This window comes from Macrotis lagotis, chromosome 2 (assembly GCF_037893015.1).
Source record: "Macrotis lagotis isolate mMagLag1 chromosome 2, bilby.v1.9.chrom.fasta, whole genome shotgun sequence".
Taxonomy (NCBI): Eukaryota; Metazoa; Chordata; class Mammalia; order Peramelemorphia; family Peramelidae; genus Macrotis; species Macrotis lagotis.
In genome coordinates, this window is record NC_133659.1 from 35,193,841 (window position 1) to 35,482,198 (window position 288,358).

General features: G+C 39.2%; 2 protein-coding genes across 11 annotated transcripts; both read left to right on the top strand.

Moving 5' to 3' along the window:
- Nucleotides 1-15,355: 15,355 nt before the first annotated feature.
- Nucleotides 15,356-210,903, top strand: EVI5 (ecotropic viral integration site 5). Of its 10 annotated transcripts, none has more exons than XR_012475537.1 (22): nt 15,356-15,456; nt 71,660-71,889; nt 75,447-75,512; nt 92,593-92,782; nt 98,104-98,328; nt 99,267-99,341; nt 99,972-100,097; nt 101,332-101,475; nt 104,372-104,461; nt 104,573-104,670; nt 109,457-109,517; nt 120,236-120,289; nt 122,512-122,544; nt 123,115-123,261; nt 136,323-136,457; nt 141,376-141,516; nt 142,122-142,280; nt 144,197-144,343; nt 151,781-151,876; nt 173,843-173,938; nt 174,831-174,978; nt 209,598-209,659. XR_012475537.1 is itself a non-coding variant. In XM_074221670.1 (22 exons), the coding sequence occupies exons 3-22, from the start codon at nt 71,741-71,743 to the stop codon at nt 209,910-209,912; spliced, it is 2,547 nt and encodes an 848-aa protein (XP_074077771.1). In that variant the 5' UTR covers nt 15,363-15,456; nt 57,474-57,641; nt 71,660-71,740; the 3' UTR covers nt 209,913-210,903. The 10 variants fall into 10 exon arrangements, 9 of the variants coding, with proteins under 9 accessions (XP_074077768.1, XP_074077774.1, XP_074077769.1 ...); XM_074221670.1 differs by lacking the exon at nt 174,831-174,978 and adding an exon at nt 57,474-57,641 and having other exon boundaries at nt 15,363-15,456; nt 209,598-210,903; XM_074221669.1 differs by lacking the exons at nt 15,356-15,456; nt 174,831-174,978 and adding exons at nt 28,759-28,870; nt 57,474-57,641 and having other exon boundaries at nt 209,598-210,903.
- A 28,689-nt stretch (nt 210,904-239,592) lies between these two features.
- GFI1 (growth factor independent 1 transcriptional repressor) lies at nt 239,593-250,738 on the top strand. The gene is made up of 6 exons (XM_074221676.1): nt 239,593-239,883; nt 240,437-240,631; nt 242,378-242,751; nt 243,033-243,170; nt 245,640-245,805; nt 248,754-250,738. The coding sequence occupies exons 1-6, from the start codon at nt 239,769-239,771 to the stop codon at nt 248,930-248,932; spliced, it is 1,167 nt and encodes a 388-aa protein (XP_074077777.1). The 5' UTR covers nt 239,593-239,768; the 3' UTR covers nt 248,933-250,738.
- The last annotated feature ends 37,620 nt before the right edge of the window (nt 250,739-288,358 follow it).

A 288,358-nucleotide genomic window follows, 5' to 3' on the forward strand; every position in this document is an offset into this window, starting at 1 on the left:
GAGAAAATATACTTTCCCTATATATCAATCTAGCTTTTGAGCCCCCACCAATGCATTTCTATTTACAAATCCAGTTACTCAATATTATGACACTTTTGGATTTTCACTGTTTCCATTTACTTAATATTAGGGTGAAAGAAATAATATCATTTCTATGTTAAAGCAAATGCATAAATAATAAATTTATCATTATCTCCATATAAATCTGAGTTACATGCTTCCACTAATACAGTTGGTATGTCTGTGGGAGAATGGGTACACATACACAAAAAAATGCCAATACACAAGTGAGGAAAACACGGGTGCTCAGTGTAATTCTGGAACTGTAAACTTTGATGGCTTCTTTCTGTCTCTGAAACCGTTAATAAAAGTTCCTTGAAGAATTTAGCTCCTGTTTCAGCTGCTTACACTGTTAAACTTGGTTATCTGTGTGGTACTGGACCAGCACCTCATTGGGTACACCATGCTACAGTTAATCAGCAGTGACTCTTTTACTCTCTGCTCCTAGGCTATTCCTCTGACTTCTCAAAAGCAAGTAGAATCTAATATTCCCATCTTCAATGGGAAAATATAGTTTTGAAATCTCTTCTTTTATTTCTTTTTCTCCCCTTTTCTTTCTGGGGTCAGGATATAATAAGATAAATAAAAATCAGATAAATTCACCCCACAATCAAAACACAGCCTTGTTGCTCATATCTCTCCAGTTTATAACAGCTTGTCACATTTAAAACCCAGCAACTGCTTATCTCAGAAGTCTCAGTCAGTGCAGGCAGCTGTCTCTTGGATACAGTTTTTCATAGAATTCTGAGAGGATTTAGCAACAAATCTTAGAGGCACTGTCCTATAGAAGACTCTTAGCCCTGGAATCAAACTGGGAGGTGGAGGTAATGGGGGATCACAGAAAAGATGAACTGAGTTAAGGGTCATAAGATCTAGGGAATAATGGAGTGATAAAAAGATTATTTCATGCCTATAATCACCATATTTCTACCAAAAGAAGAAAAGCATTTCATTGTTTGTTCTTCAGACAGAGATTGATAACTACAATCACCCAGAGTACAAGTGCCTTTTGTTAATTATCTTACAATTATGTATGAATTTTCTATTAAAAATTATAAATTATTTCTCAAATACTTCTGTTGTGCTGTTTTTAGCTTTTGTTTTCATAACCCTTGAGGGTTTTTTGAGCAAAGATACTAGAGTGGTTTGCAATTTCCTTCTCCAGCTCATTTCACATATGAGGTAACTGAGGCAACAGGGTAAAATGACTTGCTCATGGTCACACAACTAGTAACTGAAGTCAGATTGGAAATCAGGAAAATGAATTTTCCTGCCTCCAGATTCATCACTCTATTCATGATGCCACCTATCTAGATTGGTTTTAATCTTTAACCTTTGAAATGTGTGTATGTGTGTGTACGTGTGTGCGTGTGTGTGTGTGTGTGTGTGTGTGTGAGGCATATGCATATGTATATGTATGTATGTCCATAGATAAATTTCATCTCATTTCCTGAGGAAAATAGTTTGCTTTTCAAGATGCTCTACACTGGTATAATCCTCTGTGCATATGGAAGCAGATGAGACCACTAGGTACTAGCAATGGATAGACCACTGGGCTTGAAGTCAAAAAGATCTAAGTTCAAATTTGGCCTCAGACCTTTACTTGTGAGTCACTTCATCTCTGTCTACTTTATTTTTCTCATATTTAAAATGGGAATAATCATAGCACCTACCTCCAGAATTGTTATGAGGATCCCGAGTGCTTAGAATCCAATGCTTAGCACATATGGAGGTCCTTAACAAATACTGGCCTATTTCTTCAAAGTCATTAGTATAATAAATATTTAATTGGTCAATTATGTTCAGGGGCACTGTTCCAGGTACTGAAGGAAGGACATATGATAATAGAGTAACAGCAGAGAATTATTTACATATCTAACACTAACAACCTTGATGGTCAGATTCCTAGTGGGCTGATAGACTCTCCTTGGAAAGGGCAAATCCTGTAGAACTCCTGTGAGACATACTTTACTCAACCTCCAATAAGTCACATTCTCTTTGTTTTCTGTAAGTCCAACTTAGTTTTTTTAGAAAATTTGTAGAAATTTCTAAATTTTAGACTTTTTTCCCATCCCCACCTTCACATTGTCCAACATGTAGTAGAGTAGATCACTATGCTTTCTTCTTCCTATCAATTTGTATTTCTTCTATAAAATGAAGGGGCTACATTCAATGATCTCCAAGATCCCTTCTCACTCTATGATTATAAGTTGTATTATATTTTCCAGTGGGGAAACATTCTCAAACCATTTGAGAGAGATCATAATTAAGAGTCTTGGGACTTATAGTTAGTGGCTCATAAAGCTGCTTACTAAAAGACTTACTAATGCTTACTAATGCTGTTAATATTATAAGATCTAAGCATTACAAGATCTGTGACTAAAATCACATCCTATGCCTTAGCTCAAGAATTTCCATGTCCTTGAGGAGAATGTTGTGGGAAGGATAACATTATTTACCTATGGATTTTTCCTTAAAGAAAACAAGAAAAGTTAGAATTTTCAATTTACTAGGCAACATCCTGGAAACTAGCTACTTTGAAGTCACAAGAAAGATGATGGAGAAGGCTCAAGCATAAATGACCAAGGAAGGAGTTGAGACAGAGAGAGAAAGACAGACAGACAGACACACACACACACACACACACACACACACACACACACACACACACACACAAAGAGATACAAAGAAGAACAGAAGTAGGGACAGCTAGGTGGCACAGAGGATAGAACACTGGCACTGGAGTCAGGAGTACCTGGGTTCAAATCTGGCTTCAGACACTTAATAATGACCTAGCTGTGTGGCCTTGGGCAAGCCACTACCCCATTTGCCTTGCAAAAAAAAAACTAAAAAAAAAAAAACAAAGGTAGGGAGAAGAGTGAGAAAGACAGAGAGGCAGAGACAGAGTGAGAAAGGGATAGGGACTGTGATAGAGTGATAGAAACAGACACACACACACACACACACACACACACAGAGTGAGAGAGACAGAGAGAAAGTGAAAAAGAGAGATAAACACACACAGAGACAGAGATAGAAACAGAGAAAGACAGAGACACAGCAAAAGACAGAGGTAGAGGGACAGAATCAGAATGAGCAATAGAGAGACAAAGTGAGAAAGATATCGAGAGGGATCATGATAGAGTAATAGAGACAGAGAGAGAGAGACAGAGAGAGACAGAGAAAGAGACAGAGAGAGAGAGACAGAGAGAGAAAGAGACACACACACACACACACACACACACACACAGAGAGAGAGAGAGAGAGAGAGAGAGAACTTGGGTTCTAAGTTCAAATCCTGGCTATTCCATGTATTACAAGTGGATTAAATGATTTCTGAAGTCCCTTCTAGTTCTAACTATACAATCTTTTATGTACCAAAATAATCACAGCACACTCTTTGCTATAGTAATAAAAAGACTATAAGCAAAGTGGGTACCTTTTAGTATAGGAAATGACTAAGTGATTACATATGTGAATGGAATGGAACATTATTGCTATAAAAAAGGGATTCAGAGAAATATGTGGATTGATATATAGTATAGTAAAGTAAACCAGGAGAAGAATATCTACTATAACTTTTTGTTTGTTTGTTTGTTTCAGTGTTTCGCAAGGCAAATGGGGTTAAGTGGCTTGCCCAAGGCCACTCAGCTAGGCGATTATTAAGTATCTGAGGTCAGATTTGAACCCAGGGCCGGTGCTCTATCCACTGCAACAACTAGCCGCCCCTACTATAACTTTTTAATGCTTTAAATTTGAAACTCCTACCAGCTTGACCTTAGAAGTAAGTAAGCAAAGTTAGTGGCTGACTTTCTGTTTGGAGTGCTCTGAAAGTCTTAGTGCACTTTTAAGTTTTAATAGCTGAAATGGGTCAGCTGGTAGTAGTTTAGTTTAAATTTTAATAGCTCAAAATTGCATAAAGACTTTTGGGAAATTCTTTATATTTTTAATAAGCAAATAAGAAGCTTGCCCCCCCACTTTAAATACCTTAAAAGCTTCTTAATACTCATGCATGAAATTTCCAATTAGAATTTATTTCATTGTTTTAATCGAAGTTTGTTTTCCCTTAACATGGAAAAATCCCATAATTCAGAGAGATTCTGAGGGCTGTTGTATGGAAAGAGCAGGATGGTTCTATATACTTAGAAAGGGGTTAGGGATTGGGAAGGTGAAGAAGAGAAGACTTAAATTTGTTAAAACTTGACCTATTTCCAAGGTTGCCATGATCTACACTCTTGACTTTGTCTATGATTTACTCTGGAATTCACACCATTTATCTATGACTGCTCACATTAGAAGTGTCCTCTGTGCCCATCAATTGAAATGACTAAACAAGTCATGGTACATGAATACTATGGAATAGTATTGTTCTATAAGAAACCATAAATGGTCCGACTCTAGAGAAGGATGGAATGACTTACAGGATCTGATGCTGATTGAAGGGAACAGAACCAGGAGAACAATGTATACAATAACATTGTGAGATGATCAACCTTGATGGAAGCAGCTCCTCTCAGCAGTTCAGAGAGCTAGGACAACCATATTAGACTGGCTATGGACAATGTTATCCTCATCCAGAGGAAGAAAAACAAAACAAAACAAAAACAAAAACAAAAACAAAAAACCAACCCTTCAGAATCTAATGAACACTTTATAAAAAATATTTCTCATGTATCTCTTTCCCTTATACTGAAAATGACTAATCTGTAAACATGTTTATCAAAAACATGTATTTACAATGTTAACCTGTTTGTTTGCCACTGAGGGGAGAGGGGTGGGAAGGGAGGGCGGAAGGAAATTTTCTAACTTAAAAATATACATATGCATATGGATCAATGTTAAAAAAAATGAAATAGATGAACTGTAATAAAAAAAAATGTCCTCTGCCCCTACAGTCTCTCTCTGTCATTGGTTGGTTCTACCCAGAATCTCTGCTTTAAGAAGGATGCAAGGCCAACTCTTGTTTTCATTCCTCTCCAGGCTGCAGGAACTACTGACTCATCTCCATAGAACTTTCTCTTGCCTCTGTTATTTGAGATAATTTACCTCTTTACTTTCTCTACCAGGTCCCTATTGCAGATACTTTCATTTCTTCCTCCATCCCCATACTCTTTTCAGCTCCCTTTTATGTGTAGTCTTTCCCAATTAGAATGTAAGCTCCAGGGGGACAAGGATTGTCTTTCTGCTCCTGCAGTGTTTGGTACATTTGGGAGAACTCGGTGGTGCAGCAGATAGAGCATTGGCCTTGGAGTCAGGAAGTTAGGAGTTCAAATCCAGCCTCAGACACTTGCCACTTACTAGCCATGTGACCTTGGTAAAGTCACTTAACCCTGATTGCTTGGAATCCAGGGCCATCTCTAGTCACCTTGATTCATATCTGGCCACTGGATCCAGATGACACTGGAGAAGAAAGTAAGGCTGGTGACTTAGCATAGCACCCTTTCCCCTACTCAAATCCAATTCATGTGCTTGTCATGGCATCACCTCCCTCATGTCATGATCTTTGAGAATGAAGAACAAAACATTATCATTCTGTCACATTGTAAAACCCTAATAAATATTTGTTTCCTGCTTGCCTTGCCTTGAACTGAATTGAGAAACTAAATTTTAAAATTTACTTTTTATTTTAATACAGAGATACTTCCCAGCAAACACCCAAAGCTCTTTCCAAAGTATAATTCCTGGAGCTAAATGTGCTGTAGCAACTGAATGGTATGATGATATAACCCTATAGGAAATGGTGATTAATGAGTGATGCAGAGGAACATGGGAAGACTTGTATGAACAAGTGAAGTGAGCAGAACTAGGAAAAAATTTATACTATGACAATTTGGGGGGAGAGCCTGCAGTTTTTATTCTAATTAATTCACTGAATCCAAAATAGGTTTTGGATTGAGGCTATGACAATTGTAAAGAACAAGAACAAAAAATCAAAACCGAACAATATAAAATAACAATGAGTAAATTTGGCCCCAAAGAAGATGCAACTCTTTCCCTTCTCTGCAGAAGTGGGAGGTATGGACATGGAATTCATCATGTATTAGACTTAGTTAATGTGTTTTGTTAAATTATTTTTCCTCTTCTTTGATATGTGGGAAGGGAAGGGATGATATATTTAGAAATGAAGGTGACTCAAAAGCAAAAGATATCAATGAAAATTTAAACTAAAAAAATAAAGTATATTCCCTGAGAAAATAGTTTGCTTAGCAATGTTTGAAAATGTTTTGCTTCTGTGCTTCCTAAAATTATTCCTATATTATTCTCTCTCCCAGAGAATCATTTCTATAACAAAGAATCGTTTTAAAGAAAAAAAGAGGAAGAGAAGGAAAAATCAGCAAAACTGATAGCATCAAAAAAATAGACAATATGCAATATTCCACACCTAGGGACCCTCCCCACCTTCTCAAAGGGGATAAGGGAAGATATTTTTTCATAGCTATTTTTTGGATCCTCAATGTTAATTATTAACCAAAAATGAGCTTAATTTAACCTTTAACTTTAGCTGTATGGCATTCACATTGAACATTTTATTTGACTAGTTAGTTTGCCGTTCCATGCTGGCATTATTTACATTGTTACAGTCATTGCATACATTGCTCTTTGTTTATGTTTTATTCATTCTTCCTTACTTCACACAAACTTTCCCATATTTCTCTGAGTTCTTCATATGCATCATTCCTTATGGCATAATAATATTCCATTGTTTTCACATATCATAATTTGGGAGGCAAGTGTCAATGTCATAAATAATGCTGCTATGAACAGTTTTGCATCTATGGATCTTTTAACCATAACCTTCATAATTAATCTGGAGCATAGCGAGCCTCTAGTGATGAACTGACACATCTCCCCCAAAGGTCTTAATCCAAAATCCTGTACTTCATCAGTTGCAGAGATAAGACAAGGACCCCTCTTCTGACACTCTCCCAGAACAGTGATCTGAATACCTCTCCTGCTTTCCAAGAGCCCAGGAAAACCACCATCAGCTCATCTCAGATGGCAGAAACCATGATGTTTTGTTTTGAAATTAAAAATTTTAGACTGTAGACATCGAATTGGGAATTAAATTTTCCGTTCTGAATTTGCCACTAAATGATTTAATTACCTTGGGTAAGTGTAATCTCTCCCAAGCTCACTTTCCTTGCTGGCAAATGAAGTTTGGACAAACTCACTAATGTTCTCTCCCAGAGCTAAAGTTATGAAGTTCCTTTTCTCAGAATGCAGCAATAACCAGCAATGCTCAAATAATTGGGCTTAAACTTGCTGCATTTTTTTTGGACAAAAAAATGACTGATATAGTTCTCCAGTATATTGCTACCTCAGGACCTAGGGTTCAAAATCTGGAAAGTTGAAAACAGAAGCGGTCTGGAACTAATCGAGCTGTGACAACAATGCTTTAAAAAGGCAAAAGCTGATGGACAAAGAAGTTTTATCTTCATTTTCTCCAGTTTCATCAGGAAGTAACTGTTATTAGAATTGGGGAGCCTGGGTAATTTTCTATTTCCTGCACAAGATGTATCACTTGGACCTACCAGGGCAAAAAGTAGCTCAATAATGAAAATTTTATTTTATGCTCCTAATAATTAGACTAACAGAAGTTTAAATTTTAGAAGGGAACTCAGAGAACATCTTGCCTAAACCTTTACAGATAAGAAAACCGGGGTCTAGAGGGTTTAAACATATTGTCCAAGATCACATCTAGAATAAATTTTAGGTCTTATCTTTCTACCAGTCTTTGGTTGGTCATCACCACAATATCAGGGGATATTGTTGTTCAGTCATTTTTGTCTTATAACCTGATTTGGGATTTTCTTGGCAAAGGTGCTGGTTTGCCATTTTCTTCTCCAGCTCATTTTACAGATGAGGAAACTGAAGCAAACAGTGTTAAGTGACTTGTCCAGAGTCATGCACCTGCTAAGTATCTGAGGCTGAAATTTGAATTCAGGAAGAGGACTTTTTCTGACTCCAGACCCAGTTTCTAAGCACTGTTGCTGCCCAGTTGCCCAACCACTTTGGTATAGATGATCATAATCTCATTCTTAGACTACTGCAGTAAGCTTCAGATTGGTCTCCCCCTTCATCTCTTCCGCTGCAATCCACCTTCTACTTAGATGTCAAATTAATCTTTCTAAATCACAGATCTGAACATATCACCTCCCTTATTCAAGAAATTCCAATGGTTCCCTATTGCCTCCAGGATCAAAAATAAAAATCCTCTGTTTGGCATTCAAAGTCCTTCAAAACCTAGTCCTCTCCTACCTTTCCAATCTTCTTACACTACTTTTTCACATACTCAGCTACCTAGTAACCCAATCTCCTTGATCTTTTTAGAGAAGATACTCTGTCCTCAGACTCTAGCTATTTTCGCTGACTGTCCACAATACTTGGATTACTCTTCCTCCTCATCCCCACCTCTTGACTTTCTTGGCTTCCTTCAAGTCCTAGATAAAATCTCACTATCTACAAGAGGCCTTTCTTAATTCCCACCAATGCTAGTGCCTTCTATATATTGATTATCTATTTCCAATTTACCCTGTATGCATTCTGTTTGTGCAGATTTGTTTACATGTCTCCCGCATTAGACTGTGTATTCCTTTTGCCTTTCTTCGTATCTCCAGCACATATCAAGAGCTTGAAAAATGCTAGTTGACTTGACTTAACATTGCTATTTAGTAGAAGAGATGGAGATTCCAAATCTCTTATGTATCACTATCTACCCCATTGCTAATTCCTCTCTTTCCATACTTCCTATTTGGAACATTCCCTCATATAAAATTATTATTACTATTAACATACATTTATATAGTGAGCTGTAGCCATTATCTTATTTGGTTCCCACAACAAACATAAACATAAATTCTGGCTAGCCTTGAACTGGCTTGGAGGCTTACATTGCTAAAGACCTTGAGAGTTGGATTTCTTTCTAGATCTGTCACAGGACTAGAAAAAGGAGTTTTCTCCTAGGTGGGGAACAGTTGGGGAAGGGGAAGGATTTGTTAAATATTTCTAAATATTTCACAGTGGAATAAAGGGGCAGCTGGGTGACATGGTGGATAGAGTTCTGAGTCTGGAGTCAGAAAGACCCCTCTTCTTAGATTCAGATCTGGCTTTGGACTCCTACTAGCTGTGCTATCCTAGATAAGTCACTTCACCCTCTTTGTCTCAGTTTCCTTATCTGTTAAAAAGATCTGGAGAAGGAAATAGCCAACCACAAAACCTTGGCAAGTTTTTGCCAAGAAAACCCCAGATGGGGTCATGAAGAGGCAGACATGACTGAATAACCACAAGATTATTGATTATATGAAATTCAACTAGATGGCAAACTACCCTTCAAACAAGGTAATCTAGAGATATTCTAGAGGCTCAGATCATTTGATGAATTTGATTTTTTTTAAGTTTTTGCAAGGCAATGGGGTTAAGTGACTTGCCCAAGATCACACAGCTAGGCAATTATTAAGTGTTTGAGGCCGGATTTGAATTCAGGTCCTCTTGACTCCAGGGCCAATGCTTTATCCACTGCGCCACCTAACTGTCCCAATGAATTTGATTTTTAATCTGAATTTTTAAACTTTCTGGTTTTACAGAGAAAGAAAGTCACATGGAACTAGGACACTCAAAAAGTAATGCCATTGTCTTCAAGCAGATTAGTTCCTTTGTACTAAGGACTTTGGGGTTGTCTCCACTCTGCCTCCTCCCAGATGAGAAGGGAAGAAGGAAGAGACCTCAAGAGAAGTTGATTTGACTCATTTTGACATTCAATGGGTGAAGATAGGTGTGGTCAGAGAAAAACCATTCCACCTATCTTGCTGAAGAAGGAGGTGAAAAACTTCTCATCCATTCATTCATTTAGCCAATCCATTCAAAAAAAATTTATTAAGTTCCTACTATGTGCTAGGACCTGTGCTAACAGCTGGGGACAAAATTAATAAAAAGATAGTTCCTGTCCTCAAAGATCTTATAATCTAAAAGGGGAGACAACACATAAGAGAAGGCAGGAACGTTGGGGAGACGGGGAATGCAGAGAGAATGTTCTAAGGAGTTGAAACAAGGTAGAGTAGCAGATGCCAAGTGGAATGACCTGTGAGTCCAGTTTCTGCCCTTCATGAGTTTGGTTGTTTATCCTCCAACTCTACAATCACAGGGATTAGGAGGAGGCTTAGGGATGTGGTGTCAGTCAGACTTGAGTTAGCAAACACAGTGGTGAGATTAGATATATATCCTGCTGCATGGAGTTGAGACTAGGCAAAGTGGCAGATGCAAAATGGACTCACACTTTGGACCCACAACATTTGCTGGGTATCACTAGGATTATTATCTTTGTATTACAAGTGAGGGAAAAGGCTTGGAGATGCTAGTGACTGGCTGGATAATGATGATGTTAATCACTGCTGTCACATTAAGCATGCATCCAATATTGTGCTGAAAAAAAAAGGCAAAAACAATCTCTGCCCTCAAGGCGTTCACAGTCTAATGGGGGAGAAAGATGTAAACAATCATATGTAAATACAGGATAAATAGGCAATCATTCCGAAGGGAAGGCAAGAAAATTAAGAAGGACTGGAAAAGATTTCTTTGTGTAAGATAGAACTCTAGTTTAGACTTGAAGGAAGCCAGGGAAACTTAGCAAGATATCGAGATGAGGAGGGGGAGAGTGTCAAGCATGGGACAGAAGAAAATATAGTTTCCCTGATAATCTCTTTTAATTAGTTCTATTTTCTGAGATCATGAGTCCCACCCATCCCTTTTTTCTTTACCTGAAGCGTATTAGATTCTGTTCCAGCCCAGTATTTTTACTGTGTCTGTCGTTTTGCTTCAAGTGCATCTCTTATAAAGAACATAATACTGCTTTGTACTTCCATTTCTTTTTCTATTTTTTTTGGGGGGGGGAGCAGTGGAGTTAAGTGACTTGCCCAAGGTCACACAGATAATAAGTATAAAGTGTTTGAGGCTGGATTTGCACCCAGGTCCTCCTGACTCCAGGGCTGGTGCTCTATCTACTGCACCACCTAGTTGCCTACTATGTACTTCCATTTCATTCACACTTATGAACACTATGTATTTCCCTCCATCCCATTTTCTTGTTTCTTCTTTTCTCTCTTTTTATCCTGATCTTGCACAAAAGACTATTTTGCTTCTAACCACTATCTCACTTAATCTGCCTTCCTTTTTATCATTTCCCCCTTCCCCCGCCCTTTTTCTTATCTCCTTCTCTTCATATGTCCCTATTGGATAAGTTATATTTCTATATACACTTTTGTGTGTGTGTGTGTGTGTGTGTGTGTGTGTGTGTGTGTGTGTGTGTGTTTGTGTTTTCTTCCCTCTATGAACCAAGTTAGATGAGAGTGAGGTTCAAGTATTCTCTACCTCCCTCTCCATTTTCCCTTCCACTGTAAAAGTTCTTTCTTGTGTACCTCTTTTATATGAGGAAAAAGTTCCCTATTCTATCTCTTCTTTCCCCCTTCTCTCAGTGCATATTTCTTTCCCCGCCTTCACTTTTTTTTGGGGGGGGGAGATTCATTCCAATATAATTGACTCACACCCATGTTTTTTGCCTGTGGCCATACTAATGATAAAGTTCTTAGGAGCAACATGAATCATCTTCTCACATAGGCATGTAAACAGTTTAATCTTATTGAGTCCCTTATGCTTTCTTTTTCATGTTTCTTTTTATTGTGTCATGTGTTAGAATGTCAGATTTTCTCTTCAGGTTTGATCTTTTCATCAGAAAAGCTTGAAAGTCCTCTAATTTATTGAATATATATATATATATATTTTTTTTTTCCTGCCTTGAAGGACTATACTTAGTTTTTTTGAGTAAGTTATTCCTGGTTGTAATCCTAGCTCCTTTGCCTTCCAGAATATCAAATTCCAAGTGCTCCATTCCTTTAATGTGGAAGCTGCTAAATCTTATATGATCCTAATTGTGGTTGTATGATATTTGAAGTGTTTCTTTCTGGCTGCTAACATTTTCTCCTTGGTCTAGGAGATTGGCTATAATATTCTGGAATTTGGCTATAATATTCCTGGGAGTTTTCATTTGAAGATCCAGGAGGTGACTGATGAAGAATTTCAATTTCTACTTTATCCCCTAGATCTAAGAGAGCAGGGTATATAATTTCTTGAAATATGATGCCCTGGCTCTTTCTTTGATTATAGCTTTCAGTTAGTCCAGTAATTGTTAAATTATTTCTCCCTGATCTAATTTTCAGATCAGTTATTTTTTCCAATGACATATTTCACATCTTCTGTTTTTTCTTTGTTTTATTTATTTTTTACATGGAGTTATTAGCTTCTAGTTGCACACATTTAATTTTTTAAGAGTTATTTTCTTCAGTGAGGTTTGGTACCTCTTTTTTCCATTTGTCTAATTCTACTTTATAACTAGTTCTTTTATTCAGTGAATTTTTGTATCTCCTTTTCCATTTGAAATATTCTGCTTTTTAAGGAGTTCTTTTCTTCAGTGGACTTTTGTGCCTTTTTTTTTTACCATATCAGTTCTGGTTTTTAAGGTGTGACTTCAATATTTTTTGGTTCTCTTTTACCAAACTGTTAATTTTTTAAAATAATGTTCTTGCATCACTCTCATTTCTTTTCCCTAATTTTTCCTCTACCACTCGTTTCTTTCCTTAACTCTTCCTGAAATTCATTTTTTGGTTTCTGCTAATTAGCATTTAAAAAACATTTTTTTGTGTATGTGACTCTTTTCACATAGCAGTCTAATGAATTTTTCTGTTCGTTTGTTTTTCCCCGTCACTGTAGCAACTGCCTTTTGGAGACAACTTGTTTTGTTGTTGTTGCTTACTTATTTTTCCTACCCTATTTCTTGACTTAGACTTTATGTTAAAATTTGGTGGTAGGGAGAAACTGTCTAAAGTGTCAGACCTTTTTGTGCTGTTTTCAGAACTCTGGGAGTCTTCAAGTTTTCAGTGTTTCCCTGCCACTTGTGGTCTGATAAAAGGTATGATCAGTGCTATCCTGATCTGGGCTTCAGTCTTTATCCAGGAAGGGTCTCTGCTCTCCTGCAACTGCATACTCTCCCATTCCAAATTGACCTGAAACTGACCACCGCAAGTAGTCCTCTCTGTGGGACTGTGACCCAGAACTGTGCATATACATATACATATACATATACATATACATATACATATACATATACATATACATATACATATACATATACATATACATATACATATACATATACATATACATACATATACATATACATATACACATACATATACACATACACATACACATACATAAATGTATATGTACAAATGTAGGAGTATGACCCAGAACTGTGCATATATAAATATATATAATAAATATATATGTGTATATGTAGGACTGTGACCCAGAACTGCACCTATATAAAAATATACATATATAATAAATATAAATATATGTATATATGTAGGATTGTGACCCAGAACTGTGCATATATAAAAATATAAATAAATATATAATAAATATAAATATATATATATATATATATATATATATATATATATATATATGGGACTGTGACCCAGAACTGCATATATATCTGTATACATATATTATATAAGTATAGATAGAGACATAGCAATAGAATTGCCGATCAGTACCAGTTGTTCCCAGTGCCAGCAAAGGATCATCTGTAATCCCTTGCCATGGTTGGGTTGAGAGCAACTGAAGCCCCTGCTACCCTTGTACAGTCTGGACAGGTCTCTTGGGCTGGTCACAGTGTCACAGACCCTTCATGCAAGCCCCCTGAACTTTTGTTGGCTCTGCTACTCCAAAATTTGATTTGAATAGTTATTTTAAGATTGTTTGCAGGGGAATGTTGAGAAAGTTCATCTGGATGACTGCCTCTAATCTGTCACCTAACTTGGCTTCCCTTTTTATTTTTTTCAAATTCTTATTCAAATTTATTTGTAAGCTAAACCCGGGGATTTTGGATAGACCTATCCCTAAATTCAGTGGTTATCTGTAATCATTTAGCAAGTCGAAACCATTTATTCAGGGCCTACTGTGCTCCAAGCCTAATTGGCGAGAGTCTGTTTTCTTTCCCTCTCTCCAAGATTCGCCTGGGCCTCGGGCCCATCTGGCTGGTTTTTCTTAGCTGGCTCTTTGGGCTCTGACAGTTTTTAACAATCTTTACTCAAGCCTCCAGCTGGTGTCCTGAAGACAGATACTTGAAAGGCTCAGAGGAGATTGTCTCAGAAAGTCCCAGCAAGATGCAGCAGAGACTGGACCTCCGCAGCCTGGGGCTGGGGGGGGGGGCATTGGGATGAGGCTAAGCAGCTAAGAGCCCCCCTCTCCCAAGCCCCAGGAGAGTGCTTGAAGGGCTCAGTGAGAGCCGATACAGACTCTCAGACACCACCTGAGTGGCCCTGAGCCAGTCACTTACAAGTTTCCTTAGGGATAAAAGTAGCATCTACCTTCCAAAGTGGACAGGTTCTGTGGTCATTCAGTCATGTCCCACTCTTTCTGACCCCATCGGGGTTTTCACCATTTCCTTCTCCAGCTTATTTTATAGATGAGGAAACTGAGGCAAACAGGGTTAGGGGACTTGCCCAGGGTCACCCAGCTAGGAAGTGTCTGAGATGGGATTTGAACTCAGGAGGTTCAGCAGATGTTCATAGACCACCCAGCTACCACTACCTTTAGCCAGATGTTGTCTGAAACTTTAGAGGGAACACAAATAGAAACCTGACCTTAGGGAACTCTCATCCCAAAGGAGGAAAACACCCCAGAAAGTGTGTGTGTGGGGGAGGCTTGGATTCCAGACCAGATGCAGCCCATCGGGCACCTCTCCAAGGGAGCCCAGAGTCCCAGGGGCAGAGGTCTGGGGGGGGGCTATCAAGGAAACTGGGAGGACTGTGGGCAGCACTTAGAAATATCCATCAGTCTTCCAGAGCACAAAAGCTTGCAATGCACTCACAGCTCAGCTGTAATTTGAAGAATCACCCCAGAGGAAATTATGAATGCAGAATTCCTGGAAATCCTCCCAAGGAGCAGAGAAGAGGAGCTAGCCAGAGGACAAATCCCATCTATTTTGGAAGCCTATTGCCAAGGGGTCAGAATCTGCCCCAATGAAACTACAGGGGTTAAATAATCCCCCATCTCCCTCAATGACTAAAACTCCATCAATTTTCAATCAAAAGGAAACAGAGAAACCCTTTATGCACCAGACCTCCCAGTCCTCCAGTATCCCAGCTTCCCATAGACCCAGTCGCTGACAACTAGATGGTGGGAGGAAAAGGAGTGAATCTGGGTGGAGTGTGGCCTAAACCACTCCCCGTGAGTCAGCTGTAAATTGAATTCAAATCCCCAATCTCCCTCAGCTCTTGGCTTATGATGGTTACTCTCAAGATGACTACTGCCCCTGAAAACCACACTGGGAAACAGGTAAGACCCAGAAATATTTACCTGGAAATTAAAATTATTTCTAAAAAGGAGAGGTTTGTGTTTGAATTAGGGTTTGTGGTCTTTGTTTACTCTGAAAAAGGATGAAAAGATCCCAGAAGGGATCTGTGGCTTTTACATCTCATGTTTCCTTTTAAGGATTTATTTCATCTGATTTGTTCCAGGGAAGGGGGTGGGGGCAGGCAGCCAGGAATTCATTTTTCTAATGCCAAATCTTCAGCAAAGGTAGCTTTGTGTAATTCCACACCATTTTGGCATTCTGGCTATAATGTACAGGCTAGAATCTTGGAGGAAGAATCACAGTAGAACCTGGTGCGTATCTGAGTTTCCTTCAGCTTTTTTTGGAGAGCTCCCCTGGCTAAAGAAAATGATTTGTTTTCTTAATAATCACAAGGCAGAGTTGATCTCCAAGATGTAGACCTGTCCTGGGGGGCTGTCAGTCTGTTAGTCAAAAAAACATTTGATGAATGCTCCTGGCACTTTGCTAAGCTCTGGGGATATCTCAAGAGGCAAAAACAGTCTTTGCCATCTGGGAGCTCTCTGTGATGTCCAACTCAGAGCCAGGGGGAGGGGAACAGAATCTAAGGTACCATTAGACACATTGAAATCAAGGAAGTTTAGAATGTACAAGGAATCTTTAGGGAAGGAAGTTTCAAAATGAAAACTTCAGGTTTATGTTAACCTTTTTGGGGGGAGGAAGTTTCAAAATGAAAATTTCAATTTTATGCTAACCTTTTTTGGGGGGAAGTGTGATTTCACAGATCTGGGAAACTGTGGGGTTAACCCCCCCCCCCCCAACAAGAACAACTCCTTCCTTAGAGCAGTAACTTGTCAGTAACTTTAGGGAATCCTCAATATAGACCTAAAATGGTAGAAACGTCAGAGATCCTCCAGTCCAGTGGTTCTTAACTAAAAGGAATCTACGACCAATTGAATAGATTTGAACTTGGAATTTGAATCCTGCCTTAGATAGTAGCTGTGTGACCCTGGAAAAGTCACTTAATCTCTCAGTCTCAGCTTCCTCGTCTGTTTAAAGAATAAGCAATAAAATTCTGTCTCATAGAGTTATTGTATGAATGAAAAGAAGCCTTTAAAAGTGGTATATATGGGGATGGCTAGGTGGCATAGTGGATAAAGCACCAGCCCTGGAGTCAGGAGTACCTGGGTTCAAATCCGGTCTCAGACACTTATTACCTAGCTGTGTGGCCTTGGACAAGCCACTTAACCCCATTTGCCTTGCAAAAAAAACAAACAAACCTAGAAAAGTGGTATATAAATGTTGTTATTGGTTGTTGTTGTTTCAAGGGGTTCAGGAACTTAGAACTTTTAATATTTTGAAAATTGTTTTTCAATATAATTGGTTTCCTTTGCAATCGTGTATATTTTGGTTTATGCATTTAAAACATTAGCATAAAGGTTAAGGACTCTCTCTTTTTAAAAATTTTATAAATATTTTATATCTTTTCCAATAAGTTTAAGAAATCTTGATCTAATCCAATCCTCTTCTTTGACAATGAGGAGACTGGTCCAGAGGGTTTAAATAATTTGCTCACAGTCACAGAAATATTCATAGAATGTGGAAGTTAGGATTTGAACCACGTCCTCCAACTCTAAATCCAGTGCCCCTTCCTTTCCACTTGGCATCCCATTTAAGTGATCACAATGGCATGTATCATTACCAAAATGGGGAAAAAGTCTGACTTTCAAGAAAATTCATTACCAAGGAAATAAAATGAACTATCTCTTCCTAAATTTTTAAAGTAGCCTCTGGATGGGTGGGGGGCCTGGATTCTTGCTTTTCCTTGTGATTCGGGTTGCAAACTGAACCTTTAAACAAACCCTCCATGTGCAAAAATGGCTCATTTAATTAGTTGAGTAAATTTACTCTGGTATAACCTAGGGCTCTTTCTTGGAATTCTTATTTTCTCCTGGACCCTGGATGATATTGATTCACAGATGGAGGTTGGCAGAGTGGTTTCTGATGGTAAACCTGAAGGTTAGAAGGCAATTGGCTCTCTTCCCTCAGGGAGAGTCTCCAAAATGCTTATAATGGTGGGGGGAAACCTCTTGATAGGATGGAGGAAGATGAGACTGTAGGCTGCCATCTCTAGGGCTGGATTTACCACTTCATTCCTTTGTATTCCTTGGATTTAGACTTTGGGGTTTCCATGAGTGTGACCAATTAATGGTTAATGAAGATGAAGCTATAAACAGGTGAATTAAAACCCCAGACACCAGCTCTGCAGGAGAGTCAAGGGTGGAAGGAAGCTGAGTTGCTGGGACTATGTACCATCTACTGGGAATATTGCTGGGCTGGTTAGTTGGTTGATGGAAATTTTCCTCTGATTTCCATCTCTGCCTCTCCTGATTTCCCTAATTTAGAGTCTGTGATCCTGACACAGGGTGTAGCTACTTTCTTTCTTATTTCTTTCCATTAACTATGGGTATGTGTGGATAGGAATCCCCCACATCCAAAGATATGGGAAGGGAAATGAGAGGAGATGGCTTAATGGCTCAGGGGGTAGAGTGGTAGGCCTGGAGACAGGAAGACTTGGGTTCAAATCTGGATTGAGATATTTACTGGCTGGGTAGCCATGGGCAAGTCATTTAATTTTTTTGCCTTGGGAGCAGCTAGGTAGTACAGTGGATAGGGCACTGGCCCTGGAGTCAGGAGGACCTGAGCTCAAATTTGGCATGTGTGACCTTGGGCAAGTCACTTAAGCCCACTTCCTTGCAAAAAAATAAAACTTCTTTGCCATAATCCACTGGAGGAGGAAATGGCAAACTACTCCAGTATTTTTGCCAAGAAAACTCCATGGGTAGTATGGTCCATGGAGTCATGAAGAGTAGGCATGACTGAACAGCTGTTCAGCAGTTAGGACATGGCTGGAAGCAAGTATAAAACAAAATGATTTCCTTTCATTTTATGCTGTATACAGTTATCTAAATGGCCACAGCATACTGAGATGTGGCATCTAGCTGGGAGAAACCCAGATGGGGTAGTCAGTCAACTTTTTTATTTTTTTATATTTTTCAAGGCAATGGGGTTAAGTGGCTTGCCCAAGGCCACACGACTAGGTAATTATGAAGTGTCTGAGGCCGGATTTGAACTCAGGTACTGCTGACTCCAAGGCCAGTGCTCTATCCACTGCGCCACCTAGCCGCCCCAAGTCAGTCGACTTTTGTTGTTGTTCAGTTGTTCACTCATGTCCAACCCATGGCCCATTGCATGCCAGGACTTCCTATCTCTCCATATCTGTCCAATTTCACATTTGATGTTTCTGTGACGCTCTATCCATCTCATTCTCTGCCATCCCCTTTTCATTTTGCCCTCAGTCTTTCCCAATATCATGGTCCTTTCCAATGAGTTAATCAACTAGCATCTATCTTATGTATTTACTATAAGTTAAACACTATATTAAGGTTGGAGATACAAAAAAGAGATACTGCTCTTAAAGAGTTCCCAGTCTAATGTAACAACACGCAAACTACTATGTACAAACAAGATGTAACCAGGATAAGTTGGAAGGGTCCGCAGAGGGAAGATGCTGAGATTAAGGAGCACTCTTGTGGAAGGTGAGACTTTAGTTGTGACTTAAAGGAAACCATTAGGCAGAGGCAAGGAATGACACTCCTGAGCTGGGTAGAATGATCAGTTTTATATTTTAATATTTTGAATAATATTTCATCTTTCTGGTGTCAGGGGTTTGATCAAGCCACTTGGAGTTGTCTTTGAAGCCACAGACTCACTGAGGGATAAGGGAGTAAGTAGGTTAAGAATCTGCAGGGTGGGAGTGTTCAAGCAGGGTTACTGCAACCTTTGAAGAAGACTTTCCTACCATTGGCTAAGGGAAGATTGCCCAGGTTGCTGGGCTATCAAGCAAAGAATCACCTTATGGACAGCTCGAATATTGTACCAATTAATTCATTTGGTGACCTACAGTCTTCTTGGATGTTTAATGAACACGATACTTGAACCATGGGCTGGACTGCTTGTACAAGTGTCACATCCATAAATCAGTTTTCAAGGTCTCTTCTTAAACAGTGTTTGTGTATAATTGACATTTTGTTATTGTTGTTTAGTCATGTTCAGTTGAGTGGCTCTTTGAGACTCCATCTGGAGTCTTTTTGGCAAAGAAATTGGAGTGGTTTGTCTTTTTTTCCTCCAGCTCATGTGCTAGATGAGGAAACAGAGGTAAACAAGGTGAAGTAACTTGCCCAGGGTCACACAAGTAGTAAGTGTCTGAGGCCAGATTCAAACTCATAAGGATGAGTCTTCCTGACTCCAGATCTGGCAGTCTACCCACAGCATCATCTAACTGCCCCATAACTGATCTTTGTATACAACTATAGCAAGAGTCAGAGAATGAATGTTGTCTGTGTGGCTATAGCCTAACTTTTCCATATCTCCACTCACACAATAGCAAAATAGACAGACCCTTGAGAGACTATGTATAAAGCCTTTCAGTAGGTAAAGTTCCAAATCAGGGCTCAAATAAAGATAATCCAAGTCACAGAATCTCAAAGTTAGATCAACATCAGAAATCCCCTACTTCAGCCTATCCCTGAAAAGGACTGCCATTCACAACCTACATCACAACCTTTGCTGCAGAACGTTCGGTGATGGAGAACCCAATGTCTCTGGAGAAGGTCCATTCTACTCTGGGATAGTTTTAATTATTACCAATGTTTTTCTTATTGCCTAGTCTAAAGTTATCTTTCTGTGACTCCTAGAAATTTGTCCTGGAAATTTTTCTACTGTTGTGTTATTGGCATGAGGTCAGCAGAGAGGTTGAAGCAATATCAATGACTAATGGAATTCATGACAAAGCTTTTGTAGGCAGATCATCTTGCCTCCACCCCACTACAGAGGCAATTTCATACAGAAATGAAAAGTTGTTTGAAATGCTATCAGGGCGAAGAGCTACTAGTATACTTGATTCCTGGATGAAGTTAAAACAACATTCATATTGATGTTGAGGCGTGTGGAGGAAAGAGATCTCAGCATTTGTGTCTATACTTTTCCTATGGTTTTCGGGAAAGAACTAGGATCCTAATTACAAAATTAGGATCATGGTTTTGGAGCTAAAAGCAGTTCTCTATTCCTACTCTCTATATTCATAGGTGAGGAAACTAAGACCCAAAGAACTTGGTCAGGTGATTTGCCCAAATAGCAGAGGCTAGAGTTTGAACCCAGATCTTCTTCCTTCCTTCCTTCTCCTTTAAAAAAATAATATATTTTTATAATATTTTTTCTTTTTTAAATAATATTTTATTTTCCTCCTAATTACATTTAAAACCAATTTTTATCATTGGTTGTTTTTTTATTTTTTAATTTTTCCGAGTTTTGAGTTCCAAATTCTATCCTTCCCTTCCCCCTCTCTGAGACAGTAAATGATCCGATATGGATTATATATGTGTAATCATATAAAACACTTCCATGTTTTTCATTTTATGCAAGACGATTGGAAGGAAGGAAGGAAAGAGGGAATGAAGAAGAGAAAGGAAAGAAAGGAAGGAAGGAAGGAAAGAAAGAAAAAGAGAAAGAAAGAAAAATAGTCTGCTTCAGTCTGAATTGATACATCAGTTCTTTCTCTGGAGGTGGATAGCAGTTTTCATCTTAAATCCTCTGGGATTGTCCTTGGCTCATTGAATTACTGACAGTAATGACGTCATTCACAGTTTTTCATTGAAGCATATTGCTGTTACCAGGTACAGTGTTTTCCTGCTTCTGCTCATTTCACTTTGTATCAGTCCTACATCTTTCTGGGTTTTTCTGAAATTATCCTGCTTGCCAAATCTTTGTTCAGGTGTAGAGATCTCTTCACCATCCATGTTGCCTCCATTGAACTTTTCAAACAGTCTGTGGGGCTTTGGAACAATATCTCTTTTCCCGGAATATGATTATGATGATCCAACCATTAAAGTGGCCTTCAATGCTACTTGCCTCAAGTCTCTCTGTCTTCAGACCTGAAAGGAAAATAAAAACAATTCTAAGTCTCTGAGTGACCAAGACTTTTTTTTAAAATAACAGCTAATACTTTCAGATATAATCTCTTCTATTAGCACTTTAAGGTTTATAAACAAATGTTACCTAAATGAATTCATTTGATACTTTTAGGGTCTTTTAGCTTCTTATAAGGTCATAGATAACAGGAAGGGATCATCTAACACAACTCCTCATTTCACAAATTAGGAAACAAGTCCAGGGCAATGAGGTAGTATATTGGTTAGAGCACTGGGCCTGTCCAATGAGTTGGTCCATGGTGATGCTTTGACCTCATATGATTCAACAGGTAGTAGGAGAATTGTCTAATCCCTAGATGAACAACAACTGAATGGGACAAAGTCTGAAGCAGTGATCAGCTTTACTGCATAGGCTCAGCTATGGCTCTTTACTTCATGCTACTGTCCCAAACAGCAACAACCCCTCCATCATCCAATATTTAATATTTATTTTCTGTGTGTAAAAGATTGTATTTAGTACTAGTTACATTTAAAAGTTGTTTTATCTTATGAATCTTACAATTTAATGTACAATTCCACACGACAAATACTCTCAGGTTTGTTGTCCAAAGACCTGATTTAAATCTTGGTTTTGCCATTTATTAATTGCATGACCTAGAGGAAATCACTTGACCTTCCTGGGTCTCCAGTTCTGCATTTTTCTATTTGGGGGATTGGACTTTTATTGTTGTTCAGTTGCTTTTCAGCTGTAAATGCTGTAGCCAGCTTCATGTCTGTTGCAACAAATTATTGAGGGCTGAGTCCGGGAGATACCAAAAAAGTACCTTCCCAGAGGGCACTTGCACTCCTATGGAGATTACCCATCCAAGGTCAGAGGCAGGAATGAAGTGTTATGTGTGAGGAACAGCACTGCTCAAACTTGAATTGTAGAGAGGATGAAAGGGAGTAATGTGTAACTCCATTTTTCTAGATAAGGAAAGATAGGAAGGGATCAGACTGTGTAGAAGTTTAAATGCCAAACAAAAGAGTTTATATTTGATTCTAGAGGCAATAAGAAGCCAGAGGTGTTTACTGAGGAGGGAGATGAGATGGCAGAATTCATGTTTTGGGAGATACATGGAAGATGATTTGGAAAGTGGAGAAAAAGGAGGCAGGTAAACCGATTAGGGAGCTACTGCAATAGACTAGACTAAAGGTGATGAGGGTTCAGACAGAAGGGGTGGTTATGTCAGTGGAGAGAGGAGATATTTAGAAGAGATGTTGTAGAGATATAATTAACCACATTAGTTCCTTTAATTCAGAAAAAGCCAGTGTTTGAAGAGGGACACCAAAGTTATTAAACTAGAATGACAATTAAATTGGAAAGACAGAGGTGCCCCCAATGGTGATGGGAAATTTGGAAGAGGGGCAAGTTTTGCAGAGAAGATAAGGAATCCTCTTCAAGACATGTTGAGTTTGAGATGTCTATGGAGGCAGACTACAGGTAACTATATAAAATGGAGATCATCTTCACAGAGATCCTAGTCCCTGGTTTCATTCCTGAGCTTTAGTCCCACATCATGAACTGCCTATTGGACACTTTGAACTGGATGTCCCATTTGCCTCTCAATTCAGCATGTCCAAAACTGAACGCCTTCTCTGTTTCCCCAAACCCTCCCCTCTTCTGAACTTCCCTATTTTGATAGCTGGCTCTAGTCACCCAGGTTCACAACGTTGACCCCACATATCCAGTTGCTGAAATCTTTTTTCTTTTAGATTCACAAGGTTTCTCAGTCTGCTCTCTTTCTCTACTTACATGACCCACATCCTCACCTATAATTATATTTTACTAATCTCTAGCATAGAAGAATTATACTAGTGTAGAATTATACTAATCTCTAGTATCAAACTAGTTGTGTTTGTCCTTTCTTTCTCTCCCCTCCCAAAACTATCCTCCTAGAACTGCCAGTGATTTTCTCAAAGTGCTAGTTTTTCTGTCACTCATCTACTGAAGAAACTCTGATGACTATTGCTTTTTTCTAGAATGGCTAACATTTATGTAGCACTTTCTAAATGCCAGGCACTATTGTGCTAAGCTCTTTACAATTATTATCTCATTTGATCCTCACTACAACCCTGGGAGGTAGGTGCTATCATTATTCCTATTTTATACTTGAAGAAACTGAGGCAGGAAGAAGTGAAGAGACTTGTTGCCTCTGGTTGGTATTTAAAAGTCCTTTAGCTGTGGGACTTTGGGTAAGTCACATTTCATAAATATTTTTTATTGATGGAAGTAGTAAGGTTAGAGAAGCCTTTGGTTTCACCTTTCAGAGAAGCCGCTCCTTCATCAATTTGTCTTATCCCTTCCTGTACCACAATCACCCCCTTTTTCACCTTCTCTTCTCTCCTCAACAGAACTTACAGTTTAACTCTTTGGTTAATGTCAGCCTCTAAGAAGAAAGAAATCTTTTGCTCTGTTCAAACAATTCTTATCCGGCTGCCTAAGGACTCACATACCTGAAATTCCATTATGTGACATTCCCTCCCCTAGCTCTGGCTGAAAGCTGATTGGTTCCAATCTGCATATTTGACTGGAGCCAGTCAGAAGCTTTTCCTTCCCTTAGAACATACTATCAGTATTCATTTATTAAGCATCTCCTACCTACTACAGGTTGAGGCCAGATTTGTGAAGGGCTTGAAAAGCTAACCACAAGCTTTTATATTTTACCCTAGAAGCAATAAGGAATTAACTGGAGTTGTTGAATAGGGGAGTTACACAGGGAGATTTATACTTAAGGTAAATCATTTTGGCAGAAGTGTGGAGGATAGGTAGGCATGGGGAGAGATGAGGGAGGGAGACAAGGTAGGAGGCTATTACAATAATCCAGGTGAGAGGTGGTGAATAGTTGTGAGTAGAGAGACAGGATTAGAGATTTTGTGGTGGTAGAACCGACAAGATGTGGCAATAAATTGAATCTATGTGGTTCGGGGGGAAGAAGTCTTGTGGCTAACACTGAGGTTTTGAACCGGGGAACCTGGAGAAATGATGATGCTTCAACAAAAGTTGAAATCTGGAATAGGTGGTGATTTGTGGGAAAAGAGAATGGGTTTTGCTTTGGACGTTGAGTTTGAGATGTTTTTGTGATATCCAGTTGGAAATATTCAATAGGCAACTGATGACGTGAGAGAGAAGCTCAGGGGAGACTCTAAGACTGGCTACAGGTGCATGCCTGTGAGTCACCAGTACAGAGATGATAATTAAAACCCATGAGAGTTGATGAGATCCCTGGAAGCGAAGGTGTAGGGAGAAACGAGTGGAGGATGGGGGGGGGGGGAGGCTGTTGGTGTGATGTGAGAAAAGCAAGGAATGCTTAGGCAAGTAGGGCAAGAAGGGAGGAGTGTTGAAGCTCAGAGAGGAGGGAGGTCACCGGGATTAAGGAAGAAAAGAAACAAGACTTTTTTTGAGCTCTTATGAGACACTGTGCTAAAAATATGACAAATATCCCACTTGATCTTCACAACAACCCTGCGAGGTAGGTGTTTCATATCGATTTTACCCTTGAGGAAACTGAGGCAGGCAGAGCTTCAGTAAACTTGCCCAGGATCACAAAGCTAGTCTATGTCAGCCTGAATTTGAATTCAGATCTTTCTGATTCTACTTCTAGAATCTACTACTACTGTGCCACCTGCTGCCTCTAAAGGCAAAAGGTAGGGTGGGGTGGGGCAGCAGGTGGCACGGTAGATAGAGTACTGGACCTGGAGTCGGGAAGACCTGAGTCCCCATTCTACCACAGACATTTACTTGCAATGTAATCCTAGTTATTTAACCCTTGCCTATTTCTGTTTCCTTATCTGAGAAATGGTAATTAATAATAGTATATCTCAGGGCGGCTAGGTGGTGCAGTGGATAGAGCACCGGCCCTGGAGTCAGGAGTCCCTAAGTTCAAAATCAGGCTCAGACACTTAATAATGACCTAGCTGTGTGGCCTTGGGCAAACCACTTAACCCATTACCTTGAACCCCCCCCCCCCCATATATATACATATATATATACACATATATATATCTCACAGGATTGTTATGAGGATAAAAGCACTTTGTGAATCTTAAGAATCTCTAAAGACATGAGCTATTATCATCCAGAGGATGAGGACTGAAAAAAGATCAACGGATCTGGCAATTAAGATATTATTGTTAACTTTGGAGATAGCATTTCCAGTCAAAGGATGAGTTAAGAAGTTGGGGACTGGGCAAAGAAAAAGAATCATCAGAACTAGCATTTATATAGAGAACTTTTAAGATTTGCAAAGCCCTTTACATGTTATCTTGGTCGACTGTCAAAAATTACTCTGTGAGGTATGATTATTATCCTTGTTTTACAGATGAGGGAACCGAGGCTAAAAAGATTAAGTGACTTGCCTCTGTAACACAGCTAATGGCTAAGGCAAGGTTTCCAGTTTCCAAATCCATTCTGCCATCCATGACACTGGTTACCTCCGTGGGGGTCACCTGGTTATGTTTTCAGGTAGGAGATAGGAAGACATAGAGAGAGGGATGATTGAGGGGGCAATCTGCAGGAGAGGAAGGGCTCTGATACACATAGGAGAGATAGTGTGGCCCTGGCAAGGTGATGAGATGCCTATTAGAGACTAGGGGATGGGGGTGGGGTGATGCATTAAGGGGTTTTGAGCTGGGGGGAGACAAGAAGATGGAGCTCCGTCACTTGCCCTCTAGTTTCACAGTAAAGTCAAAGGCAAAAGTCCTCAGCCCACAGAGAGGAAGGGAGGGTCAGTGTGGGAAGCTTGAGGACAGAATGAAAGGTTTGAAAAAGCTTTTGTGCAGGCCTGAGATAGAGAATCAATTAGAGAGGAATAAAAGGACTGCCTTGTTGCAGTGAGGGCCCAGTTGTAGTTGGATGACTTGAATTTATAATGTATCCAGACGTTGCCCAGTGCTCAGTCCTTTGTTCAGTGTAGTTTTTAGTGCATTTAATTGATCTTTTATCCACTTTAAGAGGGTTGGATGTCGGTGAAGTAGAGGAGCTTGGCTGTATTTGTGGGACTACAGAATTGGCAAGCATAGATGGTTTGGCCCTGCATAGCTGGTGGGATGCAAATGTGGCTCTTACATGGTGGATATTTATAGAGTACTTTACAATTATTATTTTATTCTTCCAACAGTTAGGTGTCATCACTAATAATTGGTTATTATCATTAGTCTACCTTTTACCAATAAGAAAATTGAAACAGGTAGAGGCTGAGTGACTTGTGTAGGGTCATCCAGCTGTTAAGTGAGATTTGAAGAGGTCCAATCTCTTTCTTTTTTTTCCCCTTTTTTAGTGTTTTTGCAAGGCAATGGGGTTAAGTGGCTTGTTCAAGGCCACACAGCTAGGTAAGTATGAAGTGTCTGAGACCAGATTTGAACTCAGGTCCTCCTGACTCCAGGGCTGGTGCTCTAGACACTGCACCACCTAGCCACCCCTACCAATCTCTTTCCATTAGTTACTTCATTTAATAAATGCTTGTAGCGTTGAATTGATGATTTCTCAGATCCATTGAAGTATAGGTTTAAAGACTATCAGGGAGCTTGAGGTGAGGAAGAGAAAGCTTGCTCCTACCTAGGGTTTGTTTGAATTGAATTAATTAAAAGGCCCTTCTCAATGGGTGGGCATCATTTTGAATCTTGAGACTATACCTCAGTCAATTCTCCAGCCTGTGGAAGTATATTTGGAAAAATTGTTGCGGCCTCCAGTGCTTCCTGCTTTGTGGCTATTTTGATGTTGATGAAAATCATTGTCATGAAACGCATGGATCCACCCAAGCAGTCTCATTCTGAGGTCTTTAATTGCTGGCCTGTAATCTCAGCTGGGGAGATCGTTGAAGCCTCTCCACCTGGCTCTTATTAGACTTTATTTCTTGCTTTCCACTTCTTGATGTTACCCAATCAATTCTGATTGGTTGGGATTTGGGGGATGATGGAACTCTTGCTCCCCAAAGCTCCCATGTTCTGTGTCATCCTCTTCTGAGGACCCCCTTCCGTAGATTTAAATGAGAAAATAACCGGTTACCGGCAGTGATAATTTCTAGGCAAATGAGTTAGGAGCTTTGTGTTCTGATAATTACAAGGAGGCTGATAAACCGCTTTGCAGGAGCCTGTGTTTATCTCCCTTCCTTTTTCCCAGGCTGCCTGTGTTTCCTGGCTCCATCTAGCCGGCTGCCTTGGTCTCGGACCAAGGCCATTATTGGACTTTGCAGGATTCCTGGTCTTCTGGGTGGCTGCTTGGCTCCCCCCCCAAACCCCAGGGCCTTGGCCCGAAGGGCAGGAGGGGAGGAGGGAAGCCCTGGCAGACTCCCCCAAGGCTGGAGTGTGCCCTGACTACTGATTTCTAGGGCTTTCTCCCCCGGGCATAGGCCATTTGCATGATAATGAGTGTTGTCCCTGGGAGAACTTGGGTGAGTGGGGTCCGGGCCCTGGAGGAGGGGGCAGTGAGGCCTGCACTGGGGGGTCCCTGGCCAGGCAGTCATAACAGTGACCACTCTAAGGTCTCAAAACGATGAACCCCATTTCATGATCACATGTTATAGTGACCCAGGACATTAAACGTGTGTTCTCCTAATGGTTACGCACCCTACAACCTCTCAGTCACATGCTTGCCACATGCCCTTTGACATGATGTGTGATCCAACATGCACCGTATGTAATAACATGTAACACAGGGCAGCCCTGACATGCAGTGCCGCATGGGGCCCGGGACATGCGGAATGTACTCATGTATTGCATGTGGAATACATGGTGCGCCAGACGTGTTCCCTCCAGCATATGAGTGTGCGTAGGTGCCGGGCCCGCACACGTCCCGCACACGTCACGCCCCGCGGCCCGCACACGTCACGCCCCGCGGCCCGCACACGTCACGCCCCGGGGCCCGCACACGTCACGCCCCGCGGCCCGCACACGTCACGCCCCGGGGCCCGCACACGTCACGCCCCGCGGCCCGCACACGTCACGCCCCGCGGCCCGCACACGCGCACGTCACTGCTGGCGGGAAGCCGCGGCCTCTCCCGCACCCACGCGGACGCGTCTCTCTTCCACAGACACGCGCGGCCCCCGGGGGCGGAGGCGCGGGTGGCCCCCGCCTGGCCCTCGGGCCCCGGCCTGCCCCGCGCCCCGGGCGGCCCCTGCGCCTTTAAGGCCGCGCCGCTGCGCCTGCGCACTGGGCGCCTGCCGGGCGGCCGGCGCGGCCGAGGGCGTGGGGGGCGTGGCCGGGGCGTGGCGGGGGCGTGGCCGGGCCGGGGTCGGAGTCCGCGTCGGCGCAGCAGCGGCCCCGGCGGGGGGCGGCAGGCGGGCGCGGGGCCACCCTGGGCCCACGGACGGACGGAGGCCGCGAGGGGCGGCGGCGGCTGCCGGCCCGGGACGTGGATGCGGACGCGCGAGGCCGCCCGAGCGCCTCAAGGTGAGGGGCCGGGGGGCGGGGGCCGGGGGCCGGGGTGGGGGGGCCGGAGGGCCGGGGGTCCGGGGGGCCGGGGTCCGGGGGGCGGGGGGCCGGGGTCCGGGGGGCGGGGGTCCGGGGGCCGGGGGGCGGGGGCCGGGGTCCGGGGGGCGGGGGTCCGGGGGCCGGGGTCTGGGGGGGCCGGGGTCCGGGGGGCGGGGGCCGGGGTCCGGGGGGCGGGGGCCGGGGGCCGGGGGCCGGGGGGCGGGGGCCGGGGGGCCCCTTGTCCCGGCCCGGAGCCCCCCGCAGTGCCCGCAGCGCGCGGCGGTGGCGGCGGCTCGTGCCCGGGCTGAGGCCGCCGCGGGCGGGGAAACTGAGGCAGGCCGGGGGGGGCCTTGTGGGCCGGGCCGGGGCTCCCCGCCTTCCCGGGCCGGGCCCCCCCAGTCCGACCCCTTCCTTTGTGGGATGAGGAGGCTGAGGCCCCGGGAGGGGCCCCCGGAGGCGGGGCGCTGCCCAGGTCGGCTCGGCTGCCCCCCGCCGGGGCCCATGGAAGGGCAGCCCGCGATGGGGAGCCGAGGCGCGGGCCCGGGCGGCCGCCCAAACCGGGCCCGAACCCAGAATGTCAGACGGGACACCCGCAGCAAACGGGGCCGGGCCGGGCCGGGCCGCGCGGGCAGAAGGGCCTCGCGCTCGGACGCCAAGTCCAGCGGTGCCTGGGGGCGAGAAGCCGGGCCCCCCAGGTGGCAGGGCCCCCCAGGTGGCAGGGCCGCGGCCCCGACCCCGCTGGTGCCCAGAGATGGCCCAGGGCAGTCTCGCACGGCCGGGTGGCCGGCAGAACCTCCTCGTGGGCCCCAGCGCAGCAGCCACCTGCATCCTAGCAAGGCAAAGGCCGGCTCCGGACGTGTGCCCCAGATGCCTATTAACTTTGCTGATCACCAAACTGACTTGTTAGAGGGTAGACTTGCATTGCATAATGTATGCATTGATAGAATTAGTTCCTCAAAAGACCTAGACAAGTTAGAACGTAAGAAGATGAAATGTTATTGGGATGATCCCCTCCTCAGGACCTGATAAATAATTGCACACACACATACGTAAAGTGGGGAAGATGTGACTTGAGAAGCAATTTTTGGAAAAAATCATTTACTTTTAAGTTTGTCCGAGGATCCTAGATTTCTTCTGAGCCTATGGGGCTGCCAAATGATGTCTTAATTCTAATGTCTTTTCTCCAAAACCCCCTTCTTATTGAAGTCTGCAGTATTTGACATTATTGCTCATCTCCTCTTGACACTTCTACTTTAGTTTTTGTGAAGCTGCTCTCTCTTACATATCTTCCAACCATCTGACTCTTCCTTCTCAATTTCCTATCCGGGTCATGCCCATTACCATGCCCAGTAGTGTCCCCAGAGGTTCTATCTTGTGCCTTTTTCTCTCTATTCTATCTCACTTGCATAATAATAATAATAGCTAGCATTTTTATTTTATTATTGTCTTGCAAGGCAATGGGGTGAAGTGACTTGCCCAAGGCCGCACAGCTAGGTCATTATGAAGTGTCTGAAGTCCGATTTGAACTCAGGGACTCCTGACTCCACTGCACCACCTAGCTACTCCCCAGCTAGCATTTTCATAACTTTTAAAGATGATGTGAGGTCACTTATCATCTCTCTGCAAATGATTCCCAGTTAGATACATTAATACATACACACACACACACACACACACACACACACACACATATAAAAAAAAACCTGAGTCTTCTGAGTTCCATCATCTGCCTTTTGGACATCTTAGATTAGAAGTACCATAGTTATCTCAAATTCCCCCTAAACATTCATCTATTCCAAACTTCTTTTTTACTTTCCAAACTTAAACTATTTCCAAACTACTCTATACTTTTTTCCTTATAGTAATTCAGGTTTAAACTTCACTGTCATTCTTAACTTCTCTCTTAACCCCCATAGCCAATCCATTGGCCAATTCTTGTTTCTACCTTCACAGAATATCATATTTAAGTTCCATTTTTCTCAACTAACACCATCACCGTTCTAATTCAGGCTTTCATCTGCGCTTGCCTCAACTGTCTCTTTAAAAAAAAGGAGTTTTATTTTCAGTTCTGATCAGTCTTAGTGTTATTATTTTATAAGTCGTTCTCCTGGTTTTCTTCACTTCACTTTGCTTTTCATAACACATCTTCCTGGGTTTTTCTGTAACCATTCCCTTTATCATTTCTTGTAAAACAATATTATTTTGTCATATTCAGATACCATAACTTGCTCAACCATTTCTTGATTGATGGATTTTTCCTGTTTCTAATTCATTGCCACCACAAATAGATCTGCTATAAGTATTCTTTTATATATTTGGATCCTTCCCCTTTTTCTTTTATTTCTTTGAAATCTAGATCTAGTTGTGGTATCTCTAGGTCAAAGGGTATGCCCAATTTAATAGTTTTGAGCATAGTTCCATACTGCTTTCAGAATGGTTGAGCCAGTATGCAGAACCACCAACAGTGCATTACAAAACCTGTCTTTACATATTCCTACCAATATTTGTCATTTTCCATTTTTGCCATCTTAGCCAACCAGATGACATTGAGGTAGTACCTCAGAGTTGTTTTAATTTTCATTTCTCTAATTTGAAAGATTAGATCTTTTTGTTTTTTCATGTGGCTACTGTTATCTTGAATTTCTTCCTCTGGAAACTGCCTATTTGTATCCTTTGATCATTTATGATTTGAGGAATGACTCTTATTCTTAATTTGACCCCGTTGTCTGTGTCTTAGAAATTCAGCCTTTATGAAAAAAAAACTACTGCAAAGATCCCCCCCCCAGTTTCTTGCATTTCTGATAATTTTAGCTCTATTGTTTTAATTTGTATAAAAAATTTTACATAATAATTATTCATTTCTATCTTTTGTGAATTTCTCCGACTGTTAATTTCTTTCATAGTCAGTAATTTGCTTATGTTGCCACTCGGAATGTCTGGATCATTTGAACTTATCTTTGGTATATGGTAAGGATATTGGTCCTTGCTTAGTTTCCAGTTTCCCTAGCTGTTTTTGTTGAATACCCCATAGCTGGTATCTGTTGTGTTTATTTGCTTAATCTGTTCCACTGATCAACCTCTCTATTTCTTATTCAGTACCAAATTGTTTTACAGCTCTGTATTATCATTTGAGATATGCTACTGCTTGTCTCTTTTCCTTCCCATTTCTGCATTGATTCCCTTAATATTCTTGACCTTTTGTGAATTTTGTTATTTTTCTTTTTTTTTTTTGTATTTTCTTCCCCAGATTAATTTTGTTATTTTATTTTTCCTAGATTTATAATGGAATTCTTTGGTAATTTTAGTGGTTTTGCACAAAATTAATAATTTTTATTTTGTTGGCCCACTCAGTCTGTTTGAGTCATGTCCTACTCTTTGTGACCCCATTTAGGAGTTTTCTTGGCAAGATACTGTTTTGCCATTTCTTTTTCCGCTCATGAGGAAACTGAAGCAAACAGGATTAAGTGACTTGGCCACACAGTTATTAAGTGCCTGAGGCCAGATTTGAACTCAGAAAGAAGAATCTTCCTGACTTAAGGCTGGCCCTCTATTAACTGTGCCACCTAGCTGCCATGAACAATTAATATTTTTCCATTTATTTTGATCTACTTTTGCTTGTGTGATGAGTGCTTTGTAACTATATTCATAGGTTTCCTATGTATAATTTAGGCAAGTAGAATTCCAAATATTTTATATTATTCATAACTATTTAAAGGGATTTTTTCTTTTTATCTCTTTCTGCTGAATGTTGCTGGTAATATACAGAAATGCTTATAATTTGTGTGGATTTATTTTTACAACCTGGGGCAGGTAGGTGGTGTAGTGGATAGAGAACCTGACTTGGAATCAGGAACACTCATCTTCATGAATAAAAATCCAGCCTCAGACACTTCTTTACTGTTTGACTTTGGGCTAGTCACTGAATCCTATTAGTCTCAATTTCTTCATCTGTAAAATGAAATGTAGAAGGAAATTGCAAACCACTCTAGTATCCATGCCAAGAAAACCAATGATAGGGTCACAAAGAGTTGGACACAACTGAACAACAATATTTCATATCCTGCAACTTTGCTGAAGTTGTAAATTCTTTCAGTTTGTTTTTTAGTTGACCATAGAGTTCTCTAAGTAAACTATCATATCATCTGCAAAAAAGGGCATTTTGTTTCCTCGTTGATTATACTTATTCCTTCAGTTTCTTTTTTCTTGTCATTGCTTTAGATACCAATTTCTAGTACAATATTGAATATTGTGATGATAATGGACATCCTTGCTTCATCTCTGCTCTTACTAGAAATAGACTTTTACTTATCCCCAATATTGACAATTTGGCTCTTGGTTTTAAATAGATACTACTTATCAATTTAAGGAAAATTCTCTGTTTATAGTCTAAAATGCTTTTAACAGGAATGGATGTATTATGTTAGCAGTTTCTAGCATTATTAAAATAATCATGTTTTTGTTATTGAATATTAAATAGTATTAAATAGTGTTATTAAATAGTATTATTAGTAATATATTTTGTAATGTTAGTAAAAACTGTAATTTAGTGAATTAGTAAATATAGTAATAAATATTAGTAATATGAATAAATAATATTGAACTGGCCCAGGGTTTCTGATATAACCATACCTGGTTTTATTGTATGATTTTTGTGATACAGTGCTATAGTTTCCTTGTGAATATTTTACTTAAAATTTGTGATTCGATATAGGGCAATGAGTCTTTTTTAAATTTTATTTTGATAATCCCCAGGTTAGGTATCAATACTATATTTGTATTATAAAAGGAATTTGGTACATCCCTTTCTTTATTTCAAAAAAACATTTTTAGATAATATTAGAATTATTTGTTCTTTAATTGGATGAATTCACTTGTAAATTCATCTGATCCTAAGTTGTTTTTTTTCCTCTTTTGGGAGTTCATTTATGACTTGTTTAATTTCTTTTCCCAAAATGGGGTATTTTTTTTCTCTGTTCTGTTAATCTGGGCAGTTTATATTTTTATAAATATTTGTTTCATTTTGATAGGTGTTTTGGCACATGATTGGGTGAAATAGCTTCTAATTTTATTTCTTCATTGATTATGATTTTTACCTGTTTTGTTTTTTTGTACTGTTATTTGGTTTTCTTTCATTTTCTTAATCAGATTAACTACTATCTTATCTATTTTACTGATCTTTTTAAAACCACAACTATTTTATTTTTTAATTGTGTTTGTTTTTTAGCATTAATTATGTTAATCTCTTCTATGAGTTTCAGGATTTCTATTTTGGTATTTAATTGGGGGTTTTAAATTTGTTGGTTTTCTAGTTTTTATTTAGTTGTAGGCTCAGTTTGATCTGTTCTTTCTCTATTGATCAAAGAGTTTACAGATAGGTATTTTCACCTCAGTGCTGCTTTTTTTTTTTTTTTTTTTTTTAGGTTTTTGCAAGGCAAATGGGGTTAAGTGGCTTGCCCAAGGCCACACAGCTAGGTAATTATTAAGTGTCTGAGACCAGATTTGAACCCAGGTACTCCTGACTCCAAGGCCAGTGCTTCATCCACTACGCCACCTAGCCGCCTCTCAGTACTTCTTTGACCTGGACCATTTCAGTTGCCTCAGTTCTCCATACTTGACTTCACTTTGCTAAATTCCAAGTTGGCCTGCATGGCCCCTTCCCAAGCCTCAGTAACCCTCTGCTGGGGTCTCTGAAGCTCTTCTCTCTGTTCCCCAGCTTCCCTGGCTCCTCCAGCCTGAGCCACCATCTTCCTTCTCTGTCCTTCGTGCCCGGCCTGCTCTTCCTTATCTACCACCTCCGTCCTTTGCCTGGCTCCTTCAAGGTTTGGCTGGATTCTGCTGCAGCCTGTTCTGGGTCTTTCCCAGCTGCTCATTCCTTACCCTTCTTATTTCCTTTTCCAGCTAGTCTTTTTCTATCTTAAACATACCTAGGTATTCACCTCTTGTCTCCGCTAGAGTGGAGGCTCCCGAGGAGGGGACTCCCAGCTAACTTTGTATCCCGGAGGTCTAGCTAGCACAGTGCCTGGCTCATAGTAGGGGCTTCATGAGTACTTGTGGACTGACGGACACAAAAACGAGATCCATCTTAGGCTGTAGTAAGAGTGTTTCTTTATTGGGGTCGGGTTATCTGGTCAGCAACCTTGACTAGCAGTGTGATCATGAACAAATCAGAACTTTGAGCCTCAGTTTCCTCATCTATAGTTAGACCTAAAAATACTTGTATGACATTCTTTACAGGACTTTTGTGAAGAAAATACTTTGTAAAACCTTAGAGCACTGTGTATGATTTGTGACTCCAGGGATGGCAACCCACAGAGGCTGCCCCCATGCCACCAAAGGAGAGTAGATAGGATCATTGGTGAGAAGCTATAGGGAGGGAAGTGGGTTTTATCTCGTCCTGTATTATTATTATTATTTTTTTAATAATTATACAAAAAATGGGATACTTCATGACATGGTATTATCCTTGTTTTTGGAGGTGCCTTTTCCTGGAATGTTATAGAAGGACTTTTGTGCAGATTGTGGAGATTGAGCTTTACCTTTAAAATTCTGTCAGGTTCTAAGCTTCTGTAATTCTAGGTTGATAAATGTCCTTCACTTTGAGGTTGAAATCCAGTTCAGTGCAGTGGCAGGTAGTTCCTGTTTATTTGTAATTTGTCTTTTGTTTTTAGAATTGAGGGCTGAATGCAACTGATTCTGTGGCTTTGGGTTATGTTCTTAGTTTCTTTAACTGGACCTTTTTCTGAGAATTCTCAAAGACAATTTTGCCAGAAATTTTGCCTCTACATTGCCTGAAACTTCCACAAAATGACTGGACAGATTAAAAAAAAAAATTGTCTCTATCCCAACAACTAGCACAGTGTCTTCTACATAGTAGACACTTAATAAATGCTTGTTGGGTTGAATAGGATTGTTAACAATCCTGGCGCCATTATGCAATCTTGCCTTTTTTCCTGCTGATTAAGAAAAGAACCAACGGTGTCTTGGGACAGATTTACTTGTTCTTTGCATCAGCACTTACTGTTTGGGAAGTGCCCCTTTATTCTGGGGTAGCTGAATCTAGCATCTTTTGGCTTTTACTCATTGGGCTAGGAGAACATTGTTGATGCAGCAAGAGAGGAAGCTGTAGCTCTAAGAAACAATTATGTGAGGTTTTTTTTTTTATTGGATTGCTGCAGAAGGTTGAGAAAAGAGTGACCTTAGGTATTTTAGAAATTAGAAACCCATGGAGATTCAAAAGACTTCCCTGATAGGAGAAATGAAGAATGTTTATATGAAAATAGGGAGAGCTAGTAGGACATGAAGATAAAAGTTTTAAAATTCTTTTAAAATATATACCTGACTACCATATAATTTGTGAATTTGGTTAATGACTGTGAAAAAAAAAAAACAAAAAGGAAAAATTTGTAAGTAATTTTTTAAAAGAATAGTTATGTTAGTTCCCCCTCCCCTTTTTTTAGGAGGTAAATGAACCAGTATCTTGAATTTTGTCTTATAGATTGTTTATAAAGTACTCTCAGATTCAATTTAAAAGCCAGACCAGAAGGTGGGAAAAAAAATCATTAGATTTTTTATTTGAATGAAGTGGATCTTTTGGTTTGTGAAAATAGACTCATAACAGAACTCTTCTTTCATTTGCTTTTAGATTTATTGAATAATTGTTTAAGAATCAGAAAATGAGTTTTGGGGGGTGGTTTATTCTATAAATGAATTTTGAATAAAGTATATTTAGAGGCAACACCATACAAATGGATAAGAGTTTTGGATTTGGATCCATTGAGACCAGCTTTAGATTCTTCTGTCTCTGACATTTACTGTGTGACTGAGCAAGTTTCTTCACCCTCAGTGCCTCCTTCCGTGTCTCCCTGGGACTTGTTAAACTGGCCATGGCTCACATGTTTGAAGCCTTGCCCATGGAGAGCCTGAACTGGGAGTGCGACCATCCTGGAGCTGAGTCCCTTCTGTGGGGTATGAAGCTTCTTCCAGCCCTGCCTCCCCCTCTGTGGATTCTCCTATCTGCCCATCCAGGGAAAGGAGGCCAGGAGAATTCTTACTGCATGGCTCTCTCAGCCCTTTGTTTTTCTATTTTCTTTGACATCCCTGACACCAATTTCTTCTGGGTAATTCTATGAAGTGTGTTGCATCCTTTTACATACAACTGAAACCTCTCCATTGCTTATTTGGGAGATCCTCAATTTTAATTTTTCTAAGATTCTGGAATTTTGTCTCGGAGACATGTAACACCTTAAGAATAAGGAGAAGGGGGCGGCTAGGTGGCCCAGTGAATAGAGCACTGGCCTTGGAGTCAGGTGTACCTGGGTTCAAATCTGACCTCAGACAGTTAATAATTACCTAGCCTTGGGCAAGCCACTTAACCCCATTGCCTTGAAAAAAATCTTTAAAAAAAAAAAAGAACAAGAACAAGGAGAAGGATTGGACTTGTGATCACAGTAGTCTAGGGGACTCACATATGAGAAATTTCCCCTCCTCAAATGCAAGCTTCCATCTACCTTGCTTAGAGTGCTGAGAAGTTAAGAGTCTTGTCCAGAGCCCCACAACCAGAATTTAAAGTCGAATCTCTTCCCCTTTGAGGTTGGCCCTGAATGCTAAAAGAGTGTTCATAAGGGAGAGGTTTTTTTTTTTTTTAAAAGAAGAAACTTGGATTTGTTAACAGAACTTCATAATTTCTCCAAGATTGTCCACACTGTTCTCTCTGAAGTATCTTTCTACTCTAGATCTGTTGTGATGTTATTTTTTGCCTTTTAAAAATAATTAAATTTGGAGATTAAGGTGAGAGAATCACTTGCTTCTGTATCTATCTTGAGTAATATGTAGAAATGAGAACCACTGGAAAAAATAATGTAAAGTTTACTTCCAGAAAAACTTTGGTTATGATGCTCTTAACGAGAAATTTTTTTTTGTTTCAATGATGAACTCAGTTACCCTTCCTGACCTTTAATAATATTTTGGCACCCAGAAGAGGGAAAATTGAAAATGTGATTGTCGAAGGGGAAGAGGAGTGCAGTAGAAGTGGACACCAGAGCAGGAAATTATATCACCATGGCAGGAACACTAGGGTAAAGTCTTCCATCAGCTTAATTTACTTATTGTTTTGCTATTAGTGTATATGTGTGGATTGAATAGTAAAGACCTGTTTAAATTGCTAGTCATTGAAGTGTTTCACGCAGCTTGTCTTTTGGATTCTAATCGACTTCATTTTATTAGGTACATGTAGAACCCATATGATAAATATTAAGTAACAGACATTGAAAAGCATAATACTTTGACTAAAGCATAACTGTCTGATTCATGGAAGATCACAAGACTGGCTTTGAAGAGCTACTGACAAACCAAAATGAAATATGTAGAAATATGGAGGGGGCAGTTTCTTTTTCTCTCACTTATCCAGATGTTTTTGTATTTGCCCTCTTTGAATTTTAAAAAGACTAAGGTATTCTAAATTATGTGGCTAATCCCTAACATATACTTTGCTTCATGGTTATCAGATCCACCATCCTTTAATTTTCTGGTTACTATTAGAAATATTACCTAGTCTTTGACTTGTGTATTAGATGATTGATGTCATTCATGTGCAGTCATAGTATTAACTTTTATGTCTGGTAGATGAGAAATCAAGACTTTTGAGGAGAAAAAATATAGTTATCTTAGTGACTTCTTGAAGTGATTTTTTTGGGGGGTTTTTTGCAAGGCATTGGGGTTAAGTGACTTTCCCAAGGTCACACAGCTAAGTAAGTATTAAGTGTCTGAGGCTGGCTTGTGACTCAGGTCCTTTTGACTCCAGGATTGCTGCTCTATCCACTGTTCTACCTAGCTGCCCCTTGAAGTGATTTATAAAAATTATATTTAAAGTAAGTCTTCAGTTCATTAAAAAATAATTTTGAATACTAGATATGTATAAAGAATACTAGGTATTTTAGCCTTAAATTTTTTTCTTGATATGATCGTAAAATATTTATTTGGAATTGATGTTTTCCTTAGTGGGAGGAGTCAAGGAAAACTGTAATCTTTTCAGACCTTCTAGAAGAGGGGTTTTTAACCTGGGGATCTTCAAACTTTTTATTTTTTATTTTTGATAATTGCATTTCTGCATAATTAGCTTTCTTTGTAATCCTATGTATTTTATTTTATGCATTTAAAAGTGTCAGTTCTGAAAAAATCTACAGGCTTTACTATTATCTCAAAGGGGTCCAGGACACAAAAAGGTTCTAGCATGTCTTCTGCAATTGTTGGCTTGATCTAAAGACAGAATCTCCCCAAACCATTCAGAGCCTTCCTCATCTTTTTACTTATCTTGTGAATGCCTCTTGGGTTGTCCATCTGCTTCTCTCAGTCTTGATAGAGGATTGACGCTCTCATATTTCTGATTGTACAAGGCCTTTATAATAGAGTGTCAGAATCTCAGGCAAAACTTCCAAGTGGATTCAAACCTGATTAAAATCAAACCTGGAAATGTTTAACAAAATAAATACAAGTACTTAACAATGTAGATAATGTTAACTGGTGGTTTTCTAAAGTCACTGTGCTGTCTATAAGGATCAGGTTCTATTTGAGTTTGACATTGCTGGTCAACTGTGTTGAAGCCTATTTACCATAAAGTAAAAAGCTCATTTCATCATCATTATTGAGTTTACTCTGTATCTTGTTAAAGTTTATCTTTCAACCCCTCTGTAACATGCTGTAGGAGGGTCCAGAACCCAGGTGGGCTACCTGACTCCCAGCCCCTTGGAGCAGAAGGGTCATACACTCTGCTTCTTTGAGTGCCAGGAGCCTGTGAAGTCTGGGCACCACGTCTCCCAACATCCTCCAGGGCCGTGGATGGAGCACTGGACCTGAGGTGGGAAAGCCAAGGTCCACTGTGGTCTCATACCTTTACAAGCTCTGGGATCCTGAGCTAGACACTCAGCTGCTGCCTGCCTCAGGTTCCTCATCAGTAAAGTGGGCACAATATTTGAACTAAGCTATTAGCAAATTCCTCAGCTCAAGGTTAATCAATTCTTGTTCCCTCTTTGACCTGCCTCTAGCCCTCCCACCTGAGGTGCTGCCATTGATTAATTGTCAGAATAGATGGATATCCTTCAGACTCTGTACCGTTAGGCACAAACCTTTGCATTTGAAGCTGACCTATCTTTTATGGATTGTGTCTCCCAATTATAGTTTAGACTTCCCAAGAGGTGGACTTTCCTGCTTGAGCCTCTTGTACTTGGCACTCTCTCCTACACCATCTACCCTATAGTAGCCACCCTCTTCTCTTGACCCTTTGTTGAACCAGTTTAGCTCTACACTGTCCTGCTCCTTTGAATCCTTAGATCCCTCATCATATTGTTGATTGTGCCCTGACCAGCCTGAGCCTTGGATTACTCCCATAATTTGCCACCTTTGCTTCTTCACTGCTAAACAAGGATGGAGAAAATCCTGCAACCCTTCTGAGAAGGTCCTCCACAAATTTGTGCTACATAACCTAAAATGGACCTTCATTGCTGCTAGGCAATCTTAGGTTGCCTCCCTTGTGAACTCACTGTCCGACCCTCTACAGTGGCTCTTCTAAACCTTTTCATCCTTCCTCAAACCTTCCATGGGACTCCCTCACCTTTGAACCTTGCATCATATTTTTAAAAAAAAAATTGAGACCATTCTCCAAGAACTCCTTCTTCCCTTTTTCTAATCTCCCTTCCTGACACTTTGCTCCTTCACTCCTGAATTATACATGATAAAGTGACCTGACTCCTGTACCTGTTCAAGTGATTCTACGTCATTTTTTTTCTAACAGATTACTCCCTCTTAATCTTCTCTCACTTATTTTTTATTTTTCTTTGCCTACTGGCTCATTTCCTACTGCCTACAAACTTGCCCACATCTCCCCTATCCTTAAAAAACACACACTTGGACTTAGTGTCATCTGATCTCTTCTGCCCTTCATAGCCATGCTGATCATTCTTAAATCTGCTTTTTCTGCCCCACTCACTCTGTTGACCACCAAGTCTCACATCTTCAGCTGTCTTTCAGACATCTTAAACTGGATGTCTAATAGACATATTTTTTAAAATAATGTTTTCCATCATTTTTTAACATTAAAATTTTTTTTTGAGTTCCAATTTTTTTTTCTCCTTTCCTCTCTTCACTGAGATGGTAAAACAATCTGATGTAGGTTTTACATGTGCAGTCATATAAAACATATTTCCGTTTCTTTCTTCAATCTACCTTCATTCACAACCACTTCTTTCTCTGGAGGTAGTTATTTTTCATCATGAGTCCTTTGGGATTGTCTTGGATCATTGTATTATCAAGAATTGCTCAGTCATTCAGAGTTAATTATCCAACAGTATTGTTATTACTGTGTACATTTGCTTCCAGGTTCTGCTCACTTCACTTTTCATCAGTTTGTTTAAGTTTTTCTGGTTTTTCCTTGAGATCATCCTGTTCATCAATAATATTCCATTACAGCCATATACCACAACTTATTTAGCTATTTCACCAATTGATAAACATCCCCTCAATTTCCACTTCTTTGCCACCACAAAAAAGATATAAATATCCTTGTACAAAAAGGTCCTTTTCCCTCTTTGGGCTACAGATGTGGTGGTATTGCTGAGTCAAAGGGTATGCACAATTTTACAGCCTTTTGTGCTTAGTTCTCATTTGTTCTCCACAATGAGTGGATTAGTCCACAATTCCACCCACAGTACATTAGTGTCTCAATTTTCCCACATCCTTTTTCTAGTAGACATCTCACACTCAGTAAGTCTAAAACAGAACTTCTCTTCCCCCAACCTCCTACTTGCCCTATTATTGTAGAGGGCAAAGCTATCTCTCCAGTTCTTCAAGTTTAAGAGTCATCCTGAATTTTTCACTGTTCTCTCACCTCCCTTCTCTCCCCCCATTCAATCTGTTATCAAGGCCTGCCAATTGTAGCTCTGTAACATTTCTTGAATACAATTTTTTATCTCTTCTGACACTGCCACGAATCTGGTACAGGATCTCATCACTTCATGCTTGGATTTTTGCAATAGTCTGCCTGCCTAAAGTCTCTTCCAATCTCTCTTCTATTCTGTCACCAGTTATTTTCCTAAAGTACCATCCACGTCACCACTGTGACTTCTGTTGCCTCCAGGATCAAATATGAAATGCTCTGTTTGACATTCATGACCCTTTATAACTCAATCCCCTCCTATCTTTTTTTTTTTTTTTAAGATTTTTGCAAGGCAAATAGGGTTAAGTGGCTTGCCCAAGGCCACACAGCTAGGTGATTATTAAGTGTCTGAGATGGGATTTGAACCCAGGTATTCCTGACTCCAGGGCCAGTGCTTTATCCACTAGGCCACCTAGCCTCTTGACCCCCTCCTGTCTTTCCAGATTTCTTATACTTTACTCCTCAACATATACTCTTCATAGCAATGGCACTGGCCGTTGGACTGTTTCACAAGCCAGATGATCTTCCTCTCAACTCTAGACATTTTTCTCAGACTGTCCCACATGCCTAGAATATGCTCTCTTTCCCCTGCCCTATTGATTTCCCTCATTTCTTTTAGGTTCCATCTAAATTTTCATTTTTTAAATGTTATTTTAATTTTTTCAATTACATGTGAAGATAGTTTTCAATATTCATCTTTTTGTAAGCTTTTGAGTTTCACATTTTTCTGCCTCCTTCCCTTTTTTCCCCCCATCCCTATGACAGTGAATAATCTGATATTGGTTTATATGTACAATCCTGTTTAACATATTTTATGTTAAAGACAAATCAGAACTAAAAGAAAAAAACACAAAGCAGATTTTAAAAAGTAAAAATGGTCTGCTTTGGTCTACAATCAGAGGCCAAAATTTTTCCTTTGGAATGTGGATGGTATTTTCCACTGAGGGGAACTGAGTCCTTTATAGTGGATCATCACACAGTATTGCTGTTAGTCAATGTGTACAATGTTCTTCTGGTTCTACTCATGTGACTCAGCATCAGTTTATTTAAGGCTTTCCAGGCTTTTCTGTAGTTAGCTTGTTCTTGTGAAATCCTGTCTTTTCCTAGGTGTCTTCCCCAACCACTCAATTCTATTTCATTCCTTCTGTTAATTATTTTCTATTTATAACTTGCTTTGTCTATATTTATCTCCATGTTGTTTTCTCAGTTAAATTTTGAGCCCTCAAGGCAGGCAGGGACTGTTTTTTTGACTCTTTTTGTACTTAGAGCTTGGCACAGTGCCTAGCACAGTAGGTGCTTAATAATGTTTTTTTTTTTTTGAATGATTGATCTAGGATAAAATACAAAATATTCAGTTTGTCATTTAGTACTTTGCAGTCTGATTACCAGTTACCCTTCTAGTCTAATATAGGCTCCAGAATTGAAAAAAAAATATTTATAAGAAATGTCAGTAACTTGGAGAAAACAGTAAAAGTACGAAGGAATAGAATGAATGAGAGAAAAATCTGGAAAGAAATATTTGGCAAATATGGCAAAACATGCAGCAGAACAAGGATTAAATGACAGTGTAGAGAAAGGCTTTCAAGTGTCATAAGCAAAGATGACAATTTGAAAGCTCTCAGATTATATGAGGGTTACAAGATTCCCTTAAAAATGCAGAGGAAGAAAGAATCTAAACATCATTTCTGGGGAAGAATTCCTTCAATAATTCATTTCCCTCAGGCACCATCTGTCCCAGTAACATATACACACCTGCTCATTACTTTTTCCCAGGTTGTTGTTCAGTCTTCTCCTGGAGTCATGTTTTCTTCATGATCCCGTAAAAGGTTTTCTTGGCAAAGGGACTGGAGTGGTGGCTATTTTCTTTCTCCAGGCAATTAGGGCAGACGGAGGACTAGTGACTTAACCAGGGTAGCACAGCCAGTGAGCTTCTGAGGTCGAATTTGAACTCTGATCTTCCTGACTCCAGGCTTAGTGTTCTGTCCATTTCCTCCTAATACTCAGCTCTGAGAGCACCTCCTAGAGTAGACCTTTTAAATCCATTCCCCTTCTCTTTTATTTTCTGACCCTTTTACAATTATTTTGTATTTGTTTTTATGCTGCATTTATGTGTAGACATGCCATATTTCTTTGGTAAACTTCTTGAAAGAGAAGAATGTTTCATTTTCATTTCTATATTCCTGACCCTTACATGTACTGGCAGTATCCGATAAATGTTTGACAGGCTTTTGTCAACAGAGCTTATTCTGTACTGGACTCAATAGTTGAAAATCCATTATCATCTCCATGACACAGTATTTGTAAGTAAAACACACCTTCTGGAATGATTGATAAGAGATATGTGATTTCAGATGTAATGTGAAGGAAACTCCGTGCAAATTCCAGAAAAAGAAGTAATGAGGGAAGAAGACCTTTAGAATTGTGTGCTTAGGATTCTCAAGTTTATCTTTACATAAAGATTATGGAAGAAAGACACTGGATATTAAAGTCAGAAGATCTAGGCTCAGGTTTTTGCTTTCCTATTCACCACCTGGGTGACTTTGGAGGAGTTATTTATACTATGTGATCTTTCTGTTTCCTTGTTTGTAATTTAGGGGTTTGATATGAGTATGGTTTAAACCCTTTTAAATTTGATTATCCTTTGCTTCTGTTTGTATCCAATGCAGGAATTTTTATTGAAAAGCAACATCAAAAATGTTTTGGGGGAAATTGGAGACCATTTAATTAACTCTCTTACTTAATTAAACAATGAGGATTCTGAGGCTTAATGAAGAGATCTGGTCTCTGCCTCCTAGCAAGGGCCATCCTATACCTAGCTGTTTCTCTATTCTAGTTTGTTAATAGCTTTACTTCATTATTTTTTTATTCTAAGCATTTTTTAATTCTAAGTAGGAATAGGATTAATTTTTTTCCTTGTATTTTCAAGGTTACTCTCCCCACTCTGCTTTTTAATAGCTCTCTTGATTTTAAAATAGAATTTTTAGTATCCTCTCATAATCTTATTTGTAATTGTGTTCATTTTTAAATTGCCTAAAGGATTCTTACTGTTATTCTTATTTTTGGAAGAAAAAATTAGATCTCTGCCTTTATAGGACTCTTTGGAACAGTGGTGATTGGGTTCTTCAAACAGATGGCATAGAGTAACACTTTCAAATGTCCTGATTCAGTTTGGTAATAGACTATCTAAAGTGTTTTTTCTCTACTTATATGGAGTTTTATTTTTGTATTTTCAGTCCAGATTGAGGCAGAGGGGCTAGTTGAATGTGCCTTTGTAATTTCTGTTGCTATCTAGAGGGAATTTTATTTTTCTCTTTTGGATAGTAATGAAAATAAAATTACAAAATTCTGCCTGTCTGGACTACATTTCTAATATTGTAATAACATCCTAATTAGTCTTCCCACCTCGGGTGTGTCTCCCTTCTTCAGTTCATCCTCTACACAATTACCAAAATGTCCTTCCTAAAGCACGAGACTGTACTTAGTCCCTTGCCCAGACCATTCTCAGTGGCTACCTTTTGGTCTGGAGGATTAAATACAACTGCCCCTAGCATTTCAAGAGCTTTACAAACTACCTTTTCAGGATTATTGCACTTCTGAAAAGGAGGAAGAGAAAAAAAATAAAACTGATTAATGTATCAAAAAAATCTGACAGTATATGCAGCATTCGCTACCTGTGGAGCTTCCGCTGCTTCAGATATGTAGGGGGAGATGTCTTCTCTCGCCACTTCTTTGGGACCACCTTGTTCTTTGTAATTTTTTAACATTAGCTTTTCATGTAAAACTTTACGTGCTTCTGTGTTTGTTACGGTTATCATTTTGTACAGCACAGCTATAGTTCATTACTTTTCTGCACCACAATTTGTGGAGCTGCTCTCCATCCAGTGGGCATCAACTTTGTTTGTTTCTTAATTCCCCCCCCGCCAAAGTGTTGCTTCTGCTTCTCCCTTATCTCCCTGGGAGTATATGCCAAGCAGTGGAATCTCAACCAAAGGGTGTAGACATTTTAATCATTTTATTGAAAAATTCCAAATCATTCTGCAGAATATGGTGGTACTAATTTACACCCCAGTAGCAGTGCATTAATGTGTCTCTTTCTGCATAACCCTTTCAACACTGACTCTTTACCAATTTACTTCATTTTGAGATGAATTGAAATGTTTGTTTCTTTATCTCCATACTTGGCCTGAGATGGAAAGAGGAGAGAGAAAACTTACCCTTAACCAGAACACTTGACCTATAGTGATGTTAGTGCTTCTCCTTCTTTCTTGAAGAAGACCATGACATCAAAGGAGGTGATGCCTGGCAAGCACAGGGATTGGATTGGAGTGAGGGGGGGACTGGGCTAAGTCACTATCCTCACTTTCTCCTCCCGAGCCATTCGAACTCCTGTCCTTTTGACTCTAAGGCCAGCACTCTATTCACTGCACCACTTACCTTCTCATTAAATCTACATAGCTCAGGTAAAGTATAATTGAAAAGAGGCCTGCTAGGGATGGTAACAAAGTGAGGGAGAGACTTAAATCATCCTTGGTGATCTCAGTAGTGCAGCTACTCTTCCCACCAAGGTAGGTCACAGCCCCTTTTCTACTTCTGGGCAGCATAGTGGCACAGTGACTAGAGCATTGGTCCTGGAGTCAAGAATCTGAGTTCAAATTCAACTTTAGACATTTGACACCTACTAGCTGTGTGACCTTGGGTGAGACACTTAACCCTGCTTCCTCAAATCCATGGCCAACTCCAGTCATTATGATCCATATCTGGACCCAGATGGCTCTGAAGGAGAAAGTGAGGCTGCTGATGCCCCCCCCCCCCTTAAATCCAATTTACATGCTTGTCTTAACATCACCTCTCTGATGTCATGATCTTTTTTGAGAATGAAGGACAAACATCAATCATCATCATCATCATCATCATCATCATCACCGCCTCTGACCAGTCATGTATTTTGCTTCAGTTTCTTCAGTTGTTAAATGAGGATAGTAATAGCACCTATTTCCCAGAGTACTGAGGAAGTTGTTTTGTTGTGGTCATGTATGATTCTTTGTGACCCATTTGGTATTTTCTTGGCAAAGATTGTGAGTGGTGTGCCATTTCCTTCTTCATCTCATTTTGCAAATGAGGAAACTGAGACAAACAGGGTGAAGGAACTTAACTAGGATCATACAACTAGTAAGTAAGTGTGTGAGGCTGGATTTGAATTCAGGTCCTCTGGACTCCGAAACCAGTGCCACCTAGTTGCCCTTGTTGTGAAGAATGTCTGTTTTCTCATAAAAAAGTAGGCATTTGGACCAGTAGTTATTGATATCTTTTTTTTTTAAGGTTTTTGCAAGGCAGATGGGGTTAAGTGGCTTGCCCAAGGCCACACAGCTAGGTGATTATTAAGTGTCTGAGACTGGATTTGAACCCAGGTCCTCCTGACTCCAGGGCCAGGGCTTTATCCACTGCGCTACCTAGCCGCCCCTATTGATATCTTCTTGATGGCCTTTTTTGATAGCAATAACTTAACATCCCAGATTTTTCCCTATCTTGAGTGTCTTCTATAGCTGTCTAGTGAATTGATCCCTCCAATTGGAGGATCTCCTCTGTGTGTCTAGTTTAGCCAAGTTGTTCTACTTGTTTTTCTATTTTAAATATATATATACATATATATATGTATATATATACTGAGATTTATATTGAGAAACTGTGATTAGAATCCTAATATAATATCTCTCTTTATGCAATATGATGTATAGTGGTATTACAGAAATATGTGTTTTTACAAATACAGGCATTTTGGGATCCCTGAAAGCATTGCATCAGAGATGTCAAACCTGAATTGCTTTTGGTCAATTATAGATAGGGCTAATTTAGTCTTGGTGACTTTCGTGTCACTGCACATCAGTGAAGGTAATATAGATTTTTTTATGAACAGTTTCATATGTCTTTTTTCCTTCTGCTTTTACTGATTTTACTATGGATTTAATCAGGGAAGCTAAGTGGCACAGTGATAAAGTGCTGTTCTAGAGTCAGGAAGACTTTTCTTCTTGAGTTCAAATGCTGGTCCTGGATTCATGGTTTCTTCTTCCTGAGTCCAAATCTGGCCTCAGACAATTACAAGCTGTATGACCCTGGGCAAGTCATTTAACCCTGTTTGCCTCAGTTTCCTCATCTGTGAAATGAACTGGAGAAGGAAATGGAAAACTACTCCAGTAGTTTTGCCAAGAAAACTTCAAATGGGCTCATGAAGTATTGAACACAACTGAACACAGTGAATTTTAACTGAGAAGTCTAACTGATGGCCCTGAACTTGGTTTAATTAAACACTGTGAGTAGGAGTGTCTAGAAAACAGTTCTGTTAATAAAAGGAACCAATTTTCCTTCGGATTCTGTACTAGATTACCTGTGCTATTTGAAAATGCCTCAGGTTAGCACGCCCAACTCTAATAGATTTCAGTTGATGGGAAGTGATCCCAGAAGTTTCAGCTGCCACACAATCCAAGACAATTTTTTTAGGGTTTTTTTTTTTGTCGTTGTTGTTGTTGTTTGCAAGGCAATGGGGTTACGTGGCTTGCCCAAGACCACAGGGCTAGGTCATTATTAAGTGTCTGAGACCAGATTTGAACCGGGTACTCCTGACTCCAGGGCTGGTGCTTTATCCACTGCACCACCTTGCCGCCCAATCCAGGGCAGTTAGCTACTTTATAAGCAAAATAGAACCCTATATTTACTCAGACAGCCAAAAAGAAAGATACAGACTTTAGTTTGCAAAAACATGTATATTCTTATATTTTCTTTTGTTTTAAAGGTTTTATTGTTTTCTTTCTTTAGTCATTTCCTAATATGTCCTTAATTCATTCTAACTTTGCTTTTCCCAATTCTTAATCTTATCTTCATTCTTCAGCTGTGCTCTCTAAGAATCCCTGTTCATTTTTTATCTTTTCCTCTTAGTCTCTCCTTCCTGAAATCTGGGTTTTTCCCTTAATATCTTTTTCAATTTTAACTATTCCTTTTCTCAAGCCTCTTGACTCAGAGCCCCGAGGAGGAGTCTGCATATGCCTTGCTATCTTCTCCCACTTCCTCCTTTTTCCAGCTGCTGTCAACAACTTCTCTTTTGAAGGTCATGCCATCTGATTAATGCATATTACTGTCAATTTACTGACCTTCATTGACTTTAGCCACCTAGGTTGTAATACTTTCCTAAGTCTTTCTACTTTGATGACTTCAATTTCAATTTCCAATTATCTTTTCCAATTGCAATATTTTGGTTACCCAAAGAGAGTGGTCACACATTAGATAGGAGTTTTATTTTTATTTATTTATTTTTAAATTTTATTTTATTATTTTCCCCCCAATTACATGAAAAGATAGTCTTCAACATACCTTTTGCAAACTTTTGAGTTCCAGTTTTCTACCTCCCTCCTTTTCTTCCCCTTCCCCATGACAGTGAATAATGTGATATGGGTTATACATATACAATTGGATTTAATATATTTCCATATTAGTCATGTTGTGGAAGAAGAGTTAGAACTAAAGAGGAAAAAACATAAAAGTTTAAAAAAATGAACATAGCATGCTTTTGCTCTGCCTCCAGACTCCATAGTTTTTTCTCTGGATATGGATGGCATTTTTCCATCACAAGTCTTCTAGGATTGTCTTTGATGACTGAACTGCTGAGAGGATCAGCTCACAGTGTTGCTGTTCATGTGTGCAGTGTGCTTCTGGTTCTGCTCATTTCACTGGGAATCAGTTGATGCAAGCACTTTGCAACTCCTAAAGGACTACATAAATACTATTATCGTTTTTATTTATGTTATACTTCATTTCAAAAAATCAGTTTGCACAATAAATAAGTGAAGTATGACTAGAAAACAGCTTTAGTGAATGAAAATTGGAGGATTTGGGAGCCACCTTCATAGCAACCCATTCTATGAGATTTTAGCCAAAATTGTTAATATAATTTTTGTTTGCATGGAGAAGTATAGTTTTTTATGTGGGGATGTGATCTTGCTGTATGTTACCATGGTTTGACTGTATTGGGGATATTCAATTTTAGATGCCCTGTTTTAGAAAGTATGATAAAAGTTGTTTGACCATCTGGAACATGTCCAGAGGAGGTTGACCAGTGTTGAAAACACTACCTTAGACTTAGAGGGATCACATTGAAGCTACTGAGGATATTTAGCTTGGAGGTGATGTTTGTCCTTCACTCTCAAAGAAGACATGATATCCAGGAGGTGATGTTATGACAAGCACGGGAATTGGATTTGGGTGAGGGGGAGTTGTTCCAAGTCCCCAGCCTCACTTTCTCCTCCACAGCATCTGGGTCCAGTGGCCAGATAGGAATCAGGATGACTGAAGATGGTCTGGATTCGAGGTAATCAGGGTGAAGTGACTTTCCCAAGGTCACACAGCTAGTAAAAGTCAAGTGTCTGAAGTCAAATTTAAACTCAGGTCCTCCTGACTCCAGGGCTGGTGCTCTACCCACTGTGCCATCTAGCTTCCCTATAAAAAAAGGGACTGGCAAGTGCTTGTGAGGCTCGCATTTGAACCCCTCCGGGACTCATGCCTTGGAAACACCTTTCCATGGAATGCATCTGAGCTCAGATCTCTGGGTTGAGTTCGCTTCAATGGTATCTGACAGGTTCTGAGTCAGGTGTGAAGAGTGAAACAGCTCCTGGGACCAGGAAGGCTACAGAATGATGATGTAGTGAATCAAGAGGCAGCCTACAGCCGGAGCCCCTTTTGATGTGCTCTGCCCTGCTGGGCCTGGGGATACTGAAGCAAAGAATCTCTGTCCTCAGAAAGCTTAGATTCTATTAGGTGTAATACATATACCTACTGTCAGTCCTCAGCTTTTGTGGGATAACGTTCCTAAAAAAGGACAAGTAAAACAGAATGTTGATGCATTGAACTTTTGGGAAATGGGGAAGGTTCTTGTAACCACCAAATGTTGTCAACTTTTGCTAGAGATCACTGAGAAAAACACTTTTTTTGCATACAATTCTTTATGATAAAATATTAATTTGGATAATATGCTCACTTCTTAACAGTGACTGTGAAATAATCATAAAATGAAGGGGAGAGAAAAGACTACCCCAGAAGGGAGGGGTTATCAGAAGACACCCCACCCAGGGCAAAAGGGGGGGGCTATACTGCTGTCTTCTTTTTGGCTCTGATTAAATTGTTTTCCTGATGAAAATTATCAGTCTCAGCAGAGCCCCCTGGTTCCCCTAGCTCCCAAGTGGGGACAGGGGGACTCCCATCTCAGTTTCCTATTAACTTGACTCTTTTCCATTTTCATTTTTTCAGTACTTTCATTTGCACTTGAGAGGTTACTTGAACATTTTCTGGAACCAATGCATGGACATTTTAGGAATACTTTCCTCCTTTTTTTGTGAATATAAACTTGTATCAGGCCTTTTATTTTTTTCTCTGCTGTGCATAGCCATGGATGTACTTGGTTGTCAATATGAGAATATGAGGATTGACTGAATAAGTATTTCCAAAATACATATAGTGTCATTTGTTTTTGATTATGAAGTTTAAGAATGTTCCTGTTTATTTTAATATATAAAATTCTACAAAAGGATCATGCTTAATTAGATGTAAATGATTTGTAAATTTAAAGCAAAAGAAACATTCTAGTAGAATCTTTAAAAGTCCTTTAAAAATTCTTGATCTCATTTTAACCAAATTAAATTTGTTTGGAATCAAATGTTTGACCAAGTTTCTTGCCCAGTTTTCGGTTACTATGCACAAGGTGACATTTATATCATCTTCTTGAATTCTGAGGATTTTTTTGGACTTGTAACATGTGGAGTTGTGATTATTACAGTCTGGTCACCATTTAGAGTGTTGAAGAATTATGAGATTTTGCCACATGAGGAAATGGAGGTGTCAAACCTGTAGACGAGAAGATTTGGGAGGACATGATACCTTTGTTGAAGTAGATAATGGATTTTGTCTTGGAAGAGAAATTAGAAGTATCCCAGGAGAGCAAAAATGAGCAAGGAATGAGTGAGAGCTGCCATGGTCCATTTTCTTATTTGATCTCTATTTAGGTCCAGTGTTGTTTCTTTCCCCTTCTGATGCTGCAGTGTTGTCACTCATGACAGACTGAGAATACTTGAGTCCAAAGTCCTTGAGTCCAGAAGTTGCTGTTCTCTACTCCCCAGCAGTGTTCAGTGGATCCTCAGTGTAAAAGACATTTATTTCCCCCTTTATAGCTTAGAAGGCTTATGGGACTTGCCCAGTTACAGTTTTTAAGTGTCAGCACTGGACTCTTGATATCCCATGCAGCTGACCCATTTTTGAGCTCCATCACTTCCAGCTAATGAGGGCTAACTGGCAGGGGATGCCCACCTTCATGTGTACACATTACTGTCATTCACAGTTGTCGCAGGAAGAAAGGTAGAAGTAATTTGGGGTGGATTATAGACCATGGGTGGGTTTTCATTATTGCTCTAGATCTCCAACTGTTTTGCAGCTGGGTTTACTTCTGTTTGTCAAGGTACAGATTGATTCAGTTTTTGAATACCCAGCCCTGCCTCTTGTGCCTCTCCCCTATGATTGGAGGACTAGGTTGGAATAAGAAACTCCTCTCAGGGCCTTCCTTAAGAGAGGGTTCAGAATTTTGGGGGAGTAACTCCATTTTCCACCCAGCAACTCTGTTCCACAGAACATCAAGTATCTCTGGTGGCCCCTCTACTCCCTCTTCTTTATTTTCCTTTTGTATCTTTCCTCCATTAAATTTTATCATGTAAAATACTGAAACTTTATTTTTGAATTACACGTAAAGCTAGTTTTCAGGATTCGTTTTTAGATTTTGACTTCCATTTTTCTACCCCCCCTGCTTTCCCTGCCATTCTCATGAGGGTGAGTGGTAAAGTTCCTGGTGAAGTTCTCCCAGGGTTAAAAACTGTTTTGTCAAGAAAATCTTGCAATTCTAAGGAGGCTCAGAGCCACCTGCTTTAATATAATTTAATATATTTTTTGCAAACTGGGAGGACAGTCTAATCATAGACATTACTTCATTAAGATAGTGATGAAGGTCCCAAGTTACCTCACCATCTTCTGGTGGGGAAAATATTATGAAAACATTTCAATGTTTTCTCTGTGTCTGTTGCTGGGGTAGATTTTCCAGGAATAAGATTGCACCTTCAGAGACTCAACCAATGGGTAAAGGAGAAGGTGCTTAGGGAGGGGGGGGACCTGTTTTAGGACCTATATAATCTTGCTTAACTGTCTCTTGGGTGCAACTTTGCCTCTTGCCTTTTTTTTTTTAAGTTTTTGCAAGGCAATGGGGTTAAGTGGCTTGCCCAAGGCCACACAGCTAGGACATTATTAAGTGCCTGAGGCTGGATTTGAACTCAGGTCTTCCTGACTCCAGGGCCAGTGCTCTTTTCCACATGCCACCTAGCCGCCCCTTGATGAGATTTTTGAACCTGCCCTTTCTCAAAAAGATAATAAATTTTCTTTTGCTCAGACCCAGTTTCTGAAGATTTTTAGTGGATTTTTATCTTACCCAAGGGTGAGTAATCTGATAATGGATGTGTGTGTGTGTGTGTGTGTGTGTGTGTGTGTGTATTGTAATCTCCTTGAAGCTAGGGACTACCATTCTTTTTCTTATTTGTATCCTTAGCCCTGGCACATAGTAGGCACTTAATAAATGTTTATTGAATTCATTGAAGTTGATAGTGACATAGTACTTAGGTTAAACAAAGTTGATTATTAGCTTTTTCAGTAAATAAAAGATAACTTCCCAAAACTTATCCTATATTTTAAATTTCAGCTAGTATTATTTACTTTTTCCTAATTCTGGACAGACAAGAGCTGCATAGAATTGAAGCAGATTACTTTTATCCTTGCTTCTAAATATTTTATTTTATTTTTTAAAAGAAATTTTACTTATTTTGAATTTTACAAAATTTCCCCCATTCTTGCTTACCTTCCTCCCACATTTCTAAATATTTTAAAGACAATAGTAAGCAATCTATCTTCTATTTGATATTTTTTAGTTTCTTTTGTTCTACATGGAAAGACTTCATTGTTGATGAAAAGAGCATTGAATCGATTGATTCTCCTTGAGAATCTAAGGAACTGAATGTGAATCCCATTTTTATTTTCTTGCCTTTCTTACTTAAGGAAAGTCACTTCACCTCTCTGGTCTTCAGTTTTCTCATTTATTAAATGAAAGGTCCCCTTCTAAATATCAACACTTCTCTTTTTGGTTCAGACAGATTGGAACAGGAGGCATGATCAGAGATAGCCTCATTCCTTGGTCCTGCCTTCTCCTCTCATCCCTGTAGTAATGTTGGGACCCTTTTTGCCACGGTTACAATTTAGCATGTTATCCCCAAGGAGTTCTCTGTTTTTTGTCTCTTGAGTCTTTTAATCAGTAATGAGTAAGTTATATTTGATGGCACTTTTTTTCTCACATGGAATTACTTTTTATCTGTCAGGGTTCCCTTTACCAGCATTAGAGGCAAGTATGGTACAGTGGGAAAAGCACCCGAGAAAGTCAGATTCTGGCCCTACTATTTACCACCTGTGTAGCCTTGGGCAAATCATTTGAACCTTTTGGGGCTTCAATTTCCTGTGAAATGGAGGAGGGTTACCTTGAAAGCTCCTCTCCATTCTAAAGGTAGAATTGATCTCATTTACCTGAAGATCTTGGTAACCCTCATTTGTGTCCCTTGTAAATAGTTTCTGAACAAATCCTTCTTCCCCTCTACCCTTCCTGATGATACTCAGGGTGATTGTTTCTCCAGCCTTCTCCAGAAGGCATTAATTTCTCCAACATACTTCCTTTTGGTAAACTAATCAGTGATGCTTGTTGCTGGTGAGATTATTCGTATGCTTACTGAGCTCTGTTGTTCTCTTTATTCTGCTTCATAATGCTAGATACTGGCCTATGACTTCTGGGAGATACTTCATGAAAAAGTGGCCTCATCTATGTCTTTCTGATTCACAGTCAGTAGACATTGATTACACCATGTGTCTGGCCCTCTGATAAACTCTGTAGATACAGAATCAGGACTCTGTAAACTCCATTTGAATGATTAAATCTCAACCCAGCCTGTTTTTTCTTCAATTCTGTGTGAAAAGTGTATAGTCTTCCCAAAAGGACCATACGCTTAAGTCTCCAAAAACTGTCAGACTCTCTCAATTTTGTCATTTATTAAAATTCTTTTTTTTTTTTTTTGGGTTTTTGCAAGGCAAATGGGGTTAAGTGGCTTGCCCAAGGCCACACAGCTAGGTAATTATTAAGTGTCTGAGACGGGATTTGAACCCAGGTACTCCTGACTCCAGGGCCGGTGCTTTATCCACTGTGCCACCTAGCTTGCCCCTATTTATTAAATTCTTGCTGAGCGTTGCTGTTGATTAATTTTATTTCATTGGAGCATATAATGCAAAATGTATCCATGCTTCATATCCAGAAAAATCCCCTGGATCTACTCTAGGGGTTACATAAGCAACTCCTTCTCCTGATTGGGATATTTCTTTTCTCCTTAGAGACTTTACAAGTGAACTTCCCACTCCTTCCCTTTCATTCCTTTCCTGTGAAATGAGGGGATTGACCTTCAAAGCTCCTCTCTCCATTCTAATGCCCATTCCTTGCCCATTGTTCCATTTTGCCTGTTTTTTATGTCTACAAATCATAAAAGGGTTGTGCTGTGTATCAGCCAACATTAATTAAATACCTACTATGAGCAAGGTAAGAATATAATTGACTTGGCAGTGGTTGATAAGTTGTCTTTTGTGTTGATGGAGTCAGATTAAGTGATTAATAAATGTTTTCTCATTCATTCACATTCAGGTATGTTTGGTACACAATGTTTTATGGACATTTCTAGGTGTCTTCTATGGGGGTAGTTCTTAATATTAAACAATGCAACCCTTTATCACCCCCTTTTGCTGAGTTGTATGACTTGATACAGATTTTTCAGTCTGAATCACTGAATCACTGTGTGGTTTGATAGAAAGTAGTGAGAAGGTATTAGTCAGCTTTTTCTTGCATGCTCTGTGAAGTCCTGGCTTGCCTGTGGGGTAGTTGCCACTGTTCACTTGTATTCAGCGAGGCAGTGAACTCACAAGTGGCAGAGACTTCTCTCACTTGTGTGTGCATTCGGTGTCGTTTGGTAAGGGACGTTATTGTTTCTAATGCTGTTGCTCAAGTGCTTTGTATTTCTCAGATGTGGTGCATAGCTTCAATTCTCACTGACACACATCTGATTGGTTTTTTTTTTTTATATCTGCTGGAGAGCCAGCTTTGCTATTTCCAAGATGACGCTTTAGCCCTTTTTGAGCAACCATGATCTCCATTTTGATTCTAAAGTAGGCAATCAGCCTAGGACTTGGCTCCCTCACTTGTACTAGAATATTAGCTGGATGGGGATCTTGCCACATATTATGTGAGGTTTCTATGATTTGGGGAGAGCAAAAAGACGATTCACTGGTTGCTAATACACTTTGTAATATTCAGATCAAGCTCTAGCTATAAGATCTGCTTTTACATGATGAAAAATCATTTCCTCCTGGATTTTGGATGAAGATAAGTCTGATAACCTGTATCGTAATGATACTGTATATCATGATTTAGTATACTAAAGGAGATACAAGGAAGTCTCTAATCCTTTTTGAAGTAACTTTTCTATACATCGGTCCTTATGAGTTCAAGCAGCTAAGAGAATTCTCTTCATCTTTAGGAAAACCCAATTGAACTTTGAGTTGTTGAAGTCAGAGGATAGAATGTCTTGCAAGAAGGCAACCTAAAATGTTTACAACACAAATTTTTTTTCTTGAGAAGCATTGTATTCTTTGCATATTGTTGGACATTTGAAAATGATTGATCTTATATTCACATTACAATTTAAGTATGCCAGAGACTGCCACTCAATTTTTTAAAGAAATAGCATGGCTTGGCACAGAGTTCAGTACTGAATGAATGTTTATTGACCGCCTAGCAGGAAAAAAACCCATTGCACTAAAAAACACTGGTGTTAAAGGAAAGAATTGATTTCAGGAAAGAAAAATATGACAGCTGGGTGGCAAAGGGGTTAGAATGCTGAACTGGGAGAGGCTGTGGGACCCCAGGCAGTCATGTGACCTTGGTCTGCCTCAGTGTCCTCCACTGTGAAATGAGAATCCTAATACTCTTATAATATAGGGGTGTTATGAGAATCAAGTGAGATTAATATTTGTAAAGCATGTAACACAATGTCACAAAGTAGGTGCTTAATATGTTTTTGCTCTTCTGGTTAATCAATTACTGTTGCAAGATGAAGAATTTTCTTACTTTTATTGAACATTAAACTTAATTTGAGAAAAAAATTTCAAGGTGATGAATCAAAATGTCTAAGATTTTAATTTTTCTGAGAAATAAATTTCCAAGAACCAGTGCACCTAAAATCAAAGAGGAGATATTTGTGGGTCTTCAAATAAGAGTAGTAATGAAAGACATAACATTCTGAAGAACAGTTGAATAAATTTGGAGGAGCTGCATGGAAATCATTTTTAAAAAGCAACTAAAAACTTTTTGGGAAACTGCAAAGCAAAAATTTAGCAAGAAATTGTCAATGATTTTCTCAAGGCCTTATAAAATAATGGGAGGTGACATGTCACTCAAGATCCATTTCTTGGACTCACATTTGGACTTCTTCCTGGAAACCCTAGGTCCTATCAGTGTTGAGCAGGGGGAATGCTTCCATCGAGAAATCTCCACAATGGAAAAGTGATGCCAGGCACATGGAGTCCAAACATGCTGGCTGATTCCTGTTGGACCCTGCAGAGGAATGAGCCACAGACAAAATAGGACAGAAATCATAAGTAGCTACATTTTAGGTGAGTTTTATTTAGTTAAAAAATAAAATAAAATAAAATATGAAACTGTGATTTCCCTGAAAATAGTGAATGACAGATCAATTCTTATCAGTTCTTATCTGTCTTATCAACAAAACAAACTATAAGGTTTTCAAATGTTTATGATTGACAGGAAAAAAACAAAACTTTGTTGTTGCTGTCCAGTAAAAAATAAGATTTTTTTTTCTGCATCTGACCCTTTTAGTTAGTCATTTAAACTTTAAAAAAGATTCCTTATAATATTTAACTTATGAATAGTTCTTTATACCTATAAATTCAGCAGGTAATTATTTTTTAAGCATGTGGTACCATATGCAAGGTACTGTGCCAAGATGCTAGGGAAGAAATGTGAATAAAGAATATATCTCCCTTAATAGCATTTATACAATTTAGGGGGCAGTGAAAAAGTCAGCTAAGAAGTTGAGAAAATCCTTGATATTGAATTAAAATTATACTTGGAAAAAAGGTCACTTCGCATACTTCTACTTTTAAAATGCATACCAACATTTCATAATAAACAATGGCAAAAAATTTCATTGGCAACTTTTTTGAAAAATGAAATTAAAAATGATGAAAAAATTGTTTATCTTATATTTGACAAAATTTAGGTTATAAGTGCACTTGTGCTAATTCTTAAGTTGGTTTAAGTATAAATGTATAGTAAAGGAAAAATATAAATGAAATAGTTGTTTGGGGGGACTTTTTAAGATAAAATTGTATAACAGCAGCATAAAATCTTTTATTTCATATTTGACTTTTACATAATGTTAATAAAAAACATCTTTGATATAGAAATATGTAAAGTTTTGCAGTTTTTCTTAGGGATTATCTCCTTTGATGTTGAAGTCATTTTCTTTTGAGGTGGAAACCGAGACCTTTCAAATCAATTTAAATTCATTAAACAGCTATTGTGATAGATACTGTGGCTACCAAGCTGTCCCTGCTCTCAAGGAGCCCTGTCTAATAGGTGAGACAGCATAGAAATAGCTTCATACTAATAAGATGGGGTGTGTGTGTGTGTGTGTGTGTGTGTGTGTGTGTGTGTGTACACATACATACTAAACTGGTGAGAGTGTCCAAGGGAAGGCACAAAGCTTCGGGAAAACCTGAGCCCTTAGGAGGCAGAGAAGGTCAGGGAGAGAAACTTCTGACTTGGGGGGCATTGAGTGGCAAAGGTCATTCAGAAGATGGACTGTTGTGTGGGAGGTAATCCACTGTCACTGGTTTGTACAGCATTTGGGAGGAGGAAAATGAAAAAAAGACTGGTAAGGAAGGAGGGACTGGGGAAAAAAGAATTTTAAAATCCAAACAGAGGGCCTCATAGTTGATTCTGGAGAGAGCAGTTGAGTTTATTCAGTAGGGGTATGATGTGATCAGAGCAGTGCTTTAGTGGAGAGAGACTAGAGACAAGGAGACCAACTAAGCCAGTGTGATAGAGGATAGATTCTAGTATTAAATGGGGTGGGGGTTGGTGGGGGGAGTGGCAAGAGGTGGGGAGAATCAGTTCTCTAGTGATTATTTTCATTTTGTGGTTTTTTTTAATATTTCTTAACTTTTTAAAAAATTCATTTATTTTCATCCATATGTACGTGTATATTTTTAAGTTACAAAATTTTCTTCCACTCTCACCAATCTCCTCCCCTCAGTGGCAAACAGGTTAGCATTCTACATACATATTGTTTTTTAGAAAGATTTTATTTATTTTGAGTTTTACAATTTTCCCCCATTCTTGCTTCCCTTCCCCCACCCCACACAGAAGGCATTCTGTTAGTCTTTACATTGGTTCCATGGTATACACTGATCTAAGTTGAATGTGATGAGAGAGAAATTATATCCTTAAGGAAGAAAAATAATGTATAAGAGATAGCAAAATTACACAATAAGATAATGGTGTTGTTTGTTTGTTTTTTTCTAAATTGAAGATAATAGTCTTTGGTCTTTGTTCAAACTCCACAATTCTTTCTCTGGATACAGATGGTGTTCTCCATTGCAGATAACCCCAAATTGTCCCTGGTTGTTGCACTGAAGGAATGAACAAGTTCATCTAGGTTAAGCATCACCCCTTTGTTGCTGTTAGGGTTGTACATACATATTTTGGATAAACATGCTTACATATTAGTTATTTTTGGTCTGAAGAATTAAGATTAAGGGATAGAGATATATAAGAGATGATTTAAAAAAAAAATTTTTTTTTAGGTTTTTTGCAAGGTAATGGGGTTAAATGGCTTGCCCAGGCCACAAAGTTAGGTAATTATAGAGATAATTTTTATAAAGTGTTCACCAGATTCTGAAGGGTTAGTTTTCCTTTGTTTTTTTTTTTTTTTTTTTTTTTTGCAAGGCAAATGGGGTTAAGTGGCTTGCCCAAGGCCACACAGCTACATAATTATTAAGTGTCTGAAACTGGGTTTGAACCCAGGTACTCCTGACTCCAGGGCTGGTGCTTTATCCACTGTGCCACCTAGCCGCCCCTAGTTTTTCTTTTTTGCTGTTGTTTTGTTTTTTCTTCCTCTGGATGGAGATAGCATTGGCTCTCTGAACTGCTGAGAGGTGTTGCTTCCATTAAAGTTGAACAACTCACATTGTTGTTTTTAATATGTACCTTGTTCTCTTGGTTCTGCTCCCTTTGCTCAGCATCAGATCCCATAAGTCATTCCATGCCTCTCTAAAGTTCAACCATTTTTGGATTCTTATAGAACAATAATATTCCATAGTATTCATGTACCAAAATTCTTTTAGCCATTCCCCAATTGATTGACGTTCCAAAATTTCCAACTCTTTGCCACTAAAAAAAAGAGTTGCTGTGAATATTTTCGAATGTGTAGAATTTCTCCCTTTTTTGTAATTTCTTCTGGATATAGACCTAGAATTGGATCTGGGTCAAAAGTAATGAACAGTTTTATTGCTCTTTGGACATAATTCCATTTTGCTCTCCAGAATGCTTGGATCCATTCACAACTCTACTAGCAATGCATCAATGTCCCAATCCTCCCACAACCTCTCCAACACTGGTCACTTTTCCTTTTTCTCATCTTGGCCAATTTGTTATATGGGAGGTGATACCTTATTGTTGTTTTAATTTGTATTTCTCTAATCAATAATGATTTGAAACATTTTTATATGATTATATCTAGCTTTAATTTCTTCATTTAAAAACTGTTTATTCATATCCTTTGACCATTTATCAATTGGGGAATGACTAGTTGTGAAGATTTTTTCCCAACTTTCTGCTTTCCTTCTAATTTTGGCAGTATTGGTTTTATTAGTCTAAAACTTTTTTAATTTAATATAGTCAAAATCACTTATTTTGCAATTTATAATGTACCCCAATTCTTGTTTGGTCATAAATTCATCACCTTTCCATAGATCTGATTTACCACCCTTTATGCCTAAATCCTATACCCATTTTGACCTTATTTTGGTATAGGATGTGAGATGTGGATCTATTCTAAATTTTTTGCCATACTAATTTCCAGTTTTCCCAACAATTTTTGTCAAATAGTGAGTTCTTATCCCAGAAGATGATGTCTTTGGGTTTGTCAAACAGATTGCTGTAGTCATTTACTGCGGTTTCCTTTGAACCCATCCTAATTCACTGATCCATTACTCTGTTTCTTATCCATCATCAGGCAGTATGACTGATGCTTTATAGTAAGTATAGTTTTGTATCTGGTAGAACTAGGCCACCTTCCTTTACAGTTTTTGTTTTATCATTTCCTTTGCTATTCTTGACCTTTTGTTGCTCCAGATGAATTTTGTTATGATTTTTTCTAGCTCGGTAAAGTAATTTGTCAGTTTCACTGGTATAGCACTGAATAAGTAATTTAATTTGGGTAGAATTGTCATTTTTATTATGTTAGCTTGACCTAATCATGAGCAATTGACATTTTCCCAATTATTTAGATCTGGCTTTATTTGAGTGAGAAGTGCTTTATGATTGTGTTCATAAAGTTTCTAGGTTTATCTTGGGAGGTAAGATTCCCATGTATTTAATGTTGTCTATAGTTACTTTAAATGGAATTTCTCTTTCTATCTCTTGCTCTTGGGCTTTGTTGTTCATATATAGAAAAGATGACGATTTATGTGAGTTTATTTTATATCCTGCTACTTTACTGAAATTATTAATTGTTTCAAGGAGTTTTTAGATGATTTTTCTTGAGTTCTCTAAGTATACCATCATATCATCTGCAAAGAGTGAAAGCGTTGCTTCCTCATTGCCAATTCTGATTCCTTCAATTTCTTTTTCTTTTCTTATTGTAACAGCTAGCATTTTTATTTTATTATTGTTTTGCAAGGCAATGGGGTTAAGTAACTTGCCCAAGGTCACACAGCTGGGTAACTATTAAGTGTCTGATGCTGGATTTGAACTCAGTTCCTCCTACCTCCAGGGGGAGCTCTGTATTCACTGCACCAACCTAGTTGCCCTGAATCTGTTTCTTATATATCTTGGAAATGAGAATTTTATTAGAGAAACTTAATGTAAAGGTTCTTTTTCTAATTTTCATTATTTTGAATTTGGGCAAAAACTTAATTTTAAGTAATCAAGATGATCTATTTTATATTCTGTGACCCTTAATATCCTTTGCTTAATCATGAACTCTTATTCATAACTCTGATAAGTGATGTCTTCCTTCTTTTTTCTAATTTGTTTATGAGGGGACCTTTCACATCTTGTCTGGAATCCATTTAAAACTTACCTCGTGAACTAAAAGATGTCAGACAATGTTCTAAACTTAATTTTTGTCATGCTACTACCTAGTTTCCCTAAAAGTTTTTTTTGTCATATAGTGAGTCTTTACTCCAGTAGTTGTGGTCTTTGTGCTTTTCAAACTTTAATTTCAGAAGATATCTCTGTTTCTTTTCTTATCCTGCTCCACCAAAAGAGGAAAGAAATCAGTCCAACATATCCCACCAAAACATCAACTCTCTCTGACTTTTTACAGTATGTGCCACCCATAGTCCCTCAGCCTTTTTGCAAAGAAGGGAAGTAAGTGCATTTTTCTAAAATCTTTTCTAGGGCCCAGGTTGACTACCATAATTACAAAACATTCAGATTTCTTTTTTGTTCTTTGCGTTTACATTATGGTGGTCACTGCATCTTTTTTTTTAGCTGGTTCTGCCTATTTCATTTGGATTGAGTTTATAAATCTTTCTCTACTTTGAATATTTCATATTTTTCTTCTTACGGGCACAGTATTCCATTGATCAGTGTTCATTATGTTTAGAGCACTCTTTGGCATGAATTTCATTCCATGGAAATTAGCATTTAGAGAACATGATAAACAATAACGAAAAGCACCAGATTGAGCTCGGAAAAGTGTAAGTCTTTGAATAAGCTCATGTATAATTTTAAAAGGAGCACAGATCCTTTGCATTTATTGCATTAGTACATATGAGTCTATTTGTATAATTTTCCTTGGATACCAGTTTCCCAAATTTTCTTTTTTATTTTGGAATCTTCCACCTACTCAGCACTTTTTTTTCCCCTTCACATCTGCTGCAGTTTTAATTCAAATTAGTTAACAACAATTTGAGATAGCTAGCCTTAATTAGATTTGTTGTTAATTGGATGGCAGGTGTGCATTTTAAAAGAAGCGGTATTAGTGAATTTAAATAGAACCTTTTGATTAAAGTAGTTTGGCATTAGAAGAAATTTGATGATACAGATTAAATCTGAACATATTAATATTTAATTTACATGAAAATTATTCTGTAGAATATATTTCCATTCTTATTGAAAAGTACTTTTCTTATGAAAATTTCATTTACTGAAGTAAAGAATCATGTATTTATTGTGGCATAGAAGTGACTCAGAGTCCTTCAAGACAATCCCAGGGAATGTAGGGCCTAGAAACTTTGAACACTAACTTAGGCTATTGGTACCTTATATTTCACATCCGTGCTTAATACGGTGAGCGGACATGCTTTTTGAAGAACTGAATTATTTCAGTTTTACATTCTTGCTATTGATGAAACCAGAAGACACTATCAATTTAGTAAAAAATGTGGTAAAGATGAAAAGTGGACCCCACAGATCAGAGCCATTTCCCAAAGAAGTTTAACTGATGTAAATCACTTTCTGTGACATCCTGATCAAAGAAACATGAAACTGCTCAGTCAGCAAATACTTTTTTTTTAAGTTTTTGCTAGGCAATGGGGTTAAGTGGCTTGCCCAAGGACACACAGCTAGGTAATTATTAAGTGTCTGAGGCTGGATTTGAATTCAGGTACTCCTGACTTCAGGGCCAGTGCTCTATCCACTGTACCACCTAGCTGCCCCTTCAGACAGCAAATACCTAAAAGGTGTGGTGGCAAGGGGGTCACCTGGCATAGAAATTTGTTTGCAAAATTTTGTGGAAGAGAATGGTGGAAGAAGATTATGAAGCATATTGCTTCATCAAAATTGAAAGCCCTTATCCTGAGGGCTTTTAATATTAAAAATGGAAAAGAAGACAAAAAGCAAATAAAAACAGAAGAGATCCATAAAGATTTTGTAAAGTCAAGGATGATTAAGCTACCACATTTGGATCTAGTGTCATAGCTACTGTGTTTTATGGAGATACCCTGTATCCCCATTGAGGGCATCTTTGATGAAGATTATGAAAAAGGCAAACAAGATTTTTGTAAACCATAGTCAGCAGTAGAACACATCTATAGAGTCATGCAACAGACTATAAGAGGTGCAGAGAATAAAAAAGAATCTCATGGTGTCAATTTAACTCTTAAGAAATGTTTGATTCAGCAGAGCAAATGCCTAAAAGGCTCTAACAAGATTTTCCTGTGCATGTTTTTTTTATCTCCTACAAAATTCCTTTAAGGTGGCAGCTGAAGGTACAGTCAGGATTGTTATTATGGAACTAGTATTGGAAGAGTCCTCTGGGACCATTTAGTTTGAACTCCTTATTAAAGGGCCAGAGTTCAAATGTCGATTCTACCAGGCAGTGTGTCAGCATTGGCAAATCACTTTAAAAAAAATGCTTTTTTAGACTCAGTTTCCTCATCAATAAAATGAGGAAATTGGATTTCATCACCTCCTTGGTACTCTAATATATATCTTAGGTAACAACTCTGATCTTCAATTAGTGTGAAGTCAGGAACAAAATAGGGAGATATGGTTGTCAAAAAGGTTTGCCAAAGGTGGCAGCTAGGTAGAGCCTGAAGTCAGAGGACAAGTGTGAAGATCCAGCCTCAGACATCACTGAACTGCCACCTGCCTCAGTTTCCTCAACTGTGAAACATGGATAATAGCAACACTGATTTCCCAGAGTTGTTGTCAGGGTCAAATGAAATAGATTGTAAGGTGCTTCAATACAGTGATGGGCAACAAAGGAAGCACAATATAAATATGAGTTTATTTTCTCATGGGGAGATTTAGTGCAAATTCCAGGTGCAAGTGGAATTTCCTCTACTTGATAAGTTTATCATAGAATGTGCAGACCCGGATGTTGCTTAAATGAGATCCGTAATCACTTCCACAGGAGAAAAAATGTAAAGATGACATCAGAAAAATATATGACCAGAAAAAAAAGATGGACTCTTCATCTTGTTAGACCTATAGACAACTTATATATATTTCATTAATATCTACACGGTGTCAAATATAGAGGAAGATTGCTAGTGCAGTGGGTGGGCTCACCAGGCTTCATGTCCTCTTTATGGAAAATAACAAAAGTGACTGGATGGCTTCTTTTCTGCCTTGTTGAAGAGAAGACATAAATAAATATCAAATTCTTACTATGTTACTTTCCTCTCTTTAAACCAGCCATACCTTACATCCCAAGGCCAGCTTGCTTTCCAAAGTAAAAGTTGACTAATGTCAATCAAGCTCATGTTGTTAATGAATTATTGAGAAAAAGCTATAGGAACTTCTCAGGATTTCAGTAGTTTGAATAAAAATGGTAAAGACTTCCCTTGATATGAAGTCTTGTACTAGGATGTGTATTGATCTTTCTATCGTGTTGTATTATGTAAGTTAAATAAACCAATGTGATATAATTTTTAAAAAAATATGAATGAAGTTGATGAGTAACTCTGGCCATTGGATTTAAGAAAAAAAATTCCATAAAATAGAATTCTTTTCAAAAAGTTTATTCTAAAAATGTTATTTCAAATGACCTTTCTCTTTTAAAAAGGTGCCTTGTCATGTTTAGTTCTCCATCCTTACAGCTAACACTTTAGGATAGGTCATCTGGCTCCTGTTTAGAATTTTTTTTTTTGCAAGGCAGTGGGGTTAAATGGCTTGCCCAAGGCCACCCAGCTAGGTAATTATTAAGTGTCTGAGGCTGGATTTGAACTCAGGTACTCCTGACTCCAGGGCCGGTGCTCTATCCACTGCGCCACGTAGCCACCCCTCATGTTTAGGATTTGAGAAGAGATACTCATTTTTCTTCACTAGGCATCCTGTTCCCGTTATTTATCCTTATCATAATTGCCAAATTTGTCTTTTTCTTCATTTTAGTTTGATGATGTTCTACTCTTAAGTATTTTTCTTTTGACATAGGTAAACATTAGAATCTATGTCAGTAATTTATGCAAGTCACTTAATGCCTTCAATTTTCTTATTTGTAAAATGGAAGGGGTTGAATTAAATGTCCCAGGAAGTCCTTTCTGGTTCTAAAAGTCTAATTCTTTTTTATTTTGGATCCTGGTATTTTTATCACTTCCAGTTTATTGATCAGTTATAAGAAGCCACATTAGTCAAATGCACTGATAATAAGGCTTGTTCTCTTCTTCCTTGAAATCAGTTTTTATCCCAGTGATGTGATAATGGGGGCTTGAGATGTGATAGAGTGATATTTTATGAGCTTTGTTGATACTTATGTTCCCTGTCCACCATGGAACAGGGCATAATTAGACATTTAGCATTGGAAGAAATAGCTGAGGTCATCTAATTTCACCCCTTCATTTTCAAGATGAATGACTAGCTTGAGGTAGTAAGTGACAGAATTGAGATAGAATCCACTTCCTTTATCTTCAAATTCCATGGTCATTCCATTTTATTATGCTGTTGATATGAGTAAACATTAAAGTTTATATGTGGGTAATCTTTTTTTTTTTTTTTTTTTAGTTTTTGCAAGGCAATGAGGTTAAGTGGCTTGCCCAAGGCCACACAGCTAGGTAATTATTGTGTCTGAGGCCGGATTTGAACTCAGGTGCTCCTGACTCCAGGGCCAGTGCTCTATCCACCGCACCACCTAGCCGCCCCCATGGCTCAAACTCTTTAAGAAAGCTACCTCATCTTCCTCCCCCTCCCTTTCTCCTCTCTCTTACCCCTCCCCCTGTCCTTACCCCTCCCCCTCCTTTGTCTTCCCTTCCTATCTCTCTTTCCTTCCCTCTCTCTCCCTTTCCCTTTCCATCCACTTCCCCTCCCACCCCCACAGGGGAATTGGAGGGCTTTCTCATGGTTGCCCTAGTTGTCTAGTATCTAGTCCTTATTTCTTTGTATGTTCAAGGATCAAAGTCTGAGGAAGTGATTCATGGTAATCAAGCTCACAATACCAACTGATATAATAGCATCCCAATTTATCATTTACTCAGTATTTGAACTATCTGCCCAGCCCCTACAACCATCATTGAGAGGAGAAATCATTATGGAGAAGGGACCCACTGTCCTCATCACCACCAAAAACAACTGCTAACTGCTAACAACTGTCAGATAGGCACAGGAGCCCCAGACATGGCAGCACCCCCAGACTCCCAGGCCAGCTAGTATCCATGGGACCATCTCCTGTGGGTAAGGAGTCAGTCATCCTCACCAACTGCCAACCAACTGTCACCCCCAAGGCAGATGGGTCAGCCTGGCTGAAGGAGCTGGGCACCCAAGGAGGCAGCATGGGCCAGGTAGGTCAGGCCCACTCCACCTTGACCCCCATCTACCCTCAGGTCCTAAGAGCCTTGAGAGTACCTTGCTTCCTATCCAGGTCCTGCATCTGTACCCTGGGGGAGAGACCACCTGATGGCCTGCAGCCCAGGGCCTAGAGATCCAGAAAGGAAAGTCCTTGGCCTTGTCAAGTGATTCATCATCAGAAACTGATATTTTATCAATGGAAACAACACTAAGAAGAAACTGGATCATCCTCTTTCTCACTTTACCCTAAGGACCTGAACACCTTTCTGTCTGACATGCAGCTGAACCCACCCTCCCTAGGGCTTCTCTCCCATTAGATGGATCTTCTGCAGGGCAGGGACCAATTTTAGCATTTGTGTTTGTAGTCCTGTGCCTAGCACAATGCTGAGCACATAAGTGGTCCTTAATACATGTGGTGGACTTGTCTGAGGGAAAAGGACCAAGTGTTGATGTGCTTCTAGGTCTGCCAGGAATGTGATCCTTGGAAAGTTGAAGTTGAACTGGAACTACTCCTTATCCCTCCCCAAGTGTGAGGGAACCCTGGGGGAGAAGCTAGTGCTGGAAATGCCTTCCAGGACTCAGGGTCTCTATGGGAATACCCAGTCACCACAGCCATAGTCCTGTCTGGGGTGGGGGTGGGGGGTGGGTTTAGGTATTTGTGAATGTAGATATTTGTTTTTTAATGAATCAAATGCCTTCCCACTTTTCTTCCCCCTTTTTAAACAGCTTAAGTTTGCCTACATTTGAATTCCTAGTTTCATACTTAAATGATAATGATTGCTATTACATTGTTTTTTTGTATGGCTAAAAAAATGACCTTTTATACAATTTGCTTAACATTTATTTTATGTACTATCACTCTGAGTTAGATAGACTTCTTGGCATGGACAGCTGCCACGACAAATGTCTTCCTGCCATCATTGTGAAAATTGAAGGAGGAATGCGTAAAGGAAGTTAGGAATAGGGAGAGGGTTTGGAGGAAAAACCAGCCACTTGAGTCATTCTTCTTACCCTTCTGAGATGTTAAGGGTTAAAATGCCACTTTCTTTTTTTATTTTTATTTTTTGTTGTTGCATGGCAGTAGGATTAAGTGGCTTGCCCAAGGTCACATGGCTAGGTAATTATTAAGTGTCTGAGGTCACATTTGAACTAAGGTCCTCCTGACTCCTCTCAATCCATTGTACCACCTATCTGCTCCCTAAGATGTCTTCTTAATGAAAGCAGCTAAATATTCTATATTCACTTAGGAAGCTATAATATAAAGAAAGATTGTTCTTGATTTCATTTGTTCCTTATGTAGGTTAAATCCCATTTTAACAAAATTGCAGGGACATAGAATTGCATCTAAGTGTCCAAACTAAGGTTCAGTGGAAGTCACTTGCTTTTTTGTAAAAGGTACTTTATATTAAAGGGGTGTGCTGGATTGTTATTTGTTTGTTTACATAAAGCACTTGAAATATGTTCAGAAATTTGAATGACCCAGTGACTACATTTGGAATCGTGGGATGAGCAAATCTACCCATTGGAGCTTCTTTCCATAATTGATACAAGCTTACTAATTGCTGTTTACTAGCCAATTCACACATCCCATGATGTCAACAACAAGCAACCATGCTTGTCCTTTGAGTTCTTTCTTCTTCCTCTCAAGGTCCAGTAAGCAAGGCACTGTACTCTATTACTATTTTTTGGTACAACTTGCATTTATTTATTTTTATTTATTTTTAAAGTTTTTGCAAGGCAAATGGGCTTAAGTGGCTTGTCCAAGGCCGCGCAGGTAGGTAATTATTAAGTGTCTGAGACCAGACTGGAACCCAGGTCCTCCTGACTCCAGGGCCAGTGCTCTATCCACTTCGCCACCTAGCTGCCCCTGCATTTATTTTCCATCCATCCATCCATCCATCCATCCATCCATCCATCCATCCATCCATTTAATCTCTATAGGAAATCTTTGGCTATTCCACAGGTGTAGGTGATGTTTCCTCTTTGCCTCTGACCCTGGGAGTCTCACAGACCTCAGACACACACATCTTTCCATGTTCAAGGCTTTCTGTATGTCATCCCAATCTAACTTTTCCCTTGTTTTGTAAATATAGGAATTTTTCCTTTAAACTTTTGCTTTCCTCCCAGATCTACTTTAAGGATTCTTATCTATAAGGGAGTTTAATTTGGGGGCTAGATAACACTGCTCCTGGCACATTTAATCAATGGTAGTTAACATTTAGCAGTAAAAGAAAGGCTTGAGCAGAGTGCTAGATATTGTGTATTTGGAAACCAATTGCCATACGGTTGTGCTGTATAGGAAGGAATGTGCAGCCTCGGTGCCTGACAGCTTCCATCACAAACCACTACTAGCGGACCTTTCTCATTTGCCTCAACTGCTGGTGCCTTCCCCTCTAGGCTTACCTCCCTTTACTCACTGTGTGGCCTCCGTGGGTCTATTTATTTACAGTTGTTTCCCTCATTAGAAACTTTCCCCCTGCTCTTCATAAATCAGTCAGTAAATATTAAATATCTACTAGGTACACTGTGCTAGGGATGCAGAACAGTTCCTGAAGGCTCTGCCAATGGGACACATTAAATAAATATTGACTGATTCATTGTTTTTACCTAAGTCTGAGGTTTTGGGGTGGGAAGAGGAATGGAGAGTGCTGATGTTTTGCAGGATGTTGCAGTTGGGTACATTGGCTGTTAGCAGTCTAAAGAAAGCTGATAGGTAATTTAGTAGTTGCCCTGAATATTTCCAGGAACATCTTTAATGTCTTAAAGCTACCCAGGCACTTCAGTTCATGTTGACTTATAAGTGTGTCTGTTTGGGGGTTGAGGGGGGTCTGTGATTTTCCAGCTTTACCTCAGTTTATAAAGTTGTCCAAACTTCTCATGGGGATAAGGGGGTATGCATACCCATGAGTGCATCTGTGTGTCTTTTCTATAATATACAAAGGTACCAAAAAGAACATCTTTTGTTAATTGATTACAAATGGACACCAACCTGTGAATCCTTACTTGATATGCAAGCTTTCCTACTCAGCAGAATTTTGTTTATACATAGGAATAATTCAAGATGAATGGGCTCCATACTCTAGAACTTAGACATAGAATTTTGAAATTCTGGAAGGGACGTCTAAGATAATCTGGTCCACCAGTCTACCTAATGTCACAGTCCCTTTTTGTAAATTCTCTGAAAGAGATTCCTTCACAGGTGATCCAGTTCACTTCTGGACAGTTTTACTTCTTAGGAAATCCTTTCTCATGGGACACTAATGAATTCTGATAGAGCAGCTGGGAACTATGCTCATAGGGCTGTAAAACTGTGTAGATACCCTTTGATCCAGCAATACCATTACTAGGTGTGTATCCCAAAGAGATCATGAAAAAGGGAAAAGGACATGTACAAAATATTTATAGCAGCTTTTTTTTTTAGGTTTTTTGCATGGCAACCCGCTAGGTAATTATTAAGTGTCTGAGACCGGATTTGAATCCAGTACTCCTGACTCCAGGGCTGGTGCTTTATCCACTGTGCTACCTTAGCTGCCCCTGCAGCTCTTTTTTTTTTTGATGGCAAAGAATTTAAAATTCAAGGGATGCCCATCTCTTGGGGAATGGCTAAACAAGTTGTGGTAAATGTATAGAAAAGACTGGAAAAACTTACATGTACTGATGCTGAAGGAAGTGAGCAGAACCAGGAGAACATTGTGTAGAGTAGTAGCTATTGTGGGATAATCAACTATGTTAGACCTAACTACTCTCAACACTATAGTGGTCAAAGATGATTCTAAAAGAAAATGCTATTCGCATCTAGAGAAAGAATCATGGAGCCTGAATATAGATCAAAGCATAATTTAAATATTTGTTTTTCTGACTATATACAATGATAGTTTTCACCATTTTCTTGCAAGGTTTTAAGTTTTGCATTTTTCTTTCCCCCTGCCTCCATTCTCGCCTTCCCCTGACAGAAAGCAATCTGATATAGAGAGCTAGGTGTTTAAAAGGATCTATCAAGACATCATTCTACCTCTGTTATGTCTTTTAATAAAGTTCCTATATTCAATAATGGAATAGGAAAAATTCTCAGAGATATTATGTTCTTGTAAAATACAGTAGAATGTGAATTTTTGTGGAAGTTACATGTGTATGTATGTATATGTTTGATCAACAGGTGGCGACAGACAGGGTTACAGGAAAGCTGAGTTCTACTCTCACATGGGTGAAGAACACAGTCTCGCACACAGTCAGTCAAATGGCCAGCCAGGTGGCAAGTCCATCTACTTCTTTACATACTACATCCTCCTCGACCACGTTGTCCACACCAGCTGTTTCACCATCTTCCCCATCACAACTGAGTCCAGATGATTTAGAGCTCCTGGCTAAACTGGAAGAACAGAACAGGTGAGTGGGATTGGTTAGTTTTTTAATATCTTTGAAGGGGCAAGAAATCCTGATAGGCCTCTTGTTTAATAGTAGAATATGAGGTTCATCAGAAAGGGCTTATTAACAGTGTTTTAAGACCTCTCAAGTGGAAACAGTAATTAGCTGAAATCTTTTTTTAATCGATGAAAATAAAAAAATTTTATTTTTTTGTTTTTATTTTTTATGTGAAAGATTTTATTTATTTTGAATTTTACATTTTTTCCCCCTAATTTTGCTCCCCCCCCCACAGAAGGCAGTCTGTTAGTCTTTATATTGTTTCCATGCTATGCATTGATCTAAATTGAATGTGTTGAGAGAGAAATCATATCCTTAAGAAGAAAAAAATAATAATATAAGAGATAGCAAGATTACATATAATGAGGTTTGGTTTTTTTTTTTAAATTAAAGGTAATAGTCTTTGTTTGAACTCCACAACTCTTTCTCTGGATACAAATGGTATTCTCCATTGTAGATACCCCAAATTGTGCCTTGATTGTTGCACTGATGGAATGAGCAAGTCCATTAAGATTGATCATCACCCCCATCTTGCTGTTAGGGTGTACAATGTTCTTCTGGTTCTGCTCATTTTGCTCAGCATCAGTTCATGCAAATCCCTCCAGGCTTCCCTTAATTCCAATCCCTCCTGGTTTCTTTTTTTTCAGTGATAAAGTTTTTATTCAGGCAATGAAACATGAAAAAAATATATTAGTACTGATAATAATTTCATTTGTGTAAGTGTAACTCTTACAAATATTTACCTGACATATAAAAAGGGAAATTATTATACATATAAAATTTATGTAGATGATCATTAATATACAGTGTAATCCTGGTAGGCGTCAAGCAGCTTTCCCTCCTCCCTATGGGAGGGCAGGTAATCAATCACTCACTATATGGCAGTCACAGGGGCACAGTGAAAGCAGGTGTGCGATTAGGATGGTCACTTATTGGCACATGTTACTATATATGGAAATCTATTGGCAATGTACTTGTGCTGACAGCAACACTGAGGAACATCCTGGCACTGTGGAGAATTAAAAGGGGCATCTGTATTCTACCACAAGGAAGAGAAGACTCCAGGTTAGATTTAGTTAAGACTTGGGGTTTGGCTTAGAGTTCCAGTTGATATGTCTGCAAGACCATTTGAATTATCAAGTAAACACATAATATTACAGTTATCAATCTGGGAGCGCCAGGAGGGCAGGAACTATCTGAACTTTGGATCTTCCCCAGAACCAACACAGGTTTAGCATGTCTAAACATTTGTCTAACTGATTTAACATTCTGACTGGCAGAGAACTTCTTTAGAAGGGATTTTAGATACCACTTCAGGCAGAGTTCTATAAATAAAGAACAATTCAAAATCTAAGGATGGCTTTGCTACATGCCTGACCTCCATCAATGTTTAGATTATTGAATGCTAAAATCATGCTTTATCATCCATAGGATAACCATAGTATAGCTAATAAAACTGTCTTGCTTTTTTAAGTCTAACTGCAGGCTAATAAGGCAAAAGAAAAAAAAAGAAAAGAATTGCTTCTGGATGACAAGCTATGAAAAGGAGATTGTTAAGACACTATTACTGGCAAGAGAGTGCTCCCCCACCACTCAAAGGTGTTTTGTCAACTCTAGAACAGAATTTCTCAAGGTATTCCCTGCAGAAGTGATGGGATTCAAGGGAGGTGATTTACCAAAAACTAAAAATGTAACCTGTGCTGGAGGACCAGCATGGCAGCAACCTGCCTTTGCCATTCAGCCGGTACAGGGAATGAAGACTAATCAGAATCAAGCCCATGATGTAAAAAGTGTTTCTCTGTTAGTGTAGATTCTACCATGTGTGTGATTATTAGTCTGCCTCATTAGAGGATTCGAGGATTCTGTTAGGTTGGGTCAAAGCTTGTAATTCTGCGATTATTTACTTGTATTCAATGAAGCTTCAGACCCTCTTATGAATCTTTCTAATCCTGCTAAAGGACCCATAGCACAAACCTTTTAACTCTCCTTGTAATTACCTGAGATGGATAATGTTTGAACCATAAAACATCCATAAAATTGTCACACTTCGAGAAAGGCAATGAAAACTTTCTTAATACTGTGAAGGCAAGAGTTTCTGCAGAAAAGCTTAAAATTTCATTTTTAATTAAAGCAAAAAAAAAAACCAAAGAGGCGAGAAATGTAAATGTGTGGCATAAGCCTGGGCAAGACCATGGGCTCAAGAGGAGAGCTACCTCCAGAAACCAGGTCATTGCAACCTGCATTTGTCTTAAGGACTTTTGTGTTCCCTGAACTGCAATGAAAATAGAGAGGAAATAAGATTTAGAAAATGGTAAATAGCAAAAAGGTGCCTTCTGGTTTCTAATAGCACAATAGTGTTCCATCACATATGTATACCACAGTTTATTAAGCCATTCCCTAATTGAAGGAAATTCACTTAGTTTCTAATTTTTTTGCCACAACACTGGGCTGCTATGAATATTTTTGTACAAATCATGTTTTTACCCTTTTTCATAATTTCTTCAGACTATATACCTAGTAGTGGTATTGCTGGAACAAAGGGTATGCACATGAAATGTCTTTTTTAACATATACATAAAGACAATTACTATATGTTGATTGTAGTCTCTCTCCTTATTCTTATTATTAAAGCTATTTATGTTTGCCTAAAATTTATATGAGAATCATTATCTTGCTCTAGAAATGTATATAAATTTAGAAGATTTATATAATACTTTAGAGTTTAGTGCATTTTTTTTTTAAAAATACAGTATTTTCTTCTATTATGTCTTTGAATTGAGTAAATGGGTTTAGTTAAACCCATGAGTTAGAATTCTTGGACAGTGTCCTCCAAAACTAGCTAAAGGTTCCAAAATTTAATTTGAACTGACTTAGAGATAGGAGAAAGAGGTATTTACCATTTTATGCAAGAAAGAGACATTGTCTTTTCCTCTTCTGCAAGAATGGAATAGAACCAGACATGTCTGTTAGTTTTAGAATTTTCATTTGTATAGGTAAAACCAGTTATTTAGTCTGGGAGTCATGTGTGGGTTCTTCACGTCCTACCTGTACATCTCTTTGTATTGCCAGTCAGGACTTTTGGAGTCAGTTGCTACCCAGATTATCAGCTCCAAGTGGGAAGAGAAGAGGGAACCATTCCCGTCTTTGCCCAGTGCAGTTCTTTTCAATGATCGATACTTAATACCATTGTGCCACAAAAATATATAATACTAAAGTTTAACAAGCAATACTCATTTATTTGGTTTCAAAATTACTTTACATTAAATGGAAGGTATGTGCAAAGGGATAAATTTTTTAAAATTCAGAAAAACATGTTTCTCTTTAAATTATAATGCGATCTTAGTGTCATTGGACTGAATTTTAGATAAATTTATTCATTCTTATTGCCCTTACTAACTCTTCCAATAATGACTACTGAGAGTACCTTCTAAAATTTGGGGGTACTGTTAGATCTAGTTTGCGATTTCCAAAAGCAATCACATTCATTTCCATTGTCCTTCCTATTTCTCTGTATTTGGCAGTGTTTCTGGGAATAGAATTTCCACAATACATTTTCCTTATTCTCCTACCTGCCTGTCAAAATTAAAGTAAGTTTTCTTTATTATTCTTTCCTGCTTATTTCCTATATCATATATATATTGTGAAATCATGACTGTTTTGGAGGTAGATTATTAGATTCTTGACCACTTTGGATTATGGATATTTTACTGAGCACAGCTGTTCTATTGAGGGTTGGGATATCATTGATTTCATCTAACTCTTAGTGAGAAAACTCTTGCATCTGTGTAGATTGATTGGTCATTGTCGTGATGTTTCTAGTCACAGAGAGATTAAGGGTTTGCTCAGACCATCATGGATCAGAAGTAGACCTTGAACCCATGTTTCCCCAATTCAATAGCTAGTTTTCTATCCCCATACCGTGTGGACTCTATACATACATCTATCTATACATACATGTATAGAATAGGAGAAATTTTCTCATTCATAGAGGAACAGTTTTTAAAAGTAAATAGACAAATAATATATTGGCAAAAGTAGTTTTAGTAAGTAAATTAATTGGTGATAGTCCTCTCTAGTATATAGGGTTTTTTTTAACTTAATTTTCACCAGATTTGTCAACTTGGTGGTATAGTTCCTTTAAAGAATCTGTCCTCTGATTTTTAAACCATGCCCTCAATTGTGCTTTATATGAAAATATAAAACTCTAGAAAAGTTAGATAAATGTGGAATTTTAGAGAAAAAAGGATGTCTCCTTCAGTCCTAGCTTAATATACAGGCATAGAGAATGTATTCTCTCCCTGACAGAATTGGCAAGAATACCAGCTAGTGGAAATCTGACAAGAGAAACCTGACAATGATTTTCTGGTGAAAGCAAGAAGGTATTTGCTTTGGCTCTGTGTTATTTGACAAGGAAAATTGCTGATTGTACTATAGAATGTGTACATAGGAACTTTTCAAAGATTTTACTTTTCTGTGTTGTAGATTTTCCAAAAGTTTCTTTTTAAAATTTATAGAAGATAAAGTAGTTTATAAAAAGGAAAATCGAAAGATAAGGCACACCTCACATAATATTGCTTCCCCTAGCATTTTGCAATAAAAATTATTAATGTGTTATTATTAAATTCCATTTTAATGTGGGGCTTGGTTTGGTTTTAAATAGAAAGCAGTGATCATAGCTAACACTTGAACACCAGCAGTTTCAATATTCCTATGAAAGCAAACCCCAATTAAAATTTTTTTCTTTTATTTTTATATCTAAATTTCCCTCTGTATCTCTTCACCTGCATCTTCCTATAGAGCCATCCCATATAGCAAAGTTTAGTGAACTCTGAGCTTGTTAGACTTTTCTTACTTCTCTGTAGTCACATTAACTCTCTCTCTCTCTCTCTCTCTCTCTCTCTCTCTCTCTCTCTCTCTCTCTCACACACACACACACACACACACACACACACACACACACACACAGAGTAATTCTAATCCATCATATACCACAGTTTGTTTAGCTATTCCCTAATCAAGGAAACCCATCTTTTAAGCATAAACATTTTGCCAGCATTATTATATGGCACACCACTGCCTCCCAAGAACTTAAGATGAAAATCTCAGAGAAGGCACTGTAATGTTGAATTTGAGTAGACTGCAACATATGACCAATGAGGAACTATAGAGAACAAAAGGAATAAATATGGGCTGGCCATGTGGCAAGAATAGAGAGTAACCAATGAATGACCATATTTTTCCATAATGTGTCTTCTCATAATGTGAGTTGAAAATGAGAAAGAAGTCTTATCAAATTGAATGTAAAGTCCTTTGGCAGACTTGGGAGGGAAGATAGTTGATGGGCATGGATGTATACTAATCTGTCTTTGAGGAGAGAAAAAGAGTGTGAGAGAGAGAGAGAGAGAGAGAGAGAGAGAGAGAGAGAGAGTGTGTGTGTGTGTGTGTGTGTGTGAGAGAGAGAGAGAGAGAGAGAGAGAGAGAGAGAGAGAGAGAGAATAAAGATGAATATGAATATATGACTGTGCGAGGAATGATAGACAAGCAATGTCCTGGTCTGAGGGGTTGGGATCAGTGGTGCATGTATAGAGTTGACTTGGCAAGGAGAAAGGCTACTTCTACCAGAAACTGAAGTTTGTTACTTTTTGACCTTCATTCCCGAAGAAGACCATGACATCAGGGAGTTGATACCATGACTTGCCAGTGAATCAGATTTAAGTGAGGGAGAGCGCTATGCAAAGCCACCAGTATCACTTCCTCCTCTGGAACCATCTGAGTCTAGTGGCAAGCTATAGATCAGGATGACTGGAGATGACTCCGGATGCAGAAGGCAGGAATAATGGGAGATGATGTCACACTGTTAGATAGGAACTAGAATGTCAGATGAGGAAGAGGGAAGAGAGCACTTAACAAATGACCTCTGTCTTTTCAGGGAAGCTTGAAGGGTATAGCAGAAAGAGAAGAAAAACAGGTACTGTGGGAATCCAGAGCAGGGAAGACTTTGAAATAGCCATTGTGGAGGGTTAGACAGAGATTCCGTTATGGAGACATAAAAGCACTGCCTTGCAACAATGTGGACACAGTCGAGATTAGATACCACCTTATCCAATGGACACAGCTTGGCTGGATGACTTCTTTGATCTCTGTTCAGCAGTATGCCAATAGGCATAGAGTAGGAAGGATCCAAGGTTGGGGTTGGCAAGGTTTGAGAGGCAGTAGAATAAAGTAACAAAGTATTTGAAAGTAGAGGATAGTGTCTAATTGAACTGGTCCATTAAGGGGTTGAAATTGGGAAGGGAAGATGCCAGAACAGAGGTGAGAACCTAAGGGAAGTACAGAAAGGCCATGATGAGGTTGAAGAATAGGTTTGGAAGAGTAGAGCCAAGGGAGAGAACGATTGTTGGCAAATAAAGGAATTTCAGAATTCTTGATCTAGAGAGCATGATAGGAGGATCAAGGTATGCCTACTTCTGTGTGTAGCTGAGAATTGCAGATTTGGAGCCAGAAAACAATCTTCAGAGACTGTTGAATTCAGACCTGATATTTTTACCAGGAAATTGAGGCAAAGAGAAGTTAAGTGAGCTGTCTTCTGTCATTCTAGCAGTAAGTATTTGCACATTGCCTCAGGGATATATAATGGGAGTGAGATGTGAGAAGATTAGAATGGGGGTCATGAAAGTTGAATGAATTCAAGAACTGGGAGGTAATGATATATTAAAGGTTAAAACAACATATATGATGAAGTTCCCTAGTGTGAGGGCAGAATTGGGGTAGATATGGAAACTATGAACTAGGTACTGAACTCATTGAGAAATTTGGGAGAGTATCCTCAGTGTTAGTAAGGAATGACTGCCAGAATATGAATTGGATGATAAATTTGGATAACATGAACCTCAGAATAAGAGTGATGGTGCAAGAGATAGATAGTAGTGATACTGGAGAGCAAACTCAATTGATTCCACTTACGAGACCAGCAAATTGAGGGATGCAAGAGAAAGTGCTCCCAATAGTGTCTTGCTGAGGGCCAAAAAATAAAACTAGCATAAAGGGGTAAGGTTTAAAATGAAGGGCAAGCTTGTTAATTATAATCTGAGGACATAGTGGAAAGAGTGGGTTAGAATAGAATGCCTCACCTAATTGTGTGACTCCTAGTGGTCTCATGCAAGATACACAGACCGTCAGTGAGGAGTAAAGTCTAGAATTACTTATCCATTATTTTAGAAAATAGAAACCTGAGACTTAGAGGCATTAACCTGTCAAGTTCATACTGATAGGTAGTAGTAGAGCTGGAATGCAATCCTAGGTCTTTTTACTGAAAATCAAGTGCTCTTTCCATTCTGTTCCACTGTCTCTCAAATTTCTGAACTTCCTTTTGTTTTAGAATAATAGTGATCAAATCTCTGTGTCCTGGAAGTGGTTCCCTCTATTTCTTTTAAAGTGCCAGATTTATTTTTATGTTGAAAATGTGAAAGCACAGGCAATGGCTTGTCTATATTCATAGTATACTGTCCCAGTAAAATTTAGCAAATCAATACTTTAAAATTTTCAAATACTTTAAGGCAATCAGTTCTTTGTCTTTAGTAATTTTATTACAGAGATAATCAAAATTTGAGAATTTACCATGCAAACCCCCCCTATATTCTGCTGAGGAATGGTTTAGTTCAGAGTGCCAAAGATCTGTTTGAGAGTAAATAATCAGTAGAGTTGAAAGTAGATGAAAGTGGAATGGTGACTTTTTTTTTCCTTATTCAGTGTGGGTTTCTCTTTCTTGAAAATACTTATTATTAGGAGTTATGAATTTGAACAGGTAAGTTTCAGATTTAATAGTGCTATATAATTGAGGAACTGTAACAAATTAAATCTTTAAACTATTTTGTTTTATTTATGTAGTTTAAAAGTGACTTGTTTTGTAATACTATTTGTTTCCCTTAAAGTCATTTACAAAGTCCAACTTTGTTTTTTAGTATATTTGGTGGTAGTTGAGTGGAAAAATGCACTGGTATGTCTTTTAAACTAATAAATTATTTTAAAAGGGTTCTATTCTACAGGAAATGTACTCCGGATTAAAATAGATGAATTTATTTCAGTATTAAACCATTTTCCATATATTTGAGAAATCTTTGAAACTTCATAGGGATTGAATTAATTACTTGAATCATGGTATCCTCAGAAATCTCAGGTACTCTGAATACTTATAGTTGTAAATTCCCATTTAGCATGCAAGTAAAGGCATCTTGACATCTTATTTGGGCAGAAATTATGGTATAAGAACTAAGCAAGAAAGGTCTTAGAACAGCCAGTGAAAATGTTTTAAAGGTCATATGCTAATGATTATATTACATTTATTCGTAGGGAATCCTCTCTGTCCTTCACTCAGTTCCAGTGTATTCTTTAGGCAAAATTCTAAAAAGTTTAGAATATATTGAAAGTCTGGTAGTTTAGTAAGGATGAGGAGGGGTGTACTACTAGTAGGAAGTGTAGTGAGAGAAGTCAAGACTTTGTTTTCCTTTGATCATTGGGAAAGCAAGGTTCACTTTCCCTTTTAGTATCGGTTTCTTTCCTGAATTTTTCCCATATCATTTTTGAATTAGTCTTTCTCATCTTTGCTTTTGGGGTCAGCTGTTCTACTGTAAAAGCAGTTTGTTTTGATTTCTACCCCTAACAGTTTTTCTGTTACTACCCACAGGATCTGCATTCCTTGCCCTTTCTCACTCTACTTTCTCTGACCAACTTGTTTTTCTTGATCTGTTATTTCTTCCCAGTTTAGTAAGTTGAGGGAATATATTTTGAAAAATATAAGCTATTACATACTTATTTGCATATTATTATTTTCAGTAGTCTAAGTCTGAGGTGATGAGGGCTTGTTCCAGGATGGCATTGTCAGAGGAGAGAAGGGGGTGAATATGAGATGTCGTTAAGGTAAATTGACTTGAATTGGCAATAGACTGGATGGGTGGGCTAAGTGATCATGAGAAATTAAGTTTGATATCTCAGTTGTGAGCCTAGATGACTAGGAAGGAGAAAGGTGTCTTCAACTGTAATAGGAAAATGAAGGAATTGAGGAGAAAGATAATGCATTTAGTTTTGGACATTTTTTTATTTTAGGTTTTTGCAAGGCAAATGGGGTTAAGTGGCTTGCCCAAGGCCACACAGCTAGGGAATTATTAAGTGTCTGAGACTGGATTTGAACCCAGGTACTCCTGACTCCAGGGCCGGTGCTTTATCCACTACGCCACCTAAAAAAGTGTCATTTTAGAAGGGAGAGAACACTTAGCAGTGAAGTGGGTCAAGAGAGGTAGTCATACTTGAACTGAGATTGGAAGGAAGCTAATTTATATAAGAGGCTGATGTGAAGAGGGAGTTATCTTCCTAACCACACAAGCCTCTGTACTTCTTTACAAGACTGGGGGGCTATTCTTTGATTTTTTTTTCTTTCTTTTCCTTCCTTCCCTTCATCTCTCTTCCATACTCTAGAAGGTATTGTGGAGTGAAGGTCTTTGGAATGGAGCTAAAACTAGGAGGGAGCAAGAAAGGAGGATAAAGGAGGAGTTGAATGTGAAGCAGGAGCAATGTCTAGTGACTGTGCCTGGCCAGAAGGGATTGTGGGAGACCTGGAGGGGCAGAATCCTGAGGGAGATGCTTATAAATTTTGTGACCCTGGAAAAGTCTTTCTGGGCCTCAATTTCCTTACTTAATTAACATAAGGAGGTTAGTCTTAATTAACTTGAGGTTCCTTGTGGTCTAAATCCATGATCCTAAAGGATTGGAGCTTTGGTGTGGTGAGAGAAGGATTATTTATTTTGTGGGGACAAGACCTGTGTAAGGACCTCATGGGAGAAAAGGAGCAAGTAAGAGAGATGGGAACCATATGGCTACCCTATCTCAGAAGGAAGAGTGCTTCCAAGATGTTTAGGAGGATTAAGACATATAAAAGGCAACTAGGGTATTGTAAGCTTTAAGAAAGTTTAAGTAGAATAATGATTATAGAAAAGAATTTGAGATAGTGTCTTTTAGAAGAACTTTGGAAAAAGGAAAAAAGTAGTGAAGAAGAAAGAGAGGAATGGAAGAGGAGGAAATGAACTTTCAGTCAGTGTTGAAGTAACTCTGGGAAGTGAGGGCTGTGATTGACCCCAGATGGAGATGAAGTGACTTAAACAGGGCTCCATTCAAGCTCGGGGCTCCCTGATTCCAGCTCTCCTCTGTATACTCTTATCACCTGGCTGCTTAGAATACCAGATTTGGAGTCAGAAAGACTTGATTTCAAGTACTGCTTGAGATACAAATGATATGAACCTGGACAACTCACTTCTTTCTCTCTCTCTCTTTCTCCCCATCTATAGATGTCTAGGAGGTGTGGAGATATTTGAGCGAGAAGCAATTGACCCTTGAGTAAAGGGCTGTAAGAGGCAAGAATAAAGGGGATTTTTTGGGCCTAGGTGGAATCATTAGATCTAGAAGAATTTCTAATTTTCATTGTGATTGGAAGGAAAGAGGAAGGAAAATAAGAAACATCTCAATGACGTAAGGAAGCTCTTATTAAATGTCTGGTCTTCCCTGGGAAGTAGGAGGGTAAGTCATTTGTTTTGGGGGGTTTCTGTTTATGTAAGTCATCTGTGCTGAGTATGGAAGATCTGGCTGTATTGGGGTTTTGAGTGAAAGTGAATTCAATGAATGTAGAATAAGTTCAGAATGAGATGATTAAGGGGCATGATTAGGAGGAGCAACAAGAAAGTTATGGAACCAAAGCACATTTATCAGGACTTCAGTGAACTGTTTTATAGAATTTTCAGCAATATCTAGCAGATGAATGATTACCCAGGGATGGAGAGAAACAGATCAGCAACTTTAGAAGGTTAGGAGAACTGGGAATGGAAGAGTCAGAGACATAGAGTAGGAAAAATAAGGATGGCTCGAGGGACTCATCACACAGAGATCATCATATAGAGACAATGGGAAATATTGGTGATAGATGTGCTCAGAGAGGAGGATTTTGTAATAACAGAAAATTAAAGGTAATACAGTTGTTATGAGATGGTGAAACCTAAGGTATGACTCTTTAGTGTTTGCCCAAAGTGAAATGAAAAGTAGGTTTTCAGAAGTTGAGGAAGAGAAGTTGTATGATCAGAATTTTAGGAGCTGCTTCACTAGGAATGAATGGAAAACTACTTTAAGTGCTAATGTATCACGTACTATGCCAACTTCTGGGGGTACAAATGAAACTTTGAGACAGTTATAAAACCAAAGATTTCAGTAACAACTTTTTTTTTAAATGAGAACTTTTGCTTTCAAGAACCTTGTATCCTAATTGGGATAGCTAACATCTAAAGGAGGAATTAGTTAAAGGAAAGATAAAAAATGTTTTTCCTCCTTAGGCAGATGGTAATGCCTAGTATTCCTGATAGAAGAAGGGAAGGGGCTTGGTCCTGGGAGACTCTGGGTTCTCCACTAAGTGGGAAGAGATGGAGGGAGGGACATCAGCACCAAATTAAGAGAGGGCATTGGCAGAACAGTTTGAGGGGAGGGCTCCCTAGGGGCTAAGAGGGGAGCCTGCTCCTTATGAACTCACCAGCCTATGACCCATATAGTGGGTAGAGAGCCCCAGACTTCAAGTGAGGAAGGCCTCAGACACTCATCAGTAGTATGAACCTGGGCAAATCACTTCACCTCTGGGTGCCTCAGTTTCATCAAATATAAAATGGGAGGGGCAGCTGGGTGGTGCAATGGATAGAGCAGTGGTCCTGGAATCAGGAGGACTGAGTTCAGACACTTAATTGCCTAGTGTTACCTTGGGCAAGTCACTTAACCCCATTGCCTTGAATAAATTAAAAAAAAATGGGGATAATAGTGTTCCTCCTAGGTTTTTTATGAGGATCAAATGAGATTATTGTTGTGGATCCCTTAGCACACAATAGAAACTATAGAAATGTGAGCTATTTTTAGTAGTATTACTAATAATGAAGTTCTTAAAGGTCCAAATTCTTTTTTTTCTCTAGGATTCTATTTATTTTTAGTTTTACAATTTTTCCCTCATTCTTGCTTCCCTCCCTCCACCCCCACAGAAGGCAGTCTGTTAGTCTTTACATTGTTTCCATGGTATACATTGATCTAAGTTGAAGGTGATGAGGGAGAAATTGTATCCTTAAAGAAGAAAAATAAAGTATAAGAGACAGCAGAATTGCATAGTAAGATAATAGGTTTTATTTTTCTAAATTAAAGGTAATAGTCTTTGGTCTTTGTTCAAACTCCATAATTCTTTCTCTGGATACAGAATCTGCATTGTAGACAGCCCAAAATTGTCCCTGATTGTTGCACTGATGGAATGAGCAAGTCCATCAAGGTTGATCATCACCCTCAAGGGTCCAAATTCTAAAGTGTGCCCTGTATTGATTAGAATATAGGAGAGAAATGGGTTGTATGTTATTGATTTGATAGGAAATATAGAAGTCATTTACATAATTGATCAATATTCGCTTCTTTTGAACAGCTTACTGTGTTAGGGAGGTCCTGGGAGAGGCATAAAAGACTGACTCCACCTTCAGTACTGATCCCCTTTCCTCACTTTTCCCTTCTTCCTCCTTCAAGTTCTCTCTCCCCTTCCCCCAGGCACTTCAAGAGCTGCAAACTGCTTTAGGGTGAAAAGCATGAGAGCCATGGGTTCAAGGAACAAAACTGTTTAGGTGACCCTACTAGGAGCTGTACCAGAACTTGGGACTAAAAGGCCTGCTTACGTATATTGTTTCTGCCTCTAGGACCTAGACCATGTTTTAAGACTTGGGCTTCTTGAGGAGGATCTTAAGAGTTCATGTCCTCATTTTACAGGAGAACAAACTGAAAACTAGAGGACTGACTTACCTCAAGTTACACAGGTGGTAATGAAAGTCTTGTATCTTCTGACAGCCAGCATTCTTTCCACTGTGCTGTGCTGCCTTCTCAGTAAGTTAGAGTCAGTCAGGGTTAGAAGAGAGGGAGCCATATCTGTGGTTCATCATTGTTTGGAAAAGCACAACATTTTAACAGGAAATATTGACACACATACATTTTCCCTCGAAGATAATATATAGTGTTTAAGGGTTTGTAAGGAAGGAAAACTATATGTATATATTTTCCTTTTAGGTCACTTCCCATCATATCCCAGATACGCTAATTTTATCTATGCAGAAGTTTTTCAGTTTCAAGTAATCAGAGTTTTTTTTTAATTGCCTTTATTTCTTGTTTAGTTAAGAACAAAGAACTTTGTTCTTTGTAAGGAGTATAGAACCTGTTTCTTTTCTAATTTTTAAAATAGTCTAATATTGATGATATCCATTAGGAAGTTTTTTCCCTAGAGTATTTATTTTTCCCTTTATCAAACACTGGGTTATTGTCTATTTTGTTCCAGTGATTTGTTGATTTTTTTTAACTAATACCTAGTGGTGTTGATCACTACTGCCTGTAACATAGGGTGAGCACACAAGTGCTGTTTCTCATTCATCTCTACTTCTTTTTTGTTATTTCTCTTAAAATTTTAGGTATTTAGTTTTTCCAATGAATTTTGTTATTATTCTGTCTAGTCATGTAAAATGTTCCCTTGGTAATTTGTTTCTTATGGCATTAAAAGTGTAGATTAATTTTGGTAATTTTGTCATTTTTAGCCATAATCACTGAATATTCCTACAACTGTTTTGAGGAGTTCAGATGATGCAGGAGATACAGTGATAGGCCTAGAGTTAGGAATACCAGAATTCAGAATCCAACCTTTGATACTTAATGGCTATGTGTCCATGGTCCAGTTTCCTCATCTGCGAAATGGTGATAATAATAGCACCTCTCTCCCAGGGTTGTTGTGAGGATTAATAATAAAGTATGCGTATAACACTACTCCTAGTGCTGGTCTGTGCTGGGTGCTAGACATTTACATTTTTCTTTTTTCTAAGAAACACTTAGATATTTACTATCCAAGTCCTTTATGTGCCTTTCCCCTCAGATTCTTTGTGTGTTGTTTCATTATATGGAATGAGATTTTCCTTTTCTATTATTGCTTCTTGTTTTTTGCATTTATGCTAATGATTTCTGAGGATTAATTTTGTAACCTGCAATTTTGCTGAAGCTAGTCTCTTTGTCATTTCTGTAGGATTTTCCAAGTAAACTACCATGTCATCAGCAAATTGGAATAGTTTTGTCTCCTCTTTACCGGTCTATGTGCTTTTTTTTTTTTGCAAGGCAAACGGGGTTAAGTGGCTTGCCCAAGGCCACACATCTATGTGCTTTTTGTTGTTTTTTGTTTGTTTTTTGCAATGCAGTGGAGTTAAGTTACTTACCCATTGTTACACAGCTAGGTGCTTATTAAGTGTCTGAGGCCAGATTTGAACTCCGGTCCTCCTGACACCAGGGCTGGTGCTCTATCCACTGTGCCACCTAGCTGCCCCCTTTCAATGTGCTTTTAATTTTTTTTCCTTGTTATTGCTATTGCTAGCATTTCCAGAACTATATGAAGTTATAGTGAGGAGAGTGGGCTTTGCTTTTTCTCTCTTGTTTTTATTCGAAAAATCCAAGTGTTTCCCCATTGCATGTGATGTTTCTTTTTGGTTTTAGATAAATGGTTTTCTGATTGTTAAAAAAGATCTTTCCATCCTTATACTTTGTAGACTTTTTAACCTTTAAAAAAAATTGTAAGTTTTTCTTCCTCTGTTGTACTAATCATATAGTTTTTGATGTTTTGGGTTTTAATATTATTGATTATGTTGATTGTTTTCTGAAGTGTTAAACTCTAATTGCATTTCTAGTATTTTTCCAGTGAAGGGTAATGAATGATTTCTTATCTAAATTACTGTAGATTTTTTAAATTATTTTTTTCTAATTACATACAACATTCATTCATTTGCAAGTTTATGAGTTCTACATTTTCTACCACCCTCCCATCCTAACAGTCTGGTAAAAGTTGTACACATACAATTGTGTTCAATATATTTCCATATTAGTCATGTTGTGAAAGAGGAATTCAAATACTAAGGGGGAAATAAACATGAGTAAGAAAGCAAAAACATAAAAGAAATTTTTAAAGTGAACACAGTATGCTTTACATTCAAATTCTGAAGTTTTTAATCGTTTTTTTGTTTGTTTTTCTGGATGCGGATGTCATCATCCATAACAGATCTCTCAGAGTTGTCTTTGATCACTGAATTGCTCAGAGGAAATGCATCCTTAATAGTTGATTCACCTCACCATGTTTTTGTTAATGTGTACAGTGTTTTCCTGGTTCTGCTCACTTCACTCAACATCAGTTCATACAAGTCTTTCTAGGCTTCTCTAAAGTCTGATTGCTCATGATTTCTTATAGTACAGTATTATTCTATAACATTCACAAAGCATAACTTGTTTAGCCATTCCTAACTGATGACCATTCTCTCAATTTAGGATGTCTTTGGGACACAGACCAGGTAGTGGTATTGCTGGATTAAAGGGCATGTACAGTTTTATTACCTTTGAACATAGTTCCAATTACTCTTCAGAATGGTTGGATCAGTTCACAACTCCACTGACAAAGCATTAGTGTCCCGGTTGTTCCACATTGACAGTAGTTATTTTTCTTTTTTGTTATCTTAGCCAATCTGATAAGTGTGAGGTCAGTGTTGTTTTAATTTCCATTTCTTTACTCAATAATGATTTGGAACATTTTTTCATATGACTATAGATATCTTGCTCACATCCTTTTTTTTTTTTTTTAACAAGCATTGGGGTTAAGTGACTTGCCCAAGGTTATGCAGCTAGGTAATTGTTAAGTGTCTTGAATTTGGGTCCTCCTGACTCTAGGACCACTGCTCTATGTACTGGGCCACCTAGCTGCCCCCTACTTGCTCATATCTTTTGACCGTTTATCAATTGGAGAATGGCTTGTGTTCTTATAAATTTGACTGAATTCGCTATATATTTTAGAAATCAATCCTGTTGTGAAAATTGTTTCTCAGTTTTCTGCATTCCTTCTAATCTTGGCTACACTGGTTTTGTTTGTGCAAAACCTTTTTTAGTTTAATGTAGTCAGACTCATCCATGTTGTAATTATAAAGTGCTCTATCTCGTTTGACCATAAACTCCTTTCTCCATAGATCTGACAGATAGACTATTTCTTTTTCTCTTAATTGGCTTATGGTATCATCCTTTGTCTAAATTCTGTACCCATTTCCACCTTATTTTGGTATAGGATGTGAAATGTGGGTCTATTCCTAGTTTTTTTTGTCATACTTTTTTCCAGTTTTCCTAGCAGTTTTTGTCAAATAGTGAGTTCTTATCCCAGAAGCTAGAGTCTTTAGGTTTTATCAAACAGTAGATGATTATAATAATTTATTATGTTTCCTTTGTACCTAATCTATTCCTCTGATCTACTTCTCTGTTTTCTTAGTACCAGCTGTTTTATAATATAATTTTATATCTGGTACAACTAAACCACCATCGTTTGCATTTTTTTAAAAAAATTAATTCCCTTGATATTCTTGACCTTTTGTTTCTCCAGTTGAATTTTGTTACTATTTTTTTTTAACTCTGTAAAATAGTTTTGGTAGTTTGGTATGACTTTAATTAAGTAATTTAATTTGAATAGACTTGTCATTTTTATTATATTAGCTTGGCCTAACCATGAGCAATTTATATTTTTCCATTTGTTTAGGTCTGACTTTATTTGTGTGAAAAGTGTTTTGTAATTGTTCATATAGATTCTGGATTTGTCCTGGGAGGTAGATTCCCAAGTATTTTATGTTGTTTACAGTTACTTTAATTGAAATTTTTCTTTCTAACGCTTGCTGATAGACTTTGTTGGTCATATATATTATAGACTCTCTGAACAGGATTTTGTTGAAAATTTTTGTTTTTAATTTTTTTCTACTTTTTTTTATTTATTTAAGGCAATGGGCTTAAGTGACTTGCCCAAGGTCACACAGCTAGACATTTATTAAGTTTCTGAGTCCTAATTTGAACTCAGGTCCTGACTCCATGGCCGGTGCTCTATCCATGCTCTAACCAGCAGCCCCTGATAAAATTTTTGAGTCATATTCATTAATAATATAGGCCTATAGTTTTCTTTCTGTTTTTTCTTTTCCTGCTTTGGGAATTAGGACTGGATTCTCATAAAAGGATTCTGATATGGTGCTTTTTTCTCAGTTTTTAAGAATAATTTGTTAGGGATGTGTATTGACAGAATTTTCCTGTGAAACCAACTAGAAGTTTTTTCCTTTGGTAGTTCCTTTTGTGGGGGGAGGGAAAATTAAATTTTTTTAATTTTAAAAATTAAAATTTCTAATTAAAATTTCTTTATTGTGTTTTTCAATGGAGAAATACAAAATAGTTCTTGTAAAATACAAGGAGTACAGTTACTATAAAATACACTTTTTTTTTTAGATTTTCTAAGGCAATGGGGTTAAGTGGCTTGCCCAAGGCCACATGGCTAGGTAATTATTAAGTGTCTGAGGCCAGATTTGAATTCAGGTACTCCTGACTCCAAGGCCAGTAGCCGCCCCCATGCCACCTAGCCACCCCACAGTTACTGTAAAATAAAGCAAACTCCAGTCATGAGATCTTATTTTTCTTTGATAGTCCCTTTACAGCTGCATCTGTTCTCTTTTGTGAGGTAAGATCTCAATTTGGATTTCTGATAGTTTAACTGTTTCATATTTTTTAAGATATATTTTTTTCTGCTTTCAATTTTGTTAGCACATAGCTATGCTTAATGTGTTCTGATTATTTTTTTTCCTCTGGTTTTGCTATGATCTCATCAGGCTCATTTGCTATTTTATTAATTTGACATTCTGCTCTCTTAATCAAATTAGTTAAGGGTATATAAATTATATTAATTTTTTCAAAGAGCCAGCTTTTGGTTTTAGTCAACATTCTATTTTTTGTTTTGAATTTATTTTCCTCTAAATTCTAATATTTATTTGTACTCATTTGTACTTATTTTACATTTGATTATTTGTTGAAGTTCTAATTTTTTTAAAATAAATTTTCTAGGGGCGGTTAGTTAGTGCAGTGAATAGAGCACTGGCCTTGGAGTCGGGAGTACGTGGGTCCAAATCCGACCTCAGACACTTAATAATTATCTAGCCTTGTGGCCTTGGGCAAACCACTTAAGCCCATTGCCTTGAAAAATCTAAAAAAATAAAACCCAACTAAATAATAAAAAATAAATTTTCAGTTCATTAATCCTTTTCTGTTTTGATATACGTTTGTAAGGAAATGATTTTTTTGAGGTTTACTTTAGCTGCATCCCAGAAATCTTGATGACTGTTTCCTCATTATCATTTTCTTTTACATAGTTATTATTTCTGTTTTGTTCTTTGACTCACTCATTTTTTAAAAAGTTTTTATTTATTTTGAGTTTTACAATTTTTCCTCTAATCTTACTTCCCTTCCCCCACCCCCACAGAAGGCAATTTGCCAATCTTTACATGACTCACTCATTTTTTTTTTAGAATTTCACTCTTAAGTCTCCATCTGGGTCTGTTATCCTTTTGCTTGTAGCCCTTGAACCACTTACTGATTTTTATTGTATATTATTTATTAAGGTTAAAATCTACTTAATTTTTTCTTCCCCTTTATATTTATTTGTAATATTTCTTTACTCTTAACACATAGAAAATTTTTGTAAAAGTTCCATGTGGTGCTAAAAATCTGTATATTCTTTTACTGTTCTATTTAGAGGATGCCAAAGTCTTTTTAACTTGTTTCTCTGCAATTTTTTTAGTCCTATATTTTACCATTTGTTTATTTTTCTGTTAGATTTATCCAAACCTGAGAGAGAGTTATTGAATTCTCCTGTCACTACTGGGTAATTCTTTTTGCCTTCTTGTAGCTCAGATGATGTTTCCTTTATGGATTTGGATACTAAAGCATTTGGAGCATATACTTTTTTTGGGGGGGGGGGTTGCAAGGCAATGGGGTTAAGTGGCTTGCCCAAAGCTAAGTGTCTGAAGCCAGATTTGAACTCATGTACTCCTGACTCCAGGGCCGGTGCTTTATCCACTGCGCCACCTAGCTGCCCCTTGTAGTGAGTTATTAATTCATATGCCATGGTTTCTGCCTTCAGAAGGCTACAAGTTTAATATGCTACGGACATAGTAGACACATTGAGTTAGAGACTAAAAAAAATAATCATGTTGGGGTGGCTAGGTGGCATAGTGGATAAAGCACTGGCCCTGGAGTCAGGAGTACCTGGGTTCAAATCCGGTCTCAGATACTTAATAATTATCTAGCTGTGTGGCCTTGGGCAAGCCACTTAACCCCATTTGCCTTGCAAAAACCTAAAAAAAATCACGTTCTAAAATGGATGGTATGGAAAATAAATGCTTTGAGAAATAGGAAAGACTGAAAATAAGTAGCAGCCAGGATTTCTTTCTTCCATATAAGATTCACCTGTATGTGTCTGTGTCTGATGCCAAAAGCTAAAAACAGACATTTGTAAATTTTGCATAGAAAAGGTTTTGCTTAATTGATATTTATGTTTATCCTAAATTTCTAGACCCTAGTAGAAACATATAAAATGATAGACTTCTTGGGTGACTAGATGGCACAGTGGATAGAGCACTGGTCCTAGAGTCAGGAGGACCAGAGTTCAAATCTGGCCTCAGACACTTCATAATTACCTAGCTGTGTGGCTTTGGACAAGCCACTTAATCCCATTTGCCTTGCAAAAAAAATAAATAAAATTATAGACTTCTGTTGACCAAATCCTAAGCCTGATGCTGACCATTTTTCAATTCAATTTACATACTTTTATTTAGCATCTACTGTGTTTAAAACTGCCTTAGGCCTTTGGGATACAGAGACAAATGTGGAGCTAAAACTGCTTATGTATTCCAGGAAGATGCAACATGCAGGTAGAAAAGTAAATAGAAGATCATTTGAAGAGAAAAATAATAATTCATTGGGAAGGGAGGGTGACAGGAAAACTTTCTTTAGAATTGGCTCTTGTATTCAGTTATTTCTTTGTGAAAACCACACTAAATTAATCTTCCCATCAGAGCTTTTCGTTATTTTTTCTTTTTTTCTTTTTTCTTTTCTTTTTATTCTTTTTTCTTAATTTTTATTAAAGATATTATTTGAGTTTTACAATTTTCCCTTCAATCATAATTCCCTCCCCCCACCCCCCACGGAAAGCAATCTGTCAGTCTTTACTTTGTTTCCATGTTGTACCTTGATCCAAATTGGGTGTTATGAGAGAGAAATCATATCCTTAGAGAAGAGACAAGAATTCTAAGAGGTAACAAGATCAGACAATAAGATATCTGTTTTTTTCTAAATTAAAGGGAATAGTCCTTGAACTTTGTTCAAACTCCACAGCTCCTTAACTGGATACAGATGGTACTCTCCTTTGCAGACAGCCCAAAATTGCTCCCGATTGTTGCACTGATGGAATGAGCAAGTCCTTCAAGACTGATCATCACTCCCATGTTGCAGAGCTTTTCTTTAGTTTGAATTTTTAATGATAGTGTTTCAAAAACAGATAGGAATGAAATATTTTTGGGTGTTGTATTGATTTCAAAATGTTAAAGTTATCTCCCCTAAAATAACAGTGAAATTCTGCTTTTTTTATAACATCAACTTTTGATATCTAACTAGGTACTGAGAAATTTTGTCAGGCAGATGTCATTGTTCCTTCTTGTTGAAATATAATTAGATTTTAAAATAATTTTTATTATGTTTTAGATTGTTAGAGACGGACAGTAAGTCCTTAAGATCTGTAAATGGGTCAAGAAGAAACAGCGGCTCCTCTCTTGTATCAAGTTCATCTGCTTCTAGCAATCTCAGCCACCTTGAAGAAGATTCTTGGATTCTTTGGGGGAGAATTGTTAACGAGTGGGAAGATGTACGCAAAAAAAAAGAGAAGCAAGTAAAGGTATTTATGTCTTACTACTACAGCAGTGTAATAGAAAGTGTATTATCAAGGGTACAGATTTTTTGCAGATCTGATTCAACAACCAAGTGCCTAGGAAGTCCTGTGACTGGTGGAAATGATTTAAAAAAAAAAAAACCCATCCTTGCTCTGAGGGAACTTATGCTTTATTGGGAAAATATAGCAAGAACATATGCAAGGTACAGGAAGAACATACAAAGTCATAATAAGAGGGAACAATCACTAATAATTGGGGATCGTGAAAGGTTTCAAAGCAAAGCTTTCCCTGAATTGAATTTTGAAGGAAGCAAGGGAGTCTTTGAGAAAACTGTAAGGCTCAAATTCATTCCTCACTCTTACATAGATAGAGGTTTGGGTGTGGGTGAAGAGATTTGATTCTGCAAATAACCAGTAGGGCCACTTTTGACTGTACCATTGATTATGGCAAGGAGAAAATGAGTGAAGTGCAAAAAAATGGATTGGAACCAAGATCATGAAGGGCTTCAGTTGGCTTTTATCCTTGAAGCAGTCAGGAACACTTGGCATCTGATAGATTAAGAACTGGACTGGATTTAGTTCCACCTCCTTCTTTGATAGTTGAGGAACCAGAGACTAGGGAGACTGGTCTATGGCCACACAAGTAGTAAGTAGTAAAAGTAGGACTCATCCTTATGTCCTCTGACTTATGACCCCACACTCTTTAGTGGTACTATGCTATTGCTATTTTTAGATCTACTGAATTTTGTTTGTATAACAGAGATTGAGAATAAGACTGATTTAGATTAGTTTACTTTGCCAAATTTAATCATAAATTGTAGGTGTGACCTTTTTCCAGAATTTTGTTTGGGGAATGGTGTCAAATGTCAAATTAATTGATCAGTTATAGAAATACGGGTTTAGAAGAAAACTTTAAAAAGTTATCTTGTGGGGCGGCTAGGTGGCACAGTGTATAGAGCACTAGCCCTGGAGTCGGGAGGACCTGAGTTCAAATTTGACTTCAGACACTTAATAATTATCTAGCTGTGTGACCTTGGGCAAGCCACTTAACCCCATTTGCCTTGCAAAAAACTAAAAAAAAAGTTATCTAGTCCATTTTCAGGCAACAAATATTAAGCACCTACTATGGGTCAGATATTGTACTAAAATCTGGCAATAGAGAGAAAAGGCAAAAGACATTTCTTATTCTCAGAGAGCTCATAGTCCATTGCAGGAAAAAACAAAGACAACTTCTGAGAGTTGATCTTTTGCTTAGGGACAGTTCTGACCCTTTTAAAAATTATTAGTTTGAAGAGGAATCTTCCTGCATTAATAAAAATATAGTTAAATTGATGATTTATGGTAAACCTGAAGCTTTCTGTAGATGTACATGTCTAAATATTCATTTTTTCAGTAGACATGTTTTCTCTTTTTACCCAAGAATTTTTCATTTGTGGATATCAAAGATAAGATCTACTATAGAAAAATCATCTGAGAAAACATAACATTCTCAAGGATACTTTGATATCTGTGTGTGTATGTGTGTGTGTGTATGTGTGTGTGTGTGTAATATCTGTATATGTGTTCATATGAATATATATATATAGTAGGAAGCTGGAATATGGGTTGCTGGTTATTGGTATCTTTTCTGTTGCCTTTTTAAAAAATAGTATCAATCTGTTCTCTTTTCTAGACTTTTTAACCTCCCTGAGGTATCAGGGAAGCTTAAGTTCTTAAAAAATTGTATTATCTCCAGAAAAAATTATTTTTGATATTCATTTAGTTATGTACAATCATTCTTCCAGATTTCTTTTTCAAATCCTAGTGCTACTTCTTTGCATGGTATATTGATCTTTAAATTGTTGAGTTCAAGTGTGAAAGTTCTGCTATCACTACAAAAACAATTGAGAACTATAAGAATAAAATTAGATCTGTACTAGTTCATTGAAATGTTTATTGTTCTCCTGGTTTCATATGTAAATAATCTTAGGCTTGGATAATCTAGCACCAAACTTTGCAGGGCTATTCTCACTTATCTTTTGGGAGAGAATATTGAAGGCAGTCTTTCATCATCTATTTTTTAGACTGGTGTTGCTCTTTGTTCTGTTCTTGCTAGGTAAAAAGATAAATATTGACTTCTATCCACTTTGATCCAGTAGTGACTTTTCTACATTGGTTAAAGTTTTTGGAATTTGTGATAGTCAATGCATTCAACTTTTTACATTATTCAGAACTGTCAGATTATTTTAACAGTTGGTTTGAACTAGATTGTATCTAGGATACAGATGGAAGAAACTGATAATGTATTATTGAGCAAAAGATTGGAAATGGGGATTGAAAGAGAAGAATCAAAGGTGCCTTCAAGTTTGTAAACTACTTAGCAGTGACCCTAATAGCTTGGAGCAGATCTGATGAGAGTGGGGAGAGGGGATACAGATAATAAATTCCATGTTGGATATTCTGAATTTGAGGGGGCCCGTAGAATGTAGAGAAAAACATAGCATACAGTTGTCAATTCAAGATTGCTCAAGAGTATTAGAGTGAGATGCATGGCATAGACCTGCCTTTTGAATGCAGGATAGTAGTTGAACCCCCCAGTAGTTAGTAGAAACAGAAGAGTACATGGGACAGCCTTGGGAGAAACTTATTATAGTGGAGCAGCAGATAGACGCTATGAAAAGCATTCATCTAGGTTGAGACTTGGGCACAAAGTGTTCTAAAAGCTGAGGGAGAAGGTAGTATCAGCTACCCAGCATTCACAGAGAATGAAGACTGAGGGACAAGTTGTAGGGATTAACAGTGAGCATGTCATTGGAAACTTTAGAGAGCAAGTTCATTTGAGTGGCAAGAATGAGGAGCATGGGTTTTGGGAAGTGGGAGCTGGGAGGAGAGGGGGGCTGAGAGCTTGAATTAATCAAGGCAAAGTTCCTTAGGATGAGAAGTCTAATGTGTTTGAAGGCAGCTAAGAAAAGCATTAGATGGGGAGAGTGAAAATGAGAGATGAGAAATCATCAAGAGTGTAAGTTCTTAGAGGATATTGGAAAGAATAGGATCAATAGGTCTTGGTTATGGAGAAGGACTGTCTCTTCTGAAGAGAAAAGTATGACGGAAGGAAGGGTAAATGAAGATGTAGGTGTAGAAGATGTAGATACATACAAGTAGAATAGAGGAAGAAGGTGGCCATGGTTGTTTTCATAATATAAGATTAGGATGCCTATTGGGCTGGGGTAGCAAAGAAGGCATTTGGGAGTAGATATCAAGGAGAGTTTTGGAATAGTTGGTAAAGGGAATGGACTCTCTAATCGATCAAGAAAGAGCAAAACTTTTCCATAACAAGCAGTGAGGACCCAGTTGAAACTGAATGAAAGGAACTTTTCACGTACTTAGTGAGCACAAGGACCGGGGCTTCTTCCATTAGTTTTGTTCAGCAGTTTAGGAGGATGAACACCCAGAATGCTGATGCTGGTCCAGGGGCCAGGTTGTCAGGGAGTCTGTGTAGAGCTGAATTTAGTTCAAGTTAAGCAGGTTATATAGTCTGGAAGAACAGAAAGAGATGAGGGACTTGAGGTTGTGGTTGCAAAGGAAAGAGATGATAGAAACCAGGATCTGGCTTGGTGGGCAAAGATCCATGGAATTAGCCTTTGAGGGGGAACGATCTATGTGGTGGTCTCTACTGGGATGTGGTTGTGGCTGACCAGGAAAAAACTTACTTGACCTCCTTCTGGAGGTGCCACTGTGCAGAGGGCTCCATCAAATCTAACCTCAAACACTTACCTCAGTTTCCTAATATGTAAAAAAGGAAGGATCAAATGAGATCCTAATTGTGAAGCACTTTGGTAAAGTTCTTGGCACATAGTATATCTTACATGAATGTTAGCTGTAATGATAGTTATTATAATGATTATTATGACTTTAAAAGCTGGATTTCCATTAACATAAGAACAAAGAAAAGAAGGTATGAAAAAAAGTTTAATATGAAGGGAAGTTTAACTAAAGCAGGAATTCCAAAGGGCAGATGAAGAAAGAGCCTAGGGTTTGGATAGAATGGGACTAAGTATGCAGGGGAAGAAGTAAGAGAAGATTTTTTTTACCTCAGGAAATAGTGACTCTGAATTGCTGAACAGAATGGAGTGTAGGTAGTGTGTGTCTATTAGTCATGTGGCTGGAAAAATTCTCATTTGTTGAGCCGTGGGATGATGAAGGGCAGTGTTGGTGGTTGTTTACTGTGAAAACATTGTAAAATTATGAGATCTGACACCCCAGGAACCTAGCAGAATCACACTTGTTGGTAATCATAATTATATGCTTATGTGTGTGACATACAAACACATTGTCTTATTCTATCTCCATAATAACTGGGTGAGGTAGGGGCTGTTGTTATCCCTATTTTACACATAAAGAAATTGAGACTGAGAGAAGTTACTGTGCTCAAGGGGATCAACCTAGCAGGTGTGTGGTCAGATTTCAGCTCCGGACTTCATGACTTTTACCTGTGTATCACCTTGCTGTGAAAAGAACATGGTATTATCTTTGATACTATACTAGACTCAGAGATGTATCTTATGGGAATCATGTATCAGCCCTGTGTGTCAGACCCTAGTACTTTTGGACATTTATTCTGATGTTAGTCCTTAAAAATCCATTCAATATTATGCCAATAAGGTGGATAAATGGAAAGAGGACTTGGGGAGAGAGATAAGGAGTGTGGTGGAAGCAGAGAGGGAAAAGGTAAGAATAAGATGGAGAAGAAAGGAGATCTGAAGAAAAGTGATGGTAACTTTTCTAGTATTAGTTCAGTGTGAAATCTGTGCTTGGATGATGCCCTTTAATTAGTTGATTATCACATGAACCAGTTCTCCATGGCTGTCTTCTTTGAAACCTCTTAGAACAGAGGTTCTTAAACCTGGGGTCTCTGAACTTCTTTTTAAAATATTTGGTAATTGTATTTCAACACAGTTTTTTTTAGTGACCCCAAGTATGTTATTTTATCCTTGTAAAAATGTTATTCTGAGTAGTAGTCCAGAGGCACCAGAAGATGGTCATCAAACAGATCTGATACGAGAAAGTTTGAGACCCTCTCCCCTTTTAGAACCTGAATGTAAGAATTTCTTAGAATTTTACCTTTAGAAGGAATTTTGGAACAGCCGCTATAGCGTCAGTTTATTCTTTGTAGCAACATTAACTAAATTGGTGGCAGTCTGTGGACCATAGCTGTCCCCTTAAAGCAGAATAAAAATTGCTTGAAAATCACAGGTTTTAATTTTTTCTGAGTGCCAGATTTCATTGGTTTTCTAAGTAGACAATTTGAATGAATTTTTATTTTATTTTATTTTTCTTTCATACTTTAGGAACTTGTTCGGAAAGGAATACCTCACCATTTCAGAGCTATTGTTTGGCAACTTTTATGCAATGCTCAAAGTATGCCGATTAAGGATCAGTATTCTGAGCTACTGAAAATGACCTCACCCTGTGAAAAACTTATCAGAAGGGACATTGCTAGAACATATCCTGAACATGACTTCTTTAAAGAAAAAGATAGTCTTGGACAGGAGGTTTTATTTAATGTAATGAAGGTAAGGTTTCTTTATTAACTTTTTAAAATGAAATATTTTCACAAAGCTCAAGTGTATAGCTATCATACCATGAAACCTAGGCCCCTTCACAAAAACCTAGACTTTGGGAAGTTAGTTCCCATTTTAGCATGATTTTCTGCTCTCTTTTGTTTTGTATTTTTTAAATACTGATTCTTAATCTTACAAATTGTTCTTCTTGCCTCAATGTCTCACCTCATAGTTCATTAATGGCCTAATAATTATTTCATTTGTAATTTGATGGAGGTAAGGAGGCTGTACAAGAAGGCACATATTTTCCTTATGGAACAACTCTAAAGTTATGCAATTTGTTAATTCTCCATTCCAGAAAGCTAATTCCTTATAGAACAGGCTAATATCTCACTTACAAATGACTATAGCTTGGACTCTCTGTTGATGTAGCTTTTCTCCCATCAGCCTTCTTCCTCCAGCATTAATAGTAGTCAGCAACTCAGTCTTTGGTTAGGCTCAGCTATGAACCAGCTACTCTGGTGTTCTCCTTCATGCTTTCCCTGCCCAGAATTTCTTCCCTTTTAATAAATCTCAGTTAGACCACTGCTAAATGTAAATCCCTTTAAAACTGTTTTGACCTTGCCAACTCTTCACTTAAGTCCTTGGCTAGGTCCTGTCTCTATCAGATAGAAATGATACTTTATTTCTAAGCTTTGTGTGATTGCCCTAGTCTGTACCACTCTCTCTCCTCTCTTAGCAGAAAACTTGCAACTGCGAATTGTCTAATGAAATTTCAAATCTATGAATCTTTGGTGGGGCTTGAAATAGGTAGGATAACATCTTTTTAATGATCAAGAAATTTCCCTTCCTTAATAAAAGGCTTCATACTTTGTTCTTTTTAGGTCTCTAGTGAAACAAAGATTTTCTGTAACGTTATACTAAAGTATTTTGAACTACTTGCTTTTCAGGCATATTCTTTAGTGGATCGTGAGGTTGGATATTGTCAGGGAAGTGCTTTTATAGTTGGACTGCTTCTCATGCAGGTAAGTTGGTTCACATGGGGTGTGAAGAAAATTCGGGGCCATCAGGAATTCATTTCAGCTCTAGGGAAGAATAATTTCGAGTTAATTATATCCATCTTCTAATTCTAGGCAGCTGGGTGCTGCACTGGATCAGTCCCTAGACCTAGTGTTTTAAGTAGCTGGTAACCTTGGACAAGTCACTTCTGTTGTGTCTACCTCAGTTTCTTCATCTATAAAATGGGGTTAATGAAAGCACCCACCTCCTAGACTTCTTAGAGGATAAGATTAGATAATATTTCTAAAGCACTCTTCATACCTCAAAGGGCCATATAAATTTTAACCATTAGCTAATAGTAGTAGCAGTAGCTACCTCATTATGCTAGTTTGCAAAGCAAAGATAATGATATTTGCATTTCTTAATTCACAGAGAAAGTATTTTATAAATTTTAAAATAATTTGTAAATGTAGACTATTTCTAATCCTTGTGTAATTTCTTCTGAGACAGTTAATTTCTTGAAATAGTTTTTATATCATTTAAGGAACATTTCAATTGTAATATCTTACTAGTAACTTCAGCAAATTTCCATAGCACTACACATACACACATCATGGATATCAAAGATACTTTACATTGTCTTTTTTCTAACATAGATGCCAGAAGAAGAAGCTTTCTGTGTGTTTGTTAAATTAATGCAAGATTATAGACTACGTGAACTCTTTAAGCCAAGTATGGCAGAATTGGGCCTTTGCATGTACCAGTTTGAATGCATGATTCAGGTAAAAAGTTTAGTGTTTACATAATAGATATGTGTATCTAATTTTTACAAAAGGACAAACATTCCGTAAAGTATTTTAAAGCAGAGGTAGCAGTCTTTTATTTTAATGGGATCTTATTATGGACATTTTCTTTATGTTGACTCTATGTTAACATGGAGAAATAGAAATACTGTCCTTGTCTTTGAAGAACTAACTGGTGATGCTTGGTCTAAGCCAGAGGCCATTGCAGGGCATCAGTGAGACTGACTGATAATTACAACCATGAGCCCTCTTGCCTCTAGGGTGTGGTGTTTGTGTCAGTTATCACAATTTCTGTATGCGTGCCTTTCTTTGCCTTTATTTTCCACTGCAGGCTCTGAAAGCCCTTATGGTACTAACACATTGACAGTGAAGTAATGATTATCATGCCAGTGGCCATTCTGTTCTCAGCATGCACATTTAAATTAATGGATGACCCTGATAGAATGTTGAAATCATCTAATGATGAGATTAATACATAAAGGAACTGATGAGCTTAAGTGTGAAAGCAATTTTTATTGACTTGCAAAAAATCAAATTGAAAACAAATCAAAAATTTATACATTACTTACCTTTATTATTTTAATGTACATATGAAATAAGATTCATTTTTCCACTAATATTTTAGCCTGTGACTTTGCATATGTAACAATATAAATATGCCACTAAAACATTCAATGAAAAAATAGAACTTGATGAGAAAAATTAAAGATAGTATAATAGTTGTAAAATAATTTTCCTAGAGCTACTTACTGTAAGAACTTTTCCTTGGCATACTTAGAAAACCAGAATTGTAAATCTATAACATGTAGGCAGAAGGAGTATCTTTGTGGGAAATGGCTGCCGATGTTACATGTATTTTAGAGGGAAATTCTGCTACCTGCATAACCATACCGTTATCAGTAACTACAGCATTCTTTTTTTACATATGTTAAATTTCATTTGTCAATCTCACATTCTATTGATGTTAGACTTTTACAGATTTATATAGTTTCAATATTCATTTGCACAGTGTATTGCTAGAGTATTGGCATTTTGGTTTGATAGTGATGGAAGGATTAGAAATGAGATATAACAGTAGCACCTGGGAAAATCTAATCTGACATTTTTCCCTATGGGTTTGGATATATACTTTTTGCTTTTTACTTTCATTGATTAATAAACAATGACACAGAAGGGACTTATTTTTTTTGTCTTTATATTCTGTCCTTTCAAGGAGCATCTACCAGAACTCTTTGTACATTTTCAATCTCAGAGTTTCCATACATCTATGTATGCATCATCCTGGTTTCTGACCATCTTTCTTACAACTTTCCCACTACCGGTGGCAACAAGGATATTTGACATATTTATGTCTGAGGTAAGCTATTGTAAATCCTTCTTATCCCTTAAGGATTTTAAATTTAGATATTTCTTCATAGATTATTCTAACTCAAACTTTTAAATAGCTCTATGTATAAATGGCCTTGCTGAATGACAAGGTATATTTTTCAATATTTTAAGTATTTATGACTTTATTATTCTGGGTCCATCTCCCAGAAATGCAAATCATAGCCTTTCATCCCTTAGAAGCTGATAGTCCCTGGTTATTGTGGACAAAGCATCCATCACCTAACCTCCAATCCTTTTGCTCCTAAGTTTCTCTAAATCTCAATAGGTTAGTTCTCCTCAGCTGAAGTGCAATCTCCCATTGGGCTCTTGGAGCCTTTGCACTTGGTAGTTGGTACCTTACAAAGTCTGTGCTTTGCTGGCATAGCATTTGAGAACTCAGGGTCAATAACAGATTACAGTAATTCATCTAAGGAGAACTATAGTCAGTCAACAAGAATGTATTAAACAAGAAGAAAGAAAGGATCCCTATCCTCAAGTTGCTCACATTTTAATGGTGGAACATGACATAGGAAAGGAAACTGATAACTTGGGGGGGGGGATTGAGTAGGTGGGCTTCATGGGTATGTGATGACTATATCAGTTCCAGGGTTTAAGCGAGTTTCCATGAAAATGAGGTTTCTGGAGCATGGTAGAGAAAGTCCAGACTTCAGCCTGGAGAGGAAGGAGGATATGGTTGGCCTGGACACTTTCCTTAGTGGTGACTGGGAGAGGAGTTGTTTTTTTAGAGGGAGAGGCTATAGGGACAGAGGGATGCTTCCAACATGGATTCTGGGACTGGATTAAGTTTCTAACATGAAGGGGTTTCTAGGAGACAAAGTTCAGAATTCAGAGTGGAGAAAATAATGCACCTTGCCTGGTAATTATTTTTATAGTATAGTCAGTTTTTTGTAGGACCTTTCTAGGCCACACAATACATTAGGTACCATATTATCAATTGTTCATTCTTATTTTGTTGGACCAGTTTTAAAGGGAAATGTACTATTTGCATAATCATTTGTATTTAGGAAGTACCCAGATTAAAGTCCTATTTCCCTCTCGTTGCCTGGAATGTTTTTTTCACCCTGATTCTTATACTAGAGCAAAGTATACAATCATTTGAAGTCTTTTGTAAAATGAACAGTTTGACATAAAGAAAAAGTTAGTATTTTACATTGGGATCTCAATCCTAACTCCCAGTCTCCTTCTCTCTAAAAAAAAGTTATAATTCTTTTTTTATCACCTGTAAATGTACTTCGGGGCTGTTGAGATAAATGTAATCAACACTTTAGGAGCACTTTGGTCATTTCTATACTACTAAGAGATGTTACTAATTTTGGCTATTTGCTCTTTGTTTTATTTTTATTAGATTGTGAGAAGAATGAGATTTCCACTATCACTCCTTAACATTTAACTTCTAACATTTTCTTTTTAAAAAATAAGAATTTTTTATTGATTTTATTAACATCACCATAGTTTTCATACTCTTTGGCATCTCAGAGAGAGCTGTCTTTTATTATATATTAAGTAATGCTTCTTGAAAAACCCCATCAGAAAAAAGAAAACTACCCCCTCCAAAAGAAAAGAAAAAACTAGCATAACTGATAAGAATATTAAAAAAGCTAGAGAGTATATATTCTGTACACTTGTGGACCTTCCACCTCTGCAAAGGTGTGGAAGTATCTTCTCATCTCTCTTCTTTCCAGTCATACTTCTTGTTTATAATTTTGCAACATTCACCTTTGATTTTGTGTGTGTGAGGGGGTGGGGTGGGGGGATTCTTTTTGTATACATTGTTAAGTTGTTACTGTGTATTGATTTCTTGTGTCTGCTTTCTTCACTGCATCACTTCACATGGATCTGTTCAGACTTCTCTTTTTTTTTCCATACATCATTTCTTACAGATCAGTGATATTTCATTACATTAATGTCCTGTAATTTGTTTAGCCAATTTGTTTCCAATTCTTAGCTTTCATAAAAAATGTTGCTATAAATACTGTCATGTATAACAGTAACCTCTGGGATCCAATAGAATTTGCAGGTCAAAGAGTGTGGGGTTATTTTAGTCACTCTGTTTGCACAATTCAAAGTTGTCTTCCCCTTAACACTGCCAACATTATCTATTTTTATCTTTTGTCATCTTCGTCAGAGTGTAGGGTGTGAAGGAAAACTTCCCAGTTATTCTGATTTGCATTTCTCTTACTGTTAGTAATTTGGAACATTTTTTCACGTGATTGTGAATACCTTTGCAATTCTTCTTTTGGAAACCCTTTGTTCTTATGATTTGACCATTCATCTGTTGAGGAACATTTACTTTTACTGCCTAATTGAATGTAGTTTCAAGATCCAACAATGGATGATTAGTTAAAATGTTAGTAAGGAAGTTGAGTGCTTATTGCTTGAATGGGGTTTACTGGCTCTAGCACTGGTCCTGTTTTAGGCTGTTTGAAATTTAACTGAAGTCTGCTTTGAGAGCTTCTCTAAAAGTAGATAGACAGTAATGCAAGGAATATAAGGAAGAAAAGAATGATGATATCTGTTTTAAAAGCTGTCTACTCTAAGTGTCTGATTGAAGGCCTTTTAGTTCATATTTTTCAGCAGTAGATCTATCAAAGTCCATGTAGCAATAGCAAGGATCAGGAGGAAATAGACTATTCTAAACCTTTCTTAGAAAAGCTTTTATTAAAAAATAAAGCTATGTAAACAAAAAGGTTGATTTTCAAAAATCTGTCCCAGAAAACCTTGAGAAAAGTAGAGCAAGATTAGATACTTGATATATTACACTTAAAGGGAGTCTAATAAATTTTGACACTTTTTAAAAGTCATATTTGTTTTTGTAATGAAGAATGTGTGACAATTTTGAACTATATATAATTTTTCTCTTTTAGGGTTTAGAAATAGTATTTCGGGTTGGACTAGCCCTTCTTCAGATGAATCAAACAGAACTCATGCAACTTGACATGGAAGGAATGTTACAAGTGAGTCCATTGGCTAATTTCCAATTTTAATGTGTTCAGATTTGGCAGTATCAGTTAACAGCAATAACCAGTACTAATTAGTTCTTACGATTTACTCTTATTGCCTCTTAGCACTTTCAAAAGGTCATTCCGCATCAGTTTGACAGTGGTCCAGACAAATTAATTCAAGCATCTTATCAAGTCAAATACAATTCAAAAAAGATGAAAAAGTAGGTATTGTATGAATCACTTGCCTTTTTTTTTTAAGTGGGAAAAATTTGGGACACTTTAATTGTTATCTTTATGTTTCTGTTTTACTTTTCTCAATTTCATTAGAGAATAGATATATTATCAACAAAGTTTATGTTATTTAGTGCTGAAATATAAAAGTGTCAGTATTTTCTTGATTGTTTCCAATTTATCTTTTATATAGCTTTTTATATAACTGATATATATCTATATATATATCAATATATCTTTTATATAGACTATGAACTTCTTTTCTCTTATCTTTTTTATATACCCAGCTCTTAGCATTAGACTCATTGACTAGAATTAGTTCTAGAATTAGACTAGAGTCAGGATTTTTAGTCTTTCTTACATTTTATTCTGCCTGAATAGATGATTTTTTTCTTATCTCTTTAGTTTTACAATAAGTTAAAGATAATTTGATTTTTTTAGCTGGTTTTTATATTGAATTATGTGCAAGCCCTTATCTTAAAATATGAGGGAAAATCTAGGCTATTCCCTTGATTTTTCTAAGCAAGACTGTATTTGAATTTGTACCAGAAACATGAATACTTAATCTCTTTTAAAGACCTTGAAAAAGGATAAGTCTCTGTAAACCTCCCAATTTATTCAATTTTAATTTTTAATCTTTTTTTTTAAATTGAGAATTTCTTCTCTATATAGTCATACTTTGTAGTAACTATGTGAAATAAAAGAATAGGACAGTAATTAATTGACATATGAAACTCATTGACAAAATATTTGTTGACTATTAGGATCTTAGGGAAAAAAACAATCTTAGGGGAAAAAAACAATCTAAGAGGCTACCTGGTTCTTCTTCCAATTCCATGCAATAGTCCCCTCTAGAATATCCTTTATAAAGACTCTGATATCCAGCTTGTTCCGAATTCTCTAGTGCTAAGAAGCAAACTACTTTTAAGATAGTACATGCCATTTTTGTAAGGTTTAATTATTAGAAAATTTCCCTGATATTGAGCCACAATCTCCCCGTTGGTCCTTGTTCTGTCCATTAGAGAACAAAGAAACAAACAAAACAAGAAATAGACAGCCTTTCTTCAGATACTTGGAGACAGACATCACCATGGTGGCAGCTTCTCTTGAAATGACATGGTTTCAGAACGCCCCCCTACCTCCCTTTTCCTTTCTGGTCATCATCCTGTCCAGGGTGTCAGCTGTCTCTTAAAATGTGCTTCTTGGTTGTGGTGTGACGAGTGCAAGGCATAACTAAACTAGTATCTGCCTTGTTTTGGATACTTTTTTTTTTCCATTAACCTGGCCAAAGTTTACATAAAAGATTTGGTAGTCGCATCACAGACCTTTGATATACATCAAAGAACCTTTAACAAGAATCTCCTCTTTAAAATAACCAACAAGTTGTCTATCCTTTGCTTAAAAGACGACCAGTGAAGGGAAACCTACTACCTTCTGAAGATGCTTGTTCTACTCTTAGATAGTTCTGATTTGGAGGTAAGCTTTTTTTTTCTTATTGCAACTTACATCCACTGTTCCCAGATTTACTTTTCTCCAAGGAAAACTAGTATAATTTTTGTTCCACTTGACAGCTTTGAAATACTTGAAGACAACTGTCACACTTTCCTTGTGTTTTCTCTTCTCCAGCCTATCTTCAAAGTCTTCAGTGATCTCTTAGTCATCGAATCCAGAGGCCTTTTTTCAATCCTCATTTTCCCCTTGACCTGTCTGCAGCCTTTGACACTGTTATCCCTTTCTGGTTCTCCTCCTATCTGATCATTCCTTCTCTGTCTCCCTTGCTAGATTCTCCTACAGATCGTGCTCTTTATCTGAGGGTGTCCCATACCTATCCCCCCTTCTCTCTTTATACTTTTTCATCTGGTGATCTCATCAGTACCCATAAATTTAGTTACTGTCTCTATATTGTTGATTCTCAAATTTACCTTTCCTGTCCCAGTCTCTCTGCTGATCTCCAGTCTTATATCTCCAACTCCCTTTCAGACAGCTCACGCTACATATCCAGTAGACTTCTTAATCTTCTAAGTCCAAAATAGAACTTATCTTTTTCCTCTAACTCTTCCCTCCTAGCTTCCTACCTTCCCTATTATTGTAGAGGGTATCATTATCCTCCCAGTCACTCAAATTCTCAATCAAGAAGTTATCTTGCATTCTTCATTGTCTCTCAACCCCACCCCACCCCATCTAATATGTTGCCAAGACCTGTTGATGTACCTTGATAGCATCTCTTGAATTTTTCTTCTCTGACACTGCCCCACCAGCACCATTTAGTGTTGGCAGATTCTCATTACCTCATACTTGGATTATTGTAATAGGGTTGCTGAATCTTAAACCTCTTCCCCTCTCCTCAATCCATCCTTCACTCAGCCACCAAAATGATTTTCCTGAAGCACTGGTCTAATCATGTCACCCCATGCCCAGCCCTATTCACTAAACTTCAGCAACTCCCTACACCTCTGATATCAATAGAATGTTCTGTTTGGGGTTTGAAGACCTTCATGTACTAGTCATCTCCTGGACCTCTCCTCCTTTTCTAGTCTTTTTACATCTTCCTCCTCACCTTGTTTGTACATCTTTGTTTGCCTTCTCCTTCCTTGTGTTCAGTGCTTAGCACCATGTACATAATAGGCAATTATTAAGTGTTTATGGATTGATAAATTGATTGTGTACCAGGCCCTGGATGGGAATGGGCTGCAAATGCAAAGACAAGGAAACCAAAACTATCCCTGCCCTCCAGGAGCTTACATTCTGATGGCTAAGAGAATGCATAAAAGGAAACTGAAAAGTTGAAGGAGAAGAAGATAGGGCAAGGTGGACTATGAGCATTATGGAGGAGTGCCACCTGGTAGGACACAACAGTCAGATAGTGGAGCCCCAGGGGCAGAGCATTTCTGAGCTGTCAGTTCCAGAGTTTAAGTGACCTTCCAGGATGAAGAGGTTTCTGGGATGTAATGGAGAAGGCCACTGGCATACTGCTTGTGGGAAAATATGGGCCAAACTCAAATCTTCAAGAGTGGTATAGGCTTCTGACATTGAGTTTTTAATAACTATTCTGTGAATCTAGTCATTGAACCTGGTTTGAAACCATCAAAATACATTATAGTCCATTCTAAATTTCTTCGTCTTCTATGAGAACAGTCTGACAAAGATTGTTATTTTGTTAAAATTGTAAAAAATTTGTCAAAATCTAGGTAAATTATATCTTTAGTATTCTTCGCTATCTCTTAGTTTAGAAATCCTGTTTTTTAAAAAAGGAAATAATTCAGCTTTTCTTTTTCTTCAATTTTTTGTTAAAAATTGTATTAAAATCTAGGTAAATTATATCTTCAGCATTCTTCTTTATCTTTTAGTTTAGAAATCCTGTTTTTTTTTAAAAAAAAAGGAAATCATTCAGCTTTTCTTTTTCTTCAGTTTTCCCACCATATAACTTTTCTGCTCTCCTTAGCAAGAAACACAACTGCCTTCCTTTACTTCCAGTGCTTATGTTTTTATTGAAGCATGACTTCTCTTTTGGAAGAATTTTCCTGTGGCAAAGAAACTGAACAAATCCCTTCAGTTTCTTCTCTAAGAGAGAAATTGGTTTATATTTGCTGCATAATGAATAAGCAATAAGCAGCATCTGCAAGAGTATCTAAACCAGTTAATGTCAGTACTTATTTCTCTATGAATTTTCCCTCTCGTTCCTTTACTTGAAAATATTTTTTTGTAAGAATACAGTTCCATTACATGATGGGTAATGATTGATTTAGGGAATTTGCTTATAACCAACTTTTGAAGAGTAATTTTATTCTAAATTTTGAGTAATATCTATATACTATAATCCTGTTTAATGGTAGTATTGGAAAACAGGACCAACATTTGATATTATAGACCCTATTATGTGAAATTTTTGCTCTGAGGTAAGTTTGAATCTTTAGCCTCTGCAGTTTTGTAACAATGAGTTATATTATGATGGTCACTTTTAAGTTATGTGTTTTTAAGTATTGATATTCAAGATTTTCATTCTATAAATATTGAGAATATATTATATGCATAGTACCTATCCCAGGTGCTATGAGTGATAGGAGTCCATAATATTTTTAGGAACTTACTGTCTAGTTAAGAGAAGGTTTCTACATTTTTCATAGACTCTGATTTGTACTAATGTAGAAAAATTCCCCAAAGTGGAGGAAGTGTTAAAGGAGCTTAAAAGAGAGAGAACATTATTTATAATCTGTTATCCAGCACAGTTAGCCTTACATTCACTTAATATCTTCACAGCAGATTTCTTTCAGCTGCACTTTACCATGATTACTTTCTGCCCCCATTTATGTAACTTTTTCATCTTGTTTTGTAGTTTATTGTGTATTTTCTGAAATACTTCTTTAATTAAGCAAGATCAAGATTGCTTTTAATTATAATTTTGTCTGTCAAGATTAAAGAAATGTTATCCAGTTTAGGGTCATCTGCTGTCATGGGTGAGATTACATCTAGTTGAAAGTGGCAAGGCATTTTGGGCTGAGTTAGAACTCATACTGTTTGAGGTTTACAGTTCCACATCAGAATTTCACAAAGAACTCAGCTTTTTATTTTATAAAATGGGATGAGATGTACAAGATTTAAGATCCCTTCCCTTTCTGTATGTCTATGATTTTAAAAATGATTCTTTTATAAAACCAGCATTCCTATTTATAACCAATGAACCTCTTCAAAGTTTATCCTTTTCTGTAGCTTTTTAAAATTTGAATTATTCTGATCACTTTGAGAAAATTTACATCAGAACTTTTATTTTTCTCTCAGGTTAGAAAAAGAATATACTACAATAAAAACTAAAGAAATGGAGGAGCAAGTTGAAATTAAAGTAAGTATGTGGAAGCAGCACAGTCAGACTTGTAAGGAGAATCTCCAAGGAGCTGGTGATATGGCAGGGTAGTCTAGATTCTGTTGGTATTGTCATTGGTTTGCAATGAACTTAGTAATAAGGGCTCTTTTTTTCATTGTATTTGCCAATCATTTGGTGCTGGGGGGGTGGGGAATGTGGTTTCATCCTGTGATTTATAACTAAGGCATACTAAGCCGAACATATATCTTAAACTAGATAAATGTAGCTATTGACTTTGTCTTTGTTGGAATATGTAATGAAAACTGGCTTTTTTGGGAAGACATACATATCAGCACATTCAAGAATCAGTTATGATTAGCAGCATAACTGAAATCATGCAGATCAATGATCAGGACTGATTTAAGGACAAAGGAAGCTCAAGCTAACCTAAGCCCATGATATAGTCTTTCTCAAGCTTCACCTTTCCCTTAGCCCCTACCATCCCTCTTCTGAAGGGAGCAGAGCAGATAATTTTCCTTTATTTAATTAATGTTTTTAAAAATATAGAGCTTTAAAATTAAAATTTACCCACAGAACTTTTATCCTGAATAAATAAATAATAATAAGGCATAGTAAATAACTTAAATTTTAAGTCTATATTCATATGTGCATATATAATCAATATTTGCCTATATAAGAATAACATATAAAAGATAATATTAAGGCAACTAGGTGGTACAGTGGATTAGAACACTGGCCCGGGAGTCAGGAGGACCCTAGTTCAAATCTGACCTCAGACACTTAATAATTACCTAGTTGTGTGATCTTTGGTAGGTCACTTAATCCCATTGCCTTGCCCCCCCAAAAGATCATATTATAGTAACCCTATAATTAAGAAAACTATTTCTCCTTTATCAAATTAAAAAAAATTATGCCCTACTAAAATAAGAGAAACTTTTATACTCTTATACTCTATATACTGTCTTATACCAGTAATGTGTTCAATATATATTTCTACAAATACATACATATATAAATATAATATAAATATAATTAGTATTATTATCATTCTCCCATTAGTAAATTCCTCCAGGGTCTCCATTTGGAGTAAAGATCTACTTCCTTCCCCCCTTCCTATTCTTCCCTACCCCCCCATTTCTCTGGAGACTTGTTTTTCCAGGGAAAGAAGAATTTTAAATTCCAGTGTTTATTTTTGGGATCCCTTGCTATGTCAGTGAATGATAACCTGTATTTTGAATTTCCCATTTAAAAAAATTGTACTTCCTGCTCACTTCCATTTGACTTTTTTTTTCCATTTGACTTTCTAAACCTATTTTTAGTCATGAACTAATAACAATATGGTTAGTGTTGGATATATTTTATCTAATACAATATGAGTAGTGTTGGATATATTTTATCAAGTAATATTTTGATGGTCATTAAATAAAAGCATGAAGCAGATATTAGAAATAAGATAACTTCTGACTTCCCCACATATCTAACTTATGGAACCTTGACCTTATCAGTGCACCACAGTCATGCTGAGGCTTTCCAGGCCTTGCCATCTTATCTCACCTTTTTTTTGTGCTGTCCCCCAAGTTAGATTGTATACTGCCTGAGAGCAGGAGCCATCTGGCTTCCTCTACTTGTATCTCCAGCAGTTGGCTTATAATAAGCATGTAAAGGTTTTTCCATTTTGAAGTGAGATGAACCATTTATTATGTTTGAGATGAAAGAAGAAATGAGAAGACCTGGCAACAGTTTGGATATATGAAATTAGTGAGAGGAGTGAATGAAGACACAAGGGAACTGGGTGGGTGTTGGTACCCTTGACAGCAATAGGAAAGTTTGGAAAAAATAATAAGTTTTGTTTTAGACATCATGAATTTGAGAAGCTTGTGGGACATTCAGTTTGAGATGTTCAGCAGGCATTTGGAAATATGAGACTAGAGTTCAGGAGGGAGGTTGGAACTGGATAAATAGATCTGGAAATCATCTGCATGAAGGTGATAGGGGCAGCTTGGTGGTGCAATAGATAGAGCACTGGAAACATCTGAAAGCCAGGGACCAGATCCCTGGTCTGCAGCAAAAAATAGCTCAGGACTGTATACAGTCCCTATACCACAGGAACAGAACTGACAAAATGACCAAAAAACTGAAAAAAGCACTAGCTGTTGACAGCTGCTGTTCTGAAGGGGCCATAAAATACCCCATCTCAGAAAAAAAAAGTGGTGACAAAATGCCTACATGAGAAGTCTCTACGGGGTTGATAAATTGATCTCAATTTCAAAAAGACCTCTTGAAAGAGTTCAAAGAGGATTTTAAAAATCAAAGAAGAAAAATGGAGAAAAGAAATGAGAATCGTAGAAAAATTATAAAAAAATAACTGAAGAAGCAATAATTTTAAATGTAAAATTGACCAGCTGGAAAATAAAATTAACCAGCTGTAAAAGGAAACAAAAAAGCTAACTGAAGAAAACTAGAATTCAGTCATATAGAAATGAATGACTCTGTAATTCACCAAGATTTCATCAAACAAAACCAAGAGACTGAAAAAACAGAAGAAAATGTAAAGTACCTCTTAGGAAAAAAAACAGTTGACCTGGAAAATAGATCCAAGAGAGATAATTTATAAATTATTAGTCTACTTGAAATCCATGATCAGAAAAAGAGCCTAGACAATATCATGCAGGAAATTTTCATGGAAAACTGCCCTAATATCCTAAAACAAGAAGATAAAATAGTACTTGAAAGAATCTATCAATCACTCTCAGAAAGAGATTCCAAAATAAAAATTTCAAGGAATATTGAAACCAAATTTAGAATTCTCAGATAAAGATTGCAAGCAGCCAAAAAGAAGCAATTTAAATAGCTAGGAGTCTTAGGATTATGCAGGACTTATCAGCTTCAACATTTAAGGATTGGAAAGCCTGGAAGATGATATTCTGAAGGGCAGAGGACCTTGGATTATAACCAAGAATCAACTACCCTTCAAAATTCAGCATAACCTTTCAGGGGAAAAGATGGAATTTAAATTAAACAGAGGACTTTCAAAATTATCTGATAAAAAAAGACCAGGCATGAACAGAAAATTTGATCGTCAAATACAAGACTCAAGAGATGTATAAAAAAAAGGAGGGTGGAGAGATGGGAGAATTAGTTAATAAATAATGCTTCTATGATGCCCTGAAGGCTATTTATGGGCCAAAGACATATAGTGCATCTCAACTACTTAGTACTGATGGATCCATGTTGATTAATGATAGGGACATGATCCTAGAGAAATGGCTAAACACTTCCATAGTGTTCAGACCATCAATCAATGCAGAAGTCACTGACTATTTACCTCAAGTTGAAGTCAATTAGTCCCTAGAACAAGTTTCAGCTGAAGAGGCTTTAAATGACATTAGTCTCCTTTAAGTGGCAAAGCACCTGGTGCTGATTCTATTCCAGCTGAGTTCTACAAGGTAGGAGGTTCATTGCTCATTCAAAACCTGACTAAAATTTTCCCGCTTATATGGCATGAAGAGGTTATTCCCCCAAGAATTCAAAGATGCCTCCATTGTCCATCTCTAGAAAGGTAAATGGAATAGATTATCCTGTGACAATCACAGGAATATTTCTCTTTTAGTCACTGCTAGCAAGATTCTTGCCAAAGTCCTTCTCAGTAGGTTAATCCTTCACCTGGAAGTTGGTCACCTTCCTGAGAATCAATGTAGCTTCAGAAAGGGTGGAGAAACAGTTGATATGGTGTTTGCTGCCTGACCACTCCAGGAAAAATGCCAGCAACAGAATAAAGGTAGATCTGACCAAGGTCTTTGATACTGTCAGTGATGAGAGTTTATGGAAAATTATGTCAAAATTTGGTTGCCCAGAGAAATTCATCAGTATTGTATGTCAATCCCATGAAGGCATTCTTACCTGGGTTCTAGATAAGTGGTTGAGGCTCTTGAGATTTCCCAGTTACTAATAAAGTAAAACAAGGATGTGTCCTTGCTCCCATGTTTTTGGCATGATGTTTTCAGCCACGTTATCTGAGGATGAACTCAGCCTCAAGGTCAGCTACTGTACTGATGGCAAATTCTTCAACTTGAAAAGGCTACAAGCCAAGACCAAGGTGCAGATGATGGTGCAGCCTCTGAAGTTGAGATGCAGCAAAGTATGGATTGATTCTCTGCTGCTTGTGCTCATTTTGGTCTAACAATTAACACCAAGAAAACACAGGTGCTTTGTCAGCCAGCTCCACACGATCCATATGTGGAACCATTGATAACAGCAAATGGAGAAGCTTTAAGTATTGTGGATAAGTTCACTTACCTTGGCAATGTCCTTTTCAAGGAGTTGCACATTAAGAATGGGGTTGATACATGCATTGCCAGAGCTAGCTCAGTATTTGGGAGGCTCCGAAAGAAAGTGGGAGAGAAGAGACTGACACCAAACTGAAAGTCTAAAGGGCCATTGTGCTGACCTCATTGCTATATGCCTGTAAAACCTGGGCAGTCTAACAGCACCATGTCAGGAAACTGAACGGCTTCCATTTAAATTGTCTTAGGAAGATTCTGAAGATCTCCTGGCAGGAGAAGAAACCAGACACTGAGGTCCTTTCTCGAGCTAAACTACCTAGCATTCCAACATTACTATAGAGATTGCAACTATGATGGGCAGGACATGTTAAAATGTCAGATGTACGCTTGCCAAAAAAACTATTTTGTGGAGAACTCACATAAGGGCAGCGCTCACAGAAGAAACAATACCAAGACAGCCTGAAGGTCTCATTGAACAACTTTAGAATTGGCTGCACAATTTGGGAGACCCTGGTATAGGACTGCCGAGTATGGTGTGCCCTCATCTGTGATGGTGCTGCACTCTATGAGAAAGGCAGAATTGAAGGAGCTCAAAAGGTTTATATATATATATTCTTCATGGGCCAGCTCAAGTGGTAGACTTCTTCACTGAAGTCTTCCCTGAGCCTTCTCCCTTTTCACATTTTGTAGGAAAACTTAGGAAATATATTTTCTTTGATTTTGTCACATTCTATCTCAAATGGAAGTTTGGCACATTAAGTGCAAGACTGAAGTTGAACCAATCAGAAGCACATGAGCTTTAATCCTATTTCAGATAATACTAGCTACAACCATGGCAAACCACTTAACTTCTTGAAGCCTATTTTCCTCATTTGTAAATTGGGGGTAGGATCAAAGAGTATATTATATCAAAATGTTTTGCAAACCTTTAAGCACTATGAAATTGTAAGATTGTTTTTATATTGTCATATATAATAATATTTACTATAATTATACTTTATTGCAAAGATGTCATTTACCCTTAGTAACATTCTGAGGTATTTTGCATCTCAATCTAGGTACAGTGCCTTCCTTCCTTTCACAAAATAAATTCTTAAATTCTTTTCATTCACTTTCTACCTAGCCAAATAAAATAAACACAATTTTTATTAAAATCGCTTCTTGCTACACAAATAACAAATTCTATTGCAGACTATTGAAGTCTTTTCTGGTTGTCTTACTCGGCATCAGTTCATGCAAGTTGGTCTAGGCTTTTCTGAAATCCATTGCTATCATTTCTTATAGAGCAATAGTATTTCATTATGTTCAGTACCACAATTTGTTCAGCCTTTCTCCAATTGATGGACATCCCCTCAATTTCCAATTCTTTGCCACTACATAAAAAAGCTGGTATAAATATTTTTATATGTGTGGATATTTTACCCTTTTTAATGATGTCTTTGGGATGTGGACCTAATAGTGGTATTAGGCTATGAATCAAAAGGTGTGCATAGTTTTAATGCCCTTTGGACATAGTTCCAAATTGCTCCCCAGAATGCTTGGAACAGTTCACAACTCTACCAATAATGCCTTATTGTCCTAGTTTTCCCACTTTGTTTTCAACATTGATTAATTTCCTTTTTGTCTTATTGATCAATCTGATAGGTGTGAGATGATATCTCAGAATTGTTTTAGTTGGCATTTCTCTAATCAGTATGATTTAGAGCATTTTTTTTTCACATGGCTAAATAGGTTTAATTTCATTATCTGAGAATTTTCTACTCATATCCTTTGGAAATCATTTATCAATTGGAGATTGACTTGTATTCTTATAAATTTGATTCAGTCCTCTATATATTATAGAAATGAGTCCTTTTATCAGAAATACTAGCTGAAAAATTTGTTTTCCAACTTAAATCCTCTTAGAACTTGGTTGCTTTGGTTTTATTTGTCAAAAACTTTTTAATTTAATGTAATCAAAATTATCTATTTTGCATTTTATAATGTTTTCTTTCTTTTTTTTGGTTATAAATTCCTCTCTTTTCCATAGATCTGACAGATAAAGTACTCCTTATTCTCCTAACTAGCTTATGACATAACCTTTTATGTATAAATCCTGTACCCGTATTTTGACCTTATCTTGGTATAGGGTATGAGATGTAGATCTTTGCCTAATTTCTGTCATACTGTCTTCCAGTTTTCCCAGCACTTTTTGTTAAAGAGTGAGTTCTTATCTGAGAAGCTTGTGGTCTTTGGGTTAATCAAACAATAGAATCCTACAGTTATTTACTACTGTTTCTTTTGTACCTTAATTATTCCAGTGATCTACTTCTCTGTTTCTTAACTGTTACCAGACACTTTTAATGACTGCCTCTTTATAATTTAATTTTACATCTGGTATAGCCAAGCCACCTTCCTTTTCATTTTTTTTTCTTCATGAATTCCCCAGATATTCTTGACCTTTTGAAACATACTATTCTATAACAAGTTAATCACCCTGCAAACAAAAATTTGACCTTACTACTGTCTTTTATTCCCCTCCTCAAAGCAACTCTTCTTCCTGGAGCTTTGGAGAAAGTCATTCAGTTTTCCACTAGATACCCACATGTCCCTTAGAACTGCCTCTCCATGATTCTAAGGAAGGAGGGTGGGTCATGAAATGTCTTTTTCCTACTTTTCACCCATAACAGTTTTTCAAAGATGAGCTCATTTATGACTTATCCAGAGCAAAAAAATGGAGCTGAAAAGAAAGTAACCTCGGGGTTTCTTCTTTATATCTTTTTTAAAGTAATCTTCTTATACTTTATTCTTCTTCACGTACCTTGTGATTCTCCTACCTGACCCTACATGGCAGTCCATATTACAATTTCATGTCTTCATGCTGGCCATCCCCCATGACTGAAATGCTCTACTTTTGGCTCCTTTGCTTTCTGCAGAAGGCCTTTCACAACCTTCTGCTATTCAGGCATTCTTTCTGAGGTTATCTCCTACCTTCATGGACTAGCTGCCACATGCCCATGGTATTTTGCATAGGATCTCTTCTGTTGAAGTGTGGCAGGGACAGTATTAATGCCATTTATTTTTTTACATCTCTAGTATTGAGCATGTGTTTAATGAATGCTGATATTTCTTTCAAGGTCACCATCATTCCTGCAGTCACCTTGGCTCACTATCTACTGGTTATTTTCATTTCATCTTTCTCTTTTGCTCCATATATCCAGTTGTCAAGTCTTGCTAATTCTTTTTTAAAACGTTTTTTATTCTAAACTTACACACTGAAAAGGAATAATTTCAAAATTAGCACAATACAGTAAAAAGATTATCTTATAAAACTATGTATTTCCTTTTCATTCTGAATGCTTTTTAAAAAACAATAAATTTCATACATTTGAGAATTGTCCTGTTTGTGCAACTTTCTAAATTTTCTTCTGTTCTCTGTGCATTTTAAATGGTGTTTCAGTGCCCTCCCTTTTTTCATTATTGGTTCTAACTTCCTCCTGCTCAAAAAAAAAACTTTCTAACAAAAATATAGTTAAGAAAAATGAATACATTTTGTAATAGCCATATCCAAAAAGTATATTTCTTTCTGCAGCTTGAGTCTATTATTTCTCTGTCAGGAGTTGGGAAATTTCCTTCTTCAAGAATTTTTTAATATTTATTTGGTCATTTCATTGATAAGAGTTAAGCCTTTAAAAACATTTTTTTTTAAATGTTATTATCCTAGTATAAATGATTCTTCTATTTCTGTACCTTTCATTCTACTCTCTTTATGCTACCCTGGACCCTCTGAAATTGTCCCTTTCTTCATTTCTTATGATGTAATATTCCTTTACATTCATATCTCAGTGTTTATTCAACCATTCCTCATTTGTTCCTCAGTTCCCCACCCCCAGATTCTAATTTGCTTTTCATTTTTTCCTTTTGTAATATCCCTTCAGTATTGAGGAAATTTGTTTTTACCTGGAACTGTTCCTTTCTGTTGTCCTTTTTCTTAAATCCTACCCCCCCATCCCAGCTTATTTCCCAATTTTTCTATACTAAACTTTGTGCATGTTCATCCCTCCTTTGTCTCTTTCATATAAAAATATAGTTTGGTGCTCACTCCTCTTTTTCCTCCATCTTAGTGTGCTCTTCTCATGCACCCCAATTATGAAAAATACATTCCACACTCCTTTTCCTCTTTTCCACCCCCAGAATATTCCTTTTACCCTTTCTTCTCTGTTAGAATACTAATAACATTTTATCATCATGCAGACCCTTTCAGCTGCTCAAATAAATTGCCTTTTCTGGGTTTCTCTTGACTCTTGTGTTTATATTTCAAAGTTCCCACAGCTCTAGTCTTTTTTAGATTTTGCAAGGCAATGGGATTAAGTGGCTTGCCCAAGGCCAGACAGCTAGGTCATTATGAAGTGTCTGAGGTCGGATTTGAACCCAGGTACTCCTGACTCCAAGGCTGGTGGTGCTCTACCCACTGCGCCACCTAGCTGCCCCATCTCTAGTCTTTTTCATAAGAAATGCATGAAACTTCTTTCTTCTAGTGCTTTCCTCCAGATTTTGTTTCATGTTTTATCCCTTGTTTCATTAGGTATTCATGTGGTTTTATTAAAAATCCTTTTTTTTTTCTTTGAGTTTCTGCTTGAATTATTACAGAATTATTCTCCTTCCAGGCTGGATCTTTTAGTATCTCTCAATCTGCAATAATTTTTAGTACTGGTCCTGGTCCTTGGCTTACTAATTTTAATTTCTCTACTCAGTTTCTTATTTGGGATTTGTGCCAAGTCCAGTTTCTGTTTGCTCCTGCTCCTTGGTTGGGTTGGTTCTCCCTGTGCTGTTTTGCCCTGAATTCCTGCATAGGCCTCTCCTTTCCAGAGTTGGATCTCCAGATACTGCCCTCCCCCTTCCCTGATCTTTGAAGTTTGAATTGCTGGGTCTTCTCAGAACAGTGCCAAGAATCTCAGATCTCTTAGACCGTCATTCTTGGGGCCTCTAGCAATCTAGGGATTTCAGACCACCCTGGAATTTTCTTAGGGGCCCACCTCTCTTGCCTCCTGATAAAGACAGGGTTTTCCCTAGACTACAAGAATCTTTGGGTGATCTCTGGTGGCACCAGACTCTTTTGTCTGTTTTCAAACCTTTGCTTACTTTGCTGATGGTCCCTATTGTCCATGGGCTTATGGATGACTTTTGTGCAGTGAAAGAAGGGATATAAATGTAACTTGCCATCAATGGTTATCTCCATCATTTTTCTAGCTAGTAGAACTTTTGGCCTTTTACTACAATAGAAATAAATATGAATGATAAGGAGTTACCCCTATTCAGACAACCATCTTGACTAGAAGTCAAAAATCTTGTGGATTCTCCCTCAACAATACTTCTTTCTCTCTGCTTAAATAGCTGTCACCCTAGTTTCAACTTATCATCACCTCTTTCATGGACTATTTGCAGAGCCTTCTACTTGACTTTTCTGCTTCCTTCTTAACCCTCTCTAGTCCATCCTCACTGTGACTGCCACAGGTCTGCCCACATCATCCCCTTGCTCAGTGATTCTTATGACTCCTTTTGACCTTCAGGCCCAAATACTACATTCTTTTGCATTTAAGGTCCTCTACCTCCTACTTTTTTCAGCCGCCTTATATGCTTTCACCTCTGATCTGCTTGTCATACCATGCTCCATTTTTGTTTTCTGGGCCTTTGGCCCAGGGACCAGTGAGGCAAGGAGATCTTTTTTTCCTTACATTCCCCCCTACCCCCCCCCCCACTCAGATCAAGAGCTGCACACTCCACAGGCTTTCCTCGCCTCCTTTCCCGGTTCTGCCCCACTGAAACTGTGTGGGCCTTCTCTTTTCCACCATTATTTGATTTATTTTGTATACAGCTATTTATGTCCATTTTGTCTTCTTTGAGAGGAAGTCATTTCCTTGGAATGGTCTAAGAATCACATGCTGTCCCTGATCCACAGATGATGCTTACTGTATGCTCTGAAATTGATCCCATGGCATTGAATTATGTGGCACCTGCTGGACACAAGATCAGAAAGCAGCCAAATTTGGCCTTTGATACTTTCTAGCTGTGAACCCTGGCCATTCCTGTAATGCTAAGTCCTTCACTTAATACAGTCACTGTATACAGTGACTGACAGTATGAATGTTGCAAAGTGTTGATAGGTGAGAAAAGAAGTTTTGTTGGGGGTTTTCATTATTAATTTCTGTGCTTGGTAGATATTCAGGTGTTCTCAGTAAACGTTTACTTCCATAGAAGAAATATATGTAGTATTTTTTGTGATTTTTTTTTTTTAGCAGATGCTCCAGAAAGATTGTTGCTGGAAAATATGTTAAAATTTATTTCTTTGCTTATGTATCTAATTTATTATGTGTGTTGAACTGAATTGATTTATATGTCTCATAAGGATCTGGATTTGGAGAATGTTTTCTCTATTTTGAAAATACTTGAAAATATTACTTTTATTTATTACAGAGATTACGCACAGAAAATAGACTTTTAAAACAGCGAATTGAAACATTAGAAAAAGTAAGTATATTATTGTTTAATTGGATCTTTGTAACAATTATACATTAACCTTTTGGGATGTATTATGTTGAATGAATATTGCATGGAAAACGTAACATATCTGTTCACTAAATTGCAATTTTTGCTGCTTAGCTGCTTAGCTTCTTGCCTGTTTAAATAACTTGGCATTAATAAAAACTAAATATCTTGTATGCTTTCAGTTTTAAAGTTAAAACTGAACCTGTTTACAATGTAAATGTTGCTTTATAAATGTATTCCTGGTCATTTAACCTATGAAAAGAGAAATAGGTTCTCTCTGGTCAAGTCAACAAAAGTTCCTTTTTATTTTAACATTGCCAGTATGTTTTTCAATAGATTTACAGAGCCTAGCACTGGCCTTTTGGGGTAGAGGAAGTTATTGGTCATAGATGGACATTTTATTGCCTGTTATATTTGATTTCATTATTTTTATGAGATTTTCATTTTAAGATCTTGGAAAAACCTAAAATCTCACCTCTGACCCTTTCCCTCTGTCATCATAGCATTATGCTTACTTTACATTAAACAGTTTACTTTGGACCCAACATGCACATTTTGACAGGTACCCTAGTTTAACTTAATTTTCACCTTTCCAACTATATATTCTGGTTTTGATATGATAATGGATTTTATGTGTGTGGATAGCTTTCCTTTATTCTTTTGATCCCAAAGTAAGCTGGTTATCATAATTTCTAATTCACATTTATATAATTTTTCATTTCATAGTATATCTTCACAACAACCCACTTTACAAATGAAGAAATTGAAATTAGGGAAAATTACTTATCCAGGGACTTTGATCTTCCAATTTTCTCTGATTTTTTTATATTAAAATGGAAAATGAAAAAATGCCCAAATTTAATTTGTCTTTAAAAGTCTTTATTATAAAAGCAGAAACTAGTAAATAGCACTTTTCAGGTGTTGCCAGTTTGTAAATATTATAAATGTGTTGTAATCATTTATAAGCTAACTCTCAAATAATTAATGAAATATATGTAATTTTTATTGTTGGCATTTTTATAACACTTTTTTACTACTATTATGAAATAATGTATATGAGCCAAGATAATATCTTAAAACAAATGTGTTTCAATTATTTGATAGATAACAGCAGAAGAATTATTTTACTTTATAGAATTATTAAAATTTTAGTGTCTTGATGGTGTGACTGAGGTATGTAATTTTTGTAAAAATGCTATTTTTATAAAAAACTATCTGAATGATTATAGATATTGAGTGACTTCAATAGCTGAAGATGATTCCATTTTTTAAATTTAGTTTTAAAAAATTGTGGTTTTATATCTTTAATTATATTCTATTCTTTCATTAAATGTTCTGTTTTTGTATAGTATACAAAGTGCCTGAGTATTTAAAAACATTGAAGCCAAAGGTGACCCTTGTTCATAAATTTAACAATTCACCACATAGATATAGATATTGGTTTAGAACCAGGCATTTTCATGGAAGATGTGTTTTAACTTCAGTGAAACTATAGAGTATTTTAGTTGCTTTCAGGAATGATGGATTTGAAATTAGAATTCCATAAAATTAAATGTTTTCTTTCTTCTTTGTATAAGGAACCTTGTCATTGAGAAGTTATAAGAATTAGTTTTGCAACAGCTGAATCATCTATTCTACTTTAAATCTAGATTTCAATAAAGTACCAAAGTCTAATAACATATTTACTTTATTTGCTTTTTGTGGTGAATTACTTCACTTTCATTCTGAACATTCCGTTATGGAAGCCTTCCTTGCTTTGCCTCTTTGGAAGCTGCTATCTCATAAGCACCATTGCACTTTGCAAATTCAGTTGTGTGCTCAAATTCTGCCTCCTTTCCATTCATTGACCCGGCCATGCAAAGGTTAGGAAGCCAGGCCATAAGAGGGTTACAATGGGAGGCTTCAAAAATGGTCATTTTTCAAAGGTTTTTTTCTCTGCACCAGGCAATTGAAGATTAATGTTAATCTGTCAGAAGCAGTTTACTTTCCATATTCCATAGTTTTGACATATTTATAGCAGAATAAGAAAAAGCTGATAGCTTAAAAATCAATATAAATTCAATAGAGAATATATTCTCTAAAGTTCTTTATGAAAAGTAGGTGGAATTTGAGCATGGTTTGTATCTGTCTATTCTGTTTTATCACTTTATCACTTTTGTTTTTATTTCTCTCCCTTATATTCCTCTGAATTTTTCCTTTTATAGGAAAGTGCTTCCTTGGCAGATAGATTGATACAGGTATAGTTCTTGAGCATTTTCTCCAACTTTCCTCCCTCCCCTGCAAAAATAATAATCATCATCATCATCTAAGCCCCAGACTTAGAAATCCTGTTTTAATGCATGCACATTTCCATGCATTTACAAGGAACTATTTTAATTCTTAGATTATATGGGCATAGACAATTCTTGTTAGTATCATCCTGATTTATTTTTAGGTTTCAGTACTGGCATTTGCACGTTGTAGATTTAACCTTATTTGAAATCCTATTTTAAGTAGAATAAATTGTAATCCTTGGATCCTGTGAAATTCACTTCTTACACTGGAAATGTTTAATTGATGCATGTACAGCTGAATAATATTGCATGAATTGAATTTTGCAAGAACAATTGACTGTCAGTTTAATTTCACATTTAGTCCCCCCCCTCAAAATTGCTCAGGCAGCACTGAACTGATATTACTGATTATCTAAAACTGTGCTGTGTTCTGAGGTTATTTAATATGGCAAAGTAAATAGCTAAACCTCACAAAGGCAGTCTTTCTTGCATCTGTCCTCAATTGCTTTACAAAAAAAAAAATTATGTCCTAAGGGACAAGTGACAAGAGCCCAGGAGGCTGAGGAAAACTACCTCATAAAACGGGAGTTGGCCACCATCAAACAGCAGAGTGATGAGGCCAGTACTAAACTGGAGCAAGCTGAGAATGCCATCAGGGAGCTCCAGGAGCAGCAGCAATGGGTAAGGTGCCTGGGAGCACTTGTCTCAACTTTCTCATTCACTGTGTTTTCATTTCAGTGTTCACGATCTCTGTGCTCTTCGCATCGTAGTTGTTCTCCATGCCAAAAGGCCTTGGGTCACTCGGGCCAAGCTCTGCAGGGGCTGGAGTAGGTGTTTCTGGTGGTGGGCCTTTAGATAGTGGCTTCCTTGGGGTCCTTTTCTGTTCTACCAGCTCCTCAGGGAATACAAGTACACTCTGCCTAGTGGGGTCTTACCTTGGTCATCAAGATGTTTGTTTTGATGTGTGTCATTTAATTCTGCAAGGTATTTGGACTAGTTACCTTGGCATTGTTTTCACATTCCAAGTTCAAGCAAGCTGCCTGATAACCATGCCAAACCCATACAGATCCTAAGAAAGTTTTGCGTTCAAATCCCCTCTCTCCACCCCATGACCAAATCTTCCTGTGACTCCTCAGTTTCCTTATCTGCTTCAGTGATAGGTTTCTGAGAGACCTTCTCAGCCCAAAATCAGTGATTTCTGCTGAGACATCTTTAACCTTAGAAAGAGGTCTGAGTTTCAAAAAGCAGCCCCTCCAGTGACTCTTGGAGCAGAGGTCCCTGAATCTAGCTCATCCATTTACAAGCTCAGTGGAGCTGACCTCATCTGGCTCCCAGCATGGAGGGCCTTCAATTTCTGGTCCTTCAACTGCATTCCTCCTACCCCTGGCATGTCACTAATGAAGGCTAAGGTGCTGGAGATAAAGGGGTATCCAGAAAGGATTAGCCCCAGCCTGTAGCAGATAAGGATTAAAAAGAGGCAGGAAGAAGCAAGTTTAGCTCAGTTCGGAGCCAGAAGGGAGAATGGAGGGGTTAAGAGATAGGGAGGAAGTTGTGAGCCTGAGGGACTCTGTAGGGACAGGGAAGGTATGATTTGGGGGAGGGGATTAGGAGAGAAAATAATGAATTCTGTTTTGGACCTGTTGATTTTAAGGTATCTACTGGTCACCTACTTGGAGATCTCTGAAAGGCAGTTGGAGATACAAGATTGGAGTTCCAAAGAGAGGTTGGAGCAGGAAAGGTTGAGCATCATTGGCAATAGAGATGATAGTTAAATTCATAAGAGCTGATACTGAGTTCACTAAATGAAGTAGAATAAAGGGGAAAAGAGAAGGAGGTCCAGGACAGAATTCAGAGGCAACACTGTGGTTAGAAGGTGAGACTAAAGAAGGTTTCAGCAGAGGAGACTAAGAAGGAAAGGTCTGATAGTAGAACAGAGAGAGAGAGAGAGAGAGAGAGAGTGAGTTGTGTCCTAGAAAAGCTAAAGCAGTAGGGAGAGTTGATGTTTTAAGGGTGGACTGAAAAGTAATGAAAAATGTTTCTCTGTTGAGAATTACCTAAATTGTTGGCCTTTGATAGTGAAGACTGCTCACAGGCAACTGAAATCACAGGATTTTATTGTTTTTCCACCTTATTATATTTGTGGAAAAAAGTTTTGAAGAGCCACAGGAATGGCAGAAAGTGTATAATCTGTAGCTAAGAAAAAAAGTCAGCAGTGACTTACATGTGTTAATGCAAATTATTGCAAAAAATAATAATGTAAAAATATATTAACCAAATTAGTACACTAAACTGAATTTAGGATTGATTAAAATTTGATTAGAATGTTGTGTTCAGATTTCATTCTTCCTCATTTTTCAAATGCTGAAACCCTAGAGGTTGTTGAGCAAAGATCAAAGGATTGATGAGATCTGTGAGTAAAGGCTTGTTTTAAGGCTACTGAGGGCTCTTTACGTGTCTGAAGATGGGTCTTACGCATCTGAGCTTCAGAAGGTAGTTCTGGGACCAGGGAATGGAAGTGCCAGGAATCTGGATTGCTGCTCCCACAAGAGGAAGCTTGTTCTTGCCGGGGGTTTTTCTCATGGCCAGAATTCCAACATGGGTGGATTCTAACTCAAGATTCTGAGGTGTCTAAGCAAAGATTAAGAAGTGGCATAACTATTCTGAGCAAAAGATGTTAGAGGATAGTTATGCTTCCTCTGTAGCTATGCTGCAATTATGAAGGTGACTTTATATTTACAAGCACCAAATTAGGAACAAAATATTCTGTTTTATTTAGAGGCATCTGTTAAATGTAAGGAATAATTCATAAATTATTGGGATGATTAAACAATAAAGTGATAAACAAGCCATGAAAGGAAGTCATTATCAATATCTTTGGAAATTCTTAAATAACCATGTATTTTAGATTTGTCTAGAGGCAATTGCTTGATGAAGTCACATATGGATTACTTTGATTTGTAACCTCTTTCCTTAATGAAGTTATGTTTATCATTTCATTTACTCCATTAATAAATTTAAGAAATGAGTATTGCAATTATTTTATAGCTCTTACATAGTCTATAATTCCTTAGCCAAGTTGCTTTAGGACATAGTCATTTAGTTTGAAGTAGGAAATGCGTCAAATTGTTTTGTTTTTAAAAATAGAGTCAGACAATTAGTCAGCCAGCATTACTTGTTCCAGCTTCCTGTGAAACAGTCACTCTCCCAAAAGCTGAAGATAAAAAAGAAAGGCAAAAGCCAATATGTAAAAAACTAGATGCATACAAAATTTCTACAGCATAGAGGACTACAGTCTCTTAAGATATGGCACTAGAAGAGATCTCCTTCAGACACTGGGCTTGGGGCTGAGTCATGAAGGAACTGAGAAAAGCAGAACCACACTTTGTTTTCATTTGGGTAGCAATATAGACTGATCTGTTCTGTTTATAGTTGTGTTGCCTGGAAAAGAAGCCAGGCTTTTTCCCTTAACTTTTTTTAATTAGAAAAGTCATTTTTATATTTGCCTGCACTTTTAATGTTACATATACAGATATATATGTATATATATCCCCTTAATTTGTAGGTAGTTCATTGAAATATAATTGTATTAGTAAATATTCTTAATTCAGATACCTTTTCTTCAATTTAGTATGACAAATATTCTATTCACTTTTCCTCTAAAAACTATCTTAACTTCCCAGAAAAAAATGATATATATTTTAATTTTCAAAATAAGACTAGCTAAGAAAAACTTTTCTGTCTAGAATGGGAGTGTGATTGTATTCATTCACCATGTCTACTTTTGTTTATAAATTACTCCAGAACATTCATTGGAGAGAGTTTGAGTGATGCATCTGTCATGTGAAGTGTGCTTTTTTTAAATTCTCCTCTGATAACAGGCAATGTTTATAGTGGCCTTTAAATGCTTCACCTAGGTTATCTCCTTTGTGCTTGCCTTGGTGAGGGAAGGGCCCAGTGTCACCTATCCCTAAGTATCCCTAAGGATTTGGGCAGTTGGGGCGGGGTAGAGGCGGGAAAACTGGCTGTATGACCCTGGACCTGTTACTTTACCTCCTGTAAAATGGTTATAATAATAGTACCGATCTCCAGGGCTGTTAGGATAAAATGACATCATATTTGTAAAGTGCTTTGCAGACATCAAGTTCTACATAAATGCTAGCTGTTATTATTTGAACCAAGACTTTCTTGATTCCCAAGGATGACATGCTCCAGGGTGGCTAGGGGTGCTATAGCATGGGATTGGGAGGCGGGAAGACTTCGCTTTCTGAGTTCAGATTTGGCCTCAGACACTTAGTATTTGTATGACCCTAGACAAACCCCTTCACCCCACTTGCCTCAATGTCCTCATTTGTAAAATGAAGGAGAAGAAAATAGCAGACCACTCCAGTATCTCTGCCAAGAAAACCCTAAGTGGGGTCAAAAAAGGTCACACATGACTGAATATGAACATGACCTCTACCATTATGTCACAGTACCACTCGAGAACCAGAAGCTAGTTCAGAAACATTACCAATCAGATGGTTCATTTTATATTTTTGAGTATGAGGATGTTGGAAATTCCATGGCATTCTAAAAAATAAATAGAAAAATTAATCCTTGAAGAAAAAAAACCAGCCAGATGTCCCATTCTGGATACCAAGTAAGCATTTAGCAAAGTGTTCAGGACTTCAGCTTGCTTATCTTATACTTTGTTTTTTCAGTAGCTTCTTAGCCCGCAATCTCTGTATTTTAGAATTTCATTAAACCAGGAATTGGGACATGTTTTGGGGTTTGAATCATGTAATCTAATCATATATTTTTTACTTTCATCCTGGAAAGTTGGAGTGATTTCTGCCTTTCTAAAATTGGCCACATGTTTATACTGAGCTATATATTTAAAACATTTGTTTCCCATGTAACAGTATTTTTTTTTAAAAAAATCACTTAATTTAAGCAGATTGCTAAGATAGAATTCTAAATAGAGCTATTCCCTTTTTTCGCCTTCAGAGCTCACCAGTTGGTTAATCCCATTCTCCATACTGGTCCTCATTTTGTTTTGGGCAGAAGTTGAATTTAACCTCTAAGGTCTCTTTCTCTTCTGCAGTGGTTTGGTTCAGTCTTCAGTTCCTGGCAGTTCTGGAAAACACACATTGTTACTTATAGATATCATCTCATTGTCTTTCTGGTGACTGAGAATGGCCATGTTACATTAACAAAGAGGAAGAAGAGACATTCTAACATCTTTAAGCTTCTCTGAATGTTCTAAGAGTTTGAAGGATGATTTTATTCTCTATGGCAGAGTATTGTGAAAAAAGAGACTTCCTATCCAATAAAAGAATTTTATCAGTTCAGTGATAGTAAACATTTATTAAATCCCTCCTGTGTGCTAAGACCTAGGGATACAAATTTTAAAAAGCCTGCCCCTGCCCTCAATGAGTTTACATTCTAATGGAGAGGAACACACATAGAAGGAAGCTGAAAGGAAAGGGACTGGAGCCAGAACATGGGGGGAAAGAGCCTGGACTGGGAGTAGCTTTGTGTGGTTTAGAACCCAAAGAACAGCTGGTGGTTAATGAAGAGTTCCTGGAAATGTTGAGGCTTTGGGAGGGTCTTTGACTCTATTTTCCAGCCCTCCAGTCTAAGGGGACAAGCAACAGAGGGATACTAGGGAGGGGTTGAGTTTCAAAGCTAGTGATGAGCTTCTTTGGAGAAAGCATATGGCAAAGTGGAAAAATTTGGAAATTCTGAGCCCTGTATAAAGAGAGACTGGGGGAGGAGATTTTAAGTCTTCCTTCCAGCCCTCCAATCAGAGAGGGAAACAACTGAGGGCATTGAGGAGTTCTTTAAATATATTGCAATATTAACTTTGTATCTTGTAGGAATATTTTGAGGAATGATTAATAGATATAAATCATAAGTTACAAATATTTCATAATTGTTCTTTCTATAACATGCTTATTTAAAATTTGAAAATGTTCATTACCAAGTAGTGTATTTTTTTCCCCCAAGGATAGGTTTTATGGTTTTCGTTTTGCCTATTTCCCTTGTTAATTATTTACCAAGTGTGCTGATGATTAAAGAAAAAAAATACTTGGTACTGTTTTATGTTGCCTTATAATGCCAAACTTTCATATTCAAAATTTATAGACACACAAAGTTTAGCTTGGATGAGTAAACTGATCACTATTTATTGTGCTTTTTAAATGTCAGCATTTCAACTTATATTTGTTAAGGACTCACTATATGCTAGATGCTATCAAGAACATTTGTGGCTAGAAAAGGAAATGTGTTGGTCAGGGTTAGGGTTAGAGTTGGATTAGAATGGGGACCAAATTTATAGGAGGCCTCCCATGTGTTGGATATATTTTAAGATTTATGAAAAGACAGAGACAAGCATTATATTATCTAAAATAAGAACATGTGGAAGAGTTGTAAAGTCAAACATATTTTTGGTTTCCTAGAACATAAAAATTAAGTTTGCACTATACCGTAGTCTTATTAAGTGTGCACTAGTTTTTATGTCTAAAAAAATAAGCATTCCTTAGTTTAAAAAAATTTTATTGCTTTTGATTTTTTTTAGGTACAAAAAAATTTTATTGCTAAAAAAATTTGCTAATCTGAGTCTTCAGCAAATCATAATCTTTTTTGCCTCAATGTTGATGGCTGCTAATTGATTCGAGTGGTGGTTGCTAAAGGTTGGGATGACTGTGGAAATTTCTTAAAATAAGACAACAATGAAGTTTGCCCCAGCACATTATAAGACATTATGTTATTAATTGGTCTAATTTCAATATTTTTGTGTCTCAGGTGTAAGGGAGATCTGAGAAGAGGGACTGAGAGGACCAGTCAGTTGAGCAGTCAAAACACACACAGTATTTCTCAATATAGGTTCACCTCTTATAAAACTTTGGTTTGTAGCTCCTCAAAACAATTATAATACTAATATCAAAAATCTATGATTACAGATCACTATAACATATATATTAATAATAATAATGATAATGAAAAAAGTTTGAAGTCTTGGAAGAATTGCCAAAATTGTGACACAGAGATGCAAATCCCATACTGTTGGGAAAATTATGCTAGTGTGCAGACTTGGCACAAACCTTCAAAATGTAAAAATTTGCCACAGTATTTATGTAGTGTAATTAAAATGAAGTATATATGTTTATGTAAAATTGCAATTCAGTGAAGAAATGGACCTTAACCATAACCTGCTTAATAAACAGCCTAGTGGAAGAGGCGGAACAAATCACTTTGGCACAAAAGTACCTTAAAGAGGTTTTTTAGTTGGGTTATTTATGATATGGAGGAAGGAGAGAAAACTTGCTAGTAGAAGTAACAATTTAACCTGGGTAGAAGGGTTCATAGAATTAATTTCCATTAATAGAATGAAAGGAGAAAAGTATTTTTTGGTCATGAGAGAATCAGGACATTTCAGTTGTATAATACAGCATGGGTAAAGGAACAGCTTGGAATGGAAGGAATTTGTCAATGGAATAATGAATAGGTAGTTTTAGAGTACATGAAGAAGAAATGATATGAGTAAGGCTAAAAAAAAGTCTATGAAGGCCTGATTGTGGAAGGCCTTGAAAGGCCTTAAAACCCAGACTTGTCTTCCTAATTCATTTTGGCCATATATTTCATCATCTTTATGGCAGCTTCATAGTTTGCTAAGTTTGTCTAAGTTACTCATTTGAATTAATATATTGCTGTTCTTAGAAATGTGTATCTGTGGAGGGCAACTTTATTGTCACTGTGTAGGTGAAATGTTTAGGTAGATTTTTTTTCCATAAATTGACTCGTTACAGTGTTTTGTCTAATTATCTAGTTTTTGCTTTAAAGAAACAGTGTACATCAATGCTTAGAATTTATAAGTTTGTGTTTCACACAGTCAGCATTGTCTCAGTTTTCAAAAAGAAAGAAATATTTGGTAAGCTTAGTTTTGATTACTAGAAAAATTCTACAGAAGATTACTAACGGAATGGCTTATGAATGTTGGAAAGGGAAGTGATGATCACTTGAAGCCAGTATAGTTTTGGAAAGAATAAGTACCACTAATTTCACACAGTTAGGTAATTAAGTGTCTGAGTCTGGATTTGAGCTCAGGTCCTCCTGACTCCAGGACTGGTGCTCTATCCACTACGCCACCTAGCCACCCCCTGACAATGGATTTCAAGAATTTTGAATTCATTTGACTCAGAAACTCCAGGAACATAAATAACTTATATAATATATCAATAATAATATTTATATAGTATAATATTTAGAACATTGATAGAGTACTTCGAGGTTTGTAAAGCACAGTACAAATATATTAGATGATTTTCACAACAATTCTGGGGGGGAAATTATTGACCTCATTTCACTGAGGAAACTGAGACAATTAAGTGATTTGCCTAAGGTCACTCAACTATTTGAACCTAGGTCTTTCTAATAAGTCCAGTGCTTTATTTCCTGCACCACCTAGTGGCCTGTGTTGCTAATTACTGGTTTTGCTGATAAATGAAATTCTGAACCCAGCATGTAGTTGCTCATTAACTACACAAGCCATATAAATCTCAACTACCCTCTCTGGTTTGAGAAGAGTCTAGCTTTCTCTCTAATTGCAATCTCTCTAATTGCAAGGTTGATTCTTAATCCATAAATGAAGTGATACAATTAACTGATCACATGTCAGAAGAAGAATCAGCAGCTATTTGATTGGACAGAAAATCAGTAAGCAAACTTCAAAAAATATAGTATTCCTTTAAGATGTATATATCTTAAATTTCTTTTGTAATCTCATGTATTTTTTCATGTTTGTTTAAGAACATGTTTCTGAGACAGGATTCCCAAGCTTCATCAGCCTGCAGAAGGGTCCATGGCAGGCACATCACAAAGATCAAGAACAGCAGCTGCCCTTGCAGGAAGCCCTTGTTCATTTCCCAGACCTCCATGGTTACTCTAGGGTTCCCTGCCCTGAGTTTGGCTCTAGTGAGCTCCCTCTGTTCTTTAACACTGAAACATGGTGTTCCTTGTGTTTTTCTTGAGTTTTCCTTTGTCAGCTTACCTCTCAGAGTAGGGCACTCTATATTTTAGAGTTGCTTACTTTTAGAGGATTGATACTAGAGCTCCCTCAACACGGAATCCCTATTATTAGCCAGGTAGTCTTGTCTCTAGAAGACCACATTGTAGGTGAGGAACCTGAGTCTATATCTAGAGATCCCATCCACCTTACCACATTGAATTAGTAGAGTTCTGGACCTTGAACTATGAAACATAGTTCCATAGATTTATTGATGATAAACAACCAATTACACATGCAGACCCACGCAGGGAATACCAGTTTGTGTGTGCCATGTCTTCTTCAGTGCTCTAGGAAACTCTTTAAAACTTTGAATGGAATTTGTCTGAAGAGATTATTGTGGGTACCCAGGGAGCTCACCAATCAATTTAGATTTAAGAAACAAACACCCAGAAGATGGAAGCAAGGCCAGGTGACAAAGGTGAATAGAAGGGTGAGATAGTCCTCAGGAAACTATCATCAAATGGAGCCAAGACTAACCAGGGAAACCCAAGGCATCCAAAAGGATGCTTTTATCTCTATTCAAAGGAAGAGGAGGAGGAGGAGGAGGAGGAGAATCAGAGAAAACAGAGGACCTTTGCTTGGGCTGAAGGGACAGGGAAGAGGCAGAGCTACTCATTTCCCATTTTATAAGTTTTTGCAGCATGAGAGACTGCCTTTTATACTGGACAGAACAGAAATGATCACAGGGGAGTTGTACCCAAGATAAAAGTTGATATTTGAAAAGTACCAAGACTGGGGGAACAAATGTCCTGATTAAAAAAAAATTAGGAAAGGAGAAAGAGGAAGAATAATCTGTAAGTGCAAGGTCAGTGAATTTGGCTCAAATTCCTGGGAAAATTCTAGTATAGATCATCAAAGAGATGATTGGTTAACATCTGGCAAAAAAAGTAGCCATTAAAAGTTCAGTGTGTTGGCAGCTGGTGGCATAGAGAATAGAGGACCAGCCCTGGAGTCAGGAGGACCTGAGTTCAGATACAGCCTCAGAAGCCTGATACTTAACATCTATGTACTTTGGGCAAGTTACTTTAATCCCTTTTGTCTTGCAAAAAATAAAATAAAATTTCAGTGTGAGTAGGACAGGAGGTCTCAATCAGAACACCTTTTGGATCTGTGCTTAACCCTCTACTGTTTCACTTTTTTTTTATCAGTAACTTGCATAAAGTCATATATGACGTACTCCTTTGCAGATGACACAATAGTGGGAGGGAAACCTAACTAAAGTGAATGACAGACTCAATATATAAAAAGGTCTTGGCAAGCTAGAGTGCTGAGCCCAATGTAACGAAGAGGAACTCAATTGAGGATAAATATTTAAAAAATAACTTTACAAGAATAATGTAGAGGAGGCATGAATAAATAATAGTTGTTTTGAAAAGAATCTGGAGGTAGGTTAGAACTAAATAAATCTAAGAATTCTTGGTATAGAATTGAATCCATAGGAGCTCATGGATCATGAGATCAGCATGCAAAATAGCATAGAAGGAGACAAGAAGAAGGCCCAGGACAGAAGATTCCACAAAGGAAAGTGAGGGGGAAAAAAGTTAGACAGGAGCAGAATCAAGAGAAAAATTCATACAGAAAACCTAGAGAGAGATGAATATTAAGTTGAAGAGAGTATTTTGGCAGTGCCAAAAGTTTCAGGACAAGAATGATAAGGATTGAGAAAAAAGGCCAATGATTTGGCAATTAATTTGGTACCTTGAGAGCAGGTTCATCCAAGTTTAGAAGCCAGGCTGTATACAAAGATAGAAAGAGAAGAGTTTGGCCATAAAAGAGAAGAGAACTTTAGGATCATAACAGGGATAGATGGGTCAAGTTAGGGTTTTTGAGCATGGGGAAGATATGGGTAGTAGGCAAACCACAAGAGGGACAGGTTAAAGATAAGAAAGAGGTAATTATATAGAGAGGACTCTGCTGGAGAGGATTGGATAGAATGGGATTACTTGTCCATTTAGAGGGATTATCCTTGACAAGGAGAAAGGCCACCTCTTTATGTGAGGGGCAAAGGAGGTAATAGTTGGGGAAGACCTCTGGGTGATGTGTGATGAGGGAAGAAAGGAGTAAATGACCTTAATTTTTCCAGTGAAATAGGAGGCAAGGTTCTTAGAGAGTAGGGAGAGGAAGAATGAGAAAGTTTGGAAGAGTCACTATGGAGGGTGAGATAATGAGTTAATTAGGGAAATGGAAACAATTTGTCTTGCAGCATTGAAGGCCCATTTGAAGTTACATAAAGTAAATTTATAGTGGTCCCAATTTCATGATTTTTTTTTTGCTCTATTGTGTATGGGAATGAAATGTGATTAAGACTGAGGCTTGACAGGGCAAGATTGGCAATAAAAGTTTATGACTGAAGGAATAAGTATAAGTAGTAAAATAAGGGGTCAAGGGACTCAAGTGGCTTGGAAATACATGTAAATATAGAAAGGGGTATATGTATGTGTAACTTGAGATGAAGGGAATTAGTATCAACTAAGTGGGTGGGGATGGGAAAAAATTTTTAGGAGACAGTGTAAGGGCTGACCCTTGAAAAAGTAGTGAGAAAAGGATGCCATGCAGTCTTGGGGACTCCTGAGCAAAAGAATAGAAATAGGAGATTAAATGCCAAGATCTTGGAATAACAAGGAAGCCACTGAAAGTGTTCGGACAGAGTTTTGACAAAGACAGACTTGTGCTATAGGATGAACATTTTGTTAGCTCCATGAATGGATGAATGGCTTGGAAAGGAGAAGTGGAGGGACTGAAAGTTAAGGACTTCAAGTCAGAGACTTGAAAAACGAGGAAAACCTGAACAAGGCAGTTAATTCTATTTTAGAAATGCTTAGTTTAAGATGCTTTGGGGAAATTCGTTTGAAGACAGGTGGGGAGGGATAATAGAGTGTGTTTATGGGGATGGGTTGTGTGTGTGTGTGTGTGTGTGTGTGTGTGTGTGTGTGTGTGTGTGTATGAGAGAGAGAGAGAGAGAGAGAGAGAGAGAGAGAGAGAGAGAGAGAGAGGTGTAGAGATACTTGAATCTTCAGTAGCTGATGAGATCACCAAGAGAGAAAAACTTTGAAGGATAACACAGGGGTAAAGCAGAGATAAATATGCCAGTAGGAAATGAGTGAAGATATGGGGAAGTGAAATAGTAACTTTGAAAGTTGTAATGCATAAATGATGAATCGCAGTAACAAATTTCCAAGTATATAAGTACAATTGATGTGGTGGTAATAAAGATTTAACCACACAATGCTGGCATTTTGTAGTTGATGAATGAGTTTCCAGGAAAGTGCCAATGCTTCACTGATTAAATTTTTATTCTGTTCCAAGGAGTCCTTGACAGTCTTATGCATTGCAGATTTGCACATCCATTACTAACATTAAAAAAAAAATAAATAGCACTCCTGGCTGGTGATGAGTTTTTATTTTTGTATGTAAAAGATAGCATCTTTTTTTTTCTTTATAAGTGAAGTTTCAACTGTTTATAGAGTGATTTATGGGTGAAATTTTGCTACTGCTTTACAGATGAGGCTTGAGCCATGTTTGTCAAGGCTAATTGAGCTCTTCATGCTAATAAAATTCTTCTGTAGAAGTATATAGCGTACCCATTGTTTCATTTCTTAAAATATGCTCCCATTGATGGGACTGTGTTTTCAAAAGAGCCATTTAATTGATTTTTAAAGGTAAGTAATGATGATATTCACTCCATTATAATGTTCTCATACTTCTTTAAAAGTGTCATAATATTATTTGAAGAAATTCCATATAGAATGATTTGTGATACAAAGAAATACATTTATATATCTGTGTGTTCGCATTAAAGTTGCATCTTAATTGGAAGTAAGAATGTACTATTGCAGTAGATCTATTATAGTTCAGTTCATCATTAGAGGTTTTAGTTTTTATTTAGTAATTTTTTAGTGATTGATAATTATTTAATAGATAACTAATTCTATAAGAATTTGTTTTGAAATTAAAGAACTATTATCCTTTCTCCCGTATAGTCTTTAAAATGAAAAATTAATACTTTTGTGATAGTAACTAAATTATTAGAATTGATTTTTATAACAGCAGGTCAGATCTCTTCTGCATTGTAATTACTGTTTCATTGTATAAAAAAAAGATTGTGTCATAATGAATTAGAGCAGTTGCTAATGGGAAAAAGGATTGGAACCTTTGAGATTTCATTTCCTATTTTCAGTTTCTTATTGCAACATCAGTATTTTCTTTTTCAAGAAGCTATCACCGTCCTTTATGGAAATCTTGATTTTAAAGGATAATGCATTTTTGTTGTTCAGGAATTCAAGGTGGTTCAAATGATTATGGCTAATTTTTTTTCTCATTTATGTTATGGAATTGTTTTAAGTAAAATTGTAGCTCCATAATCTATATAGTGCAGATAGTTTTGATTTAAGAAACAAAATTACTATCAAGTCATTTATTATTTATGAATCAATAGTAATTTATGCCAGATACTTTTCTTTAGATGTTAGAATTAGATTTTTTTTATTTTATTGTTTTCAGGAATATTTGGTAATAATTTATTGATTGAGGTGAGGTTAGGCTGGGAGGGAAAGGGAAAGAGGAAAAGGACTTGTCATTGAGTGGATTTCAATATAATTAATAAGTATACAATTGAAAATGTTTAAATATATTTACAGATTTTAAAGTGTTTATTTTTCCTTGCAATTTTAATACATTTATCTGTAACTTGTAGCACAAATGCAGTGCCCGCTACAGTGAAAAGTTTGTGTTACAACTGGAGGAGGAATTGGTTCAAGCCAGACTGAATGAAGCTGAGTCTCAATGTGCCCTTAAGGAGATGCAGGATAAAGTCCTAGATATAGAAAAGGTAATACTATTACTATTCAAATGAATACTGTTGTTATTATTATATCACATTCTAATATAGTACTCAACAGTTTTAAAAGTACTTTCTCCAAAATAATCCTGAAAGTTTATTCAGAAATGAAACCAAAAAATTCATAGCACCAGGAATGGAGAAGATATGAAAAAATGAGTGAAAAAAACTTACTTAGAGATTTTGCCTATGGCCCCAAGAGAAGAAAATTAGAAAATGACTCTCTTCCAGAAGATCCCTGTTAGTCTTTGTGATTTCATCAAGTGGAATCTTAGTAAATCATAGCGATCTCATTTTATTGCTCTTTGTTTATTTACAATGTGCACTCTACATAGTGCAAAACTGGGACAGTTGAATATGGAAAACATCGTAGAAGCTATCTAAAGAGGAATAAAGAGTTGAGGTCTTAACCAAGGATTTGAGAAACTAAATACCATTTGAGCCCTGAATTGAACTCTGGATATTCTAGCAACTAAAGCAAAATGGGAAATAGTTCTATTTTATTTCTAAAGACAACCTATAAACATCACTGATTTGATCTGTGTATTTATGGAGTAGTTTATCATTAATTACAAGACAAAAATTGTGTGTGGCAGATACTCCACAGTATTTAAAAAGGCCAATCTTAAGACAAATTCCAACAAATCCAATAGTTAATGTATTAAGCTACCTAGGAATAAGTTTTGTTACTGACTTATTTTTGGTGAACCAATTGCCATCTCTTTTTGTGAAACCAAGTGTTCCACAGGGGTCATAGAAGATTTATATGTGGACTAACGTAGGTATCTGATGATACCTTTGCTAAAAATGTTTTTCACCCTTTCTCCCATTTTTTTCTTTGATTGCAAAATGCTAATTGAGTGATGCATCAGTTGCGAAGAAAAATTAGTTTTTGAATCTATTAGATATTTATACAAGCTTTTCAGATCTAAAGTTCTTTCAAGAGAAAAAAAATGATCTCCATCTGTAGTTGTCCTGGAGGAAGTTGAAGGCCTGTGAGGCAGTTTTAGGCCCCACCAAGGATCCCATCAGTGACAGGGTGAACTTGGAGCTGTCAAATGACCTGAATCAAATCTTGTTCCTACTGGTAATTCCTTAAGTGACTGCTCAGGTCTCATGGTTCCTTGGTCTCAGAGTCTTCAGTTGTAAGAGGAGAAGGTTGAACTGGAATACCCCAAGGGTCTGTCCAATGCACTGTACCATTGTTGAGCTAGCCTTTAAACACAACACACTTAAAAGTAAAAAGAATGGAATATACCACTGTCTTTGACTTTAGGAGTTTTAAAAATATTTAGCTGAATAGAACATTGTATAGGTTTAAAGGTTTTCTTCACAGGCATAGATTGTATGGTCTGGAGTCAAGAAGACCTGGGTTTAAATCTGGCCTCAGGCACTAGTTTGCCTCAGTTTCTTCATCTGTAAAAGGAGGCTAATAATAGCACCAGGGGCTGTTGTGAGATTCAGATACCGTAATCATTGTCACGTTCTTGGCGGTATTAGTGCTGTTTAAAAGCCAGTTGTTATTGTTGTCTTTATTTAGAGCAACTCCTACTTGTAATTTAAACTTATAAAAAATTCTACAATAAATCTAATTACGGAGATAATTTTGTTTAATAGTCTGTGTTGCTTAAAAAATGTGTCAATATTGGGAAGGTAATCCTGCCAGAGACCACACAGGGGCATTCTCTAGCAGGGTTCTTGTTTCTCAAGTTCTCCTAGTCAAAGATGATATTGGTTTGATTTCCCAATACCAGGAACCTTGCTCCCTGAAATCTTTTGACAGTCTGCCCATCTATATTTGCAGACATAATATATTTGTATATGTCTTTAGGAAGATAGGGTGGAGAGTGAGAAAAGAGGGAGTAAGAAAGAGAAGAAAAGTGAGAGAGGACAAGAGAGGGAAGCTGGAAGAGAGAAGGGAGAGGATGGAAAGATAGATTCATGTGAAAAAGAGTAAGTGAGCTGAGTCCAGAGTTGAGGAAACTTTGCCAGGGCACATTTAATAAAGTATACAACATTTTCATTCATACAAAACTGGTTACTGTCAGAAAACCCTATCACTTCAATGGTTTGATAGTTTCTTGGTAATGCAATATGGTTATGACTCATCAGTGCCATGATTTTAAAGATTAAATTGAAGTAATTCAAAGACACAGCATAGATTTAGTGGACTGCAGCAAATTACTGGTTACCATCATTCACAAAAAGTAGAGTATAAGATACCAGGGATATGAGTCAACAAGAACTCAGAACCTCTTGTGGGCTCAGCACAGCTGGTTGCATCAAGCCTTCATTTCAGAACTCCTGGAAAAGATCCATAACCTTTCAGAAGAGTTTTTGTCCAGATTTAGGACAGCTGCTAGTACCTTCCCCCTCCAAAAATTGTCCTATGTTTACTTATTACAAATTTGTATATAGTTTCCACTTATGCATATTTTTTTCCTCTGATAGAATATAAATTCCTAGAAGTCAGGGACTATTCCATTTCCTTCTTAGTATCCCAAATATATTTATTTCTCACAGTGATATTTAAATAAATGCTTATTGCTTGTTAGATTGCTTGATTCATTCTTTTTTTCTGAAGAGGAGATTTGGACCCAGATTGATGAAGGACTTTGCCTGATGTCACATGGGAAGAGTTAAGAGTAGGGATTCCAATCCATCTCCTCTCTCCAAACCCTGCACTCTTTCAAATGAGCCATACTGCTTCAATCATGTTGATGATAGTATAAAAAAATTGAATTGGATGGGAAATGAGCACTTGGACTATTTATCCCCAGGAGATGATGAAAGACTGATTATTAAATAATAAATAATGGAATCACAGCCTTATGAAATTTGAAACCAGATTTGAAATCTTTACATATAAGCCCACCCTAAACTTACTGTTGACTGTTAAGAAAAATCTTTATATTTGATAGAACACAGTAATAAAGTCTATCTTACAATTATATGTTTCCTTAACACATGTCAAAAATATGTAAGCTTCTGATGGTGTAACAACAGAACCTCCTTCAAACCTCTAATTATTCATATCATGCAAAGCATAAAACTGATGTTTTTGTCACCATCATAGAGAATGTTTGGCACAAAGTCCAACAGATGTCCAAGTCTTAAATGTGCTTCTAATTGGTGACAAGGAAATCTCCAACAAAGGGATCAGTTTTGATAACTTCTCAGCATGATAGTCAAGAATGAATGGGGATGGGGATGGAATAAATTTTAAGCTCTTCTTTGATGGAGAAGGGGTCATTTTGTTCAGCTACACACTAGACATATATCAGTGCAGAAGAGAAGGTAGACCCTTTTATGAACTTACCATTAGATAACAGAATAGGATGACCTGATTTGTACCAGATGGTCAAGCCCTAGAATGGAGGCTTCTCAACGTGACCTTTAATCCTGCTTTTTTTCTCAGCCCCCAGTGAGGGCTACCTAGGTGGATGGGCTGCTTCCTTAAGCTCCCTGCTAGTAATCTTGGGCCCCTGAGCTCTGGGTGCCTACCGTGCAATAATATAGAACTAGAGGGAAAGACACTTAAAAGAGTCCTCTCAAGCTCAAGGCCCCAATATACATCTTGGGCGCTTCATAATAGAATGTAAAATCTCTGGACTCAGCCTGAGTGCAAAATGACCCCTTCAAGTCACCATCCTCAGCAGTTGTTGGGGAGCACAGGTAGACCACTTTGTCCTGATTCTCCAGTTGCCATGTCTGTTCCCTGCATGGACTTCAGGATCACTTTACAGCAGCTGTTTTCCTTCCATGTCTTATTTCTGCCTGTCATTACTCCAAGGACTTTTTGCTCCCCTAAAGGATGTCCCCTTTTACCTCGTCCAACTAGTTGGGGTTTTTTTTGTTTTGGGGGGGGGGTGGGGGTTTTTTTTTTTAGGTTTTTGTAAGGCAAATGGGGTTAAGTGGCTTGCCCAAGGCCACACAGCTAGGTAATTATTAAGTGTCTGAGACCGTATTTGAACCCAGGTACTCCTGACTCCAGGGCCGGTGCTTCATCCACTACACCACCCATCCACCCCACTAGTTGGGTTTTAACAAATAGCACACATTCCCTCTTTATCTCTTGTAAGGAGTGATAGACATTTTTTTTTTTTTAGATTTTTCAAGGCAGTGGGGTTAAGTGGCTTGCCCAGGGCCACACGGCTAGGTAATTACTAAGTGTCTGAGGTCGGATTTGAACCCAGGTACTCTGGACTCCCAAGGCCAGTGCTCTATCCACTGCGCCACCTAGCCACCCCAATAGACATTTTCTTTAACAAATTTACCTTTGTTTTTTACGTTATCCACAACCATCTCCTCTTTGATGCAATGAATGGGGGGGGTGTCCACATAAATGTACACACACGCGCACACACACACACACACATCTAGCTAATGAGAGAGATACCATATTTCCACCCATCTGCTGGGGGAGCATCTCATTCTGACCTTCAGGGTCCCCATTCTTGTGGCTACCCTGACAATGGCCAACCATTGACTTCTTTGAGAGCTCCTGAGACAAAGGCAATGGACAAAGGAAAGGGCAGTTCCTTTTTTTTTTCTTTTTTCTTTTTTTCCAAAAGTAAAGACTATAAAATAAAAGAATGAGAAAAAGTAAGTGAGGGAATAAAGAGCTGAATGGGAAATCAGGAAAATCTAGTTCAGGCCTCAACTGTGATGCTCCTTGAGCAAAGCATTTCCCCTCTCCCTGTCCCAGGAAGGTCTAAGATTGTGCATTGCAGAAGAGTTCTTACTTTGCATTGGCAGCAGGGGTTTTCTCACCAGGCATTTCCTATATAATGAATTCACAGTGCAGGTGAAAACAAAATAAGCCGAGCTTGGGCTCTGCTGCAGAGGAGCTCTCAGGTAGAATAGTCCATTTGTTGTTTAGGTTTCACTTTTTTTTTTCTTGTTTCAGAGAAACAATTCTTTGCCTGATGAGAATAATATTGCAAGTCTTCAAGAGGAATTAATCGCGGTGAAACTGAGAGAAGCAGAAGCTTTGATGGGTTTGAAAGAACTTAGGCAGCAGGTGAAAGATTTGGAAGAACATTGGCAGGTGGGCGCTGCTGTATACACTTTATTCAGCCTCAGGTTGGGCCTGGGGTGAGAGTGGGGATAGGGTAGCAGGCAGGACCTCCAGAACTCAATCAGATAATTGAGGGATTAAGGATGGGATCCCTCTTCTCACCTCTGGAACCAAGATATTAGGTCACTTGCCAATTAGTCACACTAATAGTCACACTGCTAATTAGGCAGTATTTAAACTAGTTATAAATAATATTACCTTGAATTTATAACTTTCTAAAGAATTCCTTTCTAATACACTGTTTCTTTCTATGGCATCCAGTGCTGGCTGGTATCATGCATCAACCACAGGGGTGGTATAGAAACATTTCATATGGCCTTATGTTTAAGTTGATTGATACTAAAATGATCATTAATACCTTTAGTTAAATCTTACGATAAATATTTTTTCCACCAAGAAATTTTTTAGTATAGAATGAAATAATCTTTAAATTTTTAAACAATATTTTATTCATTGAGATTTTTTGTTTAATGTGGACAGTCTGTCATAGTATCTTTCAACTTGTATGGAGGACTTGGAAGTGGTGCATTGCCTTTAGTCCTAGAACTGATAGACTCATAATATTGGTGTTCCAGCGCCATCTGGCTCGAACCACTGGGAGATGGAAAGACCCCCCGCGGAAGAATGCAATGAATGAACTGCAAGATGAACTGATGACCATTCGGCTTCGAGAGGCTGAGACTCAAGCAGAGATAAAAGAATTAAAGCAGAGGATGATGGAAATGGAAACACAGGTACGACGAGCTAGGAAAGAGGAATATTTAGATAACCAGACACAGGAGGGCCTATGTAGAAATTGTGTTGTCTCTAAAGCTCTCATGGTTGGTCACTTAGACTCTAATGTTTTCAGGCCTAATGAGGTTTTAAGATGCTATTTTTGAGGTAGGAAGAAGTAGTAGGAAGATTATGAAACCATTATCAAAGGCCAGCAATGCCATCTGTTTCTCATGTTAAAAAGCCTGAATAAAAGATCCTGCTCCTCTCCAAATAGGACCAAGTTTAAGATAACTTGACTTAGTTCCACAGTAGACAGTACATTTGGATAAAAGGGGCTTTAGAAATACATTTGTTTTTATGATAATGTATTGGACTATCGACAGGAATGCCTTCTACTGTGAAAGGGATTTTGATTTTCAAAAATTGTTTTTATTCAGTCAGCAGGGGGCACCTTTAGCCAGTAAATTATTCTGTTGCTTGTGCTCTCCATGCTGGCACTTGTTACAAAAAGCTGGGTTTTGGATTTGTTCCATCTTGGAAAGAAAGGGCCTTTTTGGATGGGACCTCAGTGTCAGAAGAATTTATCTAATGAGAGCTTTGTAAGGCTTGGGTTAGGGATAGGAATCTATCCCAGTACACCTCAGTTATCATGAGAGAGATACCAGGCTTGTGGTTGGACTGGACAAGGGGATGACTGGTGTTAACCATGCTGCCCTGTGGTCTTCCTCTTGTTCTGGGAATTGATTGACCTCTCTTACTGGCCAAAATTGTTCTTATGCAGCTTTTCACTTTCAGATTACCTTCTTAGCCTTTTTATGTGAGAGTGTGTGATGTAAAGCAAAGGGTTCTGGAGAGGGACCACAGTGGGCTGCTCCCAGGAGAAGTTGGAGCATGAGGAGGACTGTGTTTCAAATGACAAAAGGATAGAGGGGAAAAGGTCCTTTTCCTTGAGTGGGTAGAGTGAGATCTTCTACTCCTTAACTTTTTCTCCTCTACCCTTTTTTCTTCTTCAGTTCCTCCCTTTATTCAGAACTCAGATACTTTATTGCCCCTGCCGCAGCTAGATGGTACAGTGGACAGAGCACTGGCCTTGGAGTCACGGGGACGGGAGTTCAAATCAGACCTCAAACTCTAACTAGCTGTGTGACTTTGGGCAAGTGACCTAACCCTGATTGCCTCACACCCAAGGCCATCTCAGGTCATCCTGTTTCCTATCTGGCCACTGGACCCAAATGACTCCGCAGGAGAAAGTGAGGCTGGTGACTTAGCACAACCCCCCCCTCACTCTAATCCAGTTCATGTGCTTGTCATGGCATCATCTCCCTAATGTTGTGATTTCCTTTGAAAATGAAAGACAAACATTATTATCATTATTGTTGTTGTTATTATGTCAGTGTGGATCCTTTTCTCCCTAGTAGGAACAAAAAAAGTTTGCTCTCTGAAATCACTTAGAAGAATTTATATTTGTATAATGCTTTATAGTTTCCTATTAGGCTCCATTTTTGAAATGAAATATATAGAAACCTTAGTGCTTGTTAATTATTAGATTATGTGCACATTAATTTCAATATGTGTTTTAAGAAGAGATCATTGTGTATCTTCAAAGGTTAAATTCGATTATTGCAGAAATGGTAAACTCAGTTAAAATGTTGGTTTAAAATCTCTCACCTCTACTACTTTAATAGCTAAACATTAAATTTCTAATCAGATTAGAATTTTTGACTCTTTGAAAATTCTATTTAAAATTTTTTTCACAAAATTTTCAAGAGTGTATTAAGTGAAGTTGGTACAAAATGGTACAAATGAATGGTACAAAAAATTTTGTACAGCCCATAGTAAAATAGGTAAGTAAGTAAAGAATGAATGTGTCAAAGCTTTTCAACATTGCATATTCTTATTTCTGTCTTGCTTTTATATTTTTTTTAATTATTAGAACCAAATCAATAGCAACCATTTAAGAAGGGCAGAGCAGGAGGTGAGCAGCCTCCAGGGGAAGGTACAGTGTCTTTCTGCAGAGAACAGAGAATTACTCTCCCAGTTAAGTGAAGCAAGACGCAAGCAAGCAGAGACGGAATACAAGGTAAAGGGTGGGCAACCCTCATACAGATTTGGGGCCCTCGTGATCCCCTCACCTCCCTCTCTTCTCCTGCATCCTGCCCAGAGTGGGACCTGATATGCTCTAAGAAGCTGCAGGAGTTCGGCTTCAGGCTGTCGGGGTCACTGGCCCTATTCCATTCCATTCTTTTGGTGTTGTCTCAGGGCACTTTTCCTTACTGTCCTTTTGAGGCTACGTAGTGGAGTATGGGGAGCAAAGACTGGAAATCCTGAGGTCCCTCTGGCCCTGTGACTCTGGATAAGTCCCTTGACCTATCAGCACCCCAAGGCAACTCTCCTGAGACTTTAGGTGGTGACCTGTCCTCATTGAGACTTCCCTATGAGGGGTGGCTAGGTGGCGCAGTGGATAGAGCACCAGCCCTGTAGTCAGGAGTACCTGGGTTCAAATCCGGTCTCAGACACTTAATAATTACCTAGCTGTGTGGCCTTGGGCAAGCCACTTAACCCCACTTCCTTGCAAAAACCTAAAAACAAAAAAGGAAAAAAAAAAGAGAGAGTTCCCTATGATAAAGTCTGCACACACGCCCCTCCCTCCAAATCTCCATTTAGGTTGTAGCCAAGTAAAAAAGTCCTTGAAATCCAAATAATTGTTCTCTTTCCAAGGGAGCAGGAGCCAGAACGAACAAATAGGTCCCACTGCTTTGCACAGAAATGATGGGATCTGCTTTCAGCATGGAGTGGAAATCAGAGGCAAGTTAGGCAGGGAGTGGAGGATGGGTGTGAAGGAATAGAAAGGCATTTTTGAAGTCCTGCTCTGCACAAGTTGCTTATGCTAAGCAGGGGGACAGAAAGAGAACATGAAGGGGGCTGGAAGTAGGGTCTAGTGGTGAGGGGCACTGGGAATTAATTGTTTTCTTTACATCTTAAGCCAGATCTTAGATGGTACCTATGATTGATAGATTGAAGGGTCATGAACGTTAAGAACCAATAGATTCAAATCTATAAAAAGAAACATACTCAGACACTAGATCTATTGGTTTTTGCATTATCCATCTCTCCATTAACGCTGCTAGACAGTTATTTTCTATCTCTTTTCTTTTGTTTTTGATCTCAATAAACAAGGATATTGAGCATCATTGATTGATTAGAAAAATAATAGCAAAGCAAGGATCTTTAAAAGTTTTTAAATCACAAGTCTTTACATCTACACCATTGATTAGAAAACTAGTGAAATACATGGTGCTATTGTATTTGTTGTTTGTTATTAAAAGAAAACAATTATGGGCAGCTAGGTGGTGCAGTGGATAGAGCACTGGCCCTGGAGTCAGGAGTACCTGAGTTCAAATCCAGTCTCAGACATTTAATAATTACCAAACTGTGTGGCCTTGGGCAAGCCACTTTAACCCCATTGCTTTGCAAAAGCCTAAAAGAAAAAATTTAACTTGATAGAATAAAAAATAGCCTAAGAGATCCTATTTAAATGGAAGGCATACCAGGCATATAGAAAGATGATTTAAGTTTTCTTGATGCATGCAAATACAGAAATCACTGTCCCTTCGTCCTCTGAGAGTCACTTTAATTGAAGCATAAAACAAAAGTCTGTGTTTTCCAAAGATGAGCCAGTACTATTGAAGTTCTACAAAATCAAATAGAAGAATGGTTTTTCCCTAAGACAGTGAGAGTTGTCAGGTACTCCTGGACATTGTGCTGATTGCATCAGCCCCAGTACCCTCATGGGACCCTTCTTAGTGAGGTCTAATGTCATTCGAAATTGTTTCACTATCCACAAAAGAAAACTTAAAACAGATAAAAGATGCCTGGTGCTCAAATTATGACATGGAATTCAATGGGCAGTTCTTTGAATTAGTTTCTCAGTATAAATGTCATAATGAATGCTGATAATGACTGGGTTCTATTCAAGGAGCAAAGCAGGGTTGTCAGTGATCATACGCCACCCCTATCCAAAAGTCCATTTTTCAATGCCAGTGTTCCTCAGGTGACTCTTGGTTGGCTGCAGGTACCTAAAATGCCAGTGACTGGGAGGGTAAAAGCTGCTGGTAGCATATCCTTGAGAGTGGGTTAAGGACATGATCTAAGGCTGAGTGAGAACAGGAGGGAAGATGAGCAGCCCTGGAAGCAGCTTCAGGAGCTTAACAGAGGGGCTGTCCACAGGAAAAAGTCAGTGATGTTTCTAGGGAGCATTCTGGATGGAGGGGAGATGGGAAAAGTCGGGAAACCAGCTGAGGCAGGATTGCTGTGTGTGACCTGTGCCAGGGGAGGAAGCATCATCTGGTTAGTGGTCTTGGTTCTAGTCCCTAAGTTATTTATCAGTCAGTCCTAAATGTTGAAGAATCTCATTCAGGATTCTTATTCCAAGGTCCATCACCTAGTTTTTAAATATTTTGATGACTGAATTGTAAATATGATTGGTTTCCTTGGTAAGGCAATGAATTTCATTTGTTGCATTTAAAACACGGATTTCAGGATGGGTCTATCGGCCTCACTTCGAGAACTCCATGATCTAGAAAAGGGGAAGAACCCTCCACTAGAAAATGGACTTGGTCAGTGATCCCACCCCACCAAATCCTCATTGTTTAAAACCCAGTCTTCTCCCATTAATTTTGTATGACTGCAAATCTCACAAAATATCCCAGCCATAGAAGAATCAGGATTGCTCTGAGTCAGTCCCCCCCAGCCTTTAATGGGGCATTTCCAATATTGGCACTGTACTGAGTAAGCTCTGAGGGTATGTAGCCTGTGTTGCAGAAAAATAAGGTAGTAGTGGTGAGCTGATAGAGCGTAAGAGCAGCAAAACCTGGACTAGACTAGCCACCAGTGAGTGGTGCCCATTACCTATACATTTCTAATTGCTGCATTGGTGTGAAATATTAAAAGAAGCCCCAGAAGTAACTAGCAAGTGGGGGGAGTCCTCTACAAGGAATCTGTGGAAAGAGTTTGTATCTACCAGAATCACATACAACGAAAAGGTGCAGTTTGTACTGGTCTAGGGGTATCCACATTAGTTGTTCAATCATTTCAGTTCAACTCATCATGAGCCCATTTGGGGTTTTCATGGCAGAGATACTGGAGTGGTTTGCCATTTCCTTCTCCAGCTCATTTTAAAATGAGGAACCAAGGCAGACAGGGTGAAGTGACTTAACCCAGGTCATACAGCTAGTAACTGTCCGGGGCTGGATTTGAACTCCTATAGATGAGTTTTCCTGATTCCAAGCCTGTGCTTGGTCCACTACCACCTAGCTGCCTATGCATCAAATTACACATCTTGAATAATAAAACTGAAGCTCAGGAAAAAAGTCTTTAATTATTCCATAGTCATTTTTAAAATATCCTTTCTACCTCCCACCACTTTGTTACGTTCTGTTTTGGCCCCACACTAAACAGCAGTGCTTGGAAGGAAGCTGATCTCTAAGCCAGACTTGTTTCATTTGGGGCTTGTGGGGAAGAGGTGGAGAGACCAGACTTGCGATTCCATTGAAATGTTGAACTCCTTCCTCATGAAGAAGTTTTCCTTTACTCCAGCCCAGATTGGTGCCTGCTCTGCCACAACATCTTCGAGCAGGAGATCTTCAGCTTGGACTTATGTTATTTTGAAAATTTTGTAATCCCACAAAACTTGTGCTTTAAAAAAATGCCTGAGAAAGGCTTCACCATGGGGAAGAGCCCCCAGGCTTAGAGGGTTGCCTGAGACATGGAGCAACAGCCCCGATTCTGGTGAAAGCCAAAATACTTCTCATGCCTTTGGCATTTCCCTTCGCAGATGTAAATAAGCATTGCTTTCTGAAAACCCCACTGAAAATGCGACAGAAACTTCCAGAACTTCAAAATGAATTGGCATCCTTTTCCTCAGAGCATTTTGGTGCTAGTCATTTGTTAGTTGTAGAAACCTTCTCTAATCCAAATCACCTGTTCTCTACCTTCTATCTTCTAGTTGCAGTGGGTGCCAAGAGACTGGCTAAAAGCCCAGGGTCCCACAGCTGTTCCATGTGGCAGGGTTGAGAGTTTAACCCAACTCTTCTAAACTCTGAGACTGCTCTCAGTTCACTCCTCCAGATGATTTAATTGATGCTAGAATACTTTATTTACAGAAGTACAAATAAATGTTCTGTAAAGTCCATAATTTATTTGGTAATCTGTACAAGTTTACCCTAGGATAAAAAACTTACTTATTATTTGACTTTTCCCCAAAAAGATTTTTAAGGTTTTTATGATGTTATTTTAATTATTAGTTAATATTGTTATTTTTCTGAAGTCTCAATACACATGATAATGAGCATATGTAAGACTTAAAATAGATTTCTGAGGGCAATTTTTTAAAAATAGGTAAGGTACTCATCTTTCCAGTCCTGGTGTAGTTATAGACCTGCTTAGAAACAGGGAGTGGTGACCCTGAAATATTTCTTCCAACAGACTTTGAGTGGTGCATAGAAAGCTGTAATTCCATCAACTAGTTCTGGTGACATAGCAAACCCCAGTGAAGCTCAAGTGGTTTATCAGTGTCACTAAAAGCCAGAGATGAAATTACAGCCTTATAAATATGTAGAGCTGTTACGATTCCAATGACAGAAATCTGTAGGTTAGGTTGAAATTTGTTTGTACCGAAGAGTTGCTTTTTGGAAAATAACTTCACTTTGTATGCCTTCTCTTGCTGCTCCAGCTTTAACTTTCTTCCATTTGATTTCAAATCTTCTATTTGTGTTGGGTTTTGCAGGTTTTAGAGTAGTTATGTAAAACCTCTTCTAACCCTCCCTACTAAGCTAACAGTCTGGGGGCAATTCTCCTGATATTAAAATAAGGAAGTAGAAGTTAACAGGCTTCCACATTCAGTCATTAGCACAGTCCTAGCCAGATCTCAAAACAAAGATGCATATGCTTTCCTTCATTTCATAAGTTTTACTTAAAACAGGAGTTCTTCACCATTTTTGTATCCTGAATTCCTTGGCATTCTGGGGGCCTTTGAGGACCCCTTTTTAGGACAGCATTTTTAAAATAATGCATACTTGAAGGAAATGCTAAGTTTTGCTTAGACAATCCTGAAAAGAAAGATATACTTCTATCTCATTCAAGTTCACAGACTCTTGAAATCTAATGTATTTGTGGACCCCTTTGGGTTCTAAGATAACATGTTAAGAACCTATATTTTTATAACAGTGTTGTTGGAGTTAATATAACTTGTCAAAGACTTTACTTAACAAAATGAGTTTTGCTGTAAAGTTTAGTTTACTAATTTCTTGATGAAAATGATTTTGTCAATGAAATGAACAGATTCAAATCTTATTGCATACTGGCAATAGTTCAGGACTATAGATTGTCCTTATTTACTCAGTAACCCTGTGGAATCTCTTCTAAGTGATAACTCTAAGGCACCTCCCTAGCCCCCCACCTCCAACCTTATAGGAACCCACAGTCATTGGGCCCTTGCAATGTGGGTCATGATCTCTGAGTCTAAGAGACCTGCCTTTGCTATATGTCCCCCAGTGAGGTGAATACCATTTCAGCTGTGTTTTAAATGCTATATCAGGGATCAGCCAGAAGTTAGATCATTGTTCTGGTACTTCATTTGATCATTCACTATCCAGCACCAACTAGAACCAGGAACCTTGCTGGACTTATGGATCCAAAGACAATGACAGCCACCCCTGTTGGCAAAGAGAACTTGCAAGGGTAGGTGTATGTGGATAAAGCACATGGATAGGAACCATCCCCAGCACTTAAATGCTGGGTTGATTGAGAGGGCAGGCCCTGCTGTGGAGGATAGAGTTTTCAGCTTTTAGAACATCGGTGGATCCTCCTGCATCATGGATAGTCAGTCATGGCAAGAGTTAAAAATATCTTAGAATAATTTTTGAAAACACTCTTGTCTTCAGTTGCTAAACATGACTCACTTTATATAAATGTATACTAGATTGTAACAGTAAATTTATGTGATAAATAGGAAGGCCTGAGAATTTTTCATCATTATATAAAGAGCAAAAAACACAGGAATTACTATTTTAAAATATTGCCATTTTTTTTTTTTACCAAATCTGTATTTAGAAAATCACTTCATTAAGAAAAAACATTATACAGGGAGAAACTTAAGTAGAATATTAAATGTTTGAAGTTTTTTTGGCAAGGCAGTGAGGTTAACTAACTTGCCCAAGCTAAGTATTATTAAGTGTCTGAGGTCAGATTTGAACTCAAGTCCTCATGGTTCGAGGGCCAGCGCTTGATCCACTTCACCACCTGACTGCCCCCTTAATTGTTTGAATTTAAAGAATGATTTTCATCACAGTCCTTAATCTGAAGCTGAAATTGTTTTGTTTTAGTTTTTTGGGGGGGCTCCAAAATCTATACAGGATGATAATCCAGTTCTTATATATACTTTCGTCAGTTCATCAAATGAAAGACATTTCATTAAGTGCTAGTCTGTACCTAATTAGGCATCTCACATATGTAAATATAGAGATAAAATCCTGTAGTTCTCCAAAATTTCAGTTTTACAAAGGCAGGCAAAAATATCAAATATGAAATACACTTTAGGGGAAAAGCCCCAAACATTAGAGTACTGAATGACTTTATTATGATAAGAACATTCTCTTGACTAGAAGGTTCTAAGGGAATCCTCTGACATTTAATAGAGGAGGATTGTAGCTCTTCCAGTTAGACTTGGTAGAGTTCAAACATCTGGGGCTGGCTGGCTTGTCTGACAGTGAATCCCTTGACCCAAGTTCACAGGAAGGATCAATTTGTATTCTACATGGATTAATTTGAAAAGTCAATGTTGTCTTCACTTAGGTGGCTTAAGCTCCCTTCCTTTGAATCCCTAAGTTGTGAAAAGACCCCAGTGATTCCTGAGCCATTATGGCCTTTTCAGGGCGAACCAGGAGAGAATTCTTTTGTCACATTATTATGTCATATAGGCTCTAGTGTAACAACTCTTTTAAAATTATATTTCTAAGGGCAGCTAGGTGGTGCAGTGGATAAAGCACAGGCCTTGGAGTCAGGAGTACCTGGGTTCAAATCTGGTCTCAGACACTTAATAATTACCTAGCTGTGTGGCCTTAGGAAAACCACTTAACCCCATTTGCCTTGCAAAAACCTAAGAGAAAAATTACATATCTAATTTTCATCAATAATACTCAGTAGTAAACTGTTTCTTTGTCAAGGAACTGGGATTTGGGGAAGGGGATCTTTTGCTTTATTTCCTGTTCCAATACCAACATCAGAAATGGAGAATGGTATATTATGGCAACTGTTTCTGTAGCTTGACTATACTCATCTACCTTCAAATGCAACCATGGAAAACTCTTATCAATATTTATTTAAGGGGCATAAATATGACTGTTCATAAGTCGTTTTAAGCTCAGTATTTCTTTTCCTTGGCAGTGTAGCTTTTTCATGCTGCCTGAATTTAGAACAGAGAAATGTGTACATTTTTCATTGCTTTTTCCCCCCTCCCCAGAATAAAGAGGAAGTCATGGCCGTCCGTCTCCGAGAAGCAGACAGCATCGCTGCTGTGGCAGAATTGCGGCAGCATATCGCCGAACTGGAGATTCAGGTACCCAGGAGGAGAAAGAAACTGCTTTTCATTCTAATGGGATGGGGCTTGTCCTTTTCTCCTGCCTTCATGAACCTTTCCTATCCTTCTCTCACTGTTATCCCAAAGCAGGCCAGTAGTCATGCTGTTCTCCTATCCTTCCTGTGTGGAAAATTGAAGACAATCACAATTGTTTAACTGCATCATGATGCACCTCCTGCTCTTGACTCTGACCGCCGATGCTCAACTATTGACTTCTTTCTTCCTGTAAGGCAGGGTTAGATGTCAAGTTCTTCATCTGGGGAAAGCATTGGGTTTGTTATCTGATAGCTTTTAAATTTCCCGACCCTGTTTTATCCTAAAGCAAGTTAAATGGCACTGTGGATAGAGTCAGGAAACCCTGCTTTCAGATCTTACCTCAGACCTGACTAACTGTGTGACCCTGAGCAAGCCACTGAACCTCTTCCTCAGTTTCCTTTTCTGTAAAATAATAACATCTACCTCTCAGGGTTGTTAGGAGAAGCAAAAATGAGAAAATATTTGGAAAGCCCTTAGGACAGAGTTTGACATATATAAATATATACATGTGTGTGTGTGTGTGTGTGTGTGTGTGTGTGTGTGTATAGCTAGAGACAGAGAGAGAGAGTTATAGAGTTTTTTATCTATCTATAGTAGGCACTTAAATGCTTATTCCTTTCCCTAAGGAAAGACTTGTCAGTACAGTACTACTGTGATCAGTATCTTAGCATACTACAGAGATTCCCCCCCACAGAAGTTTTTTTTGGCTGAAGCTTTGTGTGTTAGGGTCATCTAAACCATCTGCTTTTCCCAGAAAGTAAGACAAGCATATATTCTTTGACTTCCTATTTTCTAAAGCTCATAAATTTTTTGTTCTCTTTTTTCAAGTCTGAGCAAATCTATCAACCATTTCTATTTAGTATAAAACTCTCTTCTCATCCAAAAACTTCATTTTGTCCTTAAATCCAATCTCAAAACTATTTGCATTATAAAAATGAGTCCTTTAAATTCTTTACTTCAAAATTCAGTTGGCTTTTATTGCTCCATTAGCACATTATTTCCTTATCTTTAATCTAGATTATACATGAAAATAAGATCCTTTTATGATGTGAAAAAATTATGAAAGTTTAATTTTATATTTATTTAGAATACTTTTCACAAAGCATCACATTATTTGAATGTTCGTGCTTAAACACTCTTATGAAATGCTTTTCTTTAACTATCACTGTTGTCCTTAGTAGGAAAATTGGCTCTGAATTTATGACATCCTTTCATGTTTTTTTATATGTCCTATCAATAGAAAAATAGGAGTTTTAAATGAAATACCTTCTGTGATTGAGATCTAGTCATTGAGATACTGACTTAGGTAAATGATATAGCATCAAATGATATAAATGGTTTGCAAAAATTAAAAAACAATTTAAAGTGAACTCATTATTTTATAAAAGAATATGTAAGAAAATTTACAATATCAAAGGTGGCATAATTCAAGACGTTTCATAGTGTTTGAACTTTTTGTTTTTGTGCAAAGATCAATCAAGCTTATGACACAATCTTTCTGCTAGTTAATTTTATTAGGTTTTTAACTTGCTTTTCTTGGACTAAGGCATTCTTTCCACTGATAAGCAAATGTTTTTTGTCACTTTAGGAATATTTCTGTATGTCCATTTAAGTTCCACCAGGGGGAGAACTTGTCTTCAGTCAAGGATTTTTGTGTTTTGAATCTCAGTAGACCCTTGTTCTAAAATAGTAATGGTATACATCTTGAGGAAGAGACATTGCTTTACTAGCCCGTACTTTCTCAACTTTTAGAAACAGCATATGCAATGTGCTTTTGAATGTAGCCTTTAAAATAAAGCTTGCCACCAATTGGCAAGACCCTCTGAAATGATTACATTTCTGTTGTCAATAATAATAAAACGCAAGATAGATAATTTGTTAATCATTATTCTTTTGATATAACTTAATAAATTGGTTTATTAACTCAATAAATTGGTTTATTAACTCACTTTAGACCCATATTATAATTTATTTGGAGCCAATGGCTGTGATTGAACGTGGCGCAACAACCTGTTTGAGGACCAGAATCAAAAGCATCAGAAGGGACTGGCAGAGCTTAAGAATACAAAATTTCCCAGCACTGTTACCTTGATGATCAGAGTCCTGACTCAATTCTTCCATATGCTGTAGAGACTAGTGATATACTTTTTTGGAAATCTCCACATACAAAGTAGAACAGAAAAAAAGGACTATATATGAAACTTCATATATAGCAATAATAAGATTGCATGCAGTTTGCTTCTTTTAAAGTATATGATCAATTCAGTAGATTATTTTTAAAGTTGTCCTGTTTGTTTATATTTCCTTCTGAACTTTCTTTTATTCTCTTCTTGCTTTTTTGTTAGGTAGATAGAGTATATATTAAATACTTAACTATGTTCTAGGCACTGTGTACTAGATACTTGAACACTAACAAACAAGACAGTCCCTGTCCTCAAGGAACTTATATTTTCATGAAGGAAGATAGGGCATAAAGGGTTGCTTGAAAAAGGGGAAGGAGGATACTAGCAGTTATCTAAAAATTCATTGCTTGCTCCTGTCAACACCTCAAATTATCCTCTGATAACTCCCCTCCCTTTTGCTGCCAAGCTCCTCGAAATACGGCAGCCTGCATTGGCTACCTCTGCTTCTCACCGCTCACACACTGCTTATTCCCTTGCAATCTGACTTCCAGCTCCATCACTCAGCAGGGGCTGCATTGTCAGATGTCATCACCCCTCTCTTTGTTGTTGAATTTAATGACCTTTTCTCAGTCCTGCTCCTCTAGAACTTCTCTGGAACCCTTGATAAGTGATAACTATCCTCTTCACACTAGAGCCCGTCTGTCCTTGACTTCTTTCCTGGTTATCCTGTTACCTGTTTCAATACTCCTTCTCAGCTTCCTCTCCTTCGATGCTCCTGTGGCCTCTTCTCTCTCATTATCTTGTTTTTATTGAAAATCTCATCAGCTCCTATGATTCAAATAACATATTTCTACCCAGATCTCTATATCTAGGTCTAACTTCCTCCTGAACTCTAGTTACATTGTTTTTCATTTGCTTTTTTTTCAAGCTTCACAAATTTATTTGTATTTTACTAACTATCTCCTTCATTCTTTCTCCTGTCTTGACCTTGGATTGTCACTTCATTTGGGACAAGGTGACATTCAGGAATAGTGATACACTGTTGCAGGACATATTTCTCCCTAAATGTCTTACAGGCATCTCATATTCCCCAGATTCCAAACAGAATTCCCTCTCTTCCTCTCAGCCCTACCATGATGGACACCACCATCTTCCCAATGCCCTAGGTTTGCCATTTCAGAGTCCCCTTGGATTTTTCCCTCTTTATCATTGCTCCCCTTCTCCCAGTCATTTATTTACCAAACTTTATTTTATTTTACCTCCTTATGAGCTTTTCTTTGCTCTTCTCACATAACTTCTGTTGACTTCCCCCCCCCCCCCATATCTGATTCTTTGTAGAGGTGCCTCCTAACTGGTAATACAGCTTCCAGACTGTTCCTTCTCTAATCCATTTTCCACACAATTGGTCACCATGTCACTCCCTGATCTAGAACAGTAGTTCCCAAACATGTTGGTCTAAGACGTCTCTGCACTCCTAAAAATTCTTGAGGATTCCAAAGAACTTTTGATTATATGTATAGTAGTTATTGCTATTTACTTCATTAGAAATGAAGATATCTTAGTTTTATTTTTAAAATAGTTTCAACCTCAGGAATTCTGGGTTCCCTAGAGCAAACTCTGAGAACCTCTAGACTGTAGGTCTGATCTCCTATCTGAGCTCCCCAGCTTGGCATTTAAAGCCCTTTTCATACAGTCTAACCTTCACCCACCCTTGCAGCTTTTATTTCATGCTTCTATTACCCTTTATAAATCCTCCTGTCCTTTAGCTAGATGAGTTCAGGGGCTGCTTCCTACCCTGGAGATCCCAGCTCCATAGACGCCTCCACACGCCTCTTCCTGCCTGGCTCATTGGAGGTGGCACCTCCTCGGGGCAGCCTCCCTGGCTTCTTCTCATTCCCCTCATATGTGTGTGCATGTGTGAAGGACTCCCCTTAAAAGTGGGAGCTCCTTCTAAATTCTTTGTATCACTAGCATCTTGTACCTTCAATGCCTTGCATAGAATAGGTTCTTCACAGAGTCTGACCTGAAGTCAGGAAGACTTGAGTTCAAATCCAATCTCTGAGACATACTAGCTGTATGATCCTGAGCAAATGACTTCCCTCTGTTGCCCGTTTCTTCATCTATGGAATATTAATGGTACTATCTCCTATGGTTGTTGTGAGGATCAAATGAAATAATAGTTGTTAAGTTATGTGCAGCTCTTCGTGACCCTCTTTGGGTTTTTCTTGGCAAAGATATTGGAGTGATTTGGACTCAGGTCTTCCTGAATCCCAGTTCAGTGCGCTATGCACTGAGCTACTTCATCATCTCCAGCTTCCTCTGTGGCTAGCACATGGTAAGTGCTAAATAAATGTTAGTTGTTATTGTTAATAAGTACTGAATTGATTGGTGCATACGACTTTAGCAGAGATACACAAAATTACCACATAAGAAGTACAGGAAAAATACCTGTTATTTTTTTCTAAGACTGAATCTATTCTTCTGCATGGAAATGTACGGCATCGTAACAAAATGCAGGGGACACAGAAAAATGAGAAAATTTCTAATAGGAAACAAACATTAGAAGTTGACTTGTCATGGTTGAAGAAGCTACTGGGTCACTTGCCCTCCCTTTTCATTTACAAAGCTAGGAACCTTTAGTGTTTGTCTCCCTGCCCTCCCTACCCCCATTTTTTCTACTCATGATATTGAGTACTACAGAAAGTTCTCTAAAGGATCTAACCCCAGAGTCATCTCTCAAGTGGAGCAGAACCCAAACCTTGGACCAAGTGAGAATTTCTATTAAAGAATGGAAATTCCTTTTCACAAGTTATTCTCAAACAGCTCTTTCCTGTCTCTTGTATGCTGAGCAGACAGTTGGTGGATTTTGACATTGAGATATACCCCTGTTTTCTAGATCCTTGAGGCAGGAAGGCTGGTGGTCTGTCAAACAAAGAAGAGAGGTCTGCTGCCTCTTATCTTGCAATAGGAGCCTCTCCTAGGTACCCTCCATGGGCCATCCGGTGTCTGTGACAGCAAGAGCATGGTTACAAGATCATCCTGGGTTTAGGGAAGTCAGATTTCTTTAGGGGGAGATTGCACCTTGTACTCTGGTGGACTAGCTCATTCCCCAGCCTCTTCTTTTTGGTCCGTTTCTAAGAAGCTTGTTTCTTTCATCATCTTTGCCTATCGCACCGTTGAGGGTGCAGCTGATCTTAGAGTAAGGAAGTTGTGTCTTAGATTTCATCTAACAGGGGTTCAGTTTCTTACAAGATTTTATATTAAACCAACCTTTTGTGCAAGCCTGGACACCGAGGTTATCATATAACCAGTATTTTGGGGGACATCACTTTAACAAAAGAGAGGAGAGAGAGTCAGTCAGCATAGAACTTCCCTCAAAGAATTCATGTCAGCAGACCAGGATGCACTGTAACCTAGAATACAGAAAAAACTGTCAAAAATGAGTGTTGGACTCCTGGTTCTGAGTTTTGCTAATGGTAGGAAACAGGCCAGGTGCTTTTGTACTAGAGAAAAGCAAATGACCCAGCTTTCCAGAAAAGAGGAATGTGATGTCTGCATGTTAAAGTTTGTAAAATAATTTAAATACATAAACTCCTGAACCTCACAGTAACCCCATGTAGTAGGGTACTCATTTATTTTATATATGAAAAAAACCTGAGGGTGGGAAGGTTAAATGACTTGGCCATGTCCAGGTCTTATGAATTCTTAACGGCATTTTGTCCATTGTGCTGTGTTGCCACATGAATCACAGAAGACCAGCATGGCTTCCTCAAGAACAACTCATGCCACCCTGACCCCATTTTCTTTTTTGACAGGATAATGTTACCTGGTAGACAAGTGAAATGCTAGAGATATAATATACTTGGATTTCAACAAAACATTTAACAAAATTGTACTTTGGATAAGACGTTTAGGTGGATTTGGAATGGGTGAAATCTATAAGAATCATTGTTATATAAATATTTTAATTTTTAATTATGTAAATATTTTATTTATAGGAATCATTCTAAGTGGGTTGGTTATCAGCTTGGAGGGAAGTCTCATGCTCCAAGAATCTGGCTTTGGCATTGCTCATCAGTGTTTTAACAAAGACTTGGATAAAAACATCTATGACATGTATAGTTAATTAGAGTCATGAAGGATATCTCAGTGGGATGCTAAAATTTAGATAAAAAAATCTCAGAGCATTAGAACAGTGCCAACTGGAGAAAGGCAAAATGGAATGGAGAAGAGTGGGACACTATGCTTGGGTTGCAGCTGAATAACAGAGGTGCGAAGTGTAGCCAGAGAGAAGCTTTCCAAGGCTACCTTCAGAGAGCGATTGCATCCAGAACAAGGGGGCTTCATCTTGAACTCTGTCGAGTCTCAGATCTCATGTTCTAGCAAAGACACAAATAAGCAAAAAAGGGTGACCCATCTGGTGGGCCAAGGGATGATCAACTTGGGGGATCAACATGTTAGGCTAAGCCCATAGAGCAGAATCTGGAGAAATGGACTGAGCTTGCTAAGAAGCAGATTGTGGAAGGAAAAATTTGCTCTCCACAAAGGACCCACCTCCTGTAGACAGGCAGCTTCCTTGCCTTCAAGAGAAGTCTGGAAACCAGAAAAGCCTGTTGGCAGTAAGGCATCATGTTCAGATTCTGGGTGGGTCGAATGGCCTCAGAGGAGCCTTCTAGCAATTTGGTCCTGTCATTTCTTAGTTCATTTTAAAAATCAGAAAAATCATATCCCCAACTTCTGTCAGTTAAATTGGTGGGGAAATAGAAAATGGGGACTTGATCTCCTTTCTTTTGGTGAAATTTGGTGGGTTCAACCTGTTCTCTACCCTCATAGTTTTATGTCATATAGGATGTTGGGTGTCTATTATCAGTATAAAGAAACTGAGGCATAGAGGAACAGCTGGGCAATTGCCTAACTGGAAACATTTTTTTTTAGAAGGAAAGCTTTTAAGAATGTGTTGAGGGGCGGCTAGGTGGTGCAGTGGATAAAGCACCGGCCCTGGAGTCAGGAGTACCTGGGTTCAAATCTGGTCTCAGACACTTAATAATTACCTAGCTGTGTGGCCTTGGGCAAGCCACTTAACCCCATTTGCCTTGCAAAAACCTAAAAAAAAAAAAGAGTGTATTGAGATTTCTGTCTCATAATAACAAAGTTAAAGATATCTATAGCACTTTGTACAAGACAGTTTTGCTTATTTACAGACATTGGGACACCCTGAATTTAGGGACATAGGCACACTCAGAATCCCCTTTGAGTTCCTCACCCTCCCAACAGGCTTTTGTTCCTTTGCCCAGGAGATGACCTCGAAGAATGGCTTGGATGGGCAGTATTCCCAAAACCTTGGGTTTAAGTAACACCCACTCCAAATCCTGTTCTCACACAGAATGAGGGAGCTAGGTTTAAATCAGTGCGCAGATGTAGGTTCGATGAAGGAAAGGAAGTGATAAAACTTTTACCATTTAGCTTATTACAGTGAAGGGATGATGTAAAATTGCCTATATTGCCACTGAACATAAAACTCTTTAAGTTGGCCCTTAATTCCCTGAACTTCCTTGCAAATTATTTTAGAACAGCTGGAATGGGATTTGTTTGGGGGGGGTTGTTTGTTTCATCATCTGAATTAATCAAGTAACATTTGTTCTTTAAAGACTACCTTTAAAATATATCTATTTTAGGACTTTTCTTTAGAGCTATTTCTTTATATATTAAAATAGGTGTTTTCATATTTCTCCTTTTTCTTGGAATCACAGAATCTCAGGGTTAGAAAAAATTTCAAAGGCCTTCTAAACCAAACCACATCTGAGTAGCTCTAGCCTGGTGACCTTTTCACCTTCACCACTCTTGTACCCTTGGGCCACCCACATGTTGGGCAGGAATGCCATCCTTTCCCCTAAGACCATTTCAGAAGTGCTTCAGCTGTGCAAAATAAAATGATTCCATTTCACAATTTTAGATTGCTTAGCATCAGAGACTTCAGATGGGCTAGATGTCCATCAAGAAGCCTTCATTCCAATTGCCATGCCATTAAGCATGTGTTGTTTAAGGCTGTAAGCTTGCATGTATGCGCGCGCGCATGTGTGTGTGTGTGTGATTGTGACTGTATCTGTGTCTCTGTGTGTATTTGTGCTCATGCTTCCTGTGACTCAACTGTGTTTGGAAGTATGTTCATGATAGTGCCTCACCAGTTAATATTCAAATTGGGATTTTCAGAGGGTTTTCACATTCTACATTTCTTTATTTGATATTCACAGTAACGATCTGAAATAATTAAAGTAGTTATTATTGATTCCATTTTACAGATGTATCAAGGCTGCCCTCAGATTTTCTGACACTAAGTACAGTACAGTACAGATTTTCTGACACTCTTGCCTCTGTGTTCCACTGCCTCTTCAGGTGGTGGTCAGTGATTCTTTTTGGTGTGCTTTCATTGAAGTGGGCATTGCATATCTCTTAGAATGATGCTATTATAGAGGAGAAACAGGAGATTCACATAACTTTAATTGTAATTTTCCCCTGTTTGTTATTATATCTTAGTTAAATTTAATTTTCTATTTAAAAATGTGTTTTCAGTTCAAGGATCAACTGAAGAAGTATTTTGTAGCAGGCAGTTTACTGACATATCAAATACTATAGAAATTTTGTGTTGTTTAACATCTTTCTCTTTCTTTCTTTCTTTCTTTCTTTCTTTTCTTTCTTTTCTTTCTTTTCTTTCTTTTCTTTCTTTTTTTTATTTGTTTTTGCAAGGCAAATGGGGTTAAGTGGCTTGCCCAAGGCCACACAGCTAGGTAATTATTAAGTGTCTAAGGCCAAATTTGAACACAGGTCCTCCTGATTCCAGGGCCTGTGCTCTATCCACTGCACGACCTATCTGCCCCTAACATGTTTCTTTATGGTGACTTCAGCCATCACTAATATCTTTAGTGGAAGTTAGTAATAGAAAAAGAAAATGTAAGTTTTCTAACATATTATGTCTATATATAGGTATACATTTATGCTATCTCCTGTGAATAAGGATGATTAATTTTGATCAGTTGCTAATGTTAAAATTCTTATCCAATTAAATTAAGGATTACTGATAAGTAACTTTGGTCCATGACAAAAATCACATGTCTGAAGTTTGCTTTGATCAAGGAAAAAGAAAAGAATCTGTATGTTCTAAAATATTTATAGCAGCTCTCTCTGTGGTGGCTAAGCACTGGAAATTGAGAGGATATCCATCAATTGGGGAAATGACTGGACAAACATATGTGATTGTGATGAAATAAACATTGTCCTAGAAGAAATAAGCTGGTTGATTTTAGGAAAACATGGAAAAATTTGCATAAAATAATGAAAAGTGAAGTGCGCAGAACCAAAAGAACATTGTATACAGAATATTTTGAATAATATACTTTGAATAATAACTATGAACAACAACCAAGTTATTCTGAGTATTATAAACATTCAAATCAGCTCTAAAGAATCTATGAAGATGCTATTCACTTCCAGAGAAAGAAATAACAAACAGAAGTACTCATAGTTTAGTTTTACAAATATTTATAAATTTGTGTCAAATGTGACTTATTCTAGTGCAGAGGAAAAAGGGAGAGAAACAGTTCAAAACTTAAAATGTAATCAAATATTAAATTAAAAAACAATTTTGTGTGCCTCATAGTGTGTGAGAATTAATTTTAAAATTAGTTCTAAATAGTAAGTTTAATGGCCTCATTAGAGTAATAGTATGGAATTTTGTGCACATATTTTGTCCATTGACTTAATTGTCAGGGTTGAATTATTGATTTTGGCATTTGATAAGAGATCAGTTAGCTGCTGTATATAGCCTTATGAAAGAGAAGGGTTTTTTTTAATAGTTCTAGAATTTTTAAGATATGGAACTGATTGAAAAAAGCAATTATGAATTGTTCTAAGAAAACATATTCATGAAAAAAATTAAATTAATGAGAACTTAAACCTAAGAAAAAGATATAGTGTGGCAGATAAGGTGGACAGCATTTAGTTTCCCTTCCCTTCCCTTCCTCTGATTTGGCCATCATTTCATCCAAAGAAATGCCTTTCCATGACCCTGTTTATCTCTTCTGGTTACTGAAATTGAGAGATCATTTAGCCTTTGTCTCCATATTTTTAAATTACAGGAAACTTTTTTTACTCTTATCATCAGTGGTACGTGATACGTGTATGATGTGTTTTTGGAAGTTTAAAATGAGTCACCACGAAGTCGCTGAAAGGCCACCACTTACCACATTTACAGTTCTGAATAAACTTGTTTAATTTTTTTAATGCAAAGCTATATCTTTACCACATTGACTGAAGTGTTACCAAAAAAAATAGCGGCTGTGAGGTAGCTGACTGGTTACAAAGCAGTACCAAATCAGTAAAAACTTACTAAGAAAGGCTTAGTGGTTGCTATTGATGTTTCAGTAATGTCACAGAGCTTAATCAGAGTGACTAACTTACCCAGATTCACAGATTTACTTAAATCATTTGCTTTTCTGATATAGTTACATAGATTTCAAATACAACTGATTCAAATCTTTTTTCTAATATATATATTTGAAATATCATGAAGATAACACTAAAAATCATGACCATACCATAACCTGTTATGGTTGCCTAAGTGTAGTTTCATGATGGAAACGTTAAAAATAAAAAGACAGACAGACACACCACTTAACATCTAAAATAGTCAGAGGTTCATATGTTAGCAATCACATTAACCTTTCTTTTTTAAAAAAAGATTTGTAAGAAACCTTTTCATATATATTCTTATTTTCTTCATGTTTCTTAAGTTATCAAGAGAGGGGATTAACAAAAACGCTTTAAGAAATAAAACCTTTCTAATTGTATTTGAGACCAAGCACCTTGCACAGTGTCATGACCCTTCAAATACCACAAACTTTCTGTAATATGGCTCCCAAAGAAAAACCCACATCCTATGTATAACCTTAGATTTATTTTGAAACCTACATGAAGAGAACATAGAGATTACTAATTGTTTCTGTTATTTCCTTTAAGGGTATGAGGTCTAATTTATGACCTGAGTTTCTCAAATTTGCCAGATCCATATATAACAAAATTGTCTTTTATCAATTTGTTCTAAATATATAGTCCAAAGCCCTGGTCTTGGACAGAGACAGAATTTATAGATAAAGTGTTTATTAAGCCCTTCATACCTCATACATGATGCTGAACACAGAGGATAGAAATACAAGGAAGTAGGGCAGGTGAAGTGGTCTCTTCTCCTGAGGATCTCCAGCCCAGAAAGCAGAGCTTGGGGGAGAGGGCGCCCCCCCCCCTCTGGAAATGGTGCCTTTGAAGGTCTGGATCCATCCAAGAGAAGAGGTGATCCCATGGGCAGAGTCCAAGCTTCTAGACTGAGGGGAGATGAGGATGTGAGCCAGAGGGCAACCATAATGAGAAGAAAATAAACAATACTGTGAGCCTTATTGTTTAGAAATTAATAGCATAGCATATATAGTGCTTTTCTTTTTAGGTTTTTTGCAAGGCAGTGGCATTAAGTGGCTTGCCCAAGGACACACAGCTAGGTCATTATTAAGTGTCTGAGGTCGAATTTGAACTCAGGTCCTCCTGACTCCAGGGCCAGTGCTCTGTTCACTGCATCACCTAGTTGCACCCCCCCCCCCATATGTAGTGTTTTAAGGTTTGCATTATGCTTTACAAATACTATCTTATTTTATCTTATAACTCTGACAGATAGGTGTCACTGTTATCCCCTTTATACAATTGAGGAAACTGAGGCAGACAGTGGTGAAGTGACTTGCCTAGGGTCACACAGCTTATAAGTATCTGAGACCAGATTTGAATTTGGGGTCTTCCTTACTTGCTTCTAGGAGCTGGCTCTGCCCTTTGCTGCTTGTGAGCAACACTTTCCTGGCTGTGTTATTTCTATGCCTATAGACTCCCCTTTTGTCTAGAATGCATGCCAACTTCCTTGAGGTTGCCCCTCTCCAAGCTCTGACCATTTCTGGCCATTCTTTGAGGCAGTTCTCTACTGGAGGAGGGCTTTCCTTCTGTTCCATCATTGTCTAGGTTCCTTTTCATATGTGTGATGAGAAATAAGTGAGAACACAGAGCAAGCTTGATGCCCCCAACTTCACCAGGAGGCAGTCAATGGAGTCTGTAGGAGAGTACAGATCAAAGGAGCTGTCCTCCAAGCAGAGAGCAGAAACAAAGGCATGGACCTTGTCATCTGTTCTGGTACTCTTGTTTCCTGTATCTGTATGTGCAGGCAGTGAAATCACAGAATTGCCAGTTTCCAGGAGTTTAGATGAAGAATTACTATAGTTTTAGGTGTGTAATTTTCTACAATTTTCTTCGGGTGGTTTTGAGTAAATGTAAATCTCATTTGTAAGGTGCTCTTCTTAAAAATCGTTTTACTTTTTCATCAGACCTCTAGAGCAGAACCTAATTGTCTTCATTGGAAATGTTGCTGTAGCTACTCCTCTTCCTCTCTTCATTTAAGGACTCTTTTAAAGTAGAAAATCATGACTTCTATTCATTTTAGCTTGCTGCCTGTTGAATTCTAAAGACCATAATGGGAATAAGTATTTATTGACATTTTGTCATCTTTGAATAAGCACAGTTTAGTTTTGCAGATTTAATTGTATAGTCTAAAATCAAAATTTCCATCTGCAGACTTTCATTTAATACTTTGCATATTCAATAAATAGTTTTCACTTTAACATCTCTTAAGAATTTAAATTGGCATTCTGTCTTTTTTCTTTCCTTCTTGGTTAGTTTAAGACTAGATCAGAGCTTAAGACTCCATGAATCTATCATGGGGGGTGGGGGGGGTGGTCCATGAACTTAAATGTGAAAAGAACTTTAGTTCATTATAATTTTCTTTGTAATCCAGTGTGCTTAATTTTGTACATTTTTTAAAAATTCTGAGAAGGAATCCACAATTTTCACCAGACTGTGCAGTCTGGTGAAAAGAATTATAATGTGAGAGTCTAAAGGGATTATAGATTCTGAGTGTGTGTGTGTGTGTGTGTGTGTGTGTGTGTGTGAGAGAGAGAGAGAGAGAGAGAGAGAGAGAGAGAGAGAGAGAGAGAGAGAGAGAGAGAGAGAGATATGCTGGTTATAGCCCTCACATCTTGCCACAGGAAGGGCACTTCCTTAGACAGGAAGAGAGCAGATTTTAACATGTAAGCAGTGTTTCAGCCACAGGTTTCCCAGTAATACTCTAAGGCCATCACACTGTTTGCTAAAGAGCCTCCTAAGAAATATAGTTGAGATACAAAGAAAGGTTAAAAAGATGGCTGCCCTCCAAGAGAGACCACATAGACACAAATAAGGATGGACAGAGCAGGAGGAAGATAACCGTAGAGGGCTCAAGGGGAAGAAGAGGAAAGAACCAGAATCAGCCAGTCAGTCAATAAACATTGATTGATCCCTCCTGAGGACCTCACAGCATCATGGGAGAGGCAACTGTGTACATGCAAAATGTCCCCAGGACCAGTTAGTGGTAATCAACAGAGTAGAAGCATCAGAATGAAGAGGGATTGGAAAAGGTTTCCAGAATATTCTCAAGGAAATGCTTTCTAGTATATGAAGTTAGTATTCTCTTAAGTTACTTTGAAGAACAGCTAAAAATGTTTCTATTAGTTGTCATCATGAAGAGGGTACCTCTGGGTACCAAGCATTGAAGATAGTTCCTGGGTAACCTTCTTGGCCACTCAGCCTTCGAGGACTTATCAGCCCTTTCTCTAAAGGCATAGCCTTTCTGAATGACCAGGTCTTCTGACCCTCTTCACTTGGCCATTGAGTGTGGACCAGAGAATTGAGTCTATAGCCCAAAGCTTCAAGTTTGACCTGGAGCTAGACCCTAGGGCTCTTTCTTTTCAATTCAGGGTTTCTGCTGCAGTCTGCCAAGGTGAACTTAGAATCAATCCACAAGCATTTATTAACTCCCAGATGCATGCCAGGCCTGGGGGAGGGGGCAGATGGAAGGGGGTGCAAGTAGGGCTCAGCTTCTTGAAAAAATAGAATTAAGAGTGAGAAGTAGGAGCAGCTATGTGGCACAGTGGATAAAGCACTGGCCCTGGAGTCAGGAGTACCTGGGTTCAAGTCTGGTCTCAGACACTTAATAATTAACCTAGCTGTGTGGCCTTGGACAAGCCTCACATCAGCTGTGAGGAAGAGAGGTGAGTGGGTGAATCCCAGTGTGGGAAAGGGACTCATCTTCAGCAGAGCTGGAGCCAGTCTGTCAATAGCTTTAACAGTTAAAATAGGAGCAGCCTTTTTTATCCCAGAGAAAGAGGGAGGCACTGGCCTCCCTATAGAGTAGAGGAAGCCACATGGTTGCATCTGTGCTTAATGGAATATTACTTTGGCATCAGTGTATAGGATGTCCAGAAGCAAGGTGAGGTCCATTAGACACTGTGGCAATAATCTAAGTGAGATCTGTGACTGAACAAGTCAGAGCTTCTCTGGGCTCAAGTGCCACTTCCTCCCAGTTGAAAATACCATCTCTAATAAGGTTACCTTCCATTTACTCTATACCAGAAATTGAGAGTAAAATGGGATTGTAGAAGACTAGTCCAACCTTCTTTTAATACAGATGAAGAAACTGAGGCTTCGAGAGACTAAATGACTTTTCATCATCACACAATGAGTAAATTTTAGGGGCAAGATTTAAACTCAGAAGCCTGCTCTGGCCACATTGTCCATTTAGCTCTATACTTGTCTCCACACTGAAGTCCCTGATGAGAGCTAGTCTTGCCTTGCCAAGCCTCACTTTGGAATATTCCCACCATCTGCCTCTTCTCTTAAAAGAGAGAAGGAATCAACATGTAGTTGACTGACATAAGAAAAAAAATCATAAAATTGTATTGATAGGCTCCACTACAGATGTATGTTACATGGTCTCCACTGGGCCCTCAGTATAAGAAGGCACCATCCAACTCACTAGAACACCTATTCCACACCTTTTAATTCCTCCTAAAATCCTACATAGTCCCCCTTTCCCAATCAGCTCAATTGAGAATCTTGTCTCATTTCACTGAAGCTGCTCTCCTGAAGGTTACTATTGATCTCCTATATCTCCTTTTTTTTGCCAAATGCAATGACCTTTTCTCAATCCTCACTCTTTTTTTAGTTTTTGCAAGGCAATAGGGTTAAGTGGCTTGCCCAAGGCCACACAGCTAGGTAATTATTAAGCGTCTGAGGCCGTATTTGAACTCAGGTACTCCTGACTCCAGGGCCAGGGCTCTATCCACTGCACCACCTAGCTGACCCTAATCCTCTCACTCTTTATGATTCTCTTGGACACTGTGACGCCCCCTCTTGTCCTTTAGACTGTTTCCCTAGGTTTTTGAGCCAGCTCTCTCGCCTGTTTCTCCTCTGTCTCTGAACCCTCTGGGTCTCCTTTGCTGAATCTTCATCTGGATCATGCCTTCTAAACACAGGTGTCCTTTCAGGGCTCTGAACTGGGCTCCCTTCTCTTCTCCCTCCATTCTCTTTTACTGAGTGATCTCACCAATTCCCATGAATTCAATGATCATATCTATGCTAATGATGCTTTATCCTGAACTGTCTTCTTTCCTGACCTCCCTTTTAGATAGCCCAATTACCTGAATATCTCAGATCAGATTTCTGTATGCATCTTAAATTCATCATGTCAGAAATAGAATTCATTATTTTCTCCTCTATCAGTCATCTCCCCTCTTCTGAACTTTTTTATTATTGTTGAAGATTCTACTGCCCTCCCAATCATTCAAGCTTGCAGCCTAGGTGTCATGCCTTCAGCATCTTACTCTTATCTCCCACAAGCACAACTCCATTTCCAATCTGTTACAAAGTCCTGTCAATTTTATCTTTATGACATCTCTCTTTTATGTCCCCTCATATTTTCCTATTAAGTAAGTTGTATTTCTATACACAACTGTGTGAATGTGCATTCAGTTTAGATGAAAGTGATCTATTTTACTGTTGTTTTTGTATGAAATATTTCATCTCTCCTGCTATTTTTAGCCTCTGACTTTGTCTTCATAATGCTTCATAGAATCATTAACTTCCATTTAGCTAAATCTAATTTTCAAGGAGTTTTCTTCAGTGAGGTTTTATAACTTTTATTAAGAATTTTTTAGCTCTTTAATATTGTAAAATTTAAATTTTTTAAATTGTTTTAATCTCTTCTAGGAATTTTTATTGAACTTGTGTTCAAACTGAATTTTTCTTTTGAGACTTTTTAAAAAAAATTAAGTGTAGGACAGCTAGGGAGTACAGTCAATAGAGTACCAGCCCTGGGGAAGGGAGGATATGAGTTCAAATCCAGTCTCAAACACTTAATACTTATCTAGACCTAGGGCAAGTCACTTAACTCCATTGCCTTGCCAAAAAAAAAAAAAAACTCAAAAACGTAAGTGTAAAATTTTTATTTTTGGTTCCATCTTCCTATCCTTTCCCCTAATTGAGAAGGCAAAAAGTGAGATATTTATTATACATTTGAAGTCATAAAAACCTTGTGTACAAATTAGCCAGATTGTTGGGGGGGGACAAGAAAAAGAGAAGCATCTAATAGTTTCCATCTGTCCTTTATCTGGAGGTAGGTAGCATTTATCATCATGAGCCCTTTGGAATCATTGTGGGTCATTATGTTGATAAGAACTGCTAAGTCTTTCACAGTTGATTATCATTACAGTATGTGTAAATTGTTCTCCTGGTTCTTCTCAATTCAGTTTGTTTCAGTTCATGTAAGTCTTCCCAGCTTTATCTGAAACCATCCTGCTCATCTTACAGCACAATAGCACTTCACAGTTATATGTCACAACTTCAACCACTCTCCAATTGATGGGCATTCCTTCAATTGATAATTCTTTGCCAACTTAAAAAGAACTGCTATGAATATTTTTGTACATGTAAGTCTTTTCTCCTTTTTTTTTTATCTCTTTAGGATATAGGTCTAGTAGTGATATTGCTAGATCAAAGAATATGCATAGTTTCAAAGCCCTTTTGACATAGTTCCAGATTGTTCTTCAGATTGATTGGACCTGTTTACAACTCCACCAACAGTGCTTTAGCTATCTTATTTTTTCTATATCCTCTCCAGCATTTGTTCTTTTATATCATCTTAACCAATCTGATGGGTGTGAGATGGTACCTTAGAATTCTTTTAAGGTACATTTCTCTATTATTTAACAATTAGGACATTTTTTTCACATGACTCAAGATAGCTTTTGATTTCTTCTTTTGAAAAACTGCCTCTTATGTCCTTTTATCATTTTATCAATTAGAGAATGGTTCTTATTTTATAAACATCACTCAGTTTTCTTTATAGTTGAGAAATGAGACCTTATCAGAGAAACTCACTATAAAATTTTCCCCAGCTTCTTGCTTCACTTTTAATATTGGCTGCATTGATTTTGTTTGTACAAAAGCTTTAATTTCATGTCATCAAAATTGACCATTTTACTTCTCATGATCCTCTCTATCTCTTGTTTAGTCAGAAACTTTCCCTAACCACAAATCTGATAGGTAAATTTTTATATGCTCCCTTAATTTGCTTATGCTTTTACTCTTTTTTGACATTGGACAAATTTGAATGAAAACCTGTGTGGCATCTTTTCATTCATATATTTACCATTTCCCATTTTTTCAGTTATTATAGCTTTTTTACATAGTTTTGTTTGAAATTATTTTGAGTATATATCATGTTTCTTTCTCAGTTTTATTCTATCTTTATATTAATTTTGATCTTTAGGATAACAAGTTTTTTTGTACATAGGGAGTTTATTGAGGAATGATTTCCTTGTCAGTTGTGAGCCATTTCTTGTGGGTGAGTCCATGTATTTGTGTAAATCTTTTCATTTTTGTGATATTGATGTTCTCCATGTCCAGTACCAGTAACATTATTTTGCCCTGAAAATCAGCCATATACTCTACATATGTGTTCTCCATGTTCAGTACCTTCCCTTGTAACATTATTTAGCCTTAAAATCAGCCATGTACTCTACATACATGATCTCATTTGGTGTAAAACAAATCCTGTGAATTAGGCTCTTGACTTGCCCAGGATCACACAGCTGATAAACATTGGTGTTTGAACCACATCTTTGACTTCAGGCCCAGGATACCATCCTACTCTGTGCAGGTAGCTTCTGAACCCCCTGGGCTTGCTTCTCACTGAATGACTCTGTTCCCTCCCCTGAAATCTTCAGCTCATCTACCTCTGTGTTCATTCAGAAGGAATGCCCTAGGATTGGCAGAAGCCTCCATCACCTTGGTCCTGAGGTCCTACCACTTCTCAGGCAGGAAGTTGGAGAGAAAAACTTCTTGATGAGAAACCTTGCCCTTATTCATGATATTGATCCAGTATATTTCTCACATCTTTATTTCTGCAGATTTAGTTCTATCTAGCAACAAATCTCCCTGGGTTTTTAACTGATTAAGTTGTACATGTTGGTTTGTACAAATGACTGACTGGGGAAAAGGTACAGGAGTTGTCTATGTCAGCCTGAAAAAATATCTCTTTTGGACATGCCACAGGTGTTTGTGCTTGGACCTCTGCTGTTTAACATTTTTGTCAGGGTTTGGCTATTCTCAGCAAAATGATCCAAGACAGTTCTGAAAGACTCATTTATGAAAAATACTCTCCATCTCTAGAAGAAAGGATCAAAGCAATCTTTACTTTATTTTTCTTGGGTTTTTGTTTTTGTTTGGGGGTTTGTTTTGAGGTTTTAGAGGGGCCTGGAGAGGGTCTGAGTTTTCTTTCACAGCATGACTAATGTGCAGATATGGTTTGTTTGACTGCATTTGTATAGTCTTTATCAATTTGCTTTCTCAATGAGGGGGAAAGGGAAAGGAAGGAGGAAAATAATTTGAATCTCAAAATTTTATAACAAGTATTAAAAATTGTTTTTACATCTAATTGGGGAAAAATAATATATTTAATTAAACATTTTCAATGACTTGCTTAAAGACCTAGATGAAATATTTATCAAATTTACAGATGGCACAAAGGTAAGTTAGATACTAACATAAAGATGATAGAGTTGGGATCAGAAAAAAAATTCTTGATAGGCTAATAAGCTGATATTCAATAGGAATAAAATTTAAAAGCTTACACTTAACAAAATAAAGTTCACAAATGTGAGATGAGAGAGGCAAATTCAGCATGTTTTCCCCTGTACTCTCTAGGTCCATTTGTTCTCCAAGGCCCATCTAGTCCCACAGCTTATTGACCTCACACAAGAGCTAAAGGGCCTTACTTAGCAGTTCTCAGTAATATCAGTAATGATATCAACGTAACTTAGAGTTAGCAGTAATATCAGAGGTGATTTAATCAAATCCTTTGCCAAAGCATAAATAGTGTCCATTAACCCCCCCCCCCCATTTAAGATCATCTGTGATAGGGAACTTTCAAGATGGTCCATTATATTTTTACCATTTTTGCTTTATTCGAATAACTTTGGTTTTTCTAACAAATATTGACTTCTGTTTTCCTTTACATAATAGTTTAACTACCATGTTCAGAAAACTTTAACTGGGATTATTTTTGTAAAAATCATATTTAAGCATTAAATTCTAGATCTCTGAACTAGGCCAGCTGAAGCTGGCCTAATGAATGTAGCAATAGACCGACCTCCCTGGATCTTTTTCCTCAGTAAGAGTTGAGACTCAACGGGCCCATGTGGAGCTATGAAGTTTTGGTTTGCTTTGGGGGTTGTTTTGGTTTTGTTTTGTTTTTTTCCTAGTCCTATAATTTCTACAGTAGAGGGAGCTTCCAGTGAGAAATTTCCTTCACTAGTGCAAATCAACAGCTTTTCAGTTGATTATGCTATTTATTAATCATATGCTGTAATAATCATGATACCACTTAAAAATGTTACTTATCCTTCCTTTACTCAAAGGAAAGCTTATGCTTCATTATAATAACATGTTTTTTGAGAGGCCATACAATGGAGTGAATAGATGGATATGACTCCAGCAATATCAGGGTTGGAGGTCCTGCCTCCTTCAGTTTATTAATAAATATTGATCAGGCATCTAATTACTAAAGCCTCTGTTTCCTTATCTGTAAGATAGGGATAACCATACCATTAGTACCTGATTCACAAAGTTCTGAGGGATCTCAAGGAAGATGGTATGTGTAAAGTATTCTGCAAGCCTTAAAGCACTGAATTAATAATGGTAATTGAATATTTGTTAAATCCTGGCCATTTTTGTATCATTGTTTCGATTCTAGAATCCTTTCTGGTGGCTTTTAAACAATGGAAAAAATATAGCTCCCATCTTCTTTCTCTCATAAGAGATTGGTTTTGAAAATTTGATTGACTGTAGGAATGTTGGATCTACCCTATTTTCCTGAGATAAAAATATTTCCCTCATTTGCTGCTTGTTTCTCTCAGTCACTCAACATTTGAAAGTACCAGGCAGATGATAAAAAAGAAAGGCAAACCATGACCCTGCTTCCAATAAGCTCATATGCTAATAGGGGAGATAAAGAATTGTGCACGTGGATGGTTAGACAGTGTCAGTGGAAGGTAAATCTATGGGAGCAGTCAAGATGATAGAGTCCAGGAAATCTTACTTTTTAAAACCAGATTGGTCAGGGTTAGGTTAAGGTGCAATTAAATTGATTTTTAGACACTGTTAGATGAAGAAAGAACATATGTCATCAGGGCATATAGTTGGTGTTCAGTTAGACAACAACTGTGGTTGGTAGTTATATTGGGAATGTATATATCGGGGGGCTTTTTGTATACAAAGATGGCATTACTTATCCATGACTATAGGAAATAACTTCTGAATTTTTCTTCTGGTAGCAGTGGCAGATATGGGATGATGTATTCAGGCTATGCCCACCTTACTTAACCTTCAGCCATTGGTCTAACCAAAGGCACACATTAGAACAAAGGAACTCTTTTTTTTTAGTTTTTTTTTCCAAGGCAATGGGGTTAAGTGACTTGCCCAAAGCCACACAGCTAGGTAATTATAAAAGTCTAAGGCTCTATCCACACTTAGCCCGCCCCAGAACAAAGGAATTCTTGGTATTGACAATACAATCTGTAGATTTGCTGAACTGCAGATGCCTTCTAGCTCTCAATCTCTGATCCCATGAGCGTGACATTGATCACTATCCTGATAATGTCACTCAGAAAATTATCATGATGTTTAACCAGTGAAAATCCTAGGCATACATGGAAAGAAAGGGCCAGGCCAAGAGACACCTTGTCTGTAGTTCTGGGCCCAGCCTTCTCCATGGTCATCTATCCAGAATAGTACAAGATCAACACCATCCTTCCTCCAGCAGTTTAGAATGCTCTTTTTCCTTCTAGTAACAAATTTCCCAAAGACATCTCAGAGGACTTTCCACAAACTCACTGCCTTTGTTCTTGGGGTTTGAGTTAGAGGAAGAGTGGGAATAGGCAGTGGTCTCATGGGCATCTGGAATTCCAAATGAGGGCATTCCTTCTGCTGATGCAGATTGGTCCTTGCTCAGCAGTGATACTGAGAGGTCAATGTTCAGACATCAGACACAGCTCATGTGATGTGCTTGGTTACTTAGAAATCTGTCAGGGGGAGAAAAAAGGTGTGAACTCTGCTGTACCAAAAGTTGTTTGAAAACAAATGTCACTTCATGATAATTTGACAGAATAGATTTGTAGGATTTCAGGTGATTTGGTTTGGTTTGGGGGTTATTGATGATATTCAAGTGACAGGATCTCTGCTCTTTGAAATAAAATCACTATTCATGTCCCTTGGAAATTGAAAAAAACCTGTTTTAAGAGTTTGCTTTGCTTTTTTTTTTGTTGTCACCAAACAGAAAGAAGAAGGAAAAGTTCAAGGGCAACTTAATAAGTCAGACTCTGCCCAGTATGTGAGGGAGCTGGAAGAGCAAATAGCAGAGCTTCATCATGAGGTGAGTGAGGGATGGGGGATTTACAGCCCCTTGTCATCTGCTTCTATTTCTCTTCCCAACCCCCATGTTTTAAGACCATGGTCATTCTTAGGATCTGTCATATGACTTTGAGGCAAAAGACCTGATGTGCATCATTCATTATAAACCTAATATTTTTAAAGATGATCTGAATGTTTAATTTTTGTTCAGCTAGGATTTTTTTTATGAATCAGTTTAAACTCCAAGTTGAGAATTTGTGTTCCCAAATCTCTTCCTCTTTCAAGAAAGAATTTACAATATTTAAAGTTATCTAATTTAAAATTTTCATATTAATTAGTTTTCCTTATATTTAGAAAATAATCTGTTTTTTTCCTTGCAAGTTCACAAGTCACTTCAATGACTCTATAATATCCTTTATGCTTGTAGAATAAATGCATGGTGGGCGTTTACCGTTGGGGGCAGAGGGAAGTCTTTCTACCTCCGTCACCTCTCTCCCCTTCTGCTGGTATTACTGAGATTGCAAAAAAGGATACTTGCTTAATATCAGTTAACAGATTTCTTAGTATGTGAACACTTTTAAACTGACACCACCTTGAATCTGTGAAATTCTCAGGAAATTTTCAAGTATCTTCACTGTTACTGTGGTATTAACTTAGACTATTTGGATTTTCTTTTCATTAAAATTCAGCATGTGAGATTTTTGCCTCCACCATGTAATTTTTGGCATTTCTAGCTTTATTAATTTTTTTTTGGTTAGCAGGATATAGGTGGTATCATTTTATGTCTTTAAGGTAGGTTATCTTTAGCTAATATTCCATACTTGATTATATCATATGCTTTATATGGAGTAACCACTGTGTTATTTTTAATTTGCACTAAAGAAAAATAAAGTAATATCAGCTTACTATTACAGGTTTTGAAATTACAGATGCTAAATAAAGCTCATTTGGCCCAAAAGTGAGGTTGAACACTTAGGAACAAAAGCTTTCACATCAGTTTGCAACCCACTTCATTTCCATTTAAAGGCTGAGAGACCTGCGCCCTTCCATTTTACAGGAAAGGTAAACAATCTTGGACTTTATTAGATGGATTAAAGAGTAAATTCCAAAGGTAGACTAGGTAGAATCTCTTAAATTTGGAATCTTAGTAGAAAATGATTATTATGAGATTTCTCTTTAGAACCACCTCCTGCTTTCAAAGCCAAATAGTGTGGTCCGAGGATCACTGGCTTTGGAGTCTGGAGAACTGTCTGAAATCCCTGCTCTCCCATGTGGCCTGTGACAAGTCACTGAAACCTCAGGCTCCTCCTGTGTAAAATGGGAATAATGAGTCATTTACAATGTGGCTACCTCTCAAGGTTGTTGTGTGGATCAATAAGATGGAGTTCATATGAAAGAATTCAGGAGAGTCAAATGCTAGATCAGTGTCAACTCTTCCAAGCATTGTAACCAGTTTGCAGGGAATTTGGACCCTCTGTTGCTTTTCCTCTCTATTGTTGCTTGCTTTGCTTCCAGATATGTCTCTCAAAAGGTAGACAGAAAGAAAAGCTGGAATTGAAATTAGTCAGCATTACCTGTTGGTTCAGTAGCAGTGAGAGTTGAAACAACTTTTTTTTAATATAATCTGAATTTTTGGATAATTCTTTGAAGAGTTCTGTAGTTTTCATAGAAAACTATCAAGTCATATGTGACAGTCTAATTAGTAGTCATACTTGTTTTTTAATACTGTAAAAGTAAAATTTGCTAAGCACATGAATACAGAGTCTTGAGTCTAAAGAGGTAGAGGAAAGCTTGTAATTATTGGATTACCTTGAAGGACCTGGGATCTTTCAAAAACAAAAAACACCATGTAGCCATTTGTATGGCACTTCTTAGAACCAGTGTCTGAGTTAGTCATTATGACTTCCCTCTGCCCCCAATGGTAATGGCCTGTAATGGCCTTCTCCTGGAGAACCTCTGGCCTGTTGGCTAGCTTGAGCATAAAACTGAGAGGATATTCAGAGTCCCCCTCAGTATTGGAGGGGAGGGGAAGAACAGCATGCTGTTCAGCAATGGTATCAGGTCCTGAAGAGGTATCTTGAACCCGAACAAAGTCGGGGTACCTAGTCTCCCTCCAACAAAAAGAGGGACTTTTTTTTTATCTAGTGGCCACAACTAAATAAGAACATTGTTAATTCCTCTCATGGTTTGAAGGTTGTCTTGATTTCAGCAAATATTGGAAGAGTTTGGGACTTTAGTCATCCCTTCTCTTACATTCTGTTTAACTCTAATAATGGGGAAATTCATTTAAGAGGCAGCTTGTTGCCTTTTCTGTTAGCCATTGGAATCTGTAAAGCAATATAAATCATCTAAAAGATATATAAGCCTGCTCATTAAGAAATTGGTAGTTATACTTGGGAAGATCAAGGCATGAGTTTGACCATAAAGCATTGAGGTGGATGCTCATGCAACCTGTGGAAACAATTTCAGGATATTTTATACACAGCCCCCAAAAGTTAGTGAGCCAGATAGCAAGACAAATTCGATGGTATAATATGCTAATTGTACATTTCAGAAATAGAAAAAGAAATTAAAGTGGTGAGAGGTTAGTATGCGCTAGCCATTGGAGGACAAGGTGGACTTGGGCTAGACTTTGGGAAAAGTTATAAATTGGCATAGAATTGTAAATTACCGCCCCCCCCCCCCCCCCCCCCCCCCCCCGCCCAGTAAAACCATGACTGGGCCAGGTCACACTAGAAAGGACCTCGGTTAGAGGGGGATAAGTAGTATTGAGGAAGAGTGTTTTAGAAAAATATACCTGGAAGCAATTGACAGGATGACTTGAAGGAAAAATGGTCTGTGTTATGTTTAATACCCTGAGGTAAGAGACTGTCCTCTTTCTTTTCACTACCTAGCACAGGACCTTGCATACCATAGGCACTTAATAGATATTTCTTTAATTAAATTGATTACTGCAATTAAAAAGTAAAAATTGGAATAATTTCTTATCTTCATACTTCATTGAATAAATGAAAAGTAATTTATCAAATACTTAAAAATTCTTATAAATACAAAGGCTCATCTGCCTCTCCCCTCAAGAAAATAACACATATTAGGACTAAGGATGTTTGGGTCACAAAAATGGTGGGTGGACCAACAGAGCAATTGGTTGATAATCCCTTTCCAGAAGCACTTTAATTAGGAGGGAAAGAGAGGAGTGAGAGCCAGTGAGAGAAAGGATTTCTAATTTCATCAGTGTGTCTGCCTCATCCACCAACAAGATGTAGCCTGTTTACAACTTAGGAGATGTTGTCTGAGTATTACATTACAGAGTCCCCAAAACTCATACCTCTATGGGCCAACCCTGGGGAGCAGATGTAGAGCCCATTACAAGGCTCATCATCAGAGCCTTTCTCCTTTGGTCATACCCTCCAGTACATTTTCTCCACAGGCACAATCTTTTAAGAGCTCTGAGCCACCTCTGTCTGTGTCTCTGTAAAATGATGGGGATCATTGTTGTAAGAATTCCAAATGTACTAAAAATGGGGAAATTCTCATGGTTTCCTGACAAGCAGAGCATCCCCACAGAGATATAATTTTGATAAAGGAAATCTAAATACACAGTAGTTTTACATCCTTTTTCTTACCCTGAAATAACCATTTAGAATAAGAACTTCTTCGAAGAAATTATTTCTGTTATGTTTAACTAAACCTAGAGCCTTGTTAGCAGCACAATAAATTGCAGTTTTTCTAACTTTTCAAAAATATTTCAAATCCTCTTACAGTGGATAATTATTCTCTTAAATCCAAAGTATCATTTACTAGGAATTTTTATAAGCTTTTTTATATAGTTCAGGTACATAATAAGCCCTTAATAAATTCTTGTTGTTTGACTTTTTTTCTGATCAAATGTAACAATGTTTATAAGTTTCAGATTTTTTCACTAATTAAAAGATTAAAATTTTCAAGTTCCAACACCACCACCCCTAACCCAGCATATTGATTCCCATGGATTTATGACTAAAATCACTACTTCCTGTGTCAATGAAATGTTTCAAGCTACTTCTTCAGGGGGAAAAAATGCATCATTTGAAGGGAATGTGTGAGTTCTGAGGAAAATTCATTTCACAATGGAAAAAGTCTTTTCTAATCTCTCTGGTTTTATTTGTACTTACCACTAGAATTGGCGAGAGCCTTTGAACTTCAGCTTAGAAAACAACTTTGAAAGTGTGTTGAAATGTCTTGTCAGTGCAAGTGGTCTCTTTCTCAGTGTGACCTGTTAGTGGCCTCTGCGTTTTATCTGCACTTCTCCAAATGCTGAAGGAAACGTTGAGACAAACTTGCAAGTTCATCTTCCTGGAGATAGGGCTGTGCTGTGTATGTTGGACTGACCACAGCCACTCACTCTGTGCATGTTTGACATGTTCACAAAAATGAGCTACCTAAGCCCCAATTGTATGGACACTTTGAAGTTCTGTGACGGTCTGAATCAGAGATCTGAATCAGAATTAAAATTCTGAGCTGAATCTGGGCACAAATATCAGGTTATTTTAGTTAGATTTATCAATACACCAACTTGTTCCTGGGAAAAGATTTTAGAAGATTATTTACTATCTTTTATTCTAGGTATAGTTTAACATCTCCATTCTAGTATAACCCTATTATACTGACATAGACCAAGAGTTCAGAGAGGTAGTATGGAAGAGTGAAAGAGAGAAAACAAGGGAAACCCAGCCTACCTGGAAGTCTTGCCATTAACACACACTGGCCTTGTGTCTGGACAAATCACTCACCTTCTCAGGCAATGCAGTGAAGATGACAGCCTATCCTGGCAGAGCTTCTTTTACCAGTAATCACAGGTCCAGTTCTGATCGTGATACCAAAAATTAAATTGTTTCCAAAAACATTTTTGAAAATAAACAGACTTGCATTTTTTAAGTGGATACCAGTCCCTTAGAAGAGAACAACAGTGTAGTATTAGTGGAGAGGAAGGAGGACAGCCTTGGAGACAGGAAGCCCTAGAATTAAATCAATAAACCCAATCATTTACAGTGACCCCAGTCCATTCTCTGTATTAGAATTTGCCTCACAAGATGTAGAGGGAATTTCCATCCCAGGAGTTTCCCCAGACTGCTAAAAGTCATTCTGATATTAGTGTCCTGTGCCACCTTGTGCTTTTGACTTTATATCTAGGCTGTTCAAACCAGCAGTTAGTAGAGTGAGTGCTTGCATTTGTTCTAGAAGGAAGGATGAGACTAAATCAGAGGAGATCATAGGGATGTAGAAAGGTGAAAGGGATCACAGAAGTCACTGTCAGGAACACAGAATTTGGAATCAGGAGTCTGGGGTTTAAGATCTGACTGTGTTCCTTTCCATTTTGTGACCTTAGGCCCCTCATTTCATTTCACTCTGTTTGCTCAACTAGTTTTGTTGTTGTTTTTTTAAGAAAGAGATCTGGATTAGAGAAATTTTCTCACAAGTTCCTTCTGGCTCTAAATCTATGTTCCAATGGTTGAACCAATCCTATTCTCTCTCAATCTGTGGAACAAAAAAAAAAAACTGGGTGGAGTCCATTTGGGGCATAAGGGGAGTATGGGGAATGACATGGGAAGAAAGCAGAAAAAAAATGAAGGACAGAGAGTAATTCGTTTTGGTAAAAATAAAGACTGCATGATAGAGAAGTGATTTAATCAGATTTCAATCAGCAATGAGGATGACTTGGAAAGGAAATAAGTTTTTAAATAGCCATATTTAAAAAAAATACAAAATATCAAGAGGTTTTCTTACTAATTCACACATCCTCTTACCTCACCTTAACCCCCCCCAACCAAATCCAAAATTATTTTATATCTGATCTAAGAAGGTCTTTTCACATTACTTCCTTTTATTTGAAAGAAAACTTGTTTTTTTCAGCAATCATGCACCATATGAGCTACCCTCCATATCTCTCTCTTCTAAGACATAAATCAGTTTTAACTACTTTCTAGGCTATCCAAACAATCAGATTTCCTATATTTTTCATTTCCTTCATATTCATTCTAAAAAGAAAGGGGGAAAAATAATGAAGATCATAGAGGAGAGAATGAAAATAGGTTTCTACCCTCATAGCAGAATGTTGAATGCATTGTTAGATAGTCTTTGTGTCTGGTGTTCTTAATTGTTTTTCTTTGTCAAAAGGGGAAATTCACTTGGCATTGGGAATGGAAAATTTCTGTGTTCTAAAAGGCAAACACACACATATGCATAGACATACACATGCATACATTTATTTATTTATTTAAGAGTTACCCTCCAAAAAGAATGAAAATATTTTTATTTATATAAAGGGACAGTTTCTACTTCCATCCCAACATAGTCAAACACAGGCAGCCCAGACATCTTTGAATCAATCAAAAGTAAACTAGATATAAATAAGTCCTTAATCCATTTGAAAGGATCATGGGGGCGCTTTGGGTCATTAGATGGTACTTTCCAGAAGGTATCTTGTTTTTGGTTGAGTCAGGTATAATCTGGGCCTATATTTGATATACCAGGTTAACATGGAATAGCAATTCCATCCTCAGACAGTCCAGTGGTGATTGACTTCAGCCCGGAAAGAATCCTGGAAGACAGTCAACCTATAAGAGGAGGAGGAATAAGGAAAAGAATGCTCTCTTCCTGCCTCCTCCTTTCTCTCTTCACCACTTTCCATCTCCCTCCCTCTCTCATTGACCAGGTGATACATCTTGTGAAGTTTAAAAGTTCAAAAGACATAGTTTCATAGTGGTAGAGAATTGTTTCCAAGAGCCATTATTAGTGACTAGTGAAGGATAGACAAAAGAGGTTAAAGGCTAAAAGAAGAGTGGATGGATGGACGGACGGATAGACAGACAGACAGACAGATATACCCCAAGAATGAATCAAACACACCAAGGAAAGGTAGATTCAGGACTCTACTAGGACATTAACGCTTGGAGTCCAGTAAAGACTACATCTAAGGGAAATTCCAAGAAGGGAGAAAAGGACTTCTGGTAACCAGGAACTGGGAGTTTACCTTTAGAGCCCAGGTACTTTCTGAGTTAAAAGCTTACTTTCCCCAGGGACCTAGCATGTACCAGGTTTGGGAGGATGTTTCTATAACACCTGTCCTTGCTATATCTGCTTACTAAATATTCTTTCTAAAAGTTAATTAACTCCAGTTGATCATCACTGGGTGGCATACTAGGTATGGGTTCATGAATACCAATATTAGAAACTCCAGTCACTTTTTTTCCTCTAGAACCTAGAAGAGAGAAATAGTAATAGAGGTCCTTTGGGCATTCTACCTGCCAATTCAAGTAAGAAATAGGGAAGTGGCCTCAGAAGAGAATACTATATATATTATAAACAGAATTCTTCTGTCTTAGTGAAGCAAAAATTAGACTTTGTAATGATTTACAAAAAAGATTTAAGTAGTATATTGCTCTAAACTTCTTTTGGGTTTTGTTTTTGTTTTTAGATTTTTCAAGGCAATGGGGTTAAGTGACTTGCCCAAGGCCACATGGCTAGGTAATTATTAAGTGTCTGAGGCTGGATTTGAACTCAGGTACTCCTGACTCCAAGGCCAGTGCTCTATCCACTGCGCCACCTAGCCACCCCTGTTCTAAACTTTTTAACAGAACTTGAAAATGTGTTTTTTTAGAAAATAATAGTATTAAATATAGAAAATGTACAGATACAGGCTAAGTAAAGAACATGTTGTCAATCTGTTGAATTCTTATAAAATTTAATTTTATATACATTAAAATTATAGTGTTTGGGGGCAAAAGCTACCATGACTGCGACTCTAAAGATTTATTCTCATTTTCATCAGTGTTTAATGTTGTAGTTTCTTCTAGATGATTATATGATGTGAAGCCTGTTCTCTTTGTTCTTATGGAATTGGGGAGCTCACTTGCTAATTATGAATATTGATGCTACTACGAAATATTTATTTAGCTCTGAACCCAAGCTATGGTTCCTGCATTGCCTTCAACTAGTCCTTGAACCCTGAGCAAGTCATTCTCTAGACTTGTTTACTCTTTTGCAAAATGGGAACCCATCTACACACCCTTCCTTTGACCTTATAAAAGAGGGCATTTTTGAAATTAATACCAATAAGTATTGCATTTATTTTATCAAATTTTTTGTTACTTGTACCAACTAGACATTTTAGGAATTGAATTTGAGGATCTTAAAGTACTAAAAGCATTTCTGAAGCTTCTTAAATTTTCATATGCTGTTGGTTCTTCTGTGAAATGTCTTTATTTCTGGGTTGTATACAGAATTAATTGCCACCAAAAAGAATGAAAAGAAAAAAATCATCCAGACAAGACAGGGTGACTTTCCTTAAGCCTTCTAGATTTCCTACTAAATTGGAGAGAGACTATGAACTGAGAAAGAATTAAATGGGATAATGCTTCATTCTCTATATCTAGTTCTAACTGGAGCAATTTAATTATTGACCTCTTTGGTTCTCTGAACTTCTTTTTCTCTCAAGTCAAATGGAATGGAATTCATTGATTTATAAAACTGTCTGTGAATTCCACATTGCTAGTTTGTATGCTGCCTTTGTTTCCGTTAGATCTTAACAAAACTCAAGTGTGTTGTGTTGATTACCAGAGTGGTATTCAAGATTAGAGTTGACATTCTTACCCACAGGCTATATCAATAGACCACAGACTACCTCTGGAGGCAGAAATAAGGTCCAAAATAGTGTTTTCTCTTTGTCCTTATAGATGTTTTTTTAAGAACCTATTTAGAAACACCTCATTCTTTTGTGTTAATGCTTCATTTCAGAAACTCAATAAATTTCTCTATGAACCTAACAAACTGTTGTGTGTAGTCACTGCTAGCTTTCTCCTGTTGTAAATAATTAAAATAAATAGCTTGTAGCATATGACACCAGAGCTCATTTAAGGTTTACTCCAAGTTTGGTGCCTTTTATCTACAAATTCATGTGTGTGTCAATTTAAAATGAATATTTATCAATTGATCTAAATGTTCCAGAGAATTCTCCACATGTCTCTTATCTTTAGATAAGGAAACAGTCTAAGACTGCTCTACAAATCAGTTGTATAAGATTTTTTTTTCTTTTTTGGAATACAGGTGCTATATAGAAAGTCATGGGACAACTAGGTGGCTCAGTGGGTAGAGCATGAGCCCTGGAGTCAGAAGGACCTGAGTTCAAATGTGACCTCAGCTATTTAATAATTGCTTATCTATGTGACCTTGGGCAAGTCACTTAACCCCATTGACTTGCAAAAAAAAAAGTCAACAAGCATTTATTAGCCACCCCTGTAGGCCAGGCACTAGGAGTATAGAAATATCCCTTTCCTTCAGGGTCTCATGAAGGAAGGCAAATCATGGGAAACTCCCCAGCCCTACTAGAGTGGTGCAGGCCAAATGGAACTCTTACCTGGAGGTTGAAATCATAGAATTTTAGAACTGAGAGCCACCTTGGACATTTCTGGTTCAAGCCTTTCATTTTACTGAGAAGTAAACTCAGTGATTTGCTCAGGATCATCTATCTAGATAGTGACTAATGCAGGACTGAAATCAGCCCGGTGCTTGGTCTGTAAGGGATGTGGCTGTGTCTCCTAAGACATAGACATTGTCTGTCTTTATCTACTTTTATATCCTTGAAAGCTTTATATTGTGCTAAGAACAGTGTATCAGCTACTTCTCATAACTCCTCTTTAATATTCAACAGCACTCTCAGATAAAAATCCCAAACTGAGTTAACAACTCTACTCTCACTCATCTTTGCCTTTCTTTCAGGCAGGCCCTGAACTTCTGTGCCATCCAAGGCTGGAGAATCTGTCTGATTTGACCCTTCAGATTCTGCTCCAATTTCCAGTGGGTTTATTAAGATTACTAAGCTTTTAAGTTAAGAGTGGATGATATGGGAAAAGGCATTTCTGAGCCTTTGTGTTTGGTATCTCCAGATACATGTAATTAGATCAAAATAAGAAGCTCTTTGAAATATCCATGTGAGCTCTAAAAAGAGGGTTAGAATTGAATTCGGATTGTTAAGTTCTTTCTGAAGAGAGCAGGGACAATTAGGGAGATGATATTCAAAAGTTGCCTCTCAAAGTTGGTATCTTTCAACAAATTTAGTTCTTCAAATATTGATAAGAAGCCTCCTCTGTGCTAAATTGGGATTCAAAGGCAAAACCGCCCATTCTTCTGGATTTTTCCCTGGCCCCCCAAATATAAATTACTATGTCTGCCCCATTCAGAGAGAAGTGGGGAAACCATTCCAACTAGTGAGTCTAAGTTCTAATTGCTGCTTATTTTATGTTTTCTTTTTTCTATTTACAATGTTATAGTAACATTGTCTATAAATAATAGATTGCAGTTTTGTATATTGTAATTGTAATTTCCTCCTGCTTTAGATAAAAAGTTACCTTGATATCATTTGGATCAAAATGTGTTTTGGAATGCTAATGTTATCATGGGTTAGAAAAACTCACATTGAAACACTCTCAAAATAGGAGAAAAAAATGGTTAGGAGAGAAAGAGAACCTGCAGATCCTGGTGCCTTTGAAGCCAAAGGAGAAGACAGTGAAAAGTGTTCAAAGCCACTCCCAAAAGCTCCAGGAGAAGCTTTTTTTCTTTAAATTAGCCTTTGGAGTTGGTATTTAGAAGAGAATTGAGAACCTTGCAGGCTGGGTTCCAAGGTTACAGAAGCCCAGTTACAAGGAGTCAGGGAGTGAGAAGGTGAGTGAATCAAGCAGGGATACCTTTTCAAGTTTCACAGTTGAAGTCTGCTTTGCTCCAGCCATGTTGCTCCTGCTGTTCCTTTCCCAGTGGATCTCCGGAAACCAAATAACTTAGCCTGGACATCCCCACACTGAGGTTCGGCTATCCTGGCATGGCCTTGGCCATCTTTCTACCATGCTGTTCTGCTTTCTCCCTCCTTCTTGCTCTGAGAACACTTATCAAATTAATACTATTGCTCTATAAGGATATGTCATTAAGCTGTTCAATGGCATGCTCTTTCCTCTAACTTCTCAAACCAAACACCCTCCCTTCTCAATTAAAATTTGAGCTCCTAGAGGGCAGAGATTTTCTCTCTTTTGAATTTATATCGGGAAGAATTTTTTACAATTTTAATAATTTTTTTCATTTATTCTTCCTTATAAAAAGTGGATGGAGAGAAGATAAAAGCTAGATATGGTCAAAGGAAAGCACCATCTAAGGGAATACTTGGGTGTGGGGGAGTCAGAGAACATGATTCAGTCATATTTCACACATCTTCATCTCTCTCTCTCCTGGGACCTTCCCATTTGTTTGATTCAAATTCTAGAAAAAAAGACAGGAAGGAAGGTGGGTCAGCCTTAGGAAAAAACAAAGGCTCATAAAGAGAGTTTAGTCTTAGGGTGAGAGGGAAGGAATAAAGGAAGCAATAAAGAATAAGATGATGATATTGGGAAATTTATGGAGGAGAAGCTCACATTGACTAGTTCCCATCAGAAAAACAAGAAGAGGCTAAGTCCCCTTTTAAGATTCAGAATAGTGACTATGAGGAATGAGATTTTTAAAAATCATAGGAACGGCTCGATGGTGTAGTGGATAGAGTACCAGCCCTGGTGTCAGAAGGACCTAAGTTCATATCTGGTCTCAGACACTTATTAGTTGTGTGAGCCTGAACAAGTCATCCCAATTGCCTCCCCAAAACCCCCAACAAATCAGTGCAAATAGCGCAAGGAGCATCAAGAATCCATTTGAGTTTGTCTACTATGGCAGGTGATGTTTATTTTATAATATAAGAATAGGAGTAATTCTAAGGAGGAACAAAAAAAAAGAAGAGGTAGTTGGGAGACTGAGAATAATTTTAGTGAGGAATTAGAGTGAAAGAACGAAAACTTATTTATTGTTTGCTATTGCAAAACCCTGTGACATAGACTAGGAATGAAATGGAAAAAATGAGATAGGAAAGATTCACATTCTTCTAAAAGAAGAAGAAAAGAAAATTCTGCTGCAGGAAACCAGGCTCAGGATCCTTACACTGCAAGAGGTTAGATGGTAGTGCCCAGGAGTCAGGAGCTAAAGAGGCCAATCAAATGGTAAGGCCCAATGGCCCTGCATCTCTCAGAAGGAATCGAGTTGGGACTTACAGTCTCCTCCAAGTGGTATGAGTTGCCAGGTAGCTTGGATAGAGTGCCAGGTGGTGAGGATAAGGGGAACACAAAGGGGAACCATGCCTCTGGCAGTCATTGCTAACTTCCAGATCAGTATTCCAAGCTTCACAAGACACTGCCCAACTGTTCAGAGCCAGCTGATAGCAGATACTAGTTAAAAAGCACCTGTTCAAATAAGAAAAGCTTTGTTAAGGTGTGAGCTTAACCTGTGAAGGGGGGATGAGATTAGTAGAGACCTTGTAACCAACCTAGCCCTCAAAAGATGGGGAAACTGATGTCCAAAAAGTGAAGTGGATTACCCAAGGTAACCCTGAAAGTAAATAGTAGGGCCAGGATTTGAATCTGGGTCCTCTGAATACCAAATCTCAGGGAGCTCACTCTTCTAGACTGCTTGGATTTAATCTGTGCTCTAAGGGAAGGCTCTCTGTGTAGAGGAAAGGAGAGGGCTATGTTCAGAAGTGAATGTGATGTGGAAAATAAAAGATATCAAGAATATATACATATATATACATATATATATTAGATTTTTCAAGGCAATGGGGTTAAGTGGTTTGCCCAAGGCCACACGGCTAGGTAATTATTAAGTGTCTGAGGTAGGATTTGAACCCAGGTACGCCTGATTCCAAGGCCGGCGCTATATTCACTGCGCCACCTAGCTGCCCCAAGAATATATTTTTTAAAGAAGAATTTAAAAGCTCATGAGATACCCAAGCTAAGGTTGCACAAACTCAAAGGTCATGCTGCAGCTGCCCAAATAGAGCCAAAAAAGGAGCCTGACTCTGAATCACAGGCACAAAGCCTAGCCACAGATGTCCTTTCGCAGAGGAGTGAGTGTGTAGAATCTCTGAAATTTAAATAGCCAGAGTTGTTTGGACAGAGAGGCTTAAATTCATTTATCTTCATTATCCTCTGAAGTCAATTTTTAAACTTTTCAATCAGATATCTATTGAGCCCCTTCTGTGTGAATGCTGTTAAGTCTAGGGCCTGTGGTGGGTACAGAGAAGAAGACAAGTAGCCTTTGCACTGAGGGCTTGCTGTCCACCTGGGAAGAAAGGCTGCAGCTAAGAATTGATCTCCTGCCTATCCATAAGAAGTGTCTGCTGAAGGAGGCAGAGATCAGAGGAGTGAGAGAAAGAGAGAGACCACTTGGGACTGGAATATTGGAGGAAGCTCTGAGGTTTCTTTATGGGGAGACTTTTCCAGGATCTACAGAAATGTAAGCACTGCATATCCACCAGAACTGATGAATACAGAACAGTACCCTTTTTCCCCACACGATAACTATGTGGCAGTGAGTTGGTCCTAAGTACTAATGATGCCTTTTATTCCTTTTATTTTATACATTGGCAGTTTCATACCAGCCCTGACCTCTCTGGGATTTTGTAGCCAAGAACCATCCAGGGGACTTTGATTCTGAGGAACCAAGACTTCATGAACATTTATTAAAAATATTGAAGGGTGGCAGTAAAGTAAGGCAGGAGACATCCCACAGACTCAAAGCTTGCATTCTTAGCTGAGAGGTGCTCATGCACATAGGATTAGAATAGGCAGGAGACTCCCCACACTGTCCTCTCAGTGTTTTTATTAGCTAAGACAGCTAGACAGAATTGCTGTGATAGAATAACCTGGCTGCTTGTCCAACATATGGGAGGTTTTCACAGTTTTAGATAGCAATTATTCATTCTTTACCCATCACAGTGTAGCAGGCAACTTGGTTATTATTTTGCTGGTGGACTCGATTTCACCACAGTGATTCCAGTAGTCCTTGGAATCTACAATATTGTTATTCCTTATTCTCACAGCTTTGAGCTTCTTAAATATGTTCATGATCATTTGTTTTTTAATGTAAAAAAGTATGTGGAATATTCATCAAAAATATTGCACAGCCCAAGGGAGATGGTAAATGAAAACTTTCTACCCTACCCTGCACCCCAAACACACACACACACACACACACAGAAAAAGATAGATGAAGTAACTTAAAACATACTAATAGATATATTGCTAAGTACAATAAGATAAAATATTGACAGAATCCTTAAGTCATGAGAAGGCAAAGGAATGGGTAGTGTTGGTCATGAAAGACTTTCTGAAAAAAAAAAATGAATTGATCCAGTATTTAAAAGAAAAAGTAGAACTAACAGAAAAGGAGGCAGGCTTTCTGAATAGAGGCAATAGCATGAACAGAGGCAGAGTGTGAAGGAAGATGCAGAGATGATCAAGGCCACAGCTTCCTCCCCTAGAATGAAACACCGCCCCTTGCCCTTTCTCTTTGTAATCTTACAGCATAAACCATGGTTCCTGAAGGCTTAGCAAGAAGAAAATCAAATTGCATGCAGCTTGGAAGTGCTAAGGACTAAAGTCCCAAGTTTAGGTTTTCCTACTTTTTGGAATACCCAGGTAGCTAATTACTTTTGAAAGCTGAGGATGAAATTTCTTGCTGTTCTCTGACCCTCAAATATTGAGATCACTATTATTATTTTTAAAAGCTGTGAAATAGTTCCCCCCCCCCCAATGTCTTTAACCTGGATTTAATGTTCCAGTATAGCCTTTTATTTACATGCCTATGCTTGAATGGGCTTAAGGTCCTAGGGGAAAAAGATCTAAAATAAAATGGGGCATTATTTAATCAAATATTAAAACCTAAAAAAAGACACTTGAAATGTGCCTTTAGGGGCGGCTAGGTGGCACAGTGGGTAAAGCACCGGCCTTGGAGTCAGGAGTACCTGAGTTCAAATGTGGCCTCAGACACTTAATAATTACCTAGCTGTGTGGCCTTGGGCAAGCCACTTAACCCCATTTGCCTTGCAAAAACTTTAAAAAAAAAGAAATGGGCTTTAATTCATCTTGGAGATCAAAAGCAATAATAGGAAGAAAATAATGTCCCTTTTTTAAAGCTTTCACCTCAAATATTCTAAGTTATCTCATTTGCAACCTAACCCTCACAAGATTGGATTTCTCTGTAACTACCATTAAAGTTATAGTTAATGAACATCTTCAAAAGGAATTGGTAGATCTTGGTGACCAAGATCTATTTTAGCTTCATCAAGATTAGATGATTCCATAATAGACCTGAGGAATCTCATAAGTCTGTGTAGGTTTTAGCAAAATATTTGAAATCTTTTTCATGTAATTATTGAGAACATTGGTCTAACCATCCTACAAAACAATTTGAAACTTACCCAGAAAAATGATAAAAAGTTTATACCCTTTGATCCTGAGATCCCAGTGCTGGCCCTAAGCCTCAAGGAAGTCAAAGAAAGAAAGATCTATCATACACCAAAATCATAATAGCACTTTTTGTAATAGAACTTTAATTGTGAAACGGACAAATAAATAATGGTTCATGAATATAATGGAATATTAATTTGCCTTAAGAAATGATGAATATAAAGAATTCAGAAAATTATAAGGTAACTCATGTCATCAGATATAGAACAGAACCAGGAATGACTAAAATACTGTAAATCAGATGAACAGCAAAACAAACAAAAAAAACCCTAAATAATTTGTAATTATAATGACCAAGCTGGACCCCAAAGAAGAACTAAGCAAATGCATCTGCCTTCCTTGCAGAGGTGGGGGATAATTGGGATAAAGGGCATGAAATTGTATATACTATCATACTCCTTTAGTGTGTTTAATTAGTTTTGTTGAATTGTCTTTTCTCCCTTTTGTTATTCTTTGATAAGGATAGCAAACTGTCCCTGTAGGGAAATGGGAAAAGATATATTTGGAAGTGAAAGTAATATAAAAACAAAAGATATCCAGAACAATTTTAATTCTTGTAAACAAGATAGAGACATGAGCTAGAAAAAAGTTAGAATTAGATGGACTTGAAACTAATTGCAAATTAAATAATCACTAATGGTGACTCCCCATATAAGGATGGATGTTGCTTAACATCTTATTAATGATTTGGATCAAGGCATAGATAATTTGCTGGATTTAAATATATCTAGATAGGCTTGAATACTGGACCTGAGCTAGAGAGATAAATGTAAGATTGTAATTTGTGTTCAAAAAAATCAACTTCACAAGGTACTAACATGAGTGAGGAGTGGCTAGCCTTGCTAGCCAGCCAGTCTTTTTTTAAAAAATAAAAAAAAAACCTTGGAACTTTTCATTATCAGCGTGATATCACAATCCAAATTTATTCATTTTGAGGTTACATTTCCAATTAGACAACATCTGGAGTTTCTTGGGCAGTTCTTAATATCAAATATTGGAAAGAATATTAAAAACCTGAGGGGCATCCAGATGCCAACAACAATGGAGATAGACCTGAAAGCATGCCCTTGGTTGGTTGATTCTAGGAACATTCATCCGGATCACTGTGCTCCATATTTAGAAGGATGTCATGGAGAAAAGAGACTAGATTTGATCTGCCTGGTCCCAGAAGGCAGAGCTAGAAGCAATCAGCCCATTTGAGTTTAATGTGTAGAAGAATTTCTTGATAATTAAAGCTCTCAGGATTGGAAATGGACTGCCTAGTGATGAACCCCCTACAGTGGTTTTGAAGCAAAATTGTTTGATCACTTGACAGGCATGTGGTAGAGTGGATTCTTACTCAAGTATTTTTTGGGCTAGATGACCTGGAAAGTCCCTGACACCCGAAAGTCTGTGATTGCATGATACCAGAGTTTCTCTGATCTTCTCACTTTCCAGGGTTTGTCAGTAATGAACAAAGGCCTTCCCTTTCTCGCGGATTGTTACCTGAGAGCAGCTAATAACTCTTGGATCCAGGTTTTTAGGCCTAAGAGCTAAACAAAGAATTACAAAGCATCTAGCTTTAAGATTCTACATTCTTTTTAGTATTCTTTTTTTAAAATAAATTTTATGGATGCCATTTATGGTCTGGAAATGCCTCCTGGGACTTGAACTTTCCCTCATAATTAAGAAAAAAATTAGACAAAAATATTGCCTGAAGAAGGTCTACAATATTCTCCCCAGTATCCCTCCTCTCACCTGAAAGATATGAGTTCATTTTCTCTTCTACAATCATTATTTTCTTTTTTTCTGCTCCCATTTGTGATTTTCATTGCCCTTAATTCTCTTTCTGTTTGTTTCATTCTGCAGCTGTTCATCTAACTCCATTGTCTTCGTAGTCATCTTTATCTACTACCCATTTCATTTCATACATAAGTCACGATTTGTTCATCCATTCCCCTGTCAGTAGGCACTTTGTTGCTAATTCTTTGCTACCACAAAAAGTGATACTCTTACTATTTTTGGTATACATATAATGGACCTTGATTTCTATGTTTTAACTTCCTTAATATGTATATATGTATAATACACACACACACACACACACACACACACAAAACTTAATATAGCCCCTCTACCATTTAATGCTCGAGGGTTTTTTTTTGTCATTTTTTTGCCAATCTGCGGGGGGTGCAATGAAATGTCAGAATTTTAATTTGCTTTCCTCTTCTTTGTGATTTAGAGTATATTTTCCTAAAGTGATTTATAGTTTGCAATGCTTCTTTTGAAAACTTTCTATCTTTTGGCCTATTATCCATTGGAAATGACTCTTGGTTATGCATATTTGTCCCAACTCCTAGCATTATCTTAGATGTCAGACTTTTATCAGTGACATTTGATAAAAATATATCTCACCCATTCAGCAGTTTATCTTATTTCTGTATGCATTGATTTTGTTCATGCATGTCTACTTTATCTTGTGATAAGCTCTATCCCTTGTTTGGTTAAAAATTCTTCCTTTAGGAATAGTTATGAATGGTTCTTCCTTCTGCTCTCATATAATTATTTTTTAACCACATAACTTTTTTTTTAGGTTTTTTGCAAGGCAAATGGGGTTAAGTGGCTTGCCCAAGGCCACACAGCTAGGTCATTATTAAGTGTCTGAGACCGGATTTGAACCCAGGTACTCCTGACTCCAGGGCCAGTGTTTTATCCACTGCACCACCTAGCTTCCCCCAAGTACATTTTTTTCAAAGAAAAATGAAAAAATAGGCAAAAAATGCATCAAAGAAGTTTAAAAATATATATGCAGAATAAGACATCCATGGACCTCCCTTCTCTTCAGCAAATGGGCTGGGCGTGTCATCTCATATCTCTTTTTTAGGGTCATTCTTATTCTTTATAATTTTTCAACATTCACTTTTGATTCTTTTATAGTAGTTTTTCATTTAAATTGTTTTTTATAGATTGTTTATAGATTGTTCTTGGTTCTGCTTACTTCACTATGCATTGTCATATAAATCTTCACATGTTTCTATATTTAACATATCAAAGAAATATTCCATTTATTTGTATACAACTTTTTGCTTAATCATTCCCCAGTGGACGAGCATATATTTTGTTTCCAGTTCTTTGCATCCAAAGTGCTACTATGACTATTTTGGTGTCTATGGGAACTTTTCTTATTTTCCATGATCTTGGCATAGAACTTGCCTTGAAGTTAGATTTTCGGTTTAAAGAGTATGGATGTTTAAATCACTTAAGTTGATCACTCTATATTCCTTTCCAAAAATGATTGTATTGTTTCACAGCTCCACCAGCAATGTACTTGGTTGTCTGTCTTCCCACAACCCCTCCAGCATTGGCTACTCTCACAACTTTTTATCACCTTTGCCAATTTGCTGTGTGTGAGGTAAAACTGAAAGGTTATTTTGAATTGTCTATCCCACTGTTAATGATTTGGTACCTTCTTTCACATGGGTGTTAATAATTTGTAATTTTCTGGAGGATTTTTCATATCTTTTGACCACTTTATTGTGGAATGGATTTTGTTTTGTGTGTGTATTTATTTAAAACACATATACATATGGACATTTATGTTAGTTGTCTATGTATTTTTGATACCAGGCCTTTCTCTGAGAAATCTTAGGCAAAGATTTTTTTTTCTTATTCAAGCTTCCCTTCCTTATCCTAAATGCATTCATTTTATTTGGAGTAGTTCATTGAATATCCCAGAAACAACTCAAACTCAGCATGTCAAAAACATGTGAACACGCAGAGTACAGGCCCTCAGAGTTCACTTTCTAATTAGAGGAAACTAGGAAGATCCATCCTTAGTGTAGATGGTAGGGCCTTATAAACTTGGGCAGAAACCCAGTGCATTAGTTATTGAGTTAGGGCTGAGGTGAGAGAGGGAAAGCTGCCTATCATTCCTGGCCCTAACTTCCCAAAGGAAAATGTATGGGTGAAGTACTTTCTAGGCTTGAGAGAACAGAGCAATTTCACATGAGAAAAAGCAAAGAGGCTTCATTTGACTCAAACCATAGAGACCATGAGAGAAGCAGTGTGTAATAAAATTGGAAAGGTTGGTACTGAATTGTAAAGACAGAAATTATGTCCTATTCTAGGGAGTTACTGGAGTTTTAATGATACAAACAAGCCAGAATTCTGTGAAAAATCACTTTTTTCTCACTTTAAAGGATGAATTGGACATGGGGGAGGCTATTGCCACGAGCAAAGCAAGAGTAGTAACTGAGAGTAAAAGAAGAGTTGGGCAAAAAGTAGAAATGACAAAAGTAGCATCTGATCAGAGATGTGGTGTAAGATAGAAGGAGCACGGGTAATGGCCAAGTTACCTGTCTGGGAGACTAAAAAGGTGATGGCAGCTCAACAAAAGTAGAGGGAGGGTAAATTTGAAGAAGAAAGATGGTGACAAGTATGTGAGAAACCAGGGTTGGATTCTAGATGGGGGAGTCATCTGCATAGATTTGACCATTAAGCCAGAGAAAGCTGATGAGGTCACCAAATGAAAGAGGGGAAGAGAAGGCAGCCTGGAACAGGCCCAGGGAATTTCTCTTCAGTCAGAGATCCAAAAATGCAGGAAGAACCACCTGGCTGAGAAGGAGCTGCAGGAGAGAAAAGTGAGTATCTGTGAGATACAGTCACCACAAGAGCTAAGCTAAGATAGCATAAGTTGACATCAACAGGAAAAGGATTATTATACCTATCCTACGATGACAGAAACCGAGGCAGGTCAGAGAGGGATCAACCCCTTGTCTCACCTTCAGATCCCTGGCTCTTTTCTCCAAGCCATACATACTACCTGTCCTGTAAGGATGGAGCACATTTCACAGCACAGTGGGATCTTAGACATTACATCACTTCTTTTGGCCTCCATTTCTTCATTTGTAAATGATGCTCTTGGCATAATCTATATTAACCAAACCATCAACAAATATTTATAATCAGAGAAGCATCAGTAAACTGCAGCATGCTCTCTAAATGTTCACTGCTAAGGCGTCATTTTAAAGTTTGTCTCAGTATTCTCTTTTTCATTTGTGTTCTGTAGAATATTGGTAATTAACCTGTAGAACCAGGCATTCATACATACAGCATAAGAGTAGGACTGACCAGGGAATCCAGGATCAGTGTAGTCTAGCGCAAGCAATTTTAACTTCTCAGGGATTCAGTTTACTTCCTTTTTTTTTAAAGGATTTTTGCAAGGCAAAGGGGATTAAGTGGTTTGCCGAAGGCCACACAGCTAGGTAATTATCAAGTGTCTGAGCTGGATTTGAACTCAAGTACTCCTGACTCCAGGGCTGTCCACTGTGCCACCTAGCCACCACCCCCACCCCCCCAGTTTACTCTTTTGGAAAAAGAAACTAAGGTGATATTCAGCAGGGTAGTAAAGTGGATAGAGTACCAACCCAGCAGTCAGGAGGACCTGAGTTCAAATGCAGCCTCAAACACTTCATTCTTACCAGCTATGTGACCTTGGACAAGTCACTTAACCCCATGCCTTGCCAAAAAGAAAGATGATCTTCAAAGTTCCTTCCTATAGGGGCTGTTCTTTGCCTTTCTTTGCATCCTCAGTACATAGATAGTACAGTGGATAGAGCAAAAAGATGGGAGTTCAAATCCAGCCTCAGACACTTAATATTCACTAGCTGTGTGACCTTGGACAGCTCACTTCACCCAACAGCCCTGCATCCAGGACCAACTCTAGTCTTCCTGATGCATATTTGGTCTCTGGAGCCAGATGGGTTCAGAGGAGAGAGTGAGACTGGTGACTTAGCACAGCTCCCCCCCCACACTCAAATCCAGTTCATATGCTTGTCATGGCATCACTTCCCTGATGTCAAGGTCTTCTAGAACGAAGGACAAACATCATTAACATCATTGTGCAGGGCAGGGCTTGATCAACGTTTGTGGGCTAACCAAACAGGTATGCTTCAAAATTGATGATTCTAAATCAGACCTATGAATAGGAAAGTCATTGAAATTGGTGGAAATTAATGAGACTAGAAATTCTGTGAACCATTGAAACCTTCAAAATAATGTCCTTTTGCTTGACCTTTTAAAAATATGCTTGGGTTTGTATTCTTTTTGAGGCTGTTGCAGAAGATTTTAATAAAGCAAAATTCAGTGGTGACCTGAACATTTTCTCTGTTTTTGCCTTAAACTCCTGGCCTGCAAAATATAGTAAAAGAGACATTTCTGCATATTAAAAAAAAATCCAGGCTCTTATAACACACACACACACACACACACACACACACACACACACACACACAATTTTTTAGAAAGGACTTTAAGGTCTGGAAATGGTTGAGCATTTGGGGAGGGGGGAGAAGTTTTATAACAACTGACTGAAGGGAGGAAAAGAGCCTCGGTTTTAAAGGACATTCTCCATTCTTCCCAGATGGATAACTTTGAAAACAGGCTCCCAGACACACTGGGCCCCTAGCAGGGCTGTCATCAGGCAGACCCCCACCCCAGTTCACTCTCAGATTTACAAACATCGGAACTCCAGAATGTGGTTGGCAGCATCAGGGCAGTAAATCATGTGCTTTTTCATGCGCCCTATCTCCCAGAAGCACTTGGACATGAGATCATCAGATTTTCGCTCCCCACAAACGGAGGGAAGGCCAGTGGAGAGCCAGCAGGGTCGCTCTGGGAGGACGGCCCGAGAGCCAGGGCTGCTTTGCTCCTGTCTGATTTAAGTGGTTGTGGTCAGTCTGAGGAACCAGTGATATGATAAGATAGCATTCATAGGGTCATGTGGTTTCCAGGCACCCAATCTTGAGGCAGCAGCCCCTGAGCACCAGTGGAGGAAGGGGAGGGAGAGGAACAAGCTTTGCATGTTTAGAGGCTTATCTTGTGGTTCAGGGACATCAAGTATTTTTTCTTTCTGAATATTCTATCAGGATTTAGATTCTTATTGCACTATTGGACTTAAAGTCTTTAAACTATGAAAAATATTGCATTTTTGTCTCCAATCAATCACTCCCTAATATAATGAATTGACTCTATATCAAGTGCTTACTATGTGCATGAGGCTTATCTTGTGGTTCAGGGACATCAAGTATTTTTTCTTTCTGAATATTCTATCAGGATTTAGATTCTTATTGCACTAGTGGACTTAAAAAAGTCTTTAAACTATGAAAAATATTGCATTTTTGTCTCCAATCAATCACTCCCTAATATAATGAATTGACTCTATATCAAGTGCTTACTATGTGCAAAGACAGCTCAGTGCTGAGAACTGGAGTTGACAAATAGAGAAGTAAGATGGGCTTTGCTCTGGAAGAGCTCTCAGTCTAATGGGGGAAACAACGCCCAGGGAAGGTCAAGTCCCCAAGACGTTGGGATGCAGCAGCAAAGCAGATGCTTCATGCCTCTAATTTAGTTTTTTTCCCCATTGATAAATCAGAAAATATCATGAATAAATAATTATTAAAACTTTCATCCCCAATTTTTACCGATTTTTAAAATAATCGTTTCTGGTGTCTCTCATATCTTTATTTGTATATATGCAAAATTTGATACCAGTAGGTAGCCACGCTGCTGTTGGAGATAAACTAAAGCCTAGATGTCAGTAAACAGCTCAAATGAACATGAATGTTTAAAATTAATGGAATTTGGGAAGCATCGAGTTTTGCTTTCCAATAAAGAAAACATGGTAGTTTTTCTTATTTTCTATCTGGTCACATACATAATTGCTTTGGGGTTTTTGATTTGGTTTGCCTTGGGGTTTTGTGCTTTGAAAAATTATTGCCTGAGATTTTAGAATATCTTTTTTTTAATACTTTTAATGCTCAAATAGATAAGGGCAATTTTTCAGGAATGCTGAGAGATGGATATGTTACCTGTTTAAAAAAGATTTATTCTCCTTGGGGAGCCCAGAAGTAGAACTAAACAATGGTTGAGTCCCACTTTGACTCATAGTACTAAAAAAAAAACTGGGACTACCTTTCACACAGTTTTTTACTTTCTGGAGCCTAGAGAAGTTATTTTATGTGTATCAAAGAATTCAGGAAGGAGCATGTCACACGTTATCAAAAAGATGGGGCTCCTTCAGTGATTGACCATGAAGCATTCACATAGATATGGTGCCTAAGTGAGACTGAAGTGGGTCATAATATCTTAGGTTTGTGTCACAGTCAACTTCCAATCCCTGCCGTGCCACTCTGGAGCTATGTGACCATTAGGAGAGCTTTAGGTCCAGCTTCCTCATCTTCAAAACGAGGGGGTGTGGACCAATTTTCTTTAAAGAAGTTTCCAGCTGTGAGATTCTGGAATTCTGCACATTGCACACCATGTTTTGCAACATTTACACACAAAATTGTCATTTGTTCATCAGGGCAAGTCTCATAGGAAATAATCAGCAAATACCGTGTCCTCTGTGATGTTCCAGGAAATGAGGAGAGGGGTGAGATGGGCACCCCCAAGGAAAAGAAATGACCTATCCTGGACAAAGAATTTGTTTCAAGTAAGCAGTATTCTTTGAGCCAGGGCTACAGAGTCCCTACCTTAAAAGAGATGAGCTCAGCTGCAGGGTTGTTGGAAGGGCTGTTGCAAACCAGCCTCCTGGGATCTTGGGATCCAAGGAATAGAGGGGACCAGTCAGGATCCTGGGAAGGAGATCCAGGTGGGCAACCACTGGCTGACATGGGTATTGGGGAGGAAAGTGATGAAGAGTGAGGGGGGTCCTTGGCCTGCTGGGAATTAAGCATGAACTCTTTTGGACCTATTCTTTCTGGCCCCTGGATTACCTAAATAGGGAACAAATAGCAAACAAAAATGGCAGTGATGTTTGAGAATATAAATTTATGATAGCCCAGAGAGAATAATAGAATTGGATGGAAATGCAGGAATATTTTCATGGAAACTCAGCATTCAAGGAATGGGATGACGAGGATAGAACTTTCCTGTAGTAGAATTGAGAATAATAGTTTAGTAAATGAGCCCTTGACATACCAGTCATAGGACTTTGTGGTCACTTATTTTAAAATTTTCCTACCTGGAACAATTCCAAAATTAGTGGCCAGAGGATAAAACTTTGTAGCATAGTTAATAGGGTGCTGGACCCAGAATCCAAAAGACCTGAGTTCAGATCCTTCTCCAATGTTTTCTTGACTATGAGCAAGATGCTTTTCCTATCCATGTAACAACACCTCCTTCAAAGCATTTTGCAATCCTTAGAGCACTATATAAATGTTAGCTATAATAAGACACACAGTTTACTTTTTCAAATGTGGTTGGGCTTTATGGTAGTGTGTACAGTTAGTTACAAATAGAGTTTGCTCTGATATATATTTTATTTATTTAAATTAAAATATAAAAATTATTTTAAAATACACACAAGCTGTTGTACTCATAGCTTGTCTCAGTATTCATTCCAGGCAGACAGAGGGTTTGCCCTGGCTTGATGGATGAATTTTTCCAAATTTTTTCAACTAAAACAAAGTCAGATCAAATGAAATCTATGTAGTCTTTGATGTCATTTTTAAAAGTTCTAAGTGAAAGAAATGCGAAGTGATTTATTTCCTGTAATTGGTCATAAATTTACATAGAACCATGTGTATTCCTAGCCTCAACCACTTTGTGCCTTCTGAATAATGAAGGTTTCAATTGCTTTTATGCATCAGCTACCAGGAAGAGAATCCTAGATCACAGTATCTCATTTGTCCATGATTTCAGTTGTGTGCTTTGGGAGGAAAAGCAAAAAAGTTTAAAAAATCCCCTTTTATTAGTTCCCAGAGGCTAAGTCACTTTGGACCCCAGTTCTTGAAGGGCTTTGAGGATTAGGGTGCTTAGAGTCCTTCTCTCCTACTCCTGAACTTTAAAAATAGACTTGCACATGTGCTTTCTTACAGAGGTTTGTAAATTCTTTTTAAAGTAATTAGAGTCAGTTTGTATTTCTCAGACGTGTTTTATCAGACTTTCTGGTCGTTAACCAGGTTGAAATCTTATAAAATCTCTTAGCATAGATATTTTAAAAATGATTACTTGAATCATCCCTATACATTCAGTTTTTTTCAGAGCCTAATTAGACAACGTAGCTGTAGCTTTTGTCTGTGTAGGGAGTGTGATGTTCAAAAAGTCATGACCTCCCATTGATCGCTTTTATTGGTTTCCTGTTCTGATTCACTGGAAACCTTTTGGTCTGAATACTTACTGCTGGGTTTCATCTGTCACGTTTACAAATAGTTTTGAGAAGCTGATAATAGAGCCCAAATTTAGCTTTTCATTTCTTACATTAAAAAAAAATTTTAAGAACTGAAAAATCTAAAGGGGGAGGGGGTTGTCTTTAAGAACCCAGCACAAATTATTGACCAAAATAGGTTGGGTTTTTTGGAGGGGTGCCCCATGGAGTCTCCAAAATTTAGAACTCCTGTAGAAATGAACTTTCTAGTTTCAACTATGTTCAGCAATCTGTGGGAATATTAGAAGTGCGATTTTTAAATTTAAAAAACAGCAGCATGATGTTTTGCCGAGATTGAAAAGAGGTAGAACCCAAATCTACGCCTGTGAGCCTCATTATCTCAAATGAGTCAGTTTGGAAATTTACTGCAACTGTTCACTTGCTATCACATGACGCACTTCTATGGTCTCTAACCCTGTCTAGTGGTGATCAAAGTTCATTTGGTTAGGGTTTTTTTTCCTCTGTGTAGATGACTTTTTCCACTTTGTTGTGGATTGATTGTCTTTCAAAATACCCAATTTAGTCCTTCCTCTCATTCTTTTGAATTTCAAAAATTATTAGTCTTCAGCACAATTCTGTTACCCTTAGTTGTTAAATCTGGCGAAAGAAACTGTTAAGGGAGATGATTACACATTACTACGGTTTCACTCTTTGTGCTTTGTCTTTGTAATGAAGTTTAAAATCATCCCTGATCTCTCTGTGATGTATTAAAGGGAAGTAGACTACTAACTGTTCTGAAACCAGGCAGGGGGCAGGGGGAGGGGGGGCCTTGATGGATAGGAGAAAATTCTTACTCTCAAAGGACACAATCAATTTCTCTGCACAGATTTAGAACTATGAATTTGAATCAAGAAATTGTATTCAGAAGCCACAAATAAAAATAAAAAATGGGGCAGCAATGAATAGAGCACCAACTCTAGAATCAGGAGGAACTGAAATCAAATGTGACCTCAGGATACTTAATAATTACCTAGCTGTGTGATTTTGGGCAAATCACTTAACTCCCAAAAAAGAAAAGAAAAAGAAAAAAAAAATCCATGTTACAATGAAAGAGGTGATCTCTGAAACAAGTTTCAGCTTTCCTTTTTTCTCAAAGCAAAATTACAGTACTCCAAAAAGAGACTATACTAAAGAATGTTCACAAAAATACAAGCTTCTTGAGCTCTACATTTGGGATACATCGTGTTCCATCCTTAAAAATACAAATGTTTCTTCATCATCAGCCAAGTCAACAAACATTGCTTTACTGAGGAATGTCATCTTTGGTGTTGTTTCCAAATGGGGATGGCCTTCGTCCTCACTAGATTAAATTGAGAGAGACAGATTTTCATAACATAATTTTTCTTCAAAACAGTTACTCCTGCCTGATGTTCACTCCAGTTTCTACTTAATCATTTTTATAGAATAAATTGTTTTATATAATCTACTGTTGAGTATCATAAGCTACACCCATCCAGATTGACGATGACAGCTTCCTTGGTTCTTACTCTTTGGTGCTTTACTCTTTGCAGCTCTGTAGTTACATTTTCATGACCAGTAATGATGTGTTTTTGTGCTAGCTTCTGAAATAGTTTGTGTTGCTTAAAACCAGTCAGGAAGTTCTCAGTTTTAACCCCTAGGAGATTTGAGTTGGTGCAAAATTGGTGAAAAAAATTGCTGACGAAATTACTTTCCTGCTCAAAGTCTCTCAATATTTTGACTTTTCTTACTCTTTCCTTTTCTCATGCTTAACCTAATGAGGCAGTCCACATCAGGTAAGAAATTGTATGTTGTTTAGTCTTATATGAATATCATGCCTTCTGGGTACTTACTTGTTGATCCTCCTCATTAACCTGCATGTTTCTCACTTCAGAATTTGTAGTGATACATAGACTAATCAAATCAATACTCTTCGTTATTTTTCTTTTCAAATAGTGCCTCATCACCTTGTGCCAAGAAAATACATGCATATACAAATTAGCTTATTCAGTTCTCTGAGTGATGATTTAGATACCACACTTATAATACCTATACATATAGAAGGCATAAATTAGTTTTTAATATCCATTATTTGCTTAAAAATGATTTTTAAATTAACTCTTAGTAATCAATAAACACATGGAAATTGAAAAGAAACCTTTTGCAGCTGTGTTTTTTAACCTGTTGCCAGAAAAGGAATGTTGTTTGTTTAATTGAAGTTAGATTTGGAAGTAACCTGGGGCTATGGTGGTTTGGGGTTGGAGGGACACTCCCAGTCACTCTCAGAGAAATCATCTGCACAGATTCTTGGAGACCAGGTCATGAGAGAGCTGTGGTCTGTGCTGGCAATATTGTGCTTAACATAACTTAACTTGTTGCCATTTTGATTGAATTCTCTTACTTGAAGAAAATAGCCAAGCAACAAAATAAATTTTAAAGCAGTTGTCCTGGTTTATTTAGAAGCCTTTGATTGATGACCATGCCTGGGGACTGTTAACATTTCCATATATGTATGTATCTATCTATATCTATATCTACATAGATATAGATACACACACATACAAAGACAATATTTTACTCTATTCCTTTAACCAGAAGAGGCCAGTTATTTGGACACCATGTAGATGTGGCTTTTGATATTAAAAATTAGGAGGCTTAAGGATTCAACATTTTAGAATTAAATTACTATAATTAGAATCCTTTAGAAACATGCTAGTCTACTCTCACATAGGTGTGTCTTGCTGCTGTGGTTTCAGCTCTAATAGGTCTTGTATTAAGCAGTTCACATTGACCAAGATGTTTCATTTTATTACCCTTTCTAGTGGCTAAGGAAAATGATTCAGCCCTGCTGGCTTGCTCGAGTACTCATCCCCAGAGGAAAGACCTGGCTAGATCATGAGCTGGCAGTCTTTATTTAAGAGTCTGTAATGGACTCTGTTTCAGCAGTGACACCGTATACTCTCTGGAAGTCTCACAGTGTGACCTTCAGGGTATGGGCCATGGATCACAACAACCTGCAGATTCTAGCAAAGTTGCTAGCTTTTAAAAATACCCAAACATTTCTTGCCAAACCTAACCCTCAGTAAGTGCATATGAAGTAAAAAAAAAAGAGAACACAGGCCTCTTGGTGCTGGGGAAGCAAAGGAGTATCCCCCTAAGAGGGTAAACACCAGGAGGACACTGTGTCCTATGGGCTCAATCATGAGGAAGATCTCAAGGTCATCCCTCACCATTGCTGGAAAAGCAGCAGGGCACCATGCCAGAACCATCATGCTGGTGGCCCTTAAGAGATGCCCAAAATGCCACCTTTCTTAACCCCACACCAGGCTCATCAAATAATCCTGGCTGTTGTCTTTTAAGTTTTTTTTTTTTGACCCAGACCTGTGACCTCATTAGTATGTCAGAAACACCCCATGTGGGAACTTGTCTCAGTGATGCAAATTAGCAACACTTCTCTTATTTATAACCTAAGAGGTGTCTGGGGCCCAGAGAGTTTGGGACTAGCTCAGGATGGGTCCGGGACCAGGCAGGAGACAGCATCTTCCCAATTTCAAGACTGGCCATCTTGTGCCATAGCCCATTCCACAACAAAAATGCCTTTTCATTTGCAATTCACAAAGAAAGAGTTTTCTTACTCAGAGAAATAGTCATAATATAACCTGAGGATGCTCCAAGATAACCCAGAACTAACCACAAAGAAGCATGACTCAGGCCATGAGATAGCCAGAGCTCTGGACCTGGAGTCTGGAAGACCTGAGTTCAAATTCAGCTTCAGTCCCTTAAAAGCTTTGGAAACTTAAACAAGTCATTTAACTAAATGACTTAGACAAGTCATTTGAATGCATTTGCCTCAGTTTTCTCATCTGTAAAAATGGGGATCATAACCATTATCTGTGAGGGTTTTTGTGAAAATCAAGAGATAATATTTTTTTCCATTCAAAATATTTATTTTGGTGCCTTCTTATTAAAATATTTATTTTAAAAAAATTTTAGTTTACTTATTTTTAGCATTCTTTTCTACCTGTTGAAAAGGTAAATAAGAGATAGTGTTCTTAAAACTTTTAGTGCCTTGAACAAAGACATTCTAGAAATTCTAGCTAATGGATTTTTGTTTAAAAAGAGATCCTAAGGAGGGCTCTCTGTGGCCCCAGGAAATAATAATGTATTTGTTTCAAACCTCCTGACTTTGATTGGGTTTGTTCCCTATTAGAGTCACAATAAACGCCTACAGTCAGGAGCCAACCTGGACTTTACAGCTCTGTCTTATAAATACCCTTTCACGGGTTCTTCCTTATAGTCAGCATGAACTGCTTCGGGCCCTCATTCTCATTCTTCCCTGATCTGTCGCCATGTTTTCCCTTGAACTGTCTACCATACCTGGATCGGATCACTTCTCCTTCCCACATTCTTGATATTTAGCAGGATTTCCTTGCTTTCCTATATTTTTTGACCTGTGGAAGTAATAAAGATCTCCACTATAAAATGCCTGAGAAAAAGAAAATGCTGTAGCTAGGAGACCTGAAAGCACCGGAAAGCATGGATCAGCAGTGATTGTGAAATCTTTCACCTATTTCCTATTTTAAACTTCTATTTTTTCTGTGCTGTCTTAAGGTCAATTACTAGAGGGGAAAGAGGGGCAATGATGGGGGATACATGGACAATGAAAGGAGTTTTGGCTGCTTGGGGGAAGAAATGAAGGCTTGGATGATAAGGGTAAATGGAGGAAAAGGGGTTTTGATTGCTAGACAGGGCAGAAGGATGAAGATCGAGGAACACATGGATGATAAGTGGGATTGAATTAAGAGTTTTTTAATTAGTCAACAAGTAATTATGAAGTCCCTCCTTTGTCCCAGTTACTGGCCATAGACATTCTATCAGGGGAGACAACATGGACCTATGAAGGCACAGGTAAAATACATCCAAAGTAAAAACACGATCATTATGATGGGAAAAATGTTAAGTGCAGGGTTCCAGCAGAGCTGCTATCAGACTCGGGAAGCTGAGCTGGGTCTGGAAGACGTGGGATCCTGAGAGCTAGAGCTTAAGTGCTTCTAGGCCTGGCATCGACCAGAACAATATAGGCTGGAGATGGGGACGTTGTGACTGGGGAGCAGTGAGGCCAGTATGAGAGGGGGAGGAAGGTGTCATCTGGTAGGAAAGGTAACGTGGGACCAGGATCTTAAAAGGCCACAGAGGTTTTTATTTGATCCTTGAGGTAATAGGGAGTCTAGCAGAGTTTGAGTAGAAGATTGATACAGTTCGGGCTGCCCTTTAGGAAACTTATTTTGGCAGCTATGTGGCGGCTGGTGAAAAGTGTAGAGAGGTGACATTGGAATCCTAGCAAGGAGCCCCTTTGCAATAATTTGACCAAGAGGGAATAACATAAAAATAGTCCCTACTCCCAAGGAGCTCATACCAGTGGGAGAAACACCGTGTATGTAGGTACATAGAAAATACAGAGAACACTGAAGGACCACGAGAAATCAAGAAGACCTCCAGCATCTGAGCTGATTCTTGAAAGAAGTCAAGAATATTGAGAGATGAGGAGTACATAGGGGATAGGTGACACCTAGATTTTGAACATGGGTCACTGGAAGAATAGTAATTTCCTTAATAGAAACAATTCCAAAGAGTTAGTCGGATGAGAAAACTGCCTCTGGATATGCTGAGCTTGGCTGATCTGTGGAACATCCATTTAGAAATGCCCAGCAAGCAGTAGGTGATGTGGGACTGGAGCTAAGATTGGGAAAGTGGACTGGATAAATAAGTCTGGAATCTATTGAAGGTGATGATTAAACCCAAGTGGAAGAGAATGGGGACAAAAGAGAAGAGGGCCTGGAACATTTCACATATGATCCTGTAAAGGTGACCGCAAAGGAGCATTCCAAAAGGCAAAAGAAGAAGCATGGCATTTAAAAAAAAACACAGGAAGAGAGTCTTCCAGAGGAGAGATTGATCAATACTGTAGAGGAGATTTGACCACTAACAAATTATTGACAACTTTGGAGAGAGTTTCAGTTGAATTGATAAAATTGAAATCCAGTTGCTGGGGGTTAATTAAGTTAATTGAGAAGTAGAAGGAGTATAAAGAGCTTTTTTTTCTGAAATCTTGTCAGGAAAAGGGAAGCAAGATATAGAGCAATAACTTGAAATGGTGAGGTCTAATGAAAATTTTTTTCTGGATAAAGAAGAGTGGGGCGTGTAGGAAACTATAGATAATAACTCATGTAGATTGGGAGAAATTAAAGTCTTTAAAGAGAGTTGAGCAACCTGCTGATTGATCTTGTCAAGGAAAGGGCCCCCTCTTCCCCAGAGAGTTAGGGAAGAGAAAATTGGGAATAATGTAGAGGGAAGTGGTGAAGCATGAGTCAAGATTCTTAATTAAGAGGATGGGAAGAAAGGCTCTTTGAGAAGAAAGGGAAAAGATTTGCTACAGTGGAGGGTCCCATTTGAGATTAGACAACATACATTTATTCGTAGTGAACCCAGTCAACACAGTTATATGACTTCCTCCAGGTTCCAAAATTATCCCAAGCCCTACCCTAGTTCTTTTCTAAACCAGAACTTTCCATTTGTTCCCTAAAAATGGTGGTCTGCAATCGGAGAAAGCGTTCTGAAGGAAAATGGCCTTTCTGGTTCTTTATTTGGGTTTTATTCTATAACGTGGATACTAACTAAACCTTTTTTCTCTTGTAGAATTGCCAATGACAATCCCTCACAGTATTTTTATTTTAAATGATTCTATTTCTGTAACTGTATTGCTACTTTTTTTAAGTCTATGATTGAGTAGAAATAATGATAAGGCATGGGTGTGAAACTTTTGCTAATTTATTTTGCCATAACTGTTCATTACAAAATTATGAACTTAAATTTGAATTTGAAACATCTCAAAGTGGATCCTAGAATGAACCAGAATGGAGAGTTTTGTCAGATATGTGTTCATGTATAAGGAGTCCGTGCTTATACAGTTAGAAAGGAGTTATGACCCTTTATACTAACTAGCTTTATAAACTTGGACAAGTCACTTAACCCCATTGCTTCACAAAAATACAAAAAGAAAAAGAAAAAAAAGAAAAAAGCAGGGTTAACAAGAGGAAGATAAGGTAGCTAATACTTTTTCTGGTGGTCTCTGAAGACCAAGTGTCATAAAAGTTTTTAAAGGCTTATGACCATTATATCAAAATGAACTACATTTTCCTGACTTGCTAGCATTAGATTTATACTTGTGGTTGGGATCATTAGAATTAAGAGGAAGAGAGATTTTTCCCCCCCTCAGGGAGCTGAATAAAAGAGAAGAGAGAAAGAGAAGGGGTTGGAAGAAAGGGTACCTACAAACCATAAGTGTGTGCACATGAGGAAGATTGTCTATGGTGGAATTAACTGAACAGTGAACAGAAAGAAATGGGAGAATAATGTATACTTCTCCTGGGGGTGGGGAAGAAATGGTGGGGGCTTGAATAGTGCTCTGTGCAGATCAAGACAATGTTGAGGGGTGGCTAGGTGGTGCAGTGGACAGAGCACTGGCCCTGGAGTCAGGAGTACCTGAGTTCAAATCCGGCCTCAGACACTTGATAATGACCTAGCTGTGTGGCCTTGGGCAAGCCACTTAACCCCACTGCCTTGCAAAAAAAAAAAAAAAAAGACAACATTGGCCAGGTGTTCCTAAGTCAGGGACATGTGCGGATAGACAATACAATTTCTGCTCCCACTTTGGGTGAAATAAGCAAAACTGACTTTAGTCTAAGCCCACAAAATGTGTTTCCTTACACAATAGCTCCTGATGACCCGGTGTGTTGGAGGGGAGGAGTAATGGGGCTTAGCATCCACGGATGACCTAGAAAACTGTTTTAAACTCCTTCTTGAGACTTTGTTCATCACCAGGTCCTTAACTAAGCTGCTAATAGGCAATGATTGTCATTCATTCTTAGGAAATGTTATCGAGGAAAGGGAAATGCCCAATTGGGAAAAGAGAGGAGAGGAGTGTCAATGACAGAGGGAAAACATTGATAATAAAAAGTGGGTAATCAGCTTTAGTACAATTCAGAATTGAACTTATTAGGTTTTTTTTTTTTACTACATTTTTAATTGTTTGGTTTCTAAAGTCAACATCCCTCCAGTAGCACAAGAATTTGAAACTATGATTTCATCAGCATTTAACTGCAGTTGTGGATACTTTTAGAGAAATTATAAATCTTTAGTAACCAAATTTTATTCTTGTCTAGTTTGGGACTTTTTAAAAAAAATTAATTCCCACGACTCCCAAAGTCCCATTTGGTTGTAGTTAACAATGTTACGGTGTCTTGAGCTTAAAACATTCATGAAGAACAATGAATAATTTTCCTACTTGGGTATAGAGAGTGGCTAGAGCACAGACCCTGAGTTCAAATCCAGCCTCAGATATTTGACTCTTAACAACTGTGTAACCTTTGGCAAATCACTTTAACCCCATTTTCCTTGTGTCCAGGGCCACCTCCAGTTATTTTGATCCATATCTGGCCACCAGACTCGGATGGAGCCAGAGGACAAAGCGAGACTGGTGACTTTAGCACAGGCCCCCTCACTTAAATCCTATTCATGTGCTTGTCATGGCATCACCTCCCTCCTGCTCCATGCAAAAACAAGTTTCAAACTTCACTTCCAAAACCTGAAGTTCCAAATTCTCTCCCATCCTTCCCCTCTCATTGAGAAAACAAGTTACTTGATATAGCTTAAAAATGTGTAGTCATAAAAACATTACCTCAATAGTCATGTTGTAAAAGTAAACATAACCCCTCTAAAAAAAAAGAGAAACTCAAGAAAAATAAAGTGAAAAAAAAAAAGTATGCTTCAATCTGTATTCAGACACCATCAGCTCCGTCTTTGGAATGGATAGTGTTCTTTCATAAGACCTTCAGAGTTCTCTTGGGTCATAACATTGTGCTCTCTCTCTCTCTCTCTCTCTCTCTCTCTCTCTCCCTCCCTCCCTCTCTCCCTCCCTCCCTCCCTCCCTCCCTCCCTCCCTCCCTCTCTTTCTCTCCCTCTCAATCTCTGTGTCTCTGACTCTGTATCCAACTCTGGTTCTGTCTCTCCAGATGATTCACAGATCCCTATATCCAGCCTTAAACTCTATCCTGAATTTGAGAACCAAGGCAGAACATCATCACTGTGGGTAGACAGTATGGCAATCAAATAAGAATTGACTGCGCCTCTTAGAAATCTTCAGCCTGTGATTCATGCATTGCAACTAAAGGGAAAGTTATTGTTCCAACCCCCAGGGTCAGTGACAGTGCTGAAGGAGACTCCCGCCTTCCAAGCAGTCAGGAAATTGCGTTTCCTTTACTGTGCCTTCCTTCCTAACAGCCAGGAAGAGAGAAGAGTGAAGAAACACAGTTATTTCTTTAAAAAAAATGGAAAAAAGAAGAGAAGGGGAAAGATTCACTTAATTTGTTTTAAGACTGGGAGCTGTAAATCATTGTGGGGTTGCCTCAGAATAAAGCAGTTATGATGATGCAGTATTGAACCTGAGGATGTCTTCAGTGATTGGTCCCCCTAGAATCTGTAAAGTGGGGCTGGATTTGGGAAGGTCTCATCTGGCAGCTAGGTGGCACAGTGGATAGAGCACTGGCCTTGGAGTCAGGAGGACCTGAGTTCTAATCCGGCCTCAGACACTTAATAATAACCTAGCTGTGTAACCTTGGGCAAGTCATTTAAGCCCATTGCCTTGTAAAAAAAAATATGACAAGGCAAAAAAAATGAATTAAAATTGAAAAGTATGCAAATTTGATGCCTGATATGTGAAGTTGTTGAAGTTTCCAGGAGCAAACACTGACTGGTTTCTAAGTATGATGATCTGGTTCTTCTGCAGAAAAGGACAAGTTGGCTCATATCCCCTTACCTGAAACAGCTCGGGGTATTGGTGTAAATAAAGATATTGAAGGAACGACTACTGAAAGGTTTTTAAACCATCCTCATTTATTTAGAAGCCTCATGGTAGCTGTCTTTACCTTTTCAAAATATAATGTAAGGAGTTGTTAACTTTTAATGATATATTCGCTTTGAAGGTGCAGGATGCTTTCAGCTGTAATTTCAGAGACAAGTAATCCCTGACTACTTCTCATCAAATGTATTTTGTTGGAATTTGTTTTATTTTTGCTAAATATTAATATACTGGTTTTTTGGTTTGGTTTGGTTTTGTTTTTAAACAGCTCAGGTGTCTAAAAGGCAAGAGGGGCTTCTCAGACCAACCCACTTTTGATGGGATCCACATTGTCAACCATTTAATAGGAGATGATGAATCATTCCATTCCTCAGATGAAGACTTTATAGCTAATTCCATTCGGGAAGGGGGCATCCATTTTCCCCTGCACAGAAGATCTGGCCTCCTGACTCTGGACCCTGCTGCAGAAGGCAGTAGTGAGAGTGAGCCAGAGGATGGCATATTAGCAATGAGAGAGGGCAAGACGGTGATTCCTAAGGAAAAGAGACAGAAACGAAGAGAAAGTTACTCCACTACTGTCTGATCATCACTGTGACGTCCGGCCACGGACTCCGAGATGGGAATCGTTGTCGAGGGACTAAGAAATTCCAGAAAGAGTGGCTTCAGACTTTGGAGGGGGCTCACCTTGCCCAGGATGACGCACATAGCCATTTTACAGTCTTTTTACCTTTGCCAAAACCCCACCAGAAGACCATTGCCATAGACTAGCTTAGAGTATGGTTAATGGGTAAAAATAAGGTTCTAACAGTATTACTGAATATTATTTTTCACGAATGTTTCTTGTTTTGAAAAATGCAAATAGAACACATACCTGAGAACCATTTTGAAGTTCATAAATATGTAAAATATAATTACTTTTCTTTGAAAGAAACTGCTTATGTGCAATAGTTTTATGCTCAATGAACAAATTGTGTTTTTCTGTCTATGAATTTGAGTTTAAGATGGCTGTTCAACAAAGCATTGATCAGGACACACATCTGATTTACTTTATGTTTGTTTTTTATTATTAAAAATTACTGTATTATTGGCAGCTCACTAAAGGCTTCCAAACACACCTTTTTTTTCTGTACAATTTTATAAACACAAATTAATGGTTATGCTATTTGTCCTATGGGTTTCAACAACAATTTTTTTCATTTGAAGTTGTATGTGCATATAATACTTTCAATGTTACTGGTCAAATAGTTTGTTAACTACGCTATATTGTTTATTTGTACATATTTATAAATCTGTACCAATCTGAAGATGTACATTACACATCATTTTATATGGGGAATGTAAATGTTTGCAGTATGGCTGCTTTGGGCATTCTAACAGGAATTCTGTATATAGAGAATCGAAATGAGTTTGAAAAATACAACATAAACACTAATATTTTAATAGCTTTAGGATTTGACTTAGCCTTTGACACTAGCAAATTCATGACTTAACTAATGCTTGTTCAAAAACACTATTGATGGAAATCTTTTAACTACATGTACCTAATAAATTTTTCATGATTTAATAAAGTTGTAGCCTATGGTGTTTAGTCAATGCTAACATTCAGTTTTATGTAATAACAATTTATGATATATCACTGTTATATCCTTAAAGAATCTAGAAAGAAATTTTATCAAGTTTCGTTTCTAGCCTCTGTTCTTCAGTAAAGGCAGTAAGAGTAACAACAACACATTTAAAACTTAGACATTGGGGTGGCTAGGTGGCGAAGTGGATAAAGCACCAGCCTTGGAGTCAGGAGTACCTGGGTTCAAATCCAGTCTCAGACACTTAATAATTACCTAGCTGTGTGGCCTTGGGCAAGCCACTTAACCCCATTTGCCTTGCAAAAAAAAAAAAACTAAAAAGTTATTATTTGAGTTTTACAATTTCCCCCCCAATCTTACTTTTCTCCCCCCACCCACCCCACGGAAAGCAATCTGTCAGTCTTTACTTTGTTTCCATGTCGTACCTTGATCCAAATTGAGTGTGATGAGAGAGCAATCATATCCTTAAGGAAGAGACAAGAAGTCTAAGAGGTAACAAGATCAGACAATAAGATATGGTTTTTTCCCCCTAAATTAAAGGGAATAGTCCTTGAACTTTGTTCAAACTCCACGGCTCTTTATCTGGATACAGATGGTATTCTCCATTGCAGACAGACCAAAATTGTTCCCAATTGTTGCACTGAAGGGATGAGCAAGTTCATCAAGGTTGATCATCACCCCCATGTTGCTGTTAGGGTGTACAGTGTTTTTCTGGTTCTGCTCATCTCACTCAGCATCAGTTCATGCAAATCCCTCCAGGCTTCCCTGAAATCCCATCCCTCCTGGTTTCTAACAGAACAATGGTGTTCCATGACATATATATACCAGTTTGCTAAGCCATTCCCCAGTTGAAGGACACTTACTTGATTTCCAATTCTTAAGCGCCCTCATTTCTAGAAAAATGATCCATTCCATGTTCTGAGCCTCCTACCTGTTAGCATAGCTTACAATTTATGGAACTTGAAAGCTAGCTTATAGAGCACTTTATATGCCTTATCTTACTGCTTCTCCCAACGGCGAGAGCCCCAGCTACTCAAAGTGGATTGGCCTCATAATCCACCCAGGAAAAGCCATTTAAGTACAGAATGAATATCTGTTGCCCGGAATATGACAAGCAGTTCAATTTGTCTATCAATGAACACATCTTGGATAACGATTGCAACTGGATACTGAGCTGGTCCCAAACCTAAAGAGGAGAAGGAGGAGGAAGAGGAAGAAAATGGAATGCATTACATTTGGGAAATTACATAATTGGATTTTTTTTAAAGCAGATTTTAAGCTGGTCTCTGTCACCTAAGACCTTTTAAAAAAAACCATTCTTGTGAATTATTAAATGCTGTGAACTGAAGACTTAGCACTGCAGGTGATCCAAAGAACAATGAAAAGATGCTTGGTGGACAAGTAGGTTCCACCTTGTTACTAGCTACTTGCATTAAAGAAGTGATGTCCAAATAATAATAATAATAATAATAAAATGGACCGGACACACAAAAAGTGAAGGCTGACGTGAATCACTGGCCGACTCGGTATTGTTAGGTGTCAGACACGGAAGATACAGAAACAAGAAGCAGCCCCTGTCCTCAAGGAACTAATAGCTATAGAGAATGTACACATAAGAAAATGTAGAACATATCCCAAGCAAGTACAAAATAATGAGAGGAGGGGAGACGAGGAATCAGGAAAAGGCTTCATGCAGGAGGTGGCCCATGAGCTGGGATTACCTTTCTAGGGTTCCATGGTGAGGAGAAGTTGTGTGAGGTCATTGCATATACCAGAATAGGAAGGCAGATTTGGATGGAGAGTAGAATTGAAGTGGACAAATTGTGATAAGCCTGAAAAGGTAGATGGGATCAGGACTGCAGAGAACCTAGAGCCAAGCAAAGCTTTCTTTGGTGCCAGAGCAGGGGTTCTTTGTGTGCATCATAGCCCCCCTCTAGCAGTCTGGAGAAACAACCTGAGAAGACTCCACAGAATTATGTTTTTAAATAACTGAAGACTACAGGTGCCAAGATGGCAGAGTGAAGGAGGAACCCTCTGAAGCCCTTCCAAATTTCCCTCCAAACAACTAGAAAACTGCCTCAGAATTGATCTTGGATCAGGGAAATACTTTACCAGACCCTTGGGTAAGACACAGGGTGAGAGGGAAATGAGGTCCAAAAGCAGCCACGGGGGCCAGTAAGGTCCAGCAAACCAGGAGCCCCTGGGCAAGTGGGCAATCTCTGCAATTCAGCAAGGATCCACCCCCAGGGAGGCCTTGACCCCAGTGCTGACCAGTCCTGAAACTCCACTCTGCAGGGAGACCCTGCAAGCCGGCAGGCTAGTAGCCAAACCCTACACCCATGGATGCCAACAGGGAACCTCACCCCCAAGCTCCCCATCCAGTACAAGCCAGTGAAAGTTAGCCACTAAACCCTGAAGTCCAGTGAAAGTCAACAGTAAGATCCAGAGCCCTGGCACAATAAGCTTGGGACAGCACCAGACCAGAGCCCAATTCTCACACAAATACACCAAGTCACCAAAAAAGACTGAAAAATGGGGGGGGGACATAGAGACACAGAGAGACAGAGCCAGGAGAAAGGGGTGGGGGAGAGAGAGAGAGAGAACCTGACTTCCGAAAATTACTTAGGTGACAGGGAAAATCAAGACATAAATCTAGAAGAGGATAAAGTGTCCAAATGGCCACCTGTAAAGCCTCAAAAGAAAATATGTAATTGATCTCAAGCCCCCAAAAGATTTCCTGGAAGAACTTCAAAAGAATTTTAAAGAGCATATTGGAGAAATAGAAGAAAAGCAGGGAAAATAAATGAGAGGAATGCAAGAGAATCATGGAAAAAATCAATAGAATAAGAAAAGATACACAACAATTTACAGAGAAAAATAACTCCCTAAAAAAATAGAATTGTCCAAATGGAAAATGAGTACAAAAGTTCACTGGAGAAAATAATTCCTTAAGAATTAGAAATGAACAAATGAAAAATCATAACTGAAATTTCAAGACATGATAAAACAAAATCAAAAAAGAAAAAAATGTGAAATTTCTCATTGGAAGAACAACTGACCTAGAAAATAGATTCAAGAGAGATAAGTACTTCTGGACTACTTGAAAGCCATGATAAAAAAAGAAGAAAAAAGCCTAGACAACATTTTTTTTAAAGAAATTATCAAAGAAAACTGCCTTGACTTATTGGTACCAGAGAGCAAAAGAAATCAGAGTCAAAACAAAGAACAAAAATATAGACCAATTTCCCTAATGAATACTGATGCAAAATTTTTAAGTAAAACACTAGCAAAGAGATTATAGCAATATGTCAAAAGAATCACATACTATGGCCAGGTGGGATTTATACCAGGAATGCAGGGCTGGTTCAATATTAGGAAAACTGTCAGTATAACCGACCATATCAATAATGAAACCAATAGAAATATGATTATATCAATAGATACAGAAAAAAAGCTTCTGACAAAATGCAGCTCCCATTCCATTAAAAACACTAGAGAGCATAGGAATAAATTGATATGTACTATTTATCTAAAACTATCAGTAAGCATTATCTGTTAGGAGGATAAACTAGAAGCCTTCTCAGTATAAATAGGGCTGAAACAAGGATGCTCATCACCTCTAGTATTTAATATTATACTAGAAATATATATGTAGCAAGTACTAAAGCAATAAGAGAAGAAAAAGAAATTAACAGAATTAGTCTGGGCAATGAGGAAATAAAACACCTTTTGCAGATGATAGGATGTTGCACTTAGAAAATTCTAGAGAATCAAACAGCTATGTGAAATTATTGCCAACTTTAGCAAAGTTGCAGGATACAAAATAAACTCACATGAATCCTTGGTGTTTTTACATATTACCAAAAAAAGTGTAGCAACAATTGTATTAATCTCTCCTTTGATTTTCAGGATTTCCAATTTGATCTTTAATTGGGGATTTTTAATTTGTTCTTTTTTTTAAGTTTTTTTTATATTTTATTCCCAATTCATTGAACTGTTCTTTTTCTGTTTTATGAAATAGATAAAATTCCATTTAAAATAACTGTAGACAGTATAAAGTACTTTGGAGTCTATCTGCCAAGACAAATACAGGAATTATATGAATGCAACTATAAGACACTTTTCACAGTCAGATATAAGTGGAAAATATGAATTACTTCTGGGTAGGCCAAGCCAATATAATAAAAATGGCAATTCTACTGAAATTTCAATATTTATTCAGTGCCATGTCAATCAAACCATAAAAAAATTTACTTTTAGGACTAGAAAAAATAATAAGAAAATTCATCTGGGCTACCAAAAGCTCAAGGATTTCAAGGGAATCAATGGGGGAAAGATGTGGATGAAGATGGTCTAGTCATACCAGATCTCAAACTATATTATAAATCAGTAATTATCAAAACAATCTGATACAGACCAAGAGACCAAAAGAAATAGAGTGACGGATCAGTGGAATAGGTTACTTTATTACTTTATTACTTTATAGATAATGGCCATAGTAATCTAGTAAATGAATATAATAATATACTGTTTGACAAACCCAAAGATCCAAGTTCTTGAAACAAAAACTCATTATTTGGCAAAAATTGCTGGAAAAATTGGAAAACAGTATGACAGAAACTAGGTATAGGCAACATCTCACACCTCATACCAAGATAAACTAAAAAATGGGTACAGAATTTACACATAAAGAATGATATCGTATATTAAGAGAGCATAGAATAGTTTATCTGTCAGATTTATAAAGAATTTAGAACCAAGAAGATATAGAGAGCATTACAAAATATAAATAATTTCGATTATGTAAAATTGAAAAGTTTTTGTACAAACAAAACCAATGCAACCAAAATTTTAAGGGAAGCAGAAAACTGGAAAAAATATTTTGCGACAAGTATCTCTGACACAGGCCTCATTTCTCAAATATATAAAGAATTGAGTCAAAGTAATAAAAATACAAGTCATTCCCCAACTGATAAGAATGAGAGAGAGAGAGAGAGAGAGAGAGAGAGAGAGAGAGAGAGAGCAGCCTTCTCAGGATAGCTTTGCCTATCTATCAATCTATATGGAAAAAATAAAAGTCCATGAAATAGTCATTACCCAGGTCAACATGAAACTGGGTGACCAATTCAGCTGACATTTATAAAATGCTTTAAGGTTTGCAAAAAACTGTATTATCTTTATTTCGTTAGTACATATGGATGGATAAGAAGGTCAAGAGCAGACTAGATCAAATTAGTGCTTTCAATGATCTCAAATTCATCTTTTTTTTTTCACCAAAATTCTTTTGGTAATGGTTTTGACTTTGAATCATAGCATAAGAAACTCTCAAAAGACAAAAACAAATTGCCGATGACCCAAAGAGCAATAGAAAGATAAATGATATAAGCAGGCTGCATTATATTTCCAGTCAATGGTTAGCTGGAAAAACCACTTAGCTTTTTTTCTGACAGACTCTATTCTAACATAAGTCCCTCGTACAGCTAGATGGCACAATAAGTAATATATGCTGGACCTGGAGTCAAGAAGACTCCTCTTCCTGAGTTCAAATCTGGTGTCAGTCACTTAATAATTGTGTAACCTTGGGCAACTCACTTTACTCTTAATTATTTGCCTCAGTTTCCTCATCTGTAAAAATGAGCTGAAGAAGTAATCCTTTGATGCATAGGTCTGACTAAATCACTCCCCTGCCCTAAAAAGTTTCAGGAGCACCCTAGGGATGGGTACCTAGTCTGTGATTTCATTGTTATAGGGGGATCCCAGTGAGGTACTTTCTCTACCAAAAGAGATCGCAACTTATAGTCTTAGAGACAATACAGATATATAAATTATGTATAAAATTATATATTTGTATATCTATAAGCTGACATAAACTGAAGTAAGCAAAATTGTAAACATTTTATGTGTATATGCATATATATTTAAGAATTACAACAATGTAAATGGAAAGAACAACAAAACGATCAAAATTATAATGAACAAGATAAGCCCCAAAGAAGAGATAAGAAAAAAGCACCTTCTCCTACTTTGCAGCATTTTTTCCTAAATGCTAGTTGGTTTTGCTAAACTGGGATGCTTTTTCCCCTCTTTTTTATTTTTATTTTTATTTTTATAAGTCATTGCTCTCTGAAAGAGAAGATACATTGGGAAATGTGATTCTAAAAAAAAGATCAATAAAAATGTATTTTAAAAAATAAATTGAACTATCCCGCATCCTTCCCTTCCCCAGTAATGTTTAAGTGTTGGAAAAATTATAAAAATGTCATCAAAGTGGTCTAAAAAGTAACCTTAGACTTTTTCTAAAAGATTATAAGCGGAATTGAAGTTGAAATGAAGTCCCTACATTGATTCCTAGCCTCCAGACCAATAGAAAGATGACAAAACAGGGCAAGTTAGTGATGAATAAGCCGCCTCTCCAAATCTGTCCCACATATAAACAGTTCTATTTTAGAAAAAAATTAGTGAGACAAATGAAAGACTGTTGGTTTGTTTAAAATAACTCCAGGGAGTCAAAGGCTGCAAGGCAGACAGAGTTCCATGACTTCCTGCACATCCCCGTGCTGAGACCTGTGATTACCCACCTCGCAGTCATGGCTCCAAGGGAAGGTGCCATGCCCCACCCAGAAGTACAACCGGAAGGCAAGCTGCCAGAGAGAGAAAGAAATTGGGAGGAAAAGATCAAATGCAAAGAATTGTTGCCATTGTTAAAATTGTGCCCAAAGAGAGCCCTCCTCACTCTTCCAGTTTTACCCTGACCCTCCTCCTTCCCTGGAGGTCCAGTCTGGAGCAGGTAGTTAATGCCACCCTACTATCTTGTCCTGACCCATGTGACAGGCACTATTTGCCAAGCACTTAGCAATTATTATCCCATTTAATCCTCACAACAACCTGACAAGTAGGTGCTGTATTTATCCCTATTTAACATGTGAGGAAACTGAGGCAGACAGAAGTCAATTGACTTGTCCAGGATCACGCAGCTTGTAAGTGTTTGAGGCTAGATTTGAACTCAAGACTTATCTGTCTCCAGGGGCTCTCTATCCATTGGGCCACCTAGCTGCCCACATTATCTGACTATATTTTGCATTTCCCCAATGGGAAAACTTTAGTTTCTTGAGGGCAGAAACCATTTCACGATTAAGGATATTTTATTTACATCCATCTGGATTTAATGGAAGGGATACAAAGAGCATTTGTGGTAAAATCATGAGATTTAGAGACCGTCTAGCCGGAGTCTGGAGTCAGGAAGACGAGTTCAAATTTAGTCTCAAATAGTAACTAGCTGTGAGACTCTGGGTCAGTCATTGAACCTCTGTCTACATAAGTTTCTTTATTATCCCCATAAGTGCAATGGGGATAATAAAACCTATCAGATGAGATTGTATTTGTCAAGCATGTTGCAAACCTTTAACGAAGATGCGGGTGTATGTAGAAATAAAATAATATAAAATGTATATATTTAATGAACATATGTGTTTATATAGCTATACCATGATATAAATTTGTGTGTATAAATACAAATATATATTTAAGGAAAATGTATATATATAGGTATAAATATATGATATATAGTTAAGTAATGTGTACATAGCTATAGAATAATATAATAGAAAATATATATCTAAGGAATACATTATATGTATAAAGATATAAATATATAATGTAACATATTTAATGAATATGTGTTTGTAGTTAAAGAATGATGTAAATAGAAAATGTATTTAATGAATATATTGTATATATATAGATATAAATATATGATCTATTTAAGGAATTTGTACAGTTATAGAATGATATTAGAAAAAATTAAGGAATATACTGTTTATAGATATAAATAGTTAATATATATTTAAGGAATGTATATAGCTATAGAATAATATAAATAGAAAAGTGTATTTAAGGAATGTATATTGCTATAGAATATTCTAAATAAAAATATATATTTAAAGAATATATTGTGCATATAGATATAAAATAATATGACTATAAAACAAATGTATATTATCTATATCTTTAAGAAATGCACATATGAATATAGACATAAAATAATATAATCATAAAATAAATATATAGTATATACAACGTTTTCTGAAGGACCGTTGCAATCATTTCCAGCCCCCCAAACAAATGAGAAAAAGGAAATCCAGAGACAGGTGACTTCCTCATAGTCCTTCAGGTATTGAGGGAGCAAACTCCAAATTCAGACTGCCCCTCTACAACACAGCTGGACAATCCCTCCAAATATGTCACCCAGTTCAGACCCTGCTAGGACATTCTCCTTTCCTCAATGAGTTCAGTCCTCACCAACACCCCAACTCCTATCCTCATGCTTGGGAATTTCAATATACAATCCCCCACCTTCTCAGCTCCTCAGTATACACACACATGTGCACGCATGCACACACGTGCACACACACACACACGACCCACAGTGTTCCACGTCTGACATGCCTGTATGTGTTCATTCTCTCTTATCATTCCATCTTCCCCCCTGCCTTAGCCCCCTTCACCTTTAGGCCTTGGTTCTTTCCCAGGACACAACTACCACCCAGCATTCTGCTCCCTTCCTTCTCAGTTTTTAATTCGACATAGAATCCATTGCCCTTTTGTCTTCCAGTTGACAGGATCACGCTTGGCCGAATCCCAACCTTTGATTGCCCCAATCATCTACCTCCTTTTACAATCATTCTTTGTTTTTATTTTTTTATTATTTTTATTTTTATTTTTTATTTTTTGCGAGGCAAATGGGGTTAAGTGGCTTGCCCAAGGCCACACAGCTAGGTAAGTGTCTTGAGGCCGGACCTGAACCCAGGTACTCCTGACTCCAAGGCCGGTGCTTTATCCACTAGGCCACCTAGCCGCCTCCTTCACAATCATTCTTGAATGGCGCTAGAAGGGGGAAAACCTCACCATGTCACCTCCCAGACTGGGTGCAGATTTCCATTACCTAATCTCAACTGGGCCATCGGGGCATCAGGGCAATCCTCCTATACATCCCTAATCTCCTCACTCTGCCACTTCCGTCTTTTCTTCTCTCCCCAAGCCTTACCCCCACCCCCAGCCCATCTTCTCTGCTGAGGACCTCAGGTTGCTACACACTGGGAAAGAAAACCTTGAAGTCTTTGGCCACAGCCCCCTCTTCCCCCTCTTTCCCCTCTCAGACCACTGTCTCCTCCTTCACCTGGCCTGGAGTGAAGGGGCCTGGCCTTGCTGCACGTCAAGACCAGCCCCTCCCTCCCTATCTCTTCCACCAGATTTTCCTCATCTGCATCCTCCTCCTCCTCCTCTCTAATCTCCAGCTTCCAAGCTCTTTGCTGCAGCCTGAAAATGCGCTCAGGTCTCCCCCAGGCTTAAAGCGGCCCCTCGCATGACCCAACTTCTCTGATAGGATCTTCCTAGGGGTCTCACTGTTTGCTGAATCTGAGGCAATCTGGCAACTGACAGGATGCCATCATCCAACCGAAACTGCCAAATGAGCTCTCCTTGGGCCTTTTAGCCTTCAAAGGGAGGGTTTCACTTTTCCGTCATCACCTCCCCAGAGCTTGGGGCTCCTTCCCTGGCTTCCACAACTCTCGAGCTGAGTCTTTGGCTTTATCTAATGCAGAAGCCCATACCCCCAGCTTCTTCCATTAGGATATGAACACCTTAGAGGCACATAGATGACTCAGTGGGTAGAACACCAGCTCCGGAGTCAGGAGGACCCCATCTCAAATTTGGCTTCAGACACTTACCAGCTTGTGTGGCCTTGGACAGTCACTTCACCCTGACTTTCTCACATGCAGGGCCATCTCCAGGCATCCGGATTCATATCTGGCTGCTGGATCCAGGCGGCTCTGGCGCAAAGAGTGAGACTGGTGACTGAGCACAGTGCCCTCACTCGAATCCAATTCACATGCTTGTCTTGACATCACTTTCCTGATGTCAAGGGCTTTGAGAACAAAGGACAAATATCACCAAACACGTTAAGGGCAGGGACTGGCTGGTTTTGTTTGAATATTCCCAACACTGAGTATAGTCTACTTCTATTCTAGTATTACCTAAGCCCTCACTTCATCTCTCCTGCTTTCCTTTTTTCTCTCTTCCCTCTCCCCCTTCCTTTTACCTCCCTCAGCTTCCTCCTCAGCCCTACCCCTCCCATTTCTCTCTCTCTCTGTCTCTGCCCTCCCTCCCCTCCACCCCCCATCCCGCCTCGCTATTTTCTCCTCTCCAGGAGGACTTCTCTCTCTTGATTCTCCTCCTGTCTAATTGTTCCAGATGTTCAGGTCCACTAATTGAATTAAGGACACCCTTCACGCTCTTTTCTGAGACCTCTTCTCTTGGTCCTCTATTCATTCCTCTTGGTTATCTCACTAGCTCCCACCTATCATTTCTATGCAGTTGATTCCAAAACCCAGCCTAAGTCTCTCTCCTAAACCATAGTCATACGTCACCAATATTTTTAAATTCTGTCTTATAAGCCCTGCAAACTCACAACCCATACAAGAGGACGTGTGTGTGTGTGTGTGTGTGTGTGTGTGTGTGTCTGAATCTGGGATCTGAATTGGGTGACACATTTGGAGAGCATCAACTTCAGAGGAAGCTTATATAATATAAGAGGCTATTCTATTTCTCAAAAAAAACAAAAGTCCCAAACATCTTTTCTGCTTCAGAACTTTCCTGTTACTTCCTATTATTCCCCCACTTACCCAGGCTCTGAGCTTGAAAGCTGGATGTGATCCCCAAGTCCTCCCTGCAAGGCCACTCCACAGGGCCCCGCAGCTAGCCTTCCACTTTTTTACAAATCTCATTGCTTCTTTTCTAGCACATTTTGTATCCATCCCCTTCCTTCTCCCCTGGTGCCAGTCCTCAGTGCCTCTCAACGGGACAATAGCAATAGCTACTACCTGGTTGGGCCACCTGGCTCGGGTTCCCCCACTTCATCCATTCTACATTCAATGGTCAAAGTGATTTTCCTCAAGAGCAAGTTCTGGCATGATACCATCTCCACACACAGTGCAACTCCAGTGGCTCCCTCTTACCTCCAGGATTGAACAAAACATCCGGGTATTGCAACCTCTTCACGCCCAGCAACTTTTACACCTTACTCCTTCCTCCCACTCTAGGATTCAGTTCTCCTGGCTTACTTGCCTTTCCTACACAACCATCTCCCAATTCCATGCATTTGCTGTCTGTCTCCTCATACTTGGAATTCTCTGCCCCCTCACCTCTAACACTCCACTCCTACCCACTTTCTTTTTTCTTTCTAAATTTGCCAAAGCGGTTTCCCTAAAGTGAAGGTCCTACTAGGTCACCACCCCCTTCCCCCAATTCATTACTCTCCTGGCTCCTTAATGCCTCTAGGATCAAATGCAAACCCTTCATTTGTCATTCAAAGTCCTTTATAACCTCTTCTTCCAGTCCTCCACCTTACTCCTGCTCAGGTACTCTCTGGGACTGCCTTACTAACAAGATACTCCATCTTTTCTCTCAGCATTCTCTCTGACGGTCCATTATGCCTGCAATGCTCTCCCTCTTCATCTCTGCCTCCTGGCTTCCCAAGACTTCCTTCAAGTTTCAATCTTAGTAACCGTGGAAGAGAGAATAGCTGATTACCTTGCACGACTCTGCCTCATTTAAATCTAATTCACCAGCAAGTCACCTCATAATGCCATTGGTTCTCTTTGATTGATCCCTTTTTTTGGAGGCAACTGAGGCTAAGTGACTTGCCCAGGGTCACACTGCTAGTAAGTGTTTGAGGCTGGACTTGGACTCCAGGCTCAGCATCCTATCCGCTATGACACCACCTAGCTAGGTGCCTTTATTGGTCATCTTTAGTTGGCACCAGTGCCAACTAAAATCCAGTCTTTTACAGGAAGCTTTTCCCAATCCTTCCTAACTCTAGTGCCTTCCCTCTGTTATAGAGAATAATTAACAAATAATTATTCTCTATATAGTGCTCTTTGACATATCTGTTCACATGTTGTCTCCCCCATTAGATCGTGAGCTCCTTGAGGGCAGGGACCATCTTTTCCAGCATTTAACACAGTGCCATAAATGTTTGTCAGCTGAGTTAGTTCAGATACCACCTTCTGCCTTTCCTCCTTGTAGCCCACACACTCACTCTCCATGGTGGTGCTATCCCTTAGATTACTTCCTATAACATTGCACATATCTTTGTGTGTCCATAAATTTTTGTTTGTTGTCCCCTCTAGTAGAATAGCATCTCTGCCCTTCACTGTATCCACCATATTTACCACAGCACTTGGCTCATTAAAAGAGCTTAATTAGTGCTTATTGGCTGAATGAGAGACTGTGATGCTTGGGTTCCATTCTCACCTCTGACACATGGGTGACCCTGGTATCAGTCACAACTCTGAGATTCTTAACTTTAGAAGAGGGGCTGAAATCTGCACTGAATGAAGAAGTTTATTTCAGGGAATGAATGTTTATTGACCAATTGAATCCACCAAGTCACCTTTCATTCTTCGTCTTCATTGAGCACTGACAATAGTGCACTATATTGGGCACTAATGAAGTCTACAAAGCTTGGGGAAAATGAAAGTAGTTGCTGAGGTGACTGGGATTAGGAGATATTAATGAGGATGAACAGGTTTGGAAGGAAACAGTACCATGGGGAGAGTAGGAGAGAGATGAAGTAATCCAAAGATGCCTAATCGGAGGAAAGTATTTTGTAAATCTCAAAGCCCAAAATACAGATAGTCACCAGCCATCTCTGTTCCAAGTCACAAGGAAGGCAACTAACCAGAGTCCTCCCAGAACAGGGGTTCCAGATATCTGTCCTTGACCCCTTTGCCAATCTGGTGAAACCTGTGAATACCTTCTCGTAGTAATGTTTTTAGAAAATAAAATATAGAGGATTCAATTACTATGGTAAAATACAGTTATCAAAAAAGGGAGAGGAGTAAAGATCAGGGACTCCATCCAAGTTTAGAACAAGATTCTCAAGTCATGAAAACAGGGTGAAACCTAAAACATAGGGAACAACATTTTTGTCCCTTGAAAGAAATTAGCCTGGTGGCATCTTTCTAAAGGCATCTTGTTAACCACACCCCTTCTTTGGGCAACCTCTTCTGTTGGCCAACTCAACAGCTACGGTCTATCTGGGGATCATCCTATGGGCATGTACATTAAGGAATCATTGTAGGGTTATGACAAAAGGAGTGCTAAGGTGTTCAGGATAGTTCTGACGTCTCCCCAGGGACTTGAACCTATCTTTGACCATCTATAAAGATTTGTTGGCTCAGTTCACCCTTAGAGAATGCTCCCAAGTTGACTCCCAAGCCTAGTCAAGGTCCTTCAAAAAAAAAAAAAAGAAAGGGACTAATCCTGGACAAGAGATCAAGCCCAGGAGTGGCAAGTTTGCATTCTAACCTATACTAGACTAGAGGGTGGTGACAAATTCTCTGTGCCAACCCCCAGAATTTCTGTCTGGGAACAGTTAGAAGCACCCAGGTGCATCTCAACTGCCATAATCACGTCTGCCTCTCCTACTTCAGAATCTGCCATGTGTACAGTACACATTTCCTTTTCAAAATAAAAAAAAAATACTTCAGACAGGCATTATCTTGAAGGGTTAATAGCTACTTTGCACCCAGCTGCCCCCATCTCTTGTGACTAAAGTCAGCAATGGAGGAGTCATCCTGGCTAGCCATTTAAGGGAAGGAAACCCAAACTAGAGTTATCCAGGCCACCTTTTCTTTCTATCTGCTTCTTAATCAGGGGCAGCCTAGTCCAGTCAGCCAGCAACCAGCCCCATGATATAGTTTGATGGGACCTAAAAAAAATGATAAGAAGAATTTGAAGAAATAAAACAAAATCGTGTGAAAAAGAGCCCCAAGAACAATATGTGTTCAGACTCCAGCTATGTAAATAAAGACAACCTTGAACTGCAACAAAACTCAGTTTATGTGTTCCCGCCAATGGAAAAAGGATGTGCTATCTCTGGGAGTGTGGCAGCATTTCTGAGCAAACTGTTAGCAAAAACAAGCCATCTCCAGAGAAGAAGTGTAATTAAGAAAAAAAAAAAAAAAAAAGAAAAATTCTAAGTGTAATGCAAAAGACTCGAGTCCTTGTCCTGATTGTGTCACCCGTGTGACTCTGGGTCAAGCATAGAAGCTCTCTGGACCTCAACTTCTTCTGTAAAATGAGATTAGATGGTCAGTCTAACGGCTTCTTATCAATGAATAAATAATCTCTAAAACTCTATATTTAAAGTCCTCCCCAATCTAATACCATCACTTCACATAGATCCCAGGGTTCCAGCTATGTTGGATTACTGATCCTCTCCAAAACCCTTCCTGCTTTCTTCTTATCTATACTTTTGGCCCAAGAAACCCTTTTCTTCCCCATCTCTTCCTTTTGATCACCCACTTATCCAATTAAATGAATTCAACAACCATTTATTTTGTGATTGTTCAGTCATTTTTTACTTATGTCCAGTTATTCATGACCCCATTTGGAGTTTTCTTGGCAAAGATGCTGGAGTGGTTTGCCATTTCCTCTCCATCTCATTTTATAGATGAGGAAACTGGGGCAAGTAGGGTGAATTCACTTGCCCAGGGTCACCCTACTAGTAAGTGTCTGAGGCTGGATTTGAACTGATGAAGATAAAGCTTCTTGATTTCAGGTCTGGTGCTCTATCCTCTGTGCCGTCCAGCTGTCCTAACCTTTTCTTAAACACCTACTATGTGTAAGTCACTGGACTAGACACTGGAGTGATAAAGAAAAAAGTAGTCCCTACCCTCAAAGTAGTTTACATTCTTCTCATTTTTTCTGCAGGGCAACTAGGTGACAGTGGAGTCAAGAAGACCTGAATTCAAATCTGGTCTCAGAAAATGTAACCCTGTGTGACCCTGGGCAAGTCACTTTACCCTGTTTGCCACAGTTTCCTCATTTGCAAATGAGCTAGAGTGGGAAATAGCAATGCACTCTGCCAAGAAAACCCCAAATGGAGTCAGGAAGACTGAACAACACTCTTCTCCACACAGTTCAAAGCCTTTCTCCTTCACTTCCTCAAAAAAAAAAATTTCTCCCATGAATAGTTGGACTCTAGGGAAGTATAGAAAGAATTACAAGAACTGATGCTGAGTGAAGGGAGCAGAACCAAGAGAACATTGTACACATGAACAACATTGTGAGTTGATCAGCTTTGATGGATGCAACTCCTCTGAGCAGTGCAGAGAGCTAGGACAATCCTGGGAGACCTGCTGTGGACAACCCTAGCCACAATTCAGAGAATCTGAATAAATACTATGTATATGGATGAATGTTTAAGAACTTTCATAACATGTAATTGAAAAAATTAAATATCAATAAGGAATGTTCAATCTTTTGCACATTAATCACAACTTTCTTTACATTAATCTATACATAACTCATCACTCTAATATGCTATAAACTCCCAGTCTGGTTTACCTATGTATCTATCTCCCCAGCACTGTTGTTGGTGGAGTCGTGAACTGATCCAACCTTTTTGGAGAGCAATTTGAACTATGCCCAACTGTGCATACCCTTTGATCCATCAATACCAGTATTAGATCTAGATCCAAAAGAGATCATAAAAAAGGGGGGAAACCCACATGTACACATATATTTATAGCAACTCCTTTTGTACTAGGAAAGAATTGGAAATTGAGGAGATGTCCATCCATTGGGGAATGGCTGAACAAGTTGTAGTATATGAATGTGATGGAACATGATTGTCTTATAAGAAATCATGAATGGACGAACTTCAGAAAAGCCTGGAAAGACTTGCATGAATTGCTGAATGAAGGGGGCAGAACCAGAAAAACAAGCACCTGAATTGGATGGAAGTGAAAGGAGAGTTGTGCTAAATCACCATCCTCACGTTCTCCTCCAGAGCCATCTGGGTCCAGTGGCCAGATAGGAATCATGTCCTTATAATAGGTGTTTGTTGAATGAAATAATCATCAAAGTTTTTTTTTGGTTTGTTTGCTTTACAGCTAGATATGTTTGAAAGGTCAACTAATATTTCCCAATTTCACTGAATTTGTACTTCCCCCACCCTCCATTGATGTCCCCCTCAGAGAGTTCCTACTCTGCCTTCTTGGGACTATTTCTCAGTCTGGCTAAGCTGCTCCTGAATAACCCACCTAGCACTTTTGGAGGGCTAAAGAGGCACCCCATGAATCCCTCATGAAGAAGCAATGATGCTCTAATCACTAGCTAGCTTGCCTCTTGGCTGTATATTCTTAGTCAAAATATTGCTCTTAGGGGGCAGCTAAAGTGGCACAGAGGACAGAGCACCGGTCCTGGAATCAGGAGGACCTGAGTTCAAATCCAGCCTCAGACATTTAATAATTAATTAGCCATGTGACCTTGGGCAAGTCAACCCCATAGCCTTGCAAAAACAAAAAATAAGGGGCAGCTAGGTGGCGCAGTGGATAAAGCACCGGCCCTGGAGTCAGGAGTACCTGGGTTCAAATCCGGTCTCAGACACTTAATAATTACCTAGCCATGTGGCCTTGGGCAAGCCACTTAACCCCATTTGCCTTGCCAAAAAAAAATATTGCCCATAGATTCTTCTTCCTGAATGAGGGGCAGATGAATGATCTGCCTAGAGATTTCAGTCAAAGCTCCCAAGAAAAGCTTTTTAGGCTATAAGAGCCCTGTGCCACAAGAGGCCAACCTTAGCAACAATCAGCCAGATTACCTTTGAGAGTCACATAACAAGGTGTAATGGAATGAGAACTCCTTTGGACTCCATCTAGACTTGGCAAGGGGATTGCAGAGCAAAAAGTACTGGGTAGAGAGTTAGGGAATTTCTGGGTTCAAATTCTGATTCTTGGTGCTTCATGTGTGACTTGGGGAAAGTCACTTTCCCCTTTTTCACTTCCAATTCGTTTTCTTGAAGTAGAGGGATTTGGGTATCATAAATTCACAGAGGGGACAGCTAGGTGGCCCAGTGGATAGAGCACCGGTCCTAGAGTCAGGAGGACCTGAGTTCAAATTTGAACTCGGACACTTAATAATTACCTAGCTGTTTGACCTTGGGAAAATCACTTTAACCCCATTACCTTGCAAAAAAAAAAAGTAAAAACAAAAATAAATACATACATACGTGCATAGAGGAGCAAGGAAGACATTGCCCTTTAGATCTGTGGATGGGGAAGAGTTCATGATAAAACAAGAGATAAAGAGGACCATGGAAGAAAAAAGCAGAAGAAAAGTGGAAACTGAGGGGGATGGGATATGTGCAGCAAGTTTCTCTGATAAAGGCATCATTTCCAAACTTTGAAAGGAACTCCTTCAGAGTGATAACCTGAAGACTATTCCCCATTTGATAAATGGTCAAAGGATATGAACAGGAAGTTTTTGGAAAAAGAAACTCATTATCAATATGACACATGGAAAAAAAAAATCATCTAAATCATTAATTAAAGAAATGTACCTCAAATCTTTCAGACTGGAAAAGTTGAGAGAAAAGGAAAATGAAAAATGTTGAAAGCTCTGTGGGAAAATAGGTTCATTAATATTCTATTGGTGAACCTGTAAACTGATCCTGCCATTATGGAAAGTTATGCCCCCTGCTTATATGTCCTTTGATCCAGTGATACCAATGTGAGGTCTATACCTCAAAGAAATCGAAGAAAGAAGCAAAGGACTCAAATGTACAAAAAAAAAAAAGATATAGCAGCTCCTTTTGTGGGGGCAAAGAACTAGAAACTAAGGGAAGAGGACCTCTCAATTGGGGAACAGCTTAGATAAACATAATGGATTGTTTCTGTTTTTGTAAGAAATTATCAAGGGGATGATTTCAGAGAAACTTTAAAAGTCTTGTATGATTTCAGGCAGAGTGAAGTGAACAGAAATAGGGGTAAAATACACATAATAACACACAACTTTTAAAGACCTAAGAATTCTGATCATGATGCTAGATGGTCCATGATGAGTTATATTACTCACCTGAAAGAGGTGATGACAGGGGTAAATGGAAATATATAATAATGTATGGGGTTTGGGATACGTAGAAATATGTAGAAATTTTGCTCTGCTCTGCAAAGTTATAAAGGTTTATTTCTTTTGTCAAGGGTGGAAGGGATAGAATGGAGAGAAAACAGTTGTTTTTTTTTAATTAAAATGATGAGTGAACTGGACTAGGTGATTACTTAGTTTCCTTTCATCTGTAACATAGAATCCTATGTCAATTTATTTTTGTATTGAAATATTTTATAAATTGATTGATCAAATATTTTTATTATTATTTGATTACCAATAAACACTTATTAATCACCACATATATGCCATATAAATGGAAACAGTTCAAGCCTTCTCTTCTTTTTCCAAAAAATTAACAAACTTTGACTAAATAATGATGATGGTAATTATGACAGGTTTGGTCCATCCCCTCCCACTCTCTGCTACTTCCTACAATTTTGTTATCATTGTGTATTCAATTATAGTCAATTTTAGCAAAGAGTTATTTGTCCTCAAATAATGGGAAAGTTATCAGGATTGTCCTGGTGAAAGTGGCCAAGAAAGGTCCTCTGTTAGATGGGATACTTCCAGAGTATCCCAGAGTATACTACCCCAAGGCTTTGAGATCAGTTATCTTCTTTATGAAAGGTTAAACTTCTCTCCCATCTCATTCCCCCTTATCTCCCAGAGCTAAAATTTATTTGACATTTTATTTTATTTTTCCGATTACATTATGAAAGGTCTTCAACATTCACCCACTTGTATATTTATCAGTCATACAATTTCTTCCACCATCCCTTCCCTCCCTCTCCTCAGCGGCAAACAGTCTAGTGAACTTTGTACATGTTCATTTGTGTTTAACATGTTTACATATAGTCATTTTGTGTATGAAGAATGAGGACTAAGGGAAAAGAAAGAAAACCAAGGGACAGGAAAGAAATACTTAAGAGAAATTTTAAAAGGGAGAACATAGAGTTCATTCAGATTCTGGGGGGTTTTGTGGTATTTTTTTCCTGTCTGGATGTCAATGGCATTGTCCATAAGGTTTGTCCTACCTCTCTGAACTGCTGAGAGGAGCTGTATCTATCAAAGTAGATCAGCTCACAATGCTGTTAATGTGTACAGTGTTCTCTTGGTTCTGCTCCCTTCGCTCAGCATCAGTTCCTGTAATTCTTTCTTACTTCTCTAGAGTCCAACCTTTCATAGTTCCTTATAGAACAATAGCGTTCCATAACGTTTATACACCATAACCTGTTCAGCCATTCCCCAGTTGATAGATATCCCCCTCAATTTCCAATTCCACTACAGCAAGAGCAGAACTATTATTCTTTTCAAGGTACACTCTGTCCCAAGGAGGCAAATAGGCAGCTATGGAAAAAAAATAGCCGGCTAGGATGCTATCCCAACAGGATTCCAAGTCACTTCTTGCCTCTGCCTTTAACCCCACCTCCCTTTTGATTTACACCATTTGGTCTTAAAAGGAGAATGTTTCTGGTATTTCCTGTATGATCCTTTCCCTACCAAGAAAGTTTATAACTCTTGTGAATGGCCAATGCCTTGGAACCATTTCCTGGGAGTTCCTGACTCCGTAGTCAGAATGCATTGATTCTTTCCATTAGTATGCCCTGACTCAAGTGCTTTGTAATCAAGTGCTGTGCAGACGGAAGTTTATCACTTCCATGCTCCTAAGTATTATGTTGTTACTGTTATTCCCTTCCCCAACAAATTAGACTGGGAGAGCTGAACCTCTTTTGATAATCTACTGAGGCTTATGAACCCCTTCTCAGTTTTTTTTTTTGCAAGGCAATGGGGTTCAGTGGCTTGCCCAAGGCCACGCAGCTAGGTCATTATTAAGTGTCTGAGGCTGGATTTGAACTCAGGTACTCCTGACTCCAGGGCTGGTGCTCTATCCGCTGCGCCACCTAGCCGCCCCTGACCCCCTTTTCAGAAGGATGTTTTTTTAATGCATAAAATAAACTATATAAAATTACAAAGGAAAGTGTTTATGTGGAAATCTGGTTATCAAAATTTGGGTTTTTTTAAGGTTCAGGAGCCCCCAGATTAAATTAAACCTCTGGATTAGACATTTTTTTTGAGAGTAGATAAAAGCCTTGTTCAACTTGCACTCTTCCCTCCCCAACCAGTGCCTAGCATGGTGCCTTCCCCCAGTAAGGAAGGGAATAGGCAATTATTAAATACCTACCATGTGCCAGACACTACTAAAGATTTTACAAATATTATCTCATTTGATCCTCAAAACAACCCTGGGAGAAGAGTGCTATTATCATCTTCACCACTTTATAGTTGAGGAAACTGAGGCACACAGAGCTTAAGTAGTGACTCATCCAGGGTCACACAGCTAGTGAGTGTCTGAAGGTGGATTTGAACACAAGACCTGACTCCAGACCCAGCACTCTATCCTCTATACCACCCAACTACCCATTGATAAATCCCTCTCTTCCCCTTCCACTTTTTCACTCTTTTTGGTGTCTCCCCACAACCATCCTTCGAATGTAAGCTTCTCAAGGGTAGAAACTTTTGTTTTGGCTTGGGTTTGTAGTTCCAACCTAGTGCTTGGTACACAGTAAGTGCTTAATGAATATTAATGGAGTGATTGCCTGCCTCCAAAGTCCCCCCTTCCCCCAATCTGCTTCCTCAGCTTCTCCCTCCACAATCATCCCACCTACGGTTCTTCAGCAGGTCCCTCGAGCTAAGCTCTTCATATTTTTGAACAGCTTCCTTTTCATGCCCTTTTCTTCTGTAGGTTAAACATGCCCATTGCCTGCAGGGCTTCCTGGGAAGGCACTGTCGGTCTTCAGTATTCCTAACATCTCAGCCTCCTCTGATCAGCAAATTTTGTCTAATCCCACGACAGCCAGGTTGAACCCAACATCATTCACCAACCCATCATTGACCATGGCCACCAGCTTGAAGCTACTCCACTGGGCTTCCTAAAATGCTACACTGAACACCCAATGCTCCAAAATGGATCTGAGTCAGACTGTAAGATTCTCTCCTAATGTGATCTAGAATAGCATTAACTCTTCTGCCTATATTTGTGGTAAATCACCCCTGTTTGGAAAGGAGCTGTTACACCAAAGTGATTTCCCCCTCATTGCCTAATCACCAAGAAATAATTCACGAGTAACCCTATGCAAAAAAATGCCATGATTGAAATCCTCAAATTCCGTTAAACTGAGTTTACCAGATTAAAGGTTTGTATTGGGTAAAAGTAACAGTTGAAATGTATGTTCCAATCTAAGATTTGCAAAAGCACTTTTAAAAATGCCTTATCTGATCCCCCCCTCCTTCTGAACAGTCTGGCTGTTCTTGGCTTCTATAACAATGCTCTCTTCTGGTTCTGCTATCAGTTTAATCACTCTTTTTTAAGCTTCCTTTGATTGATGATCATCTCTCCCCTGCCACCTGACTGCTAGGGTTTCCCAGATCATTGTCTTGAGCTCATCTTTTTATTTCATATAAATATGTCATAGGCTTTTGTTTCCCTTGTTCCAAAAAACACAACTCCTCCTCTTTTCTCCCTCCTCTCCTCTGCACTTTCCTTCTTTCCTTTCCTCTCCTCTTGCCTCTAGTCTCTCTCCCTCTTTTCCTCTCTCCTCTCTCCCTCTCTCTCCTCTCTCTCTCTCTCTCTCTCTCTCTCTCTCTCTCTCTCTCTCTCTCTCTCTCTCTCTCTCTCTCTCTCTCTGTCTCGGTCTCTCTCCTCAACTTCAATTCTTTAGTGTAGTGTAGAAAAGGAGGGTCTTTTCCTTTTTTTACAATTCTTTTCTCTTTCCCCTTTCTCGGAGGATTGAAATAAGATCAGTAATGGCAAAGTACTCTGTTGCTGTAAATGGGAGAAAATGATCATCCTGGTACAACAGTTTCTGAATGCTTGAAATACTTCATTGGGTGGCACTGGGAAATTCTATAAAATGTTGTAATACGATTTGGTAGATATATATATATATATATATATATATATATATATATATTGATTCAATTTGAAAAATTATGCCCTAAATACATATTTTATTCACCATTTTTTCTATACCATATGCAAGGGGGGGGGGAGAGGAGAAAGGAAATGAATTGCTCTTTTCTTTAAAAAAAAGTCACTGATTTGGGGCAGCTAAGCACCGATCCTGGAGTCAGGAGGACCTGTGATCTCAGACACTGAACAATTGCCTAACTGTGTGACCTTTGGGCAACTTAGCCCATTGCCTTAAATTTTTTTTAAAAGTTGATTATTTGGGGTTCTTAAACTCCGTTCTCAGTCCAATAGTTATATATTGCCCCATTGCTTTCTTGATTTTTAATGAAAGTGTGATGCACCTTAAATACATTGAATGCAAAGCACACAATCGAAAGATCTGAAGATGTCTTCGGGCAGGTCACAAACCCTGAAATCAAGTAAAGACTCTATCAGATTGCCTTCTGTTGGGGGAGGGGGAGGGAAGGGGGGGGAGAGGGGAAATCGGAAAGCGGTAAAAACCTTGCAAACAAAATGATTGGTAGAAACAACCATTGTAGGTAACTGGAGAACAAATAAAATATTTATATAATTAAAAAAGAAAACCCAACCCTGAAATAGCCCTCCACCCCCAGCCTCGGCGTGTTTCAAGCTGTTCAGGCACCTCTGCTTGGTGTGGCTCTTACTATACTCTTAGTGATACTAGTGTCATCTCAAGACATATTTACATCAAACTGCAGGTGTGCAAAGGAAGTTCATCTCTTGTGTCAATTCTGGCCGTTTCTGTACAAACTTGGATGGCAGAGAGATTTCCTTTTATTTCCACTTCTGGTTTTCTGTGTTGTTTTTTTTTTTTTCAAATTAGAGGGGAGGGGGAGAAAGTTGTCTCTGTCTTGATTGCCCCGGTCTTTTTATTTTAGTAATCATCTGTCCACTCATTAATTCCTGCAGGGGGTTGAACACCAGATTCCTATTCTCTTTCAGCTGTAGTTACTTTTGGGGGAGGTGATTATAGTTATCTTTAAAGGGTGATGCTTTTGTCTCAGGGGTGCAAAACAAAGTATTCAGTATTAGAGGCTGCCTTGGCTCCGTCCAGGGGGAGATTCTTTCCAGGGAGGGAGGAAGGAGGAGGGGGAGAGAAGGTGGGTGGTGGGGGAGGGAAGCAAGATTAGGGGGGAAAATTGTAAAATTCAAAATAAATAAAATCTTTCAATGAATGAATGAATGAATGAACGGAGATTGCTATTGGACTTTAAAGGATGTACTCAACCAGCCAATATGGAAAAGACAGAGGTGGGAAAAAGAGGCAGTCTAAGCGTTAACTTAAATAGCATTAAACCAACGATCAGGGACAGCAAGTTTGCCACCAAAAGGGAGCTATTTTTTGGTAACTGTGTTCACGCTCACCAAACTCGGTCTTCGCCTTCCTCCTGAAGCACCAGCACCATCAGGACACGATACCCCAAGCACGTTGATTCTCTCAAAATCGCATTCATCTGCTCCATGAATGTGTTCATTCATAAACGACGCTAATTTGGACTCCATTTATTTTGGGGGAGGCTGGGAAACAGACTTGCTCTGCAAATGACTCTGTATTCTTAAACAGGAATCCCCAGGGAAATTTAAACCTATTTCAAGTCTGTTTTGATTGTCTGCTATAAGAAAGGAAAAAAAACCCTCTTTGCAATTCCCCACTACCCACGTCCTGGGGCTGCGAGGCTGATTACAAATCCTGCCTCGACTTTCATTAAAGGAAGTAGCCACCAGACCCAGTCTGCGGCAGTCCTCTACCTGGTTCCTGCAGCTTCCCCGAAAGGGAGGGAGGCTCAAGCACTTCGTTGAAAGGCTGCATAAATGCAGTCGATGTATTTGGGAGGGGGTCATATGGTTTACGTTGTAGAAAAGGAGAAGGAAGTCTTTCCCCTCCAAATCCAGCTTTGAAGACCCAGTGAGCCAACGCACTCAGAAGAATTTCATTTTATTCGCTCCATAGGGAAATCTGGTGGTGTTACCTAAGCCGGGAGAGACTCCTCGGTGACCAGTGCACTGGGGGGAGCAGCAGCAGACGCCCGAAGGGTTAATGTGGGTCACCTCCTTCTGGCTGAGGCTTTTCTGGCTGATGCAGGGAGTCGGTGTCAGTCCCTAAATCTTGTGATGTCTGAACTGGCAAATAGCTCAGCGGTCATCTAGGCTAAATCCCTCCATGGGCAGGCGGGGAAACTGAGGTCCTGAGAGAAGAGATTGTGCAGGACCCCAAAGCTGGAAGGGCAGGGCCCAGGATGCCTTAAGCTGCGAGTCGTTGGCCCTCAATTAGCTTCGCCTTCGTTGCGAGGTATTGAGAAGCTACTGTATCGAAGCAGACATGCGTGGGGGACATTGGGCGAGCTTGCAGGGCTGAGGCACCAGGTGGGCAGAGTGGGGAGAACTGAGCCCCACCTCGACTCCTCTGAGTCTGTGCGCGGCTCTCAAGTCTTCCCAGAATGTTTGTCCTTCCGTTTCGAAGGCCCAGACATCAAGGAGGTGCTGCCATGACCTATATGTGAATTGGATCGGAGGGGGTGGGATGTGGGAGGGGGGACTGTGCCGAGCCCTCAGCCGTCTGGAGCCATCCGGGGCCAGTGGCCGGAGAGGAATCAGGATCACTGGGGGAGGGTCCTGGCTGCGAAGCGACCGGGGGTAAGTGACTGGCCCAAGGTCACCTCCGTAACAGCCTGCCTTCAGGCAGGGCTGTTTGGGGCTTTTCTTGCACCCCTAGAGCCTAGTTGAGGCAGAATAGGCCCTTTGATCGCACTTTATCTAGATGTAACGCAGTTGCTCCTGCGACACGCATTTATTAAGCGCCCGCTGTATACAGGATACAGTGAAGGGATTAGCCTAGCGCGGTCCTTGTCCATGGTAATAAGAGCTGCTGGAGGCGCCGAGTAGCCAGAGACCAGAAGGTGGCCAGCCGACTGCCAGCTGTGGGGCAGACCAAAGACGCCTGCGGTTGGTAGCGGCCTCCTGGCACGGCCAGGCGGGCACTCACAACCCGGTGAGGAATGGGGGGGCCGGGCTGCGCTGTCTGGAGCTGGGGCCTCCCCCACCCCCCATGCCCACGTCCCTCAGCTCTGGGAAGGGGCCGGCCGGGGAGCCTCGGGTCCCAGGGGGGCCGGCTCCTCGGGGGGCGCGCGCTCTCGCCTGCGCCCGCTGGGGGGCGGGGGGGGAGCCGCTCTGCGCCGGGGGCTCACGGCTCGCCCACCCATTCCAAATTTAACCATTACCTAAATCCGAAGGGAAATGAGCAAACCTCTGGATGGGGCGTCGAGGTATTTTCAGCCCTGCTGGGCGTATTTATCCCCAAGTGTTTCCACAACAAGCTATTTCGGCCGCGGGGCCCCTCCCGCTCCCTCCAGGCTCTGGCCCTGTGGTAGCCGGGGTGATGAAGGCCCCCCAGATGTGGGGGCGACAGGGGCGACCCTGGGCGTTGGGGGCAGCGGGTCGGGAACCTGGAGCCTCCCGGAGTCGGGGGCGCGGAAACGTGGAGACCCTCGCACCTCGGGCCCCCCCAGGCTTGAAGGGGCCGCAGGCTGGGGGAGCTTCAGAGCCCCCAGGAGCCCAGGTGGAGTCCAGGGTCCCGAACTCGGGGGGGAGGTGGGTCATCGGGGCTGGCGACGTGCGGAGGAGGGGCGCCCTCGGGCCCCTCACCCCCCCTTCCTCCTCCTCCCGGCCCCCCCCCCAGGCAATCTGGGTTCTGAATCTGGGAGCCTGTTCTGGCCCCCCAAGTCGCTCCCGGGACCCAGGACGGTTCGCTTTCTTTCGGGGCCCCGTCCCCCCCCGCAGGATTCCTCCCCCACCCCCACCCCCATGAGCCAGCGGAGGGCAAGAATCCAAGGGGGAGGGAAGGGGGAGGAGAGACCCGGGCCCCTCACCCGGCCTGCAGCCCCGGCTCCAGGACCCTCGTGCCCCCCCCCAGACCAAAGGCCTCGGGAGGGGGCGAGAGGCTTGGGGGGGCGGGGGGCGGCCCGCAGGCCGGGCTCCCCGGCGCTCAGGAAGTGCAGCTTGCGGTTTTGGGGGCCGAGCTCCGAAGGAGTTTTGAAAGCAGAGAGAAAAGCGGCGGCCGCGCGGCCTCCCAGAAAGCGGGGCTCAGTGCGAGCAGCGCCTGGTCGGAGCGGGGCGCCGGGCCGCGGCCGCTGGTGAGCGCCTCGGGGGTCCCGGGCCGGGGCGGAGGAGCGGGGGGCTGGGGGCCGCGCGCCGGTCGGGTTGGGCGGTGGAGAAACGGGGTGCGTGCGCGGGATGCAGGGCAAGGAAGGAAGGGGAGCCCCCTCCGGACTCTGGTCTCCCGGGGCTTTGGGGGCGCCCGGAAGCGTGGCCACGGGGGGGGTCTGAAGGCATTCTCTCGCGCGCGCCTGGCACAGGGGGACCCGAGCGCCGGCCCTCCGCCCTCCAGCGACCAGCTGCGCCCCGGGGCCGCCTTCCCACGCGTGGCACCCGCGGCCTTGGCTGGGCGCCGGCGCCGGGACGAGGGGCCCTGGGAGCCCCAGGAGCCCCGGGAGCCCCGGGCCCGGCTTCCTCTTCCTCCTTCCTCAGCCCGCCAGTCCCAGGGAGCGCGACTTGCGGTTGTGGGGGGCGGCCCCGACGGGGAGGGCCGGTGGTGTTGGGGGGCCGAGCCGGCTGGGAGCAGCGACGGCCGCTCTGGAATTCGGGGAGCCACGGAAGCCGGCAGTGCAAGGGACAGAGCCCCCGGGACTCCCCGGGACTCCCCGCCGCCCCCTGCCCCGGCCGCTGGCCCTTAACTTGTGCTTTTAGGGCCGGCCGGCTCGGGGTGGTCTGAGCCCCAGGACAGGGCCGGGCCGGCCCCCGGCTCGGAACCAGCCTGGGGAGGTTCTCCCTCCAGAAGGGCGCCGGTCGGGTGGGTTCCCAGGAAGAGACTCATTGGCCGGACACTAGGGACGGCCGAGGGCGCGTATGGAGAGGGGGCCAGACAGAAAATGGAGATGACAGACCCGAGCTCCTGTAATGGGGGCGACACGCGGGGAACGAGGTCCCTGGGCAACAGCCTTACCACCTTAGAGAGGAGAGTTTTCGGAAGTTTGGTTGGTGTTGGTGCGGCACTAAATAGTCTCATTTAGGTCGGAGTCTCATTAAGCTCGGCCTACCCATGAGCAATTGATATGCGCGCAGTTATGTCTCTCTGGCTTTAAGTGTTGTCGAAATGTTTCCCTCTCCGGCCTTCTCCCCGCCTCCCTCCAGTTCCCCCTAAAGCCGGTGTATTCAGGGAGCAGGAAAAAAGGGGAGAGGAGAGGGGATAAGAGCTGGGCAGCGCCAAACTAATATCTTCCTGACTAAGCCTCCGAATTTGCAAACTGTTTTCTGTGGTGGAGAGCCTAGGGCCGTTCTCGCCCGCATTTCAGAGCCTGGATGTGCGGGGTGGGCTTGTTTCAGAGATGCAAACTGCAGCGGAGAGGGCGCCCGTGAGAGGCCTTGCCCCCAGCACGGAGGGGCACCCCAGCTTCTCTCCTCCCTTCCCCGTGTGCTCCTAAGACTCAGGCTGGGGCCTCCCTGGGCCTAGACGATTGTGTGCCTCCCCCCCCCCCCCGGGGCATGTGGAGGCTAGCGCTGAGAGAGACGGAGCCCCCCGAGAAGGCGGAGGAGCCCCCCCCTCCATCCCCGCCAGCAGGAGGCCACTCCTTACCTCCCACCCAAGCCCCATGTGGTCAGTGGGAGCACCGGGAGCGTGAAGGGATTTTGTGAAAGAGAGCGGGCCTAGGAGATCAGCCCGCACTCCCTCCCAGGCTTCTCCAGGCGGTAGCCAGGAGCCGCCCAGAGCTGCCCCCAGGGCCCCTCCGGCCCCAGGCCCTCCTCCACGGGCCGTGGCCGCCGTGGCCTGACCCGAGCTCGGATTTCCTTGCCCCAATAACTTTCCGCCCTCCCCGGGCTCTGCCTCCAACCTGAGCCTGGAGCGGGGGAGTTGCTCCCGTCTGGGCTTGAGCCCCTACAGCTTGTCCTGGCATCAAGCGCCTCTGGTTTTAGACGTGTTTTTAGGCGGCAGGAGGGGTGAAGGCCGGGGACGGAGGATCCCCGAGGCCAGGGCCCCTGTTATGCCCCACTCGGTGGTGTGTCTCTGCCCGCTCAGCCGCCACTGCAGAGCTCATCAGCCTCCCTGGGCCAGATGTGCGGCCTTTCCCTTGGGCCTGTGATTTCTCCCCCGCTGCGCCCCGACCCTCCGGCCTTGTCTCTGCCGTCGGGGCCGAGCCTCCTTCCCAGCCGGGACCCCGGCCCCCGGCCACCCCTGCTCAGCAGGCCGGCAGCTCAGTTACGGCCAGTGGCCCTCCCCTCCCCCCCGCCAGATGACAGATACGGGCCGAGGATTGAGTGACCGAGTTCGGGTAACCAGGTGAATCGAGCCCGCCTCGCGCTTGGCCCTCCAGGGGGGTTTGATTTCCCCAGCGAGGTCGGAGGGGAAGGGGAGGAGCCCCCGCCCGACGGGAGCGTGTGGAGACAGGGAAGGAGAGGCCGGGGGGGGGGGTGCAGAGGAGCCGGAGCCATCCCGAGGAGAGGCCCCCGGGCTTGGAGGGCCGCGTTTTATGGTTTGGGTTGGTGTCGGCGGAGGCAGCCGGCGGCTCCGGCCACCTGTCTGAGTGCCACCTGGTGAGCGGGCAGCCCCCGAGGCCCAGGCTCCTCCCCGGGCGGCCCCTCCCTGCCCCGGGCCCCATTCCCTCTCCCCTCTCATTCCCCACCCCCCCAGGCCGGGCAGCCGTCGCTGGCTCCTGGCTCAGTCCCCTCCCAGCCTCAGATCTCCTCACCCACCCTTGGGCCCCCCTCTCTCTCCCGGCAGGGCTTGTCCGAGGCGGCAGCTTGGAAACCGAGCTAGGTGTGACCCTGGAGTGAACTGGGTGCCCGGGGAACGTGGAAAGAGGAAGGCAGGCCCGGCTGCGGTTGGAGGGGCAGGGGCAGCGGGGGTAACGGCCCGGAGAGGATGCCTCGCTCTTTCCTGGTGAAGAGCAAGAAGGCTCACAGCTACCACCAGCCCCGAGCCCAGGACCAGGACTACCAGCTCCGCCTGGAGAATGTGCTGGCGCAGATCTGTGCAGGTGCGGCGGAGTGGCCGGGAGGCCCGGGAGGGGGGCGCGGGAGATGGGCCCTCGGCCTCAGTGGGCTAACGTGCCCCCTAGTCAGCCCCCATTCCCATCCGGGGCCTGCTTTTCCCCAATGCCCCCTGGGCCCTGGGGGCTCCTTGCCACCCCTTGGAGCCAATCGGAGTGGAACGTGGGGTCCTTTCCTTTTCCCCTCCTAGAACCCATTCAGCTCCCCTTGGAGTTCTCTGGTTTCTTCAGTCTGTGTTTAGGATTCAGTTCAGGAGACAAGCTACCCTGCTCATCACCCCGTGTACCCCACTCGCTTAAGCTCGGAGCCCGCTGGGTGGGCACTGGGCCACTTGCTGCCCCCTCAACTCTACTGGCCCTTGGTAGGGAAAAGAGAACCTAAGGGAGACAGGAATCTGGCTCCAACCGGTTGATTCCTGGTCATTGGACCAGGCATCCTCCAACCCAGAGGGAGTGCCTAAGGTGGGGGGGGGGGCTTCTTCCCCAGCCCAGGGCTCCCACCCCGGATTGAACCCCCTCTCTCGCTGTTCTCCCGAGGCAGACAGCAAGATGCCCGGGGACTCGAGCCCGGGGCCTTGTGAGCCCGAGTCCCAAGGACCCATCTCTCCAGAGTCCCAACTGACGGAGGCCCCGGACGCGGTCTCGGTGTCTCCAGCCAGCTGTGAGGGCAGCGTCTGCGACAGGAGCTCGGAGTTCGAGGATTTCTGGAGACCCCCATCGCCTTCGGCATCTCCAGGTACCCAGGGTCGTGGGTCGGTTGGAGGGAGGGAACGAGATTAGCAAATACGGGGAAGGTTGGCATCGTGGGGGACTTCTGAGCCCAAAGTTGTCACCAAATTCATTTGGGGTAGAATTCTGAGCGCTGTGGGCAGCAGCGGGGACTTTCTGTACAGGGGACAGATCCCAATTGGGTGTTCCCCCCCGAGACAGCGTTGGGGTTTTCTTGTTGAGATAGTTTGTATGTCGGGTGGGGGGCCCCTTTTCCTCTTTCAGTTGAATTTCCGCTCAGCGTTCTTTGGAATTGTGGGGTGAGGTGACTGGAGAGCCTGGTTGCCCGGTCCCACTGAAGGGCAGGCCACGAGGGGGACAGCAAAGGTGGAGGCCATTGCTACTGGGGGTAGAGGCAGAGCTTGGCAAGGGGCGTGTTGCCTAAGCCTGACCCTCCAGCAATGACAAAGTGCCAGCGTTACTGAAAAGAGGACCCATCGGGGGAACCGGTTGTATTCTTAAAACGTGCTACGTTAAGCATAGGAAGATTTCATACGGGGACCAAAGGGAAAAAGTCTTTCTAGAAACCAGTTTCCTTGCCGGCTTTAACAGCCTGGCTTTCTGTAGCTCCACCAAGCTCTGGTCAGACCTCCTGTCTAGGCTGAGATTTGATCTTTGACCTGGAAGGGATGGAGGTTGCTCCGTATCCCACCTGGCTCCCTCCATTCAGCCCCCCCCCCCCATCTACACTGGCTTCCTTCTCCAGAGTCTGGCAGAGGTCTATCTCGAAAAAAAGAAACCCCCTGGCCCCTAGCTTCCCATTTGCTTAGTTCAGAGCTGAGGCCTGGCCGCAGCCTCAGCATCTGGGTGCAGTGCGTTTGGGGAAAACGAAGTAACTGCGTAGATGAGATGTAGGGAGAGGAGGGACTGAGGCATCCGTCTGGCCAGGGAGGGCTGGGCCATTCTGCGTTCCCGCCCGGGGAAAAGTGGAGCCTGCGGCTGGCCTGGCCTTTCTCCAGATCTGTAGAATCCCGGGGTCAGAGCTGAAAGAGACCTCCAAACTGCCACCCGCACCTAGGCTTTACGATGAGGAAACAGAACCCACGAAAGAAAGTGTCCAGGGCTAAAGCTAATCCGCGGGAGGCGTGCCCAGACCTAGAGCCCACTCTTACCCGAAGGAATGTGGCCGCCACTTTGGGGACCTAGAGTCTGGATTCCGAGCGTTCCGAGCGTGGACACCTCCACTGTTTCCGAGACGGGCTGTTAGACTTTGGCTCAAAACCCCAAGGCATAAGGAATTGGCCTGGGGGGGGGGGCGCTTGCACGAGGTGTGGGGGAGAGCATTCATCTGACCCGGCCTTTCTGGACACAGCCCCCCTTTTAGAGGGCGGGGAGCCCCGAGTGGACGCGCGCCCCGGCCGGGTGCTGCTCTGATCTAGGCTAGGTGGGTCCAGCCCGAGAGCTGGGCCCCCCGGCCGGCGCCCACCCTTGCCTCCCCCAGCCCCGAGCTGCCGCCTTTCCGGCAGATGAAGCGGGGTTCCTGCTAGAGGCGCCGGGGCCGCACTCGGTGCCCCCCACCTGGCGCCCCCCAGCCCCCCAGGGAGGGGCCGGAGGGAGGAGTCGGCCCGGCTGCAGCGGCCCCTGCGGGAGGCGGAGGCGGGCGCTGTCCAGCGGCTGAAGCTCGGCCCGGGACGCGCGGCCCGGGGCGGCTCCGTGGGCCGGGGGCTCCGTGGGCCGGGGCCGCGGTGACGCCCCCCTCCCTGCCGCCCCACAGCTTCCGAGAGGTCCGTGTGTCCGTCCCTGGACGAGCCGCAGCCCTTCTTCAAGCCCTACGCCTGGGGCAGCCTGGCCGGCTCCGAGCTGCGGCACCTGGTGCGGGGCTACCGGCCCTGCCGCGCCCCGGAGCCCGGCCTCTACGGCCCCGAGCGGGGCTGCGGCGCCGGCGGGGCCCCGGAGGCCGGAGGCGGCCCGGCCCTGGGCCTGTACCGCGACTTCGGGCCGGCGGCGGCGGCCCGCCTCTACGAGCGCCCGGCGGCGGCGGGGGGCCTGTACCCCGACAAGGGCCCGGCGCTCAAGGTGGAGTCCCAGCTGCTCTGCACGCGCCTCCTGCTCAACAACGGCTCCTACAAGTGCATCAAGTGCAGCAAGGTGGGCCGGGCCCCGCGACCCCGCCAGGGCAGCCCCCACCCCGCCCCCGCTGGACCAGCCCCGTGGGCCGCAGGGTTCCCCCTGGGGGAGCCCCTCCAGGGTCCAGAGCTCCCCCGTTGGGTCACAAGAGGCCAGGCCGGACCTTTGCGGGGGTGACCCTGAAGCCGCCCCTCTCCCCGCCCCTCCTCAGCCTCTTTCTTCTCCCCTTCCTCCCCCCCATGCCGCCCGGGTGGGCTCCTGGACCCCCTTCCCGCTCCTCTCAACTCCCCCCTGCCCCCCAGGTATTCTCCACGCCCCACGGCCTCGAGGTGCACGTGCGCAGGTCCCACAGCGGCACCAGACCCTTCGCCTGCGAGATGTGCGGGAAGACCTTCGGCCACGCGGTGAGCCTGGAGCAGCATAAAGCCGTCCACTCGCAGGTAAGACCGCCCACGGTGGCCTTCCCAGACGGGAGAGCATCAGGAGTGACCCTAGATTAGTCATTTCACTTTCCAGTGTCCTGGGCACAGCTCATAAGTCAGACTGAGCTTCCAGGCAAGGGACTTCGGCCTTGGTGGAGAGTTCCCTGTGGGAATGAAATCACAGGTCTTCTCCCTTCACCCACCCCCACACCCCAAAAAGACCATCAGGGCTGACTGGGGAGGGGCAGGAGAGACAGGAGGAGGCGGGGAGCCGCCGGGACCCACCTGCCCAAGGGGCCGATCTAGCCGGGGTGAGGGGGATGCGACCTGGGGGAAGGAAGGGAGTCAGAGACCATGACTAATAGTTGGGAAACTGAAAAGTCACCGGGGGGGGGGGGATATGGGTGTAAGAAAAATGAGGTGAGGAGACTGTGTTCAGAGTGATTCACAGAGTGAGAAGTGTTTTTGTAAAAGGTGTATAGGGAGAGAGGAAAGTGTGGGGAGTGCAATAACAGTTGAATAACTCATTTGGGCAAATCGCTCTTTTTAAAGAATTTTTCCAACTACATGTTTTGAACGTTTTTCACCATTCATTCATTTGCCTATTTTTAAGTTACACATTTTTCTACCAGCCTCCCCCCAGGGAGGAACAGTCCAGTAAAAGTTATACAAGAGGGCAGTTAGATGGTGCAGTGGATAGAGCACTGGTCCTGGAGTCAGGAGGATGCAAGTGCCAATAGGGTCTCAGACATTTCCTAATTGTGTGACCTTGACCAAGTCACTTTACCCTGATTGCCCTGATTCATATCTGACACTGGATTCAGATGGCTCTGGAGGAGAAAGTGAAGCTGGTGACTTAGCACAACCCTCCCCCATCCCCCCCACTCAAAGCCAATCCATGTGCTTGTCATGGTCCTCTTGGAGAATGAAGGGCAACCATCATCACAAGTTGTGCATATACACGCAAATCACCCTTTAAGAAGGCCGGTCTTCCCAGCAGCCCTGTCCTGGGGTCCCATCTAGTTCCCACTGCTCTAAAATAGCTGGTTTCTCTCTCAGTATTCTCCTGCAGGGCAGTATTTTCCTATCTATGCACCTCTGACATTTATTGGCGGAGTAACCCTAGATTAGTCATTCAACTTTTCAGTGTCTTGGGCACAACTCTCTAAGACTAAGAGCTTCCGAGCAAGTGACATCTGTTTTGGTAGAGAGTTTCCTATGTGAATGAAATCACAGGTCTTCTCCCCCTCACTCCCACACCCTCCCAAAAGACCTCAAATCCTCCTCAGCACTTTGATTTCTTTCCTCATGTTTGAATACTTTAACTTTCAAACCCTGCCTCTTATCTTTCTCCTTTCTCTCAAACGGTCCAGTTTTATGTCCCCAGCTCTTCTCTCTCTTGTGAATGAGTAAGGAAAGCATCCAGTTCTCTGGCATAAATCTGTTTGCTCTCTCATTCAAGTGGATGCTGATTTTGATTGGCAATTGATGTAAAAAGACTTCTGTGTGTGTGTGTGTGTGTGTGTGTGTGTGTGTGTGTGTGAATTCATTCAGACAAACATGTCTCGGTTGTGGGTGTTCAAAGGACAAGGAGAGAAATTGAAATCTATAGCAGGAAGGGATTTTAAATCCAACCCCTTCATTTTACAAATGAAGAAACTTAGGCCCATGGAAGTTTAATGACTGACCCAAGGTCATACGGATAGTATCAGAATAGGGAATTGAGGAAGGATCCTACATTAAGGAGTACCATCAAGAGTCTTAATTGACTAATAGTTGGGAAACTTTGAAAAGTCTGCTGGGGAGAGAGGGTGCGTGTGTGTGTATGTGTGTAAATGGGTGTGAGAAAATGAGGCGGGGAGATTTTTGTGTTCAGAATGGTTCACCGAGTGAGAAGTGTTTTGGTAGGAAAAAAAGTGTATAGGAAAAGTGTATAAGAAAGGGGGGAGTGGAAAAGAATGGTAATATGGGACAAAAAAATGAGGTGAGTAAGTAGCAAGGGAGAGAAACTTGTGGCCTATAGGGGAAGAATGAAATGATGACATGTGAGAGATATTTTGGAGTATTAAAGGGTAGAAGTTGTGAGGGAGTCAGCTACTTACATTGCATCATCTTGGGTTAACTTCATAAGGATTCAAGAATTCAATTCAAGAAATATTTATTCATTTCACTATATATATATATATATATATTACTATAATTAATTATAGGGTGATGGGCACTGTGCTAGGGGCCAGGATTGCAAGGTGTTGAAATAGTCCTGGATTTCAAGGAACCTAAATGATCTAAGATTCCTTTCAGTTTTAGGATTAGCTCCCAGTTAGCTCTCAGCAGCTAACAGTCTCCTAGAGAAAGGGAAATAACTCAGATCAGAAATGACAAAGTCATTGCAAGAAATTCTTTATGAATGATCTGGTAGAGGAGAATGAAAAGGGCTTTGTGGTAGAGGTATCAACTAAGCTAACACCTGGTCCCCTCTCTCCATAGGAACGGAGCTTTGATTGTAAAATCTGTGGGAAAAGCTTCAAGAGATCCTCTACCCTCTCTACTCACCTGCTCATCCACTCTGACACCCGGCCCTACCCTTGTCAGTATTGTGGGAAGAGGTTCCACCAAAAGTCGGACATGAAGAAACACACCTTTATCCACACAGGTAAACCTCTGGGTACCTCAACCCAAGCAGCCCAGTTGGGAGGCCCTCTCTCCATATAAAATCTCCTTCACCCTCTTTTTCTTTGGTCTCTTCAGTTCTTCCTAGCCTTCGGTTCAGCATTTCTTTATCTTTTTTTTTTGTTTGTTTGTTTTTGGTTTTTGGTTTTTTTAGTTTTTTGCAAGGCAATGGGGTTAAGTGGCTTGCCCAAGGCCACACAGCTAGGTCATTATTAAGTGTCTGAGGTCGAATTTGAACCCAGGGACTCCTGACTCCAAGGCCGGTGCTCTATCCATTGCACCACCTAGTCACCCCCTTATCTTTCTCTATATTGTAGAGGGCTGTGGCCCTGGTCTTGCAGGATTGGAAGAGTTTACAGTAGGTAGGTTTAGGGAAAGTAGTCTCACTAAGGAGACTGGAGGGAAAATGAGTCACTGCTGGTGGGTCCCCCATTTACTTAGAAATGATCATGGCCCAGAATGGTGGAGGTTTGGATCAGGGCCCCCTAACATCCAGGGCATGTTATGGTCTCTCCATCCCTGGGAGGAACAGACCTTCTCTTATCCTCCCTCCCCCTCTTCTTGCCCCCCCACCCCCCAACTACAATTGTGCCAGCTCCGGAGTTTGGGGTCTGAGCTTTAATCTTGATATTTGTACAGAGACTTTTATAAGGCTTCCTCTTTGCCTGTTCGGTGAAGTCACTTCTAATAAACAACCACCACCTGGCTTTGCTATTATTTGCAGGGAGGGAATGGTGTGTCTGTTTTCTTGAGGCTTGTTCTTTTCTCAAAACTTGCCTGTCCTGTGGCCCAGTCCTTCATTGTACTGAACTCCAATGTCTAATCTGCTGGGTTTAACAGAGTGATGAATGGATAATGCATTAGCCTCCTAGATAACAGTTATTCTTTGAGTGGGGAGCCTTCAGGACTTTAACTGCAAAGATTGAATAATATGGAGATTCTGTGCATCCCAGGGGAGCCAGTTTAGGGTTGGGAGACCTCCCAGAGCTCTTTTAATCACACCTGAGGTCGCCACCAACGTATTGGGTGGTCTAATTTGTGACTCCCTTTGAACACTGACACACTGATGCCTGTTCAGTCAGTTTTCCTTCTCTTTTCCCCACCCCAAGCCCTCCCTCCCCCCCCAAATTTGTAAAGCCAGGTGAAGTGGGATTAAGTACAGAGAATGAGCCCAATTTTGAAACCCCTATAGTTACAAAAACCTCCAAACCTCATGCAAGAGATGTAGATAGCAGGTTTTTCTCTACTATGCATTAGTTATAAGTTAGACATGTCTTTACCCTTCTGGGGTCATCAGTTGTCTTATCTGGAAAGTAAAGGAGTCTCTTCTGGTTCAAGGCTCTGAATCTCTAAGTCTGGATCATGGACTGATGCTTAGGACAGTACACTGGGTGGGGAATTACAGGCAACCTGGGAAGGTCATAAAAGCATCAGGTATCTGGAACGGCGATATGGAAAAGGAAGAGAATTACAGAAGGAAGAACAGAAGTCCCTGAGAAGACTTCTTCACAGACCTCAGATTTTTGTCTACGACAGGCTTTGACTAAAGTAGTGAATGGAAAAATTTGTTTAGAAATCTCTGGCACTTGCCCATTCACTAAATAATTCAAGGGCTCATTCCTGGTAGAGGAAAAGCCAGTGGGTCTATTGTTTGCTTGTTACTTGATTAACAGTGAGAATGTGCCAGTTTCTAAAGAATCCTGTTACCCACCTCAGGGAAGACAGACAGACAGACAGACAGACACACACACACACACACACAAAGACAGAGACACAGATCCAGAGGCAGAGAGACAGAGATAGATATTCAGAGAGAAAAATAAAAAGTTTAATAAGAGTAAAAAGAGTGGTTGGGGTGAATGGAGAAAGACCAGAAATACTTGCAGCAAAAAATTATTGGCCAAACTTGGACGTTAAACTGAGGACTCTGGAGTAGCTAGATAGTACAGTGGTTAGAAAGAGTGCTGTTAGTCAAAAAGATATGAACTTAAATATGGCCATAGACTCTTCCCAGATCTCTGAAGTGGGGCTAGTCATTTAATTAAGCCTCAGTCTTAGTTTCCTTATCTGTAAAATGGACCTGATGATAGCATCTATCTCTCAGAGCAAATGAGATATTTACAAAGCTTAAAATGATATCTAAATGCTAGCCTAGCCATTATTCCAATTCTATTATTCTAATTTTCATTTAATCATTATATATGATTATATAATAATCATTATATATAAAATAATTTTTATTGATCATTTTGTCAACACCGTATTAGGCTCCGGGGACATACAGATAAAAAAGAAAGAATATTATCATTGAACTATCGCTTAACCTCTTTTTGTGCCTAACAATACTCCTTTGCTAATTGTTTCCCTAAAGGATTCAAAGAAATCAGAGAAACAATTGAATGAGAAACGGTGAATTCTCCTCTTCTCTCAGTTTGTAGACAGACAGACAGACAGATACATAGATAGACAGACAGACAAATACATAGATACTTAGATGATAGATGGATAGATAGGTAGATAGATGAATGATAGATGATATATATATGTATATACATATATATATATATATGTATATGTATATATATATATATATATATATATACATATATATATGGATATACACACTCATCTCTGGGAAGTGTAGGAAAACCCTTTATTCTTTTCCCTTACTGCAAGAAGCTATTTGAAGCTGGGTTTGAGGCATCTCCCTTAGGATTTGTGATGCTTGGTGGCAGATACAGGATGGCTGTTAGTACCTAGACTCTCATACCCATGAATTTCCTGTCCTGATGACCAAAGACATTCTTTTGCCTTGGTCTTCTGGGTCAGGCCTCTCTGCTGCCCCAGCCAGAGGACACGGGGTAGACAATTCATCTACCAGACTTTTTCCTTCCCACGGGTGACTCTGACTCTCTCTTTCTCTCTCTGCAGGTGAGAAGCCTCACAAGTGCCAGGTGTGTGGCAAGGCCTTCAGTCAGAGCTCTAATCTCATCACTCACAGCCGAAAGCACACTGGTTTTAAGCCCTTTGGCTGTGACCTGTGTGGGAAAGGTTTCCAACGCAAGGTGGATCTCCGGAGGCACAGGGAGACCCAGCATGGGCTGAAGTGAGTCCAAGTCAGGATGCTGAAGCATCAGTCAACACTATTGGGAACAGTCTTCTGTCTCTTCCTTCCCCAGGTCCCTGCCTCTCATCTCTATCCTCAACCTCTGCTTTTCTTGGGACTCAGAGATCTAATGACTTTTTCCTTCTCTCAAGTACTCAGAAGGGACAACAGCAGCTTTTAAAAAAATATTTTGACCTAAAGTGGAAGCAAAGGACTTGACATGTCTTGGAAACACTGGATGATCTTGTATTCCTGTAACCTCCAACTCAAGCCAGCCCATACCTGGGCTGGACCTTTCCACCAAGCTAAGAAGTCCTCCAGCTAGAATCCTAGCTCTTCCCTCCACCTTCACTCTACCTCTTTCCTCCACAAAACGATTTCAATGGTTTTAAGGAAAAGTGATCGAAAGGGGCTTTACTGCTAATTTTTCTTCCATGGTGTTTTTTTTTCCAAAAGCCCCATGTCCTTTCAAAGCTATTAAGCTCTCCAGACTGACCCTCTGTATATGTGCAGACATTCAGAAGTGGAAATGATTGCTACTATCAGCTACTTACAAAACCACAAGCTGTACCAAGACACCTGTGCCAGGCTAGGCAGGAGAGGAAGGAAGAGGGTATAGCATTTGTCCAAAAGAAGTAAGAGTGGGAAAACAATGGACCAAGGGCTTACCAACAAAAGCTAAAGAACAGAACAGTGTCTTACTCCTAGAAAGTCATCTGTTGAACATACTGAAGACATGCTGGATTTGAGACATTGAGCTAAGGCATTGTGGGACATGTGAAGATGAGCAGCACAAAGTCCTGCTTCTCAAAATCTTGTGATAGAAAGGCCAGGATTGGCCATAACCATTGACATACCCTTGGAGAGGCAGTGACCAAAGAAAGACCCAGAGGGCACAGCTGGCTTTTCTAGAGAGACTGGAAAGTAGCTGAAAGATTATTTCAAGGACGTGTTTGCAATTGGGTTTTTTGTTTGTTTGTTTGTTTGTTTTTTTAAATTCTTAAGTCCCTATTTGTTAAAAGCTCTGGACCTGCAGCTGTGTGACTGGTACATTCTGCCTTAAACACACTTGCTTGTACCTTAGAGGAGAAGAATGGGGGTGTAGACTTTGACAAGGTTTGTCAATGTCTGTAGATATTATGGAGTGATTATGTTTATTGACATATTTATTAGAGTAACATTTTAAGTTAATAAAGTATTGAGAATGTACACATGGATTTGTATTAAATCAATGGAGAAGAAAGGTGATAAGATATGGAAGAAATCAGGGGAAAGAAGCCAGGGGAATCAGGAGGAAAATAAGCCAATATCAGAAAATTGATGGTGAAAACTCAAACCACCATCTAGAAAAAGATTATCCTGTGGCTGAATTTTTAATTTCATTTGAAAATCTGCAACAGAGAATTTCTGTGTATTTTCTCGTTGAATCCTCACAACCCTGTGAGGTTCCGCCACCCTCCCACCCCTGAGGATTAGAAAGATGGAATGATTTGTTCATAGACTCATAAATGTTAAATGTTAGAGAAAGGAATTAAAGTGTGATGCCCCAAGAAATGCTAGATTTGGAGTCAGTGTCCCCAAATTCAAATCCCACGATTGCCTCTGATTTAGTTGTGAGACCTTGAAGTTAATTGTGACCTCTTAATCTCTCTACCTCAGTTTCTTCATCTGTAAACTGTGGAAAATAATAGCACTAAGCTTGGTTTGAGGATCAAACGAGAGAATAAGGAAAGTAAGCACTCTGTAAACCTTAAAACCTTTTATAATGCTAGCTACTATTATTGTGGTTCTCAGCTTGGGCAAATCACTTAAGGGCAATCTGCCTTTGGATCCAGTTTCTTCATGTATGAAATAAAGCAGTTGGATTAGCTGATCTCCAAAATCCTTTCGAGCTCTAAATCTATGATTCTATAATCCCAGGCCTCCTCCCATTAAACCAGGTACCTTTTATCTGTGTCTCCAGCCTTGGGCATTTCCTACCACTTTCCATCTGTTCACAGGTAACAAAACCAAGCCCTTTCCTCTGGAAGCCCTAAGGCTCTGTAGACACTTGAAAGTCAAAAAGCTTTCCTGGTGTTGAGTGACAATCAGTAGACTGCTTCTAAATCTCCTTTGGACCACTGTTTTTAATAGCAATTAGTGCTTAGTACAGTGCCAGATACATAGTAGGAAGTTCATAAATGTTTATTGACTGACTAATGTCAAGACAAGTCACTTCTCTGGGTCTTAGTTTCCCCAGCTGTGTAGTTGAACTAAATTTGAACTAGTTTCCCAGCTCCTTTCTAGCTTGAAAACTAGTTCCAGTTGCTCTTAGAAGGGGAGGTCAAACTAACTTTTTAGCAAAGTCACTGGGAAGCCAGGGGAGCAGAAACCTATTTCAGTAGGCTAGCTCAGCCCTAGACTCCAAGCCCATCATGGGTGATCCTTATACAAATCAGCTCCTCAAAGTGAGGGCGGGTGGCAGCTAGGTGGTGTAGTGAACAGAGCCCTGGAGTCAGGAGGACCTGAGTTTGGGTCTGGCCTGGGACACTTCATAATTGCCTAGCTGTGTGACCTTGGGCAAGTCACTTAACCCCATTGCCTTAAATAAAACAAACAAAAAAGAGTGAGGGTGGCTCTAATAGTATACAAAGGAAAGAGTAATCCCTTGGTATTTCATGAAAATAATCAAGAAAAAAAAATCCTAGCTCAAAGCTCAGCTACCCAAAGATTCTGTTTGACCAAATTTACGTCAAGCATTAATTAAACACCTGCTAGATGTTACATCCAAAGATAAAAATTCAACAGTCTCTGCAGAAGGATCTTACATTCTCCGATTATGATTGCAGCTCTTGTCTGCATAATTCTTGTCCATCTTTGTTCCACCCCCTCAGTCCCCGTTATTTTCTGATTTTTTCCCCCTCATTCATCTGTCCTTAGTTTCTTCTCATCTCATTTTTTCCCCTTAAGGTCTGTTTTGATCAAGTCCTAGCTAACTTGGATGCTTCTTTTTTTAAAAAAAATTATTTAAGGCAAAAGGATTAAGTGACTTGCCCAAGGTCACACAGCTAGGTAATTATTAAATGACTGAGGCCAGCTTTGAATTCAGGTCTTCCTGACTCCAGGGCTGGTGCTCTATCCACTGCACCACCTAGCTGCCCCTTCTCATCCCATTTTAGCTACTTTGCTGTTTAACTTATAAAATGAATTTAGAGAACTGAGTTGTCCAGAGAAATATCTCTGAGAAGAGCCTCCTGGGCTACTCTGTCAATGGTCCCTGATTGCCAATCATCGGATCTTTGGCATTTTTATATTTTCAGAGAAAAAGAGGGAACTCCCTTCTTTCACAGAAGTCTTCATACAGTATGACTGTTACTCTCATGAGAAACTAGAAGCTCTGAAAAGGTTCTAGAAGTTATTTGATTATTTAAAAGTTATTTGAAATAACTTCCCTGTGTGGAAAAGGGGGGACCCTTCCAAGACCTAAGACTACTGGCATATTTTTTAGTTCCCTTATTATGCTACATTGGGGTACCCACTTTTCCCCACCCCACCCCAGGGAAGAATGTTAGGGGATTTGCAATTTCCTGGAGAAAATGTCTCAATCCCCCTGGTTCAGAATCAAAACAGATTACTAAACCTGTTACCATGTGAAATTTGAAGATTGTGAATATCTTAATGTTATGACTTGATGCCATTAAAAATGGATCAAGAATATTCCATGTCGCATTATTCATGAGGGAGGCTCGAGGCCTTTTGTCTGCTTCAGTAACAGTAGAAAGAGTAACTGGAGACATCAGAGCACACCTTTGTTTCTTTCTCTAAATTTTTAATAACACCTTCAGCTAGCCAGTTGGTGAAGCTCAGCCCTGCACAAAAGGGGAAAAAGCACAGAGACCTCTGGGAAGCCTCGGTCCTTTCAGTCTTAGAGGTGAGTTTGCACTGGTCTACACAGGCGATGATCAGATTACCTATCAGGTGTGCTGAGCGATCAGGATTCAGGCCATCCGAAAAAAAGGTGAATTTCATCTGATTGATTTGAGACCCGAGAAGAGAATGGAACAACCCAGGGGAAAAAACAGCACCCCTAATTAAAAGAATTATTCAGTATTTCCCAATGACAAACTCGATCACTTGGCCTATAAGACTGTTGTTCTTAGAGGCTCTCTTAGTATAACATGATTTAGTTGTTTTGTTTTACCCACATCTGTTACCAGAAAAAGGCTATTTCAGAGGGAATATTCAAGGAGTCTGTAATGTTCAAGCTCATGATCTCAGTTTCATCCTTTTTTCTAAACTGGAATCTTTGTGAAGAGTTAAACAGATGTACAGATATACATGTGTAGACACATATAAATATGTCCTTACATACATGTGTGCATATTTACACACAAACATATGCACATATACACCCACATACATACAGGGCAAATCACTTCCTCTCCCTGTGCCTTGGTTTCCTCATCTGGGAATGAAGGGGTTGGATGAGAAGACCTCAAAGGTCCCTTGCAGATGTAAAACTAAGGTCATATAGGAATCATCTCACTTTCCAGAGCCCCAGGCAACTCTGCTACTGATGGGTAGCTTATCTGGGGGTTTCCACATGGAGAGAGACAGAAAACCTGCCCTATCCAATAAAATCACATGTCTGAGCCGGTTGATAATTTAAAACTGTGGAGGATCTGGAGGAGTAATTTGGATCCTTGTTTATTATTTTTTAAAAAACAATCAAAACAAAATATTTACAGGGAATTTACTAAAATCCAGGATGTAGCATGGTTCAGTGGAAGGAGTAGGAGGACCTGGTTTTGAAATCTTGCCTCTCTTCTGCTCCTAATTCTGAGTGATCTTGGGCAAAATCACTTAAGTTTCTCTGAATTTCAGTTTCTTTCTCTGTGGGAGTTGGGGAAAGTGGTCTCTTAAATCATACCCAGTTCTATCCTACAGTGAAGAGCGATGGACATCATAATGTTAAAATTCTTGGAAACATAATTCTTAGAGGACCAAGCATACACTCTGATATAACCAGAGTTTTTAGTTTTATGCAAACCTTTCAGGCATGATGTAAATTGTTAAAGGATACAGCAATGAAATGATATCAAATGAAATATTGCAATCCTTAAACTTGGCAAGGTGTTGTCATCATCTCTCTAGGATTATGCCTAAATGCTAAGAAAAACTATTGGCATTTTACTTGTCAAGGCTCCAGTTTAGTAGGGGTATACTCCAGTTCCCTTTCAAATAACTTTTGCTAACAAGGATAATTAATTAACATTTAATTTATTTTTGGAAATAACATCCCAATTACATCTATTCTTAGACCTATCCCTTTATCTTAATTTTTCTGAATTTGAGATAAGATGCACATGGACAAGTTTTGTTTTATTTGAATTCTTATCAGGAATGTAGGAGAAGCAGAGGTAGGAAGATATGGTTCACTTTTGGCTAATGCTTATTTTTTAATTAAAAAAATTTAATACATTATTTTTTAATTTTAGTATTCTTTTTTTTTTAAATTTTGAGTTCCAAATTCTCTTCCTCCTTCCTATCCTTCTCCCCCACACTAAGAAGAAATGCAATATGGTATCAATCATACATGTGAAATCATGCAAAACATATTGACCGTATGGTAAAAAAAAGAAAAAATAAAATAAGTGAAAAATTTATACTTCAGTTTGCACTCAGTTCATCAATTCTCTTTCCAGAGGTGGATTGCATTTTTTCATCATGAGTAATTGGAATTGTCTAGGATCAGTGTGTTTATCAAATTGCCAGGTCTTTTACAGTTTGGTCATCTTAATAACATTGATGTTACTATGCACAATGATCTCCCTGTTTTTCTCACTTCACATCAGTTCTTATAAGTCTTCTACATTTTTCTGAAATTGTCTATCTCCCTTTTCATTTCTTATAGAACAATAGTAATCCATGAAAATAATACGCCACAATTTTGTTTAGTCATTCCCCAACTGTTGAGCATCCTCTTAATTTCCAATTCTTTGCCACCATAAAAGAGCAGCTATAAATTTTTTTTATGTAAAGAAACTCTTTTCCTTTGATCTATTTGGTATACAGATTTAGTAGTGGTATTACTAGGTCAAAGGCACAGTTTTATAGTCCTTTGTGCATAGTTCTAGGTTGTTCTCCAGAATAGTATCTATTTTCCTTCATTCCCTCCATTCCCTCATATTTCCCTATTGGACTGGATGGATTTCTACACACAAATGACTATTCTTTTTGAACCAATTTATAAGATAGTGAGATTCAAACATTCTCTACTACCCCCTCTCCTATATGAGAAAAATTTCTCCCTTATTCCTCTCCCTTCTCCCCTTCTCCTAGTCTACATCTCTCTCTCTCTTTTTTATCTCTCCTTATTTTTGGTGGTACCCACATCCTCTGTCTATATAAACTCCTACTAATTGTCCTAACAGTGATAAAATTCTTAGGAGTTACATCTATCATCTTCCCATATAGGACTTTAAAAAATTTAAATTCATTAAGTCCCTTATGATTTTCCTTTCACATCTACCATTTTTTGTGTTTGGATGTCTAATTTTGGATGTCTAATTCAACTCTTCATCAGGATTACTTGAAAGTCCTCTATTTCATTAAATATTCATTTTTCTCTTAAAGGGTTATATTTAGTTTTAGGTTATTCCAACTCAGGTTAGGTTATTCTTGGTTGTAATCATTGTTCCTATCTATGCCTTCCAGATTATCATATTCCAAGTTATCTCTGCTCCTTTAATGTCATAGCTACTAAATCTTATGTGATCCTGACTTTAGCTTCATGATATTTGAATTGTTTCTTTATGACTGCTTGAAATATTTTCTCCTTGACCTGGAAATTCTGGAATTTGGCTATTCTATTTCTGGGAGTTTCCATTTGGGGATCTCTTTCAAGAAGTTGTTGGTAAAGTCAATTTCTGTTTTACCCTCTGAATCAAAGACATGGAGTGGTTTTCTTGTATAATTCTCAAAATTTGTTGTCTCTACTCTTTCTTTGATATAGTTTTTAGTTAGTCCAATAATTGTTAAATTATTTCACCCTGATCTATTTTCCAGATTACTTTTTTCCCCAATGAGATATTTCACATCTTCTATTATTTTTTATTCTTTTGACTTTATTTTATTGTTTCTTGTTGTCTGATGGAGTCATTAGATTCCACTTTTGCCCAATTCTAATTTCTAAGGAATTATTTTCTTCACTGAACTTTTGTATTTCTTTTTCTATTTGGCCTGTCCTGTTTTTTAAGGCATTTTTTTTCCTGTAGTGAATTTTTGTTCCTCTTTCACCAAGCTGTTAATTCTTTTTTCATGATTCTCTTGCATTTCTCTCATTTCTTTCCCAATTTTTCCTCTGCTACTTTGATTTCTTCCTTTAACTCATCCATCTTAATGTGCATGGGTTCAATTAGCATTTTTTTCTTTGGGGTTTTCCTTGTTTTCACATTATTTTCTAAGCTTATGTCTTGATTTTTCCTGTCACTGAAGTAGCTTTTTATGGTCCGGTTCTTTTTCTGTTGTTGTTTGCTCATTTTTGCCAGCCTATTTATTGACTTTGAACTTTGTGTTAAAATTGGGTTCTGTTCACCTTGGGATGGGGAGGCTTTGCACCAAGTTTCAGGCTTTTTCATTCTACTGTTTTCAGAGCTAGTTCATGGTGCTTCTGAAGTGGTTTCATCCAGGGAATGGTGTAGTAATAAGACCATTATCAGAGAAATTTACTGCAAGATTTTTTCTCTAGGTAATTTTTCTCTTTTAATCTGAGTTACATTAGTTTTATGCAAAAAATTTCTGGCACTAATGTGTTTATATTAAGTGCACAAATTCAATTGGAGTTTAGTATAAAGTGAAGGGCTAAGCTAACCCTAATTTCTGCCAGATTGCTGTCCAGTTTTCCCAGCAATTTTAATGAACTATCAAGTCCCAGACAGCAATTTATTGTCTTGACCTTTTGCAGTTCCATATGGATGTTTCTTTGAATGAATTTTATTTCTGATAATCCAGCCTTAAGACAATTTGTTTGAATTCTGTCTTTGTGAGTTGATTTCTCAGTCATTCTTTTTGAGAACTGGAACTATCTTAACTAATATAAATTACTTCAACATGTATTTATTAAGGGTCTTCTATGTTTCAAGAACTTTTCTAAATGCTGGAGATAAAAAGACAGAAAAGAATGGTCCCTTACCTCCAGGAACTTAAACATCTACTATGAATACTCTGAAAATGCAAATCCTTATCTGCTAGCATAGCCAGCTCAAGCATAAGGCACAGACAAAGCTAGAACTGCAGGCTAAATAGGAAATAAATAATAATGAAAAGGTATTGGAAAGGGGCAGCTAGGTAACACAGTGGATAGAGCACTAGCCCTGGAGTCAGGAGGATCTGAGCTCAAATCCAGATTCAGATACTTAATAACTATCTAGTTGTGTGACCTTGGGCAAATCACTTAGCCCCACTGCTTTGTTTTAAAAAAAAGTATTGAAAGTATGGGAAGTCAGGAGGCAGAGATAAGGAGGAACATTTCAGTGTGTGAGAAAGCCGGAGAAAATACCTAAAGTCTTATTTATGTTTATTGCAAGAAAACCAGTGTCACTAAATGGAAGAGTAGGTGAGAGCGGTGTAATGTCCACGAAGCCTGGAGAGGTGGTAGATGGGGGGCTGGATTATAAAAGGGCTTTGAATATAAAATAGAGGATTGTTTTTAATTGATCTTGGATGTTCCAGAGAGTCACTGGAATTTATTGAGGAGAGGGGCAAAAATGGTCAGACTTATGCTTTAAGAAAATCGCTTTGGTTAGACATTTTTTTAATTTTTTTTTTTTGCAGGGAAAATGGGGTTAAGTGGCTTGCCCAAGGCCACACAGCTAGGTAATTATTAAGTGTCTGAGGCCGGATTTGAACTCAGGTCCTCCTGACTCCAGGGCCGGTGCTCTATCCACTGCACCACCTAGCCACCCCTAAGAAAATCACTTTGGTAGCTGAATAGGGGGTGGATGACAGTGGAGAGAGAATTAAGACAGTTTGACAGACCAGTAGGTTGAGATAGGACAGAGGAAAAGGTCATGGGAGTGAATAGGTTGAAGAACTAAATGGTTAGAATGTCCTTGGGAGAGTCAAAAAGAGAATACGTGAAACTAAATTTCCACATCACAGCACTTTAAAAAAAATATGTAATAATTCAAAACTGTCTGTGTATCTGTGCTTCTTTTCTGATAGGTGATGCAGCTTGACCTGGAGTCTGGGAGACCTGAGTTCAGATCCAGTCTCAGACACCACTAGCTGGGTGATCGGAACAAGTCACTTCACCTTTATTTGCCTCAGTTTCCTCATCTTTAAAGTGGGGATAAGTAGCATCTACTCTTCCATATTGTGAGGAAGGGTAGTGGGTGGCACAGTAGATAGAGCACCGGCCTTGGAGTCAGGAGGATGGGAATTTGACTCCAGCCTCAGACACTTGCTACTTACTAGCTATATGACCTTGGGCAAGTCACTTAACCCTGCTTACCTCACATCCAGGGCCATTTCCAATCATCCTGATGCATATCTGGCCACTGGACCCAGATGGCTTTGGAGGAGAAAGTGAAGACTAGTGACTTAGCCCAGCCCCTCCCACTCAAATCCAATTCACTTGCTTGTCATGGCATTAGTTCCCCTGATGTCAGGGTCTTCTTTGAGAACAAAAGACAAAAACATTATTATTATTATTATTATTATCATTATTATTATTATTAAGGAGAGAAAAATTATGAACCAATTAGTGAACTTATTGAGGAAGGAAGGGGAGTCATACGGAGGTTTATATGTAACAGTGACTAGTAACTGAGTAGTAGACATGGATTCCATGAACCTCAAAAGGAAAGAACCTGGAAGTGCCAATGGGAAGCAAGGAACATTCCTCCTTTCTCACCTCAACTAGTCAACCAAAGGGAACTAGCGAAGGGGCAGTCAGTACTAGAAAGGGTGCCCAGAGAGGCTGTATCATCAGTGGGGAGCCAGGTCTCAGTTCTCAGATTGGGAAGTTGCAAAGAGTGGAAGAGGAAACTATTTAAGATGAAAGCAAGTGTGTTGCCTATGGAACAGTCATTCCAGAAGATATGTTTGAAGGGATGGGTGGTTTTCAGTTGGGACTTGGAGGTTAGAGAGTTGAGGGGGGATGGAGAATGGGATTTGGAGGATGACCTCCAGGGATTCAGAATCACTGGATTGTGTAGGGTATAACCAGGTGTGAGAGTGTCCATCACTGACTGGGTGGAGCGTCCTCTTCTCAGAAAGGGTGGGGAGTAGGCAGGAGATGGAAAATCCATTCTGCACTGACTTTCCTCTTCCTTTTCCTACCTCATGGTCGCTTATTGATTGGGGGTTGGTTCTTTGCGTGTAAATGGACATCTATACATTCACACATACATACAGGCAAGTGGGCTGGCCATGTTGTTCACAAGCCAAACATATGCTTGACCATTTTATAGAGAACTTACACAGGACACATAGCTTTTTAAGGGGGTCAGAAGACATGGTGCTGGGACATCCTGAAGGTCTCTCTTAAGAACTTGAAAACTGATTATGCAGCATAGGAGACACTGGTACAAGCACCTTTAGCATGGCCTGCCCTCATCAGAGAGGATGCCATGCTCCATGAGATTTGTAAGTTTCGAATAAACACTTGACATGTTCACATGGACTAGTTGTGCCCGACCTGTGGTAGAGCATTCCAAGTTCATATTGGTCTGATCAGCCACAGTCAGACACACTGTCACTTGTCTCAAACATAGTGATGTCATTTTGGTCTTCTTCAAAAGTGAAGGGCACGAACCAACCGACCACATACATATATTGTGACAATTCAAACATTTCAACCAACAGTTTGGGGGGGGAGATTTAATCATTTTATTAATAAGGTCAGCAGGTTTTTGATAAAAGGTTCATCATTTGGCAATCTCCATTAGACCAAAGCCCCCAAAGGCAGTGGGGTCACAATTATTTGCCCTTCAAAGAAGAGTTGTTCCTGAGGTGTGGCAATCAACTTGGATTGGTTAATTCAAAGAAAATGTGGGTTATATTAAAGTGATGGTCTTGAGGTATGTGACTTAGATCATTCAAATCTTAGTCAATGAGACATTAATTTCCATTTCACTTTTTTTTTGATACTAGGGAGTATCAACCTTTCCCCCAAATCTGGCTAAGCATTCAGGATGAGCAAGAATACACTCATTAGCTCAAACTTAGAATGTCTGATTAGATCTTGACCTGGGCAAATCTCTGAGAAATTGCCCACACTGGTTGGTTCCTGGAGAAGGAAGTAGAAAAGGGGAAAAACTTTGGTCCTAATACAATAATTGGTTATTAAATATAAGAGAAATATTCAATTCCCATAATATATGTGCACGTATTATATATTTGAATTCCCAATATATTTTGGATATTAGACCTTATCAGTAATTGCCTACAAAGTTTTTCCCTGTTAACTGTTTCCCTTCCAAATGAACTACATTTTCTGTGTTTGTTTCTCAACTTTGTTTTAAGAAATTTTCCTTTGAACTTTAAATTTTTTAATTTATTTTTATTTTTTTATTTAAGGCAATGGGGTTAAGTGACTTGTCTAAGGTCACATAGCTAAGCAATTATTAAGTGTCTGAGGTCAGATTTGAACTCAGGTCCTCCTGACTCCAGGGCCACCTAGCTGCCCCCCCCTCCTTTGAACTTTGGTGTTCTGTTTGGTTTTGTATAGAAAAACTGAACTATTAGGGTTTCCTGGACTTTGGTCCATCCTAGATTAGACAAAATATTTAATTTGGCCACCTAAAAAAACCTTTTATCACTGCAGTAGGCCCACCTATTGGTTACTGTTCTTGGAAATGCTATTAAATTTTGTATTCAGCACGGGGCAGAAAATCATTTTGGGCTAGAGCATCATGGTAGCCATTGTCTTTCTTTTTTCCCATTATTTCAGCCCAAGTATTTCATATTTAATTTAATTTATTTACCTTAGATTCATAATTATGATATTACTTACAACAAATTTAGTACTGACCCTTACAAAAAAGGTATCTGCTTGTTCAAGGTCTTGTGGAGCACAGGAATGTATAGAATACACCCATCTTCTAGAAGGTTATAATCTATTTATGGTTTTGGGACAAAGAAGCATGAAACAAACTTCACACAAATACTAGCAGGTACTGAAATGCTAGGTGGTAAGGTACAGATTATAGGCACAAGCAGGAAATGGGAGACAAGAGATCAGACAAAATAATTATGGAAGAGATGCTTTTCTTAGGACCTTGGAGAAAAAGTAGAATTTGGGTAAGAGGAGAGAAAGACATTTCAGGAAATTTAATCTGACAGATTAGATTTTTTGTAAAAGAAAGTTGCTAGAGAAAGAACATTCATTACCTTCAATTCTTGGCTTAAAAGGAAATTGCTTTTATATTGTTAATTGTGGAAGGAAAAAATGTTCCTATTGATAAACAGGGAAATTTTAAGTATCACTGTTAGGAAATTTACCACTTCCTTACAGGTCATTGTATCTGGGAGCGAGGGAGAATTTGTGGGTGGGTGAGTGGTAAGAAAGAATTTCCAGAGCTATCATGACCTAAAAACAAGACAAAACACTACTTAAAATGATTCCCTTTTTCTATCGATTCTTTTTTTTTCTTTTCGTTGGTCTTATCAGTTTTGATGTACTTGTTATTAGAACAGAAGCTTCCAGAGGACAGGAATTGTTTTTCCTTTGTCTTTGAATCTCTATGGATGAGCACAGCGCCTCAAATAATACTGTGTTTAATAAATACATGTGGGGATAATTTGGGGCTGTCTGCAATGGAGAATACCCTCTGTATCCAGATAAAGAACCGTGGAGTTTGAACAAAGACCAAGGGCTATTCCCTTTAATTTAGGGAAAAAAACCTGATATCTTGTTGTCTGATCCTGTTATCTCTTATACTTTATGTTTCTTCCTTAAGGATATGATTTCTCTCTCATCACACACAATTTGGATCAATGTACAACATGGAAACAAGGTAAAGACTGACAGACTGCTTTCCATGGGGGGTGGGGGGGGAGGGAAGTAAGATTGGGGGGAAATTGTAAAAACTCAAATAAAATCTTTAATAAAAGAAAAAAATACATGTGGATTGATTTTTGATTAATATACTTGCCATTCAATTAAATTCAATTAAATGTCTACCAAACACAATGGGTGATCCTTGACAGATCCAGTAGCCTTTTCTCAATCCTCATTTTATCTATATGACTTTTGTTCAGATTCTCTCCTACTCTACAAACTTTAGGAACTCCCTTTCACCAGGATCAAATATAAAATCCTCTGGTATTCAAAGTCTTTCCTATGACCGTATAATTCTCTATCTCTTTTTACTTTTAGTATACAAAAAGAGAAGATATAGACCTGTTTTTAATAGTTTCTTCCTTTAAGCAAACTGAAAAATGGTTGAGCTTATGTTATGTTATTTTATTCTTAATGTAATTTTAAAATGCATATAATCTATAAATATAATAATTATTAAGAATATAAGAAAAATATTTAAAACTTTTCCCCATATTCAATGGGGTCAAAAGGATGATGTGAACAGAACTATGAAAAAGAAAGTTCAGAGAAAAAGGGTTAGACAATGTATCGGGAGAAGGGGAGGGGGAGATAGTCATTAGGGACTGCCGAGGTCAAAAGGAATCATTATTGGGTGGCCAAGCTTCTGGTGATGATCCCCTCTGAAATTAGGTTGGCTATCAGTCAATAGTAGGCATAGTGGATTCCTAGGGTCCCTACTCCAAGTCCTTCCAGCTGGATACAGTCACCTCACAATGAAAGAGGACTTTGGAATCTGCCTATAGAAGGTATTAAACACATGGAAGTTAGGGAAAGAACTCAGCTTTCCTTGGTACTTCCATTATAATGCATCCTGTTCTCTGAGATGCCAGTAAAGCCAACGACTGTCCTGGATATCTCCCTTTTTTGCCATTCAGTTTTTTCTTCATCTTGCTCCAGCTCAGAATCTCAGAATCCCCTTCTCTCCTCTCTTCCTTTTGTTTTCTTTTCCTTCCTATTCCTCCTCTCCTTCTCTTCCCCTCTCCTCTCCTCCCCTTCTTCTTTCCTTCTTCCCTCTTCCCATTGTCTCTTCTCTCCCCATCTTCCTCCTTTTTCTTCCTAATTTTTTTTATTTCTGTAAAAGCTACCACCATCCCATCTTCTCAATGTCCCTGACTCCCAACCTTGGTGTCATTCTGGTCTTCTCACTCCCATTCACCCTATGTCAATCCAATATGTTGACCTTGAGCAAGTCACTTAACCCCATTACCTTGCAAAAGCCAACCCCCCAAAAAAACCCAAAAAACCAAAAAAAGAACCCATACTTCTACTTGAGATTTATGAACAGTTTCTCAAACGCATCTATTTCCTCTTTCTGACTGGGTCTTCTATGGTTTATTCCAATTACAACATTCCTTCTTCCTTTCATCTCTCCCAAATGCTTTCCATCATATCTTCTCCTCTTTCCCGTGACCTATCATGTTCCTCTTCAATAAAGTAAGCCCTTCCAAAACTATATTCCAGGTCTCAGATACATCTCCGAGGATCATTTCACCTCCTTGAGTTAGAGCTTGTTCATTTGTTGTCCATGCTTTTGTGCATTAGTCTAGGACTATCTGAAACCATTGATTTTACTGTTAATTCTTTCTTGAATTTCATCACCTGTGAATTTCTAAGATCACTGATATTGATGTTATTTTTACACTGTTTTTTCTTTATGGTACCTAATTCAGTGATTCTTGGAGGTAGATACATTCCCTCCTTTCTTTTCCATTTATAGTATTTTCTTTAGATTTATAACACTACAGGCAAACACATTTTTTTTGTCAGTCCTTATCAAACATACTCCAACTCTGCTCAAAAGCCCAAAATTTCTGTTTTAAGCTCCTTATCCTGGCATCCCTATTGCTTGATGAGTGAAACTCAACCCCCTTGCCTGAAATTCAAGGTCCTTTATAATCTGATATCAACTACCTTCCCAGCTTTATTGTAAACCACTACTCTCCATATAGTCTATACTCCAGCCAAACTGGACTTTTCTCTGCAACCTGAATATGCCTTGGGCTTTTGCTCCTCTTTGCCTTTGCTCATAGGCAGCTAGCACCAGCCCTAGAGTTAGGAAAACCTGAGTTCAAATGTGACCTCAAATTCCTGACACTTATAAGCTGTATGACCTTGGGCAAGTCACTTAACCCTGACTGCCTTGCATCCGTGGCCATCTGGAGGAGAAAGTGAGGTTGATGACTTAGTGCAGCACTCCTCTCACTCAAATCCAACTCATGGGCTTGTCATGGAATCATTTCCCTGATGCCCTGGTCTTCTTTGAGAACAAAGGACAAACAATGACAACACCTTTGCTCATGCCATTCCCTCTGGCTGGCTGGAATGACCTTTCTTCCTCTCAAAATCCTGATAACTATTGTAATACCCCTTACTTTCTTCCCAATTTCTTTCCTCACATCCAGGGACTAAATAGAAATACATATATGTATATATATATATATATATATATGTACACACACACACACACACACACACACACACACACACACACACATATATATATATATATAGAGAGAGAGAGCTATAGATACATAGATATAGGTAGATTATCTATATCTATCTATAGCCATATCTCTATCTGTGCATTTAATCACCTATCCATGCATCCATCCATCCATCCATCCATCCATCCATCCATCCATCTATCCATCTTTCTAGACTTTCCCTCAAATATTCTAACCACAAAGTTCCTCGACCTATCTACTTTCCATGAACTTATTTCCTCCATCCCTCTCATCTACATATAAAGGTGCTCAAATTCTTGATCTTATTTACCATCACCCACCAATGTACCACTTTTTCATGTCTCCTCAAACTCCTCATGGCTCCCCACCACCCCACATTCTCATCTAAGAACCTTGCCACATATTTTATGAGACAAAATTAAGTTCGTTTTCTTTAAACTTTTTCCCTCTCTTACTTTTCTAATATCCCTCAGTTGCCTTCTGCCACTGCCTCCCCCTTCATCCCAATCTTCCTTGAAGAGGTGACCCTTCTCCTTGCTAAAGCCAACCCTTGCACTTGAACAAGAACTCCCATCCCATCCTATCTCCTCCAACTGGCTGCTCCCTCGGTCACCCTCAGTGTATCACTTATCTGGCACTACAAGGACATTCTCAAGATGTTTCTGAAGAACTTGGGATCTGATTTCATGACATGGGAAGCATTGGCACAGGATCACCCAGAATGATGTGGTGCTATGTTCTAGGAGCAAAGCAGAGATTCAGTAGCTCAAAAGAAAGGTCAGATGTGCCAGCTTAGAGACATCACCACTCCAGATGTCCCAAGACTATTTATGCCTGCCCTGAGCTCATATGGGTCTGATCCGTCAAGGCGGAATGCATTGTCACTTGACTCTAACATAGTGATGGCATTTCAGTCCTCTTCAAGTACAAAGAACAACAATTTTTTTCTGTCTACTTGGTTCTTTCCTATTTCCTTCTCTCTTATAGACCTTCTAGGAAAGTCGAGAAATTAGCCCATTCTACGTTTGCACTGAGGATACAAGCCTAGAACAGATATTTATCTAACAGAAAATAACAGATAAATTGGGATGCTTTTAGTAAAAATGTATATGTGCTAGGCAAAGAGTAGCTAGGTGGTACACTGGATCGAACGCTGGGTGTGGAAGTCAGGAAGACTCATCTTCCTGAGTTCAAATCCAGTCTCAGACGCTTACTAGCTGTGTGACCCTGGACAAGTCCTTTAATCCTGATTGATTTAGGAAAAATAATTCCCAAATGGGGAATTATGAAGAGTTAGACAAAACTGAACAACAATTCGTGACAAATTTGTGATGTTACTTCATGACAGTCAGTAATATATAGCTTTCAGGATATAGGAATGAGATAAAGACAGTTCAGATTATCAAGTACAATGCAATAGTAAAGCATAAGAACATATCTAATTATATCTAGTCATACAGCACATATTATTAGTACTTCTGATATCTTAGAGTAAATGCTAATATTTTCTTGTGGATTCTTTAGTCTTAATTAAAGATTTTATTTATTTTGAGTTTTACAATTTTTCCCCCAATCTCACTTCCCTCCCCCCGCCAGAAAGCAATCTGTCAATCTTTACATTGTTTCCATGGGATTCTTTAGTCTTGATCAGCATCGTTTTGAATGTTAGAAGTTTTGTAAATTGGACCATTTATTTATCTGAATTTACCCGGTGGAAAAAAAAGAGTTGAATGCAGAATTAGAGGACTTGAAATGAAAAGCATTCTCTGTCTCAGAGAGAAATTAAAAACCTAAGAAACTGAGTTTCTGGGGAGTCAATAATCAAGAAATGGATGGACAGTGATTTCTCTTGGTAACCAACAGAAATCAATGAGGGGTGGATTAAGTCTTCAACTCCTTTTGCTGAGAGTAACTTGATCGTGTGACTCAGTTGCCTCCAGCAATCCAGACAAAGGACTCCGGCTCTCCCCAGAACATTCTAGTTAGTTTTCTCCTTCATAAACTGGGTTTTTCTAAAGCACAATGGGGTCAAGAGGGTGATGGGGGGTGTTGCAAGGGCCTAGGCTTACTTCATTTCTTTCTTACCTAGTCTAGATCATTGAATGGGTGTTGCTTCAACCAAACTGAGACTTGTTAAAAAACCTTAGCTTAATAAACTCAAAGTCCTCACACACCTATCAGATCGACTAAAGTGACTAAAAGGGAAAACGATCAATATTGGAGAGGTGGTGGAGGATTGGGACGCTGATGAAGTTGGTGGAGTCATGAGCTAATCTAGCCATTCTGAAGAGCAACATGGAACTCTGCCCAAAGAGCAATAAAACTGATTATACTCCTTGACCCAGCGATGCCCATACTAGACCTATGTCCAGAAGAAATCCAAAAAAAAGTCCCACATGCTCAAAAATATTCCTAGCAGCAGTTTCTGTAGTGGCAAAGAATTGGAAATTCAGGGGATGCCCATCAATTGGGGAATGGATGAACAAGTTATGGTACATGAATACTATGGAATATTATTGTTCTGTAAGAAGCCATGAATCATCGAACTTTAGACTAGAGGCAGAAAAAGAATTACAGGAACTGAGGCTGAGAGAAGGGAGCAGAGCCAAGAGAACATTGTACACACTGGCAACAACATTGTGAGTGGCCCAACTATGATGGACGCAGCTCCTCTCAGCAGCTAGCGATCTGGGACAACCCTGGGAAACCTGTTATGGAGAACACCAACCGCATCCAAAGGAAAACCAAGTGAAACCAAAAAAAAACTACCCATAGAATCTGAAAGGATACTGCGTTCACTTTTTTAAAACTGCTGTTATGCTTTTCCTTCCTGTCCCATGGTTTTCTTTCTTTTCCCTTAGTCCGAAGGAAATGACTAATATGTAAATGACTAATGACTAATATAAATGATTAATATGTAAATATGTTACACATGATTAATATGTTAATATGTTAAACACAAATGAACATGTACAACTTTTACTAGACTGTTCACCACGGGGGGGGAAGGTGGTAGAAAAATGTGTAACATAAATATGGAAGTGGATGAATGTTGAAAAACTTTCATAACATATAATTGGGAAAATAAAATAAAATAAAATAAAATATCAATAAAAAAAAGACCAATTTTCATCTCTAGTAATCCTAATCTATATCTGGCCCAGATGACTCTGGAGGAAAAATGAGGTTGGTAACTATTCCCTCATTTAAATCCAATCCACTTAATGTCTTGGCATCACCTCCCTGATCTCATGGTCCTCTTTGAGAATGAAGACAAACACTAACAGCAATAATAAATCTAGTTAGATTCTGTTTTTCAGGGTCTTCTAGTTGGATGGGGTCTCACCCAACATGGCAGAACACGCACCCAGATGATTTGGACAATCTCATCTATCAGCCAGATCCTTCGGAAATTAACTGAATGATCTGCAAGGCTGGTCTCTGAATGAGGAAATAGAAAGGAACATTCCTAATTTAATAATTAGTTATTAACAAAATAGAAAAATAATCCCTTCTCTCACCTCCTACTTCTTCTGTGACTTTGGGAAAGGTACTTTAACATCTTTGTGAATTAATTTCCTCATTTGTAAATACTAATATTTATTTATTTGACATTTCTTGTTTGGATATCTTCATTTAAAATTACCCCTTCTATTCCCTTATCCACAGACTCATCTTTTGTAACAAAAGAAAAGCTGTTCAGAAAATCATCCAATATCTCAACTGAGTCTGACAGTAGTGGAATACTCCATGACTTTGAAGACCATGAGGGGGATCTCTGACGTTGAAATAAGCCATGAAAGCTATGCACTAGAGTTCATGAGCACCAATTGTTAGGTAAACATTCAGCAAATATTGATTTTTTTTTTAAAGGCAACGTGCCTAAGGTCACACAGCTAGGTAATTATTAAGTGTCTGAGGTCAAATTTGAACTCAGGTCCTCCTGACTCCAGGGCCATCTACTGCACCACCTAGCTACCTCAAATACTGCTTTTCACTATCCAATAAATGTTTATCAAGAAACTAAAAAAATTTCAGACCAGTAGTTTCCTACCTCTGCAATGGAAGGAAGGTATCACATTTCATCTCTTATTCATCTCTCATCAACCATAGTTCTTATAATTATACAACATTTAGTTTTACCTTTTGAGTCCCACCCCCCCCATTTATATTGTTGTAGTTATTGTGTTAAGCTGGTTTCCTGGTTCTACTTTCTTCTTTTTGTATTAGTTAATATAATTCTCCTGAAACTTCTTTGTTTTCATCAAAGTAAAGTTTTCTTATGTCACACAGTAACATTCCTTTCTATTCATGCATCATAATTTGCTTGACCATTCTCCAGTTGATGGACATCTCCTTTGGTTCTGGTTGTGACTACCATAGCATCCCCTCTGATCCCTTAACAAGAACAAATAGGTGGGAACTCATGGGTGTCTACAACCCCAGGCTAGAGATACTTTCTGGATCACATACTCACCCTTAGGGAGCACATGATCAAAGTAACTCATATATCTGGCACCAAAGAGGCCCATTGTCTTTTTGGGTGGCATTTTTTTGGCGCTGGGTATGTCCCTGTTGGGTTCTCTGAGCCTGCTCTGTTGGTCGTGGCATCCCCTATGGGGCAAATTCCTCCACTGTAAAATGTCATTACCCATGGAGGAGAATGGGGAGAGACTCCCATGGAAGTCAGGAAGCTGGTTGTTGTTCAGTCGTTTTTTCGGTTGTGGCCCTATTTGAGGTTTTCCTGGCAGAGCTACCAGAGCAGTTTGCCATTTCCTTCTCCTGCTCCTTTTTCAGATGAAAAACTGAGGCCAACAGGGGGAAGTGACTTGATCAGGGTCACATAGCTAGGAAGTGTCTGAGAGCAGATTTGAATTAATGAAGAGGAGTCTTCCTGATTCCAAGCCTAGGACTCTATTCACTGCCCTAGAAGACCTGAGTTCAAGTCTGCCTCAGACACTGGGCATGTCACTTAGCCTCTATTTACCTCAACTTCCCCATCTGTAAAATGGGGATATTACTACCACCCACCTCCCAGTGTGATCAAATGAAATAATAATTATACTCTTACCCCAGTTAAACCAAAAATAGCACCTTATAAATGTTAGCCGTTAAATGTGATTCTGGAAGAGGCATCAGAGAAAAGACAAAAAATGAGTGATTCCTTCTCAGAAGCTGGATTCTTCCTCTACAGCTAACTCTCCTTGACCACAGGAGAGAACCCCAGGCCCGACATGCCTCCTGCTTTGGATGACTTCTAATTAGATAGCGTGTGCTGCCTGCAGACCCAGTTGGCTTTTCAAAGGCCAATGGGACAGTCTCTCCTTCAGGAAGTCCATCCTAGCTGAGTCTTAATTCCAACACATTGCTGAAAGAACGTCTTCATATTTCTTAAGTTAGAAATGCAAATTTAAGCACTTTCTCGTCACTTTCTAGACCAACTATGAGAGATCACTCCCAGCTTCACACCCTTTTGTAAAAACTGTGAAAAGGCCACTGGGTGTGGGCAACTCTAGGTCCAGAAATGGCAACCTCTAAACCGAGCTATGTCCCACACCCTTAAATCGCAAAAAGCTCTCACACACACCCACAAGTTTTTTTTCTAATGTATATACTTTAATTAAGAAAAGTATACATCTACAACCATTTAAGCTTAAGAGCAAATTTCTACATGCATCCCTTTTATTTTCTGCTTGGACTTTCCTATCAATATGTATATGTAACAATTTTCTTTGATTTAACTCTAATAAGTGAGTCTTGGTGCTTCTGGTTCTCTCTTCATGTTGCTTCCTGCAACTCCTAAATTTCCATTTAGTTCACCAAGTACTAAGTAAGTGCCTAATTCTGGAGAAGGAAATGGTAAATTACTTGTGTATCTTTGCCAAGAAAATAGTCCAAAGAGTTGGAAACTAAACGACTGAACAAAAGCATCAGTTCTATGGAGGTATCGGGGACACAGCGGCAAAACCAAAATCCCCTCAGAATGTTTACATTCTACTAGATGTACATTCCATGACATTGCCTTGTTATATCTCATTAAGTCACAGGAAGTATATATATCCTGATTCTGTCTAGTTGCTAGCACCTTCCCCTTGGAAATTTTATGTGTAGTAAATTTCTTACAAAATTTTTTCTCCTCCTTATGTATCTAAATACCTTGAGAACAAGGATCATTTCATTTTTGCCTTTGGGACCATAACTAGGACATAATAAGCCTTTCAAAAATTCTTATTGAATTGGATTAGATTAAATTTCAGCATGGTTTCTTGTTTGTAGTGATGGCAACATCCTTGTAGAAAACTGTGCACCCAAATATTCAGTGATTCTATAAATGCTTTAGGTGACTAGGTGGCACAGTGCACAGTGATACAGTCCTGGGCTCAGAGTCAGGAAGACTCATTTTCTTGAGTTTAAATCTGGCCTCAGACGTTTACAAATTGTGTGTTACCCTGGGCAAGTCACCTAATTCTGTTGGCCCCAGTTTCCTCATCTGTAAAATGAACTCGAGAAAGAAATAGAAAACCACTCCAGTATATTTGCCAAGAAAACTCTCCCCCAAATGGGATAATCCTTTAGGTTAACTCTAAATATGAGATTATTATAATATAAAGAAGACAAAGTGCAGAAGGAACTGCATTGTATCAATATTGATATTCTTGCTAGAAATGAAAACAGAAGACAGAAGAAAGTTAACTGAATGAACAATGACTCATAGGAGAGAGGCAAATAAAAGAATTGGAAAAAGTTGATTTTATCATGTGTCCAAAGGAAGAAACATCACTTCATGGAATATTTTATTGTCTAGTCATGTAGTGCTCATTTGCATTGGCAAAAAGACCACTATTAAAATAGTTGTGAGGGATGTGGAAAATCTGGGACACTAATGCATTGTTGGTGGAGCTGTGAACTCATCCAAACTTTCTGTAGAGTAATTTGTCATTACACCCAAAGGGCAACAAAAATGTGCATCCCCTTTGATCCAGCAATATCACTACTGGGTCTGTACCCTGAAGAGATGATGAAAAAGGGTAAACACATCATTTGTACAAAAATATTCATAGCAGCCCTGTTTGTAGTGACAAAGAATTGGAAATTAAGTGAATGTTCTTCAATTGGGGAATGGCTTAACAAACTGTGGTATATGTATGTCATGGAACACTATTGTTCTATTAGAAACCAGGAGGGATGGAAATTCAGGGAAGCCTGGAAGGATTTGCATGAACTGATGCTGAGTGAGATGAGCAGAACCAACAATGTACACCCTAACAGCAACATGGGGGTGATGATCAACCTTGATGGACTTGCTCATTCCATCAGTGCAACCATCAGGCACAATTTTGGGGTATCTGCAATGGAGAATACCATCTGTATCCAGAGAAAGAATTGTGGAGTTTAAACAAAGATCAAAGACTATTACCTTCAATTTAGGGGGGAAAAAACGATATCTTATTATGCAATTCTGCTATCTCTAATACTTTATTTTTCTTCCTTAAGGATATGATTTGTCTCTCATCACATTCAACTTAGATCAACATATACCATGGAAACAATGTAAAAACTAACAGACTGACTTCTGTGGTGGGTTGTGGGGTAGGGAAGCAAGAATAGGGGAAAAATTGTAAAACTCAAAATAAATAAAGTCTTTCTTTAAAAATAAAATCAAATTCAAATGATAAAAAATAGTTGTGACAAATCTTTAGCAGAAGTTGAAAAAAATGAATGTATTCTATGAGGAACTCAGTAATCCCCCCCAAAAATTAATTTAAGATGTACTTAATGAGATATTTAGTGACTTCAAAGGTAGGAACAAGTGAGGATGGTGAAAAATATTTTGGATAATGTGAATCAAGACTAAGAAATGAAAGAGGCTAGAGACTTTAAGTCATGAATATTTTTTCCGTAAATACGATCAGACAGTGTTGGACGTGGCAAATACAGTATAACATTACCAAAAAATTAAATCGATTATATTTTAGCAGACAGGAAATGATTCATTACTGAGTCATTCTTGAATCAGCTGTCTGTTATATAGTCAAACCACAAACTTTAAAGCAAAGATTGGGATTAGTAAAAGTCTAGAAGAAATTTCAATCTGGTCTATTTAAATAAATTATTAGAATGAAAAACAGGGTTATAATAATTTTACAAAGAAGTTCAACTAGTCTATAAACCCATCTTTATAACAAGAAAACTTGAAATCAATTTAGTCATTAGGCACTTGAATACTATCTCTCCCCATCCAAAGAATGGGCAGATGAGACCTTGTACCAGTGGCTAGGAAGACAAATGAAGCAGGTGCTGTGGAGAGTGAAGAGCTTGGTCAGACATGGAAGACACCAAGGTCATCCACTACATTGACAGTTATCTTGACTTTTGTCTTCTTGTCACTGGACTTCAATGACTCAGAGAGAGGTTGACACCGTTGTACGACTCTGCCTCACTTAAATCCAAGTCACACTCAAGTCAAGACATCACCTTGTGATGTCATTGATCCTCTAAAAACAAATAACCTGTCAAATGTAAAGATATAGAAGCCAAAGGCATTACAAGTTTAGAACAGAAATATACCTTTTTACATACTATGGAGAAAGATAGTGGAAGATTAAGAGCAGTAATCATCTTATAACCTAAAAAGATAGAGTAGATTATAAAGCTAATTTCAAAAAAGCTCAACAAGAGGCTACTAAGCAAATCCATTCATACCATATTTAAAGATAAAGTTGGAATGACAGCACACAGATAAAAGGTCTGAAAAGATTTTTCTAATACATGTTGTCTTCAAGAAAAGAGAAATCACCACATTTGAACTACAAGAACACATTCCCATGTGTGTTTCTAGAAGAAGCAGGAGTGGAACTAAAGAAAACAAAGATGGAGAAAAGAGCTGGATTAGACCAAGGAGACCCAAACCAGAAGCAATGCAATCGGGAGGACATTGGAGGAGCAACTCATATCATATCTGAAGGAGAAGAGTGGACCAAGGGAATGTGGGAAGCCTCAATCCTTATTAAAACCAAAAAGGGGGGCAGCTAGGTGGTGCAGTGGATAAAGCATCGGCCCTGGAGTCAGGAGTACCTGGGTTCAAATCCGGTCTCAGACACTTAATATTTACCTAGCTGTGTGGCTTTGGGCAAGCCACTTAACCCCATTTGCCTTGCAAAAACCTAAAAAAAAAAAAGAAAAAAAGGGTAAATGAAAGAATATGACTAAAACTTTATTCTTACATGCCCATCTTTGAAAAATGTTTATGAGAATAAATTATATACACACACATCAACTGAAATCTAGGTAAAAACATTATTAAGGAAGTGGCAAGTGGTATTCTACTTATCATTATTGGCACACAAAGAAGTGGAAGATGGAAAGGATAAAATATGTCATTATTGATTATAAAATGCATTTGATTCAATAGAGTAAAATTCTCTTGAAAGTTGTGTTCCAACAAGGTGCTTCCCATGGGTACGTCACAATGATGCATCCTTGAAAGATACAATAGCAGGGAAAACCTTGTTCGATGACTCTCTGATCATTAAAATCTGGTGACATAAAATAAGGAAAAGTAGATTCATTAAAAGCATATGCTCTAGGGCAGCTAGGTGGTGCAGTGGATGGAGCACCGGCCCTGGAGTCAGGAGGACCTGAGTTCAAATCCAACCTCAGACGTTTATTAATGACCTAGCTGTGTGGCCTTGGGCAAGTCACTTAACCCTATTGCCTTGCAAAAACCTAAAAAAACCCCCTAAAAGCATATGATCTATTGAGGAGAAGAGCCAGTTCAGAGTCCAAGATGATTCCTATAGACGGTGAAGTCCTGTGGCTGCTCCTATTTGCAGGTGACGGAGATGCTACCAAAGCATCAAACTCAGCAGGGTGGGAATGGATGGAAATCTGCATTTTGCGAGGAATACCTACATCAGCGATCCTAGACAATGAAAATTCTAGTAGAATATGAGCTCCTTGTGGGGTAGGGATTGCCTTGTTTTTTACTTTCTATTTCTAGTATCTTAAGGCTTGATTAATAGTTGAAATGAATAATTGAATTGTGGGGTTTTTCTGTGCTTTGCAGTTCTTTACAAATATAAATCATGCTGCTGAACAGATTTCTGGATGTCCATCCTTTGTTTTTCTCTTTTTTGTTTTTTCTTGAAGCTTTACAAATACACTGAGGCAGGTTTCTGTAGTAATGGAAAATACTCAACAATCAGAGGACCAGAGGTTGCATCCCAACTCATTGATTCCCTTTTTTGGACCTCAGGTTTGGAGAGAGGAAATGTGGCATGGGGGAAAGAACATTTGAAGTCAGAGGTCTTGAGTTCAAATCCTGCCCGACACTGAACCTAATCAGTCATCTGAATCTCAATTTCTGCATTAACAACAACAGCAACAGCAATAATACTTACCTGTAAAACAGAAGATTGGGCTCAATGGCCTCTGAGATTTCTTCCAGATCTAGATGACATGATTCTCTGTTAGTATATAAAGGGCTAATGGGCATGTCAGCTTGTGCTGGGTTAAAATCCATGTGCAGTAATGACTTCTATTAAGGCATTATTGTGGTTTCAATTTTACTGTATTCTTGTGGCTTTTTTCTCCCCCCCACCCACCCCAGTCGTTGCTGTTTTAGATGTCTCTTTCCCTCCCATGTGCTCATTTTCTGAAATCTGTTTGAGCCCATTTTCAATGCTGTGTGGTTTGTCTTCCTTTTATGGCAGAGGCTGGTCCTTGGTTACTTCTGTTCCACTGGAGGTATGGGGAGCCTGCTGTCATCATTGTCAACATTAGTGTAGTGAGAATCAAGAGACCTCATACCTCAACATCCCCCCTTACCCCCACCCTTCATCCTTCAGTAGTCTGACTTGGGGGAAGAGGCTTAGCTTCTCTGGGTCTCTGACAATAGTAATACAACCTGTAGATTACTCCCCTTGGAGAGACACTCTAAAATGACATGAGATGGTCCTTCAAGCTTCAGAGGGAAAGAAGACCACTATGTATATCCAAAGACATGACAGCATTATTCTCTGGGGGATCTGAAAGTAAATTTGATCATCAGTGATTGTTGAGGTGCAGGTTTGCCTTGACAATCTGAAACCCAAAGAGATTCCAACACTTTCTGGATAGACTTATTTATGTATAGCAGCATTGAGTTCCCCTATTTAACTTAATATGATCATGAATTTTGGGCTGGAATAGTCCTAAGAGACCACAAAATACACCTGCTTCATTTTATAAATATGGAAACTAAGGCCAAGGGAAGTTGCATGATTTGTCCAAGGTTACACAAGTGGTAAATTTAATAATAATGGTGATGATGATGATGATGATGATGTTTGTCCTTCATTTTTGAAGACCATCAGGGAGATGATACCATGACAAGCATGTGAACTGGATTTGACTGAGGGGGTGTTGCTGTACTAAGTCACCATCCTCACTTTCTCCTCCAGAGTGATTTGGGTCCAGTGGTCAGATATAAATTAGGATGACTAGAGATGACCCTGGATGTGAGGCAATCAGGGATAAGTGACTTGCCCAAGGTCACACAGCTAGTAGGAGTCAAGTGTCTGAAGCCGGATTTGAATTTCTGACCTCCTGACTCCAAGGTCAGTGCTCTATCCATCGCACCACCTAGCTGCCCAATAAATTACATAGGTGGGATTTGAACCCAGATCCTTTTTCTCGAAAGTCCACTGAATTTTTCCCACTATACCATGTAAGGGAAGTTGAGCATATATGCTAACTCACTCAATTGATCAATCAATCAACAAACATCTAAAAAACTTAGTAGGGAGTTTGTAAAATAATTGTAAAATTGTAAAACAATCATAAAAATAGCCATTGTAAAATAGTTGCTGACAATTTTGTGGCATCAAAAAGAAACAAAAAGGAAACAAGGTGGCACCCAAGACTCAGGGAATTCCTGAAGAAGTTGTGACTTAGCATGTGATGGAATACCGCTGTGCAGAATTCATAAATATGATGCATTCCAAGCAACATAGAAAGACTTAGATGGACTCATGCAGAATAAAATAACCAGAAGGAGAACGACATCATCCAAGTCAATTCAACCTACCATGTCAGATACTGTAGTAGAAAACACCAGGTGCAAACAGTGTCTGCCCTCAGAGAGTTTATGTTCTTTTGGAGAGAGAATGCTGCAGTACAATTACAATAAATAAACAAATAAATAAAATCAATTCAGTTTGAGGGAGAGGAGAATGGGGAGGAAAATACTAATTAATGGTCAAAAATGTCCTCCAGAAGGAGATAACCCTGGATCTGAGTCCTGCCTGAATTAAGATGGGGGGGGGGGCAGGAGAGTTGTGCAATTTTTCTTTTCAAGACAACCTGTGCAAAGGTGGAAGTAGAAGGTAAAATGTTTCTCTAGATAACAGCTGGACCTGGAACATAGAATGAGAAATGGGTAATCAGCTTGGAAGGAGCCTGTGGTGGGACTGAAAAGACTTTCAGCGTCAAACAGAGGAGAAGGCATTTGATCAATAGAGTCCTTGAAGCTCATAAAGCCAGGGGTGAGACATGATTAGCAACAGGCTTGGGGAATGTCTAGAGGGAGGGAAGGAAAGAGAGAGAATCCCCCTCGCTGCTCCTCCCAGCTTCTCCCCTGGGTCAGCAATACTGGCTGGTCCAGTCTGAGACAGAGTTCATGTTCTGAACATTTCCACAGTCCCTGGCTTCTGGCCATCCTCAGTTCTTGACCTGGTCTGCTCTGGATCACCTTTTTCACTTAGGAAAGAAGGTTCCCTACCACTCTGCCACCTGGATGGCTGCCCTCACCACCAAGGTCCTGGACACCGGGTAAATCGGGTAGTCCAACCCAAGTCAAGGGCAAGGCCATCAGAACCCAGGGAATTCTGGGTAGGTGGTTTACTTGAATAGCAGAGCCCATACCTCAACAGGCTGGTTATATTCTTGCAAGAAAGTGAGCTCATCTATATAACAAAACTAAACATATGCATAAATACATATATGACAATATAACAACAATCATATCATTTAAATTGCACTTTCGAGTTTGCACAGCGCTTTACAAATATCCCATCTTATCCTTACAACTTTGGCACATGGGGTTCATTATCATCTCCATTTTCTGAGGAAACCAAGGCATAGAAATGCTAAGTGTGATCTGCCCATCATCACACAGCTAGCCTAAGTGCCTGAAACTGGATTTGAATTCAAGTCTTCTAGATTCCAAAGTCAACATTCAAGCCTATATCACCTAGTTGCCTGGCAATTTATAATTATAATTACATAGAAATTATAATCTTAGCTTATGTTTACAAAGAGCCTCAAGGTCCAAATGCTGTAGGTGTATTATTTCATGAGAATCTCATAATGCTGATGTGTGTGTGTGTGTGTGGGGGATTTTACTCCCATTTTACAGATGAGTAAATAGACTCAGAAAAATTAAGTGACTGATCCAGGATCATACATTCACTAAAGTTCAGTAGAGGTATAACTCATGTGTTCTTTCTTTTTTTTTAGGGTTTTTTTTTTTTTTTGAAAGGCAAACAGGGTTAAGTGGCTTGCCCAAGGCCACACAGATAGGTAATTATTAAGTGTCTGGGACTGAATTTGAACCCAGGTACTCCCGACTCCAGGGCCGGTGCTTTATCCACTGCACCACCTAGCTGCCCCAACTCATGTGTTCTTAACCTGAGGTCTAGGACTTGCTCTTGTTCCCCTAATATGTGCTAACTACATTTCAATAGAATCGGTTTTCCTTGTAATTTATTTTATGCAGATAAAATTTCCTTGTAATTTATTTTATGCAGATAAAATTTCCTTGTAATTTATTTTATGCAGATAAAACCTTATTCTGAAAAGGGGGTCAGTTTCTTAGGGCTTCACCATCACCAAAGGGCTCTGTCACACAAATTAGATGGAAGTGTCCTTCTTGCTTTGAGCTTCCTGGAGGATGCTATTCAGGTCAAAACAAACAAACAAACAAACAAAAAACAACCCAGAGATATTTCTCTGCCTGGAAAAGATCAAAAACAGTTAACATTTTGATGCTTTTTTTTTTTCTTTCCTCTCTTTGACAGATCTGAAATTGATGTTGCTTCTCAAACTTCTCTCTTTACAGGAATCTTACCCTGGCTTTGCTCGGCAACCTGGAAATCTCTCAGGCCAGTATGAGATTGTGTCTACACTTGTGTGTTGAAAGGGTGGTTTGGAGATTTATTCAGATGATGTTGATAAACTTCCTCCTTAACGGTCTTCCAGCCTCCAGGTCGAATGACCACTGACGTTACAAATCCTCCACTCGCCTGGCCCTGGGAAAGCAAGAAGTTGCAACCTCCAACTCTATCAAATACAGAACAATTGGCCCCGTGCAGCAGCTCCCAAGCTTCCGTCCGGTGAGCAAGGGGTCCAGAGAGACCCCCCAAGAGCAACGAGATTGTGTAAATGGGGGCCTGCATGGACTCAGGAAGTATCACAGCTTCCTGATTGCCAACTTCGATAAGGGCCACGGCGGTTGTGGATGAAAGCTACCAACCCCCAAAGATGAAGGCAGCCTTGGCATCTTGGTCCCCTGAAACAGTTGTCCAAAATGTTATTCTGACAAGACCAATGAGTGAACTAATTCGAAGGAACATCCTATCAGAAAATAAAATTGATCTTGCAGAATGTCAAGAGGTCAAAAAGTCTGACGGAAGATACAGACAATTTAGTGTGACCATCTCATTTTACAGATGAGCCAGCTGAGGCCCAGAGATGTGAAGTGACTTGCCTGAGGTCACACAGTGGAAGAGTAGGAATTTGAACTCAGCTCTCCTGATCCCTAATTATAATTATAATTCTTTTCTTCATCATCATCATTATCATCATCACCATCATCATCATTCCAAGACATAGTCTGCCAGGAGTTCATCACCATTAGTTCTTTAATGACCCAATCAGCTAATCTTGATTAAGTGCCTGCTATGTGCTAGGAAGTCATTAGATCTTAGTCCTTTATTTGTACTTTCCATCAAAGTATCTGGAAGTTTTGTTAAAGAAAACTTTTGTTGTTGTTGAGTAGTTTCAATGGTGTCTAATTCTCCATGACCCCATTTGGGAATTTCCTGGCAGAGATATTGGAGTGATGTGCCATTTTCTTCTCATTTGACAGATGAGGAAACTGAGGCAAACAGGGATAAGTGACTTACCCAGGTTCACACAGCTAGCAAATGTCTGAGACCAGATTTGAACTCAAGTCTTCCCGACTCCAGATCCAACTCTATCTATTGTGTTTACCTACCTGCCATTACTTTAGATAGCTATATTACAAGGAGAAAGGAATGCTTTAAGTGTCTCCTGCCAAGCTCTTCTGAATTTACAAAGCCTGGTTAGGCAAGACGGCAGTGTAATGGAAAGTGTGCTAGGCTTTGTGGCAGGGGAATGAGGTTTAAAACTCATCTCTGACATTTAAGGACCCTGGACAAATCATATAATCTTTCTAGGTATCAGCATCTTCATCTTGAAAATTGGATAATAGTTTAGTCTAATTGCATCAATTTACCCAGGAGAGACTGAAACCCTAAGAGGTCAAGAAACTTGCCCCAAACCACAAATTTTTATGTATGATAGCACCTATATGATAAGACACCAACGGAAAGAATGGAGCAAACTTCCTTTCACTGAGCCTGGCCTGGGCAACTTTCCAGTCTAACACGGCTCCTACTGGTTGGCTGGGAGTAGAGAAGTTTGCTCTCCTCCATATTAAAAGCTTTTCTCTCATGTTCCAGTAAAATTTTCCTTTCTATTTCACATATGCAGGCTTTTTCTCCTTCCCTGGAGCACATCTGGACCTCTGGGCCTCAGTTTATTTTTCTATAATATGATATTTAAAATCCTATCAGCTTTAATATTCTATAATTCTTTTTTTTTAATCTCCATTGGTTAATATTAGAGTGTAAGCTCCTTGAGGGCAGGGACTATCTTTTGTCTCTTTTTTGCTATCCTCAGGGCTTAGGACAATGGAATAAACATTGATTGATTGTTTGAAACAGAAGACTCCAGCTTTTTTAAGAATGTCTATTTTCTTCTTTTTTTTAAGAATGTCAGTTTTCTTTTTTCCTATTAATATAAGTGTTTTGTTTTCCAACTATATACAATTCTACGTATCATTTTTTGGAAATGTTTTGAATTTTACAATTTTTCCTCCAACCCCCCCCACCCCCGCCAAAGGCATCCGATAATCTTAACATTGTTTCTGTGCTATACATTGATCAAAATTGAATGTGTTGAGAGAAAAAATCGAATCCTTGAGGAAAAAAATAAAATGTAAGAGACAGCACAATTATGTAGTACAGAAGACAACTTTTGTTTTTTAAAAATGAAGGTACTAGTCCTTGGTCTTGGTTCAAACTCCACAGTTCTTTCTCTGGATACAGATGGTGTCTCCATCACAGACAGCCCCAAATTGTACCTGATTGTTGCACTGATGGAATGAGCGAGTCCATCAAGGTTGGTCATCCCTCCCATGTTGCTATTAGGGTGGACAGTGTTTTTCTGGTTCTGCTCATCTCAGCATCAGTTCATGCAAATCCTTCCAGGCTTCCTTGAATTTCCAACCCTCCTGCTTTCTAATAGAACAATAATGAAGGTCTATTTTCAACAAGCTACGCAGGGTTGTTACGGGGATTAATAAAGAGATAACACACTTTGTAAGTTTTAAGACCCTATTTAAATGCTAGCAATAGTAATACTAATGGGCCTAACCTTCTTGGGGTTATACCATTAAGAAAGGAACTTAAAAGATAGAAGGATGGATAAAAATGTGCCAAATGCAGAGATGGACATTACGATGATCAGCTTGAGAAAATTTCAGTTCATATTGGGAGGGGGGGTTACCTGAAAAGTTGAGATAATTACTATAAGAACCTGCTAAATGTTGAGATCTAACATAGCAGCAGGACATCCAGTGACCCTAATAAACTATTCTCTTATTGATTTCATCCCTTAGGTCACCCCATGTCCAAACATCTTCCCCAAGGAGAACAAGCCATTGCAATTCCAGGGAGTTCAGTTTTCTTCTAACTAAGGTATTCCAAGCAAAAGACAAGCAGATGGAGAACCCTGCTAGGGGCTCAGGAGTTAGGGACTGTCAATATGGCCCTGACTTCACCGATCCACACGTGGAGCCTTTTGCTCAGTTCTAGGTCTAGCTCCAAGGACTTGGATATGGTGGAACTCATCGTGAGGAGGGGCTGGCTGGGGGTCCATGCGGCCTATGGCTCCGGGAGAAACTGGGGCTGGGGGGGACAGGGGAGCTGCTTTCAGGTAACTGAAGGCACGTCATATAGGAAATGAATTACCTTGTTCTGTTTGAATCTTCAGAGGCAGAACTAGCATTGATGTCCGAAAGCTGCAAAGACCCAGTGTAGGGTTGATCTAACATTCAGGATGGGATGCCTTGGGAGACTGCCTTTGACTTCCCTTTGTAGCCCCAGACTGCCACATTTTTGTTGTTGCGTCATTTCAGTCATGTCTGACTCCTTCTGATTCCATTTGGGGTTTTCCTTGAAGATACTGGAGTGGAGAAACTGAGGCAAACCGGATGAAGTGACTTGCCCATGGTCAAATAGTAAGTGTCTGAGGTTGGATTTGAACTCAGGGCCTTCCCGACTCCAGCCCCAACACTCTATACACATATATCACCACTCACCTGTCCCTGTCTTGTACATTATAATATTACACACACACACACACACACACACACACACATATATATATATATACATAATATTATAAGGATAGATAGATACTAAACCTTCCTTGGGAGTAAATTCCTCTGGGATTGCTAGGATGGAAATGTCAAACAGGGAGTTTGGAACACACCCAAGTCCAGATTAAAATATAACTGTGTGGTGTGTGTGTGTGTGTGTGTAATATATGGATAGCTAGGTGACTCAGTGGATAGAGCATTGACCTGGAGTCAGGAAGACTGGAGTTCTAATCCCACCTCAGACATTGTGACCTTGGACAAGTCTCTTAACCCTGACTGCCTTGCTACCATGGCCATCTGGAAGAAAGAGGCTAGTCACTTAGCACAGTGCCCTCCCCGACACACACACACACTCAAATCCAATTCATGTGCTTTTCATGGCATCATCTCCCTGATGTCATGGTCCTCTTTGGGAATGAAGGATACACATCATTATACAAACACACAGACACACACAGACACACAGACACACACACACACACACACACACAATTAAGTGACTGAGATCCCTGTGAATTCTCTGACTTTCCCTGAACCTAGAGATCTCTCATAAGCTCAGCTTGGATATTAAGGAGAGCGAGATAAACAAAAGAACAAAACCCAAAACAAACCAACAAACAACCCCCCTCTCCTACCCAGACTAAGCTGACACTTCTCCTGGCTCCCCCCCTTGGCCATTGACCTTCCAGAATCCGGTCTCAGCAGGCGTCCCAGGAGCTCCCTGAGGCAGCAGCCCCTCATTCCATCTAGATAAAGGTGTTGCTCCTGCAGTTTGTGGACTGAAGATAACTGATCTGGGCCTCCGGTGATAACTGTGGCTCCGCTGTCTGATGACCATTTTTGCAGGAGCACAGATAGGCAAGATAGGCGGGAATTCTTTGAAATTCTGGGACACTTTTCTTAAATTCAGCAGTAGAGAGATCCCTCTGCAGTTTCCCCGGCAAAATCTTATCTAATTGCTAAGAAAGGGTCTTTTTTAATCTCTTCCCCCTTCCCCCGGCCCCAGTCCCTCCCCTGGCTGTTCTGCCTTGGGGTACTCACTCTCCATTAGAGACACGTCCATCAGGAAGCTCCTGAAGACCCAGAAGCTGTTAGAACTGAAGGAATGTTCTCCTCTAAGCTCTTTCTTCCAGTCTTCATTTATAGTGAAGGAAATTCTCCATTTATCATCATGCAGAATGACCGTGGTGCAGGGCATTGGGTGACAGATTTGCATACAGAGAATTTGGTGTAGGCTACTCACTACCTAGATACCTGTGTGACCCTGGGCAAGTCACTTAACTCTGTGACCATTGCCTCAGTTTTCTCATCTATGGAGAAGAAGATGGCAAACCACTCCAGTAGCTTTACCAAGAAAAGCCAAAATGGGGTCATAAAGAGCATTGGAAAAAGAATGAGCCACCACAGCTAACTTCAGGGGTCCTCTTTAGTTCTGGGTCTGTGATCTCAGGAGTTTTCCTTCCTCATCCTTGGTGGGTGGATAGAGACTGAACCTGCCTTGGGAGGAAATCTCCCCCAGATTCCTAGGATGGAAACGTCAAACATGAAGTCTAGAACACCCCCAAGTTCAGATGAAGATGTAATTGGAAAATACTTAATAAAATAAATAAAAATACAATAAACCTAGATAATGGGACTTGGTGACGTTCTAAGTCAATATTCGGCCCCAGGGATCCGGTTCTATTTAAGAGGGACATTCCTGCCCGGGAGGAGGGAGATCCTGTGGCTTTCACTGTTAATTGCTTTTGTCTTCTAAGTGAAACTTTCCTGCCATAGCTACCGGCTGTTGCTGCTTTCCAGCCGCCCAGCTAGACAATAGATAATTCCCTCCATTCACTTGGGTCCTGAACTTCATTCAGAGACCATGGGAGGCTCCAATTTTAAAGCTTTTAGTCATTTTTCTCATACTTTAATCTTCTCATCTGGCAGTGTGTGTGTGTGTGTGTGTGTGTGTGTGTGTGTGTGTGTGTGTGTGAAGATCCCCTATGTTTAAACCAAGTCTGCTGGACGAGTCAGAGACATCCAACTGCATTATTTATAGCAGCCGTGGCTGCAGAGAAGGTACATGCTCTCATCAGCCAAAGGATGACATGATTTCAGCACAAAAGTGATTTATATCATTATCCGATCTCACTGGAAACACTCTGTAGAGAATATACAAGGCATTTATTTTAGAGGCTTAGTAGTAGCAGTAGTAGTAGTAGTATCAGTAGTAGCATTAGTAGTAGTAGTAGCAGCAGCAGCAGTAGTAGTAGCAGTATTAGCAGTAGCAGTAGTAGTAGTAGTAGTATCAGTAGTAGCATTAGTAGTAGTAGTAGCAGCAGCAGCAGTAGTAGTAGCAGTAGTAGCAGTAGCAGTAGTAGTAGTAGTAGTATCAGTAGTAGCATTAGTAGTAGTAGTAGCAGCAGCAGCAGTAGTAGTAGCAGTAGTAGTAGTAGTAGTAGTGTGATAGCTTGTTTGCTGAACCTGAAGTCAGAAGAGTGCCAGGTGCCAACCACTCTCCTATGGTCGATCCTGGGCAAGTTAGTTATTTCATTTCAGCCTCAGTTTCCCCGTCTGTAAAATGGAAACTGATGTCTGCAATACTTAACTCCCCAAGTTGTGAAAATCCAATGAGAAAACAGATGTAAATCATTTTGTAAAATGTGAATCACTATAAAAGTGTTAGTTGTTATGTTTATTATTGTGAAAAACAAGATATCTCTACAGAAGGAAACAAGGAATTGGTATGTATATAAGGATGTCTAACTCAAATAGAAACTGGGGGCCACTAAATTGTATGTAAGCATCTTTGTGAGTCATATTATTTTAGAAACCAGCGTACATTCATGTTTTGCTGTTCAGCCATGTCTAACTTTTCATGACCCCATTTGGCAGAGACACTAGAGTATTTGCCATCTCCTTCTCTAGCCCATTTTGTAGATGAGGCAACCAGGGCCAAGTGACATGCCCAGGGTCCCACAGCTGTTTAGTGGCTGAGGGCCAAATTTGAACTCAGAAAGATGAGTCTTCAGGACTCCTGGCCAGCACTCCATCATCAACTGGATCACCTAGCTGCTCCATACTAACATTGTTTACATTCTTTTTCATTTTTTTTTGTTCAATATTTCCCAGTTACATTTTAATCTGATTTCAGTTGTGCCTGGGAGTATTGTGAGCTTTGTGCAATCATGTTTGATTTCTCTGCTGTAGAGGTTAGAGACAGGCACAGAGACAGATACATTTAAGAATCAACTTAATAATAAATAATAATCAATTTAAGATCAATAGACAGACATAGGTGATAGGGAAATGGATAAATGATGATGATGATGATGTTTGTCCTCTGTTCTTGAAGAACATCATGACACCAGAGAGGTGAATTGGATTTGAGTGAGGGGGAGTGGGGGGCTGTGCTCCTCCAGACTCATATGGGCCTAGTGATCACCTATGGATTGGGATGGCTGAAGATGGTCCTGAATGTGAGACAATCAGAGTTAAATGACTTGTCCAAGGTCACACACAACTAGTGGGTCTTTGGTTGGATTTGAACTCAGGTCCTCCTAACTCCAGACCTAGAGGGCTGGGCACTGTGATGCCATGTAGCGGCCACCACAGAAATCGTCTTGCTTAGATGAGGCTCCCTGAAGGACCAGCCTGCCTCCGTTAGCAAGGCAGGGAGACACCATGGGTCTTCTCACCGGGTCAGGACCACATAGCTAAGGGCAGATGTGACTCAGGTCTTCATGAACACACCTGAAGATTTCCACCCGTCTGCAATTTTAAACACTGTCTCTAATCTCCTGGAAGAGCCTCAGTGACCTGAAGAAGCACCTCTATACTCTTTGTCCTTGTATCTCTAAAGGTGCAGCTTAGCAGACTTCCAACTTCGACATGTAGCTAGCTGGGTGATCCTGGATGGGTCATTTAACCTCTGTCTACCTCAGTTTCCCCAACTGTAAAATGGGGATAATGACACACCCACTTCACAGGGTTGTTGTGAGGAACAATCTAATAAACATTTATTAAGTCCCCTACAATGTATGCTAAAAAAAAGAAACATTAAAAAGACTAAAATAATAAAAATGTATGCTAAAATACTAGAGATACAATTAATAAAAAGAAACACAGACCCTGCCCTCATCAAGCTTACAGTAGAAAAGGGTCCTGAGATAATATTTGTACAATGCTTAGCACAGTCTAAGATATAGTAAGCATAATATGAATAATAGATTATTATCATCATCATTATTATTATTTCTTCCCACTGAACTCTTTAGAATGCATTTCAATAGTTATTGTCTTTGCAGACATTTTCCTGAAAATAAACTTCTTAGGAGGAAAATGCCAACCTGAATATGTTTAAAGTAACATTGATGAGAATTAGCCCCACATGCTTACAGAACTCCCAGAGCCTGCTGGGGCCTTCCTAGTTCCCCACTGACCACCAGCATAGTGGGTATGGGGCCTTTCATCTGCATCCCCCACTCAAATTCTGAATTCCGTCAGGTTTTAAAAAGACAAATAGTTAAAAGTTTTCATAATAATTGATTGTGAGGAAGGAGCACTTGGTGGGGAGTTGGGAGACCAGGATTTGAACTGTGGTTCTGACAGGAGCTGTGTGGACCCCAGGCAGGTGGCTTAACATCTCTGGGTGGCACATTCCTTTTCTGGAAAATGGGGACAGTGATACCGCACAGAGATCCTGGCTACTCAGTGTGTTCTAGACTTAGTGTGTTCTAGAAATGTGAGCGGTGGTTATCTTTTCTTAGATTGGCTATAACATTTATTGAACTATTTTTTTAGATCCTTGGGAATTTTAGAGTCTCTTTCCTCAAACAATCAAGAATTTCCTGATGTGTTCTCTGCCCTCTTGTCCCCTCCCTCCATCCAGGGGAATATAGACTCCTTGAAGACAGAGACTAATTATTTTTTATTTCTCTTTGTAGTTCTCGTGCTTAGCGCAATGTCTAGAAAGCTTAGTGGATTCCATGAAAATGATTACATACTAATAATAGCTAACATGTTTATGGCACTTTAAAGTTTACAAGGCATTTTAACCAATATTCTCATTTAATACAATAGTCCTCAGAGGGAGAGACTGTTATTATCCTCATTTTACAGATGGGGAAACTGAAACTCAAAAAGGTGAAGAGACTAACCCAGGTCATGTAATCTTTTTCATGTCTACACATAGAAACCAAGCTTAAGAGATGATGTGATTTTTTGGGTAAAATTCCAGGTTAAAAGGTCTAAATTCAGCTTCTGATTTTTAGTGATAATGGAATCTCAGGAAAGGCACTTAAGCCTTCTCAGCCTCAATTTCTTCATCTGTAAAAAAAGGAGACAAAAACATCTCTAGGATCTACCTCAAAGGACTGTTCTGAACTTCAGATGCAATAATGTATGTAAAACCTTTGTCGACTCTTAATAGACTGTAGAAATGTTCATTATTGTCATAGCCTGAAGGACAGATGCAGGGTATCCAAGTTTGAAAGCACCTTGCAGACAACTGAAAAATGTGACCAATGACCTCCACAAATTCTCTATCTTTTGTTTTATTTTTTTATTAGCATCTTTTTTAAAAATTGCATTGGAAAGTAAACATGCATTTATTAAATTCTTATTGTATGCTCTGTTGGGTGCTTTACAAATAGGTTCTATTATCATCTCTATTTAAGAGGTGAGGAAAGTGACTTGCCCAGGGTCACACAGATAATATGTTTCTGAAGTCAAATTTGATTCCAATCTAGTGCTCTATCCACTGCACCAACTCTCTGCCTCTACACATTTTTTTTTAAGTTTTTGCAAGGTAATGGAGTTAAGTAATTTGCCCAAGATCACACAGCTAGGTAATTATTAAGTATCTGAGGTCAGATTTGAATTCAGGTCCTTCTGACTCCAGGGCCAGTGCTCTATCTGCTGCCCCACCTAGCTGCTCCCACTTATTTTTACAAATCTGTCTTTCCAGTTTATTCCTCTCCTCCTCCCAGAGATCTATCCTTTTAACAAATAATAATTAAAGGGGCGGCTAGGTGGCGCAGTGGATAAAGCACTCACCTGGGTTCAAATCCAACTTTTTTTTTCCAGATTTTTCAAGGCAGTGGGGTTAAGTGGCCTGCCCAAGGCCACACAGCTAGGTCATTATTAAGTGTCTGAGGCCGGATTTGAACC

Bases quoted from the DNA above. Each gene is read 5' to 3' on its own strand.
- EVI5 (XM_074221667.1), top strand. From the start codon at position 15,403: ATGATGGTTACTCTCAAGATGACTACTGCCCCTGAAAACCACACTGGG. The intron at 15,457-71,659 runs GTAAGACCCAGA...TTTGATCAACAG, and splicing joins AAAACCACACTGGGAAACAG to GTGGCGACAGACAGGGTTAC. The intron at 99,342-99,971 runs GTAAGTTGGTTC...TTTCTAACATAG, and splicing joins TTGGACTGCTTCTCATGCAG to ATGCCAGAAGAAGAAGCTTT.
- GFI1 (XM_074221676.1), top strand. From the start codon at position 239,769: ATGCCTCGCTCTTTCCTGGTGAAGAGCAAGAAGGCTCACAGCTACCAC. The intron at 239,884-240,436 runs GTGCGGCGGAGT...CTCCCGAGGCAG, and splicing joins GCTGGCGCAGATCTGTGCAG to ACAGCAAGATGCCCGGGGAC. The intron at 240,632-242,377 runs GTACCCAGGGTC...GCCGCCCCACAG, and splicing joins ATCGCCTTCGGCATCTCCAG to CTTCCGAGAGGTCCGTGTGT.